We start from the raw sequence: 288,358 nt of genomic DNA, 5'->3' as shown, positions 1-288,358 counted from the left end.
TCTATGCAGTAAGGTAAAAAAAACTTCTGCCTGTAGCTCCCCCCACAGCCCCTCCTAAATACTTACCTGAGCCCAATCTCGATACAGTGATGTGCATGAGAGCCAAGGCTCTAGTTTCTCTCCCTCCCCACTGGCTCAAATACAGTAGCCAGAGCCATTGCCATAAAGGGATGTATTACAATGCATGGTCCAGTGGAGCCCAGAGGAGGCATGCAGTGTTTTTTAGACCCTGCATGTGTCATTAAAGATAATTAAAGAGACCTGTTCTCCACTATGCAATGAAAAAGTTGAGCAGAAAAATGTTTTACAGTAATTTTTTACACCCAAGCACACCCCCCCCCCCCCAAAAAAAAACACTCTGGAGTGTGTTGCAGTGTAGTGTAAATAAGACACATAGAAAATAATTATCTGTTCCTTTGACTTTTCTTGTCACTGCTGTCGAAAACGAAGGTCGATTTGACCCCACTATTGGTTAGAAAAATTAACACATTTTTTTAGAATCTTCTTTCCCCGAGAATTTTCATTCTACTGTATATTCTACCCAACTATGGGCAGCTTTAGGCAAACGCTCAGCATTCATGAGGCCTCAGGCAACTCGTTTACAGGGGAATTTCCTTCACTCCTACTGGCTGAAAAGTATTTTCTTTTTACATTTTTATTGGAGTGTAGCAATTGCTTTAAACTTTTAAAATTTTTGGTAAATTATCCCTATTATATGTTATGTATACCTCTGGAAAGAGAAAATCCTAAAAGGTCACTATCCATCTCTGAGATCACTTTATCTGTATACTAATGGAAATATAAAATACCTACATTTTGTGTAAAAATGCGGAGATGTGGGTTGCATAATACCTACAAATAATGCCTACTGTATGATAGTGACGTCTAAGGAATAATTTTATTTGGATAGTGTACAATTTGTAATACTCTGTTACGCAGCTAACCTTTACGTGAATAGATATACAACCAGAAGAAGTTGTTTATATTATATTTATAATGCAAACATAGTTAACTTACTTAGTAAAGCAATATAATGCTATGCAGAGTCAGGAGAAGGTAGAGGGTAGACTTATGCCACGTACACATGATCGGTTCATCCGATGAAAACGGACCGATGGATTTTTTCATCAGATATCCGATGAAGCTGACTTTCATCAGGCTTGCCTACACACCATCAGAACGCGTGACGTAAAACACAACGACGTGCAGAGAAAAAAAAATTCAATGCTTACGAGCATGTGTCGACCTGATTCTGAGCATGCATGGATTTTTGACCGATGGATTTCCCCACAGATGATCGTTTTTTTTTCTATCGGTTTTTTAACCATCAGAAAATTTTAAAACAGGTTCTATATTTTTTCAATTTTTTTTTTAATCTTAATAGCTTCCTTTACCTTAATGCAGTGCTGTTTTCATGTCCTCATTGTTCGTTTTTGCTCTCAAGTTGCTGTAATTCTTCTCTGGTCTCCACACTTCCTGGTTGTCTGTTTCCTGATAACCACAGTACTGGGAGCTTTCTCTCTGTGGTCACTAATCAAGGCGGTGTGATTACTGTGTGTCTAAAACCCCACAGCACCAATCAGTTTCGTTTTTTGAACCATCACTGCCCTGTATTGGCTCTGTGGCTCTGTACATCACAGAAGCAGGAAACAACATGCAAAAACGAAACTAGAAACTGCAGGTACATTATATGATTGATTTTTATCTGTTTTTAATCATTTTTAAAAGGAATCAGTTAACTATTATGTCTCTATACCCTGTAAACAGTAATTTCATCAAAATAATTTTTCCCCTTTACAACTCCTTTACAACTCCTTTAAGAAAATACTACCTAGCATTTATAGCCACATAACCATCTTAAGTAAGGGCAAATGATTCATGTAGCATTCACTTCCTGGAATTCATCTGCACTTTTCTCAGGAATGCAGGTTTTCTATCAGATTAGAAAACCCATCAGACTCATATCTCTCATTTATACAGCGATTATCAACTCTAGGAGACTGCCCTTAAGACCTTACCACCTTCAGTGGGAAGCTGAACTTGGGAGGCAACTCGATCCAGAAGATTGGCAGGCTATGACCATGGCATTGTCTAAATGCTCTACCAATGTTCTCTTTCAGGAGAACGCTTATAAAGTGTTCTATAGGTGGTACTATACCCCGGCCAGACTGGCGAGTTTCATACCTTCTTATTCTCCTTTGTGTTTCCGTGGATGCTCTCAGGAGGGTACTATGGCACATATCTGGTGGACCTGTCCCAAGGTATGCAGATTGTGGGTTAGAGTTTATGCGTTGCTCCGCAACCTCTTCGATACCAACCTAAAGAAGGACCCTTTTGAGGCCCTTTTATGGAAACCGATCACGGAACTTCTCCACCCTGAACGCCAGCTGGCGGCGCATGTTTTTACTGCAACTAAATTGATCATTGCTAGGGCCTGGAAGACCCCGTTTCTCAGTTTCGAAGCAGTCAAAAACTGCATTAATGATATTATGGTTAACGAGAAACTCACTGCTGTGTTAGCAGATACCCACGATAAATTTCTCAGGATATGGCAACCATGGGTGGCTAACAACCACCCTTCACGATTTAACCCAACACTACTTTCTCTTTGATAGGTCTCTGTTCCCCCCGCCCCGTGGACCCCCTTCTCTCTTTCATTCTTTCTTTCTATTTTTTCTTTCTTTCTTTCTTCTATTTCCTTTTCTCTATTTCTTTTCCTCTTTCTCTTTATTGCCACTTGCTCATGCGGCTTATCTAGCTGACCCTCTTTCTTTCCATCCTCTCTTTCTTTGTTCTTTGTGGCTTGGGCCCTCAGGCTTGGTCCTGTCGGCCCTGGACACAGGATGCATTATTCATTTTATATTTTTAAAAACAGATATCCTCTGCTATGTGCCTGCTTGAATTTTAATATATTATTTTTTTTTTTATATTTTAGGTATTATAAAAAAAATTTTTTTTTTGTAATGTTGTGTAGTGTATAGCAACTTTGCTTTTAAGTTCTACATTTACCCCGGCGTGTTAGCCGGTATGTTACCTAAGCCAGCATTCTGTTATTTTAGCAGGTCACCTGTGTTGAGGACATTCTATTGCCGGTCTTCTGGCTTCGCTTTGGATCCCTAGAAGCCGGATTGATCTCAGGTCTACGGACTATCTGTTCTGATGTTTGATAGCTTATGGTGTGTCCACCACTGTTTTTTTTTCTCTTGTGTACTCTTTTTTGTTTATTGATGTGCTTTTTCAATAAAACTCTTTGTACAAGAAAACCCATCAGATCAGTGAACGGAAGTGACGTCCCGTCAGCTGCACATGCGTTCCACGGGTTTGCTAATATGACAGAACAGCGGCAGCGGACATCTTACTACGCACAGTTACGGCTTGAATTTCTGAGTAATTTTAGCAATAAAGTGAGTATATATATATATATATATATATATATTGATATCTGTGATGCTGTTTCGATGTTTAATTTTAAAAGCCTAATGGTTTAGTGCAGAGTTATGCTGGGTGTACTAACATGCCTCTGCCACCTTCCTACTGGTGGCGTCCAGCTTCTTTAAAAATGTTAATCAAAACAGCATCACAAATGTCAATATATTATATTTATTTATATACGCTCATTTTATTACTACAATTACTCTGAAATTTAAGACGTAGGTGGGTGTAGTAAGATGTCCGCTGCCGCCTTCTGACTGCTGGTGTTCTGTCAGATTAGCAAACCTGGTAGTGGTGGAACGCATGCGCAGCTGAGGGAACGTCACTTCTGTTCGCTGATCTAATGGGTTCACAAATCGGATAGAACACGAGGGTGTGCATAACTGAGAAAACTCCTCCTCCCCTCCAGGAAAAAAAAAAAAAAAAGCCTATGAAGACTTTTGAGATGGATGACATCATTTTGGCCTTGGCCAGGAACCACCAACAGAAATGTAAAAAAAAAGTAACATTCTAACTATTTACTAAGGCTAGCAGCATAACGATTAAAAAAATAGTGATGTTGTTTGGGAGAGTTTAGTTCAGCTTTAATGATATAATAGTATAAAGATCGGCATTAATATGTGTCCTGGAGTTCAACTTTAGACTGTCCTTTTGGTTTGCTTGTAGGATCTTCCAAGCTCTGCTGTTTCATTGCAGGTCTGAAAGAAAAAAATAAAGAATATGATACCATCAGTGGCAGTTTCATCAAGTGATTGGACTTCATTTCATTTTTAAAGGTGTTGTAAAGGAATTATTTATCCCCCCTAAATAGCTTCCTTTACCTTAGTGCAGTCCTCCTTCACTTACCTCGTCCTTCGATTTTGCTTTTAAATGTCCTTATTTCTTCTGAGAAATCCTCACTTCCTGTTCTTCTGTCTGTAACTACACACAATAATGCAAGGCTTTCTCCCTGGTGTGGAGTGTCATGCTCACCCCCTCCCTTAAGGGGGCGAACAGGAGAGTCAGGATGCTCCCTACGTTGCAGATAGAGAAAGGAGCTGTGTGTTAGTGGGCGTCCTGACTCTCCTGCTCTCCAAGTGTCGGATACCCCTGGTAGGTGTGCTCAAAGGCTATATTAGCCACCTTAGTTTGCTCAGGCGGTAATCCCTGTTAATGAACCTTCAAATCCCTGTGTTGGGAATCTAATAGTGTTGAAATATTACAAATCAGTTAGCTAGGAGCTTAACTATAATGACTGTGTACTCGTGAATTGAACAATGTAGAATCTTTTCCAATATTAAATCATCATAAATAAGTAGATAATGTCCCAATGGGGAAATAAATGTGCGATAAATAAATCAAAATGACATTCCAAGAAAAAAGTGTGAACATTACAATATATCAAATAATCTATGAATTGGTGTAATTATCCTAGATGCCAGAAATTAATTTAGATTGGTAGTGGTAATAGACAGTCTATACGTTGAACACAAAGTGTCCCCCAACAATAATGTTGAAAGATAAAATATAATAATAATTCAAAGCATACGTCCTTATTATGTGACTTGTGGTGAAGATAAATGATATCCTGGGCTGCGCTCTTCAGCGTGATGACTTCCGTGCTCCCCCCTGTGTGATCCCCACTCACCAAATTGTGGTAACTAGCGAAATATTCTCCACATAAATTTGCATCTATTGGCTACCCCCTATACCTTGTGGGCATGTATTAACGGCGACCGCAATATAAATTTACATTTTAGTTTATTTTTTAACACACCAGCTCCATTGTGGATGATGGAAGAACGTAATATAGACATAACTATAGCTTATCAACATAGTTCCATTACTACGCCCATATAGGAGGGACCTGAATGCCGCTTTGTATAAAGGACGTAGGACGTTGCTATCACCTTTGAGAAAGTCATTGGACGAAACGCATCAGCTGACCTAGCAATGTCATCCGTCACATCCGGGTAAGAGGAGAGTGTCCGTGGAACGCAAATAAACGGTAACACTCGATCCCCATAGCGGAGTACATCTATCGGTGTTGTTTTACCGGTATATTGCTTCTTAACTTGACTACAAGCAAGGTTTTTTATTTTAAATAGTTTTTAATAAAGCGCTGCATTTTTGGTACTACACCATGTGGAATTCCCTTTTTATTTTTTGAACATACGTGCCCCTGAGATCTGCTTTGGAGGAAGCTGATTGACGGCAGTGAGCAGCACAATCAAGGTATACCATCGCATTCGCCCCATGATTTCTGAGCGCAACACCCCCATCAGGGGGACCACAATTTGGTGAGTGGGGATCGCACAGGGGGGAGCACGGAAGTCATCACGCTGAAGAGCGCAGCCCAGGATATCATTTATCTTCACCACAAGTCACATTATAAGGACTAATGCCGCGTACACACAACCGTTTTTCGGGTTCTAAAAAACAACGTTTTTTTCAACCCGATCATTAAAATGGCCTTGCCTACACACGATCGTGAAAAAAAAATGCTCTAGCAAAGTGCGGTGACGTACAACATGTACGACGGCACTATAAAGGGGAAGTTCCATTCGGATGGTGCCACCCTTGGGGCTGCTTTTGCTGATATAGTGTTAGTAAAAGACGATTTGCGCTTTTCAGTCTGTTACAGCGTGATGAATGTGCTTACTCCATTACGAACGCTAGTTTTACCAGAACGAGCGCTCCCGTCTCATAACTTGCTTCTGAGCATGGAAGAAAAGGAAGGGTGAGGGCAAAAAGAATAGTTGCTGAGGCTAGACTTGTGGATATGCCCACCCTAGGGTTTTGTGGACTATCTCGGTACATGTAAAAAACAATAAGAGTTGTTGAATAAAAAAGGAATTTATTACAGAATGAGACATATACAGAACAATCATACAAATCAAAAATTGGCAAGGTCTCTACTAGTTTCGCGGACTAGCCGCTTCTTCAGGAGAGCCAATCTGTAGAATACATAATGACATAAGAACAAATACAATACAGTTCAGCGGAAAAATAAACAAAAAGCATAAAACATAATTATTGGTGGCTTACCCGGTGGGTAATAAAAGCACATGTGGATGTAGGCCGCCCACTAATTCCCCCCGTGGCGGACAAGGGGGATGATGCGTGGTGCTCTAAATAAAAAGTATAAAGTATAATGAATTGATTAACGCCCAAGTATGGGACCAGGGTAAGGTGAAAGATGGGGATGGGAGACACAGGAATAGAAATTGGGGAAAAAAACAATTTCTATTCCTATGGCTCCCACTAGTAGAGACCTTGCCAATTTTTGATTTGTATGATTGTTCTGTATATGTCTCATTCTGTAATAAATTCCTTTTTTATTCAACAACTCTTAGGCCCCGTACACACCATAGAATCCATCCGCTGAAAAATCCCAGCAGATGGGTTTCAGCAGATAGATCCTATGGTGTGTACACTCCAGCGGATCTGTTTCCGCGGATATTTCTCCCCTGGGATGGATTCCAGCAGATCGAATATTTGCTGACATGCCAAACAAATCCATCTGCTGGAATCCATCCCAACGGATGGATCCGCTGGTCTGTATAGACTCACCGGATCCATCCGTCCGAAGGGATCCCCCGCATGCGTCGTAATGATTCGACGCATGCGTGGAATTCCTTATATGACAGCGTCGCGCACGTCGCCGCGATTATGAAGGATTTCGGCGCGGATTTCAATGCGATGGTGAGTACACTCCATCGCATTAAAATCTGCTGAAATCCTCGAGAGGATTTATCCTCCAGTGTGTATGGGGCCTTATTGTTTTTTACATGTACCGAGATAGTCCACAAAACCCTAGGGTGGGCATATCCACAAGTCTAGCCTCAGCAACTATTCTTTTTGCCCTCACCCTTCCTTTTCTTCTATATCAAATCAGATGATGGTACGTTTTTATTATATATTACTTTATAATACCAGAGGCCACACTCCCCCTTTTTGCTTCTGAGCATGCCCGTTTTTTTTACGCCCGTAAAGCCCACACACGACCATTTTTTACAACCTTAAAAACGACAGCGTTAAAAGCGTTGTGAAAAAATAGAGCATGTTCGAAATTTTTAATGGCTATTTTTTAGATCATGAAAAATGCCCTGGAGCCCACACGATAGTTTTTAATGACATAAAAAAAAAAACTTAATTTTTTAGAACCCGAAAAACGGTCGTGTGTACGCTTTGAATTATTATTATATTTTATCTTTCAAAATTATTGTTGTGGGACACTTTGTGTTCAATGTATAGACTGTCTATTACCACTACCAATCTAAATTAATTTCTGGCATCTAGGATAATTACACCAATTCATAGATTATTTGATATATTGCTTACACTTTTTTCTTGGAATGTCATTTTGATTTATTTATCGCACATTTATTTCCCCATTGGGACATTATCTACTTATTTGTGATAATTTAATATTCAACAAGATTGCACATTGTTCAATTCACGAGTACACAGTCATTATAGTTAAGCTCCTAGCTAACTGATTGGTACAGGACGTCATAGGGTTAACACCATCACATTTACACTTATTTAATCATCAGGTGTAATATTTCATCACCAACAGAATTTGTTTCAGTTGTAATATTTCAACACTATTAGATTCCCAACACAGGGATTTGAAGGTTCATTAACAGGGATTACCGCCTGAGCAAACTAAGGTGGCTAATATTGCCTTTGAGCACACCTACCAGGGGTATCCGACAGTTGATTTTTCCACCTTAGCACTGTACACACTATTTTAAATTGTTCCAGGGGAACCACTCATTTTTTCATTTGGTTTTACATGTGTTCAGCACATAGGCAGCGCCACCACCCCATAATATATTATTTAACTTAAAAATCTGTAAATGTACACTTTTGTTATGATGATGATGCCTCTCACTCAGTGTAAGTGTTTCTCATGCCACTTTGCTTATTTCCATGCTGTATTTGACCGTTGTACCATACCTATGTTCATTAAAGTAACATTCTGCTTTTTTGTTAAAAAAATAAATTGCCACATGTATGGTCAGCTTGAGGGTCTAAGGGCACTTTGTAAGGCTGGCCATAGATGGATACAGACTCAAATGAAAATTCTTACAAAAAAGCTTAGGAAAAATTATACAAACATTTATACAACATTTGTTTGCCTTTTAAAAGATTTTGTTGCTTTTAGCATTTGGTTTTGGAATAAATGGACTTTACCAAACGAAAACCACATACACTGTAATAAATTTGTTCAAGAAACCTTTTCCAACCCGCTCCATCAAATTTTTGTATCCCTTCGGTTGAAAATGAATGTCGTCGATATGACCCCACTAATGCTTATAAAAATGAAAAACTTTCTTAGAATCTTTTTCCCCAAGATTTTTCATTCAAAATTTTACCCATCTATGGTCATCTCTAGACTTCATATACTGTTGCTACATGCCAGGCTTTGGTAAAACTTTATTTATCCAAGCTGGTGGTGATTCCAACCAAACGTTAGTCAAAGAAAGAGTGGAATCTGGCAGAGGTTACTATACTTTTATGAATAAGCTAATGGAAGGGCACCCTCTTTCCCCTCTCCTCTTTCCCCTCTGTTTGCAGAGGCAGTCTAGCAAAAAAAGCATAAAGTGCTGGGCTTTCTTATTAAAAAGCTCAGTATGATTTCATCAAGCATTGGTTGTTTTTGTCCCTGCGTTAATGTAATGGCTAAAACCAAACAGCACCATGGGGAGATGGAGATATGTAACACACCTAAGAGCAAAAATCTGCTCAAAGGGAGGCAGTACTGGTAAGAATTATTATTATTATTATTATTATTATTATTATACAGGATTTATAAAGTGCCAACAGTTTGCGCAGCACTTTACAACATGAGGACAGACAGTACGGTTACAACACAATTCAATACAGGAGGAATCAGAGAGACATTTTTTTTATGTTTTGTTTCTTTACAGGGTTTTCCTAATAAAAAATAAATAAATAAAGAAATTGCCCCGAGAATCAGGTTGTTGTATCAGACAATAAGAACACAGGAAAATGAACAGTTCAAACCATATCAAAATGACCCTCTGACCTGACTTTTCCACAACACTCATCCTTCAATCGAATCAGACAAGAACAGTTTATCCCCACGTCTTTTGCTTTTTTATGTAGGAAATACCTTTCCTTTAGAGGCAAGAAAAATTATAATGAACTGAAAGGCCAAGGTCAACAGGGTTGCCAACTGTCAGTAAATTTACTGACGATTTGTAAAAATCTGTGACTTTTACAACTGTCTGTAAATACCAGGGGCTGATAATTTGTCATGCTGTTTTGACTTTTGCAAGTGTACACCATGCAAATTAATTGTTATGTGTATTTTCACTGTTTCCATATTGTGTTTGTACTGTTTAAATATTGATTGTTGTAGTTTTTAATCAGAGTTCTGTCCTTTTTCAGGTTGTGAGTAAAAAAAAAAAAGTCCCCCTGTCAGTAAATTTCCAAAGTTTTGTAAGTAAAAAATGCTGCAGGAGGTTGGCAACCCTGAGGGTCAACAACATAATGTAGTCAGAAAAAGGGTATTAGTTACCAGAGACAAATAACAACATAATGTAGTCAGAAAAAGGGTATTAGTTACCAGAGACAAATAACAACATAATGTAGTCAGAAAAAGGGTATTAGTTACCAGAGACAAATATGAAACGTGCCATACCTTATGCGCCAACTGGATCCACCATACAACTCATCTGAACCTACTAGTGTTGCTCACGAATATTCGTATTGCGAATATTCGGCTCGAATATGGCATATTCGAGTATTCGCGATATATTTCGAATTTTGCGGTGAATATTCGCTATTCCGAATATTCACATTTTTTAAATTTTATTTTTAAAACAGATCACATCCTATCGACGTCTAAAAGCATTGCTGGTATGATTAGAGACCCTGGGCCGAGTAGCTAAGCTGAGGCGATCCTTTTATGTTGCCGAATATAAAAAAAAAAAAATTGCGAAATTTCGCTAATGCGAATGCGAAAATGATTGCGAATTTTCGATAACTGTGGTAGGAGAACTCTGATTGTCTCTGATGCAAAAGGGGGGGGCTTTGTGTATGTTTCTGTTATGAATATTTGTATGTTTGATATTATTTTTTTTTGTAAGAAGGAAAAAATTGCGCATACCTTAAAAAAAGGGGAGAATACAGCAGCAACTCAAAAATGTTATACAACATAAATTAATACAAGACAGAAAATGGAGTCGCTCTACAAGAATAAAAAATATGTCTAGTGACAAGACATGTGGGCAAATTATAAAATAAGCAAGCGCAAATAACTTGTGAAATACACAGTGAAACAAATATATAAAGAAATATAGTCCCAATAATAGAAAAATAATCTTTCATAAAAATGTCTTTGATATGTGAAGTGAAAAAAAGTCCAAAGCATGCAGCATGAACGTGTTCAATCTTCAAGGTGTTTGATTGACAAACGGCTGTGACAGATGGATAGAGTAAAGAATCACCACCAATGCAAAACACTCTTTATTTTGTATTGTAAAATATCACGAATATTCTGAGCCAATCAGAGTGCTCCTTCCGCATTTGCCGAATATTCGCAACTATTTTGTATTGTAAAATATCACGAATATTCTGAGCCAATCAGAGTGCTCCTTCCGAAATTTCGCCATCAATATCGCATTCGCAAAATGTGAAATTTCGATACAATATCACGAATATTCTGAGCCAATCAGAGTGCAAAATATCACGAATATTCTGAGCCAATCAGAGTGCTCCTTCCGCTGTTGTCGAAATTTCGCAATTATTTTCGCATTCGCAATAGCGAAATTTCGCAAAAATTTCATTTCGATAAAATATCACGAATATTCAAATTTAGCGAATATTTCTCGAATATTCGGCTATATATTCGTGATATATCGCGAAATCGAATATGGCGTATTCTGCTCAACACTAGAACCTACTACTCAGTCCAAATACATGTTATTCTCTCCCTCTTAATGTATGAAACTATCTCAAATATTGGGAAGGACAATGACATCTAGAATGTTATCTTATTGCTTTTATATATCATGTTATAGCTCCTCCTGTCCTCCACCCCCCTCTTGTTATTATCTCTTTAAATCGGTTGTATACCGCATACTAGCTCATTATAAAATACTTACCTTAGAACGAGGCGTCGGTGTCCCTCCCGGTCCACGGTGAGGCAGCTGACATTTCGCCTCGGCGTGTCTTCCGGGTATCGCGGCTCCAGCGCTGTGAGTGGCTGGAGCCGTAATATCGTCGCTCCTGCGTGTCTGCTGGGCCTTCAGCCGAGAATCCCCTGTGCGCATGCGCCGCTGCAGTCAGCGGCGCATTGTGAGGGGAATATCTCCTAAACCGTAAAGGTTTAGGAGATATTTTTTTTACCAACAGGTAAGCCTTAGTATAGGCTAACCTGTAGGTAAAAGTAAAAAAAAAAGACTATACAACCGCTTTAATAGACTTCAGTTACATTTTTAAATGTTCCTTCTTCCTTCCCTCTACCCATCTTCCCCAGCTCTTTTTTCCCTCATTGCCCTACACATATTCACGTATACCCATCCTTGGTAAAGCCCATCCCCCCTTTCCCTATCTCTCCTTATTCTTAACCTGAAAGGCCCTTCTTTACCCTATTGACTGTAGCCCAAGATCCACCCCCTAGAGGTGCTAAACAAAGAAGAAAAAAAGACATTTATTTTTTCCATGTATGCAAAATTTTATATTTAAAAGAGTTGTAAAGGCAGAAGATTTTTTTATCTTAATGCATTCTATTCATTAGGATAAAACATGCATGTGTGTAGTAGCCTCCCCAGCACCCCCCCAATTACTTACCTGAGCCCCATCTCTCTTCAGCAATGTCCACGAGTGTCTTAGCCATCCGTGACTCTCCTACTGATTGACTGAGACACAGCAGCAGCGCCATTGGCCCCCGTGGCTGTCACTCAAAGTCAGTTAGCCAATTAGGGGAGAGAGGGGGCTCACTCACTCAACTGCACAGAGGAGGTAAGTATAATATGTTTTATATATACATATATATATATATATATATATATATATATATATATATATATATATATATATATATATATTTTAAAACAAGACTTTACAAGACTTCACTTTAAGAACTTAAAGTGGAACATCACCCAGAAGCTCCTTCTCCCCCCTCCTCTACCGTATTTGGCACAGCCACCCGTGCTATTTCTTCAGGTGCATGTGCTGTGACCGGTGGCTCCCACATGCATGTGTGGAAGTGATGTCACGTGGCTCTGGCCAGTCACAGAACCGGAGTCCGTGGCCCCAGAAGGATGGCGGGCGAAGATGGATGCGGCCTGCAGCGGGGACGCGGTAAGTGTCACATAATGTGCTAGTATGCAATGAAAAGCTGACAAGTTTCACACCACTATGGGGTGCTTAGTCATGACTAAGCACCCCATAGTGATGTGAAACATGTCAGCTTTTCATTGATCCTGTGCCTCCGATGTCTGTGTAACAGAAGAATTTTGAAACCGTCTTCAATAAAGGTGTTAACAGAATGCAGCCGTACAGCCTTTTCTTCGGTTTATACCTGTATATGACTGTCAGTTGCTGACCTGGCTCCTCTGATCTTGCATCCAGTTATCCACCCATCCTGCTCTGCATGCTACCTGGTCCCTACTGGTTCTGCACCTGCTACCTGCCAGCTGATTGTGCTACCTACCAGCTACCTGTCAAGCACCTGCCGCCTGTTGTCTGCCCAATCCGGGGTCTGCTGTCTCTGCTGCCATCTGCTGACCCCTCTCTAGCGACGCACCTGCCGCAGCTGATGGACATCTTATCAGAGAAAGACCTTACTCTTACAAAGGCAATTGAGATAGCTTCAGTGATGGAAATGGCTGTGAAAGATACCGAGGAATTGAACCCCCAGAGCAGAAGGGAAGAGGTGAAGCAGGAAGTTTTCAGAACAGCAGTCAAACCAACTGCTGCAAACTGGAAATACAGACCCCCGCCAAGCCGGGAGTCAGCTTGCCACCGTTGTGGGAATACAGACCATGATTACAAAGTCTGCCGGTTTAAGGATCAGACCTGTCATAATTGCGGTAGGACCGGCCATCTGAAACGAGTTTGCCGTAGCAAAAGGGTGCGAGATAAACAACCTCTGAACCCCAAGACAAAGACATATATGGTGGGAAGATATACATCATCATCTGAGTCAGAGGATGAGGCTGTGCTCCACAGGTTAGACATACATCATATGCATTCAGCACCCTCCGCAATGACTGTAGATGTAACCATTGAGGGAAAGAAACTCAGGATGGATGTAGACACAGGAGCAGCAGTTTCAGTTATCACCCAGAAACAATGGAGACAACTTCAGACCCGAAAAACTGTCCGCCCAACACCAATCAAACTGCAGACATACTCAAAGCAGATACTCCACCCACTGGGTTACGCAAAAGTACAGGTATTGTACAAGGGTCAGACAAAGAGACTGCCATTATATATCCTAGAAAATGGGGGACCCCCTCTCTTTGGGAGAGACTGGATTGCTCACTTTGGGATGCCAGACATCGCCATAAGTCCCTGTAACACCGTTACCATTCCATTAGGAGATAATGAGGGATGGGTGGTGTCCCTGAAGCAGCGGTTCCCAAAGATTTTTGATGACCAGTTGGGAAAAATAAAGCATGACTGTGTGAGACTCAAGCTGAAACCCAACGCTCAGCCTAAGTTCTTCAAAGCTCGGACAGTACCTTTCGCACTCCGAGCAGGTGTGGAAGCAGAACTAAGTCGGCTGGAGGAACAAGGTGTCATCTCAAAGGTAGAGCACAGCGAGTGGGCATCACCAGTTGTACCGGTAAAGAAATCGAATGGGGACTTGCGCATTTGTGGCGATTTCCGCATGGCACTGAACTCTCAACTGGAAATAGACCAGTATCCCCTACCCAGAGTAGATGACATTTTTGCCTCTCTTGCAGGAGGTCAAAAGTTCACCAAGCTTGATCTCAAACAAGCATATTTACAGTTTGAGGTCCATCCTTCTTCCCGCAAGTTTCTGACCATCAACACCCACAAGGGACTGTATCAATATAATCGGATGGTGTTTGGGGTAGCCTCTGCCCCAGCCATTTGGCAACGAAAAATGGACGAGATTTTGGCGGACATTCCTTTCACTCAGTGCCTGCTAGATGACATGCTCATTACAGGACGGACCGACCAGGAACACAAGCAGAATGTGGAGCTTGTGTTGGCGAGACTCCAAGAACAGGGTCTGAAAGTGAACTTAGCAAAATGCCAATTCATGGTGCCTAAATTGGAGTTTTGTGGCCACCTTGTGGATGCAGAAGGTATACACACCACGGAAGCCAAGGTTGATGCTTTAGTCAAAGCTCCAGCCCCAACCAACGTCCAGCAGCTGCGATCATACCTTGGCTTGCTGAACTATTACCACAAATTCCTGCCAGATCTGGCACACACCTTGTTTCCGTTGAACAAGCTTTTGGAGAAACACTCCAGATGGGACTGGTCGGCTGCATGCCAACGTGCTTTTGAAGTTTCTAAGCGGAAGCTGTTGGCGTCACGCATGCTCGTGCACTATGACCTCCAGAAACCTCTCACCTTGGCTTGTGATGCCTCACCCTATGGTCTGGGGGCGGTACTATCCCACATCTTACCAGATGGGTCAGAAAAACCAGTGGCATTTGCCTCCAGGTCTTTGACAAAAGCAGAAAGCAATTACTCACACATTGACAAAGAGGCTCTTGCGCTGATATGGGCAATTAAGAAGTTTCATCTTTACCTGTATGGTAGGGAATTCACCATACTGACGGACCATAAACCACTCCTTCAGATCTTTAGCCCTGACAAAGGCATCTCCCAGACTACTGCGGCCCGCCTCCAACGCTATGCCCTATTCTTGGGGGCATACAGCTACAAAATTCAGTATCGTGGTCATGATGCCAATGCTAATGCGGACGCTATGTCCCGACTGACAGGGAGGTCCATGGACTCTTCTCCACCGGTCAAGAGTTGTCGTTACACCAGCCTGTCCTTCTTGTCTTCTGGGGAGATAGCAGCCCATACAAACAAGGATACCTTTCTGAAAACCATACTCTCCTGGGTACGGTCCGGTTGGCCTGCAACTGTCACACAGGAGTATGAACCTTTTTTCCGTAGGCGTATGGAATTAACTGTGGCTGGCAACTGTGTTTTATGGGGAGACCGAGTGATCATTCCACAGACCCTCCGGAGACACATTCTGGACTTGCTACATACTGGTCATCCCGGGAGCACACGTATGAAACAAAAGGCCAGAGGCTATGTGTGGTGGCCAAACCTAGACTCAGATATCACAACATATGTGAATGCTTGTGCTGGATGTGCACAAACGGCAAGAGACCCTCCTCGAGGGTGCGTCCAGCCCTGGACTTGGCCCACGGTTCCTTGGTTTCGCCTACACTTGGACTTTGCAGGCCCGATCAGAGGACACACCTTCTTGATCATAGTGGACGCCCATTCAAAGTGGCCTGAGGTCATTCCTGTTACTCAGCCAACGACTAAGGCAACGGTTTCCATACTGTTACATCTCGCTGCTACGTTTGGATACCCCAGAGAAATCGTCACAGACAACGGTGCACAATTCACCAGTCAGGAGTTTCAGCGTTTCCTGACTGCCCACAACATCAAGCACAAGTTGACCGCACCTTACCACCCGGCTACAAATGGTCAAGCAGAGCGGTTTGTGCAGACTTTTAAACGCTACTTCAAAGCTACAGTGGCTGCAAGTAAACAACAGTCCCTGTCACCCCAGCAGCTGGACTCCTTCCTTTCTGCTTACAGAAACACACCACATGCAACCACTGGGAAAACTCCAGCAGAACTTCTTCTGGGGCGGCAGCCATGGACTGTTTTGGATATGCTCCGCCCTCAAACAGTCCAGGAACATGTACTACAGTCCCAAGACAAGATGGTCAAACACAATGAGCTCCCCCGATTCACAGCCCAACAAAAGGTATGGGCCCGATCTTATGGGGCTTCCAACACCCGTTGGCTTCCTGCTGTCATTGCAGAGACCTTGGGACCCAAGATGTACAAGGTCCGCCTGGAAGATGGTTCCATTTGCAGACGTCATGCGGACCAACTGCGTCCTCGTTCTCAACTTCCCGAATCCCTGATGCCGGCTGAACCACCAGTGTCTCAAGTATCTGCTCCCAGCGAATCAGGATGCACAGAGACTGATGATTGTCGGGACTCTGAACTTTTGAACTCAGCTCCAACAGAGCCCTCCAGCTCTGGTCCGGAGGGCTGTTTACCCTCTGAGCTGGGGGATCCCTTCTTGGCCCCGCCGGTACCCATTCCGGCCAGCCCTGTATCCTCCGGTCCCGAATCGCTGGATGCCCGGCCTCAACGACACTGTCGCCCTCCTGACCGGTTTCAGTTGCAAGAGCGGTTACGAGACTTTCGACGGGGCCGACGGAAGTGATCCGATGACATATTAACCCCGCAAGCTTGAAGTTCCGTAATTCTCCTGTGTTTGGAGGACTGTTATTGGACAGTTATCAGTTAATGTTTTGTGCCTGTTATTGTTTTGTTTTGTTTTTTTTTGTTTTTTTTTTTAGGGATGGATGGAAGGTGTTATACCTGAAGGGTTCCACATGTACTGGCACTTTAAGGCTGGCTCCACCCAGCAGTGATGACAAGGGTCAAGGAGCATAGTAGCCATCTTAGAGAGACCACATGTAGGAAGCAGAGATATGTAATGTCCTGAGATGCATGTTGCAGTGTACAGGCTGTACTGAATAAACATCCATTGTTCCAGCCCAGAGTCTTGTGTCCCTCTCAACACAGAGGATATAACACATACCTCGCTGCGCTTTTGTGCCACTTTTGCAACATCAGTGGTCTCAAAGCAGAGGCTGTACAAGAGGCCTTCCTCTACATCTCAGGCTCTGCCACAAGGTACTGTACATGTCAGAAGCACAACTGATTGGCTCCTTGCGCTGCTTCTCTCCCAAACCTGGCTAAGCTCTGCTGTAAAGTAGACTTCAAGAGGCTGATTCAGGTACTCATACTTCTTCCTTTAGAAAAGTAAATTTAATGGAATGCTGTATTAAAATGTAATCTCATTTGGCAGCCCTGGTTGGATGATCCTAGTTTTTCCCCACCTCAGTTAGTCATGGATAGGTTACTATGGCTCTAAATCGAGTCGTATGACGGAATAGGCAGAAAGAGAAAAGCAGTAAACACGTGTTCCAGTTTTACTCTGTTGGATACTTGGTTTCTTTAACTGCTTCAGTCCCAGAAGATTTTACTCCCTTCCTGACCATAGGGCTTTTTAGAATTTGGCACTGCGTCGCTTTAACTGACAATTGCGTGGTCGTGTGATGTTGTACCCAAACAAAATTTGCGTCCATTTTTTCCACAAATAGAGCTTTCTTTTGGTGGTATTTGATCACCTCTGAGGTTTTTGTTTTTTGCGCTATAAACAAAAAAATAATGACAATTTTAAAAGAAAAGCAATATTTTTTACTTTTAGCTATAATAAATATCCCCAGCAAATTTCTTCATCAATTTAGGCCAATATATATTCTTCAACATTTTTTGGTAAAAAAAAAACACAATGACCATATATTGATTGGTTTGCGCACAAGTTATAGCATCTGCAAACCAAGGGTAAAGATTTATGGCCTTTTTATTGCATTTTTTTTTTACTAATATTGACGGCGATCTGCGCACTTTTTAGTGGTCCTGCGACATTGCAGTGGACAGATCGGACACTTTTGACACATTTTTGAGACCATTGACATTTATACAGCGATCAGTACTATGAAAATGCAGTAAATATTGTGTAAATGTCACTGGTAGGAAAGGGGTTAACACTAGTCGACGATCAAGGGGTTAAATGTGTGTTCCCTCACTGTGTTCTAACTGTATGGGGATAGGACTGACTAGGGGAGGAGACCGATCGTTGTTCCTACTTAGTATGGACAAATGATCGGTCTCCTCTCCCTTGACAGAATAAGGATTTGTTAGCTGGATTCAGGTAGGGCGGCGTATTTTTGAGGCGGCGTAGCATATCGTATTTACGCCACCGTAAGTCAGAGAGACAAGTGCTGTATTCACAAAGCACTTGCCTCCTAAGTTACGGCGGCGTAGCGTAAATGGGCTGGCGTAAGCGCGCCTAATTCAAATTGTGAAGAGGTGGGCGTGTTTTATGTAAATAAACCATGACCCGACGTGATTGACGTTTTTAACGAACGGCGCATGCGCCGTCCGTGGACATATCCCAGTGGGCATTGCTCCAAAGTACGCCGCAAGGACTTATTGGTTTCGACGTGAACGTAAATTACGTCCAGCCCCATTCACGGACGACTTACGCAAACGATGTAAAATTTTCAAAATTCGACGCGGGAACGACGTCCATACTTAACATTGGCTAGGCCAGCTATTTGTTCGACTAACTTTACGCCTGAAAACGACTTACGTAAACGGCGTATCTTTACTGCGACGGGCAAGCGTACGTTCGTGAATAGGCGTATCTCGCTGATTTACGCATTCTAGGCGTAAATCAGCGTTCACGTCCCTAGCAGCTGGCGGAACTAGACAGCTAAGATACGACGGCGCAGGCAGTCGTATCTTAGCTACATTTAAGTGTAACTCAATTTGAGAATACACTTGAATGTACGACGGCTTAGATTTGGAGTTACGATGGCGTATTACTGATACGCCGGCTTAACTCTTTGTGAATCTAGCTATGTGTGTTTTCACACACAAATCCCAGTGCTGGCTCTCGTGCACGCGATTGCGTGTGGCTGGTGTCGATCGCGCCCTCTGACGGCTCTTAAAGTATGCCGCAGTATATCTGCACGAGGCGAGGCGGTCGAGGCGGTCGGCAAGCGGTTAAATTCGCTAGCTTAAAAAAAAAGTTTCCTACTGATTTATTGGATTCTATAGCAAGTGTTAGATTTTTTTTTTCTAGTTGTTATGCCAATGTGAATTGTATTCTATACACTTTAATCTACTGATGTTTTAGCCGTGTGTTTGACAGATAGTATTCATTATTGGCTTTGTTTATCTACGGAATAAGTTTGTATAATCACTTTGTGCAATAACAAATAAAAAAGTTTTGATAAAAAAAAAAAAAAAAAAGTAATGACGTATTAATGCTGCATTAATTTGTGCCTTTTAAATCTGCCTGGAGTTAGCTTTAATATTGCGTCTCATTTGTTTGCTCTTTATTTTTGGTCTTCAGTACTTCCATTATTTGAATGTACAACATCTTACAGGAAATTGAGTGTCAGCGTTTAAGTGCTCGGGAACTGCACTTAAAATGAGTCAATTTTACATTTCTAGGCACACATAAAAGTATAACTGTCAGAGAGCTCTTGTGTTATTATAGAGTCCTCCACGGTAAGTAATATTACAGTATTGGAGTAAATAGTTTTCTGTAATAACTAAACCATTTAACACTAAACAGCTTAATAAAAATGTGCTAGGCTGCGTTTTACTTTATTTCCCCACTCATACATCACATGCCTTTTCAATTTATTTTAATGTCTTAGGATAAGAAATACACTTCATCTTTGCGTTACCTTCTTGTCTGGAAAGATTAGAGATGGTGTTGAAAGGAAGATATATTGGGCACTCATACATTCAAATAAAAGGAGATTGCATTGGGGAAAGCTATTTAGTAAATCAAAACATCGGTTTATTTTTTAAAGAATATGACAGGCTGCATATCTGGTGCCACAGTGGAGTTCAAAAACCAAAAGTATTGTCAGTTAAAGAGACCCAGTCACCAACGTAAATATTGTAGGTATAAGGACACAAAAATCATTATTTTAAATGCTTACTTGCAAAGCTTTTTCTTTCCATAAATCATTTTTTTATTCACTTTAAATGTGCCTTTGAACTTACGAGAAAATGTGCTACAATAAATGTCAATTACCTGTCACACCGTCCCTGTATGTCATAACCTTCTCCTCTTCTGGGAGTTTCCAATTACTGTCTGTGCTGGCCAGGGGTCAAGTCCTGGGGAAAAAAGTGTGGGAACTCCCACCCAAGATCCACTCCCCCGCCAAAAAAATAAAATGATACGCTCATATGCATAATTACTAAACCGCATGTTTTGTTTTTTTCTTCGATCCACTGTGCCTTAGTAATCCTTTGTTACTGGCCGCTTCCTGTATATGGATTCATCGGTATTCCGTCACTTCCTCGATGCCGCAATGTCTCCTGGGAGCTTTTGTCATTGTTCCCAGGAGACATTACGGAGGTCTGCCGCAAGTTATCACGGGATTTAGAAAGAACTTTAAGCAAGTTCTTTCTAAATCCCGCGATAACTCACGGCAGACCTACGAAATGTCTCCTGGGAACAATGACAAAAGCTCCCAGAAGACATTGCGGCATCGAGGAAGTGACGGAATACCCGATGAATCCATATACAGGAAGCGGCCAGTAACAAAGGATTACTAAGGTTCGCCTGCCCCTGACAGTGACTCGAGCTGGGCATCGCCGCTTAGTGAAGGATTGGCTCGGGCGGCTCGGCTGCTCTCGGCTGCTTTAGTCCTGCAAAGAGAACTGCGTTCCTGCTGTGAAAAAAGTGCAGGAACTCCGTTCCCACGTGTTCCCGCAGGACTTGAGCCCTGGTGCTGGCCCAGCTCCTTCAACCCTCTTTTCACCCCCCCCCCCACAAAGTCTTATATGCAGCTGCAGGGGGGAGAAGAAAAGTGGAATATAATAGAGTGTCAGCTTTGAATCTGTTGGGGCCTCTGATATTACATCCAAGAGGGTCGCACCCAGCAGCAGTCTTAAAGCAGGGGTTCACCCTAAAACATCTATATACAGTTACATCCATATACAGTTACATCCAACATACTGCTGACATCAACAGTATGCTGTTTTTTTTTTTTTTTTTTTTCAGCTGTACTTAGGTTTTTTTTTGTTCTATTCACCCGGCTTCCGGCTTCTCGCTCCCCCGGGGAGTAGGCGTTCCTAAGACGAGGCATAGATGATTGACGTGCGGGTAAAGCGCGTCATCGCCTTCCGAAAATATCTGAGGGGGACTCGGCACTTTACGGCGCCTGCGCAGTCAGCTCTACACGGCAGGCGCCGTATAGCGCGGTAAAGAGCCGAGTCCCCGTCGGATATTTTCGGAAGGCGATGACGCGCTTTAACCGCACGTCAATCGTCTCCTGGGAGGATCAACACTCACTCCCAGGAGACATTGCGCAGAGCTCCCTGTCGGGGAAAAGGAGCGACACGCCCACTCCCCGCAAGGAAGAAGACCCGGAAGTGCGGCTGAAGACAGGTAAGTGTACAGACTTAAAAAAAAATGACAACGCTACAAGCCTTTATTAAGGCTGGAGATAGGTTAGGTAAAAAGTTAATTTTGAGGGTGAACCCTTGCTTTAAGGAGAAAGTAAAGCCTGATTGGTTTTACTTCCTCTTTTGCTCACTGCAAACCCTGCAAATTAAAAGCATAATGGGCTAGTATGCATCACATACTAGCCTATTATGTGACACTTACCTGCAAACGAATCCAGTGCTGTCCCCTGTGCAGGCTACGTCCATCTTCTCGCCCCTCTTCCTTCCGGGGCGAAGCACAAGCAGATACAGGGGATATCTTCTAAACCGTGCAGGTTTAGGAGATATCCAGGGTAGCTACAGGTAAGCCTTATTATAGGATTACTTGTAGCAAAAAGTGGTCTGTTTAAAGGTTTACAACCACTTTAAGGCTTTTTAATGTCTAGAAAAGGGTAGCTTTTAGAAAGTGAAGTAAATCTTCTGATAAGTTTTTTTTATGTATTAATTCATTAAATATTTTTTTTTAGCACATCAGACCCTAAAATTAACAAATGTATATTTAAAATTAAAAGACACAATAGTAAAGAGATAGGCATGACCAGCCCCATATAATTCTATTTACTTATATAAATATAAAGCTTCATAGGCATTAAACGTAACCACCCAAAGCATTATATACAGATCATTCCTTATTCTGTAGCATTTTATCTACAGTTATAAAATGTTAAATAGCTGCAAATCCCACTGAAACCTTGTGTGCAAGGAAAAAATAAATTATAATGTCACTGTGTCTCAGTAGAACAGACGAGATTTGTTGATGTGTTACTATATGGGTAATGAAAAACTCTTACATTTGTGTCCCCATTAAGCCCCGTACACACGATCGGACCTTTGTCTAACCAAATTTACATCGGAATTACGAAGGAATTCCATCGTAGGAAAAGAGAACGGCCCGGATTCACAAAGCACTTACGTCGACGTATCTCGATATATGCCGCGTAAGTGTTAGTATGCACAGTCGTATCTGTGCCTTGTTCCCACAGAACTAGATACGCCTGAAAATAGGCTTTATCCGACCGGCGTAACTTTCCTACGCCGGCGTATTGTGGGCGCATATTTACGCTGGCCACCTCATTGGAAATATGCAAATGAGGGAGATACGTCGATTCACGAACGTAGTTGCGCCCAGCGCATAATATACGCTGTTTGCGTAAGGCTTACGTCCGGCGTATAGTTTTTCCCCATCTATGAGGCGCAACTCATGCAAAGGTATGGACCAGGAAACAGCTGTCGTATTTTATGTTATTTACGTAGTAGTTCCTGAATAGGGCTGGGCGTAGGTTACATTCACGTCGTAGGCAGTGATTCGACGTATCTTAGGCAGTTGTTTCGATGTGATTCTGAGCATGCGCACTGGGATGCGGCCACGGGACGGCGCATGCGCCGTACGTTATTCATATCTTTATGACGTTCAGTCCATCATTTACATGGGGTCACGCCTCATTAGCATGGCTCACGCCCACTTCCACCTACGCTGGCTTACGCCGAGGAAACCCAGCGTGGATTTGGGGGCGAGTGCTTTGTGAATACTGTGCTTGGCGCTCTGCGCTACACCGGCGTAGCCTAAAAAAGATACGCTACGCTGGCATAACTATGTGCCAATGTATGTGAATCCGAGCCAACATGATCTCCATGTAAGCTCCGATGGAATTCATCTGAATTTCCGATGGAATTACTCCGATGGGGCATACACACGGTCAGAATTTCAGATGGAAAAAAATTCAGATTGTGTTCTACGGGGCTTTAGAGATCTAAAATTTCCAGAAAATAATTTTGGAAATTTTTTTTTTTTTTTTAAATAAAATTAGTGGAGTAGTTTTACAAATTAAAAGTAATTTTGCTTGTCAAAAAATAAAAATGATTGAAACAGAAAGTAATTTTGTTACATCGGGAACATGCAATGCACTGTATTTAAAAGTAGTATGCTTGAAATAAAAGTACAGCTTATTCAGTAAATAAACTAAACTTGCTTTTTAAATTATTATTTTTTATTACAAATGGAAAAGCAAGGACTGTATATGATAATAACATTTCAGCTTTACATGAGAACAGGTAACCTCCTCCCTTTCTCTCATAATAATGTAAAAGCTTCCTGACATTATGCATTGTCAGTTATGGACAATGCTGATCCAGAAGCATACTGTATATTGCTCTATGAAGAGATTGATGAAAGTTCTCCTGATTTTCAGGTGTCATTTTCTCTATAAATGAAGGGATTGTGTATATTTTGTAAAAAGGAAACAGACGGGAGCGCCAACGTAGGTGTAGCATTAAAAAACAGATTTATTATAAAAAATGTAACTACTCACAAAAGCAGAATAGTAGTAGGCATATCTCAAATAAGGGTGTCTGGGCAAGCTGAAATAGTCCCGGGATCTGTCGCAGATGGTATACTGCTTCGGAAGTTAAGCGTGTCCGCACTGGATTAGGAGCTGCCAGCCGAGTGAGCCACAACCAGCATGGAACGCAACCTGCGGGACGTTCCAGGGGTGACATCCATTGGGAGACCTCAGTCACGCGTTTCCAAGCTTCCACTTCTTATTCAGACCACGACCATGATGCCTACTATTACTCTACTTTTTTTGAGTAGTTATATACATTTTTTAAAAAAAAAAACAGTTTTTTAATACTACACTTAGGCTGGCGCCCACGTCTGTTCCCTTTTGTTTTTGCAGAGTATTGCTTCACTCTAAGGGGAGCTGTCGCCAGTAAAAATACAGCTCTATATGGACTTTAATTGGATTTATGCTATGGACTTTTTCTAAAGGACTTTAGCTTTCCACCATCCAGTGGTTTACTGTTAATTTCCTGTGTCTCTTCCCTTTTTTTGTGTATTTTTGAGAGGCCATGGTTTGTAATACTTCTTTACTTGAAGATGCTGCTGGTGAAGAAACACTTTGTGATGACCCAGAAGCAGCAGAAAGAGTGTTTCTGGAATGAGAACTCTGGAGGGAAAAGCTACTCAAACTTTCATTATTGTCCTGTCACGATCAGGCATCTGGCACGAAGACCAGTTGCTATAGCAGTTGCAGGACTACCACCGACTGGCAGGATAGATACGCAGGCAGTCTCCCTGGCAGATGATGCAGGTTTACTTGAGGTGCGGAGTCTAATGCCCTGTACACACGATCGGTCCATCCGATGAGAATGGTCTGATGGACCGTTTTCATCAGTTAACCGATGAAGCTGACTGATGGTCAGTCGTGCCTACACACCATCGGTTAAGAAAACGATCGTGTCAGAACGCGGTGACGTAAAACACAACGACGTGCTGAAAAAAACGAAGTTCAATGCTTCCAAGCTTGCGTCGACTTGATTCTGAGCATGCATGGATTTTTAACCGATGGTTGTGCCTACTAACGATCATTTTTTTTTCTATCGGTTAGGTATCCATCGGTTAAATTTAAAACAAGATTGCTTTTTTTTAACCTATGGATAAATAACCGATGGGGCCCACATACGATCGGTTTGGTCCGATGAAAACGGTCCATCAGACTGTTCTCATCGGTTTGACCAATCGTTTGTACGCGGCATAAGTATTAACTGATGGTGGAGATGGATTTAGTTTTATGTTAGTACCAGGTCGCGGTCCTCAGGATCACCCCAACAGGAGGTGAGCAAGCTGAGGTCCAGTAGCAGACAAGCAGATAAGGATCAAATGGAAGCGTGGTCATAAAACAAGCCAAAATGTTGGTAACGAGTAGTTGCAGGTTGGGATAAGGCAGAAGAGCAGTCGAGAAACAAGCCAAAGGTCGATAACGAGTGGTAACAAAATATGGATGGCAGCAGGGAAGACAAGAGCAAGGCACTGGCTGGAAAATAGGAAGTGCTGAGACAAGGCTTATATAGGAAGTTCATGGGAGGAGCAAGGAGTTCAAGGTTCAACAGCAATCAAGACACAAGGCAGGGTTGTCCAATGGATCAGGCAGGATTGTCCAATAGATCAGGCAGGGGGCTGTCCAGCTTTCCAGATAGCCCAGTGTCAAGAGTCGACACCAGACACAGAAGAGGTCCCAAGTTCGAGCACAGATCCTGACAGGTCCTCAACATTTCATTACATAGAGTATTATGATTGTGTTTAGGGCACCTCTGGCATGTTAGGATGTGTTTTGTCATCCTTGTAGCATTTGGAAAATAATATTTCTTCTGACAATATTTGCAAGTTGCAGCTTTGCTCTGTGGAAATTACATTGTGGAAATGTTTCCAAACTCTAGATATTGGTTTCACTATTTTATTGAGAGGAGAAAAATAAAAAACTATTTACTGACCAGACTACAGAAAACATTATGCTGTGATGATGGAGAAAATTAATAGGAAATATTTAAAGGTTATAAAGAGAAACAAATTTGTCTGACAAATTCTCTTGCTTACCTGTCAATTATTACCTGAGAGGACAGAAACTATCATCTATTGTATCCCAACAATCACCCAGCTGTATGAGATACAAAATGGAGCCCACAAGCAAACTAAACTGGAGCATTTCTCCTGCAGTGCCCTCTAGTGTCAGATGCATATTTCTCTTATTTGGGAACTGCATTGAGAAGTACAGTGTTACTTGAATTGTATTCCAGGATTTGCTTGTCTTCAGAGAGAACTTGCAGTCATTTAAGACTTGATATAAAGTCTCAGAAATCTTGACATAAGGTCTTCATGTTATATAATTTGAATATCATATCATAGATATATTATTTATCACTGTAAAAGAACATATTCCACACTACTTATTTTTTTTAAATTCCGAAAACAAAAAACGCTTTGAAAAAAAAACGTTTTTTTCACCCAATTCTTCCAGGCATTCCCATCTCTATTCCCCATTCCAAGTAGGGGGTCAGTCCCTGTAAGATTTATTCTTTTTTTTATTCCCTTTAGTTTGCTGTAGGCTTCCTTTCCCTCTGTGTGGTATATTTCCTAGTTGCTTTTTACAATGTTATCTGTCATCTGATACATCAATTTTCCCACATTGATTTAAATTCAATAACAATTCAATAATTCAGGCCACACTCCCATTCTTTGGTTCCTATACCCTGGTTAAAGAAGAAGTCCAGGTATAGATATTTTTACATATAGTCACATTGGTTCAGCTTGTACCATACCTGTGGGATCTCTCTAACAAAGCTTTTTTCAACTTAGGTTCCACCAGATATTCCTAGCGGTTCCTTGAGAAACCCCTGCCACTTGGATAAATTCCCACTGACAGCTATTTGTAATGGGGGTTCTGCCTAATGGCTACAAATGTAAGAAGCCTTCTTCCTAGTAATTATCATACTAATGTGCTGTGAGTTTTAGATATAATAATTATTAGCAGGAGTTCCCTGAGAGAAAGTTATTTCAAGGCTTCCCCCATGTTAAAAAAGTTGAGAAAGGCCGCTCTAGAGGCTGGAATCCACTGTAGTAGAGACCACTTCTAGAGGGATTCCGAAGGTATAGTATTAGCATAGTTACAATGGTCCAGCTGGACCACAGCTGGAATTCTTGTTTTGCTCTAATACTTGTTATGCAAGTTTTCAGGCATATTAGGTACATCTTTTAATGCCTTCCTTGATGAGCTTGCTCTGGCAGGTGTAGCTGCTGGTACTGGCTGTCAGGTTTGCAGCCATTCTTCTGGTCTCTGTGTAGGGATAGCAGTCAATGTTCCCTGACTCAGCAACAGTATAACAGCCCATTAAACTGATCACTATTAGATACAATGCAATGAGTTTATCATATTGTAATTAGCTGCACCTGTCAGGAACAATTTATCACAGTATAACCCTTCTGTGACAATGCAATTAGCTGCAATCCTCTGAAAAGTCTCTTATTTAACCCCTGATTAACTTTGAATTAACCTGAAATTGCTCTCATGACCAGCTTCTCCCCCCTTCTATTTGTTTTGTAGTGTTGTGTAGAAAAAAATGTAATTAAAAAAAGAATTTTAATTATAATTTCACAACACTCTGCCAGAAACATAATTTTAGTGTCCTGATTAACAGTGCAAAAAGCAGAATACAACTGGCACATGACTGTATTTATTGTCATGGTTCTGTGTACATTGATCCGGCGCTGGGTTTAGCCCCAGTCCGAGCTGCTCGGGTTCCTGCCAATCTGCCCTGTACCTAGGTATTACTAAGCGTTTTCACCTGTGGGTCAGTGTTCGAGCAACGTGTCTCCACGCTGAAGCCAGGCCATTTGCTGTTCCTCCAGTACACTCGTATTCTGTGTGTTTGTTCGGTCTTGTCGTTGTTCTCAGTGTTTTTCAGTGTGCTCTTGTATTTTCTTTGGTTTCTGTCTGTGTATCCCTTTATTTTCTGTTGATGTGGGCACTCTTTACAGCATTGTTTCTTGTCGTTTGGCTTTGCCCCTTATTCCTGCTTGCTGTGTCCATCTCTCTCTGCGATATTGCCCAGCTTCCCCCGCTCTACTGTGCTTCACGCTTGTTCCCTATGTCCTCCCCCTAGTTCCCCGCTTGCTAGGTACCATAGTGTTTCCTTTGGTCCTTGTATCCCGTGTGTACCCTGGGTCCATTCTGCTGGCACTGTGCCTGCACAGCTCCAGTGGCCCTAGTGAAGACTAGGAATGAGCTTCGTATTCGAGTCAAACTCATGTTCGACTCGAACATCGTATGTTCGATCGTTCGTCGAAATACGAACAAAACGGCTCGTTCGTGCCAAATTCGAGTTACGTTTCACAAACCATAATTCACTGCGGCATCGCTGGCTGATGATTGGCCAAGAATGCACTATGACCCGCATGCTTGGCCAATCACAGCTTGCAAAAAACGGAGAGACATAATTGGCCAAAGCCAGGGTGGCTTTGGCCAATTATGGCTCAGGGGGTTTAGTACACGCCCCACACTATAAAAGGCCACCTGCAGGTCGGCCTTGTGTAGTGTGTTGCGGTGGTTAAGAGAAGACAGAGAGAGTGTCATTTTTTGCAGGTAGATAGAGCAGGCAGGCAGGCTAGTCAGTTAATGTTACAGTGCGTAGAGGATATATATACATCCCAGGGGTTGTACAAATATTTATACACTGTATAGTTTAGCTAGATCAGTTATTCCTAATTTACTGGCAGGCAGGTGATTGTGCTAGCTGCAGTATTCTTACGTGGTTTATTGCATGTGTCCTCTGTAGTTTGCACCTAAAGCTACTTGGTGTGTACTGGCCGTGTGCTCTGTAGTTTGCACCTAAAGATTCAGGAGCAGTGATTTTAATGATGCTTAAAAAAAAACAAAAAAAAACGAGGAGTCCTGAAAAAAAACGACCATTTAAAAAAAAAAAAATTCCATTGATACATGTTCCCTGGGGCAAGACCCGGGTTCTCAAAGACGTTTTCACAAGCATACTATAGACACCCAGCAGGTACAATATTTAAAGGAATTTTTCATATTTTTTATTTTTTATTTAAGCATCATTAAAATCACTGCTCCTGAAAAAACGACCGTTTTTAAAACTTTTTTTCCATTGATACATGTTCCCTGGGGCAAGACCCGGGTTCTCAAAGACGTTTTACGACAATAACTTGCATATTAGGCTTTAAAATTAGCACTTTTGAATTCGAACGTTCGAGTTCCATAGACGTCAATGGGGTTCTGAATGTTCGCGCAAACGTTTGGTCCGTTCGAAGGTTCTGGTGCGAACCGAACAGGGGGGGTGTTCGGCTCATCCCTAGTGAAGACCTTAGATCCAGCGACCTTAGATACTGCGACCTGAGACCCCCCCTTATCTGCCATCCCCTGCGGCTAGGGTTGCCACCTCACCCCTTTTTACCCGAACACATATAAATTACACAGGTTCTGTGGCTGATTAACCACTTACAGACTGGAAAATGTTCCTCCTTAATGACCAGGCCATTTTTTGCGATACGGCACTACGTCACTTTAACTGACAATTGCGTGGTCGTGCACCGCTGTACCCAAACAAAATTGTCCTTTTTTTCACACAAATAGATTTTTCTTTTGGTGGTATTTGATCACCTCTGTGGTCTTTATGTTTTGCACTATGAACCAAAAAAGAGCGATTCAAAAAAAAAAATATATATATATATATATTTTAGTTTTTGCTATCATAAATCTACCAAATTAAAAAAAATAATAATAAAATTGTATTTCATTAGTTTAGGCCAATATGTATTCCTCTACATATTTTTGGTAAAAAAATAAGCGTATATTAATTGGTTTGCGCAACAGTTATAGCGTCAACAAAATAGGGGATAGATTTATAGCATTTTTTTTTATATTTTTTTACTAGTAATAGCGGCGATCTGCGATTTTTAGCCGGACTGCGACGTTGCGGCGAACAGATCGGACACTTTTGACACTGGGATCAATGAAATTTTTACAGTGATCAGTGCTATAAAAATGCACTGATTTCTGTGTAAATGTCACCAGCAGGGAAGAAGTTAACACTAGGGGGCGATCAAGAGGATAAATGTGTTCCCTGGGAGGTGTTACTAACTGTGGGGGGATGGGACTGACTAAAAACACGTAGCAGATAACATATTGGCCTAAATTTATGAAGAAATTCTATTTTTTTTTATTGGATATGTTTTATAGCAGAAAGTAAAAATATTGTTTTCAAAATTGTCAGCCTTCTTTTGTTTATAGCGCAAAAAAATTAAAAAGCAGGGGTGATCACATGCCACCAAAAGAAAGCTCTAATTGTGGGGAAAAAAATACATCAATTATATTTGGGTACAGCGTTGCACGACCACGCAATTGTCAGTTAACGTAATGCAATCTTGTATCGCAAAAAATCTCCTGGTCACGAAGGGGGGTAAATCTTCCGGAGCTGAAGTGGTTAACTTTTTTTTATTTTTAAGTTGAAGGAGCACATTCCTAGTTCTCTGTTGCATAGGTGAGATGATTGGAAACCTTTTTGTTTTCTTTAAAATAATAAACATGCCATACTTGCTATGGTTTTACACAAAGCAGCCCTGATCCTCCTCTTCTGGGGTCCCCCCTCTGTAATTTGGACCAGTGAGCAAGCTTTCAGAAAAATGAATGAAAGACATAAAACCTGGTTTGTGGAACTACCTTGAACTTTTGTTTGTGTTTATGCTTGTATAGCTGGATGGACTGGGACTTATGCAACCTTAACTACTATGTATAAAGCAAATACTGTATCTGTCTTGTAGTTTGGGAAGAGTAACCCCAAAACAGGACATTACTAGTACTACAGAATCTTTGATATCAGAGGAGCTGACCTGAGCTTTGCATTGTTAGTGGAGACCTCTGCTGGACATTTTTAGTATTGATGTGACAGTTCTGTAGATAGAAGACACTCACCCTTGAGGAAGCATTGATGACATGAGGCTCACCTGGCCACTGTTTGCCAATGGTTGAATTGTCATATATCATATTGTTTTATTTTTATTTTTTTCAAATAAAATATTAACTACTTAAGGACCAAGCCTCTTTTAGACACTTGTTGTTTACAATGTTTTTGCTAGAAAATTACTTAGAACCCCCCAACATTATATATATATATATATATATATATATATATATATATATATATATATATATATATATATATATATATATATATATATATATATATATATATATATATATATATATATATATAATTTTTATTTTTTTTCAGACACCCTAGAGATTAAAATGGCGGTCGTTGCAATACTTTACGTCACACCCTATTAGTGCAGCGGTCTTACAAGCGCAATTTGTTTGGTAAAAAATACACTTTTTTAACTTAAAAGACAACAGTAATGTTAGCCCAATTTTATATATTGTGAAAGATAATGTTACGCAGAGTAAATCGACATCCAACATGTCACGCTTCAAAATTGCGCTCATTGAGTGGCGACAAACTTTAAAAAATCTTCATAGGCAACGTTTAAACATTTCTACAGGTTACGGGCCAGATTTACAAAATGGTGGAAACCTCCATATATGAACTGTTGCATATATAAGCATGTTGAGCACTTTATTTTATATTGCACATGTTGTTTATTTGTTATATTAAATATTGTTTAAAGCACATTGCACTTTACTTTATTATTCCAGAAAAAGTATATATTTGCTTATAGCGCTATATTTGTATTAACTCATTAGTGGATCATTTATTGACTTGCTACAGCTGCTTGATAGGGTGTGCCATAGAGCAGGTCTGCATGTAAATAGGTGTTCAAATGCCCTCTGAAAAGTGATTTCAATTTGGATCGTTATTCAGAGGGCACTGCAAGTGTGAAAGAGCACTTAGGGCTAGATTCACATAGCCCGCCCTAACTTTGCGGCGGCGTAGTGTATCGTGTTTACACTACGCCGCCGTAAGTTAGCAAGGCAAGTACATGATTCACATAGTACCTGCCTGCTAAGTTACGGCGGCGTAGCCTAAAGCGGGCGGGCGTAAGGGCTAAATAGGCTGAAGGGGGCGTGTTTAATGTTAATTTTGTTTGACCTGACGTGATTGACGTTTTTTTTGGAACGGCGCATGCGCTGTCCGCCGACATATCCCAGTGTGCATTGCGGCAACGTACGCCGCACGGGCCTATTGGTTTCGACGTGGACGTAAATGACGTAAATCCCTATTCACGGACGACTTACGCAAACAACGTAAAATATTCCAATTTCGACGCGGGAACGACGGCCATACTTAACATTGGTATTCCAGCTATTTGATGGAATAACTTTAGGCCTGATAATGCGTTACGTAAACGGCGTATCTGTACAGCGTCGGCCGGGCGTACGTTCGTGAATAGGCGTATCTAGTGATTTACATATTCTACGCCGACCGCAATGGAAGCGCCACCTAGCGGTCAGTCTAAATATTGCACCCTAAGATAGGACGGCGCAAGCCGTCGTATCTTAGATAGGTTTAAGTGTATCTCTGTTTGAGAATACACTTAAACTTAGGACAGCGCAAATTCCGAGTTAGGTCGGCGTATCTACTGATACGCCGGCCTAACTCTTACTAAATCTGGCCCTTATTAGTGTTTTAGAATGATTAAATGCAACACCGTACATGCTATGTAGGCATGTTAAAGTATAACTTGCATCACTGGACTTCAAGCAGTTGCATAGTGTATACCTAACCCCGAGGAGCACTTTTTGGAATACATTAAAATCAGTTATGCTTTCCATTACATAAAAATTCTATAAAATTAAATAATAAAAAGTCTAATGATGTTATTTATGAAGACAGCCTCGCCATAGCATTATATATTAAGAATAATGGATCTCCTTTAGAGTGAAATGATTTTGTAGACCCTTCAGTGGTGGTGCTGATCACACAGTGTGAGACAATGAAGGAGGGTGACCTGTTGTGGGTGTGAGGTTTGATGAGTACGGATCCATTCTATACAAACTGCAAGTTTTATATCTACTGGGATTAAAGATTATATTACATTTATGTTGTTTCTTATTAAGTAGATAGACTTATAATTCATTAGAATTACAATAATTAGCGATAATGATCTATTTGACCTGAATCACCTGCAGCAGCAATGTGTTTAAATAATGTTCAGCAGTTTGTACTGTATGCATATCTCATATTTACTGTATAACAGATATGATTTCAGGGTGTTTGCAGTTGTGTATGCACACAGAGCTGCTGTTAGAAATCACAGGGCCCCATACAGCCTACCTGCTAGGGACCCCCCTGGCCAAAAGTGATCAAATACATAGATTTATCATTTCCTTTCTCTACACCAGGTATGTCCAAAGTCCGGCCCGCGGGCCAAACGCGGCCCGTGTTTCGGTTTTGAACGGGTTATTTATACATATATATCTTTTGTGGCCCCCGACGATCTCCCAGTGCCGGGGCCACAAAAGATGTATATGCCTTGGAACGGGACAGGGAGGAAGCAGGACAAGCGCAGCCGCTGTACACACACAGGAGTATTTCCTGTTTACAGGCGGCCTCTGTAATAGGAAGTCCCGCGCTGCCATTGGACGACTGTTCTGTCCATCAAAGGAGGCTGGACTTTCTATTAAAGAGGCTGCTGTGTAAACAGGAGATACTACTGTAATTAATTTTTGGCACTCGTGAGTGCATTCCTGGCAAATATGGTGCTGCATTTCTGGCAAATATGGTTCTGCATTCCTGGCAATATGGTGCTGCATTCCTGGCAAATCGTGCTGCATTTCTGGCAATGGTAAGTGCATTCCTGGCAATGGTGGGTGCATTCTTTGCAATGGTGGGTGCATTCCTGGCAATGGTGGGTGCATTCCTGGCAATGGTTTGTGCATTCCTGGCAATGGCGGGTGCATTCCTGGCAACGGTGGGTGCATTCCTGGCAATGGTTTGTGCATTCCTGGCAATGGCGGGTGCATTCCTGGCAATGGCGGGTGCATTCCTGGCAATTGAGAGGCTACATTCATGGCAATGGAGGGTCTGCAGATGGGCACCTGTGAGTCTGCAGATGGGCACTGACCCTTATTTTGCTTCACAGTTCTTTATTTATTTTGTTTATTTTTTTTTCCTGAAACTTCGCTCTTAAAGTGAAGGTACGCCAATAAATACGGTATATCCAAATAATACGCCCGAGCTCATCTCTTCACCGCGCACAGCCACAAAGGCAAGAGAATTCTTGTTGGGCAGTGCTTGGAGTAACACACTTAGACCAAATTTTAATACTTCAAAGAATGTCAGGCAAAATGGTCGGCCCTCACGTATGTTCGCTTCATCAAATCTGGCCCTCTTTGGACACCCCTGCTCTACACCCTCAGCGGCACAGATGAATGAATAGGAAGTGCTCCGAAGCTTCCTGCTCATTCACAAACTGAAGCATAGTAAACACAGTTTACAATGCTTTATTGATGAATAGACACAGGAGCGATTGGTACTAATTGCTCACTGTGTTCATTCAGGAAAGGAAGGGGCCAGTACATCTCCCGGTTTGCCTGCAGCAGCTGCCGGCGGGAGAGTAGGGAAGCTGACAGTTCTGCGAGGGAAAGGGGCACACAGGGGGCCCGGATAGCAGATGGAAGTGGCGCATGTGCTATAAATAATCCCCTTGCAAAGCAGCCAGAGGGAGGGAGAGGAGGAGAATTCAGCAGTGCTGCAGAGGGAGATGGGAAAGGATCAGTGTCTGCAATAAGACCAGTGGCGGTTCGTCCATAGAGGGCGCTGGAGCGCCGCCCCCTCTGGCTCTCACCGCCACTGAGTCAAATAACATAGATTCATGCATTGCACAAATCTATGTTATTTTCGCCGCTGCCGCTGTTATTCAGATGGTCGGCGCTCATGTCCGGCCATCTGAATAACGCCAGCTGGTTGGCTGTACGGAAATGTCTATCAAAGCCAACAGCTCTGATAGGCTTTCCCAATACAGCCCTCGGGTCCCAGAAGCTTATTCTCGGAGCGCACAGACTGTACGCCCCTTGAATAAGATGACAGGCGTCTCAGCCAATCACGTTGGCCGGTTCTGGCTACCTGTAACCTGATTGGCTGAGACGCCTGTCAGTCATCAAGGGCGGGAGAAGACATCGTGGGACGTGGATCCCTGACTCCAGTAAAGGTAAGTGCCGGGGGGGGGGGGAAGAACGCAATTTACAGGGCACAGTGGGGACAATTGGCACAGCGGCGACCATTAAAGGGTACAGTGGCTGCGTTTAATGGCATGGCACAGTGGTGACAATGGATGGCACAGTGGCTGTGTTTAATGGCATGGCACAGTGGTGACAATGTATGGCACAGTGGCTGCGTTTAATGGCATGGCACAGTGGTGACAATGTATGGCACAGTGGTGACAATGGATGGCACAGTGGCTGCGTTTAATGGCATGGCACAGTGGTGACAATGTATGGCACAGTGGTGACAATGTATGGCACAGTGGTGACAATGTATGGCACAGTGGCTGCGTTTAATGGCATGGCACAGTGGTGACAATGTATGGCACAGTGGCTGCGTTTAATGGCATGGCACAGTGGTGACAATGGATGGCACAGTGGCTGCGTTTAATGGCATGGCACAGTGGTGACAATGTATGGCACAGTGGCTGCGTTTAATGGCATGGCACAGTGGTGACAATGGATGGCACAGTGACTGCGTTTAATGGCATGGCACAGTGGTGCGAATTGATGGCACAGTGGTGCGAATTGATGGCACAGTGACTGCATTTGATGGCATGGCACAGTGGTGACAATGGATGGCACAGTGACTGCGTTTAATGGCATGGCACAGTGGTGCGAATTGATGGCACAGTGGCTGCATTTGATGGCATGTAACAGTGGCTGCGTTTGGGCACAGTGAGACTGCAATTTTTTTTTTCCTTTGCGCCCCCCCAAAAATGTTGAGCACCAGCCGCCACTGAATAAGACAGTACAGCCTGCCCTCCTGCTCAGCAGGTACCTGGGCCCCCCTTTTGAACTGATGGGGCCCTGGCCCAGTACAGGAGGGCTGGCTGTACTGCCTTATCAGTGGGGTGAGTTTTTTTTTCTGCAATTCTAATGCTAGTCGTTGTAATTTAATGGTGAACTCCAGACACTTAAACTTTAATTTAAATGTATTGCTTAATAGCTACAAAGCAAACAAATCCACTTTGTGTTCACCAAATGCCTTTGCAAACCAACTTAATACCTTTTAAAAGTAGCAGCGACATCATCACTATGCTGTACATGGCCTATGCAGAGAGCAGAGCTGTGGGAGGGACCCAGAGGGCTCCACCCACTACAGACTACATGCAGTAAAATACAGGAGGATGCGGAGACAAGACCAGTCACCCTGCACAAGGAGAGAGCAGCAGTGACCGGCCTTTATCACAGGAAGCTCCGCGAGACAGAGTGGTGCAGCTCTGCACGGCAGCCAATCAGCTTCTAACTTTAGCTTGTTTAATTAAAGTGGTTGTAAACCCGCATAGCATACTAGCTCATTCTGAAATACTTACCTTAGATCGAATCCCCTATAACGGTCCCCGTACACCACTCCAGCCAGCAACATCGCTCCCGGAGTTACTTCCGGGTATCGCAGGCTCCATCGCTGTGATTGGCTGAAGCTGCGATGACATCACTCTTGCGCATGCGTGCGGGAGTCGCCGGTAACGGCACACTATCTGAAGCAACGGCACCATCCGGTGCTTCTCCGGGCTCTCCCGTGCCATCGGGGGCCTGGAGAAAGAATCACCCAGCGCCGGATAGGAAGCATAGAGATGACTGGTGACCAGATGGTCACCAGTCATCTCTATGACCGTCGGAGGCCGTGCGCGATGTACGGTGTGAAGCAATTGCGGCTAGTAAGCAAGAGATCGGTGAAATTTTTTTCATGATCTCATGCTTTCCAGCCTGGAGGAGAGATGTGGGGTCTTATTGACCCCGCATCTCTCCTTAAAGAGGACCTGTCGCACACATTTCCTATTACAAGGGATGTTTACATTCCTTGTAATAGGAAAAAAAGTGATCACAATTTTATTTTTTTTAAGTGTAAAAAATAAATAAATAAGTAAAAAAAAAAAAATAATAAAAAAAATTTAAAACGCCCCTGTGCCCGGAAGCTCAGAAGCGAACGCACACTTAAGTCCCGCCCACGTATGTAAACGCCGTTCAAACCACATATGTGAGGTATCGCCGCGTGCGTTAGAGCGTGTGCAACAATTCTAGCACTAGACCTCCTCTGTAAGGCCTCGTACACACGACCGAACATGTCCGCTGAAACTGGTCTGTCGGGCCGACCGGACAATTTTCCGGCCGACCGGACAGGTTTCCAGCGGACAAATGTTTCTTAGCATGCTAAGAAACATGTCCGCTGGAACATGTGCGCCGGACATGTCCGATGGTCAGTATGACTCATCGGACATGTCCGCTGGCCCGAGAACCCGCGCATGACGTCGAAGTGATTCGACGCATGCGTGGAAGCATTGAAATTCCGGGTTCGCGCACGTCGCCGCATCATCGTCGCGGCCACGTCGCGACCACGTCACCGCGTTTGTTTTCCGCTGGGATTTTGGTCTGATGGTGTGTACACACATCAGACCAAAATCCGGCAGCGGACATGTCCGATGAAAACGGTCCGGCGGACCGTTTTCATCGGACTGTCCGCTCGTCTGTACAAGGCCTGACTCTAAACTGGTAAACTGTAAAAAAATTTAAAGCGTCGCCTATGGAGATTTTTAAGTAACGAAGTTTGGCGCCATTCCATGAGTGTGCGCAATTTTAAAGCGTGACATGTTAGGTATCTATTTACTCGGCGTAACATCATCTTTCATATTTTACAAAGAAATTGGGAAAACTTTACTGTTTTGTTATTTTTTAATTCATGAAACCATTTATTTCCCAAAAAAAGGTGTTTGAAAAATGATTGCGCAAATACCGTGCAAGATAAAGATAACCGCCATTTTATTCCCTAGGGTGTCTGCTAAAAAAACATATATAAGGTTTGGGGGTTCTGAGTAATTTTCTAGCAAAAGAATGATGATTTGTACATGTAGGAGAGAAGTGCCAGAATAGGCCCGGTATGGAGGTGGTTATAAAAGCCCTGTATTGAAGGGGTTAATACTGGGCTGGGCAAGAGCAGGAGAGCAGTTCTATAGGACAAGTTCCTCAGGTGTTCCCATTAAAGTCTATGGGGCCAAAAATCCCTGAATAAGCAACAAAAAATAAATAAATAAATAAATAAAAAGCTAGCATACTTTTTTGAGTGCAGGGCATAGAGCAGGGGTGCCCAACCTGTGGCCCGCGGAGCCCTCTGATGTGGCCCGCAACCTCCTGCTCTGGGATGGAATAGAATAGAATACTGTTATTAAAGGTAAGTTTATTACTAAAATCACAGGGCCAGATTCACGTACAGCGTAACATAGAGAGGCAAGACCAGTATTCACAAAGCACTTGCTCCCTAAGTTACGGCGGCGTAGCGTAAATGGGCCGGCGTAAGCCCGCCTAATTCAAATTAGGAAGGTAGTGGGCGTGTTGTATTAAAATTAACCGTGACCCCATGTAAATGAATGGCCTAACGAACAGGGCATGTGCGCGCATGCTCAGAATCACGTTGCATATACTCCCTAAGATACGACGGCTCAATGCGTACGATGTGAACGTAACCTACGCCCAGCCCCATTTACGTACGACTTACGTAAACAACGTAAAATACGGCGGCTGTTCCGACATCCATACCCTAACATGACTTACCCCTGCCCCTATGCACCCAAGATACGACGGCGTAGGAGACTTACGTCAGTCGGATCAAGCCACAATTCAGGCGTATCTTGTTTCAAGAATAAGGCGCATAGATACGACGGCGCATCCTAGAACTTACGCGGCATATCAGAAGATACGTCGTACGTGAATCTGTGCCACAGTGTATATATGGGCATATCTGTTCTGCAGTGGTTACTGGGCTGCTTTTAAACTGATGTTCAGGTACAGAGCAGTGCACCTGCGAATTACCTGCACAGAGCCATAGACTTCTATTACCTGAAAGTTTGGTGAGCTTTCTGGAACTGCACCACACCTACAAAATATAATAGAAGTCTATGGCAAAGTGCAGCTAACCTGCAGGAAAGCCACAGGGGAACTGTGCTGCACTTGCAGTGCGGGTAAACAACAGTACATCGGTGTGAAAGCAGCCATAGGCCCCTTTCACACAATCAGTCCAACTCAATTGGACCCTCCATTCACCTCTAAGGAGTGGCAGATGTAAATGGACTTGTGTCCATTTACAAACGCTTACCGCCAATCCGATCCTCTAAAAAAAAGAGTAGAGTGGGTTCTATAGAATGACTGCCATCCACCCACTCCGCTCATTGTGGCCCGTGAGCGGTTACCAAGTCGCTTAAGTGGCCCTCACTTTTCAAAAGGTTGGGCACCCCTGGCATAGAGCATAGGGTGACTGGGTGTCAATTAGAAAGAATGGGATTCTGCTTGTTGAGCGTAGTCAGGCGTAGGGAAACGAGCAGAAAAACGCTAAAGTGCGAATGGGAGCTTAATGAATACAGAGCTGCAATAATCAGAGACTTATATCTGCCTGGAGGACAGATTTAATGGTTTACTGGATAAACTGGTGAACCCGTATATTATGTACAGTTACAGACGACCAGCATATTCTTCTAACATTTTCAGTACCATGGACAGGAGACATGGGAACGGACTATGATTTTGCAGTGGCAAGATTATTTGAAATACTGAATGGTGGAAATGTAGAAAGGAAATAAATAAATAAAAGGGTCCACTCATTTTACCATGTTTTATGTGGTATTTTATACACTGCATAATTTGCTTTATTTTCTCATAACAGATTATGTTTAGAATGCAATAGTTTACTGCGAAGCACAATTGAACACATAGGGGCAGATCCACAAAAGAATTACGCCGGCGTATCTATTGATACGCCGCGTAATTTTAAAGTTCCCGCGTCGTATCTTTGTTTTGTATCTACAAAACAAGATACAACGGCATCTGGGATCGATCCGACAGGCATACGTCTTAGTACGCCATCGGATCTTAGGTGCATTTTTCCGCCAGCCGCTTGGTGGCGTTTCTGTCGAATTCCGCGTCGAGTATGCAAATTAGCTAGTTACGGCGATCCGCGAACGTACGTCCGGCCGGCGCATTTTTTTACGTCGTTTGTGTTCGGCTTTTTCCGGCGTATAGTTACCCCTGCTATTATGAGGCGTACTCAATGTTAAGTATGGCCGTCGTTCCCGCGTCAAATTTTGAAAGTTGTTTGCGTAAGTCGTTCGCGAATAGGGATTTGCGTAGAATGACGTCACCGTCGTAAACATTGGCTTGTTCCGGTTTAATTTCGAGCATGCGCACTGGGATACCCCCACGGACGGCGCATGCGCTGTTAAAAAAAAACGTTGTTTACGTCGGGTCACGACGTATTTACATAAAACACCCCCCCATCACATCCATTTGAATTGCGCGCCCTTACGCCGCCAAAGATACACTACGTCGCCGTAACTTACGCCGCAAATTCTTTGAGGATTCAAAAAAAAAAAAGTAAGTTACGGCGGCGTAGTGTATCTTAGATACGCTACGCCCGACGCAAAAATGCGCCGATGTACGTGGGGGGTGTCTAATTTTTCAATAACTCGATCCAAGTGTTTAGGATTTAGGCTACACACATGGTCTTGTTTTACCTACACACCCTGCTCATGATTGTTTATGCATTGTAATGTTGTTCTTTTTCGTACCATTGTCTTTTTCTGACGCCATGAAACCTGTCTTTTGAATAAATAAAAGATAAAAAAAAACTGGTGTAGTGTCCCCCTAGTTCGGCTGCTAGGTAAATTTAGCTTTGGCGCCACTGTAGTGAGTGGATTGGTTGTTAATTAGTTTTGTCTGATCAGGGTTCCTGAGCTTAGAGTTTGATTGCTTCCCACTGCCTCTGAAAGATGCTTCTTGAGCATAGAGAGGGAGATTCAAATGATCAATTGAACATTTATCATGCCCAAGCCAATCCTTGGGAGGGGGCACCCAGAGGGTGGCTGGGGAGGTGATAAATGAGGAGAAGACCTGAGTTTTTTTCCTTGCTAGGCAGGATTCCAGAACTCCAGCACTGCAGAACCTGGGAGAAGAATTACAGACAAGAGACTGCTGTTTGGACCTCAGCAGCTGCTAGTGGGTGAATTGCCCAATGAAAGACACTTGCTGGAAGACACTGTTTCAGGGTCCTGATCTGAAAAAAGGTTTTTGCGATCCCCCAACTGAGGATCTACCTGTGGCTACTGGGTGGCAGACAGCTCTTGTGACACTGTGAGTAAGGATCTTACTGGGGACTCATAGTCGTGCAAATGTCAGAAGGGAATGAGTGGCCAGCCATGACCTGCAGCTGGCCGGGCCCTAAATACACCGCCAATTACCCGACACCTCCAGGAAAGCTGCTATTGAGAGTCTAAAGCAGTGATGGTGAACCTTGGCACCCCAGATGTTTTGGAACTACATTTCCCATGATGCTCAACTACACTGCAAAGTGCATGAGCATCATGGGAAGTGGAGTTCCAAAACATCTGTAGTGCCAAGGTTCGCCATCACTGGTCTAGAGGGAAGTTTGTCCTCTTGTGTTTTTGCTGCTTATTTTTTATCATAACGTGACCCTAATGCCGCGTACACACGATCATTTTTCAGCATGTCCAAAAAACTACGTTTTCCCAACTTCATCATTAAAACGACGTTGCCTACACACCATCGTTTTAAAAAAATTATCTAGCAAAGTGCGGTGACGTACAACACGTACGACGGCACTATAAAGGGGAAGTTTCATTTGCCTTTGGGCTGCTTTAGCTGATTTTGTGTTTGTAAAAGACGATTCGCGCTTTTCTATCTGTTACAGCGTGATGAATGTGCTTACTCCATTATGAACGGTAGTTTTACCAGAACGAGCGCTCCCGTCTCATAACTTGCTTCTGAGCATGCGCGTGTTTTTTTTTACGTTGTTTTAGCCCACACACGATCATTTTTTACAACCCGAAAAACGGCATTGTTTAAAACAACGTTTAAAAATGCAGCATGTTCAAAAAAATTTTTTGTCGTATTTCAGAACCTGAAAAATGATGTGAAGCCCACACACGATCATTTAAAATGACATTTTTTAAAAACAACGTTTTTTTCATGCCGAAAAATGATCGTGTGTTAACGTGTGTTAACGTGTGTTAACGTTTCTCAGCAATAAATCCTAAAATATAGACATCCCCTAGACTGAGCCTAGTACACACGAGAGGATTTATCCGCGGAAACGGTCCTCCGGACCGTTCCCGCGGATAAATCCTCTGGCGGATTTTGATCTGATGGTTGTACTAACCATCAGATCAAAATGCGAGCGGAATTTCCTCCGCGGTGACGTGTCGCGCCGTCGCCGCAATGATGACGCGGCGACGTGCGCGACGATGTAATATAAGGACTTCCACGCATGCGTCGAATCATTACGACGCATGCGAGAGAGGGAATCGGACGGATTGATCCGGTGAGTCTGTACAGACCATCGGATCAATCCGCTGGACTGGATTCCAGCGGATCGATTTCTTAGCATGCTAAGAAATTTTGATCCGCTGGAAAACCATCGGCCCGAAAAATATCCGCGGATAAATATCCGCTGGGTTGTACACACCAGCGGATCTATCCGCTGAAAGTGATCCACGGATAAATTCCAGCGGATAGATCCTCTCGTGTGTACGGGGCCTTAGTGTCGGTGTGCTTGGGATTGTGCTTGGGTGACTGACAGCCTCTGTACTGGTTTGTGAGTACCTGTCTAATTCGAACAACACCTTTAGGGGTAAGTGCTACACTAAAATGTAATATATTGCTGCTTACCAGTCCATAGATGTGTTGGCTGCATTACTTTTCCTTTTTCCTTTTTCCTTTTTCCAGGCTATTCTCTTTATACTCACCTAGTAATCCTGGGTATAACACACTTCCTGTGCCTGGGTGGCTTGGTTCACTCTTCCGCTGTATCTACAGTGAGGAAAATAAGTATTTGAACACCCTGCTATTTTGCAAGTTCTCCCACTTGGAAATCATGGAGGGGTCTGAAATTGTCATCGTAGGTGCATGTCCACTGTGAGAGACATAATAAAAAAAAAATTCCAGAAATCACAATTTATGAATTTTTAACTATTTATTTGTATGATACAGCTGCAAATAAGTATTTGAACACCTGAGAAAATCAATGTTAATATTTGGTACAGTAGCCTTTGTTTGCAATTACAGAGGTCAAACGTTTCTTGTAGTTTTTCACCAGGTTTGCACACACTGGAGGAGGGATTTTGTCCCACTCCTCCACACAGATCTTCTCTAGATCAGTCAGGTTTCTGGGCTGTCGCTGAGAAACACGGAGTTTGAGCTCCCTCCAAAGATTCTCTATTGGGTTTAGGTCTGGAGACTGGCTAGGCCACGCCAGAACCTTGATATGCTTCTTACAGAGCCACTCCTTGGTTATCCTGGCTGTGTGCTTCGGGTCATTGTCATGTTGGAAGACCCAGCCTCGACCCATCTTCAAAGCTCTAACTGAGGGAAGGAGGTTGTTGCCCAAAATCTCGCAATACATGGCCCCGGTCATCCTCTCCTTAATACAGTGCAGTCGCCCTGTCCCATGTGCAGAAAAACACCCCCAAAGCATGATGCTACCACCCCCATGCTTCACAGTAGGGATGGTGTTCTTGGGATGGTACTCATCATTCTTATTCCTCCAAACAGGGTTAGTGGAATTATGACCAAAAAGTTCTATTTTGGTCTCATCTGACCACATGACTTTCTCCCATGACTCCTCTGGATCATCCAAATGGTCATTGGCAAACTTAAGACGGGCCTTGACATGTGCTGGTTTAAGCAGGGGAACCTTCCGTGCCATGCATGATTTCAAACCATGACGTCTTAGTGTATTACCAACAGTAACCTTGGAAACAGTGGTCCCAGCTCTTTTCAGGTCATTGACCAGCTCCTCCCGTGTAGTCCTGGGCTGATTTCTCACCTTTCTTAGGATCATTGAGACCCCACGAGGTGAGATTTTGCATGGAGCCCCAGTCTGAGGGAGATTGACAGTCATGTTTAGCTTCTTCCATTTTCTAATGATTGCTCCAACAGTGGACCTTTTTTCACCAAGCTGCTTGGCAATTTCCCCGTAGCCCTTTCCAGCCTTGTGGAGGTGTACAATTTTGTCTCTAGTGTCTTTGGACAGCTCTTTGGTCTTGGCCATGTTAGTAGTTGGATTCTTACTGATTGTATGGGGTGGACAGGTGTCTTTATGCAGCTAATGGCCTCAAACAGGTGCATCTAATTTAGGATAATAAATGGAGTGGAGGTGGACATTTTAAAGGCAGACTAACAGGTCTTTGAGGGTCAGAATTCTAGCTGATAGACAGGTGTTCAAATACTTATTTGCAGCTGTATCATACAAATAAATAGTTAAAAAATCATAAATTGTGATTTCTGGATTTTTTTTTTTTGATTATGTCTCTCACAGTGGACATGCACCTACGATGACAATTTCAGACCCCTCCATGATTTCCAAGTGGGAGAACTTGCAAAATAGCAGGGTGTTCAAATACTTATTTTCCTCACTGTATAGAGGGAGCCATGGTTGTCACACAGACTGCCTTTGAGCATCTATATTGCATGAGGGGTGAGTGAATTAGTACTTTACAGAGGGAAGATTACATTGTTTTTCCTTCTAGATAATCCCCAGGAAGTGACAAGGATTTTGCATTTTTCTGGCAACATCAACAGGTATTTTCTGTAATTGCTGAAAATGCTCTTAGGCTGCCCATAGATACCCTGTTTTTCTTTTGATCAGCCAGAGGGCTGATTGCAAAAACAATGAATGGTTTCCCCACTCCACACAATTGAGATGGATGGGGAATCCTCCCTGCTGTGCTATTGTATTCTGACAGCAAAGGCTCATCCTTTGTCAAGGATCAGCTCTACAGATGATTGGCTGTTGCTGATGAGGGAATGAAAACTTTCTAACATTCCCGTTTGAAAAAAGTAAATCTTTAGATTGACTTCACAGGAATTAATAAAGAATTTATCTACTGTAGTCTAGTGACTGTACTGCCACATCCCAAAGAAATAATTACCAAAAAAGAAGAAAGAACCCCCTATGGAACTTAACCACTTAACATCCGCCCGCCGTCAAATGACGGCGGGCGGAATGCTCTATTGTTCCGACAGGACGTCATATGACGTCCTGTCTTTTAAAGCCTCTAGGGCGCGCAAGCGCGCCGCCGCCGGTGCACGCGCGCACCCGTCGCGTCACTGGGAACATGGCGGCCGGGCACCCGCGATTGCCCAGTAACTGTGCATGGACGTGGAGCTCTGTGTGTAAACACAGAGCTCCACGTCCTGTCAGGGAGAGAGGAGACCGATCTGTGTCTCTTGTACATAGGGACACAGATCGGTCACCTCCCTCAGTCACCCCCTCCCCCCACAGTTAGAACACACCCAGGATACACATTTAACCCCTTCCCTGCCCCCTAGTGGTTAACCCCTTCCCTGCCACTCACATTTATACAGTAATCAATGCATATTTATAGCACTGTTCACTGTATAAATGTGAATGGTCCCAAAAATGTGTAAAAAGTGTCCGATGTGTCCGCTATAATGTCGCAGTCCCAAAAAAAAAACGCAGATCGCCGCCATTCCTAGTAAAAAAATAAATAAATGAAAAATCATCATTATGTCCCCTATTTTGTAGGCAATATAACTTTTGCGCAAACCAGGTTATTGCGATTTTTTTTTTTACCAAAAATATGTAGAAGAATACGTATCGGCCTAAACTGAGAAAAAAATATATTTTTAAAAAAAATGGGATATTTATTATAGAAAAAAGTAAAAAATATTGTTTTTTTTCAAAATTGATGTTATTTTTTTGTTTATAGCCCAAAAAATAAAAACCGCAGAGGCGATCAAATACCACCAAAAGAAAGCTCTATTTGTGGGGAAAAAAAGGATGTCAATTTTGTTTGGGAGCCACATCGCACGACCGCGCAATTGTCAGTTAAAGTGACGCAGTGCCGGAAGCTAAAATCTCGTCTGGGCAGGAAGGGGGTGTATGTGCACAGTAGGCAAGTGGTTAAAGGGCAGAAGATAGAGTGTAACCAAAGTATATAAAAAAGTATAAATTTTATTAGAAATGATTAAAACAATTTAGACCATCAATTCATAGGTATTGAATAAAAACAATGACCCATCATATAACAATCAATGTACAATATTATATAATACCCTGAAATAAAAGGTGATGGGCCCCAGGTTAGTCTCATATAAATATGGACTTAGTCATACATAGGGCTCACCAAACGACTCCTACTCCCAACATGTTTCGGAAATACAGGATCAATTCCTTCATCAGGGGAGAATAGAGACTAAAAATATAAATTAAATACATCAATATATGTATATGTAATATAGTAACATGCTATGGTTTACAGAGTGTATCATACATAGCATGGATATCATTAAAATACTCACTATATATGGTTGTTTAATGCAAAAGCTAGCAACATGACCCATGCGGATGCATCTCCCACATACACACATCAACAGCCACTGTGTATGTGGGAGATGCATCCGAATTGATGGACACAGTAGTGGCAATTGATGGGCACAGTGTAAGCAATTTATGGGCACAGTGTAAGCAATTTATGGGCACAGTGTCAGCAGTTGATGGGCACAGTAGCGGAAATTGATGAGCACACTGGCAGTGATTGATGGGCACAGTAGCGGCAATTAATAGGCACAGTGGCAGCAATTGATGGGCACACTGGCAGCATTTGATGGGTACAGTAGCTGCGTTTGATGGCACAGTGGCGGCAATTGATGGGCACAGTGGCTGCGTTTGATGGCATAGTGACGGCAATTAATGGCACAGTGGCTGCATTTGATGGGCACAGTGACTGCGTTTGATGGGCACAGTGGCTGCATTTAATGGGCACAGTGGCTGCGTTTGATGGGCACAGTGGCTGTGTTTGATGGGCACAGTGGCAGTGTTTGATGGGCACAGTGGCTGCAATTGATGTTTTTTTTTTTCAGTTTGTTTGTGACAATCAAAAAATTTTGAGCACCAGCCGCCACTGGTTTTCACGTTTAGCCGCGTTTAGAAGAGTTTGGCACTTGAAATGCCTCTGAACTCAGCGTCTGAACAAATTTTTTTGCTTTCCAAAAAAAGCCTCTAAACCCAACTGCCTAGAAGGACCCAGTGTACATGTACTGATAAGATAACAGAGGAGAGTTCAGGAGCAGTTGAAAAAAAATGCCCAACTGCTCCTAAACATCCGTTAATACCAGCAGCAGTGTAAAGAATTGTATTTATATAAACATTAAAATAAACGTAAAATTGAAAACATAATGCATACAATGCATACAACAACAGGCCATACATGTCAAAATCCAAAAATTGCACATAATGTTATTCCTCAAAACAAATGCTGCAACACAACAATACCATTATTTTTGTGTTTCTGCATTGGTTTGAGGGTGGAAAGAAACAATAGAATAGAATAAAATTGAATATAACTAATAACTAAAAATATACATTTAAATAGAATAAATACGAATTAGAATAGAAAAGAATAGAATCAAAAATGTTATAAAAGAAAAGAATAGAATGGAATAGAAAAAACAATAGTATAGACTAGAAAGAATACAACAATATAACCATTTTCTGAAATTTGAATTTCGAAAAGCAAAAATAGTATTCAAATAGAATAGAAAAAAATAGAAAATAATAGAGAATTAAAGAATAGAACAGAAAATAAAAGAATAGAATAGAAAATAATATAATAGAGAATTTAAGAATAGAACAGAAAATAAAAGAATTGAAAAAACAATAGAATATAGTGGAATAGAGTGGAATAGAACTATAACTATCTTCCAAAATTCAAATTTCAAATAGAATAAATTCGATTGAGTTTAACCACTTGCCGCCAGCCCTATTGCAAAATGACGGTGGCAAAGTGGTTTCCATATCCTGAGGACGTCATATGACGTCCTCAGGATATTGAGCCGCTGCGCCCCCCCCCGGGGGCAAGCATCACGGCGATTGTTGTTGCGGGGTGTCAGTCTGAGACTCTTTACCACGTGATCAGCAGTGTCCAATCACGGCTGATCACAATGTAAACAAGAGCAGCCGTGATCGGCTTTTCCTCACTCACGTCCGCTCATCTGTGTCGCCCATCTGTGCCCATCCGTGTCGCCCATCCGTGCCGCCTATCTGTGCCCATCCGTGCCACCCATCTGTGCCACCCATTCGTGCCGCCCATCCGTGCCGCCCATCCCTGTCACCCATCTGTGCCACCCATCTGTGCCGCCTATCTGTGCCCATCCGTGCCACCCATCTGTGCCGCCCCATCTGTGTTACCCCATCTGTGCCTATCTGTGACGCACCATCTGTGCCCATTTGTGCTGCCTCAACTATGCCCATCCGTGCCGCCCCATCTGTGCCCATCCGTGCCCCCCTATCTGTGCCCATCCGTGCCGCCCCATCTGTGCCCAAACGTGAAGGATAAAACATACTTATTTACAACGTTTTGTAACAGAAACACAAAAAAAAGCATTTGTTTTTCAAAATTTTCAGTCTTTTTTTTTTGCAGAAAATAAAAATCCCAGAGGTGATCAAATACCACCAAAAGAAAGCTCTATTTGTGGGAACAAAATGATAAAAATTGCGTTTGGGTACAGTGTAGCATGACCGCGCAATTGTCATTCAAATTGCAACAGCGCTGAAAGCTGAAAATTGGTCTTGGCAGAAAGGTGTATAAGTGCCTGGTATGGAAGTGGTTAATTCGACCAAATTCTGAAAATTTGAACCGACTCGAACAAACAAAACAAATTTATGTAAATAACGAAACGAAACAAATTTTTTCGCTCTGCACACGTCTAGGTTTTAGAGGTAAAGGGTATACTATGTTGTCTGAATGTTTTTTTTAAAGCAGTGTTAAACCCAAGTTGCTGCTTGTCAGTTGTTAGATGTGTTAGCTGCATTTGTTTTCATTTTTAAAGGTTTTATTTTCTTTATTTTCATCTGGCGATCTGGCCAGTAAGTCTGTGTGTTTTTTTTTAATATAACAAGCTATCCTGCAGATGCAGCAGTTAGAGGGATGAGACAAATCATGACTGGTGTGCTTAATTTTATTCATTTATGTAAAACCTTTATCCCATTACGGTTGCTGTAACTGCTTAGGGTAAGTTCACACCAGTCGCTGCAGTGGTGAGCTGTGCGATGTGGCAGGTCAACTGCAGTGCTAACGCAACCTTTTCAGCCTAGTTCATTTGGGCTTCTACTTGTATTGAAGCAGTGAGAAGACGGAGCTTTCAGCAAGTTTTTGCAAAGCATTTGTAAAGCTTTACAAGTGTTACAAACACATTCAGTCTATGATAACTGTCTGGCCATGCTGCAATGCTGAAAATACATTTGTAATGTAATTTCATTGTTATTTTTGCAGTTGTTGCCCTCTAGTGGTGAACATTGGTACTTTTTTGAAATGCCCAGGTGTGTATACTAGGAAGATATTACAACACAATGGCCCGGATTCAGCAAAGAATTACGCCGGCGTATCCATAGATACGCCGCGTAATTTCAAAGCTGCGCCGGCGTATCTACTTTCTGGGGCAGATTCATCAAGAGATACGACGGCGGATCTCCTGTGACGTCGTTTCTGTGAGAGCCGACGGTCGGATCTGTGAGATCCCACGGTCGGAGGTATGCGACTGATTCATAAGAATCAGTTCCGCATAGATCTCCCTTAGATCCGACTGGTGTAAGTGACTTACACCAGTCGAATCTTAGGCTGTAATCTCCCGCCGGCCGCTAGGTGTCGTCGCTTTTTTTTACATGTTGCATATGCAAATGAGGAGAACCGCCGATTCACGTCCGTACGGCCGCCCGTCGCTCTTTTTCAACGTCGTTTGCGTTCGGCTTTTTCCGGCGGATAGCTACCCCTGCTAATATGAGGGGTAGCTAATGTTAAGTATGGCCGACGTTCCCGCGCCGAGTTTTAAATTTGTTACGTCGTTTACGTAAGTACGTCGGGAATACGGATGGCCGTAAGTAACCTAGCCGCCGAAAACAATGACGTCCTAGCGACGTCATTTGGAGCATGCGCACTGGGCTTTTTCGCCGGCGGCGCATGCGCAGTTAAATCGGTGCGGGAACGCGCCTGATTTAAATTGTACACTCCCCCTAGCCGCGGAATTTGCATTCCGCCGGGGGGAGTTAGGATCCGACGGTTCAATTTGCGAGGTAAGTGCTTTATGAATCATGCACTAGCCTCGCTAAATTGCACCGGCGGATCGTAAAACAGGTAGATCTGGCGGATCTAAAGATCCGCTGATCTACATGAATCTGGCCCTCTGTATTCAGAAAGCTAGATACACCGACATTAGCCTAAGATACGACTGGCATAAGTCTCTTACGCCGTCATATCTTAGGGTGCATTCTGACGCTGGCCGCTAGGTGGCGCTCCCGTCGTTTTCGGCGGAGAGTATGCAAATTACCTAGATACGCCGATTCACAAACGTACGTGCGCCCGGCGTTCGTTTTTTACGTCGTTTGCGTAAGGCTTTTTCGGCGTAACGTTGCGCCTGCTTTTATGAGGCGCACTCAATGTTAAGTATGGACGTCGTTCCCGCTTGGATTTTTGAATTTTTTACATCGTTTGCGTAAGTCGTTCGCAAATAGGGCTGGCCGTAATTTACGTTCAAGTCGAAACCAATGACCAACTTGCGACGTCATTTGGAGCAATGCACACTGGGATATGTACACGGACGGCGCATGACAAAATGTCAATCACGTCAGGTCAACACACATTAACATAAAACACGCCCCCCCCTTACACATTTGAATTACGCGCACTTACGCCGGCCCCATTTACGCTACGCAGCCGCAACTTACGGAGCAAGTGCTTTGTGAATACTGCACTTGCTCCTGTAACTTGCGGCGGCGTAGCGTAAATACGATACGCTGCGCCGCCGTTAGATTGCGTGCCCCTACCTGAATCTAGCCCAATGTTGCTGGTAGACTTTCAAAATAGTTTGGGCTGTAAGGCTCCGTTCACATCATGACATACCATTAGGGAGGCATGTGATTGGCCCCAAATGTATTCTTCAGCAGGACAACAGTCTGTTTGGCTGCGGCCATTTTAACTGTGGGCAGCTGAAGCTGCTACCTGTTCACTTACTGGATTCACACACCTCCAGCTCTGCAGCTCTCATTGGCCCTCTTATGACTCATCCCTCCTCCCTTTCTGGAAAACTCTCACGAGAGAGAGAGAGAGAGAGAGAGAGAGAGAGAGAGAGAGCTGTGTGTGATGTCATAAGCCTAGGCTTTTTGCCAGACAAGAAACAGGAAGTGGGCTGTATAAGGTATTTACTGGCAGAAAAAAAAATGTTTTACTATCCAAAGTTAAAACAACAAGGGCAGAAGATTGAATAGATGGAAAGTTGAAAAAATGACTGAAGGTCCACTTTAAGAACTATATGCAGTGTAAAAGAGATCAAGGAGTCCTGAAAGTGATGGCTTGGCCCACACAGAGCCCTGATCTCAACATCATGGAGTCTGTCTGGAATTACAAGAAAAGAGACAGAAGGATGTGAGGCAGTCTACATCCACAGATCTGTGGTTAGTTCTCCAAGATGTTTGGAACAACCTACCTACTGAGTTCTTGTGTGCAAGTGAACCTAGAAGAATGTATGCTGTTTTAAAGGCATAGAGTGGTCAGCAGTGGCGGCCCGTCCATATGGGGGCACAGGGGCGCCGCCCCGCGAATCCATGCGCTTGGCCCCTAATTTACATGCAGGGCACCGGACGCATGGATTCCAGTGGGAGTGTTTTTTTTTAGAAGCACATGTTTAGAGTCAGAGGCTGGAGCCTGCGGCCTAGGTGGGGTAAGTGCATGGACCGATCGACGGACCGCTGGGCGGGGGTGGGGGTGGGGACGAGGTGTCTTCAGTTACACCAAATATTGATTTGAATTGGATTTTTCTTCTGTTCATTTACTGCCCTTTCAGTAATTTTGTTAATTGGTAAACTATTAACACTTCTATCTCTGAAAACTTTCTTAAAGTTTAACTAAAGACAAACCTTTTTTTTAAGTTTGGATAGAGTGGAAAGAGATTAGACCCACTGTCAGTTTTTATTACTGTCTGTGCCCCTGTTAGGGAGATTCACACTCTCTATTTGTCCTGTTTACCCTTTAAAATTGAAAGAAAAAGAAAATCCTTAAATTTGAGTTGTCCCCAGAAAACTAATAGAGGGGAAATCTTATAGGGACCTGGGGGGTCCCCAAGGAATTCCCTTAATTTGCAAAGATTTCTTTTCACTGCCTGTTTGGCCATGGGAGAGGAAGTGAAGGGAAATCTCTGCAATGGGACACAGATGGTACAAAAAAATTCCGACAGGGGTTATAAGTAGGGATGTCCCAATACCGATACCAGAATCGATACCTAGCATTCCCTGAGTACTTGTACTTGGGGAAATGCTCCGATGCTTCACCCAATACCTGGGCCGTCAGGGTGATCGGTGCGGCAGGGGAGTTACAAGCACTGATCTGCCCCCTTTTCAGCTGTTTTAGTTAAAGTTATACAGCGGTGATCGGTGTTTGTAACTCCCCCAAAGCCGCACCGATCACCGCTGACTGTCCCCGTTCGTGCTGTCCCCCTCTGTGCTCTGTGCTGTCCCCCTCCATGCTCCGTGCTGTCCCCTCCGTGCTGTCCCCTCCGTGCTCCATGCTGTCCCCCTCCATCCTACGTTTTGTACCCTCCATGCTCCGTACTGTCCCCTCCGTGCTGTCCCCCTCTGTGCTATCCCCCCCATGCTCCGCACTGTCCCCTCTGTTCTGTCCCCCTCCGTGCTGACCCCTCCGTGCTGTCCCCCTCCGTGCTGTCCCCCTCCATGCTCCGCGCTGTCCTCTCCGTGCTCCGTGCTGTCCCCCTCCATGCTCCGCGCTGTCCTCTCCATGCTGTCCCCCTCCGTGCTGTCCCCTCCGTGATGTCCCCCTCCGTGCTCCGTGCTGCTCTTTCCCCTCCGCGCTGTTCTCCCCCCTCCGCGCTGTTCTCCCCCTCTGTGCTGCTCTCCCCCCTCCGTGCTGCTCCACCCCCTCAATCAGTCAGGATAGAGTGCGGAGGTAGGAGCCACTAAATCCGGCTCCTACCTTTTCCAAATGTACAGAGTCAGTGATCACTGACTCTGTCCATTCACATAACTGAGCATCGTAACCTGTGTTTACGATGCTTCAGTTTATGAATGGAGAGGAGCTTCTCTCCATTCATTTTAGCTGAGGCTGCAGAGAAAGGGTCTGGGGAATCTGTGTCCTTAGTCCCTTTCTCTGTCTTAAAGGGGAGATGTCAGGGGTCTGTTAAGATCCCTGATATCTCACCAAAGACCCCCAACAGGGCTGATTAAAAAAAAAAAAAAAATGTAAAAAAAAAAAAAATACTGCCAGTGTCACATGACATTAAAAAAAGTATAGGTAATCGGTATCGGTGAGTTCTTGAAAAAAGTATCGGAACTCGTACTCGGTCTCAAAAAAGTGGTATCGGGACAACCCTAGTTATAACCCTCCCTTGCTCTATCCAAAATGAAAAAATAAATGTTTTGCCTAAATTCCTACTTTAATTTACATAATTTTTTCACACCTGCCTAAAACGTTTGCACAGTACTCTATCTATCTATCTATCTATCTATGAAGCAGCAATTGCAGCCAGCCTGATTGTTGGAAATGGATAAAAAATGTCGCTGACACACTTTCAGCAATAAAAAAAAAGAAATTGATCTATGTCATTTATTGACAGCTAGTGACTAATACTGTGCTTAGTTATTAGAAGCCAGACTGTGCTTTCAGTGACAGCTCTGGTCTCCACCATTGTTGTCTACAGCCTAGTGCATTAGGGTGTGTACCTCAAAGCTCAAACACATATGAGTCTGTGCATGTGTAAATATACTGACGGTGTCAGTAGGGCAGTGATTGGTGTCAGTAGGGTAGTGGATGGTGTCAGTAGTTTGTACTATTTAATTTTTTATTATTTTTAAAATTTTTATTGATATTTTTTTTACAATTTTTTTTGTAGCCACATTAGGGGGCTTTGATGAACTATTACCGGTTCAACCAGGGGAATCTGCATCACACAGGGTGAATAGGGTGTGCCTAGGCACACCTGACACACCCTGTGCGCATGCCCAAGGTCTCCACTAATGATCAGAAACCAATTGATCATAGCTGACATGGCATAGTGCACATGACGTTCTTTGTACACAGCTGTCACTATTGAGCGCACAGAGCTTTTTAAAAAAAAAATGGGAAAAAAAAGTTTACATTTCTATTAACCTTTAATATTATATTAAATATGTAGCATGTAGCATATGTATTAAAATCGAATATGTTCTTAAAGTCAAACCCGAACACTTTAGCAGCGCACGTAATTTTTTTTTATAGTATAAACTATTCATATATTTTGCTATTAATATTTCTAATCATATGAAGTTAATAACAGAGTCCCCCTTTACATCAGAGTCCAGAGTTCTCCTTTTACATCTGAACTCGCAGAGTTTCCTTTCACTGTAAGGGGGGACTCTGTAGACTCTGACGTAAATGAGAACTCTGGGGACTCTAATATAAGGGATGCTCTCTCCTTTCCTGTCTGTATGTGTGTTTGGGGGGTCTTAGTACTGTCTTTGGGCAGTGTGAAAAAGTGTAACAAACACTGTCAACTTAGACAACTGCAGCCAGCATCCCTGCTGGGAAGCCATAGTCCAGCCTAAATAATGTGTCTGGGCTGAAACAAGGTATAATCAAACCCATTCTAAAAAAAAACACCCTCGACCCCAAAGACCCTAACCACCGTCGTCCTATAACAGGCCTAAATGTCTTCTCCAAGGTAATGGAGAAAGAAGTTGTACAACAGCTACAACGTCATCTAGACACCCATAAATTACTTGACCCATTCCAGTCCGGTTTCCGTCCTGGTCACGGGATGGAAACAGCACTGCTCAAAATATGGGATGACGCCCTAGAGGCCGCAGACGAAGGAGAATCTTGTCTTCTAGTACTGCTGGACCTAAGCGCAGCTTTTGATACGGTAGACCACAAATTATTGCTGACACGGCTAGTTGAAGTAGCCAGAGTTGCGGAATGTGATTTATCTTGGTTCTCCTCCTTCTTGGAAAACAGATCACAAATAGTGAAACTGGGGTCTTTCACTTCTGAAAAACGCACAATGTCATGCGGAGTCCCTCAGGGATCCCCTCTGTTGCTTGTTCTGTTCAATATCTATCTCCGCCCTCTTTTTGAAATCATCAGTAACCAGAAGTTACTTTATCACTCTTATGTAGACGACACACAACTATATTTTCGCATCTGCAACAAAAAGGATCATTATCTCGGACTAGAGAAATGCCTTACTTTGGTAGAAAATTGGATGACAAAGAGTTATCTTAAATTCAATGGCTCTAAAACAGAACTTCTCCTGTTTCACGCCAATCGAAAGATTCATCCCGCAATAACATGGACACCCCCGTCCATTCTGTGTAAAACTATCACCCCCAGCACCAAAGTCAAAAGTCTCTGAGTTATCTTCGACACCTACATGACACTGGATGCACGAATAGGGTCAGTAGTCAGCGGATCGCACCATCTGCTGCGCCTTCTACGCAGACTCACTCCCTTTATCCCAAAAGAAGACATAGCAGTCGTGGTGGGAACAATTATCAACTCCAGACTTGACTATGCAACTGCCCTCTATCTTGGACTCCCAAAGTACCAAATCACTCGTCTGCAAGTCGTTCAAAATACGGCCGCTCGACTTGTGACTGGGAAAAAAAACATGGGAATCAATCTCACCTTCACTGAGATCCCTTCATTGGTTTCTTGTAAAAGACAGATTCACTTTCAAGGCACTCTGTCTAACGCATAAGTGTGTTCAAGGAAATGCCCCCCAATACCTATGCGAAAAACGAAAAGCTCACAACATCAATCGCATTCTGCGATCAACCAATCGAAATCTACTCCAGATACCCAAAACCAGATACAAGTCCAAAGGAGAACGAAGATTCGCAGTCCAAGGACCTAGACTATGGAACGCTCTACCAACCAGCATTCGGTTGGAGGTAAACCACCTTGCATTCAGGAGAAAGATCAAAACCCATCTCTTCTGAGAGCCCAGGGAATGGACACCAAGCGCCCAGAGGCGATTCAGTTCGCATGTGCTGCGCTATATACGTTTTTCACTTCACTCACTTACGCATGATTCCAAACCCGAACTGTCCAGGTGAATCCTGGACAGGTGGCAACCCTATCTTAAAAGCAAAGCAAAAATGACTTACTTTAGGTGGGAAAATGAGTCAAAAAGTTATTGTCCAGTTGATCTATGCACACTGATGTTGATAAATTTGGTCTGAACATCTAGGCATAAGTGACACCTGCCCATGAAATAGTTAAAGTGAACCTGTTTGCTTTGCCTGTGAACAGTAAAAATCCCAATAATGTATCCAACCTACCTAACATCTTAGTGTATTCAAGTGTAAAATCTGCTGCAATGTAAAGGTTCAATAACAGACTGCTTTCTTTTAAAAGCTTCAGCACCCTTTCAAGGACTAATACTCTTGTAGGCCTGCATGCTCTACCAGAAACAAACATTTTACATATTGCAGAATTCTTAGATGTGATAGCTAATAATTAGGGTTGTCCCGATACCACTTTTTTAAGACAGAGTACAAGTACCGATACTTTTTTTTCAAGTACTCGCCAATACCGAATACCGATACTTTTTTTTAATCTCATGTGACAGCGGCACATGTGTCAGTATGTTTTTTTTTTATCTTTAACAATTTGTTTTTAATTTTTATTTTTTTACAATTTTTTTTATTTATAATGCTTTCTTATTTTTTAAGGAGGGTGGAGGGGGAGGGGTGGGGGGTTGACCGTGTCAGTGTGTTTTTTCTTTGATTTTTTTATTTTATACAATCATTTTTTTTTTATTCTTTTGTTTTTTTATTCTTTCTTTTTTTATTTTTCTTTTTTCAGCCCTGTTGGGGGGCTTTGGTGAGATATCAGGGGTCTTAACAGACCTCTGACATCTTCCCTTTGAGACAGAGAAAGGGACTAGGGACACCTCTGTCCCTTTCTCAGCAGCATCAGCTGCGCTGAAAAAGAATGGAGTGAAGACAGCGTCTTCTCTTCATTCATAAACTGAAACATTTGTAAACACAGGTTACAATGTTTCAGTTATGTGAATGGACAGAGTCAGTGATCACTGACTCTGTCCATTCGGAGCAGTAAGGAGCCGGATTTACCGGCTCCTACCCCGCTCTCCATCCTGACATTTCCAGGGGGTGGAGGAGAAGCACCGAAGGGGAGAGAAACACGGCGGCATACACGGGATACACACGGCGGCATACACGGGATACACACGGCGGCATACACGGGATACACGGCGGCTTTCAGCTGCTTTAAAATCAGCGGTGATCGGTGCTTGTAACTTCCCCACGCACTGATCACCGCCGACAGTACAAGTATCGGGTGAAGCATCGGGAGCATTTGCCTAAGTACAAGTACTCGTGCAAATGCTTGGTATCGGTCCCGATACTGATACTAGTATCGGTATTGGGACAACCCTACTAATAATCCGTCCAGTTAGGCCTCGTTTACACCTGTGTTGTTCTCTGAAGAGTGATCTGCTGAGCTGAGCTTTTCACACAAAGGGTTTTATGAAGGAGGATATTCATGGACAATGGAGGTGAAGGTGAATCAACAGTACTGTGAATTTTGGTGGTGGTAGGGAGCATGCTGAAACCTACTACATGATTAGTTTGCCAATGAAATAAGGGACAATAGAGGTTAAAAAGAAGACACCAACATTAAAGAAAATTTAGCTAGTATGTACTTCTAAAGCTAGAGGCAAAATTATTTTGTTCACAGTTTAAATGATTAGTCACAATTTACAAAGCTCTAACACAAGGAGAAGCCCATCTATTTTTAAACATGTAACTGTCAAACATCTAGAAAACCTAAACAGATTTTGGACTTTACTGGTATCAAAAGAGGAACGGCCACACATTTATAGTAAAAATAACAATATTTATTTCAAAAATATATAAAAAGCATGAATAAAACCATGTATTTATATTTTCATAGGACAATATTTGCCATATAGTAACCTCTTGGAATATTTGGCAAAGACATGTTGGTGTTTCAATATATGGTCGAATATTGTCCTATGAAAATATAAATACAGTAAAGCCTTGGATTGCGGGAATAATTCGTTCCAGAAACATGCTTGTAATCCAAAGCACTTATATATCAAAGCGAATTTCCCCATAAGAAAAAATGGAAACTCAGATGATTCGTTATACACCCATTTATTCATAAGGCCTTCAGTTTATAGTCCATATAAAAGGATGGTGTAACCATAAAATGTCCATCCACAAATGGAACTCTCCACAAGGGTATTAGAAGCAAAATCCAGCAGGAGCTACAGAGTATAAAAGAGAAGAAAGGCGCCTCTAAGTGTAGCAATATGGTTACATTTAATGAATGTGCAACATTTAGCAACTCACATGGTTGATGATTAAAAGAGGCACATCTATGTATGGAGGCACTTGGGGTAAGGCTGTCCACATAGACCGTCCTCAAGGAGCGCAGCGTGGAAGGGATGCCTGCATACTTAGATGTGCCTGTTTTAATCATTAACCATGTGACTTGATAAATGTTGTACCTTCAATAAATGTAACCATATTGCTACACTTAGAGGCGCCTATGTTATGTTTCATACTCAGTTGTGACATGACACTACTTGTATACAGGGCCATCTGTAATATTGATTGGACCCCGGGCAAACATCCCCCCCCTCCCCCCGCTCTGGGACATATAATAAATAGCAGTTAGACTCAAAATCAACTTACTGCAGCAGATCAGGTAGCAATTGTGATTGGTTGCCAGAGATTACACCATATCATTACCGCTCACTGATTAGTTGCTAGAGGTTAATGCATATCATTACCACTCACTGATTGGTTATTAGAGGTTCCTGCATATCATTACCACTCACTGATTGGTTTCTAGAGGTTCCTGCACATCATTAATGCTCACTGATTGGTTCCTAGAGGTTATTGCTAAAAAGTACAGCTAAAAAAGGTTTGCCTATTCTTCTCCTTTAATGACAGATTAGAGCAGAACTTCACCCAAAAGGGGAAGTTACGCTTGTTTGCATCCCCCCCATCGCTGCCACATTGGTCACTTTTTGGGGGGAGCAGGTACCTGGTTTTGACAGGTACTCACTCCCACTTCCGTTCAGATGCTGTTCAGCGATCTGAGGCCTGAAATATGATCCCCCCTTCCCCTTCCCCGAATCTTTCTGGGATACATCACAGATCCCATAGGACTACAGGCCCATTCACAAAGTGCAAAACGCGACTCGTGCATGCGCAGTAGGAAACTGGCTGTGAAGGAGGTAGCCTGGAGCTCCTCTTTAAAGCGGGAGTTCACCCATTTATTTATTTTTTTCTCTTTTCCCCTTAGATTCCTGCTCGTTTTGTCTAGGGGAATCGGCTATTTGTTTTAAAATATGAGCAGTACTTACCCGTTTTCGAGATGCATCTTCTCCATCGCTTCCGGGTATGGGTCTTCAGGAGCGGGCGTTCCTTCTTGATTGACAGTCTTCCGAGAAGCTTCCGACGGTCGCATCCATCGCGTCACTAGTAGCCGAAAGAAGCCGAACGTCGGTGCGGCTCTATACTGCGCCTGCGCACCGACGTTCGGCTTCTTTTGGAAAATCGTGACGCGATGGATGTGACCGTCGGAAGCCTCTCGGAAGACTGTCAATCAAAATAGGAACGCCCAGTCCCGCAGCCCATACCCGGAAGCGACGGAGAAGATGCATCTCATAAAGCGTAAGTACTGCTCATATTTTAAAACTAGCCGATTCCCCTAGACAAAACGAGCATCCATCTAAGGGAAAAAGTATATTGTAGGGGTGAACCTCCGCTTTAACTATGATTTTGGCTCTCTGCATGGAGCTGTGTATTCATGCTACGTCAAATGTCAGTTTATATCTTGGCCACAAGATGGTGCTGTCAGACCACATATTTATCTGTAACCATACTTTGCTTATTTATAATTTTGTTTTATTTACACTCGCTTATAAATTGTAACTAGATATTTGATTTGGCGTTTACTTATATCCATATTATACCATGATGTATAAATCAATACTCAATAGCAATAATACATTCCCAAAGAATAATCAAAATCAAATCAAAGGGGTTTAGAAGACAAAATATGATTTAGAGCAGAAAAGGGGAAGCTTTCTATTCCACCTTTGTTATATAAAGCGGAGGTCTGCCGACTATTTTCTTTTTTAAAAGTCAGCAGCTACAAATACTGCAGCTGCTGACTTTTAAAAGAAGGACACTTACCTGTCCAGCGCGCCCGCGATGTCGGCACCTGAAGCTGATCTATCGCTCAGCTCTCGGGTGCTGCCGCCACCATCTTCGGTAAGGGAATCAGATAATAACATTTTGAGTCACATTATTCTGTGTTCTTATTTTTAATATTAACATTCAGGGTTTTTTAGTTAAAGTGGTTGTAAAGGTCCGATTTTTTTTTTTTTTAAATAACAAACATGTCATACTTACCTCCACTGTGCAGTTAGTTTTGCACAGATTGGCCCCTATCCTCCTGTCTCGGCTCCTCCCAGCTTCTGATGACCCCCTCTGGGAAGCGCTCTCCCAAGGGGGTTACTTTGCGGGCGTGCTCCATTCAGTGTCCATAGACGCCAATTGCAGGACTTGGCCCCGCCATCCTGTCATGCCAATGGCTGCGCTGCTATCAATCTATCCAATGAAGAGCCGAGAAGCCCGGGCAATGATCGAGCGTGTTCGCGACGCGGGACTTTTCAGCGTTTAGGTAAGTAAAACAGGGGGGCCCGAAATCGTCAGATGTTTTTTCACCTTAATGCATAGGATGCAGGGGCGGACTAACAACTCATGGGCCCCAGGCAATAGGAGATTATGGGGCCCCCAGGTAATAGACTATAGGGCCACACAGTATACACACACATACAGTATACATAAACAGTATACACACACACAATATACACACACAGTATACATACACTCAGAATACACATACACACACTGAAAAGGTACTGGACAGGCGGGGCAACTATAATCCTAGGATTAAAAAAAAATGATTTTTAGATATTGTCCCTGGTTTTACTGAGGCTGGCAACCCTAATGGGGCCCCCTAGTGCCATGGGGCCCTCGGCAGTGCCTGAGTGCCCGAATGGTCAGTCCGCCCCTGATAGGGTGCATTAATGTGAAAAAAACATTAACCTTTACAACCCCTTTAACCTGTTTGTGGTTGCTCCTTGGTTTGCAGCGACTTATTTTGTAGCAATAAGGTTTGTCTCGTACTGACATTAATAGTATACAAGGCCACCATTGATTTATAAGATCTTTTACAAGTAGTTTTATGCTGAGTTAAGATGAGGGAGGTGTAACAACTTACCCAGGAAGTTACATTATTCAGCATTGACAATCATGATGTGCCTTTTTAGTTAGGGAAAGGGCATACCCTTTCTCAAGATGGACTATCCCAGTTTGAAGATTACCCAAGGCTCAGATCGAGGTGTGGTTGTTCAGTGTTGCCTATATAAGGCGGTGAGTCAGTACGCCGCCTGTGCCCCAGGATGATGTCAGATTGTGACAAAACGCATCGGTTGGAGCTGCGTGCTGACGTCACTGCGTACGCAATTCCTAGAAGAATGGGTTGCTGTGTTGAAGCTGGCTGGCTTTTTAATATGTGCGAGTTTCCAAAGCATTTGATGTAAGTGCAGTCATAAGGATTTTACGCCATGGCAAGTTTTATTGTTATTGCATGGGGAGTTTCTATGATCGAGTACCCAAAAGAGGTGGATCTCCATCTATTTCCAGGAAGGACAAAGGCCCTGGCTGAGTTATGAGCCGCTAGCGAGATTGTCCTTCTGTAATAGGAGGTCAATACACAGGCACTTTGTATGGTGGGAGTCTGTATCCAAAATCACTTAAATTCTGGTGATGGATGGTGCACATACCAGTGGATGGACTTTTTCACTTTATGGACCTTTCTTCTTTTTTTTTTCTATGTTTTTTTTTAATGTTTATTTGTGTAAACGCAGCTTAATTGAAAAAGGGATTTAGTGCTGTGTGTGTCTCACAGGAAAGCTTCTGCTGTGTATTTTGTCACGGTTTTTAGACAAACAGTGCAGTTTTTTTTAATGAATTTATGTATATATATATATATATATATATATATATAATATATATATATATACAGTACAGACCAAAAGTTTGGACACACCTTCTCTTTTCAAAGAGTTTGCTTTATTTTCATGACTATGAAAATTGTAGATTCACACTGAAGGCATCAAAACTATGAATTAACACATGTGGAATTATACATAACAAAAAAGTGTGAAACAACTGAAAATATATTTCATATTCTAGGTTCTTCAAAGTAGCCACCTTTTGCAGCAGACACATCTCTAGAACTGGTAAGAGGAGACTGTGTGAATCAGGCCTTCATGGTAGAATATCTGCTAGGAAAACACTGCTAAAGAAAGGCAACAAGCAGAAGAGACTTGTTTGGGCTAAAGAACACAAGGAATGGACATTAGACCAGTGGAAATCTGTGCTTTGGTCTGATGAATCCAAACTTGAGATCTTTGGTTCCAACCCCCGTGTCTTTGTGCGACGCAGAAAAGGTGAACGGATGGACTCTACATGCCTGGTTCCCACCGTGAAGCATGGAGGAGGAGGTGTGATGGTGTGGGGGTGCTTTGCTGGTGACACTGTTGGGGATTTATTCAAAATTGAAGGCATACTGAACCAGCATGGCTACCACAGCATCGTGCAGCGGCATGCTATTCCATCCGGTTTGCGTTTAGTTGGACCATCATTTATTTTTCAACAGGACAATGACCCCAAACACACCTCCAGGCGGGGGAAGGGCTATTTGACCAAGAAGGAGAGTGATGGGGTGCTGCGCCAGGTGAAGCTCATCAAGAGAATGCCAAGAGTGTGCCAAGCAGTAATCAAAGCAAAAGGTGGCTACTTTGAAGAACCTAGAATATGAAATATATTTTCAGTTGTTTCACACTTTTTTGTTATGTTTAATTCCACATGTGTTAATTCATAGTTTTGAAGCCTTCAGTGTGAATCTACAATTTTCATAGTCATGAAAATAAAGAAAACTCTTTGAATAAGAAGGTGTGTCCAAACTTTTGGTCTGTACTGTATATATATATATATATATATATATATATATAGAAGAGAGAAGCTGGCAGTGCTTCGGGGAGGACATGGGCCGGGCATCAGGGGAATTTGGCACACCCCCTGCGCACGCCTATGGATATAAACATATAACTATCTCAAAGTTCTATCATCCCAACATGGTATTGAGGAAAAAAGAAATTTTAATTGTAGCACTCAAGAGATAATAAATCACTAATAAATAGAAAATCTCACACTCAGACTCAGGTTAGGTTTACATCTCTTTGGCTGGGGAACAGGTGCAAAATTGCACGTGTTCCCGACTCACAGAGAAACGCGCTGCATTTTAGAATATGCTCAGGGGTGCCATTAATTTTTAATGTCACCCCCACACAAATCGCTACTTGTGGTGCATTTTCTCTCCAGCTAAAGCGCATGGTGCAGAGCATTAAAAAGAAAAGGTCAGGGACTTCTTTCCCTATGTCTTTGAAGGTAGGGTAGCACCTTGAAATGAATGAGTTGCCCTACATGCAGACCACAACCACACAAATCTGAAGGGAGCCTTAGCTGAAAAGTAACTCACTTTTTAAAAATAAGAATCCTTATCCTGCTGGGTTAGCTTTGAGAATTGAGCGCAACATCTTTATTTTAGCAATTGTTGAAATGTGCACCACCAGATGGCGGTGTTGATCAACAAAACAGCAGGATAGGCATACTAATGATACAAAAGGTTAGAAGTGACAGTGAAATAATAACAGTAACATCATTATAATGCACAATGGGAGGGTAAACATACACTTTACATTTATGTTAAATCACAGTCTTGTTTGCCACAATCTTCGTTGCGCCAGATAAAACTAATGTTCAGACGCAAACATTTGTTCTGCTTTCCTTGGCTGGAGCTTTTTCAGAGCCTCCCTATAATAATTTATACCTCCCAGTTCTTCGGATGGGCAGAAGAGGGTGACTTTGTTTGAAAAATACATGCTTTCTATTATGTATATAAACTGGAGGCTTGATTATTTTTTCAGAGTTCTGTGTCCCATAGAAAGTATGGAGTATGAGATGTTATTGTGAGCTGCTATGGCACTGCCCACAGCTGCTGTACATTGACATACTTGAATTTGGGCTTTGAATTTGGTAGTGCTTTCTGTGGGTCACTGTACAGACTAACCCGGATGGAGGATGTTGTGTTTAGGAAGGTTTTTAAATATAACTGTGTCTTCTTAAAAAATTTAAATTATATCTAAAGTTATTCAAAGCAAGTTCACCCAAAAGCAAACATATTGCTTCAATGTCATTGTTAATAAAAGCCTTTGACACTTATAAAATGCTTGTAATTATACTTCAGTATACCATAGTAACATCTGACAAAAAGATCTAAAAACACTGAAGACACAGACTTTGTGAAAATGAATATTTATGTCAATCCACGGCTGTATTAAAATCAATGGATCGTTCCTCGTAATTTCTTAGATAAAAAAGTTCAAACCTTTTCTTGTTGTTTGGAAGCAATGTGTTATAAACTAATATTCCCCTTTCATAGACGTTAAGTTTGGAGTAAAAATAAATATTCTGTAGAGGAAGGCACTGGTGTACTAGAATATTAACAATAGTGACTGCATGTGGGGGAATGTATGAGGTCATCTCATTGTGGGAAAAAAGAGGGTTATTATAAATTCTATAGAAACAGTCACAGTGTGTGTAAAATGTGCTCAGCAGGTAGCCATGAGATCACAGTGTGCCTTGTGCCTGACAATCATACACACTGCACTCACATGACCCTCAGCACTGCAGATCTCACACCAATTACTATAGATGTAATGGAGCAGCTACACACTTTCATGTCAGTCTTTTAAAGTAGATATAAACACAATTTAACTGTTTACAAATCCACTATGTATTATAGACCATTGCCAAATGCAAAATACTCCCTCTTTCACGCCTTTCAATCTACAACAACCTTTTTTGCAGCCATTTAGGGGTTGATTTACTAAAAGAAAATAGACTGTGCAGTTGCACTCATTTTTCCTTGGTAGCTTCACTTAGTCTCATAGGTGTGCGCAGCAGGTGCCAGCCAATGAATGTCCACCGGCACCTGCTGATCGACGAAGAGGAAGACAGGACGGAGCTCTGCATATGTAAACAACACAGAGCTCTGTCCTGTCACTGGGGATGTGGTGGTTTTTGTTTCCCTGCAAAGCAGGGATTAAAAACCAGCACATCCATTAGTAAAAGCACCTCACAGCACACACATAAACATTGGTTAAGCACACATTTAACCCTTTGATCGCCCTAGATGTTTAACCCCCTTTCCAACCAGCGTCATTAATACAGTGACAGTGTCTAGTTTTTGCATTGATCACTGTATTAGTGTCACTGGTTCCCACAAAGTGTCAGTTAGTGTCAGATTTTCTGCTGCAATTTCACAGTGCCACTTTAAGTCGCTGATTGCCACCATTACTATTATAACATTTTTTTTCCAGTATATATCCCATAGTTTGTAGATGCTATAACATTTGCGTAAACAAATCAATAGATGCTTATTGGGATTTTTTTTTCTACCAAAGACGTAGCAAAATACATATTGGCCTAAATTGTTATGAAGAAATTAGATTTATTTTTTTCTTTTGGATATGTTTTATAGCAGAAAGTGAAAAAATATATATTTTTTTCAAAATTGTAATATTTTTTCTATACAACAAAAAATCAAGAGATGATCAAATACTACCAAAAGAAAACGTTATTTGTGTGTAAAAAAAAAAAAAGGATATACATTTCTTTTGTGTACATGAAGTTATAAATTAATTATAAATTTCGAGTATTGAGACTAACCATGCACCACTGCTTACAATGATCAGTTTTTATTTATTCATGTAAAACATTTATCCCAAAAGGAAAACACTGTTGCTGTAACTTCTTGTGTAACTACAATGTGAGCTAGAGTCTGGCTTCAATTTGTTAGTACATCTAACCCCCCCCCCCCCCCCAGACTAACAATGCTAACAATTGTCCAAAGGTGCTCCCTGTGCTCCTTTATCCTGAGTGGAAGAACTCTAATACAGGAGGTGTGTTACTGGCTAGATCGCTAAGCAAAAACAGAGGGGAAAACCCCCAAAAAAGAAAACAAATGGGGCCACCACATCGAATGATGCTGCAATATATTACATTTTTGGTTCTGGGTTTAATACCACTTTCAGCCTCCTCATTTACATTAACATGTTAGAGGCTTATATGAGGTTTTAGTAAATGGATTAACATATTCTTTAATTTTCATTATGTATACACTATATTAATACCATATACTGTAAAACACAAACGTATTAAATGCTGTAAAAAAACCTGTAAAGTAAAGTTAGAAAATATACTAACTCACCTTCCACCCAGCTTCCTCCATGCAACTTACGTTGCAACCTAAGGTGACATCATGATCCTTCTGGAAGACCCTGGAGATGAAGAGGACACAGTACAGTGCAAAACATGGGACATTCAACGTTATCAGGATCTCGCCAAAAGCTGGACGGAAAGTGAGCATGCTTTCTACCTTTTCTTCACACATTTTAGTGTAGCACTACCCCTGGAGGAGCTGCTGGTTTGGTTAGGGTGGCATGTTACCTCATGGCTCCTCCGTCGTCTTAGGGGTGAATGGTGCATATAGGAGTAGTAACAGAATGTCCACGACAGGTGACTTTTGTTGTGCTCTTTATTACTCAGCCGGGTAAAAACAATAAAACTTGTGGTGAGGAAGGTAGAGTTGAAAGGAGAAGAAGAATAGCAAATTCAGGCGCAGCGATAGGGAAACAATCCTGCTCCCACGTGTAGCAATTCTTGGGCCACTCCTGCCTGAGTGGGAATAGCGTACCCGGACAGGCCTCTCTCACTGATCTGGCAGCCAGAGTATCGCTCAAACTTTTAAGGAAAAGTCTCTGCCACAGACCCTCCTGGAATGAACTGGAACCTTTTGGGAGAAGTCTCTGCCACCGACCCTCCTGGAATGGATTCAGAGAGAAACCTCTGCCACAGGCCCTCCTGATTGTGGTTACGGAGATGAACCTCCTTAGTAGAATTAAGCCTGGATCTCCTTCAAGTTACTTTCAGGTACCGACTGACAGGTGACCAGCCTCTCAGTGTCTGGATACCTCGACCCCTGTTGGTTTGTCGAGACCCTATTAGATCGCTAGCCTCTCATTGGCTCTCCTCAGATGGACTCCCCACCGAACAGCTATACCACTTGGGATCTTCAGGATTGGGAACCCAGTAGACCACTGGGCTCCCTGCCACAGCTCAATTGTTTCAGACCAACATGGTTTCGGAACCAGGAACTCCGCGTGGCACGCACGCCCGTGGTGCAGACACCCTAAATGTGGATGCCGCACTCCAAGAAGAAGACCCAGACTAATGGCATCTGCCCCATAAATACCCTCCCCCAGCATGCACAGCGAGGCCCAACCCTCCTGATTGGCTGCTGGGGAAGAGCACCCAAACCTTGACTCCACTGCTACCACCTACTGCTCCGGGGTGGGAAGAACACCCCAGCAACAGCAGAATAAGACCACAGCAGAGCCAAGCTGAGACAGAGACCCAAGTTTAACCAGATCAGAGTTTAACTAACACTCTGATCTCCCAATAAATTTGAATAGCACCGGTACTTTGAAGTAACCAGGCGCTACATTAGGATAGGGTTAGGAGGCTGGATGTGTTAAACAGGTCTTGCCTTTTGATTACCCCCCTGAGCGGTAATCCCGAGTCTGGCTCAGGGGTGGAATTTCAGGACCAAAAGCGGTAACCCCGAGCCAGACTCGGGACCGTCTCGCAGTGTCCACAGGCACAAGTTACTTACCTTGTCCCTGGATCCTGCGATGCATCACCGATGTGTGATCGAGCGGTGCCCGCTTCGCTCGATTCACAGTGCAGAGTGCCGCCAAGCTCCGTTCCCTGCGATGTAAAAAAAAGTAAATAAACACAATACATACAGTATACTGTAATCTTATAGATTACAGTACTGTATGAAAAAAATACATACCCTCTTTGTCCCTAGTGGTCTGCCCAGTGCCCTACATGTTCTTTTATATAATATAAACTGTTCTTTCTGCCTGGAAACTGGAGATTGTCCATAGAATCCAAAAAGTGTCCCTTTATGTCAAAAGTGGGTTTAGACCAGCTAGAAAACAGCGATAATAAATTAGAATCACTTGCAGAATTGAGCGATAGTGATTTGTGGGAAAATTCGTCATCAAAAAATTAAAAGTAATAATTTTTATTATTATTATATTATTTGATATAATTATTTATATGTATTTATTATATTATAATTTATGATTTTGTGTTTCAAATTTTTATTATACCCGGGATGTCTACTAGACTCTTGTTTGGACAGATTTAAGTGAGTTATTCCTAAGAATTACAGGCCTACAGTATAAAACGCCAAATTTCCATGCAAAATAATGGTAACGCTTTCAGCACTTAAAATCTGAAAGAATCATACCGCCAGGGAGGTTAAGGTTTGATTTAACAAGTAAGATATAATGAAAGGGGAGGTAAAATGGTTCTGCCTAAATCTAATAAGTGTCTGTGTGAAAAAAGTTGTAAAAATAAAAGAAACCATCTAATAACATGTACTATCTTTTCAAATTACAAACCTCATCAGTTCTGATTGGGAAATGTCCTTATCAACTAGACAGCAATAAAATAAATTATAAATCTTTAGCAAGATGGTACCGATGTCAGGTGGATATGCATAAAATTAATGTTGAAAATCAAGAGACATATTGGAGTTGTCTTAATGCAAGAGGTACAATGTCACACATATGGTATTATTGTCCGCTGTTTTTTCCTTTTGGTCAATTTTTAGTATACTGTATATCGGAAAATTACAGAATCCAATATGCAAACAGATATATTTATCTCCATGCTATGAATTATCCCTGGATCAAGAAAATCTATAAAAAAATATATTCTACGACATATGGTTACCGCAGCATGTATGGACATAGTCCAAAATTGGCAGACAGCGAAAGGTCCCTCAATAGTAGAATGGGTGTGTGAGATGAGCGAGGTGCAGTCCTTGGAACAGACGATAATGGCAGACAAGGGTTCAAAACAATTCTTAAAGATATGGCAACAATGGGATGAACTCCGAATCTCTGCAATATTATCAAAATATTTATAGCATAACTTGACTCGGACGCCCCTGATTTTTTTTGTAATGTCGTGTTCTGTGTTGGTCTGGTTTGTCTTTTGAGTATTAATTTGATAGTCTTGGTCTATATGGGTGTGTAAAAGAAATTTGATATTAATTTTAGGATATGGATAACAATGCTTGATTATTATATTATTTGGAATATAGATACAATTATTGAAATATAGTGGAGTAGAGATACCCTATTTTAGGTTAGTTGGGGGACATAAGCTTTGTGGTCACATATTCAGATTGAGAGAATTCGTTTTCTGATAGTGGATTTTTTTTAAACTTAGGCATAACATTTACTGAATGATAAGAATCTGTTCCACCATTAGATCTCAATAGGGTAATGTAAAATGGAGAAGCGGAAGGGCCATCTTTAAAAAAATTTTTCTATTGTATAGAATACCCTTCATTCTTTGTCAAATTTATTTTATGTATGTTGTTTAAAATGAAAAACCTATCAAATAAAGATTACAAAAAACAAAACAAAATTACAAACCACACAAACATTATTAGTGTTAAATTGTATGAGTGCTCAATATAACATTTGCAATCCTAGATGGCTAATAAAAAGTTCCATAAACCAAAAAAATACACATACTGTATAAAGTGCTCAATGTGCTTATTGTGCAAAAAGTGTCCATACAAAATATTTGTCCATAAAAACTGGATTATACTTCGTATAAATATATATATGTAAGAATCCACTAGTGTAAACCAGGGGGCGTGGTCAACCATGGAAGTTAATGGCCACATTGTAAGGGAGCTCTGTGATCACCGACTTTCCTGTGTAACTTACCAAGTGACTTGTGAGCCCCGAGGACACAGACAAACACCGGGAAACGGCAGTGACTGAGGGAGAATGTCAGTGAAGCCTAAATCCAGGGAGGGTCCCCGCAATTTAAGTGCACACCTAGGAAAAAAGATGGCGCCGGCTCCTCCCATCACTCCAGTGCAGAACAACTGGCTGCTCGTTCAGAGAATGGAGAGGGGACATTGGGCTGCAGGCTCAAAACAACAATGACAACCAGGCTGTTGTAACAAGCTCAGTCAAACAGAGGAGAAGGCTCTCTTCTACTGAAGTTAATGGAAATACCTACCAACATGATTATAACTGCCTATTAGAAAATAACCCCCATGATGAGAAACTAAATGCAATTCCCACAGCAGGGTAACCAATACTTGACTCTACTATTAAAGACATGATAATGTCTCTGAGGCCTTGTACACACGATCGGTTAACCAGAGGATAACGGTCTGATGGATCGTTTTCATCAGTCCAAACCGATCGTGTGTAGGCCCCATAGGTTATTTAACTTTCGGTTAAAAAAAAGACAACTTGCTTTAAAATTTAACCGATGGATTGCTAAGCGATAGGTCAAAACCGATCGTTAGTACGCACAACCATCGGTTAAAAATCCATGCATGCTCAGAATCAAGTAACGCATGCTTGGAAGCATTGAACTTCGTTTTTTTCAGCACGTCGTTGTGTTTTACGTCACCGCGTTCTGACACGATCGGTTATTTAACCAATGGTGTATAGGCGTGACGGACCATCAGTCGGTGAACCTCGCTTCATCGGTTAACCTATGACAACAGTCCGTCGGTCCGTTCTCATCAGATGGACTGATCGTGTGTACGCGGCTTAAGAGGTGCGTTGCAACATGACATGATAAATCTTATGCAAAAATCTAAAATGGAGATGAGATTATGTTGAGAATAAAATGTGTGATTTTATGACTGCGCATAATGAATTGGTCGATTCTCACTTTGACTTGGAGGACGAGGTCAAACAACTCAGAAAGAAAGTGACTGAACTAGAAGATAGGTCCAAATGCAATAATGTGAAATTTAGAGGTATACCTGAAAATGTAAAACCGTCAGATTTGAAACGCTTTATTAAGGGTATGATCTCAGAGCTAAAAACATCAATTCCGCAACAAGAATTAGAAATTGATAGAGCGCACAGACTACCTAAACCGTCTCACATCCCAGAAAAATTACAGAGAGTCGTCAGAGCCAGAATTCATTTTTACGGTGTGAAAGACCAACTAATGCAATATGCACAGAAAGTAATAGAATTCCTGCGAGCCTCAATCAACCCAAAGCTTAATAGATATCACTAACCAGCAGAAAGCGTTACACACGTCTCATAAGCTTGTGCACGTAGACAGAAATTGTAAATTATATGCTACAATAAATGCGTGCTGAAGATTAAAACAAACACATGTAGTGTTAATGTGACATATGTGACATAGATGTGATATAACCAAAATAAAAACAATAATTATGTCAATTAAAACTTTAATAATCAAGTGCTCATGTGCATCCAAGTGCTTTGTAACACAGATATAAGTGTCCGGTGGTATATAGGGAATAACACAAGTCCCACTTTAAATAGCAAAAATGCTATTGTGCAAAAACAAGTCTTTTTATAAGACAATGCTGTGATAGTCCTGTTAAAAAAAGTGCAATAGCACTGCTGACATGCTTATAAATCCATGCGTTTGAAAATGATTGACAGGTGTTGCAGATCATGCATTGATCTGTAATACCAACCTGTAATACAACCTGTAATACCAGTAGTCACCTGCCTTGCACACTGCTTGCTGCCACGAAAACCTAAATAATGCCCCATGTAACTATCTGTGCCCAAAAAAGTCTACCTCCATCAAAGCATCTCAAGAGAGGCAAATGCAGCAAAGAGTGGATACCTCTCCCCTGAATACTGTAGTGTTTACAACACACTGTGCCCACATTTTACCTTCATAATATGGGGCCTGTGGTGTGGGGCCTGCAGTGTCCCAAGGACTTCTCTCTACTAAAAGTTGTAGCTATAACTCCATGTTTGAAGTAGATCCCAGTCACTTGACCTGGCTTTTTTTTTTAACATTCTTTATTTAAAGTTTTTAGCAAAATACAAAATATGGTATTAGGATACCATTCAAAACTCAATCAAAACGACTTCAGGGAAAACCCCCTGTACAAATAATACTAAAAGAAAAAGAAAAGCTGTGTCTACACTGTAACATAGCTATACAGTTCAGGGAAATGTATTGAAATACTGTGGAACCTCGGTTTACGAGTAACGCGGTTAACAAGCATTTTGAAAGGCAAGCAACTTTTTTTTTTTTTATTCTGACTCAGTTTGTGAGTGTTGTCTCGCAAAACGAGCAGAATTCAAGCTAATGTGGTGTGCAGTACTGCATTTGGCCTGAGGTGCGGGGCGACGGAGGTGAGCAGAGCTGAGCGGAGCCATTCGGAGCTGTTCGGAAATGCTTGGAAATACTCGTAAATACTCCATTCCCGGGTGTTTCTGAGCCTTTCTGAGGTTAGCGAAGCTGTCCCAGGACCTTTTTGAGTGTTTCCGAGGCTCTCCGGCGCCTCCCTACTTCTGGCCACATAAGGTATTGCATGCCATTAAAGTCAATGCAAAACAAATTATTTTAGTTTCCATTGACTTCTTTGGGGAAACTCGCTTTGATATGCAAGTGCTTTGGATTGCGAGAATTCTCCTGGAACGGATTATGCTCATAATCCAAGGTTCCACTGTATATCAATCAACTGTAAAAAGGTTTCTAACCACAGAGAAAGCAGGGGTCCTTATTCCTCCATCAGGGTTTATGGAAACCAATCAAAATACGATTATTGGATTTTTTTTTTATCAAAGACATGTAGCAGAGTTCATATATATATATAAAGCTATAATTCTGGGTCACTGGAGTAAATAAAAAATAAAAAAAAATATGTGTGTGGGGGAGCAAGGGGGTGGGAAAAGTGCAAGCAGGAGCATGACCCTAGGGGTTTCGTACAATGGACTTTGCAGGCAGAGGCAGTCTCCTAGAACGTAGCTGTCAAGTCACCAAGAGCGGGAGCTATAAACTGGCCAGATTTAGGTGGCAAGGTCTGCGATATAACTAGCAGAAAAGGCATAGTCGATCCAGTCGAACCATGTTTTGCAAAACTTTGTGATTAGCAGAGAAAGAATATCATCCATTCTGTAAATTTCCTCAATTTTGTGTAACCAACCACATTTCAGGGGGGGGGGGGAATAGGTTGCTTCCAGAAAAGCGGGAGATGCAGTCCTAGCTTTTTTTTTCCATTTCAATTCATTAATTTGAATGGTACTTGAGTTCTGAAGTACTGTACACGGACAATACTTCACATTCATAAAGCACAGAATGTTTTCAAAAATATATTCCAATAGCCAAGGAAAGGTATTATCCACATTTGTGCTTTCCTATAGAACTTCTATGTAAATTCTATAATTGTTCATTTTCCCCATGCATGATGAATGATTTGCCATTTATTAAAGACATTGCATGCATGAGTGTTATGGTAATTAAAGCACAGAGCTAGAAATGTGATTTATGATCAGAAATATTGATATTCTTCTGCTTCTGAAATTCTTGTAGACCTGTGGTTTTATTCCCCAGTCTAATATCCTGTTCTGGGAAATGTCTTTGTTTCTCAATCCTCGCCTCATGCCTTGACCTGCTATAAGGAAATCACATCACAAGGAGAGAATTTAGAAATGTTCAACAGGTATATTTATCAAATTTCCAAAAAAAAAAAAGAATTTCTCTTCATATAATGACAATTTTACATACAGTATGTATTTGTGAAAGGTATTTGTAGACTGTTCATTTATTTTTTACTCAAGGTTTACAGTTCTTTTTAAAGCTTGTGAAATGTGAGTTGTGCCTGTGTTGTGATTTCATGAGAGCACTTGAATGGCTTAAATAATATATGAAATAATTGATGCACGTACTGTAAGCACACCGTGGTAATCACTGTAAACCACGCAGTGGCATCGCTAGGGGGGGCGGGGGGAGCGGACCACACACAGGTGACACCCGCCAGAGGGGTGACACCTGTGGGCAGCGGCATTGCACAGTCCACACACCCCTGCACTGATCTGTGTCTCTCCGGCTGTCTCCCTCAGTGGATCAGACCGAAGCCTTCTCCTCCCTCCTCTCTGTTTACATGTACACAGGAGGAGGGAGTCCGAGGAGGGACACAACGCTGTGCATATCCCGCGCTGTTTTAAAGGTATGAATAGTGTATTGTATTTGTAGATGGACAAGTGCTGGGGTGCCATGGGAGCGGGGACTATTAGCACAAGTGAAGAGGGGGATCTGCACTGGGCCATGTCTATAATTATAGAGGGGGGGTCTTAACTAAGTGGGTCTATGCTGATGGTGGAGGGAGGTCTGCACTGTGGGGGGTCTAGGCTGACGGAGGGGGAGGTCTGCACTGAGGGGGGTCTTTGCTGATAGGGGGGTCTGCACTGAGGGGGTCTATGCTGATAGAGGAGGAGGTCTGCACTGAGGGGGGTCTATGCTGATGGAGGGGGTCTGCACTGAGGGGGGTCTATGCTGATAGATGGGGGTCTATGCTGATGGGGGGGAGTCTGCACTGAGGGGGGTCTATGCTGATGGAGCCGGGTGTCTACTGAGGAAGAGGGGTCTATACTGCGGGAGGGGGGTCTGTACTTAATTGGGAGGTTTATACTGAGGAAAGGGGGTCTGTACTGAGGGGGGTCTGTACTGCGTGAGGTGGTCTGTACTTAGTGGGGAGGTCAGAACTTAACCACTTCAATACCGGGCTTTAAAACCCACCTCCTTCCCGGGCCTATTCTGGCACTTCTTTCCTACATGTACAAATCCTCATTCTTTTGCTAGAAAATTACTCAGAACCCCCAAACATTATATATGTTTTTTTAGCAGACACCCTAGGGAATAAAATGGCGGTCATTGCAACTTTTTATCTTGCACCGTATTTGCGCAATAATTTTTTAAACGGCTTTTTTTTGTAAAAAAAACGGTTTCATAAATTAAAAAATAACAAAACAGTAACGTTAGCCCAATTTTTTGGTAAAATATGAAAGATGATGTTACGCCGAGTAACTAGATATCTAACATGTCACGCTTTAAAATTGCGTACACTCATGGAATGGCGCCAAACTTCGTTACTTAAAAATCTCCATAGGCGACACTTTAAAATTTTTACAGGTTGCCAGTTTAGAGTTACAGAGGAGGTCTAGTGCTAGAATTGTTGCACACGCTCTAACGCACGCGGCGACACCTCACATGTGTGGTTTGAACGACGTTTACATACGTGGGCGGGACTTACGTGTGCGTACGCTTCTGAGCAGGAGCTACTGGGGACAGGGGCATTTTAATTTTTTTATTATTATTTTTTCTTTTTTATTTTACTTATTTCTTTATTTTTTACACTTTTTTTTACACTTTTTTTTTTTTCAATCGCTTTTATTCCTATTACAAGGAATGTAAACATCCCTTGTAATAGGAATGTGTGTGACAGGTCCTCTTTAAGGAGAGATGCGGGGTCAATAAGACCCCACATCTCTCCTGCAGGCTGGAAAGAATGAGATCGTGAAAAAAACATTCACAGATCTCATTCAAACTAGCCGCAATTGCGGTTTGTTTACTTACGGGGACCCGGGCGTGACGTCATCACATCGCGCCCGGGCCTCCGACGGTCATAGAGATGACTGGTGACCAGATGGTCACCAGTCTTCTCTATGGCAAACATCAGGCGGACGGCGATCATCTCTCCGGGCCCCCGGTGGGACGGGAGAGCCCGGAGAAGCACCGGATGGCGGCGGGAGGGGGGGATGTCCCCTCCCGCCGCCTGTAAGAACGATCTAGCGGCGGAACCGCCGCTATGATCGTTCTTACGGTGCGCAGGATCGCCGCCGCTAAAAAATGATATCTCAATGATGCCTCCGGGTGCAGGCATCATTGAGATATCCCCCCGCAAAGCCCATCACGTCATATGACGTCCACCCAGGATAACAGGTCCCCGTTTTGGACGTCATATGACGGCGTGCGGGTGTCAAGTGGTTAATATAGGGGGGTCTGTAGTTAGTGTAGGGGGATCTGTACTGAAGGGGGACTATAGTTGGTGGAGGGGGGTGACACCAATTTTTTCCACACCGGGTGACACCAACCCTTGTGACGCCACTGAAACCACACACTATTTCTTTACCATTTTCAGTGTTTTTTGCACTCACCTTTAGTGATATCAATGTGTGCTTCAGGATGTATTGTTGCTACAAAAAAATCAAATGCAAACAGACTTACATTGGAGAAAATAAAACTTTTTATTGCAGATAAGCCACCATTTAGCTGGTGTTCACTTACCCGAGAGGGTAATGTTTAGCAAACCCAAAGTGAATAACGGTATAAATGTTATGGTCAAAGAATATTAAGATCAGGCGTTTCTGACACTGCTACAGCATACAAACACATTACATTTTAGGTCCAATGTGGCCTTTCAGCCTTTTGATAACAGTTTTGGAAGGCAATTTTCTGTTCCAGCATGACAGGACCCCTGTATACAAAGCAAGCTCCATAAAAATATGGCTTGATGAACATGGTGTGGAGGAACTCCAGTGTCCTGCACAGAGCCCTGACTTCAACCCCACTGACATCTTAAACACTTCAACATGCTTTTTGATGTGTTTTTGATGCTTCAGTGATGCTATGGTGGTGCTTTGATGATGCTTTGGTGATGCTTTTTTTGAAGCTTTAATGAAGCTTGGCAAATGCCCTGTGTGTGTTGATATTCAATTTTTTTTTAAAGGGGCCCAGTAGAACCCCAGCTCAGTAGTACCCCCACTCACCAGATCCCCAGCTCATTGGTACCCTAGTTCAGAAGATCTCAAGCTTATTAGTACCCTCATTCAGCAGATCCCCTGTTCAGTAGTATTCCAAAGTCTGCTGATGTCCCACTCAGTAATATGCCCAGCTTTGCTGATCCCATGCTCAAAAGTATCCCACAGCTCTGCCGATCCCCCACTCAATAGTAACCGCTAGCTTTGCTGATCCTCTGGTTTGCAGATCCTCCCCTCTCTCTGGTCCCAACTCACCTCCCACTATTCTGCTCCTGCGATGTGCACCACATTTGAAATTGCTAGTTTCTCCTGCTCCAGTCCCCCAGTTCTGCTGATCCTCTGTCACTCAGTCCTCTCAGCTTCTGCTCTAGCGTTCCCATGGTGCACAGCATGTGTGTTGTCTGTGTGTTGCTTTGCCCAAATCCGGACCCTGCTTGCCTTCCTGCTGCTCCTCACTGAACACCAGATGTGACCTCTGCACCAGACACTTCCAGAATATATACACATGAACTAGAAGTGACTGCTGTTGGTGTCTTTCTGGTTTGCTTTTTACTTTCCTAGTGCATCCTGGGATATCTCATACCTGCAATACCTCCAAAACAAACTGTAGATGAAGCTGAATAAAATCCTCTCAAAAGCTGCAGGTGCTGCTAACAAACGTTGTCATAGAAAAAGAGAACAGGAGAGGAGAGGTGGAGCTGCCTGGGGTGTGTTAAGGAGCCCTGACCAATCCCCAACCTAGATTGGCAGAGGGCAGGCCGCCTTAAATACCTAGAGTCAGCCCAGCTGGGGAGGAGTTGTCGGGTGGAAGAACTGAGGATGGAGTACTAGGCTGTCGGGACCTTTGAAGGAGCTCCCCAGTCTCAGGGGGGTGGGTGACCTTGGACCTGGGACTCGGGTGCAGGATGGAGTCCTTCAAGAACTCATAAATAATCCGAACAGGAGGCACAGGAGGATTCAGAGAGGACAGCAGGAGCTAGTATTGCTGTGCAAATCTTCAGGAGGGAACCACTTGTTGCAGCCAGGAGGGCTGGTGAGTGACATGTGCATTAGGGAGGACTGGAGAGGCATGCCAGAGAGGACTGAGAGGAAACAGTCAGAGCTGGGTGTGGAGCCAGTAGAGAGTATTGAAATGTCTTGGGCAGTGGAGTCGGGCAGCTGCATCCGGGGGGGCTGGCAGGGCCTGAAGAGGGCTGACTCGGAGCAGTAGTCCATCTATAGGACATCTAGAACGTAAGACTTTCTACTTCTGTTACACTATAGGGGCCTGTGGTCCTTGCCTGCAAAAGGCTATTGCTAAGGCCTGACTGAGCCAGTGTCAAGCCTAACACTATATGCTAGCTGCTCCAGGAACCACTAAATAGGAAGCGACAATCAGGAGGAATGGAGCAAACCACCGGATAGGAAGTGATGTGCAGGAGGAGAAATGGAGCGAATCTTCTGGACTGTACATAGTTTTGTCCCAACCAAATTTCTATGATCTTTACTGGGCATCCCATATTTCCCATACACCATCCAAGTTAAGTTCCCTCAATAAAACAACAAAACAAAGCCAACTGTTCATTGTCTTGGAGTGTCTGGGAAGTGAATACCGGGCAGGGCAGGGTGACAGGTGGGCTACATCACTTAGCAGCCCCTACGGGGTTACCGTTACATATAAAAGACACCTGTCTACAGAATCTCTTTCTTCCATTCAAACCTCACCATCATGGGCAAGACCAAAGAGATGTCAAAGGGTGTTGGGGACAAGATTGTAGACCTGCACAAGGCTGGAATGGGCTATAAGACCATCAGCAAGATGCTTTGTGAGAAGGAGACAACTGTTGGAGTGATTATTTGCACCATCAATCAATATAACCATCAATTGCCCTCTGTCTGGAGCTCCATGCAAGATTTTGCCCTATGGGGTAAGGATGATCATGAGAAAAGTGAGGGATCAGCCCAGAACTACACGGGAAAAGCTTGTGAATGATCTCAAGGCAGTTGGGACTACAGTCACCAAACAAACCATTGGTAACACAATACACTACCATGGATTAAAGTCTGCAAGGTCCTCCTCCTCAAGAAAGTACGTGTACAGGCCCGTCTGAAGTTTGCCAATAAACATCTAAATCATTCAGGAAAGGATTGGGAGAAAGAGCTGTGGTAAAATGAGACCAAAATTTAGCTCTTTGACATTAACTTGACTCTCTGTATTTGGAGGAAAAAAAAATGCTGACTTTGACCCTAAGAACACCATCCCTACAGTCAAGCACAGAGGTAGAAACATTATGCTTTAAAGCTGTTTCTCTACTAAAGGTACAGGCCGACTTTGCTACATTGAGGGGCCAATGGATAGTACCATGTATTGTAAAATCTTGGATGAGAACCTTCTTCCCTCAGCCAGAACACTGAAGATGGGTTGTGGATGTGTCTTCCAGAATGACAATGACCCTAAACATACCACCAAGGCAAAAAAAGAGGGGCTCAAGAAGAATCACATAAGGTCATGAAGTGGCCTAACCAGTCTCCAGACCTTAATCTTATATAAAATGTATGTAGGGAGCTTAAAATCTGAGTTACCAAGCGACATCTAAGAAACCTTAAGGATTTAGAGAAGATCTGTAAAGAGAAAAATAAGTACATTTAAGTATGTCACCATGGCATGGCCACCAAGGACATACTGAAGTGCACTGTGCCACGTCCCTGAATGACACAGGAGAAAAATTGCAATTGTAGGAAGATGGGACTTTATGGGCACCGTATCAACAATAAAGAAACACAAGTATATACCGTATTTATTGGCATATAACATGCACTGTTTCCCCCTGAAAATAGGGGGAAAATCACGGGTGCGCGTTATACGCTGATAGTGTACCTCGGACTCGGAGGGGAAGGAGGGGGACAAGCACCGCCGAGTGCTGCTGGAATTCACATAGCCGCCATCTCCTGTTTACTCGGCTCTGACGTCACACACACAGCCCCGCCTCTGCCACCGGCATTGGACTAGTGTTCTGACAATCACAGGAGCTGGTCCAATGCCGATGACGGAGGTGGGACTGTGTATGTGACTGCCGTCGTGACTGAGAGCCGAGTGAACAGGAGATGATGGCTCGGTATTTCCCTCACTGCACGAGAGATGGTGAGGCTGCAAATGGGCATCAGGCAGCATTGATGAGAGATGGGCTGCAAATGGGCACATAGGCTGCATTTAGGCTGCAGATGGGCACATAGGCTGCAGATTAACACAGATCAGGCTGCAGATGGACACAGATCAGGCTACAGATGGACACAGATCAGGGTGCAGATGTACACAGATCAGGCTGCAGATGGACACAGATCAGGCTACAGATGTACACAGATCAGGCTGCAGATGGACACAGATCAGGCTGCAGATGGACACAGATCAGACTGCAGATGGACACAGATCAGGCTGCAGATGGATACAGATCAGGGTGCAGATGTACACAGATCAGGCTGCAGATGGACACAGATCAGGCTACAGATGTACACAGATCAGGCTGCAGATGGACACAGATCAGGCTACAGATGTACACAGATCAGGCTGCAGATGTACACAGATCAGGCTGCAGATGGACACAGATCAGGCTGCATTGAGACTGCAGATGCACACTGACCATTATTTTGCTTCAAATTGGTTTATTTATTTTTTTTACGTTTTTTCCCTGAAACTTCCCTCCTAAATTGAAGATGCGTGTTATACGCCGATAAATACGGTATTTAAACATGGTATTTTATTGACAAAATCATTAAAACCAAACAAAACAATCTAGAATGGCCTGGACTAGTGTGTGAAGCCCCGTACACACGACCAGTTTCCTCGGCAGAATTCAGCTTCCGACCGAGTTTCTGGCTGAATTCTGCCGAGAAACCCGGCCGTGTGTACAATTTCGCCGAGGAAGCCGATGAGGAGCTCGACGAGGAAATAGAGAACATGTTCTCTATTTCCTCGTTGTTCTATGGGAGCTCTCGGCCCGCCAAGCTCCTCGGCGGCTTCAGGGCTGAACTGGCCAAGGAACTCGATGTGTTTGGCACGTCGAGTTCCTCGGCCGTGTGTACGGGGCCTGAGTGTACCCACCCTCCCAAAAATAGGTAGGGAGCCCCCAAAGTACTCCCATTAACAATTATTCAGCATAGTAATTGATCTATCCGGTTTGTAATTTTTAATAAACTGCTTATCTCATATAAAGTATGTGATTACATTTGTAAATTGTTTCCAATTAAACTATGTCTGTGTTTATTCCTGTACAGGGTTTAGAACCCTTTATAACCCTTCATGTTCCTGAAGAAGCGTTACTAAACTTGAAACATGTTGAACATTCTAGTGTGAGCCCACTCATCCTCCTGCAACTACAGCCTTATGTTTACTATCAGTGTTCTGGTTATGCTCTTTACTATGCTGAATAATTGTTAATGAGAGTACTTTGGGGGCTCCCAACCTATTTTTGGGAGGGTGGGTACTCTCACACACTAGTCCAGGCCATTCTAGATATGTTTTATTTTGATGATTTTGTAAATAAAGTACCATGTTTAAATATATACTTTTGTGTCTTTAGACTCCTTTCACACTAATGCCCGTACATACGATCGGAATTTCCGATGGAAAAAGTCCATCAGAGTTTAGATATAGAACATGTTCTATTTTTTTCTGATGGAATTCCGTGATTTGGTCAGACAAAAGCCAGATCGTGTGTACATGGCTTAAGGCGTTTGCACACTGAGGCGATGCGCTGGCAGGATGTTATAAAAAAACTCCTGCAAGCAGCATCTTTGGAGTGGTGAAGGAGCGGTGTATACACCACTCCTCTGCCACTCCTGCCCATTGAAATGACTGGACAGCGCTGCGGGTGGTTTTAACCCTTTTCGGCCGCTAGCGGGGTTAAAAGCGCCCCACTAGTGGCCAAATACCTCCACATAAACTACGGGAAAGCACCCTTATTGTTGATATGGTGCCCATAAATTTCCATCTTCCTGCGATTAAAATTTTTCTCCAAGATCTGTAAAAAGGGCGGACCAAAATTCCTCCTGAGATGTGTGCAAGCCTAGCAACCAACTACAAGAAACATCTTACCTCTGTGCTTGCCAACAAGGGTTTCTCCACCAAGTACTAAGTCATGTTTTGCTTGGAGATCAAATACTTATTTTACTAACCAAATTGCAACTCAATTTATAACATTTGTACCATGTGTTTTTCTGGATTTTTGATTGATATTATGTCTCTATCATTTAAAATACACCCATGACAAAAATTATAGACCCTTCATTTCTTTGTAAGTGGGCAAACTTACAAGATCTGCAGGGGATCAAATCATTATTTTCCCCACTGTAGTTTGTGGGCCCATTGATGCAATTGCTGACATGCATATCCTTTAGTAAATCAGGCTCAGTTATAGTATCCCTGCAAAAAAGCGACCTTTATACAATCAATTTTTTTTTATTGAAAATACACCTACAAATACAGATGTTCAATTCACACTGGGTACATGAGACTAGAATCAGTGACATAGAAAAGACTTTCTATTGTACCCGATATTCATGAAAATAGTTAGTCAAAATCAACTACATGCAACACAGATGATTTTTTTTATAAACATTCAACAAATAAAAAGACCAACTTTGACATTAGAATCTTGTCATAAAATTTCACAGATATCAAGAAAATTAACAAAAAAAAAAATGTACTGGCTAAAGTTAAGTTTTGTACAAGCGTAAACATTTTATCTATTATAAAAATATTTCTACTTTACATTTACATAAGATCTGTTTTTCTCTCTATTCATATTAGCAAAATAAAACATTTATATTGTATATGTGTAATTCTGACTTGTCATGTAATGCCTGTATTTTCCTTATAAAGGTACCCAGTTTACAATTCTAAAAATACAGCGATATCTCCGAGATAGTACAAACTCTTCATTCATGAAAACAACTCTCTTTTCTTTCACAAATTATATATACAGAACAGGTATTACATATCCTTCAAAAAAAGGCAAAAAATAACTTTCAAATACATTTGGGCTCAAAGTCAGGTGAGTTCACGAGATCACATTTAAAGTGGAATTTCAGCCAAAGAGTAGGGCAAGGTTGGAACCTTCACGCTATTTTAATTGCTGTCTGTGTCCTGTTGAGAAGCTTTAACCTCACTTCATGTCCTTATGACTATGGGGACAGGAACCAAAGACAATTCTCTTTTATCAGGGAAACAGATAGAAATAAGAACTGGACAGAGGTTCTAACCCTTTGCTAGACTTTTGTCTTTGCAAAACTAAATGTTTTGCTTGTGAATCCCCTTTAAATGTTTTAAATTGTCAACAGTGATTATACTTTGTTCTATAAAAGTAAAAAAAAAAAAGTAAAAGACACCTTTGCTTTCTTGTGACTAACGTAAACCTTCATAAGATGCCTGAAAACAATACAACAAGCTCCTGCCTAAAATGCATGATAATAGCAACTCAAAGTTAAAAGGGCATTCTACCCAAAATGTAGGTGAATCATCAAACAGCTTCTTACATTCGAACCTTGGCAATGAGATCACCAAACCGGTGTTTGCCTACCCAACTGGAACACTGATAAGAATCATTCTATTGAGACTCTAGGTAATCCTTCACAGGAAAAAAAAATCACCAGTAATTTCTTTGATGATAGCGCCCTAGTTTACCCAAATCTAAAATATTAGGTGGACTGTCCCTTTAGTGGAGACAAGTGGAACAAGGGTATGTGAATGCATTGTATTGATTTTACCTCTGTGTCCCATTATCTTCCAGTGCACTGGTTAAAAGTCCTAGAGTGACTTGTATGATGACCCATTGAGAGGTATGAATAATATGTTTGTGGAATTCCCTTTGAAATGAATACATTATACAGTACTATTATTGAATATCCCCTATCTATTTTTTTGCTTATTCTAGGTATGTGCATCATATCAAATTCACAAAGATAAAACTGCTGTACTTTGGGTAGTTGGTCTACTACTTGGTTTGGCCAGTATAGATAATACTGTACAGGTGTAGTAAGTAAAAAACATACTCTTCTCTTTTCTTGTTGGATTTATTTACTAAAGGAATAATATATTGTTCACTTGCACGGTGAGCCTATTTTCCCTTCAATCATCCATTCAGGTGCAAGGAAAATGTATTTTATTTTTAAATTTTCATATAAAGAATAACTCTCTCTACAGATGACCACATGTCATTCAGATTTGCCTTGGGTTTGACATTAGCAATAACTAAGTTGTAAAAGGCTATCAAAGCAATTCATTTAGTTTATATCTAATCAAATGTGGCCCTTGCTCTACGGAGCTTCCAAGAAATTTTGGTTTCATTAACTGATCAAATCTAAGGTTTATGTAGTGAGCATGTGCCCAGCTTTATTGTACATTGCTTTAAAGCAATGCATTATGGGATGTAAAGGTTAGGTTAACTTTTTCCAGAAAATAGCCCATGTAGTCAAGAGGTTCCAGTAGATATTAAAAAAACTGTGCAGCTTGTTTCCTTATTTTAATCAGGCCTCCTGGAAACCTAGGTGTAAAACTCCCAGTTAGCACCACATTCTGCCTTATTAGTGCTGTTCCTGTAGCGCTCAAAGTGAGCGTCCAACAGTTTTCAAATCTTGGTAACAAGAGAGGTTGTGTAGATTACTATCTAGGAGTTTTCTAGCCAGGTTTCTAGAGGGGAACCTGACAGAACGGGTATGCAACTGTCAGCCCTCAGGTGACCTCTGATCCTTAAGAATCTAGCTCAGACACAGTAAGCAAGGCTAAACAGAAGACCGAATATTCAAATTCCTGTAGTGTGATCATGAATGAGGCCTCGTACACACGACCGAGGAACTTGGTGGGCGAAACACATTGTTTTCCTCGTCGAGTTCTTATTAGGCTTGTCGAAGGAACTCGACGAGCCAATTTTTTCCATTCCCGTCAAGGAAATAGAAAACATGCTCTCTTTTTGGAGTTCCTCTACAGTTTCCTTGAAGAAAAATGTACACACGACCGGTTTCCTCGGCAAAAAATCTCTCCCACCAAGTTTCTTGATGGATTCTGCCGAGGAAAACGGTGTGTACGAGGCCTGATTCTCTTTAATGTCTATAGTAAAAAGGAAGAGGAAGAATGGCCAAAGACATACCATTAAAAAGGATAGTTAAATCCTTGTAAATGGCCATTTAGGAATGTGTTTGAGGTACGGCTACAGAGTTAGGCTGGATTCACACTGATGTGAATTGGATGTGGTTTTGCCCACATCCAATTTGCATGACAGATCACTGTGACTGGCTCTAAATGGAGCCGGTTCACACATCTCCAGGGTGGCCGCGAAGTGCATTGCGTCTTCGTCTCAGTTTCAGGTCCAAATTCAGGCAAAAATTCGGGCCTGATACATCCCTGAAATGTAGAACAGGGACTCACTGGACCCCCTGCTGCGAGCTGCATCTGAAGAAGTGTGAACCCAGCCTTAAACATGACCTTTTTCTCAAGGTTATCATGCACATTACAATTTGATTGTATTAACTCCTTTAAATTGCTAGATATAATTTACTGGATATAGATTGAATGGATTGTTTGGGTAGACCCTTGCGCTACAAGACAAATCTGCAGAACTTTGTAGACAGATTGTACAAATCACATTATATGGATCCCTTAAAAACTGTCTGCATTCTGAAGGAAGCACGGGTTTGCCCGGCCAGAAATAAAACGACTCCCTTAGTAAACCACTATCCATATAACTACCATTAACTTTCTTTTGATTCATGACTTTAACATCCTCCATGTCTTTCTATAACCGTCTGTGCTGTTTTTTTCCATTCTATCAGACAAAATCTTTTTCAGCATTATTATTACTTTAGATGCCAAACTCCCGCTTTACATTCATTCTGTTACATTCAATTCAGGATTCCTGCTCATCCAGATCAGAGAACTTGTCCGCAAGGCCTTTCCATCTTATCTTTGTGGGTTCGTTGTTTGTGTAAATGTGTTCTATACATGAAAAGTGATAATAGTGGTGCTTACACTACAAAGACAGGGAATCTCTTTGAAATACATAAATAGTCTGTGGTTTCAAGTCAAAAGTAATTTAACACTCTAGATGTTGCTAAACTCATCAGCCACCAGAAGGTGGGATTTTTCAGTACAAAATGCTTATATTTTCTAACTGTTATGGCCTGATTTGTCTTGCAGAATCAATGCATGTGGAAAACGTAGTAATGCAGTAGTGTGGTAAGCCAGAAACCCATGATGTCCAATAAGATGTTACCTTTCATCAGAACAATAGGTTTATTTGCTAAATACTAAAGACTGTTCAGGATCCAGGGGGGCCCAACTACAACCTTCATGCTCCTGCAGTAAACCAGAGGGATAGCACAATTGGTCAAAGATATGTACCTACCTGTTACATCATATAGGAGGACATACTTGTAAGCATCTAGTGCCCAAGGCCATGCTAGTACAAACAATGCAAAAGGGGTAACTTTTCTATGCTTATTGTAATCCTCATCAATGGCAATCAAAAGAATGGGAGCCAAAGATGCACCCTGCCTAGGACCCCATTCTGCCCTAATGTGTTCTTGGAGCTTAGTAAGTAAGGTGAAGCTGTGTTAATGTCAATCACATGATCACATGCAAGAAAAAAATCCTGTTTTTTTAAATTCTCTTGAAAATTATTGGGCATTCAAAGTTATTTATTAAGCTCAGTGACCATTCCCTTTTTGTTAAGTAAACAGTCTATAATTCTTTAGTAAATGAGCCTCAATGACTTCTGATTAGTTGCTATGAATTAATATGTTGTCCACATATATACAAATAAGTTTGCTGCTATTACAGAGCTCTCAAATGAAAATGCTTGTTGTCTGCATCTTATGTTGATATAGAAATTGAAATACTTTGCTAGCAGCATGCTTGTCCTGGGCCAGTTACTCAAAAAGTAGACAGCCAGTCAACTATAATTTTTCGAGGGAGGTCAGAAATGGTACTCTGTGTATTGCTCTCAGTGCTGCTTCAAAGCTGGATTTGTCATCTTCCAGTAAATCATTAATTAACCCCCCCATTATGAATGGAGATATATGGAATTTTAAGAGCAAAATAAGATGGCCAAAAAAACGACCTTACTGATATGTTATAAACACAAAAAATCCATAGAGGTCTAAGCAACCTGAAGCCTACCTAAGAACTACAATCCCCCAGGATGGCTTGCAGGTGCCCCCAAAATAGCTAGTGGACAGCAGTTTGTCCAGAGCTAAGCCATGTTTCAGGAAATTGTGGGGAAAATGTATACTTTCTTTATCCTACAGTTGTTACACTTTCAAGTCACTCGGTCGTTTCTATAAGAATAAATCAAATGCATCATTGCATTGGCACTGTGTGTGCTATATTATAGAAAAACGGTTATTCAGCTGAACAACTGACCACTATGGACAAGAAACTAAAAATAACCCCCCCCCAAAGAAAAAAAATTATCTGTTTAAAAAATATTTGAAGTATTATCTGAGCTATGAAGTGAAGAGACTTTTTTTGAACAAAAAAGGCAAATGTAATTTCCAATAGTCAAGAAGACGCTCAGCTACTTGGGGTCCCCATTCATAAAAATAAGAAAGCAACAAAACAAAATAAAAAAGGATGTACAAACAATGCGTTTGTGGTTAGCGCAGAGATGGCAGGGCCACAATGGCAAAATGTTACATTGTATGTTTCACATTATACAGACACAGGTATTGTGACACCTGCTGATGTTGAATCTCTGATTGCTCCCCGGTGTTGCCACCGTCACGAGACCCGAAGTTTGATGATAGAAAAGAATAGGCGGAATGTGATTCTGGTCATTTTATCAGAACACATTGTGCTGCCTACATCTTGGTCTCACTGTCTATAGGTTTCTCTGTTTCGTTCTCCTGGGAGACGAGTTGGTAGGGCTTCTTCATCTCGTTTTCTTCGATCACTGAGTTGCCCACCTCAGCATCGTTTCTCTTCAGCTCATGCCTAGACAGGTGTTCCACTATGCCGGCACCGAGAGAGTCACCAAGCACATTTGTGGTGGTTCTGAGGCGATCCCTGAAAAAAACAACAAAGGGTCAATAGAGAATCTTCTCCAAGAAAATTACAAGATAATGGTATCCACTTGAGTATTTTACTAGTCCGTGTATTATACACTTTAAAGTTCATCTTAAATCTTAAAAATAATTAGATGTGTTCTACCATCTATTGTCCCTGAGCAAAATATACAAATATTCAGAAAATTTGAATTAATGCTATTTTTTATGACTATCATCATTTAAAGAAATGTTTATATTTTGCTTTCTTGCAATAACTAATAAAGTAGTGGAAGAAAATACATACAATTTCTCCTAAGGCTTCACTTATTCTATACAAGAAAATACACTAATATGAAATTAAAAGGTGAAGATCTACTCTCTTTTTTCTCGTCGGGAGCCTCAATTTTCTCGTCGTGGTTCTCGTCGGGCTGGTTTACGACGACAAACACGTTTGTGGGAATGCTTAAAAACCTGCGCATGCTCAGAATAAAGTATGAGACGGGAGAGCACCTTCGGTAAAAGTAGCGTTCGTAATGGAGATAGCACATTCGTCACGCTGTATCAGACTGAAAACCACGAATCGTCTCTCACCAAACTTTTATTTAACACGCGGTAACATGAGATTAGCAAAAGCAGCCCCAAGGGTGGCGCCAGTGGAATCGAACTTCCCCTTTATAGTGCCGTCGTACGTGTTGTACGTCACCACGTTTGAGAACGACGAGATTTTGTCTCGCCAGTGTGTATGCAAGGAAAGCTTGACAAGAATCTTGTCGAGGAAAACAACGTTTCTTTTACGACAAGATCTCGGTTGTATGTATGAGGCCTAACAGTAGCCCCAATGGTTTACATTGATAGAACTACATTATATAAGTTATGGAAATGGGAAATGCCTAGGAAAAACATGTCCATTAGTATTTTGGAATCTATGACAATACTGCATCAAGTTTCACCACCTAAAAAACTATTATTTTTACACTTGAAGGCCAGCAGAAGCCTTGGTATTTACTACTGTAAGCACTGATGTACTGCAGCAAAGGTTAGAATACCTTGTGCTAATAGCACCCTGGAGAGCCATACCTTTGCTCTCGAACACAACGCACAGGTCTGGGTCTCCAGTCTGACATGACTTCTGCATAGTGCTCCAATCACAAGTACTGCTAATGATTGTTCATTGCTCAAGATTAGGTTATATATCTATCATGCATAATGGCTAAGCTAGATGGTCACCAGGCATTGTCCCATCTCAAATCCATTTCCAGCTTTTCACTCCCCGTTTTTCTTCTCTTATGCCGCGTACACACGACCATTTTTCACAATGTGAAAAATGATTTTTTTTTTATGTCATTGAAAACGATCGTGTGTGGGCTCCAGAGCATTTTTTGCGACGTTAAAAATGGCCATTAAAAATGGTGTCGTTTTTAATGTCGTAAAAAATGGTCCTGTGTAGGCTTTAACGACATGAAAAAAACGTGCATGCTCAGAAGCAAGTTATGAGACGGGAGCGCTCGTTCTGGTAAAACTAGCGTTCGTAATAGAGATAGCACATTCATGATGCTGTAACAGACTGAAAAGCACCAATCGTCTCTCACCAAACTTTTACTAACACAAAATCAGCAAAAGCAGCCCCAAGGGTGGCGCCATCCGAATGGTACCTCCCCTTTATAGTGCCGTCGTTCGTGTTGTACGTCACCGGGGTTTGCTAGAGCATTTTTTTTCACAACGTGTGTAGGCAAGGCAGGCTTAACAAGAATCGGGTTGAAAAAAACGTCGTTTTTTCTAGACCATTAAAAATGGTTGTGTGTACGTGGCATATGTCTAGACTTTTAGTCATGGCCTTAGTAGATCATGCTTTTTTTACGAGTTAATATTTATAAATAAAGCATTATGAAATACTGTATATTTTGCAACCAATTGGGTAAGAAAGGACATATAATACCAAAGATGGTAATCTGTAACCACAGATTCCTAAGTATTTAGTGTGTCTGGTGATTCAGAGAAGTAACAGCCTTTGGTAGTCATAAAAATACTAAATGAGTTGTGCATAGTAGACAGCTCCAGAGCATAACCTGCCAGCCTATACTTTTGTTTTCAATGTCCTAAAATATTTCTGTCATCGAATACTTACAAGAACCAGTCAACAGCAATGATCAGCGTAATGTCCTCGGTAGGCAGTCCTACTGATGTCAGCACGATAACCATGGTCACCAATCCAGCTTGTGGGATTCCTGCAGCTCCAATACTGGCTGCTGTAGCAGTGATGCTGCAATTATAGAAAAATATATATAAAGTTGACCTGTATTTAAAGACCAACTAAACTATGCTTAGTATGCAGCATATATCGTTCTAAGTTTCATTAAGTTCAGAAGATACAGCAAAGGAGGACAGTAAACATGGTCAACACTCATGGGCACATCACAATACTTCAGAAGGTTGCGGCTACTGTTATACAGTAAATGCAATATACGTATGTCCTACATTGTTTTATTGCTATATTCAAGGTATGTAAACTCATTAAAACGTTTTACTTGCTTTTACTTCAAATCACATCAGATATTACACTAATATAATAGGGTACTTCTACATCATTCCATGAAAACTGGGTGCACTTTCCTCCTGTTCTCATGCTCTATTTCAAAGGGTTAGATATTTATGTAGCACCCCCCTTATGAGATTAAGCACCTCAATACAGGGAACTTTCACCCAGGGGATTTTTCAGTGCTGTCACACTTTGAAATGAACGGCCATGCAACACTGTACCCAAATACATTTTTAATAATTTTCTTCACACAAACAGAGCTTTCTTTTGGTGGTATTTAATCACTGCTGAAGTTTTTTTTTTTTTTACAAAAAAAAGAAAAAGACTGAGGGCCAGATTCACGTAGATCTGCGGCGGCGTAACGTATCTCATTTACGTTATGCCGCCGCAAGTTTTACGGACAAGTGCTTGATTCACAAAGCACTTGCCTGTAAAGTTGCGGCGGCGTAGCGTAAATCCCCCAGCGCAAGCCCGCGTAATTCAAATCAGCCGGGTAGGAGGCGTAGAGCATTTAAATTAGGCGCGTTCCCGTGCCGAACCTAATGCGCATGCGCCGTCCCTAAAATTTTCTGACGTGCATTGCGTTAAATGACGTCGCAGGGACGTCATTGGTTTCGACCTGAACGTAATTGACGTCCAGCCCTATTCACGGACGAGTTATGCAAACGACGTTAAATTTCAAAATTTCGACGCGGGAACGACGGCCATACTTAACATAGGATACGCCACCTAGGGGGCATGTTTATCTTTACGCTGCGTATCGCTTACGGAAACGGCGTATCTTTACTGCAACGGGCAAGCGTACGTTCGTGAATCGGCGTAACTACTCATTAGCATATTCTACGCCGACCTCAATGGACGCGCCACCTAGCGGTCAGTGTAAATATTGCACCCTAAGATACGACGGCGCAGGCTGTCGTATCTTAGGGATGTTTAAGTGTATCTCAGTTTGAGAATACATTTAGACATACGACGGGCTTAGATTCGGAGTTACGTCGGCGTATCTACTGATACGCCGGCGTAACTCTTTGTGAATCTGGCCCTGAAAATGTTGAAAAAAAATAATCATTTTTTCTTGGTTTCTGTCTGTAAATTTTGTAAATAAGTTGTTTTTCTCCTTCACTGATGTGTGCCAAGGAGGCGGCACTGATGGGCACTGATAGGCTGCACTGATGGGCACTGATGAGGTAGCACTTATGGGCACTGATGAGGTGGCACTTATGGGCACTGATGAGGCAGCACTGATGAGGATTCACTATTATGCCGCACTGATGGCCACTGAGAGGTAGCACTGATATGCGGCACTGATGAGCACTGATAGGTGGCACTAAAGTTGTTGGAGGGAATGAGGTTGGGGAGTGCATATGTTCAGAGCCTCTGAGAGCAGCGTTTTTGTCCAGGAGAAAAAGTGCCCAGCAGGGTGGGCTTCCTGCCTCCCTGGCTATCCTGCTGAAGGTCCAGCCTGCTCATCAGGATTGCAGCCATGCTGGAAAGGCCTGCTCAGCCAGAAACCCATTTCAGGGACTAGAGAGGGGTGTCACTGTAAACCTGCCTTGGGAGTTGACAGGGGAAGCCTGTCTTCTATCAGACAGTAACATTCCAAGCTAGAAGGACACTGAGTACTGACCCAAAGGAGGAAGTCATTTCAGTGACTGCTGCTTTGCTGTATTTTAACACCCCTTCTGCACAAAGCAGGGATGGACTGGCCATAGGAACTACAGGGAGTTTCCTGGTGGGCCGATGGCTCAGTGGGCCGTTTTTTTTAAAAGAGAGATGCTGCTTGGAGGACTTTTTTTATTGCCCTGGCAGCGCCCCAGTGTGAAAGCACTCAGGCTTTCACACTGGGACTGCAGCGGAAGCGTTTTTCAGTCGCTTTACAGGCGCCATTTTTAGCCCAAAAGCGCCTAAAAAATGCCTCACCCCCTCTCTTTTACACTCACTCTCTTTTTCTTACACTCACCCCCCTCTCTCACCCCCTTTCCCTCAACCCTCCCTCTCTCTCACCCTCTCATGATATACAATAATGGATGTGGGGGCATTTTATTGAATTAAAGTGGGCCGGTCTGGATGAAGTCCAGGGCCAAATTTTTGTCCCAGTCCAGCCCTGGCACAAAGTATAAGGCTTGCCTGGCCTGGGTCACTGGCATTGGTGCCTCAGTGCTGTCCACTTATTGTCCCACTGCTTAACCTCCCTGGCGGTCTTCCCGTGTCTGACACGGGGTTAGATTTTCCTGCTACGATCGGTAACCCCGTGTCAGCCACGGGCTTGCCTCGCTAGATCCACAGGCACAAGTTACTTACCTTGTCCCTGGATCCAGCGATGCCACCGCGCTGTGTGAGCGAGCGGGACCTCGCTCGATTCACACAGTGCCTCCGTGTGACGCCGATCTCCGTTCCCTGCGACGTTACGACGCACGGGGACGGAGAACGGCGCCAAATTCAAAAAAGTAAACAAACACCTTACATACAGTATACTGTAATCTTATAGATTACAGTACTGTATGTAAAAAAAACACACCCCCCCTGTCCCTAGTGGTCTGTCCTGTGTCATGCATGTCATTTTATATAATAAAAACGTTTCTTTCTCCCTGCAAACTGTAGATTGTCCATAGCAACCAAAAGTGTCCCTTTATGTCAAAAATAGTTTTAGATCAGCTAAAAAACAGCGATAATAAATTATAATCACTTGCAGAATTGTGCGATAGCGATTTGTGGGGAAATTCGTCATAAAAAAAAAAAAATAATGACAGCAACAATTCTGCAACTGAGCAAATTTCAGTGATTTTGATTTGATTACATTATTGAATAATTTTTATTATAATTATATTATTATTTGTTATAATTATTTATAATTATTTATTATATTATAATTTATCATTTTGTTTTTAAAAAAATGTCATACCCGGGATGCCTATTAGAAGCTTGTTTGGTCAGATTTAAGTGAGTTATTTCTAAAAATTACAGACCTACAATATAAAACGCCAAATTTCCTTGCAAATAATGGTACCGCTTTTAGCATGTTTTTTCAGACAGAATCATACCGCCAGGGAGGTTAAGGGACTGTTAAGCAGAGCTAATGCAGGGAAGCGCATGCTCATTGCTCATTGTTCCATTGTTCCTGTTAGTAATGTGGAGTATCCCACAGCTCTCTGAACCCTATCCAAGTTATTACTGCAATAAACTTTAACCACTCCAATACCAGACACTTTTACCCACTTCCTCCCCAGGCCAATTTTCAGCGCTGTCACACTTTGAATGACAAAGTAATGCAACACTGTACCCAAATAAAATGTTAGTTTTTTTCACACAAATAGAGCTTTCTTTGTTTTTTGTTTTTTGCAAAACAATTGAAAAAAAGACAGAAAATTGAAAAAAAAAAACGAATTTGTCTTTGTTTCTGTTATAAAATTTAGCAAATAAATACTCTTTCTTCATAAATTTTGGCCAAAATGTATTCTACTACATTTCTTTGGTGAAAAAAATCAGTGTATATTAGAAAGTTAGAGTCCACAAGTATATATATATATATATATATATATATATATATATATATATATATATATATGAAAGATGATCAGTCCCGATCTCATTTCTTGGGGTCCCAAAATGCCAGGACAGTAGAAATGACCCCTTTTTGGAAAGTAGGTAGTCAAAGGCATTTAGTAAGAGGCATGGCAGGTTTTTTAAAGTTGTATTTTTTGTTGTCAAAATGGTTTGGAAAAAAAAAAAAAAAAAGATAATTTTTTTTTTTTTTTTTACATACTGTCACCAGTGCAGTACAGCGTCATTGTATAATTTGTATGCTGGTGATCATGGAAACTGACTGGTGACATTACTGGTTTGTATAAAAAAAAAACGTTTAATCATTAAAAAAATATATATATCTTACCTTTTTAGTTCCTTATTTTACTTTTTTTTTTTTTTACATACTGTCACCAGTGCAGTACAGCGTCATTGTATAATTTGTATGCTGGTGATCATGGAAACTGACTGGTGACATTACTGGTTTGTATAAAAAATAACTTTTAATCATTAAAAAAATATATATATCCTACCTTTTTAGTTCCTTATTTTACTTTTTTTTTTTTTTTTTTTTTACATACTGTCACCAGTGCAGTACAGTGTGATTGTATAATTTGTGTGCTGGTGATCATGGAAACTGACTGGTGAGATTACTGGTTTGTAAAAAACAAAACTTTTAATCATTAAAAAAAAAAAAAAAAAAAAAATATATATATTACCTTTTTAGTTACTTTTTTTTTTTACCTGCAGTGTTACCATTGTACTCCGGGGGGGTTTAGAATTTTTTATTACACACTGTGGTTGCTTATAACTGTGAATTTTACAGCTATAAGCAACCATTTTTTCTGAATGAAAACTACTCATTCAGTGTTTATTATTATGATTAGCTGTGATTGGCCACAGTTAATCACCATGTACAGATGGGCTGTGATTGGCCCTGTCTGTACCATGTGATGACTGTGACCAATCACAGAGCTCATCACAATAGTACACAATGAAAGGCTTGAACCAAAGCCTTTCATTGCACAACTCCTATGTGATCTGCTGTCATTGGCCACATCGTTCACATGGTACTGGTAGTGGGCTGGTATAGTGATCTATCATCGGCTGTGTCCGGTGGACACGGCAAGTGATAGATTGTGCTGAAGTGCGGCCCAGGGGGGTCATATGACGTCCTCCCTGACCAACAATGCTCCCGCCCAGCCGTCATTTTACAATAGACCAGGCAGGAAGGGGTTAAATAGGCAACCCTTATGGGCTGTGATTTCTGGAATCAAAGTGTGAAGTTGCTGTTTGCCTGGCCACTGCACTTGAAGGAATAGAACCTGAAACTTTAAATCTGCGGCCCTAGTAAAAAGTAGCGCTACAGTTAAATAGTTGGTAAGATTTAATAAAGACACAGTCCATTTAGTTCACACAGTATGTTGGTGTGTGAATGTGGGTGTGTATGTCACTACCAGATCACATAGGAGTTGTACACAATGAAAGGCTTTGTTTCCCTGTACATTGTGTTCACTAAGAAATACATCTAAAAGTTTTTTGAATTTATCTACACTCCATGCTGACTCTACTAACCGTCAAAGGGAGTTCCATATCCTTACTGCTCTAACAGTAAAGAACCCCTTACATAGTTTAAGATTGAACCACTTCTCATGCAACTTTATTGTGTGGCCGCATGTCTTCTTTAGAGACCTTAGGTTTAGGTTTTCTCCTAATGCTAGTGTCACCTTTAACCACTTAAGCCCCGGACCAATATGCTGCTAAATGCCCAAAGGCGTTTTTACAATTCGGCACTGCGTCGCTTTAACAGACAATTGCGCGCTCGTGCGACGTGGCTCCCAAACAAAATTGACGTCCTTTTTTCCCCACAAATAGAGCTTTCTTTTGGTGGTATTTGATCACCTCTGCGGTTTTTATTTTTTGCACTATAAACAAAAATAGAGCGACAATTTTGAAAAAAATGCAATATTTTTTACTTTTTGCTGTAATAAATATCCCCCAAAAACATATATACATTTTTTTTCCCTCAGTTTAGGCCGATACGTATTCTTCTACCTATTTTTGGTAAAAAAAATCGCAATAAGCGTTTATCGATTGGTTTGCGTAAAATTTATAGCGTTTACAAAATAGGGGATATTTTTATTGCATTTTTATAAAAAAATTTTTTTTTACTACTAATGATCAGCGATTTTTTTCGTGACTGCGACATTATGGAGGACACTTCGGACAATTTTTACACATTTTTGGGACCATTGTCATTTTCACAGCAAAAAATGCATTTAAATTGCATTCTTTATTGTGAAAATGACAGTTGCAGTTTGGGAGTTAACCACAGGGGGCGCTGAACGTGTTAGGCTTCACCTAGTGTGTGTTTACAACAGTAGGGGGGTGTGGCTGTAGGTCTGACGTCATCGATTGTGTCTCCCCTATAAAAGGGATGACTCGATCGATGCGCCGCCATAGTGAAGCACGGGGAAGCCGTGTTTACATACGGCTCTCCCCGTTCTTCAGCTCCGGGGAGCGATCGCGACGGAGCGGCTGTAAACGAATAGGCGTGCCGTCGTCCCGGATCGCTCCCCGAGGGAATCCGCCCGATGCACTTAGCGGGGGGGGGGGGGGTCCCTATCGGACCCCCGACCCGCGGAAAGGCAAGGACGTATATATACGTCCTTCTGCCTGTCCATGCCATTGTGCGGACGTAAATAGTCGTGCGGCGGGCGTTAAGGGGTTAAACGATTTGTATTTTGCAGTCATAGTCCCTCTTAAGCGTCTCTTCTCCAGGTTGAATACGTTTATATATTGTAGTCTTTCCTCAAAACTGAGGTCCTCCACCCTCCTTATTAGCTTTGTTGCCCTTCTCCAGATTCTCTCCAGTTCCAGCCCATCCTTCCTGGGGACCGGTGACCAAAACTGGACATCATACTGAAGATGTGGCCAAACCAGAGTTTTGTAACGTGATGGAATTATAGTTTTATTTCTTGAGTAAATATCTCTTTGAATGCATGCTAATAGTCTGCTAGCCTTGCGTGTTTTCCTGCAGTGTGTTCATTAGGCCCAGGGTCAGCTAGGTTGCAGGAAAATGTTCCACAAGCCCCACATCAAAGCTTCCATGAACCTGTATCCATGACATAAACAACAGACACTAGATGCGCTGTAGGCCAGATGAACATAAAGGAGAGATGTGATGATAGGTGATATGTTCTTTTTGAGGAAGACAATTCTGTATATTGCATTACCTGATTGTGATAATCTGTCCAAAGTTAAGGTCATAATTGTTCACCTGGGCAATAAAAATTGCTGCCAGGGCTTCATAGAGTGCTGTGCCATCCATATTGATTGTCGCTCCCACTGGCAGTACAAAGCGTGTCACCCTCTTATCTACCTTGTTGTTCTCCTCCAAGCATCTGAATGTGACTGGTAAAGTGGCAGAGCTGTAAATATAATACACTATGAATAAAATCTGCAGGACATCCAATCATTATGCAGCAAATGTATACTGATGACAGAACCCTTACCTCGATGAGGTTCCCAGAGCTGTAATTAGGGCTTGTATCAGGCCTCCTATGAACACCCATGGGTTTTTGCGAGTCACCAAAAAGTACAGCAAGGGCAATACAAAGATTGCATGGATAAGCAAACCAATGATGACCGTGATAGTGTACATGCCAAGCTGTCCTCCAACCACCCCCATATCTTCCATCTCTGCAATCTTCCCAGCAATTAGGAAAAGGATTCCAATTGGAGCATACCTATGGATCAGACAATCTATTATTAGTACAGAGAAAAACAAAATTGTCTGCAATATTGTAAAGACATTTTGCTAACAAAATGAGCTGATATCATTGTCAGAACCAGCCCTTTACCTATGCAGTAACATGTTTCTTCACGGGATGAACCATAACCAGCTGGCATTTGTCTTCCCCTCTCTTTCCAATTTACAGACCTCTCCGAAATTCCTATTTATGTATTTAACACATGGATGTACATGCTCCCCCATGTGCTTAGGAAAGGTGATTGGGAGCTCAGAGACAGAGTCCTGCTTTGTCGGGAGGCAGAGGGAGGGTTTCCTTATACCCCAAATTACTAGATATTTCTTGTGCACTATGGCAAAAGGTTGGGAGGGTGGGAAAGCAGGGTGTACGTCAGGCTTTCTAACACACTACTTGTCTGTTCGATAGCATAGGCGTGCGCAGCCTATTGCATTAGGGTGTGCACCTCAAGGCTCCAAGACATATGCATGTGTGACATATTTACTGGCCTCTTCCCCACTATCCATCCTGGGAGGGAGCAAGGGATGGATAAGGAGATGAAATAGGGACAAGGGGGGTGGCGGCAGTGGCATATATTGGTACCGATCCCCTGTATTTTGCTGCTGTAGCAGCTGAATGTCGGGGAGAGGAGGAGAAGCCTACTTTCAGCTGCTGCAGAAAAATACAGATCGGTTCCACTTTATCCCACCCCACGCTGCCCTTTCTGTCCAGATTCTGAGGCTCGGCAAGGAAGGATCGCGGTTTACCTGTCACCTGCCCACAATCGGCAGGTAGATTATGATTGACGGTTTGCCAACTTCAGGATTAGGGTGTGCCCAGGCACACCTGGCACACCCCCTGCGTACACCTATGGTGATTAGAATCCTTTAATAGTTGCACAGACAAACAGAATGTGTAGTTAAGCCACTGGGATAATATTTTAAACGGGGGCCGCCATTTTTGGTCATCACATGTGCAGACTCTACTTCATGCCTTGTTTATGCCCTCAGTGCAAGGGTATGGGTCTGGTCTGACCCATTAAAAAATACAAAAATCTTCAAAAGGGATAACTGTGCTAAAGCTGCCAATAGATAAATTGAATTTTGCCCGTTTCAGCAGGCACCGGACGAATTTCAATCTATGGCTTGACAGAAGTTGATCTAACGGTTGACTTCTCTCGAAATGTGACTGTTAAAAAAAAATTCTTGATCAGCTGGCTGCAGCCGCTGATCAGTGTATTCTGATAGCAGAGGAGTCCCACTGTCATAATGCAGGAATTCTCTATCTATGTCACATGTGTGCTGGTGTGACTAGGGGACACAGACTACCATAATACTGACAGAGGCACTAACCCTGTCTCACTATATATTCTATTCAAAATGAAGGAGTTTAGCCTTAAGCACAAAATACTAACAACATTCCCTGATACAATTTATAGACATGAGCACATCAAAAATTTGTTTTTTTTTGTTTCGGTTTGTCTCGTTCCGTAGATTCATAAAGATTCGTAAGACGCAAGTTTTCCTATTCGGACCCCTTCGTATTTTCGTAACAGTTTTATTTTCGTTTATACTGAATGATTCGTAATTCTGTCTAATTTATTTTCGTTGATTCGAAATTCGTAATTTTGTTAGATAATAATTTTCGTTTAATGGATTCGTAATTTTGTACTCGTAAATACATTGCGGCGCGGTCATTTGCAATCTCGTATTTTAGTTTCATTTTCAACACGCGGCTTATCCATATTAAGATTAGACTTTCTCTTAAGCCCTGTACACATGGTCTGACTTTTTTTCAACAAACTTCAAAATGAGCGTTTTCCAAAACATCCGACCGTGTGTACGCTCCATTGGACAAACTTTTTCGGTTTCAAAAGTCCGGCCAACTCCCTTCGGACAAACATCCACGGAAAAGTTTGTTTGAAGTCCGATCGTGTGTACGAGGCATTACACTGTCCAATGTGACTCAGCACAAAAGAGATAAGTTGATTGGCTAAGATATTAAGTAAGATACATCACTCACTAACTACACTGCCCAGTGCCCGTTCAAAAGAACGATACGAGTACACAAATTTACGAACAGACAAAGAAACGGATTTACAAAACACACAAATGAAAATATGAACATACGAATGAAAATACAAATATTCGAAATTACGAACAGACAAAGGATTTAAAATACGGAATGCAAATCGTTCGTTATAGATGTCATTTTCGTTCATTTGCTGTTTCGGTGTTTCGTATTTTAGTAAGATTGTCCAATCGTACGTTCGTATTTTCGCTTGTTCGTTATTTTCGCTTGTTCGTTATTTTGCTTATTCGTAATTCCGTAAATTTTCGTATTTTAGTACTTTCAGCTATTCGGATGTTCGAATTGATCCGAATGTACGAATACTAACAAATTCGTACGAAAATCCATTCGTTACGAACGGGAACGCACATGTCTAACAATTTATGATCAAATGTTCCTGGACACCTGACCAGAACACCTCTATGAGCTTGTTGGTGATTTCACTCCAAAACTGTTTGTATAACAGCCACTACTATTACAATAAAGGTTTTTACAAGATTTTGGGGATTGTCTCTGGGAATTTGTGCTCACTCAGCCACTAATCGAGTTCCTCCATACTAAACTAATCAAACCAGGTATTTATGGAGCGTGGCTTTGTGTACAGGGATGCATACATGCTGGAACAGAAAAGGACCTTCCTCAAAATCCACAATGTTGGAAGTGCACAATCATCCTAAATGTCTTTGTATGCTGTAGCATTAACTGTACCCTTCACTGGATACAACTGTGAATATAATTAGGGCCACATGGGTAGGGATGATAGTCAGATGTCACAAATGTTTGGCCATGTAGTGTATGCAGATGCCCACCAGAGAGATCATTTACAAATTTGAATTTGAAATAAAATATTTAAATACTGAGTAAGTAAATTCTGGGTAAGGAGTAAGGAAAAAACATATAAAAGATCACTATTTTCTTAAAAAGGAAAACTATTATTGACTAATGTTGCAACGATGCTGCTGTCCAACCTTCAGCAGTGTGGCCCTAAAGATTAGTTCTTGCCTATTTGGAACATTAAAGATAGCCGGTGTTGGTATAGCAAACGCTGACACTCACCACATTATAACAGCCACTAATCTCATAATAGCCTCATTGAGGCAGTCAAAGAATTCTTTTAGGGGTTTTCCTTGTTCTTTCATGTTTCCAATCACCAGCCCGAAAGACATAGAAAAGACCACAAGTCCCAGTGCATTCACCCCATTCACTGATCCTGGCACAGGGATCATTTCCTCTCGAAACTTGGTCAGAGTCTCCATGGCATCTGATACATTATTCATAACTGCAGTTAGTAATGTTTCATTCTCTGGAACTGGAATCTTGAAGAGCTTCTTCTCATAATGTGTTTTGAACTAAATACAACAAAAAATACAAATGGTCAGCGTCATTCTTCCTAAAACATGTTAAACGGCGCTAATGGGTAAAAAAATAAATAAAAAGCTGCTAGCACACCATTAGATACCCATGGCTATAGTGTCAACAAAAATCAAACAAGTATGAGTACCTAGCGAATGAACCACCAAATAATCATAACCTCAAGAGTGTAACCAATTCATCCAAAATGCATATAAAACAAAACAATAATAATAATAATAATAATAATAATAAAAAAAATAGAAAATGATTGTCCCCAATGTATAAATCGATGTCCTTAGTGGTTGAAAACAAAATGTGCTTGTGAATATCAAACCTGTAAATAGCTAAGAAAATGAGATGTTGAGAAACGCTTCAAAGTGTTAAAAAAACACCATACTGTATATGTACGCCTCTGCACAGAGGCTTACTGCAAGGATATGACCCTCTAATTCAAATGACCCTCTAATTCAAATGTAAACATGGACCTGATTGAGAACTATTCTCTCATTTCCCCATTAAGCTCTGCCCACCCACTGACAAGTCACATCCCAAATATGAGCAATGCTAGGACCAATGCTAAATCAGCCAGGGCATATCATAATGCGCGTGAAGCAAGCACATTCAAGACAGCTTCCCAGCACAGGCATGGCTCGCTCTGAGTACCTCTGTACCCCAACTTCAAACTGATCTCAATTACCAAAACTTTTCTAATCTGAGAACTGGCGGAAATCCTTTAAGAATCTGTCACTGCCATAGCAACAGATTCTTAAAATGGCAGTAGTTAGAACTACATGAATTTGTAATGTTACCAACACTGGAGCAAATGCTTCTCTGAATTAGGCACAGGTAGTTCTTATCAGAGTAGGGCTGTTTTGAATTTTCCTGAATGTTTCTATAATCTAAATATAGATCGAGCTGGAACTAACAGGCCACCTCTATGTGACACTTTGGAATTAATAATGGCTCACCTAAACTTGTGGTCAATGAAACAAATCTGGATACAGTTCTGATTCACCGGATTCCCTTTGCTCACCCCTACAAGGACTGAGTATCCAAATATTTTTTAATGTACTATAACTTACCTGTTTAAAGCAGGATTCCACCATGTTCGGAGGGAACATATTTCTATAAGAAAAGTGATAGAGGTTTGGTAAATATTAATAAATATTAAATATAGTATAATTGTAATAGTAATCATTAGGCCTCATGTACACTGCTGCGGACGTTTAGGAGCAATTGGGCATTTTTTTCAACTGCTCCTGAACTTTCCTCTATGTTATCTTATCAGTATATGTACACTGGTTCATTTATAATAGTTTCTAGTTAGTTGTGTTTAGAGACTTTTTCTTGAACCCAAAAAAATGCATTCAGATGCTGTGTTTAGAGGCAGTTAAAGTGCCAAACCCGGCTAAACGCTTCTAAACGCGGCTAAACGCGGCAATTCGCATTTAGCAGCGTTTCGTTTACAGACGTTTTTCATTTTAACAAAAAATATATATATTTTAAAAAATGCTTCTAGACGCAAACGCGGCTAAACGGCCGTTTTTAGACACTGGTTTTTAGCTGTCAAGTTAAATTGTTCAGGAGAGGTTGAACAACGTCCTGTGTACATGAAGCCTTAAGCCCTGTACACACGATCTGATATCTGATGGAATCTAATCCGATGGATTTTTTCTTTGGATATCTGATGAAGCTGACTTTCATCAGTCTTGCATACACACTATCAGACTAAATTCTGACCGTGGCAAAACGCGGTGATGTACAACACTATGACGAGCCGAAAAAATTAAGTTTAATGCTTCTGAGTGTGCGCCGACTTGATTCTGAGCATACATGGATTTTTCTCCGATGGAGTTCCACATGATCAGATTTTTCTATAGTTTTTTTTTATCCATAGGGAAAATTTAAAACATGTTCTATTTTTTAACACGATGGAAAAAAGACCGATGGGGCCCACAAACGATCGCTTCGTCCGATGAAAACAGTCCATCGGTCTGTTTTCATTATCCTGGTTGTTGACTTGCCTACAGAGCCCTGCTGTTTACATTCAATACTGTATACAATCGTATTTCCATTAATCCACCTTCCTTCATGCTTATTTGTCAGTTTCATTAAAGTGGAAGTAAACCCATCAATTTAACAGTTTCAAAAGAACATTCCTGGCATGTGTCGAGAATGTAACTGTCACGTTGGTTGTGTTCTCAATCAAACTGTCAAACCATCTAATGGCTGGTGTCATAACATGTGCAGCACCACCAGATTAAACAGAGGCCAAGATGGCAGCTTCCTTGGCTGAAAACGATTGGAGGGTTTGCTTCCACTTTAACTTCCCAGACAAATGTTTTGATCTGTTCCTGACAATCACAGCAGCAAAGACAGAAAGGAGACCGAGAGAGGAATTAAGGGGGCTTGCATTGCTGACTTCTCTGTCTATACATGCCTGGCTGTCCCACTGACTCTCTTGTTTCAACATGCTGTGAATCTAGCAGAACATCTGACTTTCATGACCTGCCTACTTGTTGCAGGTTAGTAAGTCGGGAGCATTGAAGCCAGAAGGTCAGTATAAAAGCCAGTCAACTAGCTGTGGGATAAACTCAGTAGGTCTTCATAGTTCTGGCAACGGGGCTGCGAAGGCTGCACTGTCAGAGGTGCGGCATCAGCCCTGCATCACTGCTGTTCTGCCCTCACTCAGTACACACCACCTGCCTGCTTCTATGCTCAATGGGCCAGTGCTACCACAAATGCAGTGACAATCGGCATCTGGTGGCAGGCAACGTGGCAAGCGACAATCTGCATCTGGAGGCAGGCGAAGTGGCAAGTGAAAATCCCCATTTGGTGGCAGATGATGGTGGCAAGTGACAAACTGCATCTGGTGACAGGCGATGTGGCAAGTGACAATCCACATCTGGTGGCAGGTGACATGGCAAGTAACAAGCCGCATCTGGTGGCAGGCGATGTGGCAAGTGACAGTCCGCATCTGGTGGCAGGTGGTGTGGCAAGTGACAAGCTGCATCTGAAGGCAGGCGATGTGGCACATGACAAACTACATCTGGTGGCAGGCGACATCGCAAGTGACAAGCTGCATCTGAAGGCAGGTGACTTGGCATGTGACAAGAGAGAAGGGGAAGGAAAGAGAGGCGCCAAGCGGGCTATGGTACAGCACAGTTTAATAAAAAGAAAGTTATATGTACAACCAAATGCACTCACAATATTGTAAGGGTGACAGAGAAAGGACAGTGGAGGATGATCAGTCCGGAATGGTCCGAGGAGAGCAGCTGTCAACATGCTGGGGGGGGGGGGGGGACTGGCAATCTGGGGAGAGCCGACAGCCTGAGGGACCAGACAAGAGCAAGCCTAGGCCGGAAAAGCCGGGGACCACTGGGCAGATGATGCGAGAACTGCAGTGGGTGTGGCAAGTGACAAACTGCATCTAGTGGCAGGTGACATGGCAAGTGACAAGCTGCATCTGAAAGCAGGCGATGTGGCAAAAGACACGCAACATCTGGTGGCAAGGGACGATGGAAGAGCTCCCACTGATTCTGCATTATGGTGAGTTGAAGTATTTCATTCAATCATCCTGACACCGTATCAACCATGGTGCAGTGATTATTGAAGCGTTAACACCAGCCATTAACAGCAAAAAAATCACATACCCGCCCCTGCACAACAACCACCCTCCCCCCCCCCCCCCCCCCCCGCCTTGGCAACATTTTATTTTACGCAGCCGGTACCCAGTGCCAAAGAGGTTGGGAATCGCTGCCTTAGACATTCCTGCTGGTTTATCATGGTAATGGATGGAATACTCTTTTCACTGTTTCTCTTTAGCACATAACATTTAAAAAAAACAATACTATAGTAGGTCTTTAGTCTATTGGCTTTAGGCTTTAAGGTTGATTAGGGCAGTGGTCCCCAACCTTTCAGACTTCACAAATTTTACATGCCTAAAGCTCCATTCACACCTAGGCGTTTTAACGCCTGAAGCCTGATGCTATTGCAGCCTAAAATACGCTGGAGGGGTGATTTAACATTGTTCTCTATGGAGATGGTTCACATCTCCACGCAGAACAACGAAACGCTATACGCCTGAATTTTAAAACAAGTCCCTGACCCTTTTTTTCAGGTGACTTCGGCGTTCGGCATAGCCGACAATGTGTAAATCACCCCTCAAGCGAAAACAAGGTTAAAAAACAACGCAATTTGTCGCGGCAAATCACGGTACAAAACGCTGCGCTAAGGTGTCAATGCAGCCTTATACACACGATACTCCGTCTCTCTGCCCCCCTCTTCCCGCATCTGCTTCACACTGCTGCGTTACACAGACTCATCATTGGATCCATTATTGGATCCAGATATGTGCTTGAGCTCCATGCTCCCTTCCACAGTCTGTGATCAGCACTGCCATTTAAAGTCCCCTCCTTCTTCATTCTTCACCTTCTGTTCTCTACACTACTCCCGGCTGCTCCCTCTGAGTTCACAGGAGCTGGAACTACAGAGAAGGCAACGAGTATCAATGCATGCTTACAGTATTGACTGTCAGTACGCACTGAGAACAACACTGGAAACAACATTGGGCGGTATACGTCTGCCACAATGTTGATGTCAGGGACCTGCTGGTATGGGAAGAAGGCTCTTGTGTGCACGCATTCGGACACGTGCTGCTGTGCAGAATAGGCAGCAGCATCAATACGTGCCTGTGCGCCGGCGCACGTCGAATGCACGCGCGTGTGTCAATTGCGCACACGCATCGGGTGCACGCATGCGCTACTTGGTGCCATTATGCCTTTAAAAAGCCAGCAGCTGCAATGATGCATTGCTGTTTGATCTGCAGCTCTGTACCAGTAATCTGCATACCTTTTTATCCATTACCTGTACCGACCCGGCTCTGCTTGACCTTCCGATATCTCCAATCCCGACCTTGGCTTGCTTTGACCCTGCTCAGTCTTCTATTTGCCTACCTGCTGCCAGACCTTGCCTGTACCTCTGACCACACTTAGTATCCTGTATCCAACCGTCTTATTACCTGCTCCGACCCGGCCTGTCTGACCCTGCTACTGTCTGCTGCCCTGTGTTACACCTAACCCGGCTTGTCTCACCCTGCTCCAGCTTCCTGCTGTTCCTGTACCCGCCAGCTCCTGGGTTGCTGACCTACAACCATCTCTACTGCTGCCTACAGTTCCAGCCATCCCTGGAGGATCATCATCCTGCCACTGTGCTAGGCTACTACAACTACCCCAGGCACTCCTACCTCGCTGTGCTCTCGAACTCACTGTCCCCACTCCAGTGACTCCTGAGGTCTCCTCCTGCAAGTCAGGCTCTACTACCAGGTACGCTCTATACCTAACAGTTGATTTGCGGAAGAACTCCTGGGGACCAGCAAAATTCGCTTGTGGACCATCAGTGGTCCACGGACCACTGGTTGGTGACTGCTGTTCTAGTGCATGCTCGACACGTTAAGGAGCCAGAGAGGTCACTATGTAAAACAAAGATTTAAATTGGGCTTTATACTTAAAATATAAAGTGTGTCTGTCTAATAGGATAGTTGTTTAATATGGTAAAGCAACTAGTTAAAAAAATAAAATAAAAATCCAGCAAACATTTAGCACACTTAGGGGACCTTCAGCGTGGCCCTTTTTATCTTATTTTTCACCAAAGGGCTGCACATATTATTCAATAAATGTACTGTTGCAGGAGATGGTCAGAGACTGCAAACATGCTATAGGTCCGTGATGGCGAACCTCGGCACTCCCGATGTTTTCGAACTACATTTCCCATGATGCTCAACTACACTGCAGAGTGCATGAGCATCATGGTAAATGTAGTTCCAGAACTTCTGGGGTGCTAAGGTTTGGAAACACTGCTATAGGTAATGTAAGAGACTGGGACCATGTTTTAGTAGATGGTCATAGGCTGGAGACACATTACATGAGACAGTTAGGGATCGCTGCTAATACAGCCAGTAGTGTATTTAGGTTTTGTGCTGCCCTAGGCCTGACTAAACTCGTGACCCCCTAATTTAAATATGACATACCCCTTCCTGTCAAGGCCACACCCTTTTCATTTTAAAACCTGCCCTGACATTTTTAAATTGGGACACTAGTTCTGAGGGCCTGCGGGGGGGGGGGGCAATGGATTTCCTTAATTTGCATAGATTTCCTCTCACTTCCTGTTTGGCTATGGGGCAGGAAGTGAAGGGAAAGCTCTGCAATGGGACAGGGATGGTAAAAAATAAACTGACAGGGGCTATAACCCTTCCTTACTCTATCCAAAATGGAAAAAAAAGTGTTGCCTATAGTTCTACTTTAAGAACAAATTTCTGATAATTTTATGGAGAGGACTAGGACGATATAACCATGTTAATGGTGCAGCAGAAAACATATTGCACAGTGAGGAAGGTTTGTGGTCCAGGATGATAGGACATTTAAAATTAGAAGCAGCCCCCCCTCACAGTTGCAGAATGCCAGCCACCCACATACTGGAAGCAATACAGCCACTTTATTGAAGCGCTAGACTAATTTGCTTCTCAGCCCAGCCCCCCCCATTAGGTGTAGCGCCAAACCGGCGGGACTCTTTCGGTGCTGCCCCCCCTGCAAAGTGCTGCCCTAGGCCTGGGCCTTGTTGGCCTAGGCCAGGATACAGTGTTGAATACAGCCCTTTTTCTGATCAGTGTTTCCAAGCTTGCTCTCCTTACAGCCCCCTTAAAACTGATGTGGGCATTTGATATTTTTCTCCGCACGATTCAATATAAAGGATCATAAAATAAAAAACATAAAAATGAAAAAGAGATTGGCAGTAGAGAAAAAAGTAAAATACTGTGAAAGAAACGAAAACATTTGCATGTGTTTTTGATCAACACTGGTACCGATCATATGATAACAATAGATGCAGAACCTCACACTAAACCAGGGGTAGGCAACCTCGGCCCTTCAGCCCTTTTGAAACTACAAGTCCCATGAGACATTGCAAGACCCTGACAATCACAGGCATGATGGCTGTAACAGAACAGGAGTCACCTTTGGGCACAGATTGAGCCAGGAGATGGGGTACACATGTTGGATTGTTTTGGCGTAGACAGTGATTTACAGTATATTCCATAATGCATGCAAAGAATATTCTATGACTCATTTCTATGCTTAGCCCTGACTAGTGACATGCTAATTGAGTCAGGGCCTGGAAGACATTTCATTGTCCTAGTGTAAAGGTGTTAATCCAGGTCTGCTCCCAGACCTCTAATTATGTATGCTAAATACTGTTTATGTGTGGAATGTACTTAGAGCGTCTGTCTGGGGATGTGGATTGGAAGGAGATCATTGTGTGATGGTGTTTTGTTTGTTATGCTGTTAATGAAGGAATGTTTAGTAATTAGCCTTAGTGTGTGATTAGGGGGGTGGAGATTTCATTGTCCCTTTGAATACTTCCATGCCTTGTACTGTATATAAGCTGAGAAGAAACCATTAAAGTTGTATTACATTTGAAACCAGAAGCACAGAGCTGTGTCTCGTGTCTGGGGGGAATTCTTATGGATCGGGTCCTGTTGGTTGGAGTGTCGATAAGCTGTCTTGGATGGGATGGAAGGTCATAAACGGTGGTGACCGTTACAATGGCATTTGTAGTTTCACCAAAGCTGGAGGGGCGAGGTTGCCTACCCCTGCACTAAACGCTAATTTTGAAAGTTTTCTGCAGCTGCGCTTGAATGGTCAAGAGTACTTGAGCATCTGTCATGAAGTTTACTAAAAATCTGTGCAATACATAAAAATACATTTTCACTTGCTTTGTCAGCATACCTGATTAAATCCAGAAAGGCATCAGCGGCTGTGACCGGCTCAATCTTCCCCTCCCGATGCATCTTCTCCTTGCTGCCCTTACCAGGGTGGATAATGATGACAATGACGATTCCGATGAACACAGCAATCACTGTGGTTGTCATATAATAGACTACGGCTCTTAAACCCATCTTCCCCGAAGCTTTACTGTCCAGCGCTGCCATACCTAAAAGAAAAAGTACCAGCTGTCATTTTTTAATTGCAAGCTGAATTTGGCAGAAAGATTAGTACAGCTATTAGTATGCTAGTTCCCTGGTTGTCACATTGATGGTAACATTTCAATGTTTTCTGAGTTAAAGACCTGAAATAAGAATAAAGATAAGACATCCTGTCTGTGACTCAAAGGTATGAAAGCCAGACATAGACAGGAAACTAGCATTTTCAAAAGGAGGCCGGCAATCGCACTGCATATACTTTTCTCATGACCGGTGAACTGTAAAATCGAAAATTGCTTTAAATACCATAATTTATGGAGCCAACCATAGAATGCATTGAATTGGAGTTCCACTCAAAAATGGAATTTCCACTTTAAGGCCCCATACACACGATAGAATTTATCCGCGAATACGGTCCAGCGGACCGTTTCCGCGGATAAATCCTCTCGTGGATTTCGGCGTATTTTCATGCGATGGTGTGTACACACCATCGCATTGAAATCCGCGCCGAAATCCTCTGGCGATGACGTGTCGACGTGCGCGACGCTGTCATATAAGGAATTCCACGCATGCGTCAAATCATTACGACGCATGCGGGGGATCCCTTCGGACGGATGGATTCGGTGAGTCTGTACAGACCAGCGGATCCATCCGTTGGGATGGATTCCAGCAGATGGATATGTTGTGCATGTCAGCAAATATCCGATCTGCTGGAATCCATCCCAGGGGAGATTTATCCGCGGAAACAGATCCGCTGGCGTGTACACACCATAGGATCTATCCGCTGAAACCCATTTGCTGGGATTTATCTGCGGATGGATTCTATGGTGTGTACGGGGCCTAAGTGTAGGTGACCCCCTGATATGCCCCATTTGGCATGTCATTTTTTGGGGGGGGAGGAGCAGGTACCCTGCTTTTACCGGCACCCAGCTCCCACTTTCTGCGGCCCAGAAGGAACATCACCTCTCCCCAATCCCTCCGTGCAATCTTCTGGGACACGTCGCAGGTCTCAGAAAATTGCCGGCCAATCACATGCAAAGTTTGTGCCTGGCTATGAAGCCACAGCCGGGCGCCCCAGTAACAATGTTCGAAGTTCAGGAAAGAATCACTGAGAGAGAAGGAGCCAGGAACATTGAAAGTTGTAAACTGCATGTGCTGGGGTAAGAATTTTACTTAAAGTAGTTTACTGGGCAATGTTTATTTTATTGTGCTCAGTGTTAGCTTAAAAAGGGGTTTTATACTACTTTGAAGTGGCTGTAAACTCTGTACTACCACTTTTACCTACAGGTAAGCCTATAATAAGGCTTAGCTATAGGTACCGGAAATATTTCCTAAACTTGCACCATTTAGGAGATATTCACTGTATCCACACGTCATCGGGACATGCACACTAGAAGAAACGGCTCGCTCATGCCATATCTTCAGTAACTGATAGACGTCATCGCGGCTCTGGCCAATTACAGTGCTAGAGACCGCAAACCGGAAATAACTCCGGGAGACACGTCGCCAGTCACAGCGGTATACGCAGGGCTGTCTTAATGCCTGGGCACACTTGGGCACTGCCCAGGGGCCCCAGGTGCATGGGGGCCACATGATAGTCTTGCATTTCATCATATTTCCCAGCTGTCCTATATCTGCTAGGATAGTCATGCATTTAACTAAGTTTTCCCAGGATGATGGCCTTGTGCTGAGTGGCATCCCAGAACTTCTACTTTGCCCTGCTGATGCCCTTCTGCCTCCCCCTGTGCTCTTTGTATTGATTTAGTCCAGGGCTCAAGTCCTGCGGGAACGCGTGGGAACGGAGTCCCTGCACTTTTTTCACAGCAGGAACGCAGTTCCCTTTGCAGGACTAGAGCAGCCGAGCCGCCCGAGCCAATCCTTCACTAAGCGGCGATGCCCAGCTCGAGTCACTGTCAGGGGCAGGCGAACCTTAGTAATCCTTTGTTACTGGCCACTTCCTGTATATGGATTCATCGGGTAGTGTGCGGCTATTCCGTCACTTTCTCGATGCCGCAATGTCTCCTGGGAGCTTTTGTCATTGTTCCCAGGAGACATTGCAGAGGTCTGCCACGAGTTATCGCAGGATTTAGAAAGAACTTGCTTAAAGTTCCCGCGATAACTCGCGGCAGACCTCTGAAATGTCTCCTGGGAACAATGACAAAAGCTCCCAGGAGACATTGCGGCATCGAGGAAGTGACGGAATACCAGCACACTACCCGATGAATCCATATACTGGAAGCGGCCAGTAACATAAAGGATTACTAAGGTTCAGTGGATCGAAAAAACAAAAATGCGGTTTAGTAATTATGCATATGAGCGTATCATTTTTCTTTTTTTGGTGGGGGAGTGGATCTTGGGTGGGAGTTCCCACACTTTTTTCCGCCGGACTTGATTAAGTCTTAGAAAACATGCCATAATTCATATTGTTTAAAATCAATTTTATTGAAAGTACTAATATATATATGTTTAATTCTATCAACTATTTATACTTTAATTCTTGAGTAGGTGCGTAAATTTGGGGCAGGCTGGTAGGGGCCCCAGTGCATTACTTTGCCCAGGGGCCCATGATCCTATTAAGACGGCCCTGGGTATACGGGGACTGCTGCAACTGCTTTGACCTAAAGTATTTCATAATGTGCTAGTAAGCAATGCATTTGTCTTGCAAGTTGCTTTTAATATTTTTTTGAGAGTTTACAACCACTTTAAGCCTGTTAATTAGTAACATGCCGAGAAGGAGTGTACACAGGCATATGCATATGGCTGTTAGTGTTAGTGATATAGGGGGCCCCATAAACATTTTTCTCTGAAAACATTTTTTTGGAAATTACTTCAGAGTAATGTGTGGAGGAAGCAAACTGTGCTTAGCAAAGGTCTTCTTTATTACACAAGGACCCTTAACTGTGGAATTTTTCAACTATTATAAAGTGAAAAGCGCTCTGTTCAAGCTCTCTTCTCTCGCTCTTTGTTCAGAGCTGATTTAGAGTGAAACTGGGTTTTTCTTTTGCATCCCATGCCATCCACAGAAGACCTTGTTATGTATTTCTATCGGCTCAGTGTGACTATTTTACACTCACTTAAGGAAAAAAAAGACCCGGGCTGAGAGAAAAAGAGGGGATTGAGGGATATTTTTCTTGTTTGCAAGATCTGTTTATTCCTCACGTCATTTCTTTTAGCCTTTGAGTGAGTGCGTGTGAGTTACAGAGGGACAAAATCCCCTGGACTCCTCTTGGAGTTGCTGTGGCAACAAGAGAGGCATCCTTGTTTGTGGTGCCCATTGGTGCTGCAAGTTTCCCAGGGCCCGTCAGAGACGAGAACGGGAGGAGGAGGCCCACAGAGAATGGTGATGAATACACTATGAGGGATGTGGGAGAGAGAGCTTGCCCTGGGATTAAAGGAGAACATACATATCATCAAAACAATGGATGCTTTTGCTAGGGGCCTGTGAAAGAGAAAGCTGCACAAAGGCCCCCGTGACACGGGAAGGATACAGAACTAACTTTATCGCTCCTCCATCAATTGTTCATGTCAGGTCCCTTTTAGAACCCACACTGATTACTACCCAGCTTAATGCAAAGCATCTGGCACGGATAGTACTAGGCAGTCATAGCCACTTCACAACTGTACCCACTTTGTGTCATATTATAAACACTGCCTTTATTAAGTACAGTTTATGCAACGTGCCTGAGGTGCCCCGAAAATTGCTAAAATTTCTGTTCAACTCTATCATCTCCCAGGGAAATCAAGAAGCCCTCAGTCCCACTACTGATAGGCTTGTTATGTATTCAGAAGACTTTTTATATTGATTTCACTGTAAGGACCATTACCATAACCTGTCAAGGCATGGATTCCACTAGACCCACAAGGTGATGTCTGGGACTAAGCCATCAGTAGCAGACCCTTTAGGTCATGTACGTCCTGTAAGTTGCATGACCCATGCACGGCCACTTTAAAAAAAAAAATATTTCTCCCACTGTTTTGTCACCTTTTACTTTTGTGTGTGTTTTCTCAGGGGTGAAGGGTGCGAGTCCTCAGGCTTACCCTAACGTCTAGGGGAAGGACATGTGGCCATCCGGTTCCCTCTTCCCCTGCCTCTGGGGGGGTCTCTCTTCAGGAGAGCTCCCCTGACTTAGTATTCCAGGGTGGCTTTGGCTGCCTTAGAAGAACAGGGTCTGCCAGGCCTTCTGGCTAGGCAGACCATGTAAACCTTTGTCCCCGTCAGGAGCCTTGTGCCCTGGGGGTCAGGGTAGAGTTCCCACTCAATTCGGGGGGTGGACCAAAGCACACCCTTAAGTGCCCTTTTTAGTGTTTGTTTGACATGCACATTTTTTGTTCACTTACAGGTTTTTTCGTTCAAGGTTTTGCACCACCACGAAAAAAAAAAAAGTCCTGTAAGTTGTAAGGTGGACTTTCCATCACATCCCACATATGCTCGATTGGATTGAAATCTGGAGACCAACTAAACAACTCAAACTCGTTGTGTCCCTCAAACCAATTGAATTCATCAGACCGAGCTACCTTCTTCCATTACTACATGGTCCAGTGCTGATGCTTAATGCCTATTGTAGGCAGGGCCGCCATCAGGAATTATGGGGCCCCTTACACAGCTTCAGGCATGGGGTTGCCATCTGGGGACCTCCGGACCCATAAAAAAAAAATATGGGGTTGCCATCCGGGCTCCTTGGGACCTCCGGGCCCCTTACAGGTGTATTGCCTGTACCCCCCTGATGGCGGCCCTGATTGTAGCCACTTTTGGCTGTGGATACAGGTGGCTACCCTGACCGGTCTGTGGCTATGCAGGCCCATATGCAATAAACTGGGATGCAGCGGGTGTTCTGATAGCTTTTTATCAGAACCAGCATTAACTTTTTTTTAGCAGTTTGAGCTACAGTAGCTCTTCTATTGGATCGGACTACACAGGTCAGCCTTCACTCCCCATGTGCATAAATGAGCCTTGGCCGCCCATGACCCTTTTGGCAGTTCGTCAATTCTTTCCTTGGACCACTTCAGGCCGGAAACATCCCACAAGAGCTGCATTTGGAGATGCGTTTTGGAGAAGCTCTGACACAGTAGTTTAGCCATTACAATTTTGCCTTTGCCAAAGTCACTCAAATCTTTATGATTATGATTGCCCATTTTTTCTGCTTTCGACACATTGACTTCAGGGATAAAAATGTTCACTTGCTGCCTAATATATCCCACCCACTTCAAATGTCATTGTAATGGGATAATCAATGTTATTCAATGTTTTTAACTTTACCTGTCAGTAGTCATAATGTTATGACTGTTATGAGCTTTTATAGGTTTTATTTAAAGTCTAATTTCATGTTTTGGTAACTATTCAGCTATATATCTACATTTAGGAGACTATATACAAAAGAATTGCTGGATGAAAGAGCATTTGCACAGCCATCATGAATATTCACTGTATTGTGTATATATGTTATATAAAATCAAGGAAATTCCCAGATTTTTTTTGCATGAGTTGCCCTTCCCCTTGCTCCTTGCTGCAAAGGCCAGTTATAGGTGAAGGCAATGGCCATTTGTTTGTACTATTATATGTTATATAATTCCCTATGATCGTCACCGCCATCTAGTGGCCATCATGCATCAGAAAAATGCTGCAGTATGGCCACTAAATGGATATGAGGATCATGGGAAATAAACATATTACACCCAATGCAGTGATTATTTATAATAACTGCGAATGCTTAAGGCAACCTAACAGCATTTTTTTTTATGAATAGACTCCTGAGTGTTTAGTTTTTCCAAATTATTTCATATTTTGTCCTTTGCAAATGTTGTTATTCTATAGAATTTCTTACTTTTTACCATTGTGCAGAAATTTTCATTGCCAGTCGGGAGCAAATACAAGTGAAGTGATTTTGTCAAAATTGATTCTGAAAATTTTAGCCAAGATAAAATTTACAATTTTAGTTGAATGAACTGCATAGAGGGAAATTCTCTTGAAAAGAAATCAAACATTTTATGTAAAGGGTGTTTTTTTTTTGAAGGGGTGTATTTAGGATAGTTTGGTTTATTTATTCTAGTGTTCTTTGCATTTGTGTTTTTCTTTTCTCCGAAAAAGCCTAAGGCCCCTTTCACATGGGGCGGATCAGTAATGATCCGCCCCGTGAACCTCCGCATGCTCAGTGGGAATCGCTCCATTAATCCCTGCTGAGCCGGCGGATGACAGGGCGGTCTCCGCTCTCCCCTATGGGGGGATCGGATGAACACAGATCGTCTGTCCGTGTTCTCCCGATCCGATCCGCCAGACGGATGGAAAAGTAGGTTTTTCCTCCGTCACACTTTGGCGAATCGGAGCGGGTCGGATGTCAGCGGGCATGACATCCGCGGCTCCATAGGGGAGCATGGAGCGCCCGTTCAGGTCCACAAAAAAAACTGACAGGCGGACCTGAAAGAGCGTGTGAAAGAGCCCTATACAACTGCTGTCTGTGTGAGTGTAAACTCGTCGTGTAGCCACGCTCTGACGCGTTTCTGGATTGGCAGAGGGCGCCCTCTGAAGACAGGAGCCAATCCAGAAACGCGTCAGGGCGTGGCTACACGACGAGTTTACACTCACACAGACAGCAGTTGTATAGAACGAGCAACTTGTCGGCTGGAGCTGAGCTGACAAGCAACATAGCTACGTGAGCTAAAAGTCCTTACATCTGATGTGCCTGTTTTTATCTATTACATTGTAAGCATTACATTTTGTGTAGGGCTTTGTTCAATAAAAAGGCAATATCACACTATGTTCCTTTCCTATGCTTATTTTTCCATGATTAAACCCTGCCCATGATCATCCATCCACTCCACTGAGAGACGCTGATAACAGGAGGAAAGATTCTTAGGCCCCGTACACACGAGAGGATCGACCTGCTGAAATTGATCTGCGGATCGGTTTCAGCGGATAGATCCGCTGGTGTGTACGATCCAGCGGATATTTATCCGCGGATATATTTCGGGCCGACCGATTTCCTAACATGCTAAGAAATCTATCCGCTGGAATCGGCTCCAGCGGATCGATCCGGTGGTCTGTACAGACTCACCGGATCGATCCGTCCGAACCCATCCCTCGCATGCGTCGTAATGATTCGACGCATGCGTGGAATTCCTTATATGACAGCGTCGCACACGTCGCCGCGTCATCATCGCGGCGACGGCGCGACGCGTCACCGCGGACGGAATTCCGCGGGGATTTTGATCTCCTGGTTAGTACAACCAGGAGATCAAATTCCGCCAGAGGATTTATCCGCGGAAACGGTCCGAAGGACCGTTTCCGCAGATAAATCCTCTCGTGTGTACTAGGCATTAGAGTTATCCAGGATACATCCTAGGCATTCCATTTGAAGGATCCCAGCAGGATTACAGGAGTTCTCAAGGCTGATTACACCATAGGCATCTGGTGAGTAGAACTCCTAAGGGAGACCTGTAGGTGAAGATCTTTGTTTGGACACTTCAGGAATATCTACGCACAGGAATCACAATGATTTTAGAGACTTTTTTATGCTAATGAGTTTTTTTTGTGAATGGACTTTGCAGCATCATTGATTCTTTTTCAATTTTAACCATTATCATTGCAGTGAGGTTTTGTTTTCTTCTTTTTCACTCATGGCTTATGATTCATTCAGATTAACACTTGCTCTCACCAAGGGTGATTATTTATCACCATAAGCAGAGGGGTAATTTTAGATTCATTACAATATTTATAGCACTGTTCACTGTATAAATGTGAATGGTCCCAAAATAGTGTCAAAAGTGTCCGACCTGTCCGCCGCAATATCGCAGTCCTGACAAAAATTGCAGATCGCCGCCATTACTAGTAAAAAAAATAAAAAATAAAATAAATGTCATAAATCTATCCCATATTTTGTAGGTGCTATAACTTTTGCGCAAACCAATCAATATACGTTTATTGCAATTTTTTTAACCAAAAATAAGTAGAAGAATATCGGCTTAAACTAAGAATTTTTTTTTTTTATTGGGATATTTATTATAGCAAAAAGTAAAAAATATATATTTTTTTTCAAAATTGTCACTCTTTTTTTGGTTTATAGTGCAAAAAAATAAAAACCGCAGAGATGATCAAATACCACCAAAAGAAAGCTCAATTTGTGGGAAAAAAATTGGGCAATTTTGGGTCTGGGCAGGAAGGGGGTGAAAATGCCCGGTATTGAAGTAGTTAAACAAAAAAATACTAAAATTTTGTAAAAAAAAAAAAATTTTTTAACGTTGTGCTATAAAACCCATCCAATTTTTTATTTTTTTTTCTCATAAATTTAGGCCAATACGTATTCTGCTACATGTTATTGGTAGTTACGCTTTAAGTAATGACAAATGTATTGCTGAATAACCAGGCCTATAGTAGAAGTGTAAAAACTGCTCTGGTTCAGGGGATGTACAGGTGTGAGAGCTCATACGGTTAAGTAATCATTTTTGGGGTTTGACACTGGCACAAAGAGCTTCAGGATTTGATCTGGAATGCTACAAGGAACATTTACTGATTCATTCTTATCAGTTATTTTTTTAATCTTAGCTATTCACACAGAATCATCAAAGTCTGACTCATCAAAGCCACATATAATTATAATGCCACACAGAATGCCTATAATTATCGTAAAATGCCATCCTTGCCCTAATAGATATGTGGCACAGATTATGAATTCCACACAGGATGACCATCATTGACATAACAATGTCACATAAAATGTTCACCAATGTCTTTCAATTAACTGCAACGCTGAATTCCCATTAATGGGACCACTGAAACTTGCGGCGGGTACAAACGGCACACAAGGTTCCCATTGTATAAATGCAGTCTGCTGATATGCCAACAACTGGAGCTTACATAATGATTAACTGAGCCAGAAAGCTACCACATGCCTGTTTTCCCAGCCAGATATTCTGCATTTCCACCCTTTAAAACAATGTCCTTATTTTAAATGTCCTTATTTCTTCAGAGAAATCCTCACTTCCTGTTCTTCTGTCTGTAACTCCACACAGTAATGCAAGGCTTTCTCTCTGGTGTGGAGTGTCGTGCTCGCCCCCTCCCTTGGACTACAGGAGAGTCAGGACGCACACTAACACACAGCTCCTTTCTCTATCTGCACCGTAGAGAGGGTCCTGACTCTCCAGTAGTCCAAGGGAGGGGGCGAGCACTGCAGATATCTCTCAAATTGCCCTCTCTGCTCCTCTCAATACCTTTTGCTCTCTAGCTTCCTTGTCACTTTCTCCCACGCTCACCTCCAGGACTTCTCTAGAGCTTCTCCCATCCTCTGGAACTCCCTGCCCCTACTTATTCAGGGAAGCCTATCACACACCCACCTAAGAACTGCACCCGAGCCACCTCCATTAGACCATCCCCCGCAGCTATCACCTTTTGTACCACCAACCCCCCCTTTAGAAAGCAAGCTCCATGAGCAGGGCCCTCTTGTCCCTTCTTTATTGAACTGTATTTTAATTATATTGTCCCCCTTAAATTGTAAAGGGCTACGCAAACTGTTGGCGCTATATAAATCCTGTATAATAATATAAATAATACTTAACTCTTGTACCCAAATTTTTAATTTGCTAACATTCTGAAAATAAATCATGCCTTTCCAGTTACGAACAGAGTAGAAATTTAAATCATATACTATACAGTATGTTAGATTTTTTGATGTAGTTGATTATTATGCAGCCTTTTGTTTGTAGTCACTAATCATTTTAAAAAAACACACAAAAATCACATTAAACACTCTGGGCCAGATCCACGAAGCGCGGTGCTTCTTTCCGTCCGGCGTAGCGTATCTCTGATACACTACGCCGCCGTAACTTACAGCGTATTTTCTGTATCCTGAAAGAATTTGCGCCGTAAGTTACGGCGGCGTAGTGTAACTTTGGCGGCGTAAGGGCACGCAATTCAAATGTATGAGATGGGGGCGTGTTTTATGTTAATATGTCTTGACCTGACGTAAATTACGTTTTTTTTAACGGCGCATGCGCCGTCCGTGGGGGTATCCCAGTTCGCATGCTCGAAATTTACCCGCAACAAGCCAATGCTTACGACGTGAACGTCATTCTACGCAAAGCCCTATTCGCGAACGACTTACGCAAGCGACGTAAAATTTTCAAATTTCAACATGGAAACAACGGCCATACTTAACATAGGATACGCCTCATATAGCAGGGGTAACTATACGCCGAAAAAAGCCTTACGGAAACGATGTAAAAAAATGCGCCGGCCGGAATTACGTTCGCGGATCGCCGTATCTAGCTAATTTGCATACTCGACGCGGAAATCGACGGAAACGCCACCTAGCGGCCAGCGTAAATATGCAGTTAAGATACGACGGCGTAGGAGACTTACGCCGGCCGTATCTTAGCAACATTTTAGCGTATCTCAGTTTGAGAATACGCTTAAAGTTGCGACGGTGGGGATTCGGACTTACGACGGCGTATCTACTGATACGAGTAAAAAAGGTGGAAGAAAATATAAAGGGCCGTCTAACTGAACCACCCCCACTGCGCTCAACTGGAGGTAAGTGAATAATATAAAAAATTCTTAAAAAGAACTGTAGCTGCCGCTATTAAAAAATATATATATAAATATAAATTAACACCTGATAAGAACAAGTGCTAATAGTGATATAAAGCAGCGCTCACAAAGACAAAATGAATCACCATATACTGATACGCCCGTCGTAAGTCTTCGTGGATCTGGCCCTCTGTTTTGTCCAAAAGAGCTATTTGTCCCTTGGCCATAGTTAAACCCAAGTTGGTTAAACCCAATGGTGATTTTTTTTTTCACTGTTATTTCCTTTTACTACTATTTGAAGTTAACAAATACAGTAACACAAAAGCTGGATAAAATGCATGGTGTATTAAAAAAGATGTAATATCCGAAATTAATTTTTTTATACACATCACAAATTTGTTTTGTTTACTTAAGCCTGGGTATGCCCAATAGGCTTTGTGTTGTATACCTTACCTTTTATTAAAAACTTAATAAAAAGAATTTACAAAAAAAAATACATATGACTAAAAAAAATGTACATACGAGGAGTAAAGAGGAACAGGGGTTGATGGTTGGAAACAGAGGGACAAGGGGCCGGTCATGGACTTTATGGGCACCATAGTAAAGTAGGGATATAGTCAAAAATGATATTATAAAAATGTATTACAAAAATTCCATATAAAAAATTTCCATAAGAACTAAACATTATAGCAAACTTTTACAACATTTTCAAGCCTACAGAGAAACAGTACGATAATGGATCACATGTAGCAATATCCTTCAAAGGTAACCGGAACACCCAAAAAATCATGAACTGGGTGAATGTCTAGGAGGATTGGAACACCATTAGACTTGATGGCCCGAATTCAGATACAATTGTGTATCTATCGGCGGGCGTAACGTATCTCGTACGTTACGCCGCCGTAACATAGGGCGCAAGTTCCGTATTCAGAAAGAACCTGCGCCCTAAGTTAAGGCGGCGTAGCGTATGTGGTCCGGCGTAAGCCCGCGGAATTCAAATTCTCCATGCAGTGGGCGTGTTGTATGGTAATGAAGGCTGATCCCACGTAAATGAAGTTTTTGGCTAACGGCGCATGCACCGTCCGTGAACGTATCCCAGTGCGCATGCTCCAAATTAACCCGCAAAAAGCCAATGCTTTTGACGTGAACGTAAATTCCGCCCAGCCCTATTCGCGAACGACTTACGCAAATGACGTAATCGACGGAAAAATCGACTCTGGCCCGACGTCCATACTTAACATAGGATACGCCTCATATAGCAGGGGTAACATTTTCCGCCGGAAAAAGCATAACGTAAACGACGTAAAAAAATGCGCCGGGCGGACGTACGTTTCTGAATCGGCGTATTTACCTAATTTGCATATTCCTCGCGTAAATCTACGGAAGCGCCACCTAGCGGCCAGCGTAAATATGCAGCCTAAGATACGACGGTGTAAGAGACTTACGCCGCTCGGATCTTAGGGAAATCTATGCGTAACTGATTCTATGAATCAGGCGCATAGATACGACCCCGCACACTCAGAGTTACGAAGGCGTATCCGGAGACACGCTGTCGTAACTCCTATCTGAATCCGGGCCGATGTCTGTAGATTGGCATGAATAATGTAGTGGCTTGACATGTTTTGCGTCAACTGACGCTTCTTCAAAAAAGCCTTAGTTGTAAGTTTGATAAACAATTATATCGCAGCAAAGCAATCGGCCCAATGGTGCTAAACAGCACATGCCAATAAAACCGGGGAGGATTACCAAAGTGTAGTATTAAGGTACAAAATCCTAAAGTGAAAGGATAATGTTGAGGAGCTAGCAGATGTAGTTGTTTCTAAATGGAGCAACGATCCACAGAGTGGGGCAGGTCACAATAATAATAGAAAAGCCCAACCACAAAGGGCCTAAACATGGGGTAAATCCCCCAAAAACGGATACCCGTCAGCGGCAATTAGAAGCCCTGTGTAAAACTTAGAAAGCAGACAGAAACGGCGTGGCATAGATCCTCAAGCCTCCCGGGAGGGGTTGATGGTTGTCCCTACGCTGGGCAGCTGGGATTATGAGACCATTGCTTCACAACGTTAGAGTCCATTTCTACGTTAGTCTAGAAGGTTGTATGTTTTTTCTGTATGATCGTGGTAGGAGAACTAGACTGTAAGCCCCAAATGAAGCAGAAATATATGTGTATGGTACATGTAGTCCCATGTAATTATCTGTGGCACCAAAAATGTCATTACAAGTGTTATTTGCAGTTACTGTATAATGTTATGAACCTGCTATAGACACAACTTTAAAATAATAAGTCTATAACATCTCTGCAACACAAAACACATATTGTAACAGAGCAATGTTCCATTATTCTACATAGTAAATAATGAGCTTACTTAAAGCGGAGTTCCGGACACAATTTCACTTTTTAAATATAAATACCCCTGTAATACACAAGCTTAATGTATTCTAGTAAAGTTAGTCTGTAAACTAAGGTCCGTTTTGTTAGGTTGTTACAGCATTTAGACACTTTATAAAATAGAAATTGACTGGGGCCATCTTAAGTGTGGGCATCATGAAGCCAGACTGTATGACTTCCTGGATTTCAGCCTTGCAAATCTCGCACATGCTCAGTGCTGCACAAGCAGTGTCAGATCAGGTTTCAGCACCTGTGCTGTCCAAGTCACATGATTCTTTGAGACTGGGGAGTGCACAGACTCCTGGAAAGTTACACCCACTACATTCCCAGGAGTCTGTGCGGTGTAGGTTAGGAAGCTTAAAGGGGTGGTTCCCCCTAAAACACATTGCTAACAATAGATTCGTAAGACCCGTTACACTGCGGGTAGGCTGGCTTTTTTTTTTTTTTTTTTTAGTACATACCGAGATCTCCCCGTCTCGTTCCTTGTCGGTGGGCGTTCCTAGTTGATTGACGTTCCTCGGACGGGCGCGTACGTGACGTCACGACTTTCCGAAAGAAGCCGAACGTCGCTGCGCATGCGCCGTATAGAGCCAAATTAGTTTTAGGGGGAACCACCGCTTTAAGCACCTAGGTGCAGGAAGTGGGAAGATTAACTATTCTGCCTAGCAACAACACTTTGAAGTCATCTAAAAAAAAACAATTTTTTCTTAAAGGACTAATGACATTTTTTTAAAACTACTGATGTAATATTATATTTATGGGTGGAACTCCACTTTAATTAAGTAAAGATCTTGAGACAAAGTGCAGTAAGCTATAGTTCAGCAAGAATGTTTCACTATTTTGATGATGACGGTAATTTTAGAGTGCCTTCTATGGACTGTTGCACATTGGAATTGCTGCTCCCTTTTCAGACAGTCAGTCATCAGTAAAAGTTTGTGGTTATAGAAATAGCCGTGCCCAATAATAACTGTCTTTTGTCATGTGTTTGTGCCTAGTCATCCAAAACTAATAGGTACCCGAGACATACTAATTGAGGAACTTATTGTTTCAATAGTTTTACATTAGTCCGGAACCCCAAGGGAAACTTGAAAAGCACTAGGCAAAGGACTATACTCCAATCCGGGAAGAATTTGAATCTTCTGGAATAAGTTTGTTTTAACAGGCATATGACAGACAGGGGCTAGTAAAGAAATACAGTGGTGCAGTGAGTAGCACTTTCGCCTAGCAGCAAAAAGGGTCGCTGGTTCGAATCCCGACCACGACACCATCTGCCTGGAGTTTGCATGTTCTCCCTGTGCCTGTGTGGGTTTCCTCCGGGTGCTCCGGTTTCCTCCCACACTCCAAAGACATGCTGGTAGGTAAATTGGATCTTGTCCAAATTGGCCCAGTATATATATGTATGACTGTGTGTCCCAAGTGTGTCACGATCCTACGGGGTAAAATGACCGCACCAGCCAAGCTGACTCTGGCTGGAAAAAGCGCCCAGAGGCACCTCAGTTTGCATGAGTTGCGCTATACAAGTCAGTCATTCATTCATTCATTCACAATGTTCCATCAGATGACTGTGACCTGATACTGAGAATGTACACCTCTTCATTTTATAAATAGATAGTGTATGAGGAAGGAACTATTGCACCAGATAGTATTGTGACACAAGGTTACTTATAGTTCATACTGTCTGTCTGAGCTTCCTATCTCTGCTGATTAATACAACAGTTCTGGATAACCGTATGTACATATACATACACATATATATATATATATACAGTATTTCACAAAAGTGAGTACACCCCCCACATTTTTGTAAATATTTTATTATATCTTTTCATGTGACAACACTGAAGAAATTACACTTTGCTACAATGCAATGTAGTGAGTGTACAGCTTGTATAACAGTGTAAATTTCTTGTCCCCTCAAAATAACTCAACACACAGCCATTAATGTCTAAACCGCTGGCAACAAAAGGGAGTACACCTCTAAGTGAAAATGTCCAAATTGGGACCAAAGTGTCAATATTTTGTGTGGCCACCATTATTTTCCAGCACTGTCTTAAAGCGGATCTCCACCCTAAAGTGAAGTCGCGCTGATCGGCACCCTCCCCCCTCCGGTGTCACATTTGACACCTTTCAGGGGGGAGGGGGGTGCAGATACCTGTCTAAAGTGGGAAGAACAAAACAGAAACCATATACAAAGGGCTAGATTCAGATAGAATGGTCTATCTATCCGCCCGGCATAACGTATCTCAGATATGTTACGCCGCCGTAATTTAGGGCGCAAGTTCTGTATTCAGAAACAACTTGCGCCCTTAGTTACGGCGGCATAACCTATGTGTGGCGTCCTAAGCCCGCCTAATTCAAATGGGGATGTTGTGGGCGTGTTTTATTTAAATTTCACTTGACCCCACGTATTTTACGTTTTTTGTGAACGGCGCATGCTCGAAATTCCGCCGCAAATCGTCATTGCTTTCGAAGTGAACGTAAATTACGTCCAGCAAACGACGTAAACTTTTCAAAACTCGACGCGGGAACGATGGCCATACTTAACATAGGATACGCCTCATATAGCAGGAGTAACTATAAGCCGAAAAAAGCCTAACGTAAACGATGTAAAAAAATGCGCCAGCCGGACGTACGTTTCTGAATCAGCGTATCTAGCTCATTTGCATATTCCTTGCATAAATATACGGAAGCGCCACCTAGCGGCCAACGTAAATATGCAGCCTAAGATACGACGTGTAAGACACTTACGCCGGTCGGATCTTAGGGAAATCTATGCGTAACTGTTTCTATGAATCAGGCGCATAGATACGACCCCGCACACTCAGAGATACGACGGCGAATCTGGAGATACGCCGTCGTATCTTCTATGTGAATCTACCCCAAAGTATATAAAACTGTGATTTTAGGCTGTATGCACTTCCTCATGTTTTTTTTGTGGCTTTTTTCTGATTTAACTGAGCTGATGTCCCAGTCTGTTCAATAACCCATACACTTCCTTGCATAATTTCCTTGCATAATTTTGAAGTTGTATAATTGATTTCTTGCAAATGTATCAGTGATAACATCAGTAGGGAATATTTCATTAAAGCTAATATTTTTCATTGAAATAAGTCATTGAAGTAATGGTCTAGTAGATCTAAGGTGGCCCCTTGAAGGGTTCCTCTACTAAATTTGAGCCTGCCTTAGATCTTAAAGCCTGCCTTAGATCTTAAAGCCAAAGCAAATTTATCAATAGACCTTGAACAGCTGGACAGAACTCTCAGCTCCTATTCCACTAGATTGAATTGCTGCCCCCCCTATATGAATAGATAGATTCATTCAAAACATTCATATCCATGGCCGCTGCGGCCACCCCCTATTCATGCGTCCGGCCCATTTCAGGGGCAGGTTTTTTTTTTAAGTACCTGATTACAGCCAGAGGCTCTAATAGGCTTCAAAATAGGGTGGGCTCGAGGCGCAGAGCATTGCACCAGGAGCCCACCCAGGTGTTACAAAAGCGAATGATTATTCGCTATTGAAATACTGATCCTCAATTTGGCCAATCAGAAGCAGGTCTAAAACCCATTTTCTGATTGTATGATCATATAAATATCAGATAATATCAGATATCAGATAATAATACGAATTAATATTTTATCCTGTATGTGTGTACATACTTCTATGGCTGCTTACTGCTTAAGGAGACAAAACACAGTTACAGACCACTATATAATATACCAATAAAGTTGGGATGGTCAGGTTTTCAATGTTGTCTGCTTTGCCACTGGACATTTTCTCTCAACTCTGGTCACTGTTACACTTTGTGGGCTGGAAGTGAGTAGAAACCTGGACAATGGGGATGCAGGTAACAACAATAATCGGAGTAATCTAATGCCGCGTACACACGATAATTTTTCGGCATGTAAAAAACAACGTTTTTCAGCCTCTAGAAAAAACAAAGTTTTTTCCAACTTCATCATTAAAACGGCCTTGCCTACACACGAACGTTAAAAAAAAATGCTCTAGCAAGGCGCGGTGACGTACAACACGTACAACGGCACTATAAAGGGGAAGTTCCATGCGGATGACGTCACCCTTGGGGCTGCTTTAGCTGATTCTGTGTTAGTAAAAGACGATTCGCGCTTTTCTGTCTGTTACAGCGTGATGAATGTGCTTACTCCATTATGAACAGTAGTTTTACCAGAACGAGCGCTCCCGTCTCATAACTTGCTTCTGAGCATGCGCAGGTTTTTAACGTTGTTTTAGCCCACACACGATAATTTTTTACAACCCGAAAAACGACAACGTTTAAAACGTCGTGAAAAAATAGGGCATGTTCGTAAAAAAATTGGGCTGTATTTCAGAACCCGAAAAATGCTCTGAAGCCCACACACGATCGTTTTAATGACATTAAAAAAACCCGTATTTTTTTGCAACCCGAAAAATGATCGTATGTACACGGCATTACACTTTGTGGGCTAGAAGTGAGTGGAAACCTAGCCAATGGGGATGCAGGTAACAACAATAATCGGAGTAATCTAACACTTTCTATTTTGGCAAAAAAAACGTGTTGATACAAACTTTCTGTTCAGCTGACAAGGAAACAGGAAGTGAGGGAAAATCTGCCAAATGGGGACACAGATAACTATGAATATCCAGTGCCGATCCTGACCTCCCTTGGGCCCTAAGCAAAATGACACGCCGACAGTGACATGTCACATTAAAGATTAAAGTTGAGAAGCGGGAGGTGTTCTTCTGTAGGAAATGACATCTTACATTAAAGTGAGAAGTGGGGGGTGCTCCCTCCTTCTTCCCTCTCCCTTCTTCAAGCTAACAGGCTGACTGGAGACTGTATTGTTGACGCTTTCCTGCGAAGACCAGAAATTCAGGAAAGCAGACCTAAGAAAGTATGAAGTAGCAGCAATGAAACTTACTACTAACTATCTTTATATAAGCATTGTGCAGCTCAATGTCTAGTGCTGTAGATACATGTGCAGGCCACTAGTTCGGTTACATTCAATGACTAAGCAGTAGAAGTCTTTGCGTGTTAGAAGCCTCTGCTCATCTCCTGTGCAATGAACATTATGAATCAATCAAAAAAGCCGCTTTGGAATAAGTAGGTGCCCCAGTATTCATTTTTTCCCCGTAACAGTGATTAAATGAAATTGTTTACAAACAAGCTGGCGTTCGCTGGCTGACCTGTCATTGTGCCCAACTTAGGTAATCAGCAGACTACAAAGGCAGCCTACAAATGGAAAAAAAAAACATGAGCTGTTAAAGTAAAATAATTATTTTCTTCATTTTTGGCCATATGTCAACTTATGCCCTGTACACACGATCGGTTCGTCTGAAGAAAACAGACCGATGGACCGTTTTCATCGGACAAGCCGATCGTGTGTGGGCCCCATCGTTTTTTTTCCCATCAGTGAAAAAAAATAGAACCTGTTTTAAAATTTTCTTATGGTTAAAAAACCGATAGAAAAAACGGTCGTTTGTGGGGAAGTCCATCGGTCAAAAATCCACGCATGCTCAGAATCAAGTCCATGCATGCTCGGAAGCATTGAACTTCATTTTTCTCAGCATGTCGTTGTGTTTTACGTCACCGCGTTGGACACGATCGGATTTTTAACCGATGGTGTGTAGGCAAGACTGATGAAAGTCAGCTTCATCGGATATCTGATGAAAAAATCCATCGGTCCGTTTTCATCAGACAAACCGATCGTGTGTACAGGGCATTAGAGTTGAAAAAAAAAAAACGGTTTATGGTATTTATTATAATAATGTACATGATTAACCACTTCCTTACTGGGCACTTAAACCCCCTTCCTGCCCAGAGGACTTTTTGCGATTCGGCACTGCGTCGCTTTAACTGACAATTGCGTGGTTGTGCGACGTGGCTTCCAAACAAAATTGACGTCCTTTTTTTCCCACAGATAGAGCTTTCTTTTGGTGGTATTTGATCACCTCTGCGGTTTTTATTTTTTGCGCTATAAACAAAAATAGAGCGACAATTTTGAAAAAAAAAAACATTTTTTTTTACTTGTTGCTATAATAAATAGCTAAATTTTTTTTAACATTTTTTTTTATCCTCAGTCTAGGCCGATGCGTATTCTACATATTTTTAGTAAAAAAAAAAAAAAAATCGCAATAAGCAACTGGTTTGCGCAAAAGTTATAGCGCCTACAAAATAAGGGACAGAATTCTTATTTTGTATTATTATTTTTTTACTAGTAATGGCGGCGATCTGCGATTTTTTTGTTGCGACTGCGACATTATGGCGGACACATCGGACACTTTTGACACATTTCTGGCACCATTCACATTTATACTGCGATCAGTGCTATAAATATGGACTAATTACTGTATAAATGTGACTGGCAGGGAAGGGGTTAACACTAGGGGGTGAGGAAGGGGTTAAATGTATTCCCTATATAGTGTTCTAACTGTGGGGGAAGGGGGTTTACTGGGGGAGGTGACCGATCTGTGTCTCTATGTACAAGAGACACAGATCGGTCTCCTCTCTCCCTGACAGCACCGCTGTCTGTGAGAGCCGGGAATGAGAAATGATCTCATATGTAAACATATGAGATCATCTCTCATTGGCCGCACAGATCGCCTAGCAAACGGCCACTCCGATTGGCCGTTCACGGCGATCTGTGATTGGCCGTGTCCAAGGGGCACAGAAGTTCCCCGCTGCGCGCTCGGGAGCGTGCGCGGGGAACGCGGAAAGGGGCGGACGTGAAAACACGGCGCCCCATAGTCGTACGGCCGTCGGGAAGTGGTTAAAGACAAACATGTTCTTAAAAACATTTTTTGGTCCATTTCACATGGCGATCTGATCAGGTCCGCCTGTCCGTTTTTCTGGTGGACCTGATCTGACCATTAAATCTCTTCTTTGGAGCCGTGGATGTCAGCAGACACATGTTCACTGACACCCGCAGCCATTCGATCTGATCCTGTCCGCCAAAAACAAGCAGATGGTGGTCCTATTCCCCATCCTTTTGGTAAATCGGATTGAAACGGACATGTCATCCACCTGCACCGCGGGGATCAGATCAAGTGGATTCCACTCTAGATTGTAAGCTCTAACGAGCAGGGCACTCCGATCCCTCTGTATTGATTTGTATTGTAAGTGTACTGTCTGTCCCCATGCTGTAAAGCGCTGCGCGAACTGTTGGCGCTATATAAATCCTGTATAATAATAATAATAATGGAGGCACCCGTGTGAAAGGGGCCTTAGTCAACTAAAAACAAATGGGTTTACTTAAATTGTAATGCATTATTTAGCCCCTTAGAGCTAACGCATACCGGCCCTTTAAGGGTTTTGGAATTCCGGTAAAAGGGGTGGGGCTTATCACAGTGTGACTGCAGGGATTGGCTGTCACAGTGGTCACATGATTGGAAAGCTCAGATCGCAAGAGCTTCCAGTTAGCTGCTGGTAGGTGTGCAACAGTGTTATTGGCGCTATTGCACGCAAATATACGGCCGCTTGGTTGCAAGGCCCGTCCACATATTTTTACATGCTCGACACCAAGCAGTTAAGTATTTCTCTAGAATTGCCAAACTCATTATATACTCCTGGAGTAAAATTTAACAACATTTTCTTATTGTTATATTATTAATTAATGTTATTATTTATGGTATTAGGGTTTGAACATGCACCACAGACACAGATTTAGCCATTGTGAAATATAACATATTTATAAATAAAACCAAGTACCATAAACAAACAAAAATATTGTTTTTGACAAACACAAGTGCAATTCTAAAATATATAAAAAAATAAATAAAAAAAATGTAAACTCTATTGGCTGTAATGCCATTGCACATACAGTGGAACCTCGGATTGCGAGTAACGCAGGAGACAGCAGGGACCTGTGAGGACGCACAGCGCGACTCGCGCATACGCAGTATTTGTAGCTGCTGGCTGTTAATATCATTTTTTTTAGGCGGACTTCCGCTTTAACGGGGTATTGCTGTTGGAAGATTTCTCACCAATTCCTAGGGTTGCTTTAACGGCTTGAAAAATATTACCATAAAGAAGCAACGTAATTTGCTAGTTAAAGTGGAGGTTCACCCGGAAATGTTAATTTTTAACATTAGATTGAGGCTCATTTTGTCAAGGGGAATCGGGTAGTTTTTTTAAAATCGAAGCTGTACTTACCGTTTTAGAGAGCGATCTTCTCCGCCGCTTCCGGGTATGGGCTGCGGGACTGGGCGTTCCTATTTGATTGACAGTCTTCCGACAGGCTTCCGACGGTCGCATACATCACGTCACGATTTTCCGAAAGTAGCCGAACGTCAGTGCGCAGGTGCCGTATATAGCCGCACCGACGTTCGGCTTCTTTTGGCTACTCGTGACGCGATGTATGCGACCGTCGGAAGCCTGTCGGAAGACTGTCAATCAAATAGGAACGCCCAGTCCCGAAGACCATACCCGGAAGCGGCGGAGAAGATCGCTCTCTAAAACGGTAAGTACTGCTTCGATTTTAAAAAAAATACCCGATTCCCCTAGACAAAATGAGCATGAATCTAATGTTAAAAAAAAAAATTCGGGTGAACTCCCGCTTTAAAAGAAAAACAAAATAAATTCCTCTGCAGGGATGATAAACACTAAAGCATGAACCAAAATTGCGAAGCCTATCTAATGCTTCCTCTTGACAACATCCAAAAGTATTTAATTAAAACCATGACTGTCACATTTCATTGACTGAAGTTGGTTCATTGAGGCATGCCGAAAAGCTTGCATGCAAATTGTGACCCCCTCCAACAAAATGTCAAAATTAGAAATGTTAATATTCAGGAAACTTGCTAAAGACAAAAACTCAAGTGTGAAAATTTCAAAACGTTGCTGATGGCCAATTAATCATTTCATAAATGCTATGTTCTTAGTAACTGCCATTTATAAAACTATTGTTCTTAAATAAAAAAAAGCATCACTTTAGCCTTCTGTGATTTGTGTTTCCTGAAACGGACAGTTTAGCATTGTGGTCTCACGCTGAGAGTCTGTTTGGTACCAATCTTAACTCTTTCTATTACCCCATCCAAGCTTCTTGTATCGGAATGTGCCAAAAGGGAAGGAGGGGGACTTTAGCTATTTATCTCCATTTTGTATTCTCTGCAAGCTATACTGTGGTGATTAGTAACAGCTGACAGTCTCAGTCCGAGAGTCTTTTTCTTTGGTTACCTCATTGGAATTGTGGAATACAAAGAACTGACTGTCCCCTGGCCAAGAATTAGAAGGCCCGGAACACAACAAAATAGGAGCACAGATTCCTGTAACCAAATATCACTGCCACCTGAACAATGGCGTCCCCAAATGATACCTTTTTATGGCAAGCTATTCATCCTACATAGGATACAGTGTGAAGCTTTCTATTTTTCCTGAGGCTATGGACACTAATGGATGAATTAGACATCTTATATTAGAGTATACAGCATGCCTTAATGGTTATGAAATGAAAAGAATTGGAAGAGGCCTGGGTTTTTGAAAGGGCTGAGTTCTGTGGATATAGAGCTAGGGTTATGGAGATAGTTTCCACAGGCATCATTGTTCCAGATTTCTATAATGTGTAAGAGCTTCAGATAGTTTACTATCCAGGAAAAAGAATGACACAATTGGTGATATACACATGGCATTTTGACCCACAATTTCCTAAAGGGCCATTGTGCTTCATGCAAACAAAAAACTAGAATATTTAAACCTCATCTTCTTCTTCTCAGGCCTCGTACACACGACCGAGTTTCTCGGCAAAAACCAGCAAGAAACTTGCTGGGAGATATTTTTTTGCCGAGGAAACCGGTTGTGTGTACATTTTCGTCTAGGAAACTGTCGAGAAACTCAACGAACCAAAAAGAGAGCAAGTTCTCTATTTCCTCAACGGGAATGGAGAAACTTGCCTTGTCGAGTTCCTCAACAGCCTGACAAGGAACTCGACGAGGAAAACGACGTGTTTCGCCTGTCGAGTTCCTCGGTCGTGTGTACAAGGCTTTACATAGCAAAAGTGTGCCAGTTATTGAGAGAACAGGGGGTTAAAGAAATCTTTGACTCATTTAACATGAAATTTCATGGTGAAGCCCACATTGGAGAAAATAATCCTATTAATATTAGGAGATCGAGGAGCATTTATTCCTCTGTAGGGCACCTGGAGAAGAACTAATTGCATTTCTAACACAAAACTATTATTAAAGTGCAGGGCTCGACAAATCCCGGGCGCCAGGTCGCCATGGCGACTAGAAATGGTGTCCTGGCGACTTGGCTTGGAAGGTGGGCAAAAAAAATAAAAATTAATTATTTTTTTGTGAGCTGGCGCCATCTGGTGGTGAGCAGTTGGTATTACAAGTTATTACCAGCAGATGTGTGAGCTGGCGCCATCCGGTGGTGGCCGTTGGTATTACAAGTTAAGCATTACAAGTTAAACAGCAATTCTAATGTCATTTTTCACTGCCATCTTCTTCCCTCTAATTAGAACCCCCAAACATTATATATATTTTTTATCCTAACACCCTAGAGAATAAAATGGCGATCGTTGCAATACTTTCTGTCACGCCGTATTTGCACAGCGGTCTTACAAGCGCACTTTTTTGGGAAAAAATTACACTTTTTTAAATTAAAAAATAAGACAACAGTAAAGTTATCCCCATTTTTTTTTATATTATGAAAGATAATGTTACGCTGAGTAAATTCATACCCAACATGTCACGCTTCCAAATTGCGTCCGCTCGTGGAATGCCGACAAACTTTTACCCTTTAAAATCTTCATAGGTGACGTTTAAAAAAATCTACAGGTTGCTTTTTTTCCAGTTACAGAGGAGGACTAGGGCTAGAATTATTGCTCTCGCTCTACCAATCGCGGCGATACCTCACATGTGTAGTTTGAACACCGTTTACATATGCGGGCGCTGCTCACGTATGTGTTCGCTTCTGCGCGCAAGCTCGTCGGGACGGGGTGCGTTTTCTGGCTCCTAACTTTTTTAGCTGGCTCCTAGATTCCAAGCAAATTTGTCAAACCCTGTTAAAGTGTATGTTAAAAATAGCATTGAACTTTTCTTTCTTGTTACCCTTTAGTCTTTGAATTATGCCATTGAAAGTGCAAAAAAAGCCATGTAAATAGACATGCTGTGTGCTCACCATGGAGGGACAGTCTTACAATCTGTGCTGCTTCATGTAGGGTCTCACCATAACACCAATAAAAAATAAACTGGTTCAAAAGACTTTCTTAAATTTATTTTAATGACATATTCAATGTTAAACCACCCAGGGTCTTTGTAGCTCTTTAATACAATTGGATATAGTAACACATTTTTGGGTCTCCTATGACCCTTTATTAATTTTTTCCTAAATATCCTGCAAAAAGACATCAGCTAGAGGGCAGGCAGCCTCACTTCCACCCCCCTGACCAAGCATAGCACATTTTGCCCACTTTGCACACCACTTGAAAATGGGTTGTATGAAAGTGGAAAGTCTGGTGCTATAAGAAATCCTGTAAAAAGAGCTATAATCTAGGCTTTTGTCAATATCCTGTTTTCCAAATAGATTCAATAGAAAGAATTTTAAGCAAGTCCTTGAAAGGATTTTAAGCAAGAGGTGCAGATTGAAAAGGAAAGGTAATTTTTAATAACATTCAATTACAATATGACATACACCAGAGGTCCAGTACTGAAACTGGGGGTGCTTCTACAAATACCTTCTGCCTGCTTCTAGCAGTAAGAACTGATGATGACGACGATCATCATCATCATATAAATAATAATAATAATAATAATAATAATAATAATAGCAACAACAACAACAACAGGTAGTAGTAGAATAAATGGGTAACTCCACATAAGTAAGATACTTTAAAGAACAGCTAACGAAAACACAAAAACCCATGGATTCTGCTTGTAACTATAGGTTGATGAAAGCTTTCACCAAGTTGCTGTATCTAAGGAGGGCCCAGTCTTTACAAGAGGTTTCAGGTGCAAAGAATTCAAGCAAGGCCATAGTCCTTAGTAATGCCAATATCAAGGCTGGCAGAAGTAGGCACAACAACCATATTGGTAGAAGGTCAGCAATGTGGCAGACAATTGAAGATCAGCAGCCAGGACAGCAGATCAGAATACTGGGTACCAACAGAAAAGCCAAGCTATTACCAGGACAGAGCAGGATACAGGCAGTCCCCTAGTTACAAACATCTGACTTACAAATGACTCCTACTTACAAATGGAGGGAAACAAAAGGAAGTGAGAGGAAATCTACCCATAAGAAGGGAAATTCACTCCAGTAAGAGTTATTATGGGGAAATATGCTTTAGCACCAAGGCTTATTTCCACAACAACCTAACATTTTCAAAATTCAATTGTCATTGGGACAGAAACTGAGGTGAAATCTTCTGAACAGGGGCACAGAAAGCAAATGTTGCAGGGGTGTTAGACCTTCCCTACGCTATCCAAAAAGCTTAAAAAAATGTTTTGGGCTGGAGCTACACTGAAAAAATGTACATGTTGTGACTTACAAATAGACTCAACTTAAGAACAAACCTACAGACCCCATCTTGTTTGTAACCCGGGTACTGCCTGTACTGGGTATCAGAAGCCAAGTTCATCTACTGCCAGAATAGTAGACTGGGATACTGGAGACAAGACAAGCTATTACCAGAATAGCAGATCAGGATACTGGGTACCAGGAGACATGCCAAGCTATTACCAGAACAACAGATCAGGACACTGGGTACCAGGAGACAAAGCAGACTATTGCCAGTCTAGCAGATTAGAATACCAGATACCAGAAGACACAGCAGCTATTACCAGAATAGTAGATTGGGACACAGGATGCCAGGAGACAAGACAAACTATTGCCAGAATAACACATTAGGATACTGGGGTACCAGGAGACAAGATGAGCTATTATCAAAAAGCAGATTGAAATACCAGGGGACAAAATAAGTTATTACCAGAATAGCAGATTAGGATACTTGGTACCAAGTGACAAGCCAAGCTATTACCAGAACAGAAGACCAGGAAACTGGGTACCAGGAGCCAAGCAGACTGTTACCAGAATAGAAGTTTAGGATATTAGATACCAGACAATCAGGAAAGCTGTCATCCTGAGCTCTCTGCAGTGTCTATGCTTCCTTAAATGTAGCTGTTGATTAGTTCTAATAAGTTGTACCACAGGAGTTAAGTGTGACTTATGCATATTAATCCAACCAATCATGTCAATATGGGTCTAGGGAAGTCAGGCTGCCAGTAGATATTTGGGATCCTAACACTTGTAAAGGGGCTGTTGTGGATGGGAGGAGTCTTCCTCTAGAAGTTGGCATTGCTCTGGGCAAACTAGGCCACAAGTAGGGATGAGCCCCCCTGTTCGGTTCGCACCAGAACCTTCGAACAGACCGAACTTTCGCGCGAACATTTAGAACCCCATTGACGTCTATGGGACTCGAAATATAGTTTGACCTCTCAAGTTTGGGAACGTACAAAGGGGTTAGGGGTGTACCTCCTTCTTTCCCTTTTTTTCTTTTCTCTTTTTCTCTCCCCTCCTTCCTCCCCCCTCCTGTTTTTCCTTTTTCTCCCGTGTTTTTTTTCCCCTTTTTTTTCCCCTACCCCACTTTTCACTTTCTCCTCACTTTGGCACACCTCAGCGCACGTATGTATCCATACTTACAGCCTTACATTACTCATTTGCATTACCCCTCCTGACCCATGCCCTTATTATTAGGTCTGTCTTAGGCTTGCTTCCTTGTGAGCTTTTGATCTGCCGGCCACTGTGGATCTTGCTGGAGTACTCGGACGCTGTGCCCATAGGTAGGCGACACGACCCTCAATCCCCTTCCACTTTTTGTTACATTATGGTTGCCTGGGGCTGTCTACCCGACATATACCCCCAGGTGATAACTATATTTTTGTGTTTTGTTGTTACTGTATGTTCATTTTATGTATTTTACCTTTTAGATCGTCTCCTGACGAAGCGATAAATAGATCGCGAAACTAGTCGAGACCCGAGACTGTCTGTCTCATGGCGCTTTTGGCCCACCCGAACTCCCCCCTCCTCTCTGAAGGGATTGCACATTGGGTGACCTAATCGCCATACATGTATTGTATTTTAAAAGTATTGTTTGAATTTTAATTCCTCCTGTGTGATGTATACTATGTTAATAATTTTTTTCTAAATCATATTTCTGTATTACTCTGGTTGTATACAACCACTTTACCCTGTACCGGGATAGTCCTCCTTGCCCACTCTCCCTCTGTGTCGGTGTTTCAGGGTTTTCAAACTATGTCTATGGGACTCGAACGTTCAAATTCAAAAGTGCTAATTTTAAAGCCTAATATGCAAGTTATTGTCGTAAAATGTCTTTGAGAACCCGGGTCTTGCCCCAGGAAACATGTATCAATGGAAAAAAAGTTTTAAAAACTGTGGGCCAAATTCTCAAAAACTCTGCGTAACTTAAATTTCAGCAGTTAAGTTACACTGACTTAAAATTTCTACCTAAGTGCCTGATCGTCAAAGCACTTAGGTAGAAATTACACGCTGTGTAACTTAAGTGCCGCCGTCGTAAGGCGGTCCTCCTCTCCTGGGGGCGTTTTAAATTTAAATGAGGCGCGCTCCCGCGCCGGCCGTACTGCGCATGCGTGTGACGTCATTTTCCCGACGTGCAGCGCGCGAACGTAATTAACGCCGGTCGGCTTTGAGAATTTCGACGGGACACTAAAGTTGCGACGGGTGAAAAAAAAAGACGCGCCGGGAAAACAATTAATTATAAAAAAAAATGACAGCGTCGCTCAGCATGCATTCCTGAGAGGGAGAACTCCATGCCAATTTTCAAAGAAAAAACCGGCATGGGTTCCCCCCCCAGGAGCATACCAGGCCCTTAGGTCTGGTATGGGTTGTAAGGAGACCCCCCCACGCCGAAAAATTTACGTAGGGGGTCCCCCTACAATCCATACCAGACCCGTATCCAAAGCACGCTACCCGGCCGGCCAGGAATGGGAGTGGGGACGAGCGAGCGTCCCCCCCCCTCCTGAGCCGTGCCAGGCCGCATGCCCTCAACATGGGGGGGTTGGGTGCTCTGGGGCAGGGGGGCGCACTGCGGGCCCCCCCACCCCAGAGCACCCTGTCCCCATGTCGATGAGGACAGGACCTCTTCCCGACAACCCTTGCCATTGGTTGTCGGGGTCTGCGGGCGGAGGCTTATCGGAATCTGGGAGTCCCCTTTAATAAGGGGGCCCCCAGATACCGGCCCCCCACCCTAAGTGAATGGATATGGGGTACATCGTACCCCTATCCATTCACCTGTAGGCAAAAAGTAAAATGTAGTAAACACACAACACAAGGCTTTTTAAAATATTTTATTATTCTGCTCCGGAGGCCCCCCCTGTCTTCGTTATTAGCTCAATTACCAGGGGGGGCTTCTTCTTCCACTCTCCGGGGGTCTTCTCCGCTCTCCGGGGGTCTTCTCCGCTCTCCGGGGGGGCTTCTCCGGACTCCGGGGGGCTTCTTCCATCTTCTCCCCTCTTCCGCTCTTGACTCGGCGAACCCCGGTTCTTCTGCAGCTCTCCGGTGCCTTCTTCTTCAGCGCTGGCTGCCTGCTATGTTTGTGTGTTAGCTCGATTTCAAACAGGCAGCCGGCGCGGTCTTCTGTGACGCCAGGGTCTTCTGGTCTTCTGTTCTTCCGATGTTGCCTCGTCGCCTGTTGTCGCTGTAATGATGGAAGCGCGCCTTGCATCACATTTATATAGGCATCACCGTCCCATCATGCTCCGGTAGGTACCCACGTGGTGGGTGCACGTGGGTAGGCACCCACCACGTGGGTACCTGCCGGAGCATGATGGGACGGTGATGCCTATATAAATGTGATGCAAGGCGCGCTTCCATCATTACAGCGACAACAGGCGACGAGGCAACATCGGAAGAAAGGAAGAGAAGACCCTGACGCCACAGAAGACCGCGCCGGCTGCCTGTTTGAAATCGAGCTAACACACAAACATAGCAGGCAGCCAGCGCTGAAGAAGAAGGCACCGGAGAGCTGCAGAAGAACCGGGGTTCGCCGAGGCAAGAGCGGAAGAGGGGAGAAGATGGAAGAAGCCCCCCGGAGTCCGGAGAAGCCCCCCCGGAGAGCGGAGAAGACCCCCGGAGAGCGGAGAAGACCCCCGGAGAGTGGAAGAAGAAGCCCCCCCTGGTAAAAGAGCTAATAACGAAGACAGGGGGGGCGTCCGGAGCAGAATAATAAAATATTTTAAAAAGCCTTGTGTTGTGTGTTTACTACATTTTACTTTTTGCCTACAGGTGAATGGATAGGGGTACGATGTACCCCATATCCATTCACTTAGGGTGGGGGGCCGGTATCTGGGGGCCCCCTTATTTGAGGGGACTCCCAGATTCCGATAAGCCCCCCGCCCGCAGACCCCGACAACCAACGGCAAGGGTTGTCGGGAAGAGGTCCTGTCCTCATCAACATGGGGACAGGGTGCTCTGGGGTGGGGGGGCCCGCAGTGCGCCCCCCTGCCCCAGAGCACCCCACCCCCCCATGTTGAGGGCATGCGGCCTGGCACGGCTCAGGAGGGGGGGGACCCTCGCTCGTCCCCACTCCCTTCCTGGCCGGCCGGGTAGCGTGCTTTGGATACGGGTCTGGTATGGATTGTAGGGGGACCCCCTACGTCAATTTTTCGGCGTGGGGGGGTCTCCTTACAACCCATACCAGACCTAAGGGCCTGGTATGCTCCTGGGGGGGAACCCATGCCGGTTTTGAATTTCAAAATTGCCGTGGAGTTCTCCCTCAGGAATGCATACCAAATGCCGTCGCTGGAATGGGCCTTTACAAGGTTTGGCTAACTTTCCACATTGTAAAACCAGCCCTAATTTTGCGCCGGCAAATTCGGAACTTAGGCAGAAATCAAAGTGCTGAAATGCTTTGAAAATCTACTTAAGTCCTCATTTGCATACGCAAAGCTGGATTTCAATGAGAAATGCCCCCAGTGGCGGATGTGGTACTGCATCCTAAAATCTGACCGTGTAAGTGTCTTACACATGTCAGATTTTCTGCCTAACTTTGGAAAAAGCCTTTTGAGAATCGTTTCCAAAGTTAGGCACAGAGATACGCAGGCTGAACAGCAGTTAAGTCTGCGTATCTCTTTTGAGAATTTGGCCCAGTAGTTTTTTCAGGAGCAGTGATTTTAATGATGCTTAAATAAAAATAAAAATACATGAGAAATTCCTTTAGCCACAAGGAATAGATATCTGCCCATCTAAAAGTGACTCTTAATAATTTAGAGAGTGAGGCAATGTGCAGTAACATTCATAGTTGACTTGTGGCTACTGGTGATAGTTAAGCAATCCTGTGTTGGAAAACTATTGCATCAACCTGTAATGTGTGCGTACGGGTTGCGGTACAACATCTGATACTACTACGATTCAAAGATGGTGTCTCCCTTTGAAGTCACTGTGCTTCCTGGTATGGTGTTTCTCCAAAAACATCTACAGTAACTAAAATGACTGGCATTCAGATTCTTTAAGACCAGGGAATTATCTTTGGGTAATTTTCTCATCACAAGCTAACATCTTTCAAGACAAAAAAAGCAAATATGAGCATTTTCACATATTTAGTACTAAATTTGCAAGTTGAGTCTGGAGCCACTGTGCTTTTAGATTTCCCAGTATGTTGTTTTTGCAATACATGCCTACAACATGCTACAGACTCACCCTGAGGTTGAATGTAGCATAGGAACTTCAAACGTAAATGCATTAGAAGTGTAATGAAACCCAAGAGTATTAGTGTCAAATTCTCTTCTTTACAGGGGTGGGACTTTAACATACATAGTTGAGAATGTTATTTGCTCTAGGCCCAACAGTCAAAAGACAGCTGCATGCAAAACAAATATAGTCTGAAATATGTAAAAAAAACTTCATATTTACTTTTTTTTGTTTTTTAATGGATTCTAGATTGTAATGTGTACCAATTCCTAAGACAACGCCCTGGTCTTGACAGCATAGTAGCACTTTCTCACAGTTTGTGATGAGCTGATCAGTTTGTTTTCACCAATATTCATTGTTAATCAGTTTGATCCCATGTACAAAAAATGGGTGCGGAAAGTCCAAAAAAGGAGTGACACTAATATACCAGTAAACAATAATGTTGAATAGTCCTTAATCAAGGGCACAGTGCTGAAGAGGTCCAGGTACAACAAAATCCAACCATGTAGGGGTGCAGTTCATCAATACTTAATTCAATCAATAACGTTGTGAAGTGAAAAAATGTTGAAAAACACAACAATAAAAATAAAATATGAAAATAAAAATAAAGATAAATATAAAAATAAAAATAAAAATAAAATAAAAATAAGGGTCAAAGTATTTCAGAAGAAGGAGGCCTTGTATCCAAAAAGGGTGAAAGATAGAGAGTGAGCCGTAACCAAGATCTCATATATGCACCTCTAGTGATCCCAGCAGCTCACCTCTGATCTGGCAAGCTGGATTAAATCAGCCTGATCCTGATGGGTATGGTCCGTTGTTGGATGTCACATACGGGTCTCCATAAAGTGTGTTACATGAAAAAGTAGAAAGGGTAGAAACCAAATGGTGTGATAACGTCACAGAGAGGGGTAGCAATGTCTTCTGATCTAAACCAGCCATTTGGTTTCTACCCTTTCTACTTTTTCATGTAACACACTTTATGGAGACCCGTATGTGACATCCAACAACGGACCATACCCATCAGGATCAGGCTGATTTAATCCAGCTTGCCAGATCAGAGGTGAGCTGCTGGGATCACTAGAGGTGCATATATGAGATCTTGGTTACGGCTCACTCTATCTTTCACCCTTTTTGGATACAAGGCCTCCTTCTTCTGAAATACTTTGACCCTTATTTTTATTTTATTTTTATATTTATCTTTATTTTTATTTTCATATTTTATTTTTATTGTTGTGTTTTTCAACATTTTTCACTTCACAACGTTATTGATTGGATTAAGTATTGATGAACTGCACCCCTACATGGTTGGATTTTGTTGTACCTGGACCTCTTCAGCACTGTGCCCTTGATTAAGGACTATTCAACATTATTGTTTACTGGTATATTAGTGTCACTCCTTTTTTGGACTTTCCGCACCCATTTTTTGTACTTGTATATGTATGTGGTTATATGCACACACACATTAATTTGTATAACACTTTACAGCGCAAATATTTCACTTGTTACAATTATCACTTTTTGTCTATCGAGGTAGACCTCTCTTTTATTTGCAGCAGTATCCCCACTTTTCACTTGTCCCCTCACTCTAGACAGCGCAGGAGTTCACTTCACTTATAGTTTGATCCCATAGTTTTCATATTCACCTCCAAAAGAACTGGTCCACTTTGGAAACTGGTAAAGTGGTCTTTTGTACCCCTAACCAGGTCACTTTCATGTCAAAGGACATTGACCACTCTCAGACAACTGACTGCAGATTATTGAGTGAATGGGCCAGTAGTCTTTAGTCCATCATGCCATAAACAACTCTATAAAATATAGGCATTAATGTCATGCTGATATGGCAAACCCATAAGCTAAGATCCAAAGAAATTACCGCTCTAGGTACAATCCCACATTTACACCATCCTCGCAGTTTGGAGATGAAGGGTGCCGGCTCAGCAGAAGCAATTAGTGGAAGAAAATAAAATGGAAGGCCGCACTCCAATACAACACCTTTATTGTAAAAACGTGATCCATACACCAACAGAGGCACAGGTACAGTGTGGGTAGATGACACGTTTCGCATCATTAGTGGTGCTTAGTCATAGCTATAGGACCACCGACCCCAATCTGTCTTTCATATGTAAAATCAAAGCTTTTTTTCAGCTGGAACTTGGTGGAACTCAGTTCCACCACCTCTGGCTCAAGCCCTCTGCTCCCTGCTCAACACTATTGCTTGTAAACACAGAAGACGGCTTTTTTTATACTTTATTTGTATTTATTTTTTTAGAGCCTACTATGATGCTCTTTTGAAGTTTTATTGAAGCTTGACAGATGATGTGTGTGGATATCTCATACCTGCAATTTCTCCAAAACAAAGCAAAGCTAAGAGCTCATGCACATAGCACGTTTTTACAGCTGGGGCGGGAGAGATGCTGCATGCTCGGATAAGGGTCTGGTATGGATTTTGGGGGGACCCCCACACCATTTTTTTGGTGTGGGGGTTTCCCTTAAAATCTATACCAGATCGAAGTGTCTGGTATGGATTTTGGGGGGGACCCCGCACCTTTTTTTTCATTGAAGATCCTCAGCACACAAGTCGCACTGCAAGTCGGGTCATCAGTCGGGTCATCGTGATCCGACTTCTGGTGCGCCTTCTATTCAAATCAGTGGGCTCTCATAGGTAACCATTGACTTTGATTAGAGGCAGAGAAACACCGCCAAAAACTAGGATGTGCATTAACGCCAATACAAAAAGCTACTAAAAGCATGTTTTTACAGCTGCTTTTTCCTGGTATTGATAGAGGCTTTGCAGATCGTTTTTCTAATGCCCTGTGTACATGAGTCCTAAAGCAGAATTAAAAAAAGCCGCAAGTGTTTTAAGAGAGCTTTTAAGAGAGCTTTGCCATGGACTTCTATGGAGGCTTTGAAAACGCTTTGAAGCACCACTAAAGCGACATGGGGTATAATTGTTACAGCAAAGCAAACACAAGGTGTAAACGGGACTATAAGTTTTGAAGCAAGTGTAAACTAATGTAAGATAGCGCAGGGGGCTAATGCTCCTTTGCAGTGGTCTGTGATTGCCTGTGTCCCAAGGGTTGCAGGTTCGATCCCGGCGGGGTCCACTCAGCCTTTCATGTTTACGAGGTCGGTAAAATGAGTACCATTGAGTTGGGTAATAATGACAACCATTATCAGTGATTAGACACAGCGGCAACGCTGTAATTGGCGCTATATAAGTGTAAACATTATTATTATTAATGTGTAAGTCCAGCAAAGTTTTTTTGTATGAGCACCCTAGACAGAAATTAAAAAGTTAACACAGTATCTGGCAACCAGGCACTGTCCTGGTGTGGATGACTATTGCATTTTTATTTGTTTCTTTTGGCCTCTGTTTATAGAGCAAGCCCTCGGCACAGGTTCCTGTCAATGTGCAACCAGCCGTGTGTTTGGATGCTATGGCATGATCCCAGAATTGTCTCGTCATTTATTTTCGGCCTTTTTATAGTTCTAAATAGGCATTGAACCTTGATTATGTACGACTTTCTGTATTGTACACGAATATTCTGCATTGTAGCTATCAAATTTTTGGCTCTGTCTGATCGAACGATAATAAAACCTTTTGTAAAAGAAAAAGCTGCCTTTCAAACCTGAAGAAGCCCCACAGGGCGAAACATGCTGGGAGTTTATATTATCTTACCGCTATGCAAATGAGAACAACAAGACAATGTAACAAATGCGTATACTTTTATAATGGAATGTTTTTAACATTGTAAACTAATAAGTGATGAGGTTTTAACCTTAAGTCTATTATGGTGTATACTAAAACACCCTTAAAATGTCCCATTGCTTCTTCTTCTTCTAAGTTCTGTACATCAAGGGATGAGGTGCTATAAAGGAATGTATCATTCACCCACACTGCAGATTTAATTTAAATACAGTGATATAAATATTACAATTGTATGAGATTTTATATTGAAACTGCCGATGTATTTGCTAAATTTTACTTGGATTTTAAAATGCTGTTTCTTAAATCTTTATTAAGCCAACCTTCCCTAAATAAATAATAAAAAGACTCAAAAAATTAACCAGTTTCTATATATGTGTTTGAACTGTGTAGTTGGTGATGAATGTAGACAAAATTCCACATGCTGACTGACACAGAAGGGAAAAAACTCCAGAATTCCACACACACATGGTATTTAATGGATCAGCCTTGGAGAGTTGGAACAAATCTTTCTTTCTATGCTCCTGTTTCCTAAAATATTAATTCCTAAGTCTGCTCAACTATTTCCTGAGGATCCACAATTTCTCCGGTGCTTATTTTCTTTCTCAACAGAGTGGTGATTGAGGAACGTCCCCAATAGAATCAACAAAGACACGTGGACCAAGAGTGACTCAGCACGAGGGCTTCTCATGAGCTTTGATAAATATGATCAGTGGGGTTTGTACTCCACACGTAATGGCTATTTTGTTCCAGATTTGGTGAAAACAGAATTAGATATGGCTTCCACCTACAGCAAAGGCTTCCTTACTTATATGGATACAACTTAATGGAAGTCATGGGGATGATTAGATGCTGCTCTTTTTCCTCAATGGGCTTTTTGTTATCCTACTGTATGTTTACAATGCTTTGTATCAGTGACCTTTAAACCCCTGGCTGGAGAAGCTTTAGAAGATCAAGGCTTGAGGAGTTTCAAACATCCTGTCACTGACTTAACGAGGAGCGCATACACTGTGCCCTACTGTTTACTGATTTCCCCCTTATTTTTCTTTCTATACCATATGATAGAGATGTCCAACATCCAAACAAGCAATGTTTAGCTTCAAAAAGGCTCCTTGTGGAATCAAACCATTGCCAGTGTGTCCCTAAATATTTTAAAGGGAGACTATATTTTTAGTAACCCATCCACAATAAAATGGTAAACTTACTTTAAAATTATGGTACATGTACTTAAATCTATATTACCAAAAGTTCACAAAACAAGGTCCATAAAGACATGGATGAATTAGTTTGGGGTGGAGGAACTGGACTGGCTTGCACAGAGTCCCGACCTCAACCCGATAGAACACCTTTGGATTTAATTAGAGTGGAGACTGTGAGCCAGGCCTTCTCGTCCACATCAAACCTGACCTCACGAATGCGCTTCTGGAAGAATGGTCAAGAATTCCCATAAACACACTCCTTAACCTTGTGGGCAGCCTTCCCAGAAGAGTTGAAGCTGTTATATGTCAGGCGCCCCCTGAAGACGTAATCCATGAAACGTACGCCGGCGGCGGTACCTGGTCACGCTATTCCACATCCCTTCCGGTCCCTCTGTTTGCTGCCTACGGCCGGTGGAACGCACGGTATGCACGGAGGTGCCGGGATAGGCACGTTTTAATGTAAGGAGCCATTTGGCTATTGTTTTATATGCTTTTTATTATTAAATCAGTATTACGCTATGGATGTCTTCCATTCCTTTTACATATCCTGTCTTTAACTGCAAGGAAGAGGTTTACCACACTACTCTTGTCATATTGTATGCGAGCAGGCATTATCCTGCTAAAGCAATATCTGACTCTCTTTTTAATTAAAGAAGTCAGATACATCTGGTAAGCAGATTATTTATCCTCATCACTTTGGGTGTCGTTTCTCAAGTTGTTTGGTGAAGAAATATTTATCTGTTTGGTGGAGCAATCATTATCACACAGCAAGATTTGTTCTGTCACTGGATCTTTATGAACTATCATTATCTGTTGGGACGGTCATACCACTGGATTTCTGTCATTGGATTTTCACTAACTTTATGATATTCTGTTGGGACTTTATTGGTATCAGCTAAGGATATTTTCACATTTGTTTTGCATTAGATTTAAGTCATAATATACTATATGATTCATCACAGGTTCACCTTACTCACCATTGTGATATAATCAAGTAGCGCCCCTATCCCACTCTACTTGAAGCTGTTATAGCTGCAAAGGGCGGGCCAAATCAATATTGAACCCTACAGACTAAGACTGGGATGCCACTAAAGTTCATATGCGTGTAAGGGCAGGTGTCACAATACTTTTGGTAATTTAGTGTATATAATCTTATTTTTCTATTAAATTCCTATAATTCTCTGCCCGCTACCTGAAATTTTACAAAACCGACAATAGCGGTGCTTAGGCAGGCCATAAACGGTTCAAATCTCAACCGATTCAGCAGGAACTATGGGCCAGATCCACAAAAACCTGGCGCAACTTAAAAAATCCCATTTAAGTTACACTGCCTTAAAATTTCTACCTAAGTGCCCGATCCACAAAGCACTTACCTAGAAATTTCAGGCTGTGTAACTTAAATACGGCCGGCGCAAGGCGTTCCTATTCAAATGGGGCGAAGTTCCGTTACGCCGAGTTTTGTGGATCGCGCCGGCTTAAAAAAGTTGCGTCGGGAAAAAAAAAAATTTGACAGCGTCGCTCGGCATGCATTCCTGAGGGAGAACTCCATGCCAATTTTCAAATAAAAAAACGGCATGGGTTCCCCCCCCAGGAGCATACCAGGCCCTTAGGTCTGGTATGGGTTGTAAGGAGACCCCCCTACGCCGAAAAATCGACGTAGGGGGTCCCCCTACAATCCATACCAGACCCGTATCCAAAGCATGCTACCCGGCCGGCCAGGAATGGGAGTGGGGACGAGCGAGCGCCCCCCCTCCTGAGCCGTACCAGGCCGCATGCCCTCAACATGGGGGGGTTGGGTGCTCTGGGGCAGGGGGGCGCACTGCGGGCCCCCCCACCCCAGAGCACCCTGTCCCCATGTTGATGAGGACAGGACCTCTTCCCGACAACCCTGGCCGTTGGTTGTCGGGGTCTGCGGGCGGGGGGCTTATCGGAATCTGGGAGTCCCCTCAAATAAGGGGGCCCCCAGATACCGGCCCCCCACCGTAAGTGAATGGATATGGGGTACATCGTACCCCTACCCATTCACCTGGAGGCAAAGTGATAGTTATTAAACACACAACACAAGGGTTTTTAAAATCATTTATTAGTCTGCTCCGGAGGCCCCCCCTGTCTTCTTTAGCTCTAATACCAGGGAGGGCTTCTTCTTCCGCTCTCCGGGGGTCTTCTCCGCTCTCCGGGGGGGGGTTTCTTCTTCCGCTCTCCGGGGGGGGGTCTTCTCCGCTCTCCGGGGGTCTTCTTCTATCTTCGCCGCTCTCCGCTGTTGACTCGGCGCACCCCGGTTCTTCTGCAGCTGTCCGGTGCCTTCTCCTTCAGCGCTGGCTGCCTGCTATCTTCGTGTGTTAGCTCAATTACTAGCAGGCAACCAGCGTGGTCTTCTGTGACGTCATCTTCTTCTCTTCTCTTCTTCTCCCTTCTTCCGATGTTGACACGACGCCTCTTGTCACTGCAATGATGGAAGCACGCCTTGCATCCCATTTATATAGGCCTCACCGTCCCATCATGCTCCGGTAGGTACCCACGTGGTGGGTGCCTACCCACGTGGGTACCTACCGGAGCATGATGGGACGGTGAGGCCTATATAAATGGGATGCAAGGCGCGCTTCCATCATTGCAGTGACAAGAGGCGTCGTGTCAACATCGGAAGAAGGGAGAAGAAGAGAAGAGAAGAAGATGACGTCACAGAAGACCACGCTGGCTGCCTGCTAGTAATTGAGCTAACACACGAAGATAGCAGGCAGCCAGCGCTGAAGGAGAAGGCACCGGACAGCTGCAGAAGAACCGGGGTGCGCCGAGTCAACAGCGGAGAGCGGCGAAGATAGAAGAAGACCCCCGGAGAGCGGAGAAGACCCCCCCCGGAGAGCAGAAGAAGAAACCCCCCCGGAGAGCGGAGAAGACCCCCGGAGAGCGGAAGAAGAAGCCCTCCCTGGTATTAGAGCTAAAGAAGACAGGGGGGCCTCCGGAGCAGACTAATAAATGATTTTAAAAACCCTTGTGTTGTGTGTTTAATAACTATCACTTTGCCTCCAGGTGAATGGGTAGGGGTACGATGTACCCCATATCCATTCACTTAGGGTGGGGGGCCGGTATCTGGGGGCCCCCTTATTTGAGGGGACTCCCAGATTCCGATAAGCCCCCCGCCCGCAGACCCCGACAATCAACGGCCAGGGTTGTCGGGAAGAGGTCCTGTCCTCATCAACATGGGGACAGGGTGCTCTGGGGTGGGGGGGCCCGCAGTGCGCCCCCCTGCCCCAGAGCACCCAACCCCCCCATGTTGAGGGCATGCGGCCTGGTACGGCTCAGGAGGGGGGGGCGCTCGCTCGTCCCCACTCCCATTCCTGGCCGGCCGGGTAGCGTGCTTTGGATACGGGTCTGGTATGGATTGTAGGGGGACCCCCTACGTCGATTTTTCGGCGTAGGGGGGTCTCCTTACAACCCATACCAGACCTAAGGGCCTGGTATGCTCCTGGGGGGGGAACCCATGCCGGTTTAGATTTTACAAATTGCCGTGGAGTTCTCCCTCAGGAATGCATACCAAATTCCGTCGCTTGAATGTGCTTTTACATGGTGTTACTAACTTTACACTTTGTAAAACCAGCCCTAATTTTACACTTGCAAACTAAAACTTACGGCGAAAAAACGAAGCTGAAAAGCTTTGTGGATCGCCCTAAGTGCTAATTTGCATACTAGAAGCGGCATTTCGACTCGAAATGCCCCCAGCGGCGGATGCGGTACTGCATCCTAAGATCCGGCAGTGTAATTCAATTACACATGCCGGATCTTCTGCCTAACTATGGAAAACTGCTTCTGTGGATCAGTTCCAAAGTTAGGACAAGGGATACGATGGAGTAACAGCAGTTACTCCGTCGTATCTCTTTTGTGGATCTGGCCCTATGATTAAAACTGTGCATGGGCAGGATGAATGATCGATTGATCAACTTGGGTAAAACCAGCATGCCGGCTTTTTTTTTTAAAATCAAAACTCTGTTTATTGAGCAAAAAAACATTGTACAAGGTATACAAGCAGTGTACATTTTCCAATAAGCATTAAATACTTCAGGGAGAGTGTGCATATGAACAAAACTACAAGGGAAAATAGGTAATGCATTCTTGGTAAGTCGGGTGTCCACCGAATCAGTGACCCGTTGCAGAAGTACAGACTGCCCTGTTGCCCCCGGTTCCCAGCCCTCCTCCCATTTCCATATCGGGCCATGTGGTCCTCCGTGGTACCCATTCACCCCTATACACATGTTGCATGGGATTCCAGCCATTTGCTCCACACTTTCTCATATTTCTGTGGGCATCCCCTGTGTGAATAAATCAGCTTTTTGTATGGTAGAGCAGAGTTAACTTCTGCTAGCCAATGGGAGAGTTCCGGAGGGTCCGGTCTCATCCATACCCGTGCCACAACCTTTCGGGCTGCAAAAAGCGTTTCGTGTAAAAATATCTTAGTGAACTTGTTCATCTCCGCATTTGGAAAGACCCCCAGCAGGCATGGCTTTGGCTGTAGGGTGATAGGGGACCCCATCTTATCATGGAGGAATTTCACTACCTGTTCCCAGTAGGCCCGGATTTTGGTACACTTCCATATCAGGTGGAAAAAGGTGCCTGTGTCGTGGTTGCACATCGGGCAAGTAGCGGGGAAGTCCCTCTTGTACTTGGAGATTCTAAGAGGTGTAAGGTAGGCCCTGTTTATGATAAAGGTTTGTGTGAGGCGGTCCGATAATTTGGGAGATACGAGTTTACAGGCATCTAAAGCATCGCTCCACTCATCGTCCTCCATGGGGCCCACCTCCCCCTCCCAACCGGGTTTTAGGGCGTATGCTGACACTGTCGCGCCTGGTAAAGTGATCATAGTGTGGAACTGGGTAATTAGTTTCTTGGGGTCAGGGTATTTAATTGCTGCCATGAGGGGGTTGTCGGCTAGTGCTAGGTCGTCCTGTGGGAACTGGGCTCGGAAGGCGTGGCGGAGTTGGGCGTATCTAAACAGCATATGATCAGGCAAGTTATATTCAGTTTGCAGTGTGTCGGAGGATTTGAGCTTTCCGCCCCTGGTAATGTGCGCCAGGTTGTATATCCCTCTAGAACTCCATGCTACAGTATCCCGCATGAGCCTCAGCTCCGGGAGAGCAGCATTGTGCCACAGGGAGGTATAGCCGTGTGGGGATGAGATGCCCAGTCTGTCTGAAACCACGCTCCAGATTCTCCTGTAATGAAACAGCAGGGAATGGCGATCTCCCGCTGGTCCAGCCCCCCCTGCTATCGCCACAAGGGGGTCTTCTGTCGGTTGGGTCCATGGTGGGCATTGGAGGCGGAGGAATCTAGTCTTGTCTATTTTGTCAATATGAAATACCTGTGACAACTGGGCCGCCAGGTAATATGCGTTAAAGTCGGGTAGCGCTAGTCCAGCTAGATCGGTCGGGTTCTTGAGTCTGTGCCATGGGAGTTTGTGTCTTGCAGCACCCCAGACAAACGGTTTGAGGAGAGTTTCCAATAGTTTAAAGCATCTAAGCACGAGATACACCGGAGAGTGCCACACCATGTATAAGATCTTGGGTAATAAAACCATTTTCACGAGATTTATACGGCCTGTGACACCCAGCGGGAGCCGGGCCCAGACCTGGGTCCTCTGTTTTAGCATATCATACAGTGGCGTGACATTCAACGAGACATAGTCTGCCGGGTCTCTGGTGGTCCGGATCCCCAAATATTTAATTTCGGCGACTCTCTGTAGAGGAAGGAGGGCCCTGTCTGCTCTCGCCGGGTAGCTGTCAAGAGGGAGTATTTGGGACTTATCCCAGTTGATTCGGAGTCCCGAGAAGGCGCCAAAGCGCTCTATCAGGGCCAGAGCCACAGGGAGAGAGTCAGTAGAGTCGTCAAGATACAAAAGTGTGTCGTCTGCGTACGTGCTAATCCTTTCCTCCACCTCCCCCTTTCAGAAACCTGTGATGTCTGGGTGTGTACGTATGGCGATCGCTAGGGGCTCTGCCGCCAAAGCATATAGCAGCGGCGACAGGGGGCAGCCCTGCCTCGTGCCCCTTCGCAGAGGGAATCGGTCTGAGGGCCAGCCATTGGCCAGGACTCTGGCCACTGGGGCCTGGTATAGTAGCTTTACCCACTGTATAAATTTGGGGCCCAGTCCGAACCCTGCGAGGCATTTCCAGAGGTACCCCCATTCCACTGAGTCGAACGCCTTGGCTGTATCCAAGGCGACCACTATTCTGGAACCTGGGTTGTCGTGTTGGGCCTGAAGGTTGATGAATAGTCGTCTAAGATTAAATGAGGTATTTCGTCCTGGCATAAATCCCGCTTGGTCGGTGTGTATTAGGGAAAGAATTACAGTGTTGAGGCGTGTTGACAGCACCTTGGCTAGAATCTTAATGTCTACCTGCAGCAAGGAGATGGGGCGGTATGACTCAGGTAGGCATGTGTCTTTCCCTGGCTTGGGAATTAAAACTATAGTCGCTTCTCTCATCGAGGGCGGAAGCTCGGATCTTTCGAAGATGGAGTTGTACAGGGCGAGAAGCCTGGGGATCAGGATATCAGCATAGGCAGTGTAAAATTCCGCCGGCAGACCGTCCGACCCCGGCGCTTTGGATTTCGGGAGGCCAGCCAGGGCAGCGGAGATCTCCTCTACCCTCAGCGGCTCCTCCAGGGTCTGTGTCTGTTGGGCGGTCAATTTGGGGATCTGCAGGTCAGCTAGGAACTCCTCAGCTAGGGAGTCTCCTTCGGGGACTCCCGTGTCATATAGGGAGGAATAAAATTCACGAAACATGGCAGTCACCTGCTCTGGGTCAGTCACGAGGTCCCCCCCAGTAGAGCGCAAGGAGATCACCACTGGTGGCCTCTCTTCGCAGTGTATTAAGTATGCTAGTAGTTTCCCTGCTCTCTCACCGTGTTCGAATGTCCGCTGTTTGAGAAAGAAGAGCTTCTGTCTCGATTTCTCATAGAGCAATTGGTCCACTGCCCTGGTGCACAGCTTCAGCTCAGCAGCCAAGTCGGCTGTAGGGTTGGCTGTGAACTCCCTCTCCTTAGCTAGGGTGAGATCTGTGGCCCTATCTAACGCCTCCGCTGATTTGGTCTTAAGAGAGTTTATGCGGGATGAGATCGTCGTGCGGGCGTGCAATTTAAAGGCTTCCCAGACTGCCCGTGGGGACGCAGAGCCAGAATTGTCAGCGAAGCATGCCGGCTTTTACCTGCGATTATCGATAGCCGCTAGCAATAATCAATGCCTTCTCCTAAGGGGATGGCTTCTCCCATTGGGAGAAGACAATGGTCTGGCAGGAGGGATTCCCCCCATAAACCTGTAGTTGCAGGAAAGAAATGTTCTCCATTTATGGCCGGCCTAACACTGACTACTGAAAAAGGACGCACAGCCAGAAAACAGGACTCGATGGCAAAAACATCTTAATTTACTAGAATATTTTATATTCTGCCATTTTTTTAAAAAGTCATACATTATATGAAAACATTTTTGTAGAAACCTGACATCACACCTATATGATTTTTTTTGGACATCTCATTCCAAAGCCATGGGCATGAACAATAATTCTAGGGCCACTATTTATAGTTAACGCTAACCTAATGAACTGTAAAGGATTTTAACCACTTGACCTCCAGGAAGGTTTTATCCCCTTTATGATCAAGGCATTTTTTTGCTATTCAGCACTGCACTAATTTAACTAGCAATTGCGCGGTCATGCAACACTGTATGCAAATTAAAGTTTTTCATTTTTCTTTCACATAAATAAAGCTTTCTTTTGGTAGTATTTCACCACCATTGGGTTGTGATCTTTTTTCTATATAAATGAAAAGGCCAGAAATAGTTGAAAAGCCCCCAATATTTTCTACATTCTGTAATAAGATATACCCAATAACATTTCTTAATTCCTTTTTTTTTACATACTTTAGTGACCATAGTGACCCTGTACTACTCTGGGGTGTAATCATGGATTTTTTTTTTTACATTTTGATTGCTGTTACAGTAATTATCACTGTAACAGCAATGTCTTGAACAGTCATGAATGGATTCAATTTATAACAGCTGTAATTACTATTGTGGTGCTGTGATTGGCCCACAGCTATCACATGCATGGTACAGGGTGCTTTGCTTGGCCCAGGTACCATGTTATAGCTGTGGGCCAATCACAGCACCACAATAGTAATTACTGCTGTTATAAATTAAACCCATTCATGACCATTCAAAACATTGCTGTTACAGTTATAATTACTGTAACAGCAATCAAAGTGTAAAAGAAAAGAAAAAATCCATGATCACACCCCAGAGTAGTACAGGGTCACTATGGTCACTAAAGTATGTAAAAGAAAATAAAGGAAAGATGTTTAAAAAAATGAAGGAAATTTAATTTTTTTTTTTAACATACATGCATGGTACAGGGTGCTGTGCTTGGCCCAGGTACCATGTGATATCTGTGGGCCAATCACAGCATCACAATACTAAGCATAGCTGCTATGAATGAAACACACTCATAACATTTGTGTTTACATTGTGAGTGAGTGAGTGAGAAACTTATATAGCGCAACACATGCAAACTGAATCGCCTCTGGGTGCTACATTGTGATCATGTAGCTCAAAGCAGGAGCCTGGTGGACACGGCGGTTGCGAGAGGAACGTCACCTGGCCTTTAGCCAGTAAAACTACTGTAGGCGGGTGGCAAGTGGTTAATATGAGTGGATATATTTTAAAGGAATTTGGTTATTCTCACCATATTAGGCTATGTGGTATTTTATTGTTTTTTTTGGTATCCGTGCGCATAATCATTCAAACTGAATTCTGTGGACAGCCAAGGCTGGAGGAGCTGGAGCTGATTTATGTAGTATATCAAGCTGTTTTTGCCCAATTTAAAGTGGTTTTAAAAGCTAAAGGTTTTTTACCTTCATGCATTCTATGCACCTTTAGTGTGCAGCTCCCTCCTCAGCCCCTCTAATACTTACCTAAGCCCCATCTCTATCCAGCGATGTGCACGAGAGCCGAAGCTTTCCCGGGTCTCTCACTCCTGATTGGCTGAGATGCAGCGACAGGAGCCATTGGCTCCCGCTGCTGTCAATCAAAGTCAGTGAGCTAATGAGGAAGGAGGGGCTGATTGGATACTAGTGCTGACTCTCCTCTGAGCAAACAGATATATCTGACAATTTAATATCCTACAGTATATGCTTGCTTCAGATAACTTATTAGTTGTGCATCTGAAAATAAAATACAATTTTTATGTTGCATTTTTTGTAACAAAACTGAGTAGTTAAAGTGGTATTAAACCCAAAACCAAAAATGTAATATATTGCAGTGGCTGTGTTAGTTTTTTTTTATGCTTTTTTTCCCTTTATTTCTACCTGGTGATTGAGCCAGTGACACACCTCCTGTACTATACAGACACCACAGGAGCACAGAGGACACATTTGGACAACAGCAGTGGCGGTGCGTCCATAAAGGGCGCACGGGAACTGCCCCCTCTCTCCTGCCATTCCTCTATCACCATAGATAGATTCATGCATTGCATAAATCTATCTATGGTCACCGCTGCCAACCCCTAGTCAGGTGTCCGGCCCCTTTTCGGGCACCTAATTTACAGCAACGGAGTATTTTTTGGAAGCACCTGATTAGAGCCATAGGCTCTAATAGGCATCCCAAAAGGTGAACAGTGGGCGCCATGCTGGGCGCTTGCTGTTCAATGAGCGCTTTGTTAGGAAAGCGAATATTCATTAGCTTTTCTAACACTGAACCGCCTCTCAGTCAATCAGGTGCTCGGATCTGTTACCTGATTGGCTGAAACAACAGGCGCTGTGATTGGATGCTTATATCAGGCGTCCAATCATAGCAGAGGATGGGAAGAGAGGAATGAAGAAGACATTGAGGGGTGTGGAGGACACCTCCGTGACAGGTAAGTGCCGGGCGGGTGGGGGATGCACACTAGCAGCATTTGATGGGCACAGTAGAGGCAAATGATGGGCACACTGGCAGCAATTGATGGGCACAGTAGCGACAATTAATGAGCACACTGGCAGCAATTGATAGGCACAGTAGCAGCAATTTATGGGCACAGTAGCAGCAATTGATGGGTGCAGTAGCTGTGTTTGATGGCACAATGGCTGCGTATGGCACAGTGACTGCGTTTAATGGCACAGTGGCGGCAATTGATGGACACAGTGGCTGCATTTGTTGCGCACAGTGGCTGCATGTGATGCGCACAGTGGCTGTGTTTGATGGGCACAGTGGCTGCGTTTTATGGGCACATTGGATACGTTTGATGGCACAGTGGCTGTGTTTGATGGGCACAGTGGCTGCGTTTGATGGGCACAGTAGCTGCATTTGATGGGCACAGTGGCTGCGTTTGATGGGCACAGTAGTTGCATTTGATGGGCACAGTGGCTGCGTTTGATGGGCACAGTAGCTGCATTTGATGGGCACAGTGGCTACGTTTGATGGGCACAGTAGCTGCATTTGATGGGCACATTGGCTAAAAAATTTTGATGGCACAGTGGCTGCGTTTGATGGGCACAGTGAAATGCATGAAGACATCACATCCAAGATATGTTAAGCTGCAATATAATAATTGGGCGCTTTTTGGTTTAATACCACTTTAACAGCCAGTTCTAAAAAACCTAAACGCAAATGTTAGTAAAAAAAAGTGAGAGGGAATTGTGTCTACTAGAAGCAACCTAATTGATAATCACGGCAGATCGCTGGAAGTGATTGAATCTAGATCCATGAACATCAGAAACTACACTTTTTTTATCCCTATCAAGTAACCAAATCCCCATTCAAGTTATTCAGTGATTTCATTTACACGTCTCATATATCCCTCCAATACATTTGTGATGGTGAATTGCAAAAAGAGATTGGTTAATTTTTCTTTTGATAGATTCTTTGCTAAAGTTCAGTAGTTTAAAGATCATTTAGTATTCCCTTTTCTCCAGGTTTGGGAAATTCCCCATTGGTGTCACTGACATTAGTATTAAACTGCTGTGGGGGATTTAGCAAAGCTAATAATTGACTCCCACAATGACTTTTCTAAACCTGTCGATAGTTAAGGATATTTCCCCTTTGGGCATCACTGTAAAAAACAAAACAAAAAAAAAAACATATATGTCAAATAGATTTGGTCACAAAAAAAAAAAAAAAACAGTCCATGTTATTATAAAAATATGTTTTTGCCAAGTCTCTCAACCTGCAGGTCAAATGTAATACTGGATTCACTTTAGGTGTGGTCATTTTGAATAATTAATTGCATGTCCTGGTAAGGCTGGGTTCACACTACTACACTACTTTCATCCTACTTTCCTCTGTGTTCAATGTTTCCCTATAAGAGCGTCTTGTAGTGTCCTACACAAGTCGGTCCGACTTTGAAAATGCTCCCTGTACTACTTTTGGTCCTACATTGATCCTACTTCAGGCCCATTGAATATCATTGAAGTCGGACCAAAGTAGTATCCTGTTCATGAAAGTAGGATGGATGTAGGACCAATGTAGGATAAATGTAGGACCGATGTAGCAGAGCAAAGTAGGATGAAAGTAGTGTAGTATTGTGAACCCAGCTTTAAGAAGCAGTTTTTAGAGCTCCACATGCCATACAAAGAAGAGTAACAAATTAGCTTAGTGGTTAGCAGTTCTGCCTTGCAGCTCCCTGCTTTGAATCCTGGGGAGGACACGATCTGCATGGAGTTTGCATGTTCTCCCATGTGCTTGTATGGTGGGCACTCTCTTTTTTTCCCACACTTCAAAGTCATGCTGGTAGGTTGATTGTTTCCTTTAGAAAACTGGCCCTAGCATGTGTATGTACAGTAATATAGGAACCTTAGCTTGTAAGTTCCTTGAGACAGGTAGCCAGATTCACGTAGGCGGGCGCAACGTTAGGCAGGCCGGCGTATCGTATGGCATATATGCTACGCCGCCGTAAGTTAGAGAGGCAAGTGCTGTATTCACAAAGCACTTGTCTCCTAAGTTACGGCGGCGTAGCGTAAATGGGCTGGCCTAAGCGCGCCTAATTCAAATGTGGAACAGGGGGCATGACCCGACGTTATTGACATTTTTAACGAACGGCGCATGCGCCGTATGTGGACATATCCCAGTGTGCATTGCTCCAAAGTTACGTCAAGCCCGATTCGCGTACGACTTACGCAAACGACGTAAAAAGATAGGCCTGTTCCGACGTCCATACCTTGCATGGGATGCGCCACCTAGGGAGCAGCTTTATCTTTACGCCGGCGTATCTCTAACGTAAATGGCGTAACTAATTGCGACGGGCGCACGTACGTTTGTGAATCGGCGTATCTAGTCATTTGCAAATTCTACGCCAAACTCAAGAGAAGCGCCACCTAGCGGCCAGCGTAAATCTGCACACTAAGATACGACGGCAACGGAGACTTACGCCGCTCGTATCTTAACCTAATTTAAGCGTATCTGGTTTCCAGAATATGCTTAAATTTGCGACGGCGTAGATTCAGATTTACGACGGCGTATCTACTGATACGCCGGCGTAAACCTATCTGAATCCACCTAAGGGACTGATGTCAAGGCCGTCTTTAACGCAGGGCATTGTTGGGGGCCCAAAGCAACTGCCCCTGAAGCCTTAGAATAGTTCTCCCGGTGTAGCGGTCACAAACACAGCTGTGCCGTCCTCCCCGTCTGATGTGACTGTAACGTGTTGCATAAATTGTTGGCCCTATATGAATACAGTGACTTGAAAAAGTATTCATACCCCTTTAAAATTTTCCAAATGTTGTCATGTTACAACCAAAAAACGTAAATGTATTTTATTAGGATTTTATGTAGAGGAAAGTAGAAGGAAAATTATAAATGGGTTTAATTTTTTTTTTTTTTTTACAAATACATATATGATAAGTGTGGTGTGCATTTGTATTCAGCCCCCCTGAGTCAGTACTTTGTAGAACCACCTTTCACTGCAATTACAGCTTCAAGTCTTTTTGAGGATGTCTCTACCAGCTTTGCACATCTAGAAAGTGAAATTTTTGCCCATTCTTCTTTTCAAAAAACCTCAAGCTTTGTCAGATTGGATGGAGAGTGTCTCTGAACAGCAAATTCAATTCTTGCCACAGATTCTCAATTGGATTTAGATCTGGACTTTGACTGGGCCATTCTAACACATGAATATGCTTTGATTAAACCATTCCATTGTAGCTCTGGCTGTATGTTCAGGGTCGTTGTCCTGCTGGAGGACGAACCTCCATCCCAGTCTCAAGTCTTTTTCAGACTCTAACAGGTTTTCTTCTAAGATTTCCCTGTATTTGGCTCCATCCATCTTCCCATCAACCCTGACCAGCTTCCCTGTCCCTGCTGAAGAAAAGCATCCCCACAACATGAGGTTCCCACCACCATGTTTTCCACCACACATAGTGTTTTGCTCATAGGCCAAAAAGTAAAATGTTGTTCTCATCTGACCAGAGCACCTTCTTCTATGTTTGCTGTGTCCCCCACATGGCTTCTCACAAACTGAAAACGGGACTTCTTATGGCTTTCTTTCAACAATAGCTTTGTTCTTGTCACTCCATATTTGTGGAGAGCACACCTAATAGTTGTCCTGTGGACAGATTCCCCCACCTGAGCTGTGGATCTCTGCAGCTCCTCCAGAGTTACCATGGGCCTCTTGGCTGCTTCTCTGATTAATGCTCTCCTTGTCTGGTCTGTCAGTTTAGGTGGACGGCCATGTCTTGATAGGTTTGCAGTTGTGCCATACTCTTTCCATTTTCGGATGATGGATTGAACCGTGCTCTGTGAGATGTTCAAACCTTGTTATTTTTATAACCTAACCCTGCTTTAAACTTCTCCTCAATTTTATTCCTTTTTTTTTTTAAAGGTAAGTCACAATTTTATTCCTGACCTGTTCTGGTGTGTTCCTTGGCCTTTATGATGCTGTTTTTTCATTAAGGTTCTCTAAAAAACCTCTGAGGGCTTCACGGAACAGCTGTATTTATACTGAGACTAAATTACACACAGGTGTACTCTATTTACTAATTAGGTGACTTCTGAAGGCAATTGGTTCCACTCAGATTTTTTTTTTTGTAAAAAAAATTGAAAACCATTTATCATTTTTCTTCCACTTCACAATTATGTGCCACTTTGTGTTGGTCTATCACATAAAATCCCAAATAAAATACATTTACGTTTTGGTTGTAACATGACAAAATGTGGGAAATTTCAAGGGGTATGAATACTTTTTCAAGGCACTGTACATGTAATAAATAAAATATACACTATTGAATGTATATGTCACTTTGCAATATGGCTGAATACTGGCAGTATCAATGTAAAAAAGCAAAAATTCAATCTGCTTAAAGTGGAACTTTTGCAGTTTGTTTTGGATTGAGTTGGGAAAACTTTGGGGTTTTTATATTTCCTGTGTCAGAAATTCTAACCCTACCCAGTCCCTTAAAAATATTGTTTTTTATTGTTGTGCTACTGTTGAAGACAATCTAGCACCTTTCCTGTCCTGGAGAATGCAAATCAGTTAAAATATTCTTAATTGGGACAGTATTTATATCATAAGGGTTCAACATTTTTTTGTGAAACTGACAATTTAAAACAATGTGGTCCTGGCAGATTAACAGACGTTGAGCCAAAGGGCTTTGGTGTAAAACCTGAACAGTGGGCCCAGCATTTGTCATATAAGGACCTTCAATGACCTCTCCAGCGTTTGGTTAACAATTAAAAAAAAAATGAGACACGGATTCTTCTCTTTTAAAGTTGACCTTTCAGTAACTTTACAAACCTGGCATCTCACAGAATACAGTAAAAGTATAATTTTTCAAAAAAGTTTATTTTTTTTCATTTAAGAAGCAGACCTAAGGCCCCGTACACACGATCGAGTTTCTCGGCAGAATTCAGCCAGAAACTCTGTCGGAGCTGGATTCTGCCGAGAAACTCGGTCGTGTGTACACTTTTCAGCGAGGACGCCGACGAGGAACTCGTCGGGCCGAATAGAGAACATGTTCTCTATTTCCTCGTTGTTCAAGGAGGAAAGTCGGCCCGCCGAGATCCTCGGCGGCTTCAACACAGAACGTTTGGCACGTCGAGTTCCTCGGACGTGTGTACGGGGCCTTAAGTGGCTGTGCCTAGGCGGAGATGATGTCACCAGTCTGCTGCAGGCAGGGGGAGGCATTTCATACCCCCTCTTTTCCCAGTGATTAAACTGCAAAATTCTAACTTTGTAGCAAGTCACAAGATTAGATCCTGCATCGGGGGGGGGGGGGCTTGAGGCTCCATCCACACTAGCTTAAAAAAATTCTCCTAGCAGCAACTTTTGAGCATTTTTTTGTGCTTTTAGAAGCAAATAGTGTTAGCCTAAGTGTCCATCTACACTATCTTAGTCTAGAGGCATTGTTTAAGCTTCAGTGTTTAGGAGCAGAAAACAAAACTCTCTTTTTTGTGTTTTTTGGTAGCGCTTTGCCGGCAGAAAAACACCCTGAAAGCTCCTAAATGCTCCTAAACACTGCTAACAGCTGCTAACACCAGTGCCCAGTGTTTTTTTTTCTTAACAGGCGCCTGCCTGTGTCCTTAACAACCTGTGAATAGCTGGTTGTCCACGTCCTTAACAACGGATGGCTCATCAGCTGTTAGCAGAGTTCCCCGATGAAAGCTGAATGTAAACAAAAGAATACCAAGAATAAAAAAAACAGCATGAGGGTCCCTCCAAATCCATACCAGGCCTCTAAAGTGGTTGTAAAGTCAGAAGGTTTTTTTATCTTAATGCATTCTATGCATTAAGAAAAAAAGCCTTTTGTGTGCTTCAGCCCCCTTAATACTTACCTGAGCCCCAACTCTCTCCAGCGATTGTCCACAAGTGCCTCAGCCTTCCAGGACTCTCCTCCTGAGCGGGGGTGGGGCCCGAACAGGGGCTCTGTGTCTGAATGGAAACAGGGAGCTGTGACTCTGCTCTGGTGCCCCCATGGCAATCTGCTTTCTGTGGGGGCACTCAACAGGAGGGAGGTGCATGAAGAGCCGGAGAGGGACCCACAAAAAAAAGGAGGATCTAGCTGCCGTGTGCAAAACCACAGGACAGGACAGGTAAGTGTAATATGTTTTTTTTTTTTTAGAGAGAAAAAAACAAGACTTTACAACCCCTTTAAGTTTGGAATGGATTTTAAGGGGAACCCTATGCCAGAATTAAACGGCATGAGCCCCCACATTAGATCTGGTATGGATTTTGAGTGGAACTCGAGCCAAAAAAATGGCATGGGGGTCCCCCCAAAATTCATACCAAACAGACACTTAAGGGTTTGGTATGGATTTCGGGGGGGAACCCACACCGTTGTTTTTTTTTGTTTTGTTTTTTGGTGTTTGCCTTAAAATCTGCACCAGACCCAAAGTTTTTTTTTTTTAATGCCGACATACTTTTGTTTACATTCAGTTGTCAATGGGGAATTCTGATAGTCATCGGGAGTCATTGGTTGTTAAGCATGCGGACAATCCGATCGTGTGTACAGGGCTTAACCCTAGCCCTTTACCCTATCATCTAACCCTAGATCTTAACCCCATCCTTAACCCCTAATCCCAACCCTAACATGTGACACAAAGGTTCCTGCACTACATTGATGCAACTTTGATGCTACTTGAGTGTCAGAGAGTGTAAAGTCACATCAACGTTGCACTGCATGAACAGAACTGTCATACTTTCCTATTAGCCCCCAAAAAATTCAAAATTAATCAAATAATGCAAGACTTGCATTTTTGGTTCAGTTCCATTGAAGCCTATTACATTCAAAATGCAATCTGCTGCGGGAAAAAAGGCCCTGACCCTTTCCAAAAAAACACATTGGTTCAAAATGCACAGATGTGAACTAGATCCATAGAAAACCATGTTAAACGGACTATAGTGTGTTTATGCAAAACGCACTAAAAAAAACATATAGTAGGTGTGATCCAAGGGAAATACAGTGGAACCTCGGATTACGAGCATAATCCGTTCCAGGAGAATGCTCGTAATCCAAAGTACACGCATATCAAAGCAAGTTTTCCCATTGAAGTCAACGGAAACAAAAACAATTTGTTCCGCATTGACTTCTATGGCATCTAATACCGCATGCGGCCAGGGGCGGGGGGCGCCGGAGAACCTTGGAAACAGCCAAAATGTCCAGAGGATAGCTCGCCTGACCTTGGCAAACCTCAGAAAGGCTCAGGAACATAGTATTTCAAAGTCTTTCTGAACATTTCTGAATGGCGCCGTTCGGCTCCGGCGCCCCCCCCCACCTCAGGCCAAACGTGGTACTGCACACCGCTTTGGCTTGAATCCTGCTTGTTTTGCGAGAGAACACTCAAATTAGGATTTTTAAAAATACAGTGCTCGCATTGTGAAACGCTCGTTAACCGCATTACTCGCAATCCGAGGTTCCACTGTACAGTACATCTGCATTGCCATTCACAAGAAGCAGAGCACAGGAGTTCAGAAAACCCCTGCAATGTTCTATCACCTCTTCTGGCATATACTAGGGCTGTCAGATTGCCAGTCTGGGCCAACCTGAGCTTTTTGATATCACAGGTCCGTCTGTGTCTTTATATAAGTGGCTAAGAGCTCACAGAATCAAATGCAATACAGTGCGGAAGGGAAATGATATGCAGGGATCAGAACAGGTGTTGAACAGGCTGATTGTAAAGGTGATCTTTGTATGAAACAATGAGCTGCTCTCCAGGAATGACAAAAACAGGTTCTCCTCTGCTCCTGGGCATTGTGAGATCCTTCGTACAGGAAGAGCGGCCATTGTGTGCAAGATAATGGGAACCCAGAACTTAGGCATATATGCATTGCCAGTGGCTTCACAGTAAGTCACGTAGGCAAATTTGACCAGGGAAAAGGTCCAGGGACTTTCAGTATGTAGGATTTATGTATTTACTAAAATCTTTTGCCTTTACCTTTACATGCATGGGCAAGGCTAGATTTAATGCTGAACTCCAGAAAAACAGCTAAAACCACAGATGAAATTCCTATGAAGCCACAGTTTTACCTGCCAAAGGATTTGTTTTTCTATCGATGCCGTTCTGAGATTTACACAGCTCTGCCACACAGCACGGCCCAATCTGGCAAGGGAGCAGACCTAATTTTTCTCTGCTCCAGTTCAGTAACCTTAGGCCTCGTACACACGATAGGATAGCCAGAGGACAACGGACTGAAGGACTGTTTTCATCGGTCAAAACCGATCGTGTGTGGGCCCCATAGGTTATTTAACCTTCTGTTAAAAAAATAGGAACTTGCTTTAAAATTTAACCGATGGACACCTAACCGATAGGTCAAAACCGTTAGTACTCCCAACCATCGGTTAAAGATCCACGCATGCTCAGACTAAATGAGGGGACGGGAGCGCTCGTTCTTGTAAAACTAGCATTCGTTTTGGAGATAGCACATTCATCACGCTGTAACAGACAGAAAAGCGCAAATCGTCTTTTACTAACACAAAATCAGCTAAAGCAGCCCCAAGGGTGGCGCCATTAAATTTGAACTTCCCCTTTATAGTGCCGTCGTACGTGGTTTACGCGTCCGCGTTCTTACACGATCGGTTAATTAACCGATGGTGTGTAGGCGCGACGGACCATTAGTCAGCTTCATCGGTTAACCTAAGACAACGGTCCTTCAGACCGTTTTCCTCTGGCTAACCTATCGTGTGTACGAGGACTTACAGGTCTTCTCCCCATCTCCGGCCTTTGAGACAACTGATTGGCTCCCTATGCTGCTTCTCCCTCTCCCAATATAAGCACTGCTGCACAGGGGACTTCAGGAGTATGGTGCCACTTCAAATTAGGGTACTTGCATTAAAAAAACAAAAAAATGTAAGCTCCATTTCTGCGTTTCTTTTGTGCCTGGAAGTTCAGCTATGCACCTATGAAGGTGCGACCGTGCGAATGCGGTTTTGTGTTATTTTATGCAATGTTGCCTTTAGGAAAAGCCCATTCATCCCACTGATCCCTCCTGTATTGAATTGTATTGTGACTGTACTGTCTTCCCTGATGTTGTAAAGCGTTGCGCAAACTGTTAATGCTATATAAATCCTGTATAATAATAATAATTTCAATAGGCTACTCTATGCATGAAAAATCCTGCAAATGCAGTGAATGACCTTTTTTTATTTTTTATTACACCACAACAAAAGCATGGTACTTTGTTAATGGAAGGAAAAAGAGTCTGCACATCTCTTTTTAATGACTTTTGCATTGGATACATAGGTTCTGTCTGCATGTCAGATATCAATGCGTTAATTTAATTTGTAAAATGTATAAAATATAGGCTTAACCACCCAATGAAACTAGGCAGTACAAAACCAGGTCTTCTGGTGAGGTCAGACTCTGAGCTGTGGAAAGGAACCAATGGAACTTGGCTGATTATTTTTAACAGTTATTTTATGCTTCAGCAACTGGAGTATAATGCAGTCAATAGCCCCTTTCCATGAGTGTAGCGAGAGGGAAGGAGGTCATGTCCGCCTAGTCTATTTTGTCCTACTGTGGCTTTCAGGATGGTAGTAAACTGTTCACACGGTCTAAATCACATGGCTTCTAGTAAGCCTGGGCAAAAAAGGCCAGGACAATGAGAAGCCTGAATGAGTCATTGCCAAGAATGGTCAAGGAACCTACTTATTCACACTGCTTTTGTTGAACTCATTTCACCCAATGACGTGTATTGTGTGCTATTTGGGGTTTCGGTCAAGACAGTGTGGATGGTTGAGACACGGTTTATGTAAAAATAACTCATCAAATCTACTGGCTGAGGTGTGGGTTAATTTAAGGGACAAAACGTTATTCATCATTGAATCAAAGCTCAAGGCAATGCCTCGTACACACGAATGGAATTTCCGATGAAAAAAGGCAGATGGAATTTTCTCATCGGATATTCCGACCAGTGTGTATGCCCCATCGGACTTTTTCCGTCGGAAATTCCGACGGACTTAGAAAGAGAATATGAAAAAAAATTATATCGGAAGTTCCGTTCGTCTGTATGGAACTCTGATGGAGAAAAAAACACGTATTCTTAGAATCAAGTCGACGCATGCTCAAAAGCATTGAACTTCATTTTTCTCCTAGTGGCAGAACGCCTAAAGTTAAGCCACGAGTTCTCCTTAAGAAATGTAAATATTGCACACCTTCAAAAAGATATGAGACCCTTTACAGCAAGTTCAGCTTACCTCCTGGGCACATTAATTCAACAGGGAAAATCGCCACAATCGGGGCTTTACAATTTTATTTGCTAAAAGTTTTATCTTTATTTATCATTTTAATTACGCGAAAATACTTCAGACACAAACAGTTTGACAAAAATAGTACTTCATTAATATACAACATTTCAGATAAATTACAACTCTCTTTTTTTTAAGTAGAAGTTGAACCAAAGTGCAATTCAGGGCATCACTACATTAGTTATTGAGGCCCTACATTGTACCATGGGATAAGCTGACAGCAGTTCTCAAGCTTCAACTTTTCCCTACAGTGGTGAATTGTAATGCTGTAACTGCCCTACAAGAACAGAATGGGATGTTATTGGCATCGGTCTGCACCAGGCAGTGCCTACTCTGCAGTTTTAAGGTAAGTTGCAGAGGGCCTAAAAGAAATATGGGTGCACTTTATTATTCCTTTAATAGAATATAGAAGGCCACAAAATGTACTGTATCTGAAAAGTAAGGAGTCTGTATTGTCCATAGTCTAAAGCAACCGTTCTCAATCTTTTTAACCTGGAGAAACCTTTGAAACATGTTCTATTCTCAGGGAACCCCTGATAATAATTGATATATCTAAAGCTCACGGTACAATAGTGTGATGGTTAAAAGGGAAGAATGTTCCTTAATTTTGTCACTGGGAAGAATCCCCCCTTACGGATAGCTAAAAAGATCATTGGTGCCAGTGGTTACTTATTTGAGATGCAAAAATTGTTAGCCACTCAAGGAACCTCTAGCAACCCCTGGAGGAACCTTGGTGTTCCATGGAACCCTGGTTGAGAATAGCTGGTCTAGAGTGAGTGTTTTTTAGTTCATAAGGTATGCCTTAAGACTTAAATGTTGCTATCTATTTTAATGGACAACATTCTCTTATTGTGTTGTCCGAATACAATACAATACAAATAAAATACAGCGCTCAACACAATTCCTGCCTAAGATTACACACCACAAATACCTGCTATTACCATGATTTCAGGGCTCACTTCAAGGTTTGTACCTGCCTAGGTAATGTCTGCATACTAGGGCCAACTCCATTGTCTTTTTACGAGATCTCCATGACAGGTGCAATAGCCATACCTCCCAACATTTTGAGATGGGAATATAGGACACCTAACATATGTAGACATAGGACACGTCCCCTGACACACCACTTTAAAGGAGAATTAACCAAAAAAAGGGGGTAATTAAATCCACAAGGACTCTTTTTTTTACCACTACTATTCCTTTATATTGTCCTTTAAAATTGACACATGCATCAATATAGAATTTGGATGAAAGGTTCAGCACTGGGAAACTATTTTTGAAAGATAAAAAGTGCATTTTATATACAACTATATGGATCAGACCAAAATGAGGGACAAATGAGGGGGAAAGAGGGGCATTGCTCCAAATCAGGGACAGTCCCTCAAAATCAGGGACAGTTGTGAGCTTTACAATAGCTGAGACATAATTTTGTAGATGGCAGTCATCGACCTAAGTGAGATTTAAACCTGGGCATCCTACACAAACTTGCATCAGGCCAACAGTCCAATCCTTTTGGGAAATGGCAGAACTGACAGAGTGCCAGTTAAGGTTTGGTGCCACAGATCTTCAGTAAATTTTGCAAAAATGTGCTGTAAAGTAAATTTTTTTTTTATGTACTTTTTTCAGCTTCCTGATTTTATGTCTTCCTGTACTGGTAATGAGCAGTATTCAGTTTACAGGAGGATCTGCAAGTGTTGTGCGGGCAGGGTGACAACACTGCTGTAATTTCAGCAGCAGCATTGCCACCCCTATAAGGAAAAAGGGTGGCATTAAAACGATTAACAGGATTAACAGGTAAAAACCAGTAGAAGTAAAAGGAGGTAAACAATGAGCATTAGATAAATGTGCAGATAGAAAAATACCCAATTTATATGGGAAAATACTATATATTTTTTTATATATTTAAAAATATATACTATGAGGGGTCAAGAGGAGGTTATTAACTTTATTTAAATATTAATAAAGAATATGAACTTTAGGTATGTAAACTTTAGATATATGCAATTTCAACTTTAATATATATAATATATAGATGCAGCATCCTGGGGTTTAGTCAGGGAGCTCCTCACAAATTTACTTGCCAAGAGTAGTCATCTTGGTCGATTGGTAGAGATCTATTGATTTTTCCCTAAATTTGCCCTTGTTCCACTTTTCTCTTCTACCGCTAGGTGGTCGGGAACTTGGTGGTACTAGATATGAGAAGGCAACCCAAGGTCAGGTTATGGGTATATGGGGTATCTCAGCCAATGGGGTGCTGGGAGAACCTATATATTCAGGTGATCTGTGTTCTGTGCCACCTGGACGACTGTCTGAGTGGACGTGTGTCATACAGCCCAGGCTGCTAGGTCAGAGATTGGGCCTATCTCTGGGGCATTTGGCTGCCAGGCTGTGTGAGGGCCTATCCAGAAGTGAGTGGGCAGCACAGGGTTGTGACTGCGGCTTGCAGTCCGACCGAGAGTGACGGTTCTCTCGGCTGGAGAACCTGTCAGTGGTTGGGGTTAGAAGGGAAGCTGTCGCCACAAAGGGACCATTTTCTCGACGAATGGGCACGGTAGAGAAAATTCAGGTAATGATCAAGTCAGGGACCCAACCAGCAGAGGAGACGCTTGCAGAGCAGCCTTGTGAGTCAAACCAGGGACCTCACCGGTCAGCAGGGGTGAAGATTGAGAAGTATCTGGAGTGCCAAGCTAGGGACCCAGCAGGGAAGCATAGGGCGATGCTTGCGGGAGATACCACCACCATCACTGGAGGAGCTCAAGGGATTCAGAATCAGTGAATCAGAGGGTCTAGTGCGAGACCGGAGTTCATTGTTGAAGAACTACAAGAGGAAGTTGTAGTGGATCTGAAAGAACTGTTACGTTTGAGTTGGGAACTGTTAAAAAACTGTTGCCATAGGAGACAGCATTCCTGCATGTGCAGAAGTGGCACATTGCTGGGGCCTTTTCCTGTGTGACTATCCTCCTATTAAAGTCTCGGAGTTAATGGAATCTGTAACTACTTAAGGGTGCCCTGGCCCTAACCCTCTTTCCCCCCCAAAATACAAAAAAGGATTGTCAAAAGAAATAAAACCTCTTTTACATCCAAGAAGTGTCTGGTGCACAATGACTTTCACCCTCTTTGCACCCACTATGCCTCACAACCCACTACATATTAAAGGATGTCAGCTATCTTTGGCCTTGGAGGTTTTTATTAGACTGGAGAAGGCTGGAGACCCTGCTACTGTGTGCGTGTGTGTGTTTATATGTATGTATGTATGTATATGTGTATGTGTATATATATATATATATATATATATATATATATATATATATATATATATATATATATAATTGTGACAGGAAGTCAGGTAAATCTGTGGGTGTTGTCAGACGGGAGATACATTTCTGCCTTGTTTAGACAATACACCAATTATTATCAGGTGTCGGCTGCAGAAGTAGCCAGAAAGATTTAAGGGCGTTGGAAAACTTCAGCTGTTCAGAATGAGGCAATTAAGGCCTCTATAAGGAATCCAGAGGATTACTACTGATTGCTGCATCCTGAGGCTTTTTGAGTAAAGGAGAGCAGTGGGCAGAAATACTTCTAAAGAGGTGAGGTGCTATTGATTTTTCTGTGTGATAAAAATCAAAAACACTTTTGTTTTTTCGCTGTATGATCAGCAGTGTCTACCCAGCAGTAGGCTCTGCTAGACTCCATAGATAGGTTCCTGTGTGGTGAAGGTAGACGCCCCAAGTGGTCAGGGTTTATTTTATGTTTGATTTTGTTTATGCTGTTTGGATGCTTGCACTTGTTTCCAGCAAGATGGAAGAATAAACCAAAATCTTTGTTTTCAACCGTCTTCGACTGCCTTTCTGCATAGTTCCGTGTGTAGTGAACCCATCCAGAGGGTCACACACCCCCGCTACCGAGCTAGCCCCTTACAATATATATATATGCAATTTGTTACACAAAGAACCACAGAGATGGCATAAATGGCCGAGGTTGCCCTGTATAAGAACTTGGAGCTGCTTTATGTTCATATGACAGGCTTATCCAGTCCAGAGGTCTAATTAGGCCTCATTTACACTGCTACTGTCCAGTACAGAGATCTAATTAGGCTTCATTCACACTATCTGTCATATCTGCATTTATATGCTTTTGGAGGACATTTCTAAACAGAAATAAATGCAGGTAATGAATTTTCAATGATGCCATTCAGACTGAGATTTTAACTGCAGCTGGGTGCAGTTAGTTTAACTGCATTTAAAGAAAACAGAATAGCAACCAGTCATAACCCACCTTTTACTAGGCTGATTTCAACATGAATTCTGGTTCTGGTAGCTATGGGTTAATGAATAAAGCCTCTGGTCTTTGTGCTCTGCAAGCTTCTATCATCAATACACTGCAATGCCAAGATGTCTTCTCCTTACCTGTAACCAGACTGGACACAATGAGGGGCAGGACCAGCATCTGCAGCATTCTCATCAACAATTCTCCAGGGAAGGAGAAATACTTGATCTCCCTGAAGGTCATGTGATATGATCGGACAGAAAACCCCAAGATGATACCTGTAGGACAGAACAGAAACAATCACAATTAAGAAACCATTGATAACATATACACATCACAGTACTCTGAACCCAAAGACTATGTCTAAGAAGTATCAGCTTCACACTTTTTAGGATGTGTCAGTTGTCACCTGATTCAAATAATTTCTCGTCACTTTGTATATTCCAGCTGCTGCAAACATACAGTTTACAGTACAGTTACCAATCCAAAATTAACATTTTTATAAACAAGTGCATAAAAATAAATTGGACCTGTACTTTTTTTTTTTAAAGTGTAGCTGATTTTGTGGAATTTCATTCCCAATTTTCCTCTGCTGCAATAAACAGCCATTCACCAGGTCCCATCCAGGGCAGTCAGGTTGAGGTGGTGGGAGAATTCTTATTCCTGTGTAAGCACTGCCTTGGAGCATAAACAGGCCCCTTTTTTTGCCTCCAAGAAGGATAGTTAGGGAACACTAGAATAGAAAGTATCCTATAGTTGGGTCCAGGGTTTAAAGTGAAGCACACCAACAGTGCAAGAGATTTCATCTGTAATTTAGAAAATACACTATACAGTAGAAAATATGTACACCCATGAATTAAAGCAAGTGCAGCGCTACCCCCGGAGGAGCTGCTGGTTAGATTTGGGATCGGCGTATTTAAGTTACCTCTATGATGTGTCGGGGGGTGACGATGGTGATGAGAGCAGTAATAGAATGTCCAGACCGTTGGTTGACGTTTTCAATGCTTTATTTTCTCTGGTCAAACACGACCAACATGTCAACTTGAGGTAGACAGGATAGGTTGGTGAAGGAAGGATAACTTTGGATAAAGAAAGCAGCCCTGCCTTCTATAATTGTATTCGTCTCGTCGCCACTCCAGCCGGAGTGGGTAAAGTGCCCCTGGACAGACCTCTCTCACAGGCCTGGCAGCCAGAGCGCCACTTAGAACTTCTGGGAGGAACAAGTCTCTGCCACCGACTTGGCTCTAATTAAATTAGGATGTTAAGATGAGACCTCTGCCACAGGCCTAGTGCTTGAAAGTTTTGAATGGTAGAGCAAATCCTCCCAGTATGTCTTTTCGGGGTCACCGACTGACAGTCTGAATGCAACCTGTCAATGTCCGGTCACCGAGATCCCCGGTGGTTCGTTCAAGCCCTATTGGATCACCTGCCTCCGGGTTCTCCTCAGACCGATCCTCCACCGAACAGCACCCAGCTTGGGATCTTCTCAATAGGTATGGGAATCCAGTAAGTCACTGGGGTCCCCTGGCAGCATCAGTTGCTCCGGGCTATGAGAGCCCAGAGTCAGGAACTCCACGTAGCACGTGACCCCGGCCTGGTAGGCCATAGTGGTGGGGCCCGTGATGTGCGCACACCCTAAAGGTGGGTGCCGCACCTGGAACCAGGAACTTGCGAAGAACCCCGAACCACGGGCTCCACCACAGATATACCCCTCCCCAGCATGCCCAGCGAGGGAAAACTTCTCTAATTGGCTGCTGGGAAGAAGTGGCTCCGCCTGGACACCTCTGGCGCCACCTGCCGTCCAGAGATGAAACTGCATCCCTGGAGTACAGACTGACCCACAGGACAATCCAGAATTGGGGACAGCCAAATTTAACAAATCAATTAATGAGAGCAACATAACTCTCTCATTCCCCCACTAAATTTAATATAGCACCTGTACGAAAGTACACAGGCGCTACACAAGGTTATCTTATCCTATTTTAGTACCTCTGTCAATCATCTTGAAAAAGCAGGCCACCATGCTCTTGAAACATTGGTGTAACATTTTGCTGACATGGGACTTCAGTAAGTCCTGCTTCAGAATCCAGTTGTGTTGGTCTTTTCTTCATGCTGTCCTGTATAGTACCACAATAAAGCCATGCTCCCACCCTTCACCAGGGTTACCTATGGATGTCTGTGCAGTATGGTTTGATGAATTGCTATTTTGGTACCTGATCTCACAATTTTTTTTTTGTTTTTTGGCTGAATGAGAAAAAGTTCCCACAGACACACTCCAAAATCCTGTGGAAAGTAACGTTTTCCCAGGATAGTGGAGGCTGCTATAGACTCTTATGCCGCGTACACACGATAGGAAATTCTGACAAGAAAACCGTGGTTTTTTTTCCGACTGAATTTTGACTCAAACTTGTGTTGTATACACACAGTCACACAAAATTTCGACTGTCAAGAACACTGTGACGTAGAACACTACAACAAGCCGAGAAAAATGAAGTTCAATAATTCAATAATGTGTTTTTTGCACGTCAGAATTGCATACAGACAATCGGAATTTCCGACAAGAACTTTTCCCGTCGGAAAAATTGAGAACCAGCTCTAAAATTTTTGCTGTTGGAAATTCCGACAGAAAAAGTCAGATGGAGCATACACACGGTCGGAATTTCCTACCGAAAGCTCACATCGGACTTTTCTTGTCGGAAATTCCGACCGTGTGTACGCGGCATAAGCAAGAATGAGAGGGGAGCAACTCTAAATTATGGCCATGGTTCTAGAATGGGATGTCCAACAAGCTCATAGAGGTGTCCAAAAGATTTTGCCATATGGTGTAAATGCATGCATCTTGGTTTTGCCAAGTCATTATCATTGTACAGGTCATTTCCCTTTCTCATACTGTAGGGTTCTAATTGTGTCTAATTGTGTCACATCTTCCAACAGTTTAAGAAAGGTATTGCTTAACCACTTAAGGACCCCTTCACGCCTATATACGTCGGCAGAATGGCACGGCTGGGCACAATCACGTACCTGTACGTGATTCTTTAACCTCCTGGGCGGTGTTCCCGAGTCTGACTCGGGGTGAGATTTTTGGGCAAGGATCGGTAACCCCGAGTCAGACTCGGGCTCGCCTCGCTGGATGTACAGGGAGTTTTACTTACCTTGTCCCTGGATCCAGCGATGCCACCGCGCTGTGTGAGCGAGCAGGACCTCGCTCGATTCACACAGTGCCTCCGTGTGACGCCGATCGTCGTTCCCTGCGACGTTACGACGCACGGGGACGGAGAACGGCGCCAAATTCAAAAAAGTAAACAAACACTATACATACAGTATACTGTAATCTTATAGATTACAGTACTGTATGTAAAAAAAACACACCCCCTTGTCCCTAGTGGTCTGCCCAGTGCCCTACATGTCATTTTATATAATAAAAACCTTTCTTTCTCCCTGCAAACTGTAGATTGTCCATAGCAACCAAAAGTGTCCCTTTATGTCAAAAATAGTTTTAGATCAGCTAAAAAACAGCGATAATAAATTATAATCACTTGCAGAATTGTGCGATAGCGATTTGTGGGGAAATTCGTCATAAAAAAAAAAAAATAATGACAGCGACAATTCTGCAACTGAGCAAATTTCAGTGATTTTGATTTGATTACATTATTGAATAATTTTTATTATAATTATATTATTATTTGTTATAATTATTTATAATTATTTATTATATTATAATTTATAATTTTGTTTTTAAAAAAATGTCATACCCGGGATGCCTATTAGAAGCTTGTTTGGTCAGATTTAAGTGAGTTATTTCTAAAAATGACAGACCTACAATATAAAACGCCAAATTTCCTTGCAAATAATGGTACCGCTTTCAGCATGTTTTTTCTGAAAGAATCATACCGCCAGGGAGGTTAAGCCCAGCCGTGGGGTCGACGTGGGGTCGCAAGCTCCGTGACCTTGCCGGCGGGACCCGCGGACCCGATCGCTGCCGGTGTCCCGCAATCAGTCACCGGAGCTGAAGAACGGGGAGAGGTGTGTGTAAACGCACCTTCCCTGTTCTTCGTTGTGGCATTGTCATTGATCATCTGTTAGCTGATATAGGGAAAGATGATCAATGACGTCACACATCCAGCCCCGCCCCCTACAGTTAGAAACACATATGAGGTCACACTTAACCCCTACAGCGCCCCCTAGTGGTTAACTCCTAAACGGCAATTGTAATTTTCACAGTAAACAGTGCATTTTTATAGCACTTTTTGCTGTGAAAATGGCAATGGTCCCAAAAATGTGTCAAAAGTGTCCGATGTGTCCGCAATAATGTCGCAGTCACGAAAAAAATCGCTGATCGCCGCCATTAGTAGTAAAAAAAAAATTATTAATAAAAATGCAATAAAACTATCCCCTATTTTGTAAACGCTATAAATTTTGCGCAAACCAATCGATAAACGCTTATTGCAATTTTTTTTTTTTAAAACAGGTAGAAGAATACGTTTCAGCCTAAACTGAGGCAAAAAAAAGTATATATATATATTTTGGGGGATATTTATTATAGCAAAAAGTAAAAAATATTGCATTTTTTTCAAAATTGTCGCTCTATTTTTGTTTATAGGGCAAAAAATAAAAACCACAAAGGTGATCAAAAACCACCAAACGAAAGCTCTATTTGTGGGAAAAAAAGGACGCCAATTTTGTTTGGGAGCCACGTCACACGTCCGCGCAATTGTCAGTTAAAGCGACGCAGTGCCGAATCGCAAAAAGGGGCAAGGTCCTTAACCTGCATAATGGTCCGGGTCTTAAGTTGTTAAAGGCAGTGTGTTAAGCCTTAGTAGATGTAAACATAGAGAAGGGGCGCTTTGAGTGCACCCCAGATGCCTAGAGTGAAACTGAGAGCAAGTTTATTTACAGAATATCTCAGTCCCCTAGAAGGATTCCCAATACAGGGCCAGTCTTTTTGAAATGTTCAAAATCTGAGACTGGACCCACAGTTCCCAAACTACACTGACGTGTGTAACCTACCCATATACATTTATGCAACAGAGACCTCTGCTTTTCTAGTACTAATGAATCCAATGGGGTTTGTTGGCTTTATGTATTTACAGTGAAATCTTCATATTTAAATTTGTGTTGGTCACAAATTGAGTGGTTTGCCATTATTTGCAGTATATCATTTGACTTCATCCCTTAAATCACAGATCATATTCCAGGTGTAGTATTGCTTGTCTGAAGAAGGGCTATTGTACATGCAGAACTGCTTTGTTTACTTGGATTTTTTTTTAAAGAGGATTTACACTCAAGTGTTAAAGTTATTTAAGAGAAATACAAGGTTGCCAGTCTCAGCAATGGCAGGATCCTTGTTTTTCTTTGGAAAATTTTCCTTTAAACTTTATGTTAATATATCTCTGAAAATCAAGCAATTTCGCCAATATATTGATTACCCTTTTCTTTTTTTTTTAAGCGACCCATATGGAGGCATGCATCTCTGGCCCTCTTGTTAGTGTGGCAACTGCTCAACAACTGTTCCTCTTGGCTGCAGACTTCGCTTTGGGACTTTTGGTCTACGCACAAGGGGGATTTGTTTTGAAGTGTCGCACTTGTGTTTGTTGACACATATAGGTGTTGTTCCAAACCATACATATCCCCTGAACCCTTGAAGAAGCCACCACTGGTGAAACGTGTTGGCTTGGGGACAAGTTATCATTTCCTGCTATAATATGTGTTTTATACAAAGTGTAATATTACTTTAAATATATGTACATGACACTATATACGGGATAGAAACTCTACCTTCAGGATGGCTCGTTTTGGTTTCAATATTATGTGTAGGAACAAAAACTCATGTTTTTAAGGGGTAAAACCCCTAGTAAAACCCTTTTTTGCCTCAAGACTGTCCATCATTTTATGGGGTGCCTCGGGACTATCCATCATTTTTATGGGGTGCTTAGAGACTGTCCATCATTTTTATTGGGTGTCTCGGGACTGTCCATTTTTATGGGGTGCCTCAAAACTGTCCATTTTTATGGTGTGTCTCGAGATTGTCCATAATTTTTATGGAGTGCCTCGAGACTGTCCATCATTTTATGGAGTGCCTCGAGACTGCCCATCATTTTTATTGGGTGCCTCGAGATTGTCCATCATTTTTATGGGGTGCCTCGAGACTGTCCCTAATTTTTATGTGGTGGCTCGAGCCTGTCTAAAAAAAAATTGGGGTGCCTCGAGACTGTCCATTTTTTTATTGGGTGCCTCGAGACTGTCTAATTTTTATGGGGAGTCTCTATACTGTCCATGATTTTTATGGGGTGCCTCGAGACTGTCCATGATTTTTATGGGGTGCCTCGAGACTATATATCATTTTTATGGGGTGCCTCGGGACTGTCCATCATTTTTATTGGGTGCCTCGAGACTGTCCATTTTTATTGGGTGCCTCGAGACTGTCCATCATTTTTATGGGGTGCCTCGAGACTGTCCATTTTTATGGGGTGCCTGGAGACTGTCCATCATTTTTATGGGGTGCCTCGAGACTGTCCATAATTTTTATGGGGTGCCTCGAGACTGTATATAATTTTTATGGGGTGCCTCGAGACTGTCCATTTTTATTGGGTGCCTCGAGACTGTTCAATTTTTTTGGGTGCCTCGAGACTGTCCATCATTTTTATGGGGTGCCTTGAGACTGTCCATCATTTTTATGTGGTGGCTCGAGCCTGTCTAAAAAAATTGGGGTGCCTCGAGACTGTCCATTTTTTATTGGGTGCCTCAAGACTGTCTATAATTTTTATGGGGAGTCTCAATACTGCCCATTTTTATGGGGTGCCTTGAGACTGTCCATCATTTTTATGTGGTGGCTCGAGCCTGTCTAAAAAAAAATTGGGGTGCCTCGAGACTGTCCATTTTTTATTGGGTGCATCGAGACTGTCTATAATTTTTATGGGGAGTCTCAATACTGCCCATTTTTATGGGGTGCCTCGAGACTGTCCATCATTTTTATGGGGTGCCTTGAGACTGTCCATAATTTTTATGGGGTGCCTCGAGACTGTCCATCATTTTATGGGGTGCCTCGAGACTGCCCATCATTTTTATTGGGTGCCTCGAGATTGTCCATCATTTTTATGGGGTGCCTCGAGACTGTCCCTAATTTTTATGTGGTGGCTCGAGCCTGTCTAAAAAAAAATTGGGGTGCCTCGAGACTGTCCATTTTTTTATTGGGTGCCTCGAGACTGTCTAATTTTTATGGGGAGTCTCAATACTGTCCATGATTTTTTTGGGGTGCCTCGAGACTGTCCATGATTTTTATGGGGTGCCTCGAGACTATATATAATTTTTATGGGGTGCCTCGGGACTGTCCATCATTTTTATTGGGTGCCTCGAGACTGCCCATTTTTATGGGGTGCCTTGAGACTGTCCATCATTTTTATGTGGTGGCTCGAGCCTGTCTAAAAAAAAATTGGGGTGCCTCGAGACTGTCCATTTTTTATTGGGTGCATCGAGACTGTCTATAATTTTTATGGGGAGTCTCAATACTGCCCATTTTTATGGGGTGCCTCGAGACTGTCCATCATTTTTATGGGGTGCCTCGAGACTGTCCATAATTTTTATGGGGTGCCTCGAGACTGTCCATCATTTTATGGGGTGCCTCGAGACTGCCCATCATTTTTATTGGGTGCCTCGAGATTGTCCATCATTTTTATGGGGTGCCTCGAGACTGTCCCTAATTTTTATGTGGTGGCTCGAGCCTGTCTAAAAAAAAATTGGGGTGCCTCGAGACTGTCCATTTTTTTATTGGGTGCCTCGAGACTGTCTAATTTTTATGGGGAGTCTCAATACTGTCCATGATTTTTATGGGGTGCCTCGAGACTGTCCATGATTTTTATGGGGTGCCTCGAGACTATATATAATTTTTATGGGGTGCCTCGGGACTGTCCATAATTTTTATTGGGTGCCTCGAGACTGCCCATTTTTATGGGGTGCCTTGAGACTGTCCATCATTTTTATGTGGTGGCTCGAGCCTGTCTAAAAAAAAATTGGGGTGCCTCGAGACTGTCCATTTTTTATTGGGTGCATCGAGACTGTCTATAATTTTTATGGGGAGTCTCAATACTGCCCATTTTTATGGGGTGCCTCGAGACTGTCCATCATTTTTATGGGGTGCCTCGAGACTGTCCATAATTTTTATGGGGTGCCTCGAGACTGTCCATCATTTTATGGGGTGCCTCGAGACTGCCCATCATTTTTATTGGGTGCCTCGAGATTGTCCATCATTTTTATGGGGTGCCTCGAGACTGTCCCTAATTTTTATGTGGTGGCTCGAGCCTGTCTAAAAAAAAATTGGGGTGCCTCGAGACTGTCCATTTTTTTATTGGGTGCCTCGAGACTGTCTAATTTTTATGGGGAGTCTCAATACTGTCCATGATTTTTATGGGGTGCCTCGAGACTGTCCATGATTTTTATGGGGTGCCTCGAGACTATATATAATTTTTATGGGGTGCCTCGGGACTGTCCATCATTTTTATTGGGTGCCTCGAGACTGTCCATTTTTATTGGGTGCCTCGAGACTGTCCATCATTTTTATGGGGTGCCTCGAGGCTGTCCATCATTTTTATGGGGTGCCTGGAGACTGTCCATCATTTTTATTGGGTGCCTCGAGACTGTCCATCATTTTTATGGGGTGCCTCGAGGCTGTCCATCATTTTTATGGGGTGCCTGGAGACTGTCCATCATTTTTATGGGGTGCCTCGAGACTGTCCATCATTTTTATGGGGTGCCTCGAGACTGTGCATCATTTTTATGGGGTGCCTCGAGACTGTATATAATTTTTATGGGGTGCCTCGAGACTCTCCATCATTTTTATGTGGTGGCTCGAGACTGTCTATAATTTTTATGGGGAGTCTCAATACTGCCCATTTTTATGGGGTGCCTCGAGACTGTCCATCATTTTTATGTGGTGGCTCGAGACTATCCATCATTTTTATGGGGTGCTTAGAGACTGTCCATCATTTTTATTGGGTGTCTCGGGACTGTCCATTTTTATGGTGTGTCTCGAGATTGTCCATAATTTTTATGGAGTGCCTCGAGACTGTCCATCATTTTATGGGGTGCCTCGAGACTGTCCATCATTTTATGGGGTGCCTCGAGACTGCCCATCATTTTTATTGGGTGCCTCGAGATTGTCCATCATTTTTATGGGGTGCCTCGAGACTGTCCCTAATTTTTATGTGGTGGCTCGAGCCTGTATAAAAAAAATTGGGGTGCCTCGAGACTGTCCATTTTCTTATTGGGTGCCTCGAGACTGTCTAATTTTTATGGGGAGTCTCAATACTGTCCATCATTTTTATGGGGTGCCTCGAGACTGTCCATGGTTTTTATGGGGTGCCTCGAGACTATATATAATTTTTATGGGGTGCCTTGGGACTGTCCATAATTTTTATTGGGTGCCTCGAGACTGTCCATTTTTATTGGGTGCCTCGAGACTGTCCATTTTTATTGGGTGCCTCGAGACTGTCCATCATTTTTATGGGGTGCCTCGAGACTGTCCATTTTTATGGGGTGCCTGGAGACTGTCCATCATTTTTATGGGGTGCCTCGAGACTGTCCATAATTTTTATGGGGTGCCTCGAGACTGTATATAATTTTTATGGGGTGCCTCGAGACTGTCCATTTTTATTGGGTGCCTCGAGACTGTTCAATTTTTTTGGGTGCCTCGAGACTGTCCATCATTTTTATGGGGTGCCTTGAGACTGTCCATCATTTTTATGTGGTGGCTCGAGCCTGTCTAAAAAAATTGGGGTGCCTCGAGACTGTCCATTTTTTATTGGGTGCCTCAAGACTGTCTATAATTTTTATGGGGAGTCTCAATACTGCCCATTTTTATGGGGTGCCTTGAGACTGTCCATCATTTTTATGTGGTGGCTCGAGCCTGTCTAAAAAAAAATTGGGGTGCCTCGAGACTGTCCATTTTTTATTGGGTGCATCGAGACTGTCTATAATTTTTATGGGGAGTCTCAATACTGCCCATTTTTATGGGGTGCCTCGAGACTGTCCATCATTTTTATGGGGTGCCTCGAGACTGTCCATAATTTTTATGGGGTGCCTCGAGACTGTCCATCATTTTATGGGGTGCCTCGAGACTGCCCATCATTTTTATTGGGTGCCTCGAGATTGTCCATCATTTTTATGGGGTGCCTCGAGACTGTCCCTAATTTTTATGTGGTGGCTCGAGCCTGTCTAAAAAAAAATTGGGGTGCCTCGAGACTGTCCATTTTTTTATTGGGTGCCTCGAGACTGTCTAATTTTTATGGGGAGTCTCAATACTGTCCATGATTTTTATGGGGTGCCTCGAGACTGTCCATGATTTTTATGGGGTGCCTCGAGACTATATATAATTTTTATGGGGTGCCTCGGGACTGTCCATCATTTTTATTGGGTGCCTCGAGACTGCCCATTTTTATGGGGTGCCTTGAGACTGTCCATCATTTTTATGTGGTGGCTCGAGCCTGTCTAAAAAAAAATTGGGGTGCCTCGAGACTGTCCATTTTTTATTGGGTGCATCGAGACTGTCTATAATTTTTATGGGGAGTCTCAATACTGCCCATTTTTATGGGGTGCCTCGAGACTGTCCATCATTTTTATGGGGTGCCTCGAGACTGTCCATAATTTTTATGGGGTGCCTCAAGACTGTCCATCATTTTATGGGGTGCCTCGAGACTGCCCATCATTTTTATTGGGTGCCTCAAGATTGTCCATCATTTTTATGGGGTGCCTCGAGACTGTCCCTAATTTTTATGTGGTGGCTCGAGCCTGTCTAAAAAAAAATTGGGGTGCCTCGAGACTGTCCATTTTTTTATTGGGTGCCTCGAGACTGTCTAATTTTTATGGGGAGTCTCAATACTGTCCATGATTTTTATGGGGTGCCTCGAGACTGTCCATGATTTTTATGGGGTGCCTCGAGACTATATATAATTTTTATGGGGTGCCTCGAGACTGTCCATTTTTATTGGGTGCCTCGAGACTGTCCATCATTTTTATGGGGTGCCTCGAGGCTGTCCATCATTTTTATGGGGTGCCTGGAGACTGTCCATCATTTTTATGGGGTGCCTCGAGACTGTCCATCATTTTTATGGGGTGCCTCGAGACTGTGCATCATTTTTATGGGGTGCCTCGAGACTGTATATAATTTTTATGGGGTGCCTCGAGACTCTCCATCATTTTTATGTGGTGGCTCGAGACTGTCTATAATTTTTATGGGGAGTCTCAATACTGCCCATTTTTATGGGGTGCCTCGAGACTGTCCATCATTTTTATGGGGTGCTTAGAGACTGTCCATCATTTTTATTGGGTGTCTCGGGACTGTCCATTTTTATGGGGTGCCTCAAAACTGTCCATTTTTATGGTGGGTCTCGAGATTGTCCATAATTTTTATGGAGTGCCTCGAGACTGTCCATCATTTTATGGGGTGCCTCGAGACTGCCCATCATTTTTATTGGGTGCCTCGAGATTGTCCATCATTTTTATGGGGTGCCTCGAGACTGTCCCTAATTTTTATGTGGTGGCTCGAGCCTGTATAAAAAAAAATTGGGGTGCCTCGAGACTGTCCATTTTTTTATTGGGTGCCTCGAGACTGTCTAATTTTTATGGGGAGTCTCAATATTGTCCATCATTTTTATGGGGTGCCTCGAGACTGTCCATGGTTTTTATGGGGTGCCTCGAGACTATATATCATTTTTATGGGGTGCCTTGGGACTGTCCATAATTTTTATTGGTTGCCTCGAGACTGTCCATTTTTATTGGGTGCCTCGAGACTGTCCATCATTTTTATGGGGTGCCTCGAGACTGTCCATCATTTTTATGGGGTGCCTCGAGACTGTTCAATTTTTTTGGGTGCCTCGAGACTGTCCATCATTTTTATGGGATGCCTCGAGACTGTCCATCATTTTTATGGGGTGCCTCGAGACTGTCCATCATTTTTATGGGGTGCCTCGAGACTGTCCATCATTTTTATGTGGTGGCTCGAGCCTGTCTAAAAAAAATTGGGGTGCCTCGAGACTGTCCATTTTTTATTGGGTGCCTCAAGACTGTCTATAATTTTTATGGGGAGTCTCAATACTGCCCATTTTTATGGGGTGCCTCGAGACTGTCCATCATTTTTATGTGGTGGCTCGAGCCTGTCTAAAAAAAATTGGGGTGCCTCGAGACTGTCCATTTTTTTATTGGGTGCCTCTAAACTGTCTAATTTTTATGGGGAGTCTCAATACTGTCCATGATTTTTATGGGGTGCCTCGAGACTGTCCATGATTTTTATGGGGTGCCTCGAGACTATATATCATTTTTATGGGGTGCCTTGGGACTGTCCATCATTTTTATTGGGTGCCTCGAGACTGTCCATTTTTATTGGGTGCCTCGAGACTGTCCATCATTTTTATGGGGTGCCTCGAGACTGTCCATCATTTTTGTGGGGTGCCTGGAGACTGTCCATCATTTTTATGGGGTGCCTCGAGACTGTCCATCATTTTTATGGGGTGCCTCGAGACTGTTTAATTTTTTTGGGTGCCTCGAGACTGTCCATCATTTTTATGGGGTGCCTCGAGACTGTCCATCATTTTTATGGGGTGCCTCGAGACTGTCCATCATTTTTATGGGGTGCCTCGAGACTGTCCATCATTTTTATGTGGTGGCTCGAGCCTGTCTAAAAAAAATTGGGGTGCCTCGAGACTGTCCATCTTTTATTGGGTGCCTCAAGACTGTCTATAATTTTTATGGGGAGTCTCAATACTGCCCATTTTTATGGGGTGCCTCGAGACTGTCCATAATTTTTATGGGGTGCCTCGAGACTGTCCATCATTTTATGGGGTGCCTCGAGACTGCCCATCATTTTTATTGGGTGCCTCGAGATTGTCCATCATTTTTATGGGGTGCCTCGAGACTGTCCCTAATTTTTATGTGGTGGCTCGAGCCTGTCTAAAAAAAAATTGGGGTGCCTCGAGACTGTCCATTTTTTTTATTGGGTGCCTCGAGACTGTCTAATTTTTATGGGGAGTCTCAATACTGTCCATCATTTTTATGGGGTGCCTCGAGACTGTCCATGATTTTTATGGGGTGCCTCGAGACTATATATAATTTTTATGGGGTGCCTCGGGACTGTCCATCATTTTTATTGGGTGCCTCGAGACTGTCCATTTTTATTGGGTGCCTCGAGACTGTCCATCATTTTTATGGGGTGCCTCGAGACTGTCCATAATTTTTATGGGGTGCCTCGAGACTGTCCATAATTTTTATGGGGTGCCTTGAGACTGTCCATAATTTTTATGGGGTGCCTCGAGACTGTATATGATTTTTATGGGGTGCCTCGAGACTGTCCATCATTTTTATTGGGTGCCTCGAGACTGTTAAATTTTTATGGGTGCCTCGAGACTGTCCATCATTTTTATGGGGTGCCTCGAGACTGTCCATCATTTTTATGGGGTGCCTCGAGACTGTCCATCATTTTTATGGGGTGCCTCGAAACTGTCCATTTTTTTTGGGTGCCTCGAGACTGTCCATCATTTTTATGGGGTGCCTCGAGACTGTCCATCATTTTTATGGGGTGCCTCGAGACTGTCCATCATTTTTATGGGGTGCCTCGAGACTGTCCATTTTTTTTGGGTGCCTCGAGACTGTCCATCATTTTTATGGGGTGCCTCGAGACTGTCCATCATTTTTATGGGGTGTCTCGAGACTGTCCATCATTTTTATGGGGTGCCTCGAGACTGTCCATAATTTTTATGGGGTGCCTCGAGACTGTCCATAATTTTTATGGGGTGCCTCGAGACTGTCCAAATTTTTAAAGGGTGACGACTGAAAAAAGGGAAGCACTGTTCTAATTGCACATTGCAAGCTTTACTGAAACATTTCAAGCTACCCAAAGGGTTCCATGTATAATTCTGCTCCAAATAAACCACTAAAAAGGTAAGTAATATATTGGTTTTGTATTTCCACTTTTGCAGTTGAATTTGAAAACCCCCTTCTATATGTTTTTTGTGTGTTCCCATTCACACAGCATACCTAAATGTATTCAAACATATAGTAGGGGCTTCTAAAATTCGACAAAAAATGGAAATTAGTTTTAAAAGGCCCAGTTTTAAATGAATCCTTGTTTTTCTTATTCGGAAACACACCAAAGGAACATACCAAAGTAACAAAAATGAACAGAATAAACTTTTTTTCCAAGGATGTCCACCTGTTAAAGGTTTGGGTATAATAGGAGGATTATGCTTCTGTTCAGAGGAGCTGAGCTTTGTTCTCCTTGGGTGGTCCTGAGACAAGGTGCTGCAATGGAAAGCACATGCTACCTCATATTTCCAGGCTTTCTTGATCATTGCAGATGACCACCAACAACTGAATGAAAGGAAACTGTGTGTGGTATAAGGTGGCCCTATTGAACAAGCCGCTGCTTTAATGTAACATTTTACAAAAATGTGAACCATTATTTCATGCAGCGAGAAATGTATTCATGAAAAATATGATTACATGCATTTTAAATGAAACTGGTGTTAAAGTGGAACTAAACTCTCCCAGTCAACATTAGCAATTTTTAACCACTTAAGGACAGAAGGTGTTTTTCAGATTCGGTGTTTACAAGACTAAAACATTTTTTTTGCTAGAAAATTACTTAAAACCCCCAAACATTATATATATTTTTTTTCTAACACCCTAGAGAATAAAATGACGGTCATCGCAATAAATTTTATAACACCGTATTTGCGCAGCGGTCTTACAAGCGCACTTTTTTTGGAAAAAAATCACTTTTTTGAATTAAAAAATAAGACAACAATAAATTTGGCCCAATTTTTTTATATATTGTGAAAGATAATGTTAAATGATACCCAACATGTCATGCTTTAAAATTGCGCCCGCTCGTGGCATGGCGTCAAACTTTTACCCTTAAAAATCTCGATAGGCGACGTTTAAAAAATTCTATAGGTTGCATTTTTTGAGCTACAGAGTAGCTCTAGGGCTAGAATTATTGCTCTCGCTCTAACGATCGCGGCGATACCTCACTTGTGTGGTTTGAACACTGTTTTCATATGCGGGCGCTACTCGCGTATGCGTTCGCTTCTGTGTGCGAGCTCGTCGGGACGGGGCGCTTTAAAAATTTTTTTGGGGGTTTTCTTATTTATTTTTATTGATTTTATTATTTTTTACACTGAAATAAAAAAAAAATGTATCACTTTTATTCCTATTACAAGGAATGTAAACATCCCTTGTAATAGAAAAAAGTATGACAGGCTCTCTTAAATATGAGATCTGGGGTCAAAAAGACCTCAGATCTCATATTTAGACTTAAATGCAATAAAAAAAAAGGAAAATTTGTCATTAAAAAAAATGACAACAAAAAAATTGTCTCTTTAAGACGCTGGGCGGGACTGACGTCTTGCCCTCACTCAAGTCCTCACACATCAGGCAGCAGCACCCGATCTCCTCCGCCGCTACCGACGGCTCCGGTAAGCGGCGGGAGGGGGGGGCGTTATCGTTTACACGCCCGCCCACTGAAAAGATGGATACCTCAGTTGTGGCAGCAGCTGCTGCCGTTACCAAGATATCCATCTTTAAAAACAGGACGTATATATACAGTGGGCTGGCGTTAAGTGGTTAAAATCCTTATGCTGCTAGCATTAGTAAATTTGTTTTAAACTTTTTTTTTTTTTTTACATTTCTTAAATCGGACCTTCGGTAATTTTTTCAACTTACTATCTATTAAATCTTCTGTCCTTGTTGTTTTAACATTGGATAGTTCTGCCAGTAAATACCTTATAAAGCCCACTTCCTGTTTCTTGTCTGGTCATTAGCCTAGGCCTATGACATCAAGCACAGCTCACTCTCGTGAGAGTTTGCCAGGAAGGGAGGGGGCATGAGCCATAAGACGGCCAATGAGAGCTGCAGAGCTGGAGGTGTGCCTCTGTGTGTCTGTGTAAATCCAGGAAGTGAACAGGCAGCAGCTTCAGCTGCCCACAGCTAAAATGGTTGCAGCCAGACTCAGTGGAGGGAAATTTCTGCAGCATATTTGGCAAGTACAGAATCGCATTATATATAAAATAATATGCAAAGTGGTTGGAGGGAAGCTTCAGAATGGCAAAGATGTTTTTATTACAAATTATGTGAGCAGACTGCAGTTCCTCTTTAAAGTGTTACCGAGTGAGTGAGAAACTTATGTAGCGCAACACATGCAAACTGAATCGCCTCTGTGTTGTTTTACTAAACCTACAACAGTAAAATCAGTCTGTATATGCAGTAAAGCATTTTTGTTATACTCACTGTGGAACCTAAGGGGTTAATCCTCTACATTATGTAAAAGGGAAACCTGTTTAAGCCCGTCTTCTCTGTTCCTCCCCTTCTTTCCCTGTCCCCAATCCATATCCTGATAAAACAGAGCCTCTTTGGGGTCTTTTTCTTGGGAGGGTGCATGTGATCAGGGCCACTAATAGGGGGGGAACACCGGTCCTCTTGTAGGGGGCCTGAGCACACAGGAGGGCCCACACAGGAAGGAGGATTAGTGATGGATGACAATGGCAAAACCCTTCCTTCAGCAGCTGAAAGCTGGTCTCTTCCTGCTGCCAGCTTTTACCTGCTGAGAAGGAGACAGTCGTCCCTCTAATCCCCCTCCCTCTACTGATACGCCGTCGTATTCCTGTTTCTTTGGAACTGATCCACAGAATCAGTTTCCAAGAGATAGACAGAAGATCTGGCATGTGTAAGGGACTTACACTGCCGGATCTTAGGATGCAGTACCGCATCCGCCGCTGGGGGCATTTCGAGTCGAAATGCCGCCTCGGGTATGCAAATTAGCACTTACGGAGATCCACAAAGCTTTTCTGCTTCGTTTTTTCTCTGTAAGTATTAGTTTGCCTGCGTAACTTTAGGGCTGCTTTTACAAAGTGTAAACTGTTTACACCTTGTAAAAGTAGACCCTTCTTACCCGCGACGCTGTTATTTATTATTTTTTTTATTTATTTTTTCCCGCCGTATCTTTTTTTTTTCCCGACGCAACTTTTTTTACCCGGCGCGATTCACAAAACTCGGCGTAACGTAAAACCGCGCTATGCCCGTCGGGAAAATGACGTCACGAGCATGCGCAGTACGTCCGGCGCGCCTAATTTAAATGGGAATCGCCCCCATTTAAATAGGAACGCCTTGCGCCGGCGGAATTTAAGTTACACACCCGAAAATTTCTAGGTAAGTGCTTTGTGGATCGGGCACTTAGGTACAAATTTTCCGGCAGTGTAACTTAAATGGGAAAAGATAAGTTAAGGCGGCTGTGGATCTGGCCCTATATTACTATGGTCTGCGCCGTCGTATCTTAGGGTGTAATTTCTTAGCTGGCCGCTAGGTGGCGCTTCCACTGATTTTGGCGTAGAATATGTAAATGACTAGATACGCATATTCACGAACGTACGCTTGTTCGTCGCAGTAAAGATATGCCGTTTCCGTAAGAGATACGCCGCATAAAGATAAACCTGCCCCCTAGGCCGTCGTTCCCGCGTCGAAATTTGAAAATTTTACGTCGTTTGCGTAAGCCGGACTGGGGCTGGACGTAATTTACATTCACGTCGAAACCAATGACATCCTTGCGGCGTAATTTGGAGCAATGCACAATGGGATATGTACACGGACGGCGCATGTCGATCACGTCGGGTCACCAAACATTTACATAAAACACGCCCCCTCATCCTCATTTGAATTAGGCACGGTTACGCCGGGCCCCATTTACGCTACGCCGCCGTAACTTAGGAGGTAAGTGCTTTGTGAATACAGCACTTGCCTCTCTGACTTACGGCGGCGTAGCGTAAATACGATACGCCGCCGTAAAAATGCGCGGAGCTACGTGAATCCGGGCCTAATGGGGATGTCATTAAAGTTCATGTGTGTGTAAAGGCAGGCATCCCAATACTTTAGGAAATATAGTGTGTGTTACAAAGCAACATAATAACGTAGAAAAGTGATGGCATAAAATGACCAAGTGGTCTATCGAGTCTGCCCTTTTTTTTATTTTTATTTGTTTATAAATTTTTTTAAATGCATTTTTTGTTAACTTTTGTGTCTAAGTATATATATCTATCTATATTTGCCCCAAGTACGTTTGATGCCACTTACTGTTGACTGACACACTACCTCTGTTGGAAGTCTATTCAAAGCATCCACTACTCTTTCAGTAAAATTATATTTTCTAAGATTAGTTTTGGAACTTTATTCCTGTTAGTTTGGAGTCATGTCCCCGCATTCTTGATCTTGGTTTCAAGATCAGATGAACCTTATTCCCCTCCTTGATGTATTTAAAGGTTTCAATCATGTCTCCCCCTGGGACTTTTAAAATAGCTAAACTTTGACACACCCATTGGGGTTGATTTACTAACACTGATTTACTAGTGCAAAATCTGCTGCAGTGCGGCGCCGTAAGGGGTTGGTGTTGCACCAATTTGGACAGTGCCATTGCCGGCAATAGCCACCAATTTGGCATGTGATTTGACATGTTAGATCGCATTTCAAATTGCATCAATGTGAACCTAGGCTCAATGTTGCATATGAATCCCGACACTTTTAGATTTTTTGGCAATTTCTTTTATTCAATGTTCAATGAAATTGTTCTTGGTGTTTTTAAGTATTTGTGTTTAATAGGTGCCTGAACAATCCAAGTCCGGGTTTTCTACTTCTTTCTTAGTAGTACTAGGAATGTAATAGTACTGTAAATATCAGATCGTAAGGTGTAGTTTTTAATGGTATCATTTTTGGTGACCCCTTTTCTCAGTACCTTCTGTGGCAGAAATCTAAGATTTTATGTATGTAGCGCCTGGTTACTTCAAGGTACCGGTGCTAGCTTAAATTTAGAGGGGGATCAGAGATGTAGTTGGCCCTGATCCAGTTAATTTGTTCAAATTGGGTCTCTGTCTCAGCTTGGCTGTGCTGTGGGCTCATTCGATTGCTTCTGGGGTGCTGTTCCCACCCCAGGATGATGGGTGGCAGCAGTGGAGTCGAGGTTTGGGTGCTTTTCCCCAGCAGGGAATAAGGAGGGTTTTTTTCTCGCTGTGCATGCTGGGTATTTATGGGACAGACGCCATTGACCTGGGTCTTCTTCTTCGAGTGCAGCACCCACCTTCAGGGTGACTGCATCACGGCCCCCCCCCCGGCGAAATGGGCTTCCAGGCCGGTGTGCCCGTGCCACGCGGTGTTCCTAGTTCTGGGACCACGTTGGTTCGGAACATTTGACCTGTGGCTGGGCCCCAGTAATCGACTGGGTCCCAATCATTGAGAAGATCCCAAGCATTGTTCCCTTGAGGAAGCTGTTTGGTAGGGAGTCCATCTGAGGAGAGCCAAGAGAGGCTGGCGATTCAATTGGGTCTCGACAATCCACCGGGGATCAAGGTAACCAGTTACTGAAAGGATGGACATTGGTCACCTATCAGTCGGGAACCTCTACATTATCTGAAGGAGATCCAGGCTAAATCTATTAAGGAGAATTACCTCCGTTATCTCAATTTCAAGGAGGGTCTGTGGCAGAGACTTTTCCTCTAAGTTCCAAGTGATACTCTGGCTGCCAGGTCAGTGAGAGAGGCCTGTCCAGGTACACTAAGTCCACTCAGGCAGGAGTGGAGCAAGAAGTGTTACATGTGGGAGCAGGACTGTTTCCCTATTATTACGCCTGAATTTGCTGTTCTCCTTCTACCTTCAACTCTACCTTTCACCACAAGTTTTACTGGTTTACCCGGCTGGGTAATAAAGAGCACAGAAAAGACACTTGTCGTGGACATTCCGTTACTGCTACATTCACCATACACCCTTAGACGGCGGAGGAGCCATGAGGTAACATGCCACCCAAAACAAACCAGCAGCTCCTTCGGGGGTAGTGCTACACGTACATTCTTGAATTTTGTTGATTTTGTATTGTTTGTTTCTATGATTTTAACTAGAAGACCAAAAAGCACTTTGATAAAATCTTTATTTAAAGTACCGTAGTTAACTCTCAGAAAAACCCTGCAAGACAAAGGCATAATGAGTTGGTATGCATAGCATACCAGCTCATTATGAATTACTTACCTGAGAATTGAACCCCTCGCAGCGGTCCTCGTCCCCCCCCTCCGATGGGGACATCTCTCCCGGGGGTTACTTCCGGGTACCGTGACTCTGGTGCTGTGATTGGCCGGAGCCGTGATGACGTCACTAATGCGCGCGGGATGCCGCCGGTAATGGCACATGGACTGAAGCAACGGCACATAGGTGCCATTGCTTCAGTTTGCCCCAGTGCACTTGTACCGATGACATCGGTATATGCATGGGACAGGGGATATCTCCTAAACCGTGCAGGTTTAGGAGATATACTGGGTATCTACAGGTACGTCTTAATATAGGCTTAACTGTAGCATAAAGTGGTTGTAAAGGGTTTACAACCACTTTAAGGCTAACCATAGATGAGTTTTTTTTTCATTCAACCATTCAAAAAACTGACCTGATATCCCTATCCACACACTCAAAGTGAATGGAAGAATCATCCCTGCTGTGTCATTGTATTCTGACAATGGGGATAATACACTGATCAGCACTGCAGTCCATAGCCTGCAACACTGATTGAACATTTTTTGTCAACAGGGCAGTTGAACAGAAATCGATCAATAGACTGATATCTGCCTAAGCCCACAAGGCTGGGGTCTCTGACATTTGGCCACTTCAGTGCTGAGCAATGCATTGTGGGAGCAAAAAGAGAGGGGCCCATGCTCCTTTATATCCAAAGATGGCGGATGAACGAGGTGAAGAAAAGTATCATAAATGAAAGGGAAAAAGCTATAAAAGAACCTATTACTTTGTCTTCAATGAGCAAAGTAAGTGACAGGTTTACGTTAAATCCCAATGTACCACCTTCGCTCAGGTAACATCACATAAAACATAACAACAAAAAAGTCAACAAAAAAGTCATAAAGAAGAGTACTTACCAACCACAACAGCAATGACAGTAAAAAGCACAAAGCCATTCCGTCGTAGGAAGCCCTTGACGTCATCCCTGGTTATGTTTTGCATCTTCTTCTTGGCCATCAGAGAGCGTTGGCGCACACCTTGCTGGAAACGCTCCATCCTGTTTCCAGTTCTTGGATCCTCCCCGTTGCTTTTAGTCATCTCTGCCAAATAAAGATGACTCTACTCTCAGTTCGATGGCAACAGAAACTTCCAGTGGATGATCAAACGCGGCGGGGCAGCCGCAGCCGAACTGTAACATAAGATATGAATAAACTATTATGAAAATCCAACAAAAGAAAGAATCTGCTCATTTCCCATCTACTGGGGATGACTGCTAATAGTATTCACACACATCTCATTTAAGGAGGTAACATTACATACATCATGCACAATAAAGAAATAAACGACAAAAAAAATAAAACCTTTAAAAGGTGAGTCAAGTATTGTGGTAAACTAGTCTTTGGATTTACATATGGTGATGTGGTGTTCTTCCTTTAAACCCAACTCCGGGAAATACACAAAAATCACCTGCTCTCCACACTGCAAGGGTTAAATAAATACCCATTAGGCCAAGGAGGTAGAGAAATAAGATGGCATCCTTAGCTTATACCTTGCATTGGCAGGCTTCAGCTTTCTCCTCTTCTCCCTGAATCTCCTGGCTGTGGGTGTTCCTTTGCTGTCCTCACATACAATGCAGGGGTACTGGCCCGGAATTGTACTTAATTATGTCAGCATGGGACTTATTTAGGGTTTTTTTTCAGCGGGAACGTGGAGGAATGCAGTCCCGGCACCTCTAGCACTGAATGTAAGTAATGGCAAGGGGGTGCTGGGAGGTGCTGGAGGGTCTTTGGCTGAGTGCTGGGGGGGATCTGTTATCTCCAGAGAAGATCTATTGTTGCAGGGGGACTATTGTTGCTGGTGGAAGGTCTATTTTTGCTGGTGGGGGTCTATTGATGCTGGGGGGTCTACTTTTGAGGGAGGAGTCTCTTGATGCTGGCTGCTGGGAGATGTTGGGGGAGGTATTGTTTTTGGCAGGAGGTCTATTGTTGCTGGGGTGATCTATTGCTGCTGGCTACTTTCTTGTTATCATTAACAAATTCTATAAAAATTATGTAGTACCACAAATTTATACTTGGTTCTGTATTTTCCAAAAGGGTGATACTGGGAGGTGGTGGAACCAAGGGACTGTGCTCTGAGGTGGGTAGGGGGTGGAACCAAGGGAAGGTGCTCAGAGGTGGGTAGGGGGTGGAACCAAGGGACGGTGCTCAGAGGTGGGTAGGGGGTGGAACCAAGGGAAGGTTCTCAGAGGTGGGTAGGGGGTGGAACCAAGGGAAGGTGTTCAGAGGTGGGTAGGGGGTGGAACCAAAGGACGGTGCTCAGAGGTGGGTAGGGGCGGAAAAAAGCGATGACTCAGAATGGGGGAGTTCTTTATTAAAACTGGAGAGTACAAAATCAGGCTCACTTCTGCATAGAAACCAGTCAGCTTCTAACCTCAGCTTGTTCACTTAAGCTTTGGCAATAAAACCTGGAAGCTAATTGGCTTCTATGCAGAAATTAGCCTGATTTTGCACTCTCTTGCCTTAGTAAATAAACCCCCATGTGACTGCTGGTTGGAGTAGAGACTTCAGGGGATCAGTCACACAGATGGAGGGAGCCTGCCAGAAGTGGTAAGGACCAATCAACTTACATATTTTGTTCTCTGGGAGGATTAATTAAGTATACTGACTGGTCACTATTGGAGACAACTCAATTCCATTTTCTGCTGTCCAGTGTTATATAAGATATGTAAGTGTAGCGCTCAGAGTGATATGTTAAATATCAAAATACCATATATGTAAAAATTACACAAAAGATAAATAAATGTGAAACAAAAATAAACAGTCTGTGCAACCCTTTGGGAAAAGGGTGAAACCAATGGATGGATAATGTAATAAACTTGATATGATATCCAGTGAAAAACCAAAGTCCAACAAAACTTGATATTCAAAATAATTAATATTGTTGAAGTTCATTATCTCCACATTTCATTCAGGTGAGTGAGAAAAAAATAATAAAGAAGATGCGTGACTTCAAAAACGATAAAATCCCACCACCGATAAAAGTGCAGGCTTACCAGAACTTATTGACCGCTAGTGGCATATGCCAAGAGAGGTCAATCAAGGCTTATTGTGACAGATGTCAGAAAACGATCCTTATCCAGGAGTTGTAGACCCAATTGGATGATGTATCCGTGGATGGAATAGGTCCCCAGAGACAGACGGGAAAATTTGGCTGATGTAAAGATTTCTTGCATGCAAAAATGGGGCGACAGTGGAGTCCTCCCGACGCGTTTCGTGGTCAAAAGCACATCGTCTGGGGTACCAGAATATGTAAATGTTTGAATATCTATTCACATGTACAATATAAAACGCTTATAAAGACTATAATAACTATCTCCACACACACTTGATGAGAACACAAGACAGTTTGGCCCCACTGAACAGTACATTTTCAACAAACAGGTAATCTGTTTTTGCATTAAGAACATGGCTGAAACTGGGAGGTACTTATCACCATGTAGGTTTCCCAAATGTCAGTAGCAAGATGTGGTCATGTATTAAAACTTTAAAACTGGTCACATATGTTATAATCTGTTTGTACAATCTTTGTACAGTCCTCTTCAAATTACTCAAAACTACTGTATGTACTGCATGGGCCAATCCAAAACACCGCCCCCCCCTCCCATGTTGAGGGCATGTGGCCTGGTATGGTTCCCCGTTTCCTGACCTGCCAGGCTGCATGGTCGGATAAGGCTGACTTCTGCATAGAAACCAATGAGCTTCTAACCCCAGCTTGTTCATTTAAGCCTGGTAATAAAACCTGGAAGCTCATTGGTTTCTATACAGAAGTGGGCCTGAATTTGCACTTTCCAGCTTTAGTAAATAAAACCAATTGTGTACTTAAAAGTGGGGTATGGCGGTAAAGTAAACCCTCATTGGAGCAAAGTGAAGATTACATACATGCACGGGTGTTGTACCATCACTGGCAACCTTATGGATGTGCAAGAAAGATGCCGGCAGCAGTAGAATATCCCCAACACCAGTTCCAAATGAACCAAGAGCTGAAACACAAAAATACCCTTGCGTTGTCCCATCCCCCACCACAAGCGTTAATACTATGTCTAGGGGGTAGAGAAATAGAGAAAGGGGCTTCCCTATTTTCCTCAAAGCTTTGGTTTATGGGTGGTACCCCAACGGCATCACATACATTGCAGGGATATTGCCCTGCATTGTTTCTAAAGGGGGCAAGTGTGCAAGCAGCTTAGAGAGGAGACGGCACTTGACCGGTCATACAGAGGCACCCTGCTGAAGGTTGGAGACATTAGCCTTTCATCCAATGATAACCTCTGCACAGAAAATCTTTCTACTACAATAAAGAAAAAAAAAAAAATTGATACAACCTACACAATGTTTCTTATGGTGTAAGGCTGGGTATGATAGATGGATTCCACCATCCACACAAGCAAGGTGGATGGAGGATTTCCTGCTAGGACATTGTATTGTATTGTATTCTGACAGTGAGGCCTCGTACACACGACCATTTTCCTCGACAGAATCCATCAAGAAACTCGGTGGCAGAGCTTTTTTGCCGAGGAAACCGGTCGTGTGTATGTTTTTCATCGAGGAAACTGTCGAGGAACTCGACGAGGAAAAAAGAGAACACGTTCTCTTTTTCCTCGACGGGAGTCTCAATTTCCTCGTAGTGTTCCTCGTCGGGCTGGTTTTCGACGAGAAACTCGATCGTGTGTATGCTAAGAAACCCGCGCATGCTCAAAATAAAGTATGAGATGGGAGCGTAAAAGTAGCGTTTGTAATGGAGATAGCACATTTGTTACGCTGTAACAGTCTGAAAAGTGCAAATCGTCTCTTACCAAACTTTTACTTAACACGCAGTAACATGAGATTAGCAAAAGCAGCCCCAAGGGTTGTGCCAGTGGAATCGAACTTCCCCTGCCATTGTATGTGTTGTACGTCACCGCGTTTGAGAACGAGGAGATTTGGTCTTGACCGTGTGTACGCAAAGAAAGCTTGTCAAGTTTCTCCACAAGCCTGACAAGGAACTCGTCAAGGAAAACGATGTGTCTTTTCCGACGAGTTCCTCGGTCGTGTGTACGAGGCCTAAGACTCTTTGGTTAATTTGGTTGGCCATGCAACAGAAATTGACTTCTGTTGAACAGGAAGGGCCACACACAGATTGAAATTTGGCCGGTCTCTGCTGAACCGGCCACATTTAGATCCGTCTGTGTCCTGCCTTAATATTTGACTCAACGCATAACACCCAACCAATAATTATCTTTTTTGTTTCTGACTGCTGAAAGAAAGGTAACATCTTATTGGTTGTTGTCAGGGGTCAAGTCCTGGGGAAAAAAGTGTGGGAACTCCCACTCAAGATCCACTTCCCCACTAAAAAAAAAAAAAAAATGATACGCTCATATGCATAATTACTAAACCGCATGTTTTGTTTTTTTTCTAAATCCCACGATAACTCGCGGCAGACCTCCGCAATGTCTCCTGGGAACAATGACAAAAACTCCCAGGAGACATTGCGGGATCGAGGAACCTGATGAATCCATATACAGGAAGCGGTGAAGAGTTGGCTCGGGCGGCTCGGCTGCTCTAGTCCTGCACAGGGAACTGAGTTCCTGCTGTGAAAAAAGTGCAGGAACTCCGTTCCCACGCGTTCCCACAGGACTTGAGCCCTGGTTGTTGTAAGTTACTGGTCAAGTCACTAGGCTTGAGAATTGGCCACCTTATGGATGTATTTAAAGCATTTGACTCCAATTTAAAGTGCAATTTAAGGGGAAAACAAAAGTATGTAGAACATACTGAGGAGCTGACTTGCCAAAGGCATGACTGGCACAGAAAATACATTTCCTTTCAGCAACTTATGTTGTAAAAACTGCACTAAGCATTATTTTACATATGAGCTCAAGACATTGGGTGTTGATTTAACAAATAGACGTTTCACTTTGCAAGGGAGTTTTCACTTTGCAATCAAGTCTCTCCCGAGCTTAATGAAAAAGGTGAAGCGCTGCTGACATTCATCATGCAATCATATGCTATCAAAAAGCTGTTATTTTTTATTTCCCTGCTTGTGATTGGGTATTACTTTAAAATTTCACTAAATTTACTGAGATAAAAAAAAAAAACTCCCCTTCAAAGTGAACAATCCTTCAGTAAATCAGCCCCTTATTGTCAATATACCTCCAGATCAACAGTCCCTCCTGTGACAACAAAACTCTTTACTGTGTCATGTGCCTAAAACAGTAATTCTCATGTGGAAACACTAAAAATATAGGAGCTGTGGATGGCCCTATCTCCTTCTCAGCATGTGATCACTGTCAATGGTAAGGGTGGACACAAACACAGCATGACTCCCAGTAATAGTTAGAGTGGGTTTAGACAAGTTATTTTTTATGTTTGGGTGAAGAGATCAGATAATTTGAATATTATTAGAAGACTTTACAGAAGTTTTAATAGGCTATTTATTTAGACATTTAAATAATTCTAGGATCAGAGACTAATGCAAATACAATCTCTAGAGTCTACCAAGCTGGAAATTTGTGTTGAAGAGAATCAGGCCTCGTACACACGACTGAGGAACTCGTCGGAAAAGACACATCGTTTTCCTCTACGAGTTTCTTGTTAGGCTTGTTGAGGAACTCGACAAGCTTGCTTTGCGTACACACTGTCAAGACAAAATCTCCTCGTTCTCAAACACAGTGACGTACAACACATACAACGGCAGGGGAAGTTCGATTCCACTGGCACAACTCTTGGGGCTGCTTTTGCTAATCTCATGTGTTTGCGTGTTAAGTAAAAGTTTGTTAAGAGACGATTTGCACTTTTCAGTCTGTTACAGCTTGAAAAATGTGTTATCTCCATTACAAATGCTACTTTTACTCCCGTCTCATACTTTATTCTGAGCAAGCGCGGGTTTCCTTAGCATACACACGCTCGAGTTTCTCGTCGAAAACCAACCCGACGAGGAACACGATGAGGAAAAAGAGAACTTGCTCTCTTTTTTGCTCGTCGAGTTCCTCGACAGTTTCCTCGATGAAAAACGTACACACGACCGGTTTCCTCGGCAAAAAAGCTCTCCCACCAAGTTTCTTGATGGATTCTGCAGAGGAAACCGGTCGTGTGTACGAGGCCTCAAAGGGGCTGTAAGGGTAAAGGTAAAGGTTTTTGTTTTTTCACCTTAATGCATTCTATGCATTAAGGTGAAAAAACACCTGGCAATGACGGCCCCCCCCAGCCCCTCCCATTTTACTTACTGGAGCCCAGTCACCAAGTGTGTGCTTCCCCCGACGTCCTCTTCTAAACGGAGTCTGGCCGTTGATTGGCTAGATTGGATAGATTGATAGCAACGCAGCCATTAGCTTGCGCTGCTGTCAATCACATCCAATGACGCGGCGCACAGTGATACAGCCGGCAGCTATATCCCGCAAGCTAACCCCCCTGGGAGAGCGCTTCCCATGAAGGGGGTTAGCTATTGCGGGGAGGAGCCGAGACAGCCGCCGACGGACCCCAGAGAACGAGGATCGGGGCCACTCTGTACAAAACGAACTGCACAGTGAAGGTAAGTATAACATGTTTGTTATTTAAAAAAAAAAAAAGCTTTACAACCCTTTTAACCCCCCTGGCGGTATTCCCGAGTCTGGCTCAGGGTGGAAATCCTGTACCATAAGCGGTATCCCCCGAGCCAGACTCGGGATCGCTTGCAGCATCCAGGCAGGCAGAGTTACTTACCTTGTCCCTGGATCCTGCAATGCCTCCCCGCTGTGTGATCGAGCTGCCGCCTCACTCGATTCACACAGTGCCTGTGTGCCGCCGAGCTCCATTCCCTGCGACGTTACAAAGCACGGGGGCGGAGATCGGCGCTAAATTAGAAAAAAGTAAATAAACACAATACATACAGTATACTGTAATCTTACAGATCACAGTACTGTATGTAAAAAATACACACCCCCTTTGTTCCTAGTGGTCTGCCCAGTGCCCTACATGTACTTTTATATAATAAATAATGTTCTTTCTGCTTGGAAACTGTAGATTGTCCATAGCAACCAAAAAGTGTCCCTTTATGTCAAAAGTGGTTTTAGACTAGCTAGAAAACGGCGATAATAAATTAGAATCACTTGCAGAATTGAGCGATAGTGATTTGTGGGGAAATTCGTCATCAAACAATAAAAGTAATAACAGCGACAATTCTGCAACTGAGCAAATTTCAGTGTTTTTGATTTGATTGAATAATTGAATAATTTTTATTATAATTACATTATTATTTGTTATAATTATTTATAGTTATTTATTAAATTATAATTTATGATTTTGTGTTTCAAACTTTATCATACCCGGGATGTCTAGTAGACTCCTGTTTTGTCAGATTTAAGTGAGTTATTCCTGAGGCCTCGTACACACGGCCGAGAAACTCGACGGGCAAAACACATTGTTTTGCTCGTCGAGTTCCTTGTGAAGCCGCCGAGGATCTCGGCGAGCCAAATTTTCCCATTCCCGTCGGGGAAAAAGAAGACAGTCGGTTTCCTCGTCGAAAAGTGTACACACGACCGGTTTCCTCGGCAAAAAAAAAAAAAATCAGCAAGCTTCTTGCTGGTTTTTGTCGAGAAACTTGTCCGTGTGTACGAGACCTAAGAATTACAGGAGTAAAATATAAAACGCCAAATTTTCATGCAAAATAATTGTACAGCTTTCAGCACCTAAAACCAGAAAGAATCATACCACCAGGGAGGTTAAATCCCCAAATGCAGTCAAACGTTCTTTTCTTCTAGTTTTGTATAGAGCAGGCTTTACAACCTTTTTTATGGAGGAACTCTTGAAATAAATTTTGGGCCTTAGGGAATCCCTGCTAAAATGGTTATATCAAATATACAAGAACAAGTCTCCTGCGCTCTGATATTTTTAGGAAGTACTATGAAGTGGTGCAGTTCAATTAAAAGTTATCATCTAGAGTCTTGCAGCCCTCCTCAGAATCGTGGGAATTCATGAAACTATAAAAGAGAAGAAAAAGAGCGGAGGGCGCACCGACCTCGTGTGATACTGATAAAATGTATTTATTCCAATAGTAAAATCAATGGTTATACTCACAAAATTGGAGTTAAAATCAGGCTTTAAAAATGAGTACAGCAGATGTCCAGCATCGTCAGTGGAACACGAATAATCGTTTGAACCAATCAGTAGATGTAATAGCTGACGCGTTTCGGGGGCGTACCCCTTTCCTCAGAGCTAACATGGTCTGCAGTGCTGATTTTAACTCCAATTTTGTGAGTATAACCATTGATTTTACTATTGGAATAAATACATTTTATCAGTATCACACAAGGTCGGTGCGCCCTCCGCTCTTTTTCTTCTCTAAAATGGTTATATCGACACTTAATTTTCAGGGCTCCCATCAGGGGGGACAGCCCATACACATGTAGGAGGCCTGAGGTGTCTCGAGTGGCCTGGTCCCCAACCAACCAGTTGTCGCTGGGTCCAAACATCCCCAGAGCATCCTACCCAAATACAAAAATAGTGTCCCTGCTGCCACAGCATCGCTCAGCAGCACCACAGGCTATGCAGCAATCAGAGCTGTCCCTGAATGTACCGCTGCTGACAGCATCCACCGCCGTTGTCACCTTCTGTTCTTAGTGCTAGCATTTGGTTGATAGGACCAGCCATGTCCTAGCAACCGATCACATGCTTGCTTCTACCCCAGGTCCTAGCATTCAGAGTCAGCTACAGGAAAGATGGAAGCTGAAAGGCTGAGCACTGGTTCCTCCTCCAAACTTATCTGGTCCCAGTGCCCAGCCTTTCAGCTTCCACCTGTCCTGTAGCCGACTGCTGTATGAAAGTGCCCCTCTACTTCCTACTCTGATAACCACATTTGAATATCTATAATAATTTATAGCAAGCCCATCTTATCTGGTGGATCATACTATACTGAGCTCCACCTTCTCTGTTCATGCCTGTTTATTCTTAATTTCTGTTATGCAGTATAAATAAATAAACTTCTTTAACAAGGAAAGTGCCCCTCTACAGTGGATACCATAGAAAAAATGTTTCCCCACTAATGGTGGTAGGTAGGATAGGTGCTCCAATATATTGGCGGTCAGTGGCAAAGATGAATACTTACCATGGTTAGTAAAAGGTATACCTTGTTGTACTTCTCACTACTAAAGGAATCCCTAGGAAACGCCTGGTTGAGAAAGGCTGGTATAAAGTCTCAGATAATGACTAAGTGCTAACATTTGCGCAAAACACGTCTACCTCTTTGTCCCCTGCTCCATCTGTCAACCACTTGTCATATGAAGCTTCAATAAAAGTGCAGCCGTCCGGAATCATTTCCTTATATAAAGTCTGAGGCCTCGTACACACGACCGAGGAAAAAATTGTACCTTTACAAACCCTATAACTCCCTAAATGTCTTCACCTGTTCAGCCTGTTTGAAAATGCTGTCATAGAAATTGAACAGTTTAAATGAAGACTAATTTTTTTTTGATATTCAATCCAATCATTTTCATCAATCAGGTATGTGAAATGTTCATTCAATGCAACACAAAATGCAAAACAAAAGGTAAACTTGATTGTATCAATCTAACTTTCAGTAACAACAGTTTATTGAAAAAGTAAACCGAAACAATCAGCTAAAATGATTGGATTTTCTAACCCGTCCCATCGCTCTTATCTTTGATAAGACGTGTTGTATAGGTAGCAACGCAAGAAATTCCAACTGGGTGGCCTAATCTCTTTCAATTAAACTTTTTCCAACCCTTCTTTTCTTTCTAACATTTATAATCATTAGCTAAACGTTTCCTTCTTTCCTATACACAAGATCTTTTAACCCCCATCAGTCAGCAAAATGTCATAAATTCAGCTGCCATTGACATTAGGTAAATAGCCGGAGGAGACTGAACTCAAATATTTGTTCTCTAATATTCTCCATTTGTAGTGTATAGTATGTCCTATTCCTCCTCATATATTGTTAGTTCCTTGAAAACACATGCACTTTAGCAATGCTATGAGTTTCATTCAATAATCAACTTTAAATATTAGATTACATAATGTACAACACTGGGTAGCAGCTGGAAATCCAATATATCCCCCTTACATAGAATATAATGCCGTGTTCCTTTCACTCAAAGATTCCTTTTCTGTGACATTGCATCTGTCAAAGTTGTTCTCGTAAGCACTAAATTCCTTCCTTCCAGACAATCAGCCAAATACACATGAAATACACGTATGAGAGCTGCTTTATCTGCCAAGGATTAGTATTTCTGTCCATTCAGTCCTGAGATTTATACAGCTCTGCCACACACCATAGCCCTCTGTCTAGCATGATAGGAGACCAGTTAAAGCGGGAGTTCACCCATACATTTTTTTTTACCCGTAGATTGATGCTCATTTTGTCTAGGGGAATCGGCTAGTTGTTTTAAAATCCGAGCAGTACTTACCGTTGTAGAGAGCGATCTTCTCCGTCGCTTCCGGGTATGGGTCTTCGGGAGTGGGCGTTCCTTCTTGATTGACAGTCTTCCAACAGGCTTCCGACGGTCGCATCCATCGCGTCACGAGTAGCCGAAAGAAGCCGTACGTCGGTGCGGCTCTATACGGCGCCTGCGCACCGACGTTCGGCTACTTTCGGAAAATCATGACGCGATGGATGCGACCGTCTGAAGCCTGTCGGAAGACTGTCAATCAAAATAGGAACGCCCAGTCCCGCAGCCCATACCCGGAAGCGGCGGAGAAGATCGCTCTCTACAACGGTAAGTGCGGCTTCGATTTTAAAACAACTAGCCGATTCCCCTAGACAAAATGAGCATCAATCTAAGGCCTCGTACACACGACCAGTTTCCTCGGCAGAATTCAGCTTCCGACCGAGTTTCTGGCTGAATTCTGCGGAGGAAACTGGTCGTCTGTACACTTTCGGCCGAGGAAGCCGACGAGGAGCTCGGCGAGGAAATAGAGAACATGTTCTCTATTTCCTCGTAGTTCTATGGGAGCTCTCGTCCCGCCGAGCTCCTCGGCGGCTTCAGTGCTGAACTGGCCGAGGAACTCGATGTGTTTGGCACGTCGAGTTCCTCGGCCGTGTGTACGAGGCTTAAGGGTAAAAAGTGGTAATTCCGGGTGAACCTCCACTTTAACCACTTCCCGCCCGGCCTATGGCCGATTTACGTCCGGGAAGTGGTTATGAAATCCTGACAGGACGTTCTAGAACGTCCTGCAGGATTTCATGCCGCGCGCGCCCGTGGGGGCGCGCATCGCGGCGATCGGTGATGCGGGGTGTCAGTCTGACACCCTGCATCTCCGATCTCGGTAAAGAGCCTCCGGCGGAGACTCTTTACCACGTGATCAGCCGTGTCCAACCACGGCTGATCACGATGTAAACAGGAAGAGCCGCCGATGGCTCTTCCTCACTCGCGTCTGACAGACGCGAGTAGAGGATAGCCGATCTGCGGCTCTCCTGACAGGGGGGGTTAGCGCTGATTGTTTATCAGCGCAGCCCCCCCTCGGATCGCCACACTGGACCACCAGGGATGCCCACCCTGGAGCACCAGGGTGGGCAAAAAAAAAAAAAAAAGCCAAAAAAAAAAAAAAAAGTGTAAAAAAAAAAAAAAAAAAAAACATAAAGAAAAAAGATGCCAGTCAGTGCCCACAAATGGGCACTGACTGGCAACAATCAGTGCTGCCACCCCAGTGTCCATCAGCGCCACCCCAGTGTCCATCAGCGCCACCCCAGTGTCCATCAGTGCCACCCCACAGTGCCCATCCATGCCCAGTGCCCACCTAGCAGTGCCCATCTGTGCCACCCATAAGTGCCCATCTGTGCCGCCCATGAGTGCCCATCTGTGCCGCCTATGAGTGCCCAGTGCCGCCCATGAGTGCCCATCAGTGCCGCCTATGTGTGCCCATCAGTGCCGCCTACGTGTGCCCATCAGTGCCGCCTACGTGTGCCCATCAGTGCCGCCTATGTGTGCCCATCAGTGCCGCCTATGTGTGCCCATCAGTGTCGCATACCAGCGCCGCCAATCAGTGCCACCTCATCTGTGCCCGTCAGTACTACCTCATCGATGTCCATCAGTGCCATCTCATCGGTGCCCATTAGTGCCGCCATATCAGTGCCCGTAATTGAAAGAGAAAACTTATTTACAAAAAAATTAACAGAAAAAAATAAAAACGTAATTTTTTTTCCAAATTTTCAGCCTTTTTTTAGTTGTTGCGCAAAAATAAAAAATCGCAGAGGTGATCAAATACCACCAAAAGAAAGCTCTATTTGTGGGGAAAAAAGGACGCCAATTTTGTTTGGGTACAGTGTAGCATGACCGCGCAATTGCCATTCAAAGTGCGACAGTGCTGAAAGCTGAAAATTGGCTTGGGCGGGAAGCTGCGTAAGTACCTGGTATGGAAGTGGTTAAGTAACACCAGAAGTTGAACTTTACTCTCCCAATAAATAGGGGCAGATGGATTTCAGGAAGTAAATGCTACATGAATCATTTGCCCTTACTCAAGATGGCCACGGCCAGAAGTGCTAGGGGGTTGTTTTTCAAAGTGATTTCTCAACAAAATAAAGCATGGAGACATGAATGGATGGGGGGACTTTGCTATTACCATGTTTCCCCGAAAATAAGACCTACCCCAAAAATAAGACCTAGCACTATACTGCGCATGCGCATCGCCGTTCGGCTCCTTTCGCCAACCGTGACGCGGCTTACGCGACGGGGGAGAGCTTGTTTTTGGTCAAAATGTCAATCACAGACATGTTAGGAACGCCCACTCCCGCGGGACTCGCAACCCCGAAGCAACGGGTGAATATGCTGTACAAAGGTATGTACAGCATAAAAAAAAATAATAATAGCCTTAATCGTATTGTAATGTGGGGGGCCAGTGTAATAAAAAAAAGTAGTTTTTAGGGTGAACCACCCCTTTAAGCACCTAGGTGCAGGAAGAGGGAAGATTAACTATTCTGCCTAGCAACAACACTTCGAAGGCATCTAAAAAAAAAAAAAAATTCTTAAAGGACTAATGAATTGTTTTTAAAACTACTGATGTATTGTTATATTTATGGGTGGAACTCCACTTTAATGCAAACAAGCGCGGCTCCATAGACACACAGGGGTTGATTTACTAAAGGCAAATAGACTGCAGTTGCTCCAAAGATTAGTAAATGAGGTAAAGGTTCACTTTGCAAAGAATATCCAATCACATGCAAGAAAAAAAAATGCATTTTGCATGCACATGATTGGATGGTGGAAGTCAGCAGCGCTTCTATGGTAGTCCTTCAAAAGAAGATGAGGAGCCAAGATCGCCGCCGGGGACCCCAGAAGAGGAGGATCGGGGCCACTCTGTGCAATACCACTGCACAGAGCAGGTAAGTATAACATGTTTGGTATTTTAATAAAAAAATGACTTCAGTAACACTTTAATGTACTCTGGGCCTCTCTGTAGACTTGTTATGCAACAATTCAAAATGTCCTTAAACATCAATCAAAATCTACATGCAGATACAGTTGCAAAACCTGTCAAGTTGTTTTTCAATGAATGTAAGAACTATACTGATCATACAGCCAGAGTACTTACATTTACCCTTGGGCTTATTTAATAAAATAGTGGAATGTGCAGTGAATATGTGCAAAGGGCAATATCTCTTATAAATTAGGCATATGTCATAGTTTATGAATGTAATTATGCTAAATGGAAACATGCTGTACTCATTTTCACTGTGTCTGAATTACGCCTCCATTCATCCATAGAGATCTTTAGACATATTTACCTAATAGGTCAGACCTGAAACGGACCAAAAAGATGCACAGAACTCCAGTGCAATTCGCACCAGAGCCGCTGCGGACATGTGTGAACCCCAGAGCCCGCCCTACCATGGGACCCAATGGGACCATGGTACCAGGCGGCATCTAGGAGGGGGTGGCAATCCGGCCGGCAGAAAGTTACAATACGAGCGACGCGGAGAGCAGAGCGGTGCAGACCGCGGCGACCGGCGCCTAGCAACCAGACCAGTGAGTGATCAGGACATCAGGAGGAGGAGCCGAGGAGGCCGCGGCCTCCCCAGCATTCACAGCGCGCTGCCGCTGCCGCTTAGCTTCCGCGCCAAATTGCTCCGCACTGCGCATCCGCCCATCTCGAGTCCTGCGGCAGCATGAGGGAAGTGTGTGGGTTGAGGACAAGGAGGAGAGAGAGCTGCCTGTGAGGCGCTGACTGTACTGAGTGTGTCCGACCACCGACCGGACTGAGTCTGACTGACAGTGTGAGCCAGCCTCTCAGGCCTCGTACACACGACCGAGGAACTCGTCGTAAATGAAACATCGTTTTCCTTCGACGAGTTCCTTGTCAGGCTTGTGGAGAAACTTGACAAGCTTTCTTTGCGTACACACTGTCAAGACCAAATCTCGTCGTTCTCAAACGCGGTGACGTACAACACATACGACGGCAGGGGAAGTTCGATTCCACTGGCACAACCCTTGGGGCTGCTTTTGCCAATCTCATGTTACTGCGTGTTAAGTAAAAGTTTGGTAAGAGACGATTTGCACTTTCCAGTCTGTTACAGCGTGACGAATGTGCGATCTCCATTACGAACGCTACTTTTACGGTGTGCTCCCGTCTCATACAATAGTCTGAGCATGCGCGGGTTTCTAAGCATACACACGAACGTGTTTCTCGTTGAAAACCAGCCCGACGAGGAACACGACGAGGAAATTGAGAGTCCCGTTGAGGAAAAAGAGAACTTGTTCTCTTTTTTTCTCGTCGAGTTCCTCTGCAGTTTTCTCGATGAAAAACATACACACGACCGTTTTCCTCGGCAAAAAAGCTCTGCCACCAAGTTTCTTGATGGATTCTGTCGAGGAAAATGGTCGTGTGTACGAGGCCTCAGACTCTGAAAGAAAGGGTAACTTACAGTTCAGTAGCTGTGGCAATGTGGCATGTGCTGGGGCCTGGGCAGCTCTTACTTCCTTCTCATGGTACTGTGCATCATGCATCATGTGCGCAGTGCTGTGCACTGTCTGTCTGTCTGCAAACTATTATTCATTAGTTTGTCCAGTGGCCTGCGGCTGGTGCTCTAAATTATTTTTTGGGGGGGAGGGGGCGCAAACGAAGAAAAAAAAAAAACTATTGCAGCATCACTGTGCCCATCATATTCAGCCACTGGGCCCATCAATTGTCACCACTGTGCCATGCCATCAAACGCAGCCACTGTGCCATCAAACACAGCCACTGTACCATGCCATCAAACACAGCCACTGTGCCATCAATTGTCACCACTGTGCCATCAATTGTCACCACTGTGCCATGCCATCAAACGCAGCCACTGTGCCATCAATTGTCACTGCTGTGCCATCAATTGTCACCACTGTCCAATCAATTGTCACCACTGTGCCATGCCATCAAACACAGCCACTGTGCCATCAATTGTCACCGCTGTGCCATCAATTGTCACCACTGTGCCATGCCATCAAACGCAGCCACTGTGCCATGCCATCAAACGCAGCCACTGTGCCATCAATTGTCACCACTGTGCCATGCCATCAAAGGCAAGCCACTGTGCCATGCCATCAAACGCAGTCACTGTGCCATGCCATCAAACCCAGCCACTGTGCCATCAATTGTCGCCACTGCGCCAATTGTTGCCACTGTACCCTTTAATTGTCGCCACTGTGCCAATTGATGCCACTGTGCTCTTTAATTGTCGCCACTGTGCCCGTTGATGCCACTGCGCCCATTGTCGCCACTGTGCCCATTGTTGCCACTGTGCCAATTGTCGCCGCTGTGCCCTGTAAAATGCCCCTCCCCCCACGCCCGACACTTAACTTTCAGGGGGTCAAACACACTCCACGGTTGCGTTTTTGGCTAACTTTAGGTGTCGCCTGTCCATATTTCACATGTGTATGCTGGGTGTCAAACGACCAGAAAACACACCGGAAGTGCATCACAAACACATCAAAAATGCATATGCAATTTTTTATTTTTATGGAGCACTGGGAAAACAGCCTTAAGGCCTCGTACACACGACCGAGAAACTCGTCGTAAATGAAACATTGTTTTCCTCGGCGAGTTCCTTGTTAGGCTTGTCGAGAATCTTGACAAGCTTTCTTTGCGTTCACACTGTCAAGACAAAATCTCGTCGTTCTCAAACGCGGTGACGTAAAACACGTACGACGGCACTATAAAGGGGAAGTTTGATTCCACTGGCACCACACTTCTGAGCATGTGTGGGTTTCTAAGCATACACACAAACGTGTTTCTCGACGAAAACCAGCCCGACGAGGAAATTGAGACTCCCGACGAGTTTTTTTTCTCATCGAGTTCCACAACAGTTTTCTCGATGAAAAGCATACACACGACCGTTTTCCTCAGCAGAAAAGCTCTGCCACCAAATTTCTTGATGGATTCTGTCGAGCTTAAGCCTCGTACACACGCTCGGCTTTCTCGGCCAGAAACAGCAAGAAAACTGCTGGCAGAGCTTTCTTGCTGAGTATACCGAGCGTGTGTACGAGACTTTCAGGTTTCTCGTCAAAAAAACTGTCCAGAATCTCGACGAGAAAAATAGAGAACCTGTTCTCTATTTTCTCGTTGTGAGATTCTCGGCAGTGTTTTCCGAGAAACCCGAGCGTGTGTATACTTACCTGTCTCCATGGAAACCCGCACATTCTTGAAATGATTTTGACGCATGCACCGTAGCTTCCAAGGCATAGGTAGGGTGTAGCAAGATGGCGGCGATGGCATCGAATGTGGCATCGTAGTCGTAGATGTCACCGCATTTGTGTCATTCAAAAGAACGGCGGTTCTTTTGAATCGTACGTGTGTACACTCGGCCGGCAAGAATATCTTGTCAGGAATCTCGTCAGGAAAAACAATGGGCCAGATTCACCAAAGAGATACGACGGCGTTTCTCCTGATATGCCGTCGTATCTCTGTTTCTATCTATGCGACTGATTCATAGAATCAGTTACGCATAGCTAGCCCTAAGATCCGACAGGTGTAATTGTTTTACACTGTCGGATCTTAGGATGCAGTACCACGGTCGCCGCTGGGGGGAGTTCGCGTCGTAAACCATCGTCGAGTATGCAAATTAGGAGTTACGGCGATTCCCGACGGATTTTCGCGTTCGCTACGTCACTGCTAGTCTAGTTTCCCGTCGCAAAGTTAGTCGTCGTTTGACCTGCCCTAACTTTACTCAGCAATCGTATTGCTGTTTAAAGTATGGCCGTTTTTCCCGCGTCGAAATTTAAAATTTAACGTCGTTTGCGTAACACGTCCGGGAATACGGAAGTACGCTACGCGCATCGCCGTTCGAAAAAATTACGTCACGGCGCGCAAAGCACGACGGGAATTGCGAAACTGAGCATGCGCAGTAGGTCCGGCGCGGGAGCGCGCCTAATTTAAATGGCACACGCCCATTTGAATTGGCCCGCCTTGCGCCGGAGGCTGCCAGCGTAGTTTTCATCGCAAGTGCTTTGTGAATCAGGCACTTGCGATGAAAACTTGCGGCGGTGTAACGTATCTACTATACGTTACGCCGCCGCTCACCTACGTGAATCTGGCCAATGTTTTTTTCCTGACGAGAATTCCGGCCGTGTGTACAGGGCTTTAGACTTTACTAACAAATAAAGCTGAGCTCCAGCCAGTGTTAATTTTGGCTGCAAATTTCGATTTTAGTTTTAGTCTTAGGACTAAAATGGCATTTTAGTTTTAGTCCCATTTTAGTCTTCTGCAAGTGTTTTAGTTATATTTAGTCGACTAAATCTCCAGTACATTTAAATTGTGATGCATTATTTAGAGTGAAAAATCTAATAGTTTGGTCTAGAAAAGAGCAGCACTATGTACAATTCTACTGACTTTCTATTATTGATTGCATTGTCATTATATTTGTGCAACTGTTCATTATTATTACAATAAAAGTTTGTAAACAAAAAAGAAAAATCTAATAGTTTAGTCCCATTTTAGTCTTTTGACTAAAATGGCATTTTAGTCTTAGTCGTATTTTAGTCATCTCAATTGTTTTAGTTTTAGTCGTATTTTAGTCGACTAAAATGGTACAGTGGAATCTTGGATTGTGAGCATAATCCGTTCCAGGAGAATGCTCGTTATCCAAAGCACTCGTATATCAAAGCGAGTTTCCCCATAGAAGTCAATGGAAATGAAATTTGTTCCGCATTGACTTCAGTGGCATGCAATACCGCATGTGGCCAGAGGTGGGTGGGGCACTGGAGAGCCTCGGAAATACTTTGGAAGGCTCAGGGACACCTCGGCTGAACTCGGAAAGGCTCGGTAACTGAGTATTTCTGCATTTTTCAGAGTATTTCTGAACGGCTTTAAACTACTTCGATCGGCTCTGCTTGGCTACGTCGCCCCGCACCTCTGGCCAAATGCGGTACTGCACACCGCTTTGGCTTTTATCCTGCTTCTTTTGCGAGACAACACTCGCAAACCGAGTCGAGTTTTTTTTTTTTTTTTAAATGCTCGTATTGCGAAATGCTCGTTAACCGCGTTACTCACAATCCAAGGTTTCACTGTATTAAAGTGGATGTAAACCCGAAAAAAAATGTTTTTTCTTTGCTGTCACAATGTACACTATAAGATTTCCTATCATCTGTGCCCAGTCTTGCCACACCGAGTTAATCCAGCTCTAAGCAATCCTCTTTTATTGTTCAGTGAAATAAAACGGACTTACAGAGAAAAACCTTAGTCCGTTCCGCCCCCTTGCTGTGAGTGACAGGTTATTTACATATCTCATGCACTAGCCTGGAGATTTTTTAATTCCCACCCCCACTCCTTTTCTGTCATGCGGCTTTTCTGAATTTTGACTGGATATTAGTGATCATTAGTGTTGAGCAGAATACGCCATATTCGATTTCGCGATATATCTCGAATATATATTCGAATATTCGAGATATATTCGCTAAATTCGAATATTCGTGATATTTTATCGAAAGTAAATGATTGCGATTTTTCGCTATTGCGAATGCGAAAATAATTGCGATTTTTTGATAACTGCGGTAGGAGCACTCTGATTGGCTCAGAATATTCGTGATATTTTATCGAAATATCGCAACATGCGAATGCGATATTTATTGCGCAATTCCGAGAAATGCTGGAGGAGCGCTCTGATTGGCTCAGAATATTCGTGATATTTTATCGAAATATCGCAACATGCGAATGCGATATTTATTGCGCAATTTCGAGAAATGCTGGAGGAGCGCTCTGATTGGCTCAGAATATTCGTGATATTTTATCGAAATATCGCAACATGCGAATGCGATATTTATTGCGCAATTTCGAGAAATGCTGTAGGAGCACTCTGATTGGCTCAGAATATTCGTGATATTTTACAATACAAAATAATTGCGAATATTCGGCAAATGCGGAAGGAGCACTCTGATTGGCTCAGAATATTCTTGATATTTTACAATACAAAATAATTGCGAATATTCGGCAAATGCAGAAGGAGCACTCTGATTGGCTCAGAATATTCTTGATATTTTACAATACAAAATAATTGCGAATATTCGGCAAATGCAGAAGGAGCACTCTGATTGGCTCAGAATATTCTTGATATTTTACAATACAAAATAATTGCGAATATTCGGCAAATGCGGAAGGAGCACTCTGATTGGCTCAGAATATTCTTGATATTTTACAATAGAAAATAAAAAGTGTTTTGCATTGGTGGTGATTCTTTACTCTATCCATCTGTCACAGCCATTTGTCAATCAAACACCTTGAAGATTGAACACGTTCATGCTGCATGCTTTGGACTTTTTTTCACTTCACATATCAAAGACATTTTTATGAAAGATTATTTTTCTATTATTGGGACTATATTTCTTTATATATTTGTTTCACTGTGTATTTCACAAGTTATTTGCGCTTGCTTATTTTATAATTTGCCCACATGTCTTGTCACTAGACATATTTTTTATTCTTGTAGAGCGACTCCATTTTCTGTCTTGTATTAATTTATGTTGTATAACATTTTTGAGTTGCTGCTGTATTCTCCCCTTTTTTAAGGTATGCGCAATTTTTTCCTTCTTACAAAAAATAATAATATCAAACATACAAATATTCATAACATACACATACACATACACAAAGCCCCCCCCTTTTGCATCAGAGACAATCAGAGTTCTCCTACCACAGTTATCGAAAATTCGCAATCATTTTCGCATTCGCAATAGCGAAAAATCGCAATTTTTTTTTTTTCAATTTGGCAACATAATAGGATCGCCTCAGCTTAGCTACTCGGCCCAGGGTCTCTAATCATACCAGCAATGCTTTTAGACGTCGATAGGATGTGATCTGTTTTAAAAATCAAATTGAAAAAATGCGAATATTCGGAATTGCGAATATTCACCGCGAAATTCGAAATATAGCGCGATTTCTCGAATATGCTATATTCGAGTCGAATATTCGCAATGCGAATATTCGTGAGCAACACTAGTGATCATAGCAGAATTTAGTGTAAGGGGAGTGTAGAGGAGGGCGGGGAGTCTTCTGACATCACGACTCCACCCACCCAGCTCCAGACAACAGATCCACCCACAGAATCTGCAGTTTTTCAGTTCTTATAACAGACAGAGGGGAGACATTTGACAGGTAAGGATACATGCAGGAGGCATTTAGATCAGCACTATGGCAGTCGTTTAGAAAAGATGAGAGTGGGTTTACATCCACTTTAAGGGCAGTGTAGTGGTTAGCACTTTCGCCAAGCAGCAAAAGGGTCGCTGGTTCAAATCCCGACCACGACACCACCTGCTTGGAGTTTGCATGTTCTCCCTGTGTCTGCGTGGGTTTCCTCCGGGTACTACAGTTTCCTTCCACACTCCAAAGACATGCTGGTAGGTTAGTTGGATCCTGGCCAAATTGGCCCAGTATATAAATGTATTTGTGTGTGTACGACTGTGTGTCCCAAGCGTGTCAAGATCCTACGGGGTAAAATGACTGCACCAGCCAGTAAGACACTAGCTGCAAAAAGCGCCTAGAGGCGATTCAGTTCGCATGTGTAGCGCTATACAAGTCATTCATTCATTCATTTAGTCAACTAAAATGTTTTAGTCTACAAAATTAACACTGTCTCCAGCTAACACTTGCAGTTACAGCAACAGCTTTTTTCCCTTTTGAGATAAAGGGCCAATTTGGCCGGCGTAGCGCATCCCATTTGCACTACGCCGACGTAACATAGTGAGGCAAGTACAGTATTCACAAAGCACTTGCTCTGTAAGTTACGTCGGCGTAGCGCAAATGGGCCGGCGTAACCCCACCTAATTCAAAGTAGGCATGTAGGGGGCAGGCTACATTTAAATTAACCGTGACCCCATGTAAATGAGGGCCGTTCGCACGGCGCATGCTTATAATCACGTCGCAAATACTCCCTACAAAACGACGTTGGCTCAATGCTTTCGTCGTTTGCGTAAGCATACGTGAATGGGGCTGGGCGTAGGTTACCTACGCCCAGCCCCATTTATGTACGCTTACGCAAACGACGTAAAATCCGACGGCTGTTCCGTCGTCCATACCTTGCATGGGCTGCGCCATCTTTTTGGTGGTTTATCTTTACGCCGGTGTAAGTCTTACGTAAACGGCGTAGCTTACTGCGACGGGCGTACGTACGTTCGTGAATCGGCGTATCTTGCTCATTTACATATTCAACGCGTAAATTCACGTACACGCCCCTAGCGGCCAGCGTAAATATGCACATAAGATACGGCGGCGTAGGAGACTTACATCGGTCGTATCTTAGCAACAGTGAGGCGTATCTCATTTTAAGAATGCGCGCAAAGATACGACAGCGCGCATTCGGACTTACGACAGCGTATCTACTGATACGCCTTTGTAAGTCTCTCTGAATCCGGCTCAAAGGTGTTACATCAATTAATAAGCACTCTCATCAGTGCTAAATGATTTTTCTTAACCCTCTAACTGCCACGTTTGCTGGACATCTTGGACTGTTAAAAGAAGTTGAAAAAAAATAACAGACTTACTGATCAGATCAACAGGTGACAGTAAAGGAAAAAAAGCTTAAATAAAGAAAACTAAGGAAGCCACCTGAGATCTGGTAAACTGCAATATATACTGCATTTATGTGTTTGGGTATAAAACCGCTTATTTTGGCGAAATGTCTAAATTGGTCTCTTAGCATGTGTGCCTATGAATTAGGGACCTAAGATTGTAAGGTGGTGGGTATCATTTAAAAAAAAGTTATGGCGCCAAACAAAACAAATTCCAAGTGAAATCTAGAAAATGCTGCCCCTTTTTCAAGTGAACAAATCACCCATAAATAGATACAATTAACAAAATACAAAAAACTAAATATAAAAGGACGCCATCCCTTTACAGTGGAACCTCAGATTGCAAGTAACGCGGTTAATGAGCTTTTCGCAATATGAGCAATTTTTTTGGTCTCGCAAAATGAGCAGGATTTAAGCCTCTGCGGTGTGCAGTACCACATTTGGCCAGAGGTGAGGGGGGGCGCGGAGCCATTTGGAAATATTCAGAGACACTCAGGCCCAGATTCTCAAAGGACTTACGACGGTGTAGCGCCATGTACGCCGTCGTAAGTCCGAATGAGAGCCGTCGTATCTATGCGGCTGATTCTTAGAATCAGTTACGCATAAATTTGGCTAAGATACGAGCGGAGTAAGTCTCTTACACCGTTGTATCTTAGTTGCATATTTACGCTGGCCGCTAGGTGGCGCTTCCGTAGATTTCCTCGTCGAATATACTAATGAACTAGATACGCTGATTCACGAACGTACGTGCGCCCGGCGTAGCAAGATACGTTGTTTACGTAAGACATACGCCGGCGTAAAGTTACTCCTCATAAAGCAGGGGTAAGTCATGATAGGTATGGATGTCGGAAACGTACGAACAGCGTTGTGTTTTACGTCGTTTGCGTAAGTAGTCCGTGAATGGGGCTGGACGTAAGTTACGTTCACGTTGACTAGGCATTGAGCGGGCGTAATTTAATTAGAAAATTCGACATGATACTGAGCATGCGCACGCATGCGCCGTTCGTTAAGAACGTCAATCACGTTGGGTCACGACACATTAACATAAAACACACCCACACTAGCCTACTTTGAATTACGCTGGCTTACGCCGGCACAGTTACACTACGCCGCCGTAACTTTGACCGCAAGTTCTTTGAGAATACGGGACCTGCCTCACAAAGTTACGGTGGCGTAGTGTATCTGAGATACGCTACGCCCGCCTATAGATAGGTGCTTTTTTGAGAATCTGGCCCTCAGTTCCCAAGTGTTTCCGAGCCTTTCCGAATGCAGCCAGTTTCCAAGTATTTCTGAGTCTCTCTGGCGCCCTCCCCACCTCTGGCCAAATGTGGTATTGCATGCCATAAAAGTCAACGTGGAACAAATTATTTTCGTTTCCATTGACTTCTATGGGGAAACTCGCTTTGATATATGAGTGCTTTGGATTACAAGCATTCTCCTGGAACGGATTATGCTCGTAATCCAAGGTTCTACTGTATATTTTGATTTTTGTACCTAAGGTTGTAAGCTCCTTTGAGGCAGGAACTGATGTGAATGCACAATATATGTAAAGCGAGTGAATTGTTCTTGCGTTATAGATACCTGTAATAAATAAGTATTTGTGTTTTCCTTTCCAAGCCTTTACCTCGGTCCACAGCCTAATCCTATAATGTTCTTATATAAACAGCACATTTTCATGGTTTGCAGTTGCCTGTGCTGAAGGAGGAATTCACAAATATGGGTAAGGCTTTATTAAATAACATCGGGGTCAATCCGTGTTTGCTCACTTGCTTTGAACGAGTGATAAAAGACAATCAACATGTCTTAGGGAAGAATAGGATTTCCCAAAGTTTTAGAGGGAACCTGATTGGTTTTAACCAATCACTGGCAGGAGAAATTTCTGATTTACATTTTTTCTGATTGGATGTTTAAATGAACAAAGAACATTGATTGATTTACTAAAGGCAAATAGACTGTGCACTTTGCATATTGCAAGGGAATTTGCTCCAGAGTTTAGTAACGAGGTGAAGCTTCACTTTGCAAAAGATACCCAATCACATGCAAGGAGAATAAAAATGTTTTTGCTTGCGCATGATTAGATGATGGAATGTCAGCAGCGGTTTGCCTCATTTACTGAGCTCTGGAGAAAATTCCCTTGAAGAGTACAATTGCACTTGCAAAGTGCACAGTTTATTTGCCTTTAGCAAATCAACCCCATAGATTTCCAGAACTTTAACTACCGCATCCCTTAGTATTGTAATTGCATCCAATGCCTTAGCAATGCTCTATGGGGCTGATTTACTAAAGTGATCTGTCTGCTCCAACTTCCCCAGAACCTGAATTCTGGAGCAAATTCCCTTGCAGGGTGCAACCACACTTGCAAAGTGCACAGTCTATTTACCTTCAGTAAATCAACCCCATAGATTCACAGAACTTCAAGCACTACATCCCTTAGTATTGTAATTGCATCCAATGCCTTAGCAATGCACTACAGGGCTGATTTACTAAAGTGACCTGTCTGCTCCAACTTCCCCAGAACCGGAATTCTGGAGCAAATTCCCTTGCAAAGTGCACAGTCTATTTTCCTTTAGTAAATCAACCCCATAGATTGATAGAACTTTAAGCACCACATCCCTTAGTATTGTAATTGCATCCAATGCCTTAGAAATACTAAAGTGACCTGTCTGCTCCAACTTCCCCAGAAACATATTTCTGGAGCAAATTCCCTTGCAGAGTGTAACCGCTCTTGCAAAGTGCACAGTCTATTTTCCTTTAGTAAATCAACCCCATAGATTCACAGAACTTTAAGCACTACGTCCCTTATTATTGTAATTGCATCCAATGCCTTAGGCCCCGTACACACGACCAGTTTCCTCGGCAGAATTCAGCTTCCGACCGAGTTTCTGGCTGAATTCTGCCGAGGAAACTGGTCGTGTGTACACTTTCAGCCGAGGAAGCCGACGAGGAGCTCGACGAGGAAATAGAGAACATGTTCTCTATTTCCTCGTTGTTCTATGGGAGCTCTCGGCCCGCCGAGCTCCTCGGCGGCTTCAGTGCTGAACTGGCCGAGGAACTCGATGTGTTTGGCACGTCGAGTTCCTCGGCCGTGTGTACGAGGCTTTAGCAATGCACTACAGGGCTGATTTACTAAAGTGACCTGTCTGCTCCAACTTCCCCAGAACCGGAATTCTGGAGCAAATTCCCTTGCAAAGTGCACAGCTCTATTTTTCTTTAGTAAACCAACCCCATAGATTTACAGAACTTTAAGCACTACGCCCCTTATTATTGTAAATGCTTCCAATGCCTTAGGAATGCTCTACAGGGCTAAAATACTAAAGTGACCTGTCTGCTCCAACTTCCCCAGAACCGGTATTCTGGAGCAAATTCCCTTGCAGAGGTAACCACACTTACAAAGTGCACAGTCTATTTTCCTTTAGTAAATCAACCCCATAGAGTGATAGAACTTTAAGCACCACATCCCTTAGTATTGTAATTGCATCCAATGCCTTAGCAATACTAAAGTGACCTGTCTGCTCCAACTTCCCCAGAAACATATTTCTGGAGCACATTCCCTTGCAAAGTGCACAGCTCTAGTTTCCTTTAGTAAATCAACCCCATAGATTCATAGAACATTAAGCACCACATCCCTTAGTATTGTAAATGCTTCTAATGCCTTAGAAATGGGCTGATTTATTAAAGTGACTTCCCCAGAGCTTGATTTGGGTATTTAAAGCGAAATCACAAATTTTAAGAATTAAAGGTCAATCATGCAATCATTTTCCTTCAACATTATCAGATACAACGCTGCTGCTCCATCAGCATCACTCATCAGCAATAAAGAAAAGATTGTTGCAAATGAGAAGCAGATTTTGAGAAGCGACTGACGGAATGTTCACAATTCTAACAAGTTTGTGGATAATAAGTAGCAGCAGCTCCAGCCATTCCTATCAATGAAAGAACTAGTGTTTGCTAAAGAAAAAAAACAAAAACAAAACAAAACAAAAAAATGACAACAAAGTAATTAGGACACAAAAATGGATACAAAGTCCTGCAGCAGCCAGCTGGGATGTGAGATCTATAGAACTGCAGATTTATGTAACACTTTACTAGGGAAGGCATGACATCCAAGTCCTTATTCTCACATCACTCTACAAATCTGATGAGAGATGAAGAATGACTTACCTTAGTGGGGAGGAGATGAGTACAGGAGCCCAGAGGAGACCCAGAAGACAGACTGAACTTGGGAGCATGTGTTCCCCTGCAAACTACTGTGACTGTATGACTTAAGGAAAGGGGAGGAGACCAGAGAGAGGGGAGGGGGGGGGGGGGGCAGGGAAAAGTTCTAGCTGGTAGAATAGGAGCTCTGCTTCTTGAATATTGATCAGCTTTGGTATCCTTGTTTTTTTTTTTGCTTTTTAGACCACTTTCATGCTTTGTCAGATGTACTTTACATGGAATGCCAAACCCAAGTTTTTACCAAAATTCAGGATCTTCTTAGAATAGTCTTTGGTCCTATTGCACAGATTTTAGAAAAAAAAAATGCTCTTTACAAGGAAATCTGAACCACATGAGTATGCAAACCTAGCAGTAGCTGAATGCAACTACAGTTGAATACAGTTTTATGTATAGAATACACTTTTTTTTTAACCTTTTAGTGCCGGTTCACACTACCGCGACTTGGGATCCGACTTGTACACTACTGAAGTCGCCCCGACTTCAGAAAAGGTTTCTGTACTACTTCAAGACGACTTCTAGGCGACTTGTACCCATAGATTTTAATGGAAGTTGCCTCCAAGTCGGTTCACACTGGGGTGACCTAGGTCGCCTCAAGTCGCGCTGCATGAAGAAATGAATGTAAGTGAATGGAGCCGTCTTAATGTACACTACTGCGGTCGCTCCGACTTGAAAAAAGGTTCCTGTACTACTTCAATCCGACTTGTAGGCGACTTGTATCCATTGATTTCAACGGAAGTCACCTTCAAGTCGGATCCCGTTTGCAGTGAGGCAACTTTACAGGAAGTCGCCCCAGTGTGAACCTGTTCTAAGGCAAGCACCTCCCTCCCACAGGGGAACTCCACGCCAAATTTTAAATAAAAAAATGGCGTGGGTTCCCCCTCCAGGGCATACCAAGCCCTTAGGTCTGGTATGGATTTCAAGGGGAACACCCTACGCCGAAAAAACGGCGTGGGGGTCCCCCCCAGATCCATGCCAGACCCTTATCCAAGCACGCAGACTGGCCAGTCAGGAAAGGGGTGGGGACGAGCGAGCGCCCCCCCCCTCCTGAGCCGTACCAGGCGGCATGCCCTCAAGATGAAGGAATGGGTACTTTGGGGAAAGGGCCCCCCCACCCCAAAGCACCTTGCCCCCATGTTGATGGGGACAAGGGCCTCTTCCCGACAACCATAGTCTGCGGGTAGGGGTCTTATCGGAATCTGGGAGCCCCCTTTAAAAAGGGGGCCCCCCACCCTATGTGAATTAGTATGGGGTACATCATACCCCTACCTATTCACCTGGTGGAAGAAAAAAGTCAATAAAAAAAAACACTACACAGGTTTTTAAAGTAGTTTATTAGGCAGCACCGGGGGTCTTCTTGCGACTTCGGGGGTCTTCTTCCGACTTCTCCCTTCTGCCGGGCACCACCGCTGTCTTCTTTCAGCTCTTTTACCATCGGGGGCCCGGTCTTCTCCCTTCTTCCGACTTCGGGGGTCTTCTTCTGACTTTTGGGGGTCTTCCGACTTCTCCGCTCTCTTCTCCCGCTCTCCGGTTGTTTTTCCCTTCTGCCGGGCACCACCGCTGTCTTCTTTCAGCTATTTCACCATCGGGGGCCGGTCTTCTGCGTCGCCTTCTTCTCTTCTTCGATGTTGACTCGACGCTCCCTCCCGATGTAATGCCGGGTGTGCGGTGCGCGGCGATTTATATAGGCCTCTTATGACATCAAAGTCCCAGCATGCTCTGAGTGGTGACGACATAATTACCCCGTCCCCTTATGTCGTCACCACCCGGAGCATGCTAGGACTGTAACGTCATAAGAGGCCTATATAAATCGCTGCGCACCGCACACCCGGCATTACAGCGGGAGGGAGCGTCGAGTCAACATCGAAGAAGAAGGCGACGCAGAAGACCGGGCCCCTGCTGGTGAAAGAGCTGAAAGAAGACAGCGGTGGTGCCTGGCAGAAGGGAAAAAGAACTGGAGAGCAGGAGAGGAGAGCGGAGAAGTCGGAAGCCCCCCCGAAGTCGGAAGAAGACCCCCCGAAGTCGCAAGAAGGGAGAAGACCGAGCCCCCGCTGGTAACACTTTACCCATGATAGGTGTACTGTAAATCGTGTGAATCTAATCATTAAAAACTCATATACAGTGTAACATATTAATGTCAACAACTGGTGATCCTGTTATATGGTGAAAAAGCTCTGTCCTTGTCACCCCTTTTTTCTCCTGCATTGTCACTCTGTCACATGGGCTTCCAGAAGAGACTACAAGTCGCCGTTTTAACCACTTCAACCCCGAACCATTTGGCTGCCAAATGACCGAGCCACTTTTTGCGATTTGGCAATTCAACTGACAATTGCGCGGTCGTGCGATGTGGCTCCCAAACAAAAATTGACGTCCTTTTTCCCCCACAAATAGAGCTTTCTTTTGGTGGTATTTGATCACCTTTGTGGTTTTTATTTGTTGCGCTATAAACATAAATGGAGCGACAATTAAAAAAAAAATACAATATTTTGTAATTTTTGCTATAGTAAATATGCCCAATTTTTTTTAAAAAAATGTTTTTTTTTTCTCAGTTTAGGCAGATACGTATTCTTCTACAAATTGTTGGTAAAAAATCGCAATAAGCGTATATTGATTGGTTTGCGCAAAAGTTATAGGGTCATTCACAAACAAAGATACGACGGCTTTTGGCTAAGATCTGACAGGCGTACGCCTTCGGATCTTAGGTGTAATTCTCTGGCGGCCGCTGGGTGGAGTTCGCGTCGTTTTCCAGCGTCGGGTATGCAAATTAGCTGATTACGGCGATCCACGAAGATACGCGTGTTCGTCACAATCTCTTACGTCGTCGCTAGTCGGTTTTTCCCGTCGCAAAACTAAGGCCCCGTACACACGACCAGTTTCCTCGGCAGAATTCAGCTTCCGACCGAGTTTCTGGCTGAATTCTGCCGAGAAACCCGGCCGTGTGTACACTTTCGGCCGAGGAAGCCGACGAGGCGCTCGGCGAGGAAATAGTGAACATGTTCTCTATTTCCTCGTTGTTCTATGGGAGCTCTCGCCCCGCCGAGCTCCTCGGCGGCTTCAGGGCTGAACTGGCCGAGGAACTCGATGTGTTTGGCACGTCGAGTTCCTCGGCCGTGTGTACGAGGCCTATGGCTGCTTTTTCATGGCTTACATTTAGACCAGCCATGTTAAAGTATGGCTGTCGTTCCCGTGTCAAATTTCGAATTTTTTTTTTTTTTTGCGTAAGACGTCCGGGAATACGAAATTACTAGGGTTGTCCCGATACCACTTTTTTAGGACTGAGTACGAGTACCGATACTTTTTTTCAAGTACTCGCCGATACCGAATACCGATACTTTTTTTAAATTTTATTTTGCCAGTGGCACTAATATGCAGTACTGACGCTTGGACTGTCAGTTATTTTTTACAATTCATTTTTTTTTAATATTCTTTACTATATATACACACAATGCTTTCTTTTGGGGGGCGGGGGGGGGGGCGGTGTCAGTGTGTCAGTTTTTTTTTTATTTAACTTTATTATTTTTACAATTATTTTTTTTGTTTTTAGCAGCTCTGTTGGGGGGGCTTTGGTGAGATATTGGGGGTCTTAACAGACCCCTAATATCTCCTCTTTGAGACAGAGAAAGGGACTAAGGACAGATTCCCCAGTCCCTTTCTCTGCAGGCTCAACTGCACTGTAAATGAATGTAAAGGAGACAGCGGCTTCTCTACATTCATAAACTGAGACATCGTAACACAGTTACGATGGTCAGTTATGAATGGACAGTCAGTCATCACTGACTGTTCATTCAGAAAAGGGCTCCTTCCTCCGCTCTCCATCCTGACAGATCGAGGACAGAGGGGGGGGGAGAGCACGGCGGGGGACCGGAGCGATACACAGAGGGGAGTGGAGGACGGCGGGGACCAGAGCGGTACACAGAGAGGAGCGGAGGACCGGAGAAGAGCGCGGCGGGGGACCGATGCGGAGCGCGGCGGGGGACACGAGCGGAGCACAGCGGGGGAAACACTAGCAGAGCACGGCGGGGGAAACACTAGCAGAGCACGGCGGGGGAAACACTAGCAGAGCACGGCGGGGGAAACACTAGCAGAACACGGCGGGGGACACGAGCGGAGCATGGAGGGGGACACGAGCGGAGCATGGAGGGGTACTGATGCACAGCACTGCTGGGTACAGGAATAGAGCATTGACGGGGACCGGAGCGGTACACGGCGGGGGACAGAAACTGTACACGACGGGGGACACACAGAAGCTGTACACGGCGGGGAACATTACAGCTTTGAATAGCTGTAATGATTCGCTCCGCGCTGCGTATAGACACTCCCCCTTGCTCCGGATTGGACAGTTCACCCGAGCAAGGGGGAGTGTCTATACGCGGCGGGAAAGACTACAGCTATTCAAATGAATGCTGTAATGTTCCCCGCCCGTATTATCTAATCGGGGATGCGTCGTAGCGGCGGGATGCGTCGGCGGCGGGGGGGGGGGGGGGAGTATTCTATTTTGGTATCGGTGGTATTTGCGGGAGTACGAGTACTCCCTCAAATACTCGTAATCGGTCCCGATACCGATACTAGTATCGGTATCGGGACAACCCTAGAAATTAAGTTTCGCACGTCGCCGTTCAAAAAACACGTCGGGGCGCCGTAATTTCGCGCAAAGCACGGCAGGAAAATTCCGAACAGAGCATGCGCAGAACGTGCGGGAGCGCGCCTAATTTAAATGGTACACGCCCCATTTGAATTAGGCGGGCTTGCGCCGGACGGCTTTACGTTACACCGCCGTAAGTTTACTCGCAAGTGCTTGGTGAATCAGGCACTTGCGCTGAAAACTTGCGGCGGTGTAACTTAAAGACGATACGTTACGCCGCCGCAGATCTCTATGAATCTGGCCCATAGTGTCTACAAAATAAGGGATAGATTTATGGCATTTTTATTATTCATTTTTTTTACTTGTTATGGCGGCGATCAGCGATTTTTATTGTGACTGCGACATTATGGCGGACACATCAGACACTTTTGACGCTATTTTGGGACCATTCACATTTATACAGCGATCAGTGCTATAAAAATACACTGATTACTGTATAAATGTGACTGGCAGGGAAGGGGTTAACCAGTAGGGGGCAGGGAAGGGGTTAAGTGTGTAATAGGGAGTGATTCTAACTGTTAGGGGGCGTGGTTTACTGTGACACATCACTGATCGCTGCTCCCGATGAGAGGGAGCAGGCGATCAGTGCTGTGTCACCAGGCAGAACAGGGAGATGCCTTGTTTACCCTAAGGCATCCCCCCGCTCTGCTGTTCTGTGACCCGATCGTGGGACACCAGTGGACATTGAGTCTGCGGGTCCCGCGGGCACGGTCACAGAGACCACGGCAGGTACACGGACGCATGCCCGCTAGGGGGCAGGTTCAAAGCAACGTATATATACATTGCTTTGCCTGCCCGTGCCATTCTGCCAACGTAGATGTGCGTGAGGCAGTCGGCAAGCAGTTAAATACACATGGTGAAAGTATTGTCACCATCTGAAAACCCACCCTGACAAATGTCATGCAGTGAGCCATTGCTGGAATGCATGTAGACGGGAAGCATTTGGATGCCATAAAGAATTTGGTAAGTACATATGTACTGGACCAAACTTTTCAAATGTTATAGTTGTGGGATGGAGCATTGCAGTTCAGTAGGCTGAGCAGTGTCTACAGCATTCGCCATTTTTTGTGTATTTAACCACTTAACCCCAGGACCATATTGCTGGTCAAAGACCAGAGCACTTTTTGCGATTCGGCACTGCGTCGCTCTAACTGACAATTGCGCGGTCGTGCGACGTGGCTCCCAAACAAAATTGGCGTCCTTTTTTTCCCACAAATAGAGCTTTCTTTTGGTGGTATTTGATCACCTCTGCGGTTTTTAGTTTTTGCGCTATAAACAAAAATAAAGCAACAATTTTGAAAAAAAAAAAAAAATTTTACTTTTTGCCATAATAAATATCCCCCCAAAATATATAAAAATAAATATTTTTCCTCAGTTTAGGCCGATACGTATTCTTCTACATATTTTTCGGATTTTTTTTCCCGCAATAAACGTTTATTGATTGGTTTGCGCAAAAGTTATAGCGTTTACAAAATAGGGGGTAGTTTTATGGCATTTTTATTAATATTGTTTTTTTACTAGTAATGGCGGCGATCAGCGATTTTTTTCGGTACTGCGACATTATGGCGGACACTTCGGACACTTTTGACACATTTTTGGGACCATGGGCATTTTTATAGCGATCAGTGCTATAAAAATGCATTGGATTACTATAAAAATGCCACTGGCAGGAAAGGGGTTAACACTAGGGGGCGGAGAAGGGGTTAAGTATGTCCCTGGGTGTGTTCTAACTGAAGGGGGGGTGGCCTCACTAGGGGAAATGACTGATCGCTGTTCATACATTGTATGAACAGACGGTCTGGCATTTCTTCCCCTGACAGGACCGGGAGCTGTGTGTTTACACACACAGCTCCCGGTCCTCGCTCTGTAATGAGCAATCGCGGGTGCCCGGCGGTGATCGCGCCCGCCGGGCACCCGCACGGGAGTCAGGGACGAGCGCCCCTAGTGGCCGCTAAGAGAACCGATGTTATTGTACGGGCTCTCGCGCAGGGGAGCCGACCTGCCGCCGTAGATCTGTGGCGGCAGGTCGGGAAGTAGTTAAGGAGAGCTATTGAAACGTAGGCAGAATGCTACTCAACATGACACAATGGGGTTTAATTCACTAAAACTGCATGCAAAATCTGGTTCAGCTCTGCAAAGAAACCAATCAGCTTCCAGCTTTTATTGTCCAAGCTTAATTGAAAAAGCTGAAGTATGAAGCTGATTGGCTACCATGCACAGCTGCACCAGTTTTACTAAATCAACCCCAATGTGACTGTTTTGACCTAAGCTCTATCTACTATGGCCCGGATTCACGTAGATGCGCGTAACTTTGTGCGGGCGTAACGTATCCTATTTACGTTACGCCTCCGCAACTTTTACAGGCAAGTGCCGTATTCTCAAAAGAAAGTTACGGTGGCATAGCGTAAATAAGCTGGCGTAAGCCCGCCTAATTCAAATTGTGAAGAGGTGGGCGTGTGTTATGTAAAATAACCATGACCCGACGTGATTGACGTTTTTCACGAACGGCGCATGCACCGTCCGTGGAATATCCCAGTGTGCATTGCTCCAAAGTAAGCTGCAAGGACATATTGGTTTCGACGTGAACGTAAATTACGTCCAGCCCCATTCACGGACGACTTACGCAAACGACGTAAAATATTCAAAATTCGACGCGGGAACGACGTCCATACTTAACATTGGTACGCCGCATGTACGCCTCATATAGCAGGGGTAACTTTACGCCGGGAAAAGCCTAACGTAAACGGCATATCTGTACTGCGTCGGCCGGGCCTACGTTCGTGAATTCGCGTATCTAGCTGATTTACATATTTCTAGGCGTAAATCAGCGTACACGCCCCTAGCGGCCAGCGTAAATATGCAGTTAAGATCCAACGGCGTAAGAGACTTACGCCGGTCGGATCTAATAGAAATCTATGCGTAACTGATTCTAAGAATCAGGTGCATAGATACGACCGCCCAGACTCAGAGATACGACGGAGATACGTATCTGGAGATACGCCGTCGTATCTCCTTTGTGAATCTGGGCCTATATGTCTATCTTATCTATCAATTTCTCTCATCTATCTTATATCAGTCCTAGTAATAAAGGACAAAATTCTTGATTAGATATGCTGTACTGGGCAAATGACTCCGTATTGATGTCACAAAGGAAAGTTTACAGGGGTCAAATGACTATAACATTAATAATTCCTTCTGACTTTTTGAATGGCTCACAGAAGGTCATGTGTTTGGGTAAAAGAGGGAGATTCAGATCTTATCTATAGGTTGTAATTAATCAGAGATCACCATTACCGATTTAACTAATGAAAACATAATTCTTTAAATATTTTATTTTACCCAAAAGTTAATTTTGGTTTGCAAACTTTAAATCATTCTTATCAGTCTTCGTCCCTGATTATGTTCACCAGCTAAACCCTACTACAAACATACACAGAATGCAGTCTTAGGTATGGATGGAAGCTGCTTAGCCTTCACACATGTTTCAAAGTTTGTGTGGAAAGCATAGCTCCAGAAGATTGGAATACAATGATTAGAATGAAAGGAAAAGAGGTTTAACCTTTAACTACGTAGAGGGTTCTTTACTGTAAGGCCCGGTACACACGAGCAAACATGTATGCTGAAACTGGTCCGCGGACCAGTTTCAGCATACATGTTTGGTCGTGTGTAGGCGCGAGCGGGCCGAATTCCAGCAAACATTTGCCCGCCGGGCCTTTTCCCAGCGGACAAATATTCCTGGACGTGTTTTAAAACCGTCCGCTGGAATCCTGCCCGCTCGGACATGTACGGTCGTCAGTACAGACCTACCGTACATGTCCGAGCGCCCGCCGTCCCTCGCATGCGTCGAATGACTTCGACGCATGCGTGGAAGCCTTTAAATGGCAGGCCCGCCCACGTCGCCGCGTCATCATCGCGGCGACGACGCGGACACGCCCCGCGTATTGTTTACGCGCGGACTTCTGTACGATGGTGTGTACAACCATCGTACAGAAGCCCTCTGGCAGGCATGTACGGTGAAAACGGTCCGACGGACCGCTTTCATCGTACATGTTTGGTCGTGAGTACCCGGCCTTAGAGCGGCAAGGATGTGGAATTCCCTTCCACAGGCGGTGGTCTCAGCGGGGAGCATCGATGGTTTCAAGAAAATATTAGATAAGCATCTACACACAGGGGCAGATTCTCGTAGATCGCCGCATCTCTGCCGCGGCGTAACGTATCTCAATTACGTTACTCCGCCGCAAGTTTTACGGGCAAGTGCTTGATTCACAAAGCACTTGCCTGTAAATTTGCGGCGGCGTAGCGTAAATCCCCCGGTGCAAGCCCGCCTAATTCAAATTAGGCGGGTAGGGGGCGTATAGCATTTAAATTGGGCGCGTTCCCGTGCCGAACCTAATGCGCATGCGCCGTCCGAAGAATATCCCAGGGTGCATTGCGATAAATGACGTCGCAAGGACGTCATTGGTTTCGACGTGAACGTAAATGGCGTCCAGCCCCATTCACGTATATATATATTCACCAGCACACCAGGGATCATCTTAAAAAAACGTCCAAAGATTTAATGCATATCTATTGATCCAAAAGAGCAACGTTTCGAGGCCACGCAGGACCTCTTCGTCAGGCAAAAGAGCCCCATTCACGGACGACTTACGCAAACGACGTACATTTTTAAATTTCGACGCGGGAACGGCGGCCATACTTAACATTGGTTGCCCCTCATATAGCAGGGGCAACCTTACGCCGCGCAAACCTTACGTAAACGTCGTAACTTCACTGCGTTGACCGCGCGTACGTTCTGGAATTCGCGTATCTAGCTAATTTGCATATTCGACGGGGAAAACGACGGAGGCGACACCTAGCGGTGAAAAAAAAATTGCATTTAAGATCCGACAGCGTAAGAGCCTTACGCCTGTCGGATCTAATGGATATCTATGCGTAACTGATTCTAAGAATCAGTCGCATAGATACGACGGCCCAGATCAGGACTTACGACGGCGTACATGGCGTTGCGCCGTTGTAAGCCCTTTGTGAATCTGGGCCACAGTCTACTTTAGCCACCAGCAATGGTTTGGATCTTTTGGAGGCCCAGGGCTGTCTTAATGAGAGGGCACTGCCCAGGGGCCCCAGCTGCATGGGGGGCCCCTGCACTTTCCCCAAAGCAGCTGGTCCTTGAGCCCACGCTGCCTCAAAATTGGGGGGCCCATGATGGCACTGAGAGTGATGGATACACAGGTGAGGCAGGCTGGGGCAGTGGTGAACCGTGCTGTGCAGAATGATACCTATTATTTCACAGCCAACAGGGAGGGGCAGGGCCGGAGCACCAGTGATGCTCTGACCCTGCCCCATGTAGCTTGAATGCTCGAGACTCGAATGCTGCGGGGTAGGAGCTGGAGTGGGGGCTGCTGAGTCAGCAGCACTGAGAGCCCACTTGCGGAAGTAGCATTGTGGATGGTGTCCAGCACTGTTTGCACCAAAGGACTTGGAAGGCCTGGAGGGATGCTCCCTCCTTCTGCCTGTTTGATTGGTATAGGTGAGTCCAGTGCTGGGGGATATCTGGGATGTAGAGGGGTCAGAAAGCTGGGGAGGCATCAATCTAGCAGATATATTATATGCACGGGACAGCTTTGTTACTTTATGTATGTAGTATTTCCCCACTGTTTCTTTGCTGTACAGAATGATTGTTCATGTAGTTAATGCGGAGCTCCACCCAAAAGGGAAAGCTCCGCTTGTCTGCCTCCTACCTACTTGATGTCTGTTTACCTGCACTGTGTCCATTGTAGGGGCCCCAGATCATTACTTTGCCCAGGGGCCCATGATGCTATTAAGATGGCCCTGTGGAGGCCAGCGGTCAAAATGTTCCTATCCTGAACTCGATTTTTCCACATTCAGGAGAGGGAGGTTAAAGGGTCACTAAAGGAATTTTTTTAGCTAAATAGCTTACTGCAGTCCTGGTTTCATGTCCTCATTGTTCATTTTTGCTCTAATCCTTCTCTGTTCTGAACACTTCCTGGTTGTCTGTTTCCTGATGAAAAAAGTCATGGGAGCTTTCTCTCTGTGGTCACTAATCAAGGAGATGTGATTACTGTGGGCCAGATCCACAAAAGGGATACGCCGTCGTATCCCTGTTTCTATCTTTGGAACTGATCCACAGAATCAGTTTCCAATAGATAGGCAGAAGATCCGACATGTGTAAGGGACTTACACTGCCGGATCTTAGGATGCAGTACCGCATCTGCCGCTGGGGGCATTTCGAGTCGAAAATGCCGCGTTGGGTATGCAAATTAGCACTTACGGAGATCCACAAAGCTTTTACGCTTCGTTTTTTCTCCGTAAGTATTAGTTTGCAATCGTAAAATTAGGGCTGCTTTTACAAGGCCTAAACTGTTTAGGCCTTGTAAAAGTTGACCCTTCTATCCCGCGTCGCCGTCTTTTCTTTTTCAAATTTTTATTTTTCCCACCGCAACTCATATTTTTTTTTTTACGCCCGTCGCGATTCTCAAAACCCGGCACAACGTAAAACCGCGCAAAGCACGTCGGGAAAATGACGTCGTGAGCATGCGCAGTACGGCCGGCGCGGGAGCGCTCCTAATTTAAATGGGACTCGCCCCATTTGAATAGGAACGCCTTGCGCCGGCCGGATTTAAGTTACACAGCCAAAAATTTCTAGGTAAGTGCTTTGTGGATCGGGCACTTAGGTAGAAATTTTCCGGCAGTGTAACTTAAATGGGAATATTTAAGTTACGGCGGCTGGCTGTGGATCTGGCCCTGTGTGTCTAAAACCCCTCAACACCAATCAGTTTCATTTTACAAACCATCACTGCCCTGTATTGGCTCTGTGTCTCTGGACATCACAGAGCACGAAACAGCATGCAAAAACTAAACTGAAACTGCAGGCACATTATATGATTGATTTTTATCTATTTTTAATCATTTTAAAAGGAATCAGTTAACTATTATGTCTCTATACCCTGTAAACAGTCATTTCAGCAAAAAAAAATGTTTTCCTTTACAACTCCTTTAAGGGTAGTTGAAGCTCCTCTACCTGCAACAGCTCCTAAACTGCATGGACACACGGGCTTTTATGGAGTTGGGTTTAGGAGCTTTGGCAAATAAACGCCAAAAGCTCCTAAACTCGAGTTTAGGAGCTGTAGTGTACATGACGCCTAAGAGGAAATTTCCCTTCACTAAGGAGACTGTTGTGTCTCCAAGACAAGAAATAAGGGAATATCTCCCCATTTACTTACAAGCTAGAGTTGATTTAGTATTCTTTAGAACTCTTTTCAGAAATGTTAACACAGAACTATGACCGAATAATACAGGTATATGGACGACATTTTTTTTAACTATACGTTTTTATTGCAGTATAAAAGGTATATACGCAACAGAATGGGCAATATGCATTAATAGGCATATTCCTTAATGTACATAAGAATGCAATACTAACGTACAGTCAAGTTGTTGTGTATATAACAAAAGATTTAAATGTAATAACTTTTTTTTTGTCTTTTAATTTAAAACTAAAAGAACTTCAGAAAGAGGAACTTGTCTTAATGCTAGAAGAAGGCTAACGATAGTCATGGGTGGATATGCATATAGAAGTAGAGGGAGAAATATTTAAAGTGGATGTAAACCCACTCTCATCCTTTCTAAACCACTGCCATAGTGCTGATACATGCCTCCTGCATGTATCCTTACCTGTGAAATGTCTCCCCTCTGTCTGTTATGAGAACTGAAAAACTGCAGATTCTGTGGGTGGGTCTGTTGCCTGGAGCTCGGTGGGTGGAGTCGTGATGTCAGTAGACTCCCTGCCCTCCTCTACACTCCCCTTGTCAACATGCATTTTCTCTTGTGTATTTCTTACACTAAATTTTGCTATGATCACCAACATCCAGTCAAAACCCAGAAAAGTAACCACATGACTTCAGAAAAAGAGTGGGGGTGGGAATTAAAAAATAATGCATGTCTCAGGTTTGTGCATGAGATATGTAAATCACTTGTCACTCACAGCAGGGGGGAAGAACAGGCAAGGTTTTCTCCAGTTGTCTGTTTTTATCTCACTGAAAAAAGATAAGAGGGTTGCTCAGAGCAACTCTTTGTGGCAAGACTGGGCACAGATGATAGGAAATCTTATACTCTACATTGTGACAGCAAAAAAAACGTATGGGTTTACTTCTATTTTAACCCTCCTGGAGGTATTCCCGAGTCTGGCTCGGGGTAAGATTTTTATACCAAGAGCGGTATCCCCGAGCCAGACTCGGTCTCACCTCGCTGCAGCCAGAGAAAAAGTTACTTACCTTGTCCCTGGATCCTGCGATGCCGCCGCGCTGTGTGAGCGAGCGGGTCCTCGCTCGATTCACACAGTGTCCCCCTGTGCCGCTGATCTCCTTTCCCTGCGACGTTACGACGCACGGGGGCGGAGAACAGCGCCAAATTCAAAAAAGTAAATAAACACATTACATACAGTATACTGTAATTTTACAGATTACAGTACTGTATGTAAAAAATACACACCCCCTTGTCCCTAGTGGTCTGCCCAGTGTTCTGCATGTCATTTTATATAATAAAAACGGTTCTTTCTCCCTGCAAACTGCAGATTGTCCATAGCAACCAAAAGTGTCCCTTTATGTCAAAAATGGTTTTAGAGCAGCTAGAAAAATTATAATAAATTATAATCACTTGCAGAATTGAACGATAGCGATTTGTGGGGAAATTAGTCATAAAAAAATAAAAGTAATGACAGCGACAATTCTGCAACTGAGCAAATTTCAGTGATTTTGAGTTGATTACATTATTGAATAATTTTTATTATAATTATATTATTATTTGTTATAATTATTTATAATTATTTATTATATTATAATTTATAATTTTGTTTTTCAAACTTTTTCATACCCGGGATGCCTACTAGACTCTTGTTTGGTCAGATTTAAGTGAGTTATTCCTAAGAATTACAGGCCTACAGTATAAAACGCCAAATTTCCTTGCAAAAGAATGGTACCGCTTTCAGCACCTAAAATCCGAAATAATCATAACGCCAGGGAGGTTAAAGGATAAAATATTTTCTCTCTCTTGATGCACATATATTCCCAAAAAGAAAAACTAAAGCTAATAAATCTGAGTTTCAAATGTTCTTTACCAGCTGTTTTCGAATGTTTCCTATGTGATAGTAACAAAGTTAAACTCATTATAAACCTGTTCATTGATAACATATAAGAAGCAATGGATATTGGGACATTCCTTCTGCTTCTAGAGTCTAGCTCTAGCAAATCTCGCTGCAGTAAAACCATTAGTTGAGGAATGTTCTGTGTTTGTAGGACCATTGATTAGTTCCTTTATGTAGGAGAGCAAGTGTAGGATCAGGGAGAGTGTCATGGTGGAGATCAAATAGAATGTTACATTCTATTTCTAAAGCAGAGTAAATTGGTCACAACTCCACCAAAGTATGTGGAATATTTACTTGCCAAATTATTTGTATTTTCATTTATGTAATTTACACATAACAGATTGTCCATTGACATCACTATTTTCTACAGTTTCTCTGCAGCTTTTTGAACTATGCATTGGCAGTGTTTCACTACTAAAGGGTTTGCTGTGCTGCATTTTTCTTGTAAACTGCCCATTCTACTCCCTTTTCCGTCTGTAGTACCTAAAAGCATGTTAGATTAGCAGCCCTGAACACATGCAGTAGAGCCTAATTGGCTCCCAGTGCATAACATCCCACTCTCATAGCTAGATTCAGATAGCTTTACGTCGGCGTATCAGTAGATACACCGTCGTAACTCTGAATCTACGCCGTCCTAAATTTAAGCGTATTCTGGAAACCAGATACGCTTAAATTAGGCTAAGATACAAGCGGCAGAAGTCTCCTACACCGTCGTATCTTAGGGTGCATATTTTTATGCTGGCCGCTAGGTGGCGATTCCGTTGAGTTCGGCGTAGAATATGTAAATGACTAGATACGCCAATTCAGAAACGTACGTGCGCCCGGCGCATTTTTTTAAGTCGTTTACGTATGGCTTTTTCCGGCGTAAAGTTAGTCAAACAAATAGCTGGCCTAGTCAATGTTAAGTATGGCCGTCGTTCCCGCGTCAAAATATGTAAATTTTACGTCGTTTGCGTAATTCGTCCGTGAATGGGGCTGGACGTAATTTACGATCACGTCGAAACCAATACGTCCTTGCGGCGTACTTTGGAGCAATGCACACTGGGATATGTACACGGGCGGCGCATGCGCCGTTCGTAAAAAACGCCAATCACGTCGGGTCACCAATCATTTACATAAAACACGCCCCCCTCATCCTCATTTGAATTAGGCGCGCTTACGCCGGCCCCATTTACGCTATGCCGCCGTAACTTAGGAGGCAAGTGATTTGTGAATACAGCCTCTCTGACTTACGGCAGCGTAGCATAGAATGCGATACGCTACGCCGCCTGAAAGATGCGGCAATCTACCTGAATGCAGCTATCAGTCTGATTTCTACTGTGTAGACTGTAGAGAAAGCAGATAAAAACAACATGGCTCCATTCCAGTGTAATAGGCGCCTGGCGCCATAATGCGTTCCACGCTGGAGCGCGGCGACCGCGCAATGACGTTTATAGTAAGGCACACATGCTGCCTTACTATAAACAGAACGGCGTGTTTGACACACGCCGTTCTATTATTGTCAGCCGTAGCTCGGCCATGCTACATTCTTGCTGCCAGCACTCTCCACGCTACAGATCAACTTTACTAAGAATCTCCACATCTACATAGCCATTATGCTATCTAATTCCAGACAACCATTATTGCTGGCACCCTAAGAGAAATTCCTGGTAGACACCCTACACTACGGAATCCCTTGTTTCAAGCCCTACATACGGATAAGTAGCACATGTTTTACTTGTAGTACCTTAGGAAGATCTGCTGCAGATATTGATATATAGGAGGGGTAATGGCGCTTGCTAATAAGCAAAATGATAAAAAATATATATATTTACAATCTAAAATACTGCTTCAATCCTAATCCAAGTCCAAATGAGATGAGCCAAGTAAGCCAAAAAAAGGGGGGTGCATCACTCCTAGTCAGTCACAACCCACCATCAAACAACGGGATGATGAGGGGGGTACACTCAGTGATGTTTTTATATATATGAACCAATTGGTGGTGTATAAGAGTACCACCACCTGGCTAATAAAATTACAATACTCCAAGTAAGTGAAAAAATATGTAACAATTACAAATTATGTAAATAAATATAAAAAGCATAATGGCCCATATTCTCAGTGAAGTTACGATGGAGTAACTCAGGATACTCCATCGTATCTCCCTTTTTTGGCCCGTGTATCTATGCTCCTGATTCTTAGAATCATTTTTGCATAGATACACTTAAGATCCGCCATCTGTAAGTCACTTACACTAGCGGATCTTAAATGCAATGACGCCGGCCGCCGCTAGATGGCATTTAAGTGAAGGAGTCATTTGCGTATGCAAATGATCCTTCTACGCCGATTCCCGAACGAGTTTGCGTCGCGTAACCGTCGCTAACGTCGTTTGCGTAAGCGGAAACTTACTCCTGCTATATGAGGGGTAAGTTTCCGCAAGTCTCGCGTAGGCCATGTTACGGATGGCGTCGGGTCCCCGTCGTGTTTTTTCGTCGGGTGCGTCGTTTACGTAAGTCGTTCTTGAATACGACTTTACGTCAATGACGCACACGTCGGCGTCATTGACGTTTTCCGCCGAGAACTGGAGAATGCGCACTGGGCTTTTTGAAGCCCGGCGCATGCCCAGTTCTTTCGCATCGGGGGCGCGCTTCATTTGAATAGAAGCCGCCCCCTTGGAGATCCGCCAGGCTACGCTGGGACACTTACACTACGCTGTCCCAACTTATGGAGCAAGTGTTTGAGGAATACAACACCTGCTCCTGTAAGTTGGGACAGCGGAGTGTAAGTGTCTTAAGCGCAGCTGGCGGAAATTTACTCAGAATATGGCCCAATGTTGCAAACAATAGCCAATAGTGATTAAAGTGCATAACAAATGTACGTATCAACACGTGCAAATAAATAATAAGAAATAAATGTGAGTCTCTGTGCACACTCCACACTCCAAGATATGTGCGATAATGATCAAGTGTCCAAAATAGATCACAGCAAAGTGCTTCAATCAATAGTATTTTTAAAGTGCATAAGTGCTCCAATAAAGTGCTTGACTCCACACAGGGTCCCACGGTGCATAACGTGCAGAACAAGTGCTCCGTTTCCCCAAGCCTCTCACCTCAGAAAGGCTTAAAAAAAGCCTATAGATCTCCAATACTGCTGGATTAATAGCACAGCAGATTCCGTTTCTGATGGAAGACTCCCGGTCAGCCTATTTTCCAACGCCACACCAATCCCTCTGGTTAGTGATCCCCAGGTCCCAGCAACCAGCTCTCAGGGTAGATGGCTCTCAATAAACAAATAAAAGCTCCATAGCGTAAAACTGATTAATACGTTTAATAAGTAAAAGCAAATGCACTTACAGCAAGCTTGTAAACAAATAGCATATAGCGTGTAGTTAAGATGTCTCCTAAGGAGGAGAGCTGGTGGTGACGTCATCTCTGAGAGTGGAGACATCTTAACTAAACGCTATATGCTATTTGTTTACAAGCTTGCTGTAAGTGCATTTGCTTTTACTTATTAAACTTATTAATTATTGAATCTCCAGTTTCTCTGAAGATTGTTGGGATTTGTCGACCACCTGGACTGGTGTCATGTTTCCTTTATGGCTTCTCTGCCTGGCTACCCTATTTTCTCTTCTTTGAAATACCCATAATATCATCCTTAGTGGCTTTAACATTCTGGTTAAGGTTAAAACCCCTGCGACCCCCCAACTCCCCAACATAACCTGTTCCTTTGACCTTATGAAATAGAATACTTCTAACCAATCTGATGGCAGCAACTTTGACCTTCCATCTGTCCTTCCACCTGTGCACTCATTGCAACCTCTCTAACAGACTTTGTTCTCTTGCTAATCATGATCACAACCTTATCAGTTTCACATTCTCCCTGTCTTCAACCCCCTTTCCCTCTAAGCTGCATTTACCTCAAGAAACCTTTTCCGCTTTAACCCTTCTATTTTCTATTCAGCTGCTAACAACCTCTATGACAAAATCTCATCTCTATCCTTCCCTGACCTAACCATTACCTCTACAGCAACTCACTCTCATCCTCCCAGATAATGCTTGCTCTTCTCACCACACATAGAATTCGGCTCTGACCACTGACAACCTTGGCAACACCAGAAGTCTCAAGAGACATAGCGGTATAAAATGAAATTCCTTCTAGACTTCACCCTATACAAATGTGCTCTACTAAAATACAACTCTTGCCTCTAGGCTGCCAAACAAACCTATTTGGTCATTCTCATTATGATCCTCTTATCCAGTGCAGTCCTCCTTCACTTACCTCATCCTTAAATTTTGCTTTTAAATGTCCTTATTTCTTCAAAAAAATCCTCACTTCCTGTTCTTTTGTCTGTAACTCCACACAGTAATGCAAGGCTTTTTCCCTGTGTGGAGTGTCGTGCTCGCCCCTCCCATTGGTGCATAACGAAGCCAAGGAAAGATGGAAAAATCTCCAAAAGCCATCAAATTACAGATTAGATATTCTTATAATATGTCAAAAAATTTAGATTTTATTTCCATCATTTACACTTTCAAAATGACAGAAAACAAAGAAATGGCGTCTGCAAAAGTTTGGGCACCCTGCAGAATTTATAGCATGCACAAAGCTGAGACCTGCCAGTGTCATGGATTGTTCTCAATCATCGTCTGGGAAGACCAGGAGATGTCAATCTCAAAGGTTTTAAATGCCCAGACTCATCTGACCTTGCCCCAACAATCAGCACCATGGGTTCTTCTAAGCAGTGGTCTAGAAAACTGAAAATGAAAATAGTTGACGCTCACAAAGCTTGAGAAGGCTATAAGAAAATAGAAAAGCGTTTTCAGATGTCAATATCCTCTGTTTGGAATGTAATTAAGAAATGGCAGTCATCAGGAACAGTGGAAGTTAAAGCAAGATCTGGAAGACCAAGAAAAATATCAGATAGAACAGCTCGCAGGATTGTGAGAAAAGCAATTTAAAACCCACGTTTGATTTCACGATCCCTCCAGAAAGATCTGGCAGACACTGGAGTTGTGGTACACTATTCCACTATAAAGAGATACTTGTACAAATATGGTCTTCGTGGAAGAGTCATCAGAAGAAAACCTCTTCTACGTCCTTACCACAAAAATCTGCATTTGAACTTTGCAAATGAACATATAGACAAGCCTGATGCATTTTGGTAACAAGTTCTGTGGACCGATGAGGTTAAAATATAACTTTTTGGCCGGAATGAGCAAAGGTAGGTTTGGAGAAGAAAGGGCACATAATTTAATGAAAAGAACCTCTGTCCAACTGTTAAGCATGGGGGTGGATCAATCATGCTTTGGGGTTGTATTGCAGCCAGTGGCACAGGGAACATTTCACGAGTAGAAGGAAAAATGGATTCAATAAAAGTTCAGCAAATTTTGGATGGTAACTTGATGCCATCTGTGAAAAAGCTGAAGTTAAAGAGAGGATGGCTTCTACAAATGGAAATTGATCCTAAACGCAGCTCAAAATCCACGGGGGGATTACATCAAGAGGCGTAAACTGAAGGTTTTGCCATGGCGTTCACAATCTCCTGACCTCAACATAATTGAAAATCTATGGATAGACCTTAAAAGAACAGTGTGTGACAGACAGCCCAGAAATCTCAAAGAACTGGAAGACTTTTTGTAAGGAAGAATGGGCAAAGATACCTCAAACAAGAATTGAAAGACTCTTGGCTGGCTACAAAAAGCGTTTACAAGCTGTGATACTTGCCAAAGTGGGCAGTACAAGATATTAACCTCATGCTGGGTGCCCAAACCTTTGCAGACACCATAAAAAAGAAGAAAACATTTTCAAATCCACTATACAAGCAGAGTGGCAAAGTCACATGAATAGGAATCACTGTTTGATTTTACTGTGTGTAAATAATTTTTAATAATACCCTAAAAAATTATATATAAACATTCAATGGTAACACAAAAGAAAGTGGATTTAAACACACAACTGTGCCTGACAATAGGGTTAGTAGGTAGGTATGTCAATGTATATTCCACCCAGGAGCTGTTATAGTCCATGAAACTATTTTAAAGCCATCAAATCCCCCCTGTTTGTTTGTGAGGCGGAAAAGCTTCTTACGCTGTACACTACCCTACAGTGAGAAAACAAGAGGGGTCTGTCTCACGTGGGTCACATTGTGGAACACTCTTATCCCCCTCCTTGATGTGTGTAAACAATTACACTCTTTGTATCCTCTAGGATGCTTAGCTTCAGTCAGTGAGGGAGGGAAGTCTGTACAGAGAAGGATGCTTACAGGGAAAAGAGGAATTCCAATGGCAGGATCATTTAGACCCAAATTTCATAAAAATCTGCCACAGAAAGTGATGCAACAAGGAGCCACTGAGCCCTGTGCAAAATTGACATGTAACAACATCCTCAATTCTGATTTTCTACTGTGTGAAATAGGTTTAACCTCCCTGGCGGTATGATTCTTTCCGAAAAAACATGCTGAAAGCGGTACCATTATTTGCAAGGAAATTTGGCGTTTTATATTGTAGGTCTGTAATTTTTAGAAATAACTCACTTAAATCTGACCAAACAAGATTCTAATAGGCATCCCGGGTATGACATTTTTTTAAAAACAAAATTATAAATTATAATATAATAAATAATTATAAATAATTATAACAAATAATAATATAATTATAATAAAAATTATTCAATAATGTAATCAAATTAAAATCACTGAAATTTGCTCAGTTGCAGAATTGTTGCTGTCATTATTTTTTTTTTTTTATGACGAATTTCCCCACAAATCGCTATCGCACAATTCTGCAAGTGATTATAATTTATTATCGCTGTTTTTTAGCTGATCTAAAACTATTTTTGACATAAAGGGACACTTTTGGTTGCTATGAACAATCTACAGTTTGCAGGGAGAAAAAAAGGTTTTTATTATATAAAATGACATGCAGGACACAGGACAGACCACTAGGGACAGGGGGGGTGTGTTTTTTTTACATACAGTACTGTAATCTATAAGATTACAGTATACTGTATGTAATGTGTTTGTTTACGTTTTTGAATTTGGCGCCGTTCTCCGTCCCCGTGCGTCGTAACGTCGCAGGGAACGGAGATCGGCGTCACACGGAGGCACTATGTGAATCGAGCGAGGTCCCGCTCGCTCACACAGCGCGGTGGCATCGCTGGATCCAGGGACAAGGTAAGTAAAAAGTGCCTGTGGATCTAGCGAGGCAAGCCCGAGACTGACTCGGGGTTACCGATCGTAGCAGGAAAATCTAACCCCGAGTCAGTCTCGGGAACACCGCCAGGAAGGTTAAAGTGGTTGTATACCTTTGTGTTTTTTCACCTTAATGCATCCTATGCATTTAGCAATTTAATTTAGAGGAGCTCTTCAATTGGATTGCACTACATGGGCCCAGGGCGGATCCATGGGGGGCAACGGGGAAATTGCCCCCTCCGAGAATGCGGGTGAGAGCGGGTGGCTCTGCGGGTGAGAGCGTGGGCGGTTCCGCGAGTCTGCGGGCAGCTCCGCGAGTCCGCATGTGGGCAGCTCCGCGGGCGATTGGTCAGTCGGTGAGTGGGCGGGTGAGAGAGGGGGAGTAGCTGGGCGGCTCAGTGTGTGAGTTCGCTGCTGGCCAACCAGGGAGCCGGCGGGCACAGGAGCAGATAAATGACATCATCTTCCGGAGCTCGCCCTGCATCCTTGCAGTTCCGCCCTCACTGTGCAGGCAGCCGTGGGCAGCAGAGAAATGACATCATCTCTCTGCTGCCTGACTCTGGGACAGAGCACCTTAGCAGGAAAGTGATACAGTAGGTGACAATCTGCAACGTGTGGCAGATGACGTGGCAAGTGACAATCCTCAACGTGTGGCAAGTGACAATCTGCAACGTGTGGCAGGCGACGTGGCAAGTGACAATCCGCAACGTGTCGCAGGCGACGTGGCAAGTGACAATCCATGACGTGGCAAGTGACAATAAACAACGTGTGGCAGGCAAAGTGGCAACTGGCAAGTGACAATCTGTGATGTGGCAAGTGACAATCCGCAATGTGTGGCAGGTAACGTGGTAAGTGACAGTCCGCATTTGGTGGCAGGCGACGTGGCAAGTGACACACTCAAACTCATTTGAGTTTCCGTTATTTCTTATGGGTAAATTCGCTTTGATATACAAGTGCTTTGGATTACAAGCATGCTTCTGGAACTAATTATGCTCACAATCCAAGGTTTTACTATATATATATACACAGTAAAACCTTGGGTTGCAAGCATAATTCGTTCCAGAAACATGCTTGTAATCCAAAGCACTTGTATATCAAAGCAAATTTTCCCATAAGAAATAATGAAAACTCAATTGATTCATTCCACAACCATTTATTCAAAGGTCTTTCAGTTTATAGTCCATATAAAAATATTATAGCAATGTGATAGGTTGTGTAACCATAAAATGTTCATCCACAAATGGAAGCCTCCACAAGGGGATTAGAAGCAAAATCCAGCAGGAGCTGCAGAGTATAAAAGAGAAGAGAGGCGCCTCTAAGTGTACCTTCAATTAAATGTAACCATATTGCTACACTTAGAGGCACCTCTCTTCTCTTTTATACCCAGTTGTGACATGACGCTACTCTTTTATCAAGACATCGCTTGTTGATTAAACATTTTTAAATTTATTAAAAAATGTTGCTTGTCTTGCAAAGAGCTCTCAAACCAATTTACTCTCAAACCAATGTTTTACTGTATATATATATATATATATATATATATATATATATATATATATATATATATATATACACACACAGGTTACATACTCTAGAAGCCTCTGTCTATATACCCTATCATCCCATAGTTACATCCTGGAAGCAGAATTTAAGCTGGCCATAGATGGATCAAATCTTGGCTAGTTCAGCAGGGAACAGCTGAGATTAGATCCATCTATTGGCAGGCTGGATGTACTGAGGTTGATCCATCGATCTACTTCAGTACAACCTGCCCGTCCGATTTTTTGCATGGACCACTGCTGACAGAACACTGCTGGTGGAAGGAAATAAAATGGTATAATCTATGGCTATCTTACACATTAAATAACATTAACATTAAATAAATGTGAAAGAGGAAGAGAACTGAGATATGAAGACTGACCTGCGTGTATTTGTAGGACTCCACGTGTCTCATGCATGATGGGGATAGCCACATATGGATTGAAAAGGGTGGGAACCGTTGCCTGTGTTGTTGGCTTTGAGGCACCTGTTCTGCCTGATTAACTCCGAGATATGGTCATGGTCAGACTTTTACAAAGTGTTAGCACAGTAGCAACAGGTAAACATTATAAGGTTATATTTAAAAAAAAAAAAGAAAACATGATAAAAATAATGAAAAAACAAACAAACATATAGAGTTCATAGTATTTACTGTATATTAAAGTGGAGGTTCACCCCAAATTTTTTTTTTAACATTAGATTGAGGCTATTTAAGGGGAGCAAAAACTGGTATTTTTTTTAAAATCAATGCCGTACTTACCGTTTTCGAGATAGATGTTCTCCCGCCGCTTCCGGGTATGGGCTGCGGGACTGGGCGTTCCTATTTGATTGACAGCCTTCCGACTGTTGCATACAGCACATCACGAGTTTACGAAAGTAGGCGAACGTCTGTGCGCAGGCGCCGTATAGAGCCGCACCGACGTTCGGCTTCTTTGGGCAACTGGTGACGCACTGTATGCGACCGTCGGAAGGCTGTCAATCAAATAGGAATGCCCAGTCCCGAAGATCATACCCGGAAGCGGCGGGAGAACATCTATCTCGAAAACGGTAAGTACGGCATTGATTTAAAAATAAATACATTTCTGCTCCCCTTAAATAGCCTTAATTTAATGTTAAAAATGTATTTTCGGGTGAACTCCCGCTTAAAGGTCTGCATGCCTAAATGTAGGCACCCACTAAGGAGTCACAAGTAGAACTGGGATCCCCACCCCACACAGCCAGATACACCGAATTTTCACAGGCACTCCAAGTCAGAGTCCAGTGCTTTGTTTTTTGTTATTTATTGAGGGATTCGAATTTGGATATGGATTGGGAAATTATGGGATGCCAACTTAACTTCAAACAACTCCAGGGACAACATCTCCTATATACAGTCTATCAGGGGAGGGCTGGCAGCCTTAGGCCTGGGGGGCAAGTCCAGTCAAGTGGCCCATAGAGCGTGGAAAAGTGATGGATCGAGGAAAACAGTCTAAGATTTTTCATGATCACAAGAGTCCGCACAGAGCCTCGACTTACATCAAAGTCTGCACAGAGCCCCCCTTACATCAGAGTCCGCACAGAGGCCCCCCTTACATCAGAGTCCGCACAGAAGCCCCCCTTACATCAGAGTCCGCACAAAGGCCCCCCTTACATCAGAGTCCACACAGAGGCCCCCCTTATATCAGAGTCTGCACAGAGCCTCCCTTTACATCAGAGTCCGCACAGAGCCTCCCTTTACATCAGAGTCCGCACAGAGCCTCCCCTTACATCAGAGTCTGCACAGAGCCTCCCCTTGCTTTAGAGTCCGCACAGAGCCTCCCCTTACATCAGAGTCCGCACAGAGCCTCCCCTTGCATTAGAGTCCGCACAGAGCCTCCCCTTATATCAGAGTCCGCACAGAGCCTCCCCTTATATCAGAGTCCCCACAGAGCCTCCCCTTACATCAGAGTCCACACAGAGCCTCCCCTTACATCAGAGTCCACACAGAGCCTCCCCTTACATCAGAGTCCGCACAGACCCCATATACATCAGATCTGATGTAAGGGGTGTTCTGGGAAACTTGATTTAAGGGTGCATGCTGTGAACTATTGTGTAAAGAGGGTCTCTGCTCACCAAAGCCTGCCCCCTCCCCTTTAACAAAGTCCACAGAGCACCCCTTTTTATACACTGGGAGGCAGGAGAGACTAGAGAGGGTGAGCTTACCAGGATGGAGACTGAGGCGCAGGCAGGCTGTCTGATGCTTTTTTGGGTTCAAACTTCCTGTCCAGTGCCCACACATGGGAGTGTGGGCAGGGCAAACTCAGAAGGAGGAGGAGCAGATGAGCTCTATCTCTCCTGTGCAGAGAGAGAAGGGGATGTCAGCGCTGGTGTGCTCTGAGGCTGAGCTATGTGTGAGACGAGACATAGCTCAGCTCTGCAGCCATCTACCTTGGAGCTGACAGAGGCACGGCTGCACAGTGGGAGGTGACCTGTGTTAACAGAGCTCCAGCAGGCATATTCCTGCTCTGCAAAAACAGCATTTGGTAGTGGCGGCCGGTGGCCGTGCATAGTGTCACCAGCCCGGGGGGAGATTTCCACCCTGCCCCCCCTGACAGCCCTCCCCTGCAGTCTATATACACTTCTTCTCTTCGTCCAGCACTAGCTTGCTTGCAGAACTCAAGCTGGCACACTGTTTTGTGGATGTGACAAAGCATCCTTTAAATGTGTAGCAATAATTTCAGTGTCCAGCATACATCCCTGTGGCTACTGATCCCAGCACCACCTCTTCAGGCACTGCCAACCTGCCTGGTTGCAGCTGCGCCCCTTCAGTAGTCCTTCTCGCTAACTTCTCCACAGTCCTCTCCAGTGCTTTTTTTCTCAAACAAAAGGTGCTGGAACTGAACCAAGACCCCTCCCCCTACACGCATCTAACAAACAGTAGGAGGGTCTTAAAGGGGCATTAAATACCAGGATTGCATTACATACAGAGTGCAGAGTTCAGCAGGGTTGCACACAGAGTGCATAGCTGTCACTTGTAAACACAGAAACTGGACTTCTGTGTTTACAAGTGATTATGGTGAGCAGGCACCAAAAGGTCGGAGCCAGAGGTGGTGGAACTGAGTTCCACCAAGTTCCACCTGAGAAAAAGCCCAGGTCCTCTCCAGACTGACACTCACCAGCTCCCCCGGCGGTCTCCTCAGGAGATCTCCCAGACATGCTGACTCTCTCGCTGTCCTCTCCTTGCTCCCATGCCTCCATAATGGATAACTCCATGTGTTGCAGAGGGTCCCTCAAACACTTGAGCCCCAGGCCTGAGGTCAACACCCCTGCCAGACTAAGGGGCACCCTCAAGGGCCACCAACAGCCTCCTCAGCACTCCATCTTAATCTTCCACCCAACTGCTCCTGCTAGTCTGACCCATATATTTATGAGGTACATAGCCCCCCTTCCTGCCCCTTTCTGCTGGTCAGGACCTCATAAATATGTCAAGCAGCCCCTCCTAGCTTCCGCCCACCACTTCTAGAAGCTTCTCCAATGTTCTAGAAAGCAGGAAGAGGCACCAGAGATGCTGCCTGTTAAGTCATCCAGCCTCCCTGAGTCACAAAGTTCTGATCCAGATTCAACCCAGTCTGGCTCTAAGGCAAGCTAAAATGTACCTACATTAACAACTAAATACATCTAGCACTAGAGAATGCTACATAAATGTAATGCTAAATGCAAAATCAGTGTAGAAATGGATTGTTGCAGATTTTGGTGAGTGGTGGGTTAACGTGACAATTAATCTAAAATAAAAATATTACTTGCTGAAATATGTAGCCATGTATGTAAAAGACTTGTGCAATGCTTCTTTATGTCAATAGCCATGTAGCTCAATGACAGCTGGACATTTTAGTGAAGGAAATGATGTTCAGGGATTCACTTCCCCACAGTCCATTTTTGTTTTTTTGTTTAATAGTGCTTTAAAGTGGTTGTAAACCCACTTTGGAAAAAAAAAAACTAACACTAGCATAGCATACTAGCTCATTATGTAATACTCACTTGAGATCAAAGCCCCCGCTGCCATTCCCGTACACAGCACAGGCCGGTGACATCACTCCTGGGGGGTTACTTCCGGGTATCGCGGCTCCGGGGCTGTGATTGGCCGGAGCCACAATGACGTCACTCCTGCGCATACACGTGGGAGCTGCCGGTAATGGTACACTCACTGAACCAACGACACATACATGCCATTGCTTCAGTGTGCTTCAGTGCGCATGTGCCGATGACATTGGCACATGCAGGGGACAGAGGATATCTCCTAAACCGTTCAGGTTTAGGAGATATCCAGGGCAGCTACAGGTAACCCTTATTATACAGTAGGCTTACCTGTAGTAAAAAGTTTGTTGTAAGGGTTTACAACCTCTTTAAGGATGAATTTTTCCACAATATATGCAGATACAGAGGTCAGCAAATGCTTGCTTAAAAGCTACTCTATACAGGTGAGACTCGAAAAATTAGAATATCATGCAAAAATTCATTTATTTCACTAATGCAACTTCAAAGGTTAAACTAGTATATGAAAGACTGTGATTTGTCATAATTGTGATTATTATGGCTTACAGCTCATGAAAACCTCAAATCCACAATCTCAGAAAATTAGAATATTGTAAAAAGGTGCAATATTCTAGGCTCAAAGTCTCCCACTCTATTTAGCTAATTAACCTCCCTGGCGGTATGATTCTTTCAGAAAAAACACGCTGAAAGCGGTACCATTATTTGCAAGGAAATTTGGCGTTTTATAATGTAGGTCTGTAATTTTTAGAAATAACTCACTTAAATCTGACCAAACAAGATTCTAATAGGCATCCCGGGTATGACATTTTTTTAAAAACAAAATTATAAATTATAATATAATACATAATTATAAATAATTATAACAAATAATAATATAATTATAATAAAAATTATTCAATAATGTAATCAAATCAAAATCACTGAAATTTGCTCAGTTGCAGAATTGTCGCTGTCATTATTTTATTTTTTTATGACGAATTTCCCCACAAATCACTATCGCACAATTCTGCAAGTGATTATAATTTATTATCGCTGTTTTTTAGCTGACCTAAAACTATTTTTGACATAAAGGGACACTTTTGGTTGCTATGGACAATATACAGTTTGCAGGGAGAAAGAAACGTTTTTATTATATAAAAGAACATGTAGGGCACTGGGCAGACCACTAGGGACAAGGGGGGGGTGTTTTTTTTACATACAGTACTGTAATCTATAAGATTACAGTATACTGTATGTAATGTGTTTGTTTACTTTTTTGAATTTGGCGCCGATCTCCGTCCCCGTGCGTCGTAACGTCGCAGGGAATGGAGATCGGCGGCACAGGAGGACGCTGTGTGAATCGAGCGAGGTCCCGCTCGCTCACACAGCGCGGTGGCATCGCTGGATCCAGGGACAAGGTAAGTAAACAGTGCCTGTGGATCTAGCGAGGCGAGCCCGAGTCTGACTCGGGGTTACCGCTCGCAGCAGGAAAATCTAACCCCGAGTCAGACTCGGGAATACCGCCAGGCAGGTTAAGCCATAACACCTGCAAATGGTTCCTGAGCCTTTAAATGGTCTCTCAGTTTGGTTCAGTAGGAATCACAATCATGGGAAAGACTGCTGGCCTGACAGTTGTGCAGAAAACCCTTAATTGACACCCTCCATAAGGAGGGAAAGCCTCAAAAGGTAATTGCAAAAGAAGTTGGATGTTCCCAAAGTGTTGTATCAAATAGAAAGTTATGTGTAAGGGAAAAGTGTGGAAGAAAAAGGTACACAAGCAACATGGATGACCGCAACCTGGAGAGGATTGTCAGGAAAAGTCCATTCAAAAGTGTTGTGGACTTTCACAAGGAGTGGACTGAGGCTGGAGTCAGTGCATCAAGAGCCACCACACACAGACGGATCCTGGACATGGGCTTCAAATGTCGGATTCCTTTTGTCAAGCCTCCTGAACAACAAACAACGTCAGAAGCGTCTTACCTGGGCTAAAGAAAAACACACCTGGTCTGGTGCTCAGTGGTCCAAAGTCCTCTTTTGCATCTCATTTGGAAACCAAGGACCCAGAGTATGGAGGAAGAATAGAGAGGCACACACTGCAAGATGCTTGAAGTCCAGTGTGAAATTTCCACAGTTTGTGTTGATTTGGGGAGCCATGTCTCCTGCTGGTGTTGGCCCACTGTGCTTCATTAAGTTCAGGGTCACTGCAGCCGTCTACCAGGAGATTTTGGAGCACTTCATGCTTCCTTCCACAGACAAGCTCTATGTGGATGCTGACTTAATTTTCCAGCAGGACTTGGCACCTGCCCACACTGCCAAAGCACCAAAACCTGGTTCATTGACCGTGGGATTACTGTGCTTGATTGACCAGCAAACTCACCTGACCTGAACCCCATAGAGAATCTATGGGGCATTGCCAAGACTAAGATGAGAGACATGAAACTGAATAATGCAGAAGAGCTGAAGGCCGCTATTGAAGCATCCTGGTCTTCCATAACACCTCAGCAGTGCCACAGGCTGATAGCTTCCATGTCACGCCGTATTGAGGCAGTAATTGCTGCAAAAGGGGCCCAAACCAAGTACTGAGGGGCCCAAACCAAGACTGAGGGGCCCATACCAAGTACTGAGGGGCCCAAACCAAGTACTGAGTACATATGCATGCTTATACTTTTCAGAGGTCCGATATTGTTCTATGTACAATCCTTGTTTTATTGATTGCATGTAATATTCTAATTTTCTGAGATTGTGGATTTGAGGTTTTCATGAGCTGTAAGCCATAATCATCACAATTATGACAAATCACGGCTTCAATTATCTTGCTTTGCATGTTATGAGTCTATCTCATATATTAGTTTCACCTTTTAAGTTGCATTGGTGAAATAAATGAACTTTTGCACGATATTAAAAACTTTCGAGTTTCACCTGTATATCAATATTTGAATTTCTTTACCTAATTTCTCCCCTTAGTTGTTTTTTTTTTTCTATTAATGATTTCATTGATTTTTTTTACCCTTTATTATTTAACCAACTTGCCGCCCGCCCATAGTCAAATGGCAGCTGGGCGGTGCATCTGCCGTTCTGGGTGGACGTCATATAACGGCCTCCCAAAATGAGCGCTCTTGTGCGCCCCCCGGGGTCGCGTCGTGTGGTGATCGTGGCTGTGCTGTGTTGCTAGGCTCTTTAACCATGTGATCGGCTGTGTCCAATCACAGCCGGTCACATGTAAACACGAAGATGCCGGTAATCGGCTCTCCTTGCCTCACACTGTCAGAGTATGAGGAGAGCCGATCAGCGACATCTCCTCACAGGGGACAGCTAGGTATGTTTGCCCACCCCTGCCAGCTATCAGTGTCCACCAGTGCCCACAAGTGCCAGCTTTCAGTGCCTGCAAGTACCAGCTTCCAGTGCCCATAAGTTCCAGAAATCATTGGCCAATAATGATGCCAGTCAGTGCCTCCCATCAGTGCCGCCTATCCGTGCTGCCTATCTGTGCCCACCAGTGCCACCTATCTGTGCCCACCAGTGCTGCCTATCTGTGCCAGGAGTGATTAAATAGCACCAAAATAAATCTCTATGTGTGGGAAGAAAATGATAACATTTTCACATGGTGTAAGCATGGCCGTGCAATTGTTATTTAAAGCTGAAAATTGATCTGGGCAGGAAGGGGGTGTAAGTGCCCTGTATTGAGGTGGTTAAAGGGGTTGTAAACCTTTGTGTTTTTTCACCTTCATGCATCCTATGCATGAAGGTGAAAAAACACCTTGCATCGTCCAGCCCTCCAGCCCCCCCGTATTACTTACCTGAGCACCAAATTTCCTTGGGCGCTTCCCTGCCATCGCTCTCTCCACAGGGTTTCTGGCGCTTGATTGGAAATGTTGATAGCAGTGCAGCCATTGGCTCTCGCTACTGTCAATCAAATCCAATGATGCGGGTGTCGGGGGGCAGGGCCGAGTCATACATTTTTGCGGCTATGGCCGCCGAATGAATGACTCGGGAGCACGCCTGCAAGGTAACCCCCTTGGGAGAGCGCTTCCCAGAGGAGGATATCTAATGTGGGGAGGAGCTGCGAGAGCCGCCGTGAGACCCCAGAAGAGGACAATCTGGACCACTCTGTGCAAAACGAACTGCACAGTGGAGTTATTTAACTCATGTTTGTTATTTAAAAAAAAAAAAAATTACCTTTAGTGTCACTTTAAAGCAAATTTGAAGAAAAGCACCTTTTTTTGTTGTCAACAAAAACATTATTTTTTAGAACTAACACTCATCAAAAAACAGATCCCCAGTTTTTATACATCATTACTACGGTATTATAGTATTACATAGGAAATAAAATTAAATATTTTTTCAAGACAAAGGGGCAAATCCACAAAAGAGATACTCCGGCGTAAGCCGTCGTATCTCTGGTTCTAACTTTGGAACTGATCCTCAGAAGCAGTTTTCCTAAGTTAGGCAGAAGATCCGACATCTGTAAGGGACTTACACTGCCGGATCTTAGGATGCAGTACCGCATCCGCCACTGGGGGCATTTCGAGTCGAAATGCCTCTGTTAGTATGCAAATTAGCACTTAGGGCGATCCTCAAAGCTTTTGTACCTAGTTTTTACGCCGTAAGTGTTAGTTTGCCTGGTGTAAAACTAGGGCTGCTTTTACAAAGTGTAAAGTTAGTCACACCTTGTAAAGGCCCATTCAAGCGACGGCATTTGGTATGCATTCCCGAGGGAGAACTCCATGCCAATTTTCAATGAAAAAAACGGCATGGGTTCCCCCTCAGGAGCATACCAGGCCCTTAGGTCTGGTATGGGTTGTAAGGAGACCCCCCTCCGCCGCAAAATTGACGTAGGGGGTCCCCCTACAATCCATACCAGACCCGTATCCAAAGCACGCTACCCGGCCGGCCAGGAATGGGAGTGGGGACGAGCGAGCGTCCCCCCCCCTCCTGAGCCGTGCCAGGCCGCATGCCCTCAACATGGGGGGGTTGGGTGCTCTGGGGCAGGGGGGCGCACTGCGGGCCCCCCCACCCCAGAGCACCCTGTCCCCATGTTGATGAGGACAGGACCTCTTCCCGACAACCCTTGCCATTGGTTGTCGGGGTCTGCGGGCGGAGGCTTATCGGAATCTGGGAGTCCCCTCAAATAAGGGGGCCCCCAGATACCGGCCCCCACCCTAAGTGAATGGATATGGGGTACATCGTACCCCTATCCATTCACCTGTAGGCAAAAAGTAAAATGTAGTAAACACACAACACAAGGCTTTTTAAAATATTTTATTATTCTGCTCCGGATGCCCCCCCTGTCTTCGTTATTAGCTCTATTTCCAGGGGGGGCTTCTTCTTCCGCTCTCCGGGGGTCTTCTCCGCTCTCCGGGGGGGCTTCTCCGGACTCCGGGGGGCTTCTTCCATCTTCTCCCCTCTTCCGCTCTTGACTCGGCGAACCCCGGTTCTTCTGCAGCTCTCCGGTGCCTTCTTCTTCAGCGCTGGCTGCCTGCTATGTTTGTGTGTTAGCTCGATTTCAAACAGGCAGCCGGCGCGGTCTTCTGTGACGCCAGGGTCTTCTGGTCTTCTGTTCTTCCTATGTTGCCTCGTCGCCGGTTGTCGCTGTAATGATGGAAGCGCGCCTTGCATCACATTTATATAGGCATCACCGTCCCATCATGCTCCGGTAGGTACCCACGTGGTGGGTGCACGTGGGTAGGCACCCACCACGTGGGTACCTACCGGAGCATGATGGGACGGCGATGCCTATATAAATGTGATGCAAGGCGCGCTTCCATCATTACAGCGACAAGAGGCGACGAGGCAACATAGGAAGAACAGAAGACCCTGACGCCACAGAAGACCGCGCCGGCTGCCTGTTTGAAATCGAGCTAACACACAAACATAGCAGGCAGCCAGCGCTGAAGAAGAAGGCACCGGAGAGCTGCAGAAGAACCGGGGTTCGCCGAGTCAAGAGCGGAAGAGGGGAGAAGATGGAAGAAGCCCCCCGGAGTCCGGAGAAGCCCCCCCCGGAGAGCGGAACACCCCCGGAGAGCGGAGAAGACCCCCGGAGAGTGGAAGAAGAAGCCCCCCCTGGTAATTGAGCTAATAACGAAGACAGGGGGGGCGTCCGGAGCAGAATAATAAAATATTTTAAAAAGCCTTGTGTTGTGTGTTTATTAACTTTTACTTTTTGCCTACAGGTGAATGGATAGGGGTACGATGTACCCCATATCCATTCACTTAGGGTGGGGGGCCGGTATCTGGGGGCCCCCTTATTTGAGGGGACTCCCAGATTCCGATAAGCCTCCGCCCGCATACCCCGACAACCAATGGCAAGGGTTGTCGGGAAGAGGTCCTGTCCTCATCAACATGGGGACAGGGTGCTCTGGGGTGGGGGGGCCCGCAGTGCGCCCCCCTGCCCCAGAGCACCCAACCCCCCCATGTTGAGGGCATGCGGCCTGGCACGGCTCAGGAGGGGGGGGGGGCGCTCGCTCGTCCCCACTCCCTTCCTGGCTGGCCGGGTAGCGTGCTTTGGATACGGGTCTGGTATGGATTGTAGGGGGACCCCCTACGTCAATTTTGCGGCGGAGGGGGGTCTCCTTACAACCCATACCAGACCTAAGGGCCTGGTATGCTCCTGAGGGGGAACCCATGCCGTTTTTTTCATTGAAAATTGGCATGGAGTTCTCCCTCAGGAATGCATGCCGAGCGACGCTGTCATTTTTTTTTAAAATTATTTGTTTTCCCGGCGCGTCTTTTTTTCACCCGTCGTAACTTTAGTGTCCCGTCGCAATCCACAAAGCCGCCCGGCGTCAATTACGTTCGCGCGATGCACGTCGGGAAAATGACGTCACGCGCATGCGCAGTACGGCCGGCGCGGGAGCGCGCCTCATTTAAATTGTAAACGCCCCCCGGAGAGGAGGAACGCCTTACGACGGCGGCACTTAACTTACACTGCTTGAAATTTTTACGTAAGTGCTTTGAGGATCAGGCACTTAGGTAAAAACTTTAAGTCAGTGTAACTTAACTGCTGAAAGTTAAGTTACGCCGCCTGGCTGAGGATTTGGCCCATAATTACCAAAGGAAAACCTTTTCTGGCTGTTCTTTGTGAATAGGAAAGCAGAGGGAGGGGGCAGAGGTACAACACTCGAACTAATGTCTGTAATAGACCCCATTCCCATGCGTCTGAGAGCCTGGGAAGCGGAAGCGCAGCATCTGCTGCACAATCTGGTAGTGCTCAGTGTAGATTATAAACAAGCAAGCTTATTTGATGTGAATGCAGGAATTGGCCCCCCTGTGTCCTTGTATGCTGACAGCGGGACTCCCCTACTGTCAGAATACACTGATCAGGGCTGCAGCTCATTGGATACAAGCAACGAATGAATGGAAATTTTCCAGCTGGACTGTTCATGAGAAATCGATCAATCATTTGACTTCTCGTGAACAGGAACGGCCATAAATGTATGAAATCTCTACGGTTCAGCAGGAACTTTGATCCATGTATGGCCAGCATTAGATTCTTCGTTCTTTAAAGCCCTCTGGACGATATTTTCTCTTCTTTGATACTTAATGGATACTCCCACACAATAGTTTTTTTTTGGTGCAACCATCAGGTTCAGCCAAAATAAAAAAAAAGATTCAATTCTGACTCCTCTTTATTGTGGTTATATCCTGCAAATAAAAGTTAAAGCTATCTAAAGCTTTTCCTCAACAGTAGCCTGCCAGGTCCAGTAGTTTAGTGGCAATAATAATGTCTGATTGTGTATCTGTATAATTCTGTCGTTTTCTAATGTGTGATTTTTCAGTAGACGCCATGTTAAGTATGTGGATACGCCTGTTCATATTTCACTGGTATGTCCAGTAATATTTTGTACTACCATATTTGTAAACTCAATAAAAACCTAAGAAAACAGTTGCACTGGACTTTCTGCAAGCAGAGAAGGTTTTTTCATTAATATTTTGTATAGTGTACAGGCACATTATCATTTAAAACAGCAGCTACCCTTTTTTTTTAATTTACTTTATGTCAACATTTAAATTATATTTGCACAAGTGAAGTATTGGTATTCAGTTTTACAAACTTATAAACACTGCCATCTACTGGTTAAAGAATATGGGCTAGATTCAGATAGGTTAGCGGATCTTTAGATCCGCGTAACCTATCTGATTTACGTTACGCCGTGTATCGTAAATCCCCCGGCGTAATTCAAATTCTGCGGCTAGGGGGCGTGTACTATTTAAATCAGGCCGATCGAACAGCGCATGCGCCGTCCGCAAATTTACCCAGCGTGCATTGCTCCAAATGACGTCGCAAGGACGTCATTGGTTTCGACGTTAACGTAAATTACGTCCGGCCGTATTCGCGAACGACTTACGCAAATGACGTAAAAAATTCAAAACTCGGCGTGGGAACGACGGCCATACTTAACATAGGATACGCCGCACTTACCCCTGCTATAGCAGGGGTAACTTTCCGCCGGAAAAAGCCGAACGCAAACAACGTAAAAAAAAGCGCCGGGCGGTCGTTCGTTTCTGAATCGGCGTAAATGCTCATTTGCATATCCGACGCGTAAAAGATATGGAAGCGCCACCTAGCGGCCGGCCTGGAATTGCAGCCTAAGATCCGATGGTGTAATGCCCCATACAGACGGTCGTTTTTTGTGATGAAAAAAAAATGACGTTTGAAGTGATGAAAAAAAACGACATTTTTGAAACTTCATTTTCAAAAACGATGTAGCATACACACCATCATTTTGAAAAATGATGAACAAAGTGACGGCACTCTAAAGGGGAAGTTCTATTCGCCTTGAGGCTGCTTTTAGCTGGTTACTTGTTAGTAAAAGATGATTCGTGCTTTTTTGTCTGTTAAAGCGTGATGAATGTGCTTACTCCATTATGAATGGTAGTTTTACCTCCCGTCTCAAAACTTGCTTCTGGGCATGTGCGGGTTCAAAAACGTTGTTTTGCCCACACACTATCATTTTCATTGACACAAAAAATGACATTTTGAAAAACGACACAAAAAATTCGAGCATGTTCGAATTTTTTTTTGGTCGTTTTTCTGAAGACATAAAACGACATTTTCCCCACACACTATCATTTTAAATGACGTTTTCAAAAACGTCATTTTTTTTCATCACAAAAAACGACCGTCTGTATGGGGCATAAGTCACTTACACGTGTCGGATCTTAGGCATATCTATGCGTAACCTGATTCTATGAATCAGGCGCATAGATACGACGACCGGACTCAGAGATACGACGGCGTATCAGGAGATACGCCGTTGTATCTTCTTTCTGAATCCGGCCCCCTATCTTTACTAAATACTGATGTACAGTAGTTGTTGTACAAAATAAAATTCTGTATTCCAACACCCCTACTCAACAAATACTGTTTATATTAGTTCCATTACAGATCTCAGTTCTACGGATCTGTTTCTTGTAAGCTGTTTTGTTAAAGCATCTGCAATCATGTTATTAGTTTCACAATATGTAAGCACAAATACAAATTGTTCAAACAGTTCATGAATTTAATGGTGTCTGATGTAAATATGCTGTGTTCTTGCATTGATCTTCTAATTGGTGTCAAGTTTGATGCATTATTTATTGTCCTCATATAAGATTGTAGGCTGGGAGGTTGGCTCGCCAAAATCTTCAAGCAATTGATGTAACCACACAGCTTCTTGATTGGCATAGGCAGCAGCAATGTATTCTGCCTCTGTAGAAGACAAAGCTACTGATATCTGCTTCTTGCTGGGCCAAGGTATAGGACTGTTTCCTAATTTGAACAAATAACCACTTGTGGATTTGCGAGTGCTTAGGTCACCTGCCCAATCAGTCAGAAATGTTGTAGGATTAGAGTCAGGTGTATGATTAACCAATTAAGTCATTAACTGAAACAGAAACAGCTGCGTAGAAGGCTTAAAACTGGGTGAGGAACAGTCAAACTTTGCTAATAATGTGGGTTTGTGGAAGACAGTTTGATGTCATGGGTCTCATACACCATGGCAAGACTGAGCACAGCAACAAGACACAAGGTAGTTATACTGCATCAGCAAAGTCTATCCCAGGCAAAGATGTCAAAGCAGACTGAGGTTTCAAGATGTGCTGTTCAAGCTCTTTCAAAGAAACAAAGAAATGGGCAACGTTGACGACCATAGATGCAGCGGTTGGCCAAGGAAACGTAATGCAGCAAATAAAAGACACATAGGGCCAGATTCAGATACAATGGTGTATCTTTAGTTGGGCGTAGCGTATCCAATTTATAGTTACGCAGCCGCAACTTAGACAGGCAAGTGCAGTATTCACAAAGCACTTGCTCCGTAAGTTGCGGCGGCGTAGCGTAAATGGGCCGGCGTAAGCCCGCGTAATTCAAAGTAGGCTCGTAGGGGGCGTGTTGTATGGAAATGAATCATGACCCCCCCGTAAATGACGCGCCTAACGAACGGCGCATGCTCAGTATCACGTCGAATTTTCTCTGTAAATTACGCCGGCTCAATGCTTAGTCGACGTGAACGTAACCTACGCCCATCCCCATTCACGTATGACTTACGCAAACGACGTAAAATACGACGCTGTTCCGACGTTTCCGACGTCCATACCTTAACATGACTTACCCCTGCTTTATGAGGGGTAAAGTTCCGCCGGTCGTACGCCTTACGTAAACAGCGTATTTTAATACGCCGGGCGCAAGTACGTTCGTGAATCGGCGTATCTAGCTCATTTGCATATTCAACGCAGAAATATACGGAAGCGCCCCTAGCGGCCAGCGTAAATATGCACCCCAAGATACGACAGCATAGGAGACTTACGCCGCTCGTATCTTGGCAACAGTGAGGCGTATCTGATTCTATGAATCAGTCGCAAAGATACGACGGCGCACATTCGGACTTACAACGGCGTACATGGAGATACGCCGTCGTAAGTCCTTTGTGAATCTGGGCAATAATGTTTACTTTACTTTGACATTGGAAGATGTCCAGCAGTGCCTTCAGCACACAACTAGCGGAATACAAAGGAACCCAGGTACACCCATCTACTGTCCGGAGCAGTCTGGCCAGAAGTCATCTTTATGAAAGAATTGTAGCCAAAAAGCCATACCTCTGATGTGGAAACAAGGCTAAGCAACTTAATTATGCAAGAAAACATAAGAACTGGGGTGCAGGAAAATGGCAGCAGATGCTCTGGATGGATTTTAAATATTTGGCTGTAGCAGGAAGCAGTTTATTTGCCGATGGGCTGGAGAGCAGTACAATAATGAGTGTCTGCAGGCAACAGTGAAGCATGATGGAGGTTCCTTTCTTTTGCATTTCTGCAAATGGAGTTGGAGATTTGGTAAGGATCGATGGTGTCATTGATGCTGAGAAATACAGGCAGATACTTATCTATCATGCCATAACATCAGGGAGGTGTGTGATTGGCCCCAAATATATTCATCCGCAGGGCAACCACCCCAAACATACAGCCAATGTCACTAAAAACTAGCTTCATCGTAAAGAAGAACAAGGAGTCCTGGAAGTGGTGGTTTGGTCCCCGCAGAGCCCTGATCCCAACATCATTGAGTCTGTCTGGGATTACATGAAGAAACATAAGGATTTGAAGCACCCTACATCAACAGAAGATCTGTGGTTAGTTCTCCAAGATGTTTGGAACAACCTACCTACCAAGTTCCTTCAAAAACTGTGTGCAAGTGTACCTAGAAGAATTAATGCTGCTTTGAAGGCAAAGGGTGGTCACACCAAATATTGATTTAATTTGGATTTCTCTTCTGTTCATTTACTTTCCATTTTGTTAATTGATAAAAAATATGCTACTAACACTTCTATTTCTGAAAGCATTCTTGGTTTACAGCATTTTTTTTACACCTGCCTAAAACGTTTGCACAGTGGCGTATATGATTTATACATATTTGTTCTGGATTTCAGTGTGAAAGATAAGTGAAATCTGAAGAAATGTTTCCTGGAGATGGAAAAATAGATACAGCATGAAATAATTGTATGTCTGCTGAAGGAATGGGTAAATCTTCTATGGAAAGAATGTACAGCGGAGTAATCTGCAAAGCGCTAAGATTCACCGGGTTTGGCTGCCCTTCTCAAGCCATTCTTTGGAGGTATTAATGGATAGACTGTGGGTGGCCACACATCCCTTTGATCTCTACTCACTCTGCAGACATATTTTGTCAGACCAAATCCCCTATGAAGATGCAAACACTTTAAAGAGGAAATGTACTTTGTCACCTGTGCGACATATGGGCTCATCTATTCAGTAAAAAAAGTGAGACAACTTTTTCAGTTTTTATGAAAAGCAGCCATTCAGTTTGGCAAATGTATCTATTTTATCTTCTTAATTTTCACTTATGTGTGTGGTTAAAGTTGTACATATTTTTATCATGATACCTAGTGAGAGTATTTTACATAAACAGGGGAGGGTTATCTCAGATAAATCAAAGCAACCAATGCTATGAGTTGTCTGAGACAGTTATTCCTTCCAACGGTATAGACTATGGGGCAGATTCAGAAAGAGATACGACGGTGTATCTCCTGATACGCCGTCGTATCTCTGAGTTCTGCCGGTCGTATCTATGCGCCTGATTCATAGAATCAGGTTACGCATAGATCTCCCTAAGATCCGCCAGGTGTAAGTGACTTACACCGTCGAATCTTAGGCTGCAATCTCACGCTGGCCGCTAGGTGGCGCTTCCGTTTGTATAGGCGAGGAATATGCAAATGAGTAGTTACGCCGATTCAGAAACGAACGACCGCCCGGTGCTTTTTTTTTACGTCGTTTGCGTTCGGCTTTTTCCGGCGTATAGTTACCCCTGCTATATGCGGCATATCCTATAATAAGTATGGCCGTCATTCCCGGTTCGAATTTTTAATTTTTTACGTTGTTTGCGTAAGTCGTTCGCGAATACGGATGGACGTAATTTACGTTCACGTTGAAACCAATGACGTCCTAGCGACGTCATTTAGAGCAATGCACGCTGAGAAATATGACGGACGGCGCATGTGCAGTTCGTTCGGCGCGGGGACGTGCCTGATTTAAATTTTACACGCCCCCTACCCGCGGAATTTGAATTCCGCCAGGGGATTTACGATACGCCGCCGCAAGTTTACAGGCAGGTGCTTTCTGAATAAAGCACTTGCCTCAAAAACTTGCGGCGGTGTAACGTAAATCAGATAGGTTACGCGGATCTAAAGATCCGCTCACCTATCTGAATCTAGCCCACTGAGCTAGGGTGGCAAGTACATCACAATATGCATTTGACTGCCAGTAATAGATTCCCCAATAAAGTAAAAAGTTTCAGGCTGCCTCCTGCCTACCAGAGCAATTTTAGTTGCTTTCCCTATGCACTCTGCACCCCAACAAACTCAGCATTCCAACCATGGCACCCACTGCCATACTACAATAAGACCCCCTATCCACTTGTACATTTTGGTTGTTGGAATATTGGACTATATAATAGGAGAGATTTACTAAAACTGGTGCACACAGAATTTAGTGCAGCTGTGCATAGTAACCAATCAGCTCATAACTTCAGCTTGTTCAATTAAATGGGTACTAAAAGTTTGATTAAAAAAAAAAAAAAATAACAAATGTGTCATACTTACCTCCGCTGTGCAGCTCGTTTTGCACAGAGTGGCCCAGATCCACATCTTCTGGGGTCCCTCAGCAGCTGTCTCGGCTCCTCCTGCATCAGCTAACCCCCCTGGGAAGCGCTTTCCCAAGGGGGTTACCTTGCGGGCGCGCTCCTGTGTCCTGTATTCGGCATCCATAGCCGACAACTATAGGACTCGGCCCAGCCCCCCGGCGCTCTCGTCATTGGAGTTGATTGACAGCAGCGTGAGCCAATGGCTGCGCTGCTATCAATCTATCCAATGAAGAGCCAAGAAGAGCCAAGAAGAGCCAAGAAGCCTGGGATGAAAAATTTACAACCCCTTTAAGCTCTGATAATAATACCAGGAAGCCGATTGGTTACCATGCACCATGACAGTGTCAGTGTGTTATATATTTAATTTTTTACAATCATTTTTTTTTATGTTTTATTGCAATTCTTTTTTTTTATAAGCCCTGTTGGGGGGCTTTGGTGAGATATCAGGGGTCTTAACAGACCTCTGACATCTCCCCTTTGAGACAGGGAAAGGGACTAGGGACTAGGGACACAGATTCCCCAGTCCCTTTCTCAGCAGCCTCAGCTGCGCTGAAAATGAATGGAGAGAAGACAGTGGCTCCTCTCTATTCATAAACTGAAGCATTGTAAACACAGTTTGCGATGTTTCAGTTATGTGAATGGACAGAGTTAGACCCCTTTCACACTGAAGCGTTTTTACAGCGAAATAGCGCTGTTAAAACGCTCATAAAATGCTCTCCATGCATCTCAATGGACCCTTTCACACTGAGTCCTGAAAGCAGCATCTTTGGAGCAGCTTTTGGGCGCAGAAAAAAACGCTCCAAAAACGCCCCTTTCCATTGAAATGAATTGAAAGCGCTGTAAAAAACACCTTACCCTTTAACACTGAGGCACTGCAAAAACACTCTAAAACGTTAGACCCCTTTCACACTGAGGAGTTTTTCAGGCGGTACAGCGCTAAAAATAGCGCTGCTATACCGCCTGAAAAACTCACTTTCACACTGAGGCGATGCGCTGGCGGGAGAGAAAAAAATCTCCTGTCAGCAGCATCTTTGGAGCGGTGAGAGGAGCGGTATGTATAACGCTCCTTCACCGCTCCTTCCCATTTAAAACAATGGGAAACCGTGGCAATACCGCCTGCAATGCGCCTCTGCAGAGGCGCATTGCAGGCGGAATTAACCCTTTATTGCCCGCTAGCGGGGGTTAATACTGCACCGCTAGCGGCCGATTCCCGCGGCAATTCCGGCGGTATAGCGTTGCTATTTTTAGCGGCGCTATATTGCCACCGCGGCTCCCGCTCCAATGTAAAAGGGGCCTTAAGGTCTTAGTGGTGCTTTACCAGCACATTGGGATTGCAGATGAGGCTTCGCTCGAATAACGCTCAAAAAACGCTTGAATAACGATTGGAAAACGCTCGAAAAACGCCCCAGTGTGAAAGGGGCCTTAGTGATCACTGACTCTGTACATTCGGAAAAGGTAGGAGCCGGGGGGATAGCAGCACGGAGGGGGAGAAGAGAAGGGGACACGGAGGAGAGAGGGGACAGCAGCACGAAGGGGGACACGGAGCAGCACGGAGGGGGACACGGAGGAGGAGAGAGGGGACAGCAGCACGAAGGGGGACACAGAGCAGCACGAAGGGGGACACGGAGCAGCACGGAGGGGGACACGGAGGAGGAGAGAGGGGACAGCAGCACGAAGGGGGACACAGAGCAGCACGGAGGGGGACACGGAGCAGCACGGAGGGGGACAGCAGCACGAAGGGGGACACGGAGCAGCACGAAGGAGGACATGAAGCAGCACGGAGGGGGACACGGATCAGCATGGAGGGGGACAGCAGAGCAGCAGAATGGAGGGGGACTGGAGGAGGATGCAGGGACAGTCAGCGGTGATCGTGTGTGGGAGAGTTACAAACACCGATCACTGCTGATTTCACTTGTGGCGGGAGAGTGCTTGTTACTCTCCCACCGCACTGATCACCCTGACTGCCCAGGTATCGGGTGAAGCATCGGAGCATTTGCCCAAGTACAAGTACTCAGGGCAAATGCTCGGTACCGATACTAGTATTACTAGTATTATTACTAATAGTAACTACTTGGAGTGCAGACAAAGATCATTCGTCACAGCTGTAGACATCTGATGGAAATGGGAAAAGTCCTGGAAGTTGCACATCTCTGCAAAACCCCGTAAGAAGGTGTATGATAGCTTCAGCCTGGGCTCCAACCAGGCCACACCTGGGGGCATGGCGTAGCCTGGTTGGAGCCCAGGCTGAGGCTGTCATACACCTTCTTACAGGGTTTTTCAGAGATGCGCAACTTCCAAGACTTTTCTCTTTTCCATTAAGAGACTAGTGAGACCGTCCCCCTGTTCTCTCCTCCTAGCTGTATATTCCTTCTCAAAACATTTGCATGCAGCACATCTGGTAGGCCTCCAGTCCTTCTCACCCCCAGTCTAAGTGCCTCTGTATAAGAACAATCCCTTATACAGTAAAACCTTGGATTACAAGCATAATTGGTTCCAGAAACATGCTTGTAATCCAAAGCAATTGTATATCAAAGTGAATTTCCCCATAAGAAATAATGGAAACTCAGATTATTTGTTCCACAACCATTTATTCATAGGTTCTTCAGTTTATAGTCTATATAAAAAGATTAAAGCAATGTGATAGGTTGTATACCCATAACATGTAGTAGCCTCCACAAGGGGATTTGAAGCAAAATCCAGCAGGAGCTACAGAGTATAAAAGAGAAGAGAGGCGCCTCTAAGTGTAGCAATATGTTGCTAAATGTTGTACCTTCATTAAATGTAACCATACTGCTACACTTAGAGGCGCCTCTCTTCTCTTTTATACTCAGTTGTGACATGACGCTACTCTTATATCAAGACATTGCTTGTATATCAAGTCAAAATGTATTAAAAAGTTTTGCTTGTCTTGCAAAACGCTCTCAAACCAAGTTACTCTCAAACCAAGGTTTTACAGTATCAGCAAAAGACTGATACCAAGTCAGATTCATTAGTTGCATCATATTCATTAATATACAGGGCTGCATTGTGCCTTTAACACCTTCTGGATTGGTACACCTTGAACTCGGAACAAGATGGCAGCTCTCATTCACAGGACAGTAGATACATCCAAACATTAAAACTTTGTTTAAGCTTTAACATGTTAACGTGATTTCAAAAGTTTCAATCTTTGAAAAAATATCTGGCAATTCTGCCATGAAGGTGGTTGTACAGGCATTTCTTGTTACAAAGTGAAACTTAATGGATCAGCAGTACATTGAACATTATTAAATATTGCCTGTTAATGATGATGATTTGGGTATGGCATAGAACAAATAACAGCTACCGGAGCTGTCCAGCAGCTGCAACTGTCACTTTACAGCAGTGCTGGCTCTTGAATGCACATATTACTACAGGATTATTTTTTTCCTCATAGCCCAGTAGAAAAGAGATCACTTCAAACATCTGATCATGTCAGGGAAGAATAAAAACAATCGAATGCCTTCCCAACTTCATGAGATGGGAAAGAGGGGCACGTAGCACAAATTATGTAAGCAAATGGCAAACCCCTGCCATGCCTCTGGTAACAAGGACCATGAGGATTATGTCCCCAATTTTTTAATCACTTTTACTTTCTTTATTTGGCTTTTCAAAATAACAAATTTAATTTAAAGATCAGATAAAAGGTTTAGTGTAGTAAAACACTTTTGATAGTTAGAGAATACATTTTTATAGAGATCTTTACATCAGGCCATATAGAGGGACAACTAAGGAAGAAAGAGGGACAGAGGAATTTGGTTCTATAAGAGGGATGGTCCCTCCAAAAAAGGGACAGTTGGAGGATATGCATTTTCACTATGTGAAATTAGGTGAAATTGCTCCCTTAGCAAAAAAAAAAACACAAGAACCAAGAACACATGCTTCATGTTCTAATTCTGTTATAGTGAAAGTAGAATTCCCTCCAAAAAAAGTTGTTTTATTTGTTAGAGCGGGTGAGAGAGTGGACGGGCTGGGCAGCGCTGTTTGTTCCGGGCTGATGGGTGACTCAGTGTGTGGGTGGGTGAGAGACCAGGCTCGGTGTGAGAGGGCAGCTGGCCAGTCAGCGAGTGCCCGGGCAGGGGAGCAGAGAGATGAGATCATCTCTCACCGCCCCGTGCCCGCCATGCATCCCTGCAGTAACTTCCGCCCTAGCAGGCATGTGACAATCCGCAAGGTGTGGCAGGTGACATGGCAAGTGACAATCCGCAACATGTGGTAGGCGACGTGAAAAGGGACAAACCCTTAACATGTGGCAGGTGACATGGCAAGTGACAATCCCCAAATTTTGGCAGGTGACGTGGCAAGTGACAGATTGCTGCAACATGTGGCAGGTGACGTGGCAACTGACAATCCGCAACATGTGACAGGCGACGTGGCAAGTGACAATCTGCATCTGGTGGCAGGCAAGTGACAATACGCAATGTGTGGCAGGTGATGTAGGAAGTGACAATCTGCAACATGTTCAGGTGACGTGGCAACTGAAAATCCGCAACATGTGACAGGTGACGTGGCAAGTGACAATCTGCATCTGGTGGCAGGCAAGTGACAATACGCAATGTGTGGCAGGTGATGTAGCAAGTGACAATCTGCAACATGTTGCAGGTGACAATCTGCATCTGGTGGCAGGCAAGTGACAATCCGCAACGTGTGGCAGGCGACAGTGGCAAGTGACACGCTCAAGGCATTCTGCATTATGGTGAGTTGAACCATTTCATTTTATATTACAATGTAATAATAGAAATAATGTGCTTCAATCATCCTGACACCTTAACAACCATGGTGCCGGGATGATTGAAGCGCCAACACCAGCCATTTCCCAGAAAAATTGCCAACAAAAAAAAAAATTCTGGCAGTGCCCCTCTCGAGACAAGACTTTGGATCCGCCCCTGTATAGAATAAGGGAGAGCCTCTGGTAAATTTTTAGTGCTGTCCCAACTTATCCAACCTTCCTTTGACCACTGTCACTGGGACAGAAATACAGGAGAAATCCAAAATGTTATTTATGTCACCAGAACAGAAATAGAAGGCATTTCTTTTCATGGGAACACCTGTTGAAGAGACAGCTTCAAAAGTAGGATTTCTCTGTCTAATCATCTCCTGTTGTGGCCCTTGGACATGCTGTGAGTTAATTAAAGTCTCCATTCTTGGGGCATATCTGGTACACTGGAATACAAATTGTCTATACAGAGGTGTTTTCCCTTTATGAAATAAGAGTAACAGAAGGTCCCACACTATCCTTATGTTAAATCCAGGCAGTGCACAGGGGCTACAATGCAAGGGTAGATGTATTAAGGTGGACCTGCCACCAGCACACAATAGTAAACCTACACTTTATGGCCTTGCATAAACACCTGACCATCACACCTATTTGAAATTGTAGGACATTCCAAAATCAGGGGCTTTAATATCATGTTTCTTCCCCCCTTGTGGCTTTAACAGCCTCCACTTCTCTGGAAAATCTTTCAACAAAATTTTGAAATGTATCTGTGGAAATGTTTGCCCGTTGAGCCAAAGGTGCATTTGTGAGGTCAGGTACTGATGTTGAATGAGAAGCTCTGGTTCAATGTTCCATTTCTTCCAAAAAGTGTTCAGAAGGGCTGAGATGATGTCAACTCAAAGTTCTCCACTCCAGCCTCGTCACAGGATGTCTGTATGGATCTGGCGTTGTGCACAGGGGCACTGTCATGCTGGAAGAAAAAGTGCACAATTGTATAAAATGTCTTTGTATGCTGTAGTATTACCAGTACCCTCATTACTCCATAATTTGGAGTGGCGGCGTACCTTATGTGTATGCCTGAATATACGTAGGCAAACATCGACTATACAGACTGGGTGTTAAGACTATCTCGTTCCTTCTATATTTTTTCTCTTACATGTATACATATTTATGAGAATAAAAAAAGTGTGAACAGCCATTTTTAAGACACAAAGCATGCCTATGGCACTTTTGAGTATGATGTTTGAAAACAAGAGACTGATTGGATCGAATTGGCCACTTAAATGGTGGAATTTCTGCATCATCAGCACAATATTTGTGCTTATTCAGCCTGTCATGTCTTTCGGATACCTGGACAATAGATAACGTTTCATCATATTATAGAGCCTATCGTTGGAGAATGTTTTTCGAACTGTCAGAAACCATGAAACAGACCGAGACAGAAGTACAGTTAAATCACACTTGTTTAATAATAAAAATAAAAAGGTAAACAGAGTAAGCATAGTCAAAACATAGCCAGAGTTCAGTAACCGGATGGGGTAGTCGGCCAAGCCAATGTCCATGAGCCAGCGATAAAGGTAGTAGTACAGCTAGCAGGATCTGAAACCAAAGGGAACATCAGTCAAGCAGGTCTTCAACAGGAACACAGGAGAAAGTCTCTTGTGATGTTAACACAGGAGAAGGCAAAGAGCAAATGAACTGGAAGGCTTTAAGTAGGCAGAGCTGACGAGCAGGATCATCAACAGGTAGATCACTGTGGAGAGATGGGAGCTGGCAATTAGATGACAGCTGAGCTGCCAGCACAGAGAAGGAGGGGCTGAGCCCAGCCCTGACAGTAACCCAGTAAAATAGATGCCTTAACATATCATATATATCATTAATAATGTTGGAGGCATTCCAGAAACAGAAATTGGTGCAGAGGTCTGCTTTGGGGATTCTCTGAAAGTAAATAAAAAACTGTGATTCATCAGCTCTGTAAATAGTGTGCAGCAGGGGTAGCCCGCCCATTAAGGGTGCACAGGCGCGCCCCCCCCCCCTATCTATGCCACGGCCCCACCTGTCTATGCGTCTGGCCCCTTGCAAAATGCTGGGTGCATGAATTACAATGGCAGGGGTGTTTGAAGCACTGATTAGAGCCAAAGGCTCTAGATGGCTTCAAAATAGGGTGGACTCGGGGTGCAGAGAATGCACTCACCCAGGTGTGTAAGAATAGCGAATTAATATTTGCTTTTCTAACACTGATCCTCCCCCTGGTCAGTCAGGAAGCAGGTCTGATACCCATCACCTGATTGGCTGAAAGGATAGGCTATTGGATGCCTAGGAGGAGGGGAGGAGACACACAGCCACCGTGATGGGGGAAGGGAACACAGGAGCTGCTGCCTGCTGCCCGATGCCTGATGTCCAACGCCTGCTGCCCTCTGCCTAGATGGGGTAAGTGAAGGACTGACGAGCAGAGGGGGGGAGGGAAATGATTGCCATGTTCTTATGCTTTCAGAACATAGGCCTACCTGTTTATTGGCATTAGAATAATGCCTTGGAGTTCTGTATACAGAAGTCATTGATGTGTCGCTAAAGCATATGTAGCGTTACCCCCATAGGAGCTGCTGCATGTTGTGGTTCATCAGCCACCCTGCCCAGCCAGGCACACAGTTTTCATTCGCTCAGAAACATGAAAACAGACCTTGCACTTGTTTTTTTTATGTTTTATTGAGGAGAATTAAACTTGGATAGGGGTTATGAGATGACCAGGTGATTAAAGTCAAAGTTGGGACTACTGTATACATCACAGTATATACACTTCTCTTCTCCTCCTGCACATTGCTTCCTTTCAGATCATCACTCCTTTCTCCTCCTGCACATCGCTTCCTTTCTTCTTTCCAGACTAACTAGCACTGTAGGCCTGACAATGGCTCAGCCAGGCCCAAAGCAAAGTCCTTTACAGGCAGGGACTGCAGGCTCCTATGGTGTAGCAAAAATAAAAAAGTTCCAGTGCTAGCTGTCCCTGTGGCTACTGCTCCCAGCAGTACCTCCAGACTGGCTCTGCACCCATCCCAGACTGCTGCATCTCAGTCCTCTCAGGCATGCCTCCCAGTCCCCCCGAACGGTGTGAACTCACCAGCCCTCCTGGCTGCCTCTGTGGGACATCTGGAGACTTGTCCTCTCTTGCTCCTCATGTGCCTCTTGACCAGGAAACCTCTGTGGGTTGTAAGAGGGTCCTATCTGCACCCGAGTCCATGCCCAATATCACCCCCCAGACTGTGGAGCTCCCTCAAAGGCACCTAAAGCCTAACACTCCTTCTCCATCTTCCACCCGATCCACTCCCCCTCCCCCCACTGGACTGAACCTGGGTATTTATGGAGGCCTGTTCCCTGCCAATCCAGATTGGGGATAGGTCAGGGCTCCTTAGAACACCCCAGGTGGCTCTGCCTCCCCTCTACACCTCTCTTTCCAGAAAGTACCAGCAGATTCTGGAAAGAAGTAGGAGGTCCTGGTGACACCAACTGTGAGTCCCTGAGCAACTCTGAGCCACCCCCAACCCAGATCACAAAACACACCCCGGCTTGGCAACCAGCCAGGCCTGGAAATTTACCTACTCGTTAGAGCTTACAATCTAAAAAAGAAGGGTCAATTGATACAAAAGGTAATGGCTGTGGGGATGAGCTGATGGAGAAAGTAAAGGATTAGCTTCTTTAAAGAGAAGGGTTTTCAGGGATTGTCTAACGATGGATAGATTAGGGGACAGTTGAACAGATTGGGGTAGGGAGTTCCAAAAGATGGGAGAAGCTCTAGAGAAATCCTGGAGGCGAGCATGGGAGGAGATGACTAGGGAGCTAGAGAGCAGGAGGTCTTGGGAGGACTGAAGAGAGTGGCTTGGTTGGTATTTTGAGACTAGGTTAGTGATGTAGTTGGGGGCAGAGTTATGGATGGCTTTGTAAATTATTGTTAGTACTTTGAATTTTATTTGTTGGGTGAGTGGAAGCCAGTGCAGGGATTGGCAGAGAGGGGTGGAGGACACTGAATGGTTGGTAAGGTGGAGGAGATTTGCAGCCTCATTCATTATGGACTTAAGGGGGAATAGTCTATGTTAAGGTAATCCAATGAGCAGGGAGGCAGGAGATAACCAGGGAGTGAATAAGAAGCTTGGTGGTGTCATTAGTTAAAAAGGGGCGTATTCTAGAAATGTTGCGGAGGCTAAGGTGGCATGATTTGGACAAGGATTGAATGTGGGCCTGAAAGGACAGTTCAGAATCTAAGGTGACCCCTAGCACCCTGGCATGTGGGGACAGACTGATAGATGTGCCATTGGTCTTGACAGAGAAGTCGGGAAGGGCCACATGAGGGAGGAAATATTGAGAGCTTGGTTTTAGATAGATTCAGTTTGAGGACATGTAGATCGAGAATAGTAGAGGTCCAAGGACAGAACCTTGGGGGACCCCAACGGTAAGAGGAGTTGGAGAGGAGGAAGTGGATTTGTAAGTGACACTGAAGGTGCGGTGAGATAGGTAAGATTCGAACTAACGGAGAGTGCAGCCATGGAGACCAAGCCAATTGAGTTTTTTTTGAGAGGAAATGGTGGTAAACTGTATTAAAGGCAGCGGAAAGGTCCAAGAGAAAGAGTACGGAATAATGACCGTTCTGGCTGTTAGTAAGTAAATATATATATGAAGAAATATGTGGGGGACAAGGGAAAGTGTCAATCAGACGCTCAAATAGTGAGAAAACATGGCATATGACATTTATTGTGGATATTTGGTGTTTTAGATGTGGCCCGAAAGAGAAGTATACAGAACTAAAAAATACCAAGGGAATATAAGCTGTATAAATAACAATAACAGGCGCTAAAGTAAGGTGCCATACATGAAAATTTACTTACTGATATGTTGTACCCCTGACCACCCCCAATATAGCAAGGAAAGAAAAAATACCTGTGGTGAAATATATAGTAATTATTGCTTTTTACCCATATATATTAAACCAACACATGTTGATTGGTTGCATAAATAAAATAAGACGCATATATTAAGTGGATAGTCTGACTGCATATGGAGGTATGAAGATGATGTAGTTATATAGTTGACATCAAGTTCCTCGTTAAGGCCCCCAGGAGCGAGGGTACCAAAACTAAATATCCAAAAGACTCGCGTTGGCAGAGTTTAAGAAATCACTCAACCTTCAGAAGATCCCTGGACCTCTACCACCCATACTTGTAGATCCTTAGTCAATTACTTATGTACTTGCGAAAAGTATCTCGGGACACTTTGCTCATCTTTTCCTTCCTCAATGAAGTGACGGTGTTCATCAATACTTTTGTGTAGTGGTCTAATAGTGTGGCCTATATAATATAGGCCGCATGGACCAGTTAGGCAATATACCACGTGGTCTGTTGAACAGCAGTAAAAGTCGTTAAAGGTATAGGTTTTCCCTTTGATAGTAACGTTTTTGTAGCCCATGTTGTACAAATCTACACATCTTACATAGCTGTTTACAGCAATGGAACATTCTTTTTATGGGGATTAAGCCAGGGTGTTTGAGATTTGGGGCTCTCCTATATGTGATTTGTTGTCTCTTATTTATTTTCCTGAAGGTGAAGGTCTTGTAGGAGGATGGTCCAGTGTTTTGAGATAATGGATTCCATTTTACGATGTTGGTAGTAGAACTGTGTTAGGAATTTGACAGATGTTTTATTGTTTTTATTTTCTGCTTTGGGTTGCCTACCAGCTAGATACTGACAGTAGGCTAATTCCACAAAACCCTCAGGGTATTCTTTGTCTTTGAATTTTTTCTTTAAAAGGGAACTCTTTGTCTTAGACCCCTTTTCACACTGAGGAGTTTTTCAGGCGGTAGAGCGCTAAAAAAAATCTCCTGCTAGCAGCATCTTTGGAGCGGTGAGAGGAGCGGTATGTATACCGCTCCTTTACCGCTCGTTCCCATTTAAAACAATGGGAAACTCTTCATAAGCCCTGATGAAGCATTCTGTTGAAACGCGCCAATGTATGAGGACTCACTTTACCAGCATTCTATCAGCACTAGTATTGTTTTTAACTACAAAAAAAGGATACATTGTATGAATTTATTTTAACATTAGTGTTTAATAAATTGTATGATTTTATATTATAAATTGTTTACTCCTTGTGTGGCCTGTACAGTCCAAAATGTCCTTTGCGTGCTCTCCAAACTATACAACATAAATGATGGCCATGAGTGGCATTTAATTGGTAGATCACTTTAAGCTTCGCTGCTAATTCTATTTTGGTGATTACATATAGTAATAATATTGGATTGGGAATTGTATAGATGTTGTATGGGTTGATTACAACAGGTTCTGGAAAGGCACCATCTCAACAAAGCCTCCCAGTCTTGTTGACACTGGTGGTCTTACAGATGTCTTTGACCCCTGTGATCTTCCTGCCCCAGCTTACTTCAATTCTGAGCAGCGGGGCTGTTTAAAATAAACGAATAATCCCACTACTTTATTTCTTCTTTACTTTGCTTCCTCCCAGACAAACATGAACCAGATGTGACAGATTCACGGGTCAGAAAATAGCCCTGGAACCTAGCAAAGTGTTAGAGACTCAAATAATATAATTTTTACAAGCCAAAATTAGATAACTCCTCTACAATAGTGTTTCCCACCATGTGGGATTTGTGCTGCTGGTGGGACAGATTTAGGATTCCAGTACAAAATTCATTTGTGGGAAAATATGCTGCAGTGACAAGTAGGACAGGAAACGTTGCTGAAACTGTTTCTCAGACTTGTAGGTATTTTAAAGCCATGAGCGAATCTGTAGGTAAAGTTCTGTTTAAAATTTAGTGAACCCAAACTAAGTGGCAAATCTGTAGGGCAGGGAATTTTTAAGCTTTGATTGGTGGTAGAAAGTTAGTCAGCGGATGGCTGAGGCCTTCCACATTCTCACAAAACTGTCCAATTTCATCAAACTTTAATTAAGAATTAAAGTATAACTAATGGCAAAACCATTTTTTAGTATTGGATAGAGCAGGGGTCTCCAAACTGCGGCCAGAGGGCCAGATGTGGCCCTTTGCTAGCCTTTATCCAGCCCTTGGGGCACTATTCCTCCCACTGATATGAGGCACTATTCCTCCCACTGACACCATCAATAGGGCACTATATCTTCCATGGATACCAATGATGTGATACTATTCCTCCTACTAATAGGGGCACTACTTCTATTGGCCACCAACCCTGAGGCCAAATGTTTTCTCATGCTGAGCCCGTGACATTTTCTGCCCCTGCTGGCCACAATCCGGCCCTCCTAAAGTCTGAAGGACATTAAACTGGCCCTTTGTTTGAAAAGTTTGGAGACCCCTGGGATAGAGTGAATAGGGATTAAAACGCTTGTCAAGTTTTATTTCTGTCTGTGCCCCCATTAGGGAGATTCACCCTCTCTCTATGTCAAGTTTACCATTATCATTGAAAGTGTAAGTAAAAGAAAATCACAAATTTTGGGCTGTCCCCAGAAAAGTAATAAAGGGGAAATCTTTCAATCAGGACACTAGTTCTGGTGACCTGGGGCCCTCCAAGAAATGTCCTTAATTTGCAGGGCTTTCTTCTCACTTCCTGTTTGGCTATAGGACAGGAAGTGAAGGGAAATCTCTGCAATGGGACACAGGTGGCGGAGAAAAATCTGACAGAAGTTATAACCCTCTCTTATTCTATCCAAAATTAAAAAAATAAGTTTTGCCTATGGCTCTACTTTAAGAGACTGCAGGGGATACAGCAGTGTAAACTTAGCAGCTGGGCAGTTTTTTTCAAGGATAATAGACCCAACCCCTGTATGCCTCACTTTTATTTTTTTGAAAACTGACAATTTTATTGAATTTCCATATTTTCCAACAGAGAAAAAACAAACAGAAAAAAAAAAAGGCACGCATTGTGATAAGAAGCATACATCTGGTGAACTGTCCACATACAATGTAGCCCACAGAAAAACAAGATTAAAACACGTAACATAGATAGACAAAAAAGTGCATATCAGCAACCAAACATTTAAGTATGATTCAATGCTTCTCAATTTGCGTCCACCTGTTGTATGCTTGAAGGGTACACCAAGAGGCCATCGGGTGCAACTGGGCGGCCAAATAAAACTTGGCTATGTTGGGAAATGCAAGGCCGCCTTGGCCACAGGGGGCGTATAAAATTGATCTAGCAATCCGGTGTCTCTTGTAGTTCCAGAAATTTTTTATCAAGTCGCCTTGGAGGGTCTGGAAATGTGTGGCTGGAATATGGATAGGGAGTTTGGGTAGGATCGCCATCTTAATGGTCGCCAGACGACCTAATGCCCTGTACACAATTCCGCTTTTTATCGGATATTCCGACTGTGTGTATGCCCAATCTGACTTTTTCCATCCGAAATTCCGTCGGACTTAGATAGAGAACATGTTCTCTATTTTTCAGACGGAAAAATACCTATTGGAAAATCCGTTTGTCTGTATGGAATTCCGACGCACTAAAAACCACACATGCTCAGAATCAAGTCGACGAATGCTCGGAAGCATTGAACTTAATTTTTCTCGGCTCGTCGTAGTGTTGTACGTCACCGCGTTCTTGGTGGTCGGAATTTGGTGTGACTGTGTGTATGCAAGACAGGAAAAAACGGTCGTGTGTACAGGGCAAAAAAGAGATAGCTTTAGGGTTTTCCATTTGGCCAGGGAGGCCCTGATGGATGTATACAGTTGAGGAAAGTTGGCCTTGTATAGAGTTTCGTAGGAGTATGTGAGGTGGACACTGAGGTATTTTAAGGTGGATGTCTTCCATGAGTAGTTAAATGATTGGAAGAGGGCAGACAATGTCTCAGGAGTCATATTGAGGGGTAGGGCTTCGGTCTTAGCCTTTGTACACACGATCAGTCTAAACCGATGAAAACGGACTGAAGGACCGTTTCATCGGTCCAAACCGACCATGTGGGGGCCCCATCGGTCAGTTATCCTTCGGTCCCAAAAAATTGAACTTGCTTTAAAATTGAACCGATGGACGCCTAACCGATAGGTCAAAACCGATGGTTAGTATGCAAAAGCATCGGTTAAAAACCCGCGCATGCTCAGAATCAAGTCGACGCATGCTTGGAAGCATTGAACTTCATTTTTCTCAGCACGTCGTTGTGTTTTACGTCACCGCGTTGGACTCGATCGTTTTTTTAACTGATGGTGTGTAGGCACATCAGACCATCAGTCAGCTTCATCGGTTAACCGATGAAACGGTCCTTCAGTCCGTTCTCATCGGATGGACTGATCGCGTGTACAGGGTTTTAGAGTTGTTAAATTTATAGCCTGAGAGAGTGCTGTGACAATCTAATTCTACATATCTCAATACATAGGGCTCAATACATAGCACTTTTATTTTTACTATATGAATAGGATGTATACACTGTTCTTGCATTTTTTTTTTTTTTCAAGCAATGCAAACAAAAAGGAGCTTCATGAACATTTGATCAGTGACACAAAAATGCTGTACTTTGAGCACACCAAAATGTTAAAAAAGCGCTCTAGCAACATAACACAAAATCCATTAAACCCCCAAAATAAAACCCTAAAAATTGTGAAAACCCCCACATATAATCCCCTTATACAAAATCCCATTTCTTCCTTTAAAGGAAAGCTTTAAAGCAGATAAAAAAAATGCTACGAACGTGAAAGCAGCCTAAACTGACCACTGACTTCAAAGTAATATTGATGACAAAGACAAAAAAAGGCATAAAAGGGGTTCATTGTCTATAGAGCCAACAATCAAAATGCAGTGATCTAACTGACCCTACTCTCTCCCAATGTAGTTTTCCAGCTAACTTTCCCTACCCTTTCCCAATAGCAACGTTAATATATTGTAAACACGGCTGCCCCAAGCATACACCTATTTACATACCTCCCAACTGTCCCTGATTTCGAGGGACTGTCCCTGATTTGGAGCAATGTCCCTCTGTCCCTCATTCTCCTCATTTGTCCCTCATTTTGATCTGATCTCTATAGTTGTATATAAAATGCACTTTTTATCTATCAAAAAGTGTTTCCCAGTGCTAAACCTTTCACCTGATTTCTAAATTGCTGCATTTGTAAATTCCAAAAGCCAATATAAAGAAATAGTAGTGGAAAAAAAGCACTTGTGGGTTTAACCAATCTTATTTTTTTGTACAATTTTCCTTTAAGGGGGCGTGGCAAGGGGTGTGTCCTATGCCTTCATACTTTTGCTGATAGGTGTCCCTCATTCCCATCTCAGAAAGTTGGGAGGTATGTATTTATAGTAATAAGACTTGCTATGGTTTACAGGCCACGGTGTGCATAATGGTTAAAAATATATAACATTATATATTATATTTGTTATAAATTTGCCAGTTCTGTGAATTTTGAACCCACATGATTCACGGGGAACTCACAGTAGAGGCAATTTCAGACCCAGGACCTAATGCTTTATTAGACACTTTAGAGTGTGTACCAGGCTTAAAGGGGTGGTTCCCCCTAAAACACATTGCTAACAATAGATTCCTAAGACCCGTTACACTGCGGGTAGGCTGGCTTTTTTTTTTTTTTTTTTAGTACATACCGATATCTCCCCGTCTCGTTCCTTGTCGGTGGGCGTTCCTAGTTGATTGACGTTCCTCGGAGGGGCGCGTACGTGACGTCACGACTTTCCGAAAGAAGCCGAACGTCGCTGCGCATGCGCCGTATAGAGCCGACTCTATACGGCGCATGCGCAGCGACGTTCGGCTTCTTTCGGAAAGTCGTGACGTCACGTACGCGCCCCTCCGAGGAACGTCAATCAACTAGTTCCGCCCACCGCCTAGGGACGAGACGGGGAGATCTCGGTATGTACGAAAAAAAAAAAAAAAAAGCCAGCCTACCCGCAGTGTAACGGGTCTTAGGAATCTATTGTTAGAAATTAGTTTTAGGGGGAACCACCGCTTTAAATGAGCAAGGAAGAGTGGGCCAAATTCTCAAAAGAGATACGCAGACTTAACTCAAGTTTTCTAAATTTACACGGCGCGTATCTTTGCGCACGATCTTCAAAACGAGTTAAGCCCAGATTTCCGTATTTTCAGCCCTACCTAAATTAGTTACACCTGCGCATCCCCGGGCGCAAATTACGCTAGTCTCGCCGCTGTTTTTGATAGGCAAAGATGCAAATGAGGGAGTTAGGGCGATTCTCAAAATTAAGTGTGTGCGGCGTATTTTCCGCCCTGTGCGCACCTGTTAGTTTCCCTGACTAAATTTCCACATTATAAAAGCAGCCCTAATTTTACACATGCCGTGGAAGGGTTTGCTGTAGGTAGTGACTAGAGCTATAGTTGAGAAGGATCTGTCTTTAAAAATGCCAGGGGCATCAATGATTCTGACGGCACTTGCCGCCTTACAGGCACAAAGGAGGAGGAGGGCACAGAGGAGGAGGATGAGGGCACAGGCGAGAGTTTATCGGCCACGGCGTGATCTTTTCCAAATGCCAGATTATGAGGTGTATGGCAACTTCAGGTTTGATAGGGAAGCCATCCTGGAGATCACCCAACTACTTCAGGAGGATCTTATCACCCCAACCAGACGCTCCCATGCCCTGACACCTCTACATAAAGTGATGGCAACCCTACATTTTTTATCCAGTGGCTCATTCCAGCGTGCATCTGGAGGTCTGGCTGGGATGGTGCAGTCGACAATGAGCCGATGTGTCCATCAGGTGGTCCCTGCCATACTGCGGCGCATGACCAATCAATTTGTGAAGCCCACCCAGGAGGAGCAGCGTCTGCAAGCCATGACTGACTTCTACAGCATTGATAGACTGCACCCATGTGGCACTACAGCCCCCCCATGAAACTGAACACCTGTTCAGAAACAGAAAAGGGTGGCATTCCATCAACGTCCAGATGATTGTAGATGGCCATGGTCTCATCTGGCACGTTTGTGCCAAGTTTCCAGGGTCGTGCCACGACAGCTTCATTCTACGGCAGACCAAGATCTACCAAGACTTGGAGCAGAATGTGTATGGAGACAGCTGGCTGATTGGTAAATGACATTGGTGTCAGGTATGCCCCCCCCATGATGCAGACATCACAAGGGGCACATGCATGACTAATATCCTCCTGTCTTTTCCCTTACAGGTGACTCTGGATATGCGTTGGGACCCCACCTGATGACCCCCTTTAGGAACCCCCAAACACCCGGAGAACGCAAATTCAATGAGGTGCACATCCAGACCCGGTCAATAGTAGAGCGGACATTTGGCCTTCTCAAGTCGAGATTCAGATGCCTTGACAAGACTGGGGGTACACTCTTGTATTCCCCAGACTTTGTCTGTCAAATTATTGGGGCATGTTGCATCCTCCATAATTTTGCTCTGAGAAGGGGCCTGCATGTTGAGATATGTTGAGACATGTTGAGATACCTAACCCCCCACCCAGGCAACCCCCCCCCAACCACCTCTACCCGGTCTGCTGAGGGCCAGGCAATAAGGAGACAACTGGCTGAAGGCATCTTTGCCCAGTAAATGGACCCTAATTATCTTTATTTTTTTGCTTTGCCAAGAAAAAATCACAGAGATTATGTGACCTTTAAACATTTTCTTTGCACATAAAATGCACATTACTTATATGTCAATGAGAATGTCTTTTTTGATACAAAACGCACATTAATTATCTCACAATGAGAATGCATGAATGCACGTCACAGTGGTCCCTAGCACAGACACATCACATGCACATCGAATTGGATTAGATCCAAGTACCCCCCCCTTTGGTACTTGGGAGCAGTAACGCCCCGCCACGGCTCCAATTATGTCACTGTGCATTCATACACCATTCAGGAACCTGGGATGACTTCTCCCTGGTCCTGGGGATCCCTACTCCACCAAAACTGAGGGTGACACCCTTATGTTTTCAGGAATGCCACCCCCCCACATTCACACATCATTCACACACATAAACCAAATCATAAGTACATTATAAAAAAAAAAAAGTACCCCTGCAACTTAATGATGTTGCCGAGTGCTCCTTCTGGGCTGACCACGGGCATGGGCACGGCCACGGCCAACTGGGGAATCTTAATGGGGGGGGGGTCTGTGCAGGGGAGGGAGTATTTTCATGGGGGGGGGTCTGTGCAGGGGAGGGAGTATTTTCATGGGGGGGGGGTCTGTGCAGGGGAGGGAGTATTTTCATGGGGGGGGGGTCTGTGCAGGGGAAGAAGGAGCCTCCCCTGGTGTCTGTCCTCCTGCTGGCCTGCCCTCCAAGGCCACGGCTATCCTTGTCAGACAGGCAGTAATGTCAGCCGTATTAGCCTGGCCAGCCCGGGTATTGGCCTGCACAGCCTGGGTGAGGGCAGTCACCTCCTGGGCCACGCCTGCTGTTGCGTTTTTCAGGTCCCACAAACACGTGATGACCCCCACTGAGTTGGTGGCCACGTCACCCAGTGACTCCCTCATTAAACCCAGGCTGTGCTCCACCTTGCTCATAGATTTTTTTAGTTCAGCCAGACTGCGGGTCTGCCGGGCATTGTCCCTCAACAGACTGACCGGCAGACGCACAAACCCCCCCTGGTTTCCGGGGTCGGCCTCCTACTTGCCCCTGAGGCTTGTGGCCTTGGAGGAGGGGTTGGAGTGACCCATGGGTGCTGCTGCATGTTGGAGGAGGGTTGGGAGGGGCCACCCATGATGGTGGCCTGACTGCTGTGCGCCTCTGGGGTTCCCTCAGGGGATGACTCAAAGGTCATATCTTGGCCCATCAGGATTTGCTGGCCAATATCAATATTCTCATCTTCCTCCCCCTCATCCTCCTCCCACTCAACATCCAAATTAGGGGAGTTGTGGGCACTCCCCTCCCATGGCGAATCCTGCCCTTCTTGGGACTCTGCATCAGCCTGTCTTGGGGGTGGTGCAGCAGCCTGCACTGATGGGCCAGCAACCTCCTGCCCTGATGGGCCAGCAACCTCCTGCCCTGATGGGGCTGCCACCTCCTGCCCTGATGGGGCTGCCACCTCCTGACCTGATGGGGCTGCCACCTCCTGACCTGATGGGGCTGCCACCTCCTGGGCTGATGACCCAGCAACCTCCTGGTCTGATGGGGCTGCCACCTCCTGGGCTGATGACCCAGCAACCTCCTGGTCTGATGGGGCTGCAACCTCCTGGCCATCTGGGGAGGACACAAAACAATCACAGGTTGGTGGATCCACACACTTGGCACATCTTCCCTTCCCCCACCCACACATGCTAATCACCAGATAGAAAATTAAAAAAAATTACCTGTCCTCATAAGAGGATCAGAGTCAAAGCCAGGCAGGCCCACCACCTGCTGTGGGTGGAAACACTGGGCCACTGCCCATTCCTCCTCACTCATCCTGACTGGGCAGGGTCCCCCTCCTCCAGTGCCCCTGGTATGGGCATGCAGCGTTGCCAGCTTGTTCCGGGACACGCTCTTCAAATCATTTTTTTTTTTGAACTCCAGCGATGGTCCTGGTCTCCCCCCCCCGCCGCATTGATCCGATCAGTGATCTTTTTAAGGATCTCCTTCCTCCTGGCCGGGGTGGTGTTGTGGCTCTCAGGGCCATGGAGAAAACGCCCATATTTTATGACGCCCTGAGCAAGTATATGCTTCTCTGCCACTGTAAAATTTAGCTTCCTGCGCTTGGGGGCCATGACAGACAACACCCAGCAACAGGGAACTCACCCAAAAAACAATCAACAATACACACACACAACAAAGAAAAGAAAAACAAGCAAAAAAAAAAAAACAGACAGCTACTATAAATTCAAAAACAAACAGGCAAAAAAGGGAAACAAAAAACAATCACACACCAAAAAAAAAAAACTTATCAAAAACAAACAGGCAAACAATCAAAACAAATAACAAATTATCAAAAACAAACACCAACTATACTCTCCAACTCCTCAACAACTTTTCTCACAAACAAATCTTACCAACAAACACTGACAAACGTTCAAAGCAGAAGCAACTTGCTTTAGGAAGGGAACACAGGGAAATACTTTTGCAATAGAAGTGTGTTTGACTGGGGCTATTTAGACACAGGGTGATCCTCAAACTAAGTACGCTTGGCCTTTTACCTATCTCACTGATTGCGATGAGCAAAATTCTGCACATGCCCAGTGAGGTCCAGATTCGTGCGCGCATGCGCAGTACGGCCGGCCCTTCATTTGCATGGGGTCACGGCTCATTACAATGAAGCACGCCCACTTCATTGCCACTTGCCATAACCACGCCTTACGCATTGGAACTTAGGTTAAGGATGGAGCAATTTTGTGCGCAAATGCGCTGTGGATACGGCACTTGCGACACCAGCTTAGGGCGCCGTAACTTAAATGACATAAGTTAGATAATACTAAATTTGCACAGCTTTTTGAGAATTTGGCCCAGTGTTTCTAGACAAAGGATGCAAAAAAAGCAACCAGACAATGCTTTGTAAACAATGGATTTTTATTTTTTGTCAACATTGTTCAACACCTGAATAGCATTATATAAATTCTATCCTCAGATTTAAGTAGCTTTAAGTGTTCAGATGGGTTAGTACTCAGCAAAAGGCAATGTGGCCAGGTGCTGGACCTCAGAAACATGGAGGAGACATTTCCTTTTTTCCAATCAGTTTACTTTCACTTTCTGCTGTTATGCTGTTGTGTTGCGCTATCCCCTTCAGTCAACAGAGGGAGAACTATAGTCAGGAAAGCCTATGGACTGCTATGCAGAATTCTGAGGATCATGGGAATTGTGGTCTGAAACACCAATCACAGAACAAGACTTATGGACCAATGATCACATATGCACCACTGCCGCACGGACAGGGCCGATCCGCCCTATAGGCTCATTATGCAAGCCGCTTAGGGCCCCGCAAACTCACTGGCTGCATGGGAGAAGAGGTAAGAAGTCAGCACCCCTCGCTTCTCTCACTTTAAGTATTTCCGATAGCAGAACACCCTCTCCCCCCCGCTTCTCAACTTTAATCTTTAATGTGACATGTCACTGTCGGCAGCCCCCTCCCACTTCTCAACTTTAATGTGACATGTCATCTTGCTTAGGGCCCCAGGGAGGTCAGGATCGGCAATGCGCACGGAAAATGGAGAATCTTCTCACTCTCCACTTGCCATTGCTGATCACCACACAGACTGAGGGGGTCCCCCTTCTACAGAGAGAAGTCAACGTAGCATCCCATAGACTGGTGAGAGGCTATTTGCCCACTGCTGATATTGCTAGCAAGGACTGAGCCTCTGAAAGCAAGACACCAAGTATACTGAATCCATAATGCACCCATACTGCATACATTACCACACTTATTCCAAACCTAGACTGCACCTATACCAACCCTATATCGTTATATACCGAACTTTTACCGCATCTGATCCACATCTATCTTGCACCTGTGCCAAGACTATATTGTTCCTATACTGTACCTATACTGCATGCAAGTTAACTGGGACTGTTCAGTGTACCAGTGCTTTTAGGGGCCCCAATGTTAGCTATCAGAAGGACATCTCAAAGAACTGACCTTCCCATAATAATTCTTCTACAAGCCCCTTTGTTCCACTGCCCCATCCTCTACCATTCTACTTGCTTTTGGACAGTGCATATCTAGTCAGTCTAGGATTGCCATTGCTGCCATAAATGAACTCTGGCAGTTCAGTTTCAGCACTCGGTAGAATAAACTTTACTACTGCTCACTGCTGCATTTGAGGTGGCCTTTCTACTGTTTATGCTGATCTCAAAGCCAAATGTCATCTTATGCCTAGTCATTACTGTTAATTACTTTGTATACTATAGTGTGTTATTTCTATTGTTTATACATTTTATGCTTGCCTAGTTACCAACCATATTGGGTGACAATATATTAAGTTTACAACATTGTATGTTTGTACACTCAGCTTGGTGTGTTGGAGGTCCTGAGGTTTTTAAAAAGGTCAAGGCAAAGAACAGAGGACACATCCTAATCATTGGCTCCTACTGGGGTAGCGCCACACCAATATTAAAGCTAGGAGCCAAATGTAGTTCCTAAATTTTTAGTGATCTTGGTTCTACAACCATGCAAAATTAAATATATTTATTTCTTAAAATATTACAATTTCAAAAGCTATATTGTACAGTAAATTAGGGATTCACAATTGTTATATTCTAAATACATTCGTCAAAATTAAAAAAAAAAAAAAAAAAACTGTTATTCACATTCAAAACCTTCAGCTACAAATAAATGAAAGCAATTAAAAAAAAGTTCCAAGTCTTTTTCGCCACATGACAAGGGGTGTATTGAGACATTTTCTTTTGTCACCTTGTGTTGTATATTTCAAAGATCTTTTGACCTTAGCAGGAAATAATCAGAAGGACAAAGAAGGCTTGATCTTATTTTTTTCTCAACTTCATTTGAAGGTACAAATCCTTGCAAAACAAAAACACACTGTCCCTGAGACATGAGCAAAGGGAGAAAAAAAGTCTGGCTACCTCTTGGTTTGCGTTAATTACCAAACTGGCCTGCCATAGGAGGTCTGGTGCGTCAGTCTAGCAAAAATAAAACGATTCCGTGCTCTATTCACTTTCTATATCTGAGTTTCTCAGATAAGAGCCCTACAACGAAGCACATATTCAAGTGCCGCAGTAGGGTTTCCCTGCCTTTTTATAACCTCTCCCACAGTCTTCAGATCTAGAGCCTTTCACTACCCACTGCCACATTGGATTCAACACAATAAAAGACCTTTCAAAGTCTCGACACTCTGTTTCTCCCTGGGAGTCCAGGATTCAGGATGCACAGCATCTCTCCAAAAACAGTCTAATTCCGTTACTGATAGAATGCCGTCGTCCAGTTTGGAGGAACGCAGGCTTGCTCTGAATCATAGAGGTGCAGCTGTGTAAACATGCATTATTCTTCACTATGGTGACTTTAGGCAGTCTATGCATATGCTCAATATGTTCCTTAGGCACTTGCTGTCATTTTTATCAGAATCAAAATAAAGGCAATTTAAAAAAAAATTGTAGCAAAAAAGAAGGCATTTTATTTATGAGCAGATTTTGTGCTACTTCTATCAATTTCCACTTGAACATGTTTTTCTTTAGCTGTAGTGCAAGTGGTGACTTGAGCATCAATGGTGAGATACTAAAGCTGACAATTTTAAATTATAGGATGATTGAACTATTTCCTTTAAATCTATCAACATCTATTTAATGCAATTGCCTACCAAGGATACAGATTGAATGAGTTGTTTCTTTAAGCCTTTACACAACACATTTTTGGTAAATCGAGGAGATTATACACAGGTTGTATAATCAAATTGTAATGTCTGTGGTTAGTAAATGTCAGAGGTGCTGGATTGCCAGTATGGGCATATATGAAGAACTGGGAACAACAATTCACACATATCAACTGGTCTGTCTATCAACACTGTAGCCACTATAGGTGTGTTGGCACCCAATCCTCATACCTATATGAGTTTGATGGACATCCTATTCCACAACCGTGGGCATTGCTATGGAGTTAGCCCCCTTTTGGGGCTAGACCAGCTTTCACTTACCTTGAAAGACTTTCTACAAAGTTTTGGACTGTATGGGAATTTGTTTCCATTCAGCCAAAATAACATTTGTGGAGAAGAACACTTGGCTTGCAATTGGCAATCTAATTTATCCCAAAACAGTCCAATGGGGTGAAGGTCAGAGATCTGTGAAGGCCACCTGGTATGTGGAACCTCCATGCATACCATTGTTCGCATATGTTCGTGAGTACCCAGAATCTGCTAATGACCTGTTACTATGTTCATGTTTTAATGTTGGTTTTTACTATGTACATGGCACCCACAAACATGTGATACTATGTGCAGTTCGCATGCCAGGGGGCTTACTGTAGGTCATGGGCACGAGAGGTTGGGATAACACATTTTCCTTTACAGCTAATGAACTCATCACCATCTTGAAACCTTTAAGGGAGAATATGGGTTTGTTGTTTTTTTTTTTTAAATAACAAACATGTCATACCTCCACTGTGCAGTTCGTTTTGCACAGAGTGGCCCCGAACTTCCTCTTCTAGGGTCCCACGGCGGTTCTCTCGACTCCTCCTCGCAAGAGCTGACCCCCTCTGGGAAGCTCTCTCCCGAGGGGCGTTACCTTGCAGGCGTGCTCCCGTGTGATACAGTTGGCGTGCATAGCCGCTGAGTCTATGACTCGTCCCCGCCCCCCAGCGGCTGCGTCATTGGATTCGATTGACAGCAGCGGGAGCCAATGGCTGTGCTGCTATAAATCTATCCAATGAGGAGCCGATCAGCAATGGAGAGAACGATGCAGGATCGCGCCCTAGGAGATTCGGGACTCAGGTAAGTAAAACAGGGGCTCGGGGGGGGGGGGGACGACGACACAGCAAGGTGTTTTTTTCACCCTAATGCATAGGATGCATTAAAGGGTCACTAAAGGATTTTTTTTTTAGCTAAATCGCTTCCTTTACCTTACTGCAGTCCTGGTTTCATGTCCTCCTTGTTCGTTTTTGCTTTGATGTTGCTGTAATTCCTCTCTGTTCTGGACACTTCCTGGTTGTCTGTTTCCTGCTCACCACAGTACTGGGAGATTTCTCACTGTGGTGACTAATCAAGGAGGTGTGATTACTGTGTGTCAGCACCAATCCAGTTTCGTTTTACAAAGCATCACTGCCCTCTATTGGGTACATCAGAGAACCAGGAAACAACAGCAAACACAAAACTAAACTGTAGGTACATTATAGGATTGTTTTTTTTATCTATTTTTAATCATTTTTAAAGGGAATCAGTTAAAGGGAATCAGTTAAAGGGTCACTAAAGGAATTTTTTTTTTTTAGCTAAATAATTTAATTTTACATTACTGCAGTCCTGGTTTCATGTCCTCATTGTTCGTTTTTGCTCTGATGTTGCTGTAAAACTGCTCTGGACACTTCCTGGTTGTCCGTATGAAAAAAGTCATGGGAGAGTTTAGTTTCGTTTTCCTAGCCATGACTCTATATGGCACTGTCCAGCATAGGGGCATAAAATAGCATGCAAAGACTAAACTACTTTTAGTTTCGTTTTTGCATCTGATGCCGCGTACAGACGGTCGTTTTTTGTGATGAAAAAAAACGACGTTTTAAAAAACGTCATTTAAAATGATCGTGTGTGGGCAAAACGTTGTTTTATGTCTTCAAAAAAACGACCAAAAAAAAATTCGAACATGCTCGAATTTTTTGTGTCGTTTTTCAAAACGTCGTTTTTTGTTTCACAGAAATTGACCGTGTGTAGCAAAAAACGACGTTTCAAACGACGTTTTTAAACCCGCGCATGCCCAGAAGCTAGTTATGAAGTGAGCTTCAATGGAAAAAAGTGGTAAAACGTAAACTCGCTTTGCTAGAACATTGTGAAAAAACGATGGTGTGTAGGCAACATCGTTTTTGAAAATGATGTTTCAAAAACGTCGTTTTATTTCATGATTTAAAACGTCGTTTTGTTTCATCACAAAAAACGACCGTCTGTACGCGGCATGAGAGGCACATTATATGATTGATCTTTATCTATTTTTAATCGTTTTTAAAAGGAATCAGTTAACTATTATGTCTCTATACCCTGTAAACAGTCATTTCAGCAAAACATTTTTTTTCCTTTAGTGATCCTTTAACCACTTGCCGTCGCCGCACCGTCGAAATACGTCCACAAGGTGGCTCTGCTGGGCGAGAGCACGTAATATGACGTCCTCTCTCCCAGCCGCCACTAGGGGCGCCCCCCGCTCGCCCCCGACTCCCGTGCGTGTGCCTGGCGGGCGCGATCGCCGCCGGGCACACGCGATCGCTCGGTACAGAGCGGGGACCGGGAGCTGTGTGTGTAAACACACAGCTCCCGGTCCTGTCAGCAGGGGAAATGCTGATCTTCGGTTCATACAATGTATGAACCGAGGATCAGTGTTTCCCCTAGTGAGGCCACCCCCCCCCACAGTAAGAACACACCCAGGCATACTTAACCCCTTCCCCGCCCCCTAGTGTTAACCCCTTCACTGCCAGTGGCATTTTTATAGTAATCCAATGCATTTTTATAGCACTGATCGCTATAAAAATGCCAATGGTCCCAAAAATGTGTCAAAAGTGTCCGAAGTGTCCGCCATAATGTCGCAGTACCGAAAAAAAAAATCGCTAATCGCCGCCATTACTAGTAAAAAAAATATAATAAAAATGACATAAAACTACCCCCTATTTTGTAAACGCTATAACTTTTGCGCAAACCAATCAATAAACGCTTATTGCGATTTTTTTTTACGAAAAATATGTAGAAGAAAACGTATCGGCCTAAACTGAGGAAAAAAAATGTTTTTTTATATATTTTTGGGGGATATTTATTATAGCAAAATGTAAAAAATATTCATTTTTTTCAAAATTGTCGCTCTATTTTTGTTTATAGCGCAAAAACTAAAAACCGCAGAGGTGATCAAATACCACCAAAAGAAAGCTCTATTTGTGGGGAAAAAAGGACGCCAATTTTGTTTGGGAGCCACGTCGCACGATCGCGCAATTGTCTGTTAAAGCGACAGAGTCCCGAATCGCAAATAGTACTCTGGTCTTTGGGCAGCAATATGGTCCAGGGGGTAAGTGGTTAACTATTATGTCTCTATACCCTGTAAACCGTCATTTCAGCTAAAACATTTTTTTCCTTTAGTGACCCTTTTTTTAGTGAACCTTTTTTTCTGCCAAGGGCCATTTGGATTTTTGTAACATCATTCGGGGGCCATACAAAATGATCAACTTAAAAATTAGCCTGTTATATTTGGTCAGATCTTTTTTTGGAATAATCTTTATTTATATACTCCATTTTTACAAATAAAGAACAAAGGAAACACAATGGACATGTAAAAAAAATAAGGCTGCCAATAAACAAGGACATGAACTGTCACCACATATTTGGTCAAACATTTAATTAACTAAACGCTAATGTGATGGCTGGAACTGCTTCTCTTTGGCGAGGTGTGTGATGTTGGCCGATATTGATGATGTTGCTACTCGCAACTGGTTTTCCAGGTTTGCGTCGGTCAGTCTGGAGCGCAGTTGACTCTTTGCGATGGTAAGTTTTGAAAAGAACTGCTCGCAGCAGTAAGTTGTTCCAAACACAGATGCATATTTTAATGCATGTCTTCTCAAAGTTGGGAATTCATCATTACTTATGTAATGCTTGTAGAACTCAAGCAGTGGGAGGTTGTTGTACCTAGCTTTCAGCACATCATCGCTTTGCAGCTGAATTATTTAGTGTTGTAGGTTATCAGGCACATCAGCTGGTTCCACATTGAAAGGTGTAGCAAAGATGTTCAATTCCACCTCAGACCTCAGACAGCGGCGTGTGTTTCCCTCGAGCACGGGCTCCTCCTCCTCTGTGGGTGTGAACAGAGAGGAGGGCCGCTGCCGGGTGTATCAAGATGGCCGCTGCTCCAGAGCTAGGCCGAAGCCGGGGACTTTCCTAGGCCGAGGCTCCGGAATGCTCCGCGGATCGCGGGGTGTGCCGATCCAAATGGAGTGACCCGTTCGGATCACGGATCGGTGACGATCCGTTGCACCCCTAGTCAGAAGGAGCCGGAACTACAAGGTAAACATCGGCTCCTTCTGACAGCTCCGCAGACACACACTCAGCAGCACGGGGGGGTGGATGGAATGATTTTGCGGGCCACAAGCGGCCCGCGGGCCGCAGGTTCCCCGCCCCTGCCCTAAACCATAATGTAGAACAATCTTTGTTTTCAGGTCATTTGAGAGTTGTTTTGAGGCCTCCATGTTGCCACTCCTCAGAGGAGAGTCAAAGAGAACAACAACTTGCAATTGGCCACCTTAAATACCTTTTCTCATGATTGGATGCACCTGTCTATGAAGTTCAAGGCTTAATGAGCTCACCAAACCAATTGTATGTTCCAATTAATCAGTGCTAAGTAGTTACAGGTATTAAAATCGACAAAATTACTAGGGTGCCCAAATTTATGCACCTGTCTAATTTCGTTTTGATGCATATTGCGCATTTTCTGTTAATCCAATAAACCTCATTTCACAACTGAAATATTACTGTGACCTTCAGTTATTTGATAGATTAAAATGTAATTGCTGATCGAAACACCAAAATATTTAAAAATGATAATCTTGGAAATTGTCAGGGGTTCCTAAACTTTTGCATACAACTGTATCTATCCTTTATAAGAGTTGCAGTGAAACCCCAAATCTATAAGACCTTTTTTTCACACTGGGGCGCTTTTCAGGCGCTTTAGCGCTGGAAATAGCATTTGCTAAGCGCCTAAAAACCGCCTCCCATTCATTCTAGTGTGACTTTTCAAACTCTGGCGGTGCACTTGCAGGAAGTTATGAAAAGTCCAGCAAACAGTATCTTTGGGGTGGGTTATATACAGTGTTCCCAAAACTCCCCTGCCCATTGGAATGAATGGGTAGCGCTTTCAAAACGCATTAAAGCGATTTGAAAGTGCCGCAAAACTGGAGTTTTTAACACCTTTTTAAAGGGTTAAAAGCGTCCCGCTATCAGCTGAAAAGCAGCGCAAAATAAGCGCCACTTTAGGGCTAACTGCGGATGCTCTCAGTGTGAAAGGAGTCTTACACAAGCTCATATGCAATGTTCTGTTTACCTCCATGTGAGTTTCCATGGAGGAAAGTGACCTCATGGGGTCAGTGGCCCTTGCCTGACCTCAGCCTTTAACCTCTCCAGAATATCATCCTTATGTGTAAAAATGGATCTACACCTCCAGGCTACATTATCTGTTGTTCAGAGGAACATTTTTTTATTTTTTTCTGCAGCCTTCTTTAGTTTGTACATAAGCAAAGAATGTCCCCTAGTTATGAGGGGCTCGTTGAATCACCAGATAGCTCTTTTGCAACTACCATTCTCAGAAAGAGGCCATCAACCCCTATATTTTACCATGATAGGTTTAGTTTAAACAATAAACTAACTCAAAAGTTGAACAGGCACAAAAGTGTTCATTAAATATATTCCTCAACTACCACAAAGGATATAAATCAACGTAGTGTGCACCAATGCCTTTGCATTCACAGTTATTATCTTGAATTTTCTGTGACATCATCACTGTGTTGTACATAGCCTGAGCAGAGCTGTGAGAGGGGCCCAGTTTCATTAGTTTTTTTTACCATTTTTCGGATTATTCATTAAGATCGACATTCGTTATTTCTAATAAATTCATAAATTTGGAAAAAATTGAATTTGTTACATTCCATACATATAGATGCCGTATTCGTTATTTCAATAATTTGCAAATTCTGGAAAATTTGAATTTGTTACGTTCCATTCGTAAAGATGCGGTAGTCGGGGCTGCATCAGATGTCGCCGGCACATTCTCCGGCGTGCTGGCGTTGCTCTTACCGACCGGGTGACTTTTTCCAAATTTTTTGGGTTTGCCCAGCAATCGAACATTATTGGAAAGAAGTACTCCAGGTGATTGTTAAGGTCACTAAGACTCTTGTTTCTTATGATCCTAAATATTGTCTGCTGGGGCTGGTGGAACAACTGTCAATGCTCAGAGCCAGGAAAATACTCATATCCCTGCTGTTGTACTATGCTCGTAAGGCCATGAACTGGAAACAATCGTCTCCCCCCTCTGTCAGATTTTGGAAAAGCCTAGTGAATGCCAGTTTACCCCTGTATAAAGCCACCTACTCGGGAAGGGGTTGTCCACAAAAAATTGAAAAGGTATGGACCCGTTGGCTAGATGATGACAATACCATGGCAACTGATGCAGTAACCAATTCCTAGATTAACACTCTATCTCTAGTCTGTTAGTATATTGACCCAACTATTCCATGTTGCATTATCTTGTTGGTACCAATTTGAGCACAGATTCTCCTGAACCCCACATTGGGGTTATAGTATAAGTTAGTTTGTCTATGTTGTATGTTGTGCCCTGTTGCGGTATGTTGCGGCATCAGAAGAACTGCCCCTCCATGGGCGTGGTTTGGCCCCTGCATGGGCTAATTTTGTATGCTAATGAAAAATGTAATAAAAAAGATTTTGCAAAAAAAAAGATGCGGTAATCATATTTTGATAATTAGGAAATTTGGAAAAATTTGAATTCATTACGTTCCATTTGTATAAAGATATGGGGCCGGATTCAGAAAGAGATACGACGGCGTATCTCCTGATACGCCGTCGTATCTCTGAGTTCCGCCGGTCGTATCTATGCGACTGATTCAGAGAATCAGTTACGCATAGATATCGCTAAGATCCGACAGGTGTAAGTGTCTTACACCGTCGGATCTTAGGCTGCAATTCCAGGCTGGCCGCTAGGTGGCGCTTCCGTATTTTTACGCAAGGAATATGCAAATGAGGATTTACGCCGATTCAGAAACGAACGACCGCCCGGCGCTTTTTTTTTTACGTCGTTTACGTTCGGCTTTTTCCGGCGTATAGTTACCCCTGCTATATGAGGGGTAGCTAATGTTAAGTATAGCCGTCGTTCCCGCGCCGAGTTTTGAAATTTTACGTCGTTTGCGTAAGTCGTTTGCGAATACAGCTGGACGTAATTTACATTCACGTCGAAAGCAATGACGTCCTTGTGACGTCATTTAGAGCAATGCACACTGGGATATTTTACGGACGGTGCATGCGCCGTTCAAATAAAACGTAAAAAAATGCGGGGTCAACACAAATTTAAATAAAACACGCCCCCTACATCCCCATTTGAATTACGCGGCCTTACGCCGCAACACATACGTTATGCCGCCGTAACTAAGGGCGCAAGTTCTTTCTGAATAAAGAACTCGCGCCTAAAGTTAGAGCGGCGTAACATATCAGAGATACGTTACGCCATTGTATCTGAATCCGGCCCATGGTGTCTTTCGCGCTACTAGTGAGTAAATATGAATACAAAGAAGCTAGAGCAAAAAAGCGCCTAGATCTAATGGTGTTCACTGTACACGTAAATAAATAACTCTTAAAGGGGTGTTCCACCTTTTTTTTAAGTTTATTAAAAGTCATCAGCTACAAAAAGTGTAGCTGCTGGCTTTTAATAAACAGACACTTACCTGCTCCACGGCTCCAGCGACGCGCCGTCCGGGGCTCCGCTCCTCGCCCCCCCTCGCCGGCCGGCGTCTTCATTCTTAGTGTGGGCACCGGGCAGTGACAGCTTTCGGCTTCACGGCCGGGCACCCACTGCACATGCGCGAGCGGCAGTGCGCATGCGCGAGCGGCAGTGCGCATGCGCGAGCGGCGCGGTGCCGTCCAATTGGACAGGCGCTCGCCTACAGGGAGGGGCTGTGAAAAGGCAATTAAGCTAATCGCCTTTCCAGCCCCTCGGCGGAAGGAGGAAAAATTACATGCCAAATGTGGCATGTAAGGGGGCGAGGAGTGGGTTAAGCGGAAGTTCCATTTTTAGGTGGAACTCCGCTTTAATAGTGATCTTGCGCTAAAGAAATAAATATACAAAATTCTGCAAACTGCAAAAAAAGTGACAAAGTGCTGTACGTTGAATTCCAATGGACTCATATATGGTGCAAATGTGCAAACACTAATCCACAAATAAATAAATACAGCATTAATATATGATCAATAAAATAGTGTCATTGTACAAAAATAGCAAAAAGTGCAAAGTGGCAAAAAGTGCAAAAATACACGTAAAAAGTGCTATATGTGAAAAATGGTTCAATATTACAATGAAATAAATAAGTGAGTAATGGGAAGAAATGGGGATCAATCTTCCAATATATCAGCAATCTTGATGAGGATGTTTCCTTAGTTGAAGTATTGAACCATAATGTGTGTCCTCGACCAGTCTCTCAGATCTCTCACCTCACAGACATATGGTAACAGGCACATCAACTTATCCCCAGTCTTCTCTCTACTATTCAATGCTAGGATTGCTGTGATATTGTCACTACTTTTCTCCTCTATCGCTTGCGGTGTTCTATTTGTATAGAGTGACAATTTTGGAAAAAAATGCAATATTTTGTACTTTTTGCTATAATAAATACCTACAATTTAAAAAAAAATTTAGGCTGATACGTGTTCTTCTACATTTTTTATGGTAAAAAAATCGCAATAAG

General features: G+C 43.5%; 1 protein-coding gene across 1 annotated transcript; it reads right to left on the bottom strand.

Annotated features, from left to right (window-relative positions):
• Nucleotides 1-85,948: 85,948 nt before the first annotated feature.
• SLC1A3 (solute carrier family 1 member 3) lies at nt 85,949-216,570 on the bottom strand. The gene is made up of 10 exons (XM_040338438.1): nt 216,476-216,570; nt 190,245-190,516; nt 169,452-169,589; nt 109,202-109,406; nt 102,503-102,545; nt 101,124-101,416; nt 97,764-97,997; nt 97,485-97,679; nt 90,316-90,450; nt 85,949-88,209 (listed from the first exon to the last, which is right to left on the bottom strand). The coding sequence occupies exons 2-10, from the start codon at nt 190,423-190,425 to the stop codon at nt 88,005-88,007; spliced, it is 1,629 nt and encodes a 542-aa protein (XP_040194372.1). The 5' UTR covers nt 190,426-190,516; nt 216,476-216,570; the 3' UTR covers nt 85,949-88,004.
• Nucleotides 216,571-288,358: the final 71,788 nt, after the last annotated feature.

Source organism: Rana temporaria, chromosome 1 (genome assembly GCF_905171775.1).
Source record: "Rana temporaria chromosome 1, aRanTem1.1, whole genome shotgun sequence".
NCBI classification, from domain to species: Eukaryota; Metazoa; Chordata; class Amphibia; order Anura; family Ranidae; genus Rana; species Rana temporaria.
Note: the sequence above shows the minus strand (reverse complement) of the source record. Positions and strands in the feature narration are given on the sequence as shown.

Excerpts from the sequence above, each read along its gene's own strand:
- SLC1A3 (XM_040338438.1), bottom strand. The coding sequence starts at position 190,425 with ATGACTAAAAGCAACGGGGAGGATCCAAGAACTGGAAACAGGATGGAG. Across the intron at positions 169,590-190,244 it reads TGTCATTGCTGTTGTGGTTG|GTATCATCTTGGGGTTTTCT; the intron begins GTAAGTACTCTT and ends TCTGTCCTACAG. Across the intron at positions 90,451-97,484 it reads GGACAGATTATCACAATCAG|CATCACTGCTACAGCAGCCA; the intron begins GTAATGCAATAT and ends CTATAATTGCAG.